At 43.3% G+C, this 288,358-nt stretch overlaps 1 protein-coding gene across 3 annotated transcripts; it reads left to right on the forward strand.

The window, feature by feature from the left end:
* The first annotated feature begins 58,926 nt into the window (after positions 1 to 58,926).
* Positions 58,927 to 201,728, forward strand: ARHGEF7 (Rho guanine nucleotide exchange factor 7). 3 transcript variants are annotated; one of them, XM_083168683.1, is made up of 22 exons: positions 58,927 to 59,369; positions 75,826 to 75,909; positions 98,476 to 98,560; positions 114,323 to 114,453; positions 116,200 to 116,401; positions 128,452 to 128,540; positions 136,571 to 136,665; positions 138,064 to 138,159; positions 141,917 to 142,039; positions 146,094 to 146,232; positions 149,610 to 149,669; positions 151,739 to 151,885; positions 156,806 to 156,892; positions 158,941 to 159,019; positions 160,170 to 160,309; positions 163,854 to 164,078; positions 167,841 to 167,934; positions 171,164 to 171,253; positions 173,896 to 174,072; positions 189,812 to 189,911; positions 193,880 to 193,934; positions 194,280 to 201,728. In XM_083168683.1, the coding sequence occupies exons 1-22, from the start codon at positions 59,205 to 59,207 to the stop codon at positions 194,400 to 194,402; spliced, it is 2,586 nt and encodes an 861-aa protein (XP_083024809.1). In that variant the 5' UTR covers positions 58,927 to 59,204; the 3' UTR covers positions 194,403 to 201,728. The 3 variants fall into 3 exon arrangements, with proteins under 3 accessions (XP_083024809.1, XP_083024810.1, XP_083024811.1); XM_083168684.1 differs by lacking the exon at positions 173,896 to 174,072 and having other exon boundaries at positions 58,928 to 59,369; XM_083168685.1 differs by lacking the exons at positions 58,927 to 59,369; positions 75,826 to 75,909; positions 98,476 to 98,560; ... (1 more) ...; positions 116,200 to 116,401; positions 128,452 to 128,540 and adding an exon at positions 134,464 to 134,570.
* Positions 201,729 to 288,358: the final 86,630 nt, after the last annotated feature.

Here is a 288,358-nt window from a genome sequence, read left to right on the forward strand (position 1 = left end):
TCAACTGTATCTTGGATTCTCCCCGGTTGTAGAGAAAAAATTCTTTCATCATTTCTGCTGTGGTCAAAAAGTGTTTATACCACATCTAGGGGTGCCCCTTGCAAATTATCTCCTAATACGTTTTTAATTTGACCAAACAACAGTCTAAGATGTGGAAACTAATGTGAATCTGATGTCTATATGGTTTATGTACTTTAATTTGTGGGTACATTTCATGATAAAGTCTCGATAAAGTCTTTAATGTAACGTTTTTGTTTCTTTAACTTGATTCATATTTTCTATGTTTTGGAAACAATTTAAGAAAGCTTGATTGTAATTTTCATTTAAGAAACAATATTTTTGATCCGTTGTGGCGGCGCCCCCTAAAAAGAAGGTGAAGGCGCATAGACCTGCGTGGGCACATAGGGGGTTATTCTGGTTCCCTCCTTCTGGCAAATTCCTTCTCAAATGGTCAAAACCATGTGCACTGCAGGTGGGGTAGATGTTACTTGTGCAGAGAGAGTCTGATTTGGGTGGGGTTTTACTTCAAAGTGAGATCTATATTGCAGTATAAAAAGAAAGCAGTCAGTATTTTCCCTGCACAGAAACAAAATAACTCACCCAAATCTAAATCTCTCTGCACATTCTGCATCTGCCCCCCTGCAGTGCACATGGTTTTGTCCATCTAAGAAGGAATTTGCAGAAGGAGTGAACCAGAATAATCCCCATAGACATAGAGTGTAGGCACATAGAGCTGTCTCTACACTTGATCCCTGGCAACCCTTGCACCCTTGACGTTCTTTCAAGAAAAATAATTTTATGTATTAAATATGGATTGGCTGAAATCTTGCATTCATAAATACAGTAATTACAAGTTCAATCCATTTTAGAGGTCTGGGAGAACTTCATAGTTTCCAGGATACCAGTTGGTACAGATCCAGAGTGTCCTTTAATGATCTACTCATCTCATTGATTGGGGCTCTTTGGTCCTATTTGATACATACGGTCCCCACATTATTTAGGACTTTGGGCTAAATGCACTAAGATTCAAAAGTGATAAAATGGAGAGTGATAAACAACCAACCAATCAGCTCCTACCTGTCATGTCACAGGCTGCGTTTGAAAATTTTCAGGCAGGAGCTGATTGGTTGGTTGTTTAGATATCCGGACTCATGGTAGATTGACTCTAGGTCGAGAGTCATAAGGTTGACCGCTATTGGTCGACAGAGAAATTTTCGACAGGGTCAAAAAGGTAGACAGCCAAAAGGTCGACAGTGTCAATAGGTCAACCGGTTCAAAAGGTCGACATGGTCAAAAGGCCGACATGAAAGGGTCAACATGGTCAAAAGGTCAACATGAATTTGTTTACAAAATGTTGAGCCGATATGTGCGGCAAACAGACCAGGCATGTCCAAACTGTGGTCCTCCAGCTGTTGTGAAACTACAAGTCCCGTCATGCCTTGCCACAGGTTTGCTATTAGGGAGTGCTAAAACTATGGCAAGGCATGCTGGGATGTGTAGCTGGAGGGCCACAGTTTGGACATGCCTGACTTAGACAGTGTCCATGTCGACCTATGTCCACATAGACACCAAAAAGAAAATGAAAAAAAACCTCTGGGTGAAATGGGAGACTGTAGCGAGACAAGTCCTCCAAGGCTTGATTTCTTTTCATTTTATTTGAATACTCCTTGGACTTGGTTCGCCACAGGCATTCATGGGAACGATACTTCTCTATGAACCCTTCCAAAAATTCCTGTTCTTTTGCGTTGGACATTGGGACTGTTAAAAGATAAAACCATTAGTTATTATAGTTATAGCCATGTTTTGTTTCATATTAAATTTTTTATAGTTATAGTTACCAATTTACCTTGTTCATATGTTTTAAGCCTTTAAAATGTTAATAAACTTTCATGAAAACCACTATACATTTTATTGTGCTGATTGCTATTCACACAAACAGGTGAATGGGGCCTAGCAGAGAGTAGTGCATGGAACACTTCAATGGTGGGCAATGGTTATATATATATATATACACACACACACACACACACACACACACACACACACACACACACACACACACAGGTGAATGGGGCCTAGCAGAGAGGAGTGCATGGAATACTTCAATGGTGGGCAATGGTTATATATATATATATATATATATATATATATATATATATATACACACACACACACACACACACACACACACACACACACACACACACGTGAATGGGGCCTAGCAGAGAGGAGTGCATGGACTACTTCAATGGTGGGCAATGGTTTATATATATATATATATATATATATATATATATATATATATATATATATATATATATATACACACACACACACAGGTGAATGATGCCTAGCAGAGAGGAGTGCATGGAATACTGCAATGGTGGACAATGGTTATATATATATACAGTGGTCGAAGTGGAAATTTTGAAGTGGGGGTATGGAAAAGTAAAGAGTGAATATAGTGCGCACCTTCGGACACCCCCCTGCCCATCAACGTCCCCTGCCAGACTGCCCCGTTGTACAGGGGTATTACAAAAGCACAATATGTGCTGCTGAGTGATCAGAGAGCATCCTGAGGGGGAAAAAAAACTTTTTTTTTTTATCTTCAGATTAAAGTGGGGGTATGCCATACCCCCGTATACCGCCCCACTTCGACCACTGTATATATATATATATATATATATATATATATATACACACACACATGGGGCCCACGCAAGCAAACAGTGACATGGTCAGGTGCACGGTTGACAAACCAGTGCTCTTTACACACTATATACATTGGTGGCAACAGTGGGCATGCATAGGAGAGCATTGGGAGTGCAAACATACCAGGTTTTTGTTCTGGGAGATGAGACAAGAAGGAGAGTCCAACTGCTGCGCCAGCACTGTTTACTATGTGGAAAAACATGGCGCCGGGGGGAGTGTTTAGGAAATGTCACTCAAATAGGCTGGATCAAACGACGAACGCACTGACGGACGGCGGCAAAAACACTCACGATCTGCATGCGATTGACGGTCGGTCGGCCTGGGATTGACGGATCCTACCTGCAGCACGTAGGACCAAAGATGCGACCAAACGAGTGGCGTGTTCGCGCATCGGATCGGAATCGGATCAAAAAAATGACAAAAAAGCCCAAAAGTACATACAATCTGCATACAACCGGTCGGAATTGGATCTAAATTGACAGAATCGGGCCATAGTCGTCCTGGTGTGTACCAGGCATTAGTGCATCTGGCCCTTATATATTGATTCTTTTTTGATCTAATAAATGTTATTCTATTCATAAGAGTATCTTCATTTGCTGCATATGGGACTGTTTTTGTCCTTGTATGTTTATTTTGCCTTCTTCCTGCTGTATCCCATTCCTTTAGCTGCATAATAAAAACATTTATTAAAAAGAAAAAATTTCAGCATGAGCTTCTATTCTGGTAAAATGATATACATTATAATGAATAGAACAGCACCCACTAGTGGCCAAAGTGAAGAAAGGTTGATCAATGGAGACCTAGGAATACCATTGCTATTAATAGAGTACTGGGATATAACAAGATTGTCTTCAGAAATGATAGATAGATAGATAGATAGATAGATAGATAGATAGATAGATAGATGCCTGGAATAAGTCATGATTTTTGCTGTGCTAACTAATGTAGCATTAAGTTATTATAAATGCATATAAAATATACTGCTTTAAATGTATTTTATTCAACAAGAATTATTTATTAACAGTTTTGAAAAATTAATTTGCAAATGTGTCTTTTCCTCCATGGCCTAATATTATGGACCTTACGATAACTGTAATTTCTCAAACGTACAGCCGGTCATAGCGCTGGAATCATTCCCAGACTGACCTTTTTAGTTTTACTGCTGCTAGCTGGTGCTAAATTTAGAAGATAGGGTATGATGTCATTTCTGCAGAATAACAAGCAGACGCCATTCTGTTACTTTACCAGCAGATGGCTGCTGTGTTACTTGCCTTTGCTTTATACAATGACTGGAATATAAAACTAATGCTGCTTTCCCACTGCAGACCAGTTTAAAGTACTGGTAATCTTAAATGGTATTTAAAACGGTATTAGCATTCCCACTGCAGCAGATTACCGTTTTAAATACCATTTAAGTACCATTCCCATTGCAGTGAACCGTGTAAAATGTAGAGTGCCTAACCCCCCCCAGTGTAAAGAGTGCCTAATCCCTCCCCCCCCAAGTGTAAAGAGTGCCTAACCCCCCCGTACCTCCCCTCTCTTGTACTTACCTGCACGGGGATGCAGGGCAGTGGGGAGGCAGCGGGGGTCCATGCAGGGTCCATGCGCATATGTAATGAGCGGCTCTTTATTATGCACGTGCACTCATTACCAGGGCCGGTGCAAGCCTACCCCCCGCCCCAGGCAAAACCTCCGCCCGGCGATACTGCGGCGGGCGCCCGGGCTCCGGGGGCGGGGGTGTTTGTGTGTGACGGGGACGGGACTGTTTTGCGGGCAATACCACAGCGGGCAGCCGCGCTCCGGGAGGTGGGGGGTTGTGTGTGTGCGGGCGAATACTGCTGCAGTGCTGCCGATACCTTGTCCAGGGGGGAAGGAGGGCAGCGTTGATTGATGGGCGGGATGGGGGGGGGGTGGAAGCTCGTCTTACCTTTCTATGGTACCTCAATGGTACCTCTCCCCGGCGGCTCATTACCGCCCTCTAGTGGCCGGCGCCCTAGGCAAATGCCTAGACCTGCCTAATGGTGGCGCCGGCCCTGCTCATTACACATGCACAAAGTGAGAACTACTAGGTCTCATCAGGCACTGGGACTGCCTGGAGGCTAAATAATGTTTAAGAGGCATTCCCACTGCCTCTTAAACGTTATTTTAACGTGTAGGACTCTGCTTTAAAAACGGGTTGAAATACCATTTAACTTTAAACGGTATTTCAACTCTGGCACTTTCCCACTGAAGCCTTAAAACGGTAAATTGCGCTGAAAATCTGCAATTTACCGTTTTTTAGCTGCAGTGGGGAAGGGGCATAAAGGACTGCCTCTCTTTAAATGCAGGTAGCTTAGTTTTCTAAAAATGCAAGTATTGCAATACAGCTATAAAAGGCTGAGGATGGTGGATAAATACAGCTTATTTTTTATGTTTGTTGTTCCATTGCTTTACATGTACCAAATATAAGATTTTGGGGAAAAACAAAACAGTATAGTGGTGTGCTGAGATGAAGGCACATTCTGATGAATACAAATAGAAACATCAACAATAATGAACATAATAAATAATATAAAGTATTATTTTTAGTTATAAATTACTAATACACATTTAAAATTTAAAAATTTGGCATTTATAGGCAAGTCTCATACAACAACCCCGCCCAAAATGTACTGAATATGTTGCAATAACTGTCATTTTTGAAGGCCATATTCACACTAAGCAGTTAATATGTATGCGCTATATAAGAAACTGTTAATAAATAAATAAATCTATTGCGTATGCCGAGTTCATACTGCGAGTGTGAACTACTTGGCTTTTACCCGGCATTTAAATGCTGGGAGGTGCGGCGAGGGACCCCCACTCTCACTGCTAGGCAAATTCCCAGGTGAAGCAGTTCTACCCGTTAATTTGCCTTTTAACACGGGTTTTTTGGCAGTGAGAACGGGTCAACCCGTGTCTGCATACCCAGATCTCAAACACGAAGGGGTTTACCTGTGTATGAGATCCGGGAATGCAGACACGGTTGACCCGTTAACACTGTTAAAAAACCTGTGTCAAATGAAAAATTACTGGGTCGACATTTTTAGTAAAAGTAAAAAAAAATAAAAAGCAAATATAGGGGAACAAAAGTGTTCGGGTCCCTCCATATTTAAGAACCAGCACTGCATTCTTAGACCTGTCCTGGTTCCAAGAATATGCCCCCCCCCCCCCCCCCCCAAAAAAAAAAAAAAAAACAACAAAAAAAAAACCCATAGAGCACTGGGAACATTTGGTCCATTTCATCAAAAATCATTGGATTACAAAAATCGTTTACAAGAATGACTTTTATTCATTATACCACTAAATTTATGGAGAGACTAAGCCCCACAATTAGTCATCTTTTTAACAAATTGTTATTAAAATTGTATTGTATATTTAACTGTATATTTTTTATCATTTATGGTTTAAATAGTAAAACTGACAAATTACTATACCGTCTCAAGTGTGTCTTTCAGCCAGCGCCGGTACAAACTACATTTTTTTCTTGCCAATATTATTAGGGACTGACAATACCTAGTACCGGCTGCTGTTAATTGCGCACCCCACATATTTTCTATTTCTTTATGTCTATTTCTATTTCTGTGTAAAGTGTATTGTTCTAATGTATGCCATATGTATGGTGCTGCCAACCCTCAAAAATCGAGAGGCTTGCCTGTCCTTCCAGGGGCTGGGAGGGCCATCCAATTTTCAGGAGCCTCTCATGCAATCCAGGGAGCAAACCAGAAAAAGGCAACTAACTGTGCACATGGGACAAACCATGGCCCTTATTCTGATCGGTGCGGATATTCCCGCATTCTTACGGAGCGGTCCGCACGCCACGGTGTTTTGCCGCATGCGGCCATCGTCCGTAGAAACGCCCACGTGTCCTCCGCATTCGGACGGACTCACTCTTTAAGAACAGGGCGTGTTTACGGACGACATACAAACCATGCGTGTGCGGGCGAAACACTCCGATTCTGCACGGTATTACAGAGTATTACAGAGTATGCTCGGAAATACCGCATCCGACCGGGAGCCAAGCGGTGCTACCGCCCGTAAGCGGAGTATTTACGCCAAACAACCCACTATTAAGTATCTTCTGCAATACATCACATGACCCACTTATTCAATTACCTATCCTCATAAAAAACTGCTTATTTGGAATTGGAATCAATTAGATGCCAATATATCCTTACAAGCATGCCTAACACATGCATTGCACACATTAACCCTTACAGCAATTTAAGTGCAATGGTTTGTATTAGACCCTGTGTAAAAGATTATAAACAATCTACACATATACTGTTTAATGTGCAAAGAAAACCAACAACTGTGAACTTGCATAAACAATTTATTTGAAAACACAATTAACATATAAATAAAAAAATATCAAATAATAAATTAAATCAGGAGATCTCTGAGGTCCTGCAGGTCGGCTAGCAGTAGCCTCAAATGGTGCTCCGCCCGCAGGAGGGCCCCACGCACCCCCTCATCTGCCGGTGTGGTGTCATCTGTGGGCATGTCAAAGGGGCAAAAATTAGTCATGTTATTCATGCATACATTTCACATACTGCGACATAAATTGCACAAATGCTAGGTGACATGTGTGTGTATATATATATATATATATATATATATATATATATATCTATGTAGAGAGATAGAGACACACATAGATAAATAGATATGACACATACATATATACATACATGCAAACTTATTTACTACATACTGTCTTTTTTTGCCTCTACCCTTTACTCTGCAGAAGACATAACAGTCATAGTGTTTCTTCTCAGTCACAACCCACCCATGACTAACCAATGACAAGCATGTCATGGCCTCCGTCAATAAGAACTTGTCACAATCTGCTCAGTCTAAGTTCAGTGATGGTTCGTGGCATGGGAGTTATGCAAATGTCAGGAATGCACAGTACACATCCTCAAAATCATAATTCTGTCTAAACCAACCTACAATTCTGTGAGGGCAAAAAAACAATCTGAACTACAGGGGGTGTTTAGGTAGAGGAGGCTCCTGGGACACTGGCAACTTCTGACTCCATTCCAAGGTAGGCCGGGCCATACTCCATTTATAGCATACATCCTAGAGTTTATAAATAACATTCACCAACAATATAGATTCCACTATTTGATGGGTCATAATCTACGATTGCAGCAGGTGAATTTAATCCACAAATGATCCACTCATCCCTTTACTCCAGGATCCTGTTTAACTACAACGGTTATGTGGCAGTCAAAATGGAGCTCCAACCCATCCCACAAACCTGTGTAATTGAGAGGTGTCCTATATGAAAGGGATGCCTTGGACACCCCATCTAACCCGTACCTGTATCTGTAGCTACCCACTTTGGGGTCTATATGAATAGTATTGGAACAAAATTTTTAATCACCAGTGCTACATAACAAATACCAGTACAACTACTTCATGAATGATGCATTATGTAAACATACCGATCTGCTGGGACTCCGGGGCTTGGCACGCCTCCTCCCCCTCGGAATCGGAATCCTCTGGGGCAACCGTGGCCTCCTCAGCCCCCTCCTCCGCCAGCTCCTCTGCCACCATGACCACGTCCACCTCCTCCGCCACAAGCACCTCCTCCTCCACCTCCTCCTCCTCCTCCACCTCCTCCTCCTCCACCTCCTCCTCCTCCACCTCCACCACCACCACCTCCTCCTCCACCTCCTCCTCCGCCACCAACACCTCCTCCTCTGCCACCAACTCCTCTTCCACCTCCTCCACCACCACCTCCTCAGGCACCTCCTCCTCCTCCACCACCTCCTCCACCATCTCCTCCACCATCTCCTCCAACATTTCCTCCTCCTCCACTTCCTCCTCCTCCACCCTTGCCGCCACCTCCTCCTCAGGGTCTTGGGCCTCCTCCTGGGCCAGGGCTGCCTCGGCCTCTTCACGGGCCTGTCGGGCTCGGGCTCGTGCTGTGTGGTAGAAAAAAAAATCATGGTCAATGTCGGGTCATTGGGGCACATGTATTAATCCATAACAAGACATACATGGAAGGGTGATAATGATGGCAAACGATGCAGGCAAGTAGCTCCTTACTGTTAATGGACTCAAAAATGTGACATTTAAATTATTATGTGATTGTTAGTAATTTGTTCAAACATTACAACCCTGGCATTTATCAATGTGTAACACATATTAGATCTGGCACATTGTATGCATCAGAATCCTCAATGCTATGTCATTACATATAAAAGCCACATGACTGCATGTTAACCAGGAAGAAGCACACATAACAGTCTATGGACTTTTAAACCCATGGACACCCACTTATCATGAGACACCTGTTATTGTTTATATATGCTATGTTGTAAGTGCGAAATTTCATAGCTAAAATACTCACAATCAGCAATTTCGCCCCTGATTTGCTGCAACAGCTGGGGCTGGCGCCTGCGGAGGTCCGACCACCGCCTCTCGAGCTGCCCGAGGGACCTCCGCACCCGAGTGCGGGCGTAAATACGGCGCCCTGCCGCAGCATAGGCCCTCCGCTTATGGCGGTTACTGATAAAGGGCCCCGCACGGCCCAGCCTTGTCTCCATGACGGAGACCAGAACCCTCAGCTCCGCATGTGAAAAGGGGTCTGCCCTTCTTGTCTCCGCCATGTTAACAATGGCATCTATCAACCAATCAGGTGGTGTCATTGGTTTATCACAGTTATTTGTGTTAATAACTTTATTGTTCATCTTGACATGAACAGCGTCTCTGCGCCAACACAAATGGTGACAAATTCGCATGCCTTCAAAACAGTAGTGCTGATGTATGGCAATGAACAAATCTGATATATATAAAACACAGTGTGTATGCACTTAGCAAATCCAATGACGCCTCGCTCCGCCAAGCAACGCGTGCTATAGCTTAGCAACGCATAGCTGTACCATGGAAGAGCTTACCTTAGACCCTGACAAGTCCAGATCTGCTGAAAAATGATTCTAGCAGCAACTCACTATTTATAGGCCTCTCACATGTGTGGTCTATAACAGTAGTGATGAGTATTGCATGATTTGTGGGCTGGATTTTCTAAGGGATTGGGCTACTTTTAGCTTGCAATCAAACTCCACAATACCACAGTAGTCATGAACCAAATGTCATGTCATGCTAGCAAATAGCATGTGTATTGTGCAATAGTCACAGGTGTATCAGAAGATTTTATGCAATGTTAGAATTGGTGACCAGTATTTCATGTCGAAGTTTCGCCAGGTTTTACACAATGGAATTTCCGCCACCGTATGCGGCGCGAAAAAACAGCGACGTACGCACACGCACGGAACGCAGCTGCCGCTGATGTCCGCCAAACAGGATACACAAACAGTATATAAAGGTGTATTAGAAGGTGACAATGTTGTTGCTAACATGTCTGGATCACAACCAGAGGTGGACCCAGACCTGCAGCAACTATTTGACCAGATGGACTCCAGCACCACCTATGTGCCACTGCACATGCGGCCAGTGGGTAATGAGGAGGCTGCTGGCCCTTCTACAGCAGGGCAACCTGCACCTGACCATTCTACAGCAGGGCAACCTACACCTGGCCCTTCTGCAGCAGGCCAACCTGCAGCTGGCTCATATGCACCATCAGCAGAATCGTTTGGAACACAACCGGGGACTTCACAAGGTAGTACCATGGCCAGCACTTCAAGTGCAGCGACACGTGCCAGGGGGCGTGGCCATGGACGTGGCAAGGGGACAGCGAGGGCAACAGAGGAACCAACTACAAGAAATAAGGCATATGAAGCACAGGAGCTTGCCATCCTGGTTCCCCGAGCACGTGATTGGATTGAGTGTCCATCGGAGAAGCTGACACACACACGCAGATGGAAGATTTGGGAACAGATAACGGCAGAGATTAATGAAGTTGCGCCACAAGTTCGTGAGACGGACCATGTGAAGAAGAGGCAAGTTGTTTTGTGATACATGTGCCCAGTAATAGGCAAGTAATGATTGAATTCATGCTTAGATGGATTTTGCAAATGGGCCGTGAGGTTGTTACGATACACAGACATTATTGACATGTTATTTCGTTGAGAGTTAGAGTAGGGTGATTGTGAATGTGTATTGTAACGGTTGATATCATAGTTGCATGTAATATTATCTATTGGACATTAATCACATGTCGTAATATGTAGCACAGAGCAATGGCTGCAACAGCTAACATCTGGAGTGACATGTATTAATATGTCAACTTACATTGCAGGTGGCAGGACTTCAAAACCAACCTGAAGAGTAGGATGACCAAGCGGTGGGAACACAGCCAGACATCTGGGGCCGGGCCCATGCCATCAGGGCTAGAGCTCACCCCCCTGGAGTTGATGGCCGAGAGCTGTATATCAGTTGAGGAGATCAGGGGGGTGAGCACGATGGATAGCGAGGCCCCAGCTGAAGTGTTTGCGTCTTTTATTGAAGGTAAATATTGGTCATGCCATAAACTTGTGCAAGTAATTATCTTAGAATGTGTCCTAATTTTGTTTATCTTTTTCCACAGACAACCCACCGCTTGGTGACGACTCTGCTCAGGAGGTGGAGGAGTCCGTGCCACCTGGCCCCAGGGGTAGGCCTGTGCAGCAGCAGCCATCGGCCCAAGCCGATTTGGCCGCCTTGGCCAACATGCTTGGGGACATCAACCAGCAGGGAGAGTTGGCATCAGAACGGATGCATAGGACCGAGGAGATCCTGGCGAGCTTGGTCAGCACCCAGCAGGCCATCGCTGCGAGCATGCAGGCCATGGCTGAGTCACATCAGGCCATGGCTGCAAGTGCTCAGGTGCTGGCCGAGCAAGCCACCCGCCAAAATGATCTCCTCCTCCACCATAATGAGCTTATGGTGGAGCTGGTTACCAGCAACAGGGTCCTAATGTCATCCGTTTCTGGTGCATTACCACCGGCAACACTCCCTGCTGGCAGGAGGGGTAGACCAGCCAACCCCTCAACATCATCTGCTCCACCTGCCCCAGCATCTGCCCGTGCCAGAAGAGCTGCTGCACAGGCCAAGGAGCCTCCCAAGGCCAAACGTGGTCGCAAATGAACTTGTGGCTGCATTAATCTCCACCGTTATGTGGTCCCAAATCTTCCATTGTGCTGTGTGTGTCAGCTTCTTGTGTCCAATCACGTGCTGAGGGTAACCAGATGAGCCCTTGCTTCATATGTCCTTTTTGGTGCCCCTGTTGCCCTCTTTTGCCTGCCATTACTGTCAGCTGTACTTGAAGTGATGGCCATGGTACTATCTTGTGAAGTCCCCGGTTGTGTTCCAAATGATTCTGCTGATGGTGCATATGAGCCAGCTGCAGGTTGGCCTGCTGCAGAAGGGCCAGGTGTAGGTTGCCCTGCTGTAGAATGGTCAGGTGCAGGTTGCCCTGCTGTAGAAGGGCCAGCAGCCTCCTCATTTCCCACTGGCTGCATGTGCAGTGGCACATAGGAGGTGCTGGAGTCCATCTGTGTGCAATTATATTTGTTTTGTATTCTTATTTATTTTTGTACATTCCTGCCATGTTGTTTTTGTTTGGGATTTTTTATTTTTTGGTCATTGCATCACAGTGGCATTGACTGTGACATGTATATAAATAAATTTGTTTACTTTACCAAAAATGTGTGGTTTCATGAGTACATGTCGAATACACATGTGTATTGCTAGTATTAATATTCAGTCATGTCATTGTTAGCAGTTTTAAAGTGTGTGACAAGTACAGCAAATGTGGGGGATTAGTACGGTTTCCTTGAAGCAGCAATGGTTTCAATTAAAGCACTGACAAGCGTCCTATTAGTGAGTAATGAGTAAAGGAGTCGATTCTATTGGGTTCAGGTGTTAATGCTTGTAGTCATTAGGCGTACGTTCGCCTACCGCATGAACGAGTGGTGTCCGCAAAGCAATAGTACACTTGTGGACACCGCACATTTCTTCCCTTTTTGATCGCGTGCATTCGGAGTGGTATCCGAATGTACGCCCCCCAACATAAGTGTACTCCCCCGTGTCCGCCCATGTTTCCGCCCCGTTTTGCCCACTTTGAAACTACGCCCATGTGTCATTCCGCATGACGCCCATAATACGCCCATATTTCCCGACTGATTGCGGGGAACAGTTTTGTACGGGATTTGGCCGAACAGGTACGGAGTCAAGGCGTGGCACATGCGCGTTGCGTTCTCCACGCATGCGCAGACGCCGTAAAGACGCGATCCGAAAGTATGCGGTAAAGTCCGCGTCAATCAGAATAAGGGCCCATGTTGTAATGCAAACTGTGAAAATACATTTATTTTTTTGCATGCAGGGCAAATATTGGCTGTGTTGCCAGCAGTCCACAAATACTGTCCAGACTTATTTTCACAATAAAAATTAAGAACTGCATATCCCTATAGATTGTAAGCTTGCAGCAGGGCCCCCTAACCTCCAAGTCTGTCTGTTGTTACCCAGTTTGTTTTATCGCTGTCTATAATTGCAAAGCGCAATGGAATCTGCTGCGCTATATAAGAAACTGCAAATAAATAAATATTGTGCAGGGGCATTACGGTGTGCGGCATAATATCGGGGGCATTGGACACATTTTAGTAGCTCTCCAGCAGTAGCTCACACTTGGAGACCACTGCCCAAATGTATGTATGTTTCTTTTTTAAATTCTCAATGAACCAGCTAGAATCCCTATGACCAATATATTCCGAAATGTGTTGTTATAGTGCAGCATGAGAATATAGAGTTTCCCTCTGCAATGAATTGTAAGTCATCTGAAACCATTCATGTGTAGCACTAGCTGAATGAAATAGTGGATAAGTGATGATGTCTTAGCTCTGCCAACAAAAAAATCAGATAATGGTTGGCTGTAACTTAAGGTTCTTGAAGTGCTCTTCAATGGGCCGATGAATGATTACTTTCTTGTACAAATAATTAAAAAGCCCCAAATCCAATAAATCTTCTGTGTGTATCTGCCTATTCCATACATGCCTTTCCAGCAGGTACATGGAGCAGGTGAGAAACAGAGGCAGTGTAGAGGTTTGGGTGGCCGTCTCGTGCACACAATACACAGCTTTCCTGTTTCTCATCTTTATAGTTTTTGTGCTAAGCAAATAGAAAGCTTAGAACTTGGCCTACAAATACCCAAAGCTCACATTCTTCTGACCACAAATAATAGAATGTGTTCCTGCTGACTCCGGGCAATCCCCTCCATGAGGGCACAGCCAAGTAAGTGATGCAGGGGTAGTACAGTGGGCAAAGCAGGGATGTGATGGCACATTCGCATCACTGTAGGCCCACTCCCGCTATCCAATGCTTCAAGTGTCAATTTATCATCTGGATCCCCTTCCAAACAATCCCTTAACTTCGAGAATAAAGAGCCTGATTCACATCAGCTTGCTAGGATGTGTATGTTCGCAGCCTAGGGAACAGGTAACTGCCACCCAGCCTAATGACCACCACAACATGAATACCCGCATTTGCATGCAAGGGGATGAGTACGCTTACACATCCCCTCGCACGCATCCACACGGGCAAAAAAGTCGATCTAGACTGACTTTTATTTTGCCCGGAGAATGCCGAATTTGGGAGCGCGCTGACGTCAGCCACCCGCCCCAAGCAGGCAGCGACATGCCTGCATACCCAGCATTTTTATGGGGACGCCCATAAAATGCTGGATGTTCCCCTGCCGCCAGTTCGGCGGCCCAGCGCTGACCTGTTCGCTAGGCTGCAAGTATACACAGACTAGCAAACAGGTCTGAATCAGACACTTCATTATTTTAAAGTTTCTGATGTAAGAATGATACTGGGTTAAGCAAATGTGTTGTTGACAAACCAATCAAGTGGATATGGAAATCTGAAAGGGTAGCATCATAGGGTACATTTACTAAGATGGGAGTTCTATTTAAGATGGGATGCTGTTATGGGCAACCAATCAGAATCTACTTCTTTAGTACATTCTAGAAGATAATAAATATAATCTGATTGGTTGCCCATAGCAACATGACATCTGAAATAGAACTCCCATCTTAGAAAATGTATGGGAATATACTGTTTGGTAAAAGATGGGTAAGGATTTCTGGGGTTCTATGGATGGAGAGATGGCTGGCTCCATCCATTAGTCCCAGTTTGGGTGTTAAGGACTGTAGAGTCTTTGCAAGCTAATTAATGATTTCACTTGCATGAGGGTGAAAAAAAAGCTGCTAGTCTGATCATTAGGTCTCTCACACTGCCTGGGGAGGGGAGGAGACTGCAGAGTATCTATGGGGCCCCTTTATCATGTAATATTTGCAGCTAAATCCCCCCAAATTTTTTCGGGGTTGCCTGCAAATATTAAGTACCATAAAAATGTATTAGGAGGACCAACAGCAGGAACCTCCAATTCCTGCTACGATCCCTCCTGCCCCACTCGCAGCTGCATGTTTCTATGGGGGGATGCAATGCTGCCTGGTGTAAAATCCCTTGGATACCTCCATTCTGAGGTGGCTGTAGTAGCCCAGTTGTCTATGGGCTACAGATAGCACTGCTGACAAAGATGGGGGTGGAGGTCAGGACTGACCTTGCATGCGCAGACCCCTTGGCTGAGCGCATCGCATTGTCCCCGCATGTGCGGGAAGGTAAATGCCGGCGATAGGATTGCATATTACAATGCAATCATGGACGGTAATAATTCACCCATATCGCATTGTATATGTGATCCTACTTAAATGGGAGAAAACTGCCACTGAAAACAAGTTGCCAGCTTTACATGAAACATTGGACTCAGCTTCTATGCACTGCCATCTACACCAGGAGATGGTACCTGTCTCCCTAACCCTTTTACAATATCTTTTTTTTTTGGAAGTTCCTTTTTATTAAACTGTTCATACAAACAAAGATCCATTATGTACTTTGAAAAAGCTGGGAGTTGCCCAGTGAAACGTGTCAGGCTTACAGCACCCCTACTCCCTCCCTCCCACTGCGAACCTAGATTACAATTTCTCAACGGATACCTGAACCAGGACTTGAAGTGGACATCGCCAAAACTTTGGGTCATCTAAAGTCGACTTGAGGACATTAAAGCATCTTCACGGGGACCACTTCAACTGCCGCACGCAGTAGTGGCAGCTATTCCGGATGCGTGAGTGATCAAAACTGTCCCCCCCCAAAACTTTGTCCAACAGAGTCCAATAGGAACAGGATCCATTAAAAAAGGAGGATAAGTGGGATGCTTTCTTAACAAATCCCTACTCTCTCAACCATTCAAAGTGGAGTTATACTCTAAATCAAGGCTTGCGCCAATTAAATCGCTATTTTAGGGTATTTTAAATGTATGTCATGGTTATCATCATTTTTTTATATGTCATTATTAAGTAATAAATTGTTTTATTTTTAATTTGATTGTGTTAATTCCTTCCTCAAAAGCGCAGTTCAAACAATGTTTGAGTGGGAGACAGGATTAGGATAGGGCCACTACTCTGGGCAGGGCTACATCTTTTTATTATTTTTTTTAAGGTCACTGGCTGACAGGTGGCCCCACAGGTGCGCCAGCCTACCGGCAATCTTCCCTGTGAGGTCTATATAAGTTATTATGGGGGTCCTCATTCAACACACAGATGATGTTACAAGAATGGATTATTAGTTGTATCTTTATTAGGTCAGCCCCATATGATTGAAATGCACATGGTCAAAAGGTTGACAGGTCAGTTAGACAACCTTTAAAATGTAGGCACCTGAACAAGTCAACAGGTACAAATGGTTGACATAGAATGGTTAACACAAAAATAGTTCACACACTTATTTAACTTGTATGGAAAATATCACGTGCCGGAGGCGCACCAGAAATTTTGTGGATGTGGCCTAGTGAGAGGGATGTAGCCTATACGCAACAGGTCTCCCGCGAGGCCACATCCCCATTTTTGCCGCTGTGGGGCATGAATAGACGCCGTGCACATGCTTGCAACATCTATTCACGGGCGACAGTGGGGACTCCCAACGGCCACCCCCCCACCGTGGGACACTGCCGGCCTCAGACGGGATGCGGGAACGTCCCCAAAAACCAGGACGTTCCCTCGGTAATCAGGACAATTAAGAGGTATGAGTTATACATGCAGTGGGCCATAGGAGCAGAGTCACAAAGGTAGCGGGTTACATATGCTGTGAGTCACACATATAGTGGACTGTATATTTAGATAACAAGTGACTGTGTTTATGATATATAATAGAAAAAAACATAAAATCATACATAGGTAAAACATTTTTTAACTATGTATGATTTTATATGTTTATTCAGTACTTCTTTTCTAGCACGGCCCTTCTTTTGATCGTAGTACATGTTATACAATCGCATCGCATCGCATGCAATATAGCGCAATTTTTAACCCTGATGGGTGCTTTCAATGTTAAATGCACCCCCATTGGCAATGCAACCCCCACTATCAACGCCAACCCGAAGCGTGGCGAGCGCAGCCAGCCTGCGAGGGGCGGCGGTATGCGTCCTCCGACCTTTTCATACCCCCACTATCCACGTCGGCGTGGAGTTGATTTTAGATAGCCCGAAGCGTGGCGAGTGGACACGGATTACTTTACATGTATTCCGCATCCCCTCGCAGGGCTCGCCACGCTTCGGGCTTGTATTACACGTCCCCTCGCAGGGCTAGATGCGCTCGCCACGCTTCAGGCTCGGTGTCTCGCTGCGCTCGCCACACTATCTACAATTGACTGCACGCCAACGTGGATAGTGGGGGTATGAAATGGTCGTACCGCCGCCCCACGCGGGCTCGCTGCGCTCGCCATGCTTCCAGTTGGTGTTGATAGTGGGGGTGGCGTTGACAGTGGGGGTGCATTTAACATTGTAAGCACCCATCAGGGTGCTTGTACAATTAAAAATCGCATCGCATTGCTTGCCATTTGCTGGCATGCAATGCTATGCGATATTTCATTGTACAAGCACTCCTGTTAATTTAACATGAATATCGCTTCGCACGCATCGCACACAACTAAGTATGGTATGCAATGGGCGCCATGCTAGGAAACAAGTACCTATTAAATATCGTAAACAGTCACTTGTTATTCCAATTATCATATCAGCACTGCAATTCCTTTTATGTATATTTACTTCTTGGGAATCGACTACTCCCTACTCTAGCAGCACCTGTTCAGAAACCTGACAATATTAGTTTATTTGTAGATAACGTTTGAGATATCTAAAGGCAGCTAATTTGTGGGGGCGCCTACCAATAAAAGTATCAATAAGATTTGTTTAATGTGTAAATACTCCAAGCACCACACATAATAAAAAACTCAATGGATCGAATTCAATTAGCCCTGAGGCTATTCAATTCCAACATCTTTTTCACCGAAACCCCTTTTTAACACCAATTAACTTAAAATGTTAACAAGCATTAACACACAGAACTTGTGGCTATGCTGACTGACCGAAGCAGTAGCAATGCTGGCACCATGTTTTTTTTTCTGCATACATGATCACGCTGAATGCAGAAACATGCACCAAAAACGGCCACGGCATGCCTGTATTTTCACCACTCTATGATAACTCCCTGTTAATGGTCACTTCCTGACAATTCCAAGAAATCCTCATTGAGATATGACTGCAGGGCAACCTTGGCATGTGCACATTGCTACAGCAACACATGCAGAGTCTGACAATAATTGCACCGTTGTGTGCATAGGCATGCACAGCACATTTTATTAGTTGGCGCATTGTCAGAGGGGTGTGTCTACCACCACCTAATGGGCATGTCTAGCATGTCTATTGGCACTCACTGAAATATAAAATGTCCCTCTGCACACCATCATCTCCTCAATGCATTGTTGCTCAGCCACATCATCATCTCCTACTCCCTGCTTTGTCTCTTAGCCACACTTTCATCTCCTACCATCCCCCTCACTTTGGGCCAGATGTATAAAGTTTCAAAAAGTGATAAAATGGAGAGTGATAAACAACCAGCCAATCAGCTCCTAACCATCATTTTTCAAACAAAGCATATACCATGACAGTTAGGGGCTGATTGGCTGGTCGTTTATCACTCTCCATTTTGTCACTTTGTAAAGCTTGATACATCTGGCTCTTTGTGTCTCTCAGCCTGCCCCCCCTCATACCCTTCACTGTCTCTCAACCTGCCCCATGTCTCTCAGCAACCCTCCCTCCCTCTGTCTCTCAGTAACCCTTACCCTTGCACTGTCTCTCAGCAACCCTTCCCTCTTACTGTGTGTCTCAGCAAACCTCCCCACTTCTTGCTGTGTCTCTCTCTATAACCCTCCCCCTCACTCTGGGTCTCTCAGCATCAATGGTTGGAAACCATCTGGTTCTCCCCCATCGATTGCAAAACTATTCGACATCGGCAATAAACCATCAATGATTTCTAATCATCGATGGCCGATGGCCATCCCTAGCTCTGTGTCTTTCAACAACCCTTCCTCTCCCCATCCAGCTCACTAGAAGCCATGCTCTCCTGTGTGTCTCTGCGATCTGCGGGTGGTGAGGACTGGCAGGCGCTGTTGATATTTGATATTGTGCTCCCTGACTCCCAACTCCTGGCAGCCTGATAAAGTGGGATGCAGCGCAAAGAAAATGGCAGACCGGTACACAGGTGCGCATTTCCAGGCACACCCCATGCACACACCTACAGTTGCATGATAACAAGCCATTGCATACGAAAATGAATTAGCCAATTAGGCCATATGTACATATCTGCACAGGGCTTATAGTAAATACTGAAAGATGAAATTGTAATATGTTTAGCAATTGCAGGTAAAATTTGCTAAAAGCTTTTCGCAAAACATTCTTTTTGTATTCTGAATAAATAGTCATCGTCAATTTAAGGAATTATAGATCCAAAAATAGAGTGTCAATCCTCAGGGATTGAGGCTGGAAAAATGACAGAAGAACTGTAAAGCAGCAATGAGATATTTCCTGTAGGTTTAATGGCTGTTGCTAGAAATGGTATAATTAGTCAGCAGCTGAAAATACTATTCCAGAATTGGAACTTGTGAGTCACCACTTCCTTTTCTGGGAAAAATATTACAATTTTGGAGGTTTTACAAACACACCTTATATTTTGATTTGTCAACACATAATACTGTATACCGGTTGTGTTATTATATTGGTACAATACACTGATCATTTTAAAACTATTCTCAACTTATGTGAACCGTCATGGACGTCCATTTTGTGGCATTGATACATAAAATGGAATACTTGAGTATGTGCTGCGCATGCCCCTCCACTGACATCACCCTACGGTCTTGACTATTTAAAGTCCTGCTTGCTAGGTCCCCTCACCCCCATTTGGTTAGGCGGTCCTCTGGTCTAAGCAGCAGTGGGCACTAGCCCCCTCCCCCCCCCCCCATTTATTTAGGCAGGCCTTCAACCTGAGCTGCAGTCAGTGGTAACCGGATCGCCAGGTAACAATGGGTGAGTATTTCTGTGTACTGTGTGTGATTTATAAGTTGTCCTGCTTCCCCCTCCCTTTGATCGTTTCCATTCAGGGTCGCATTAGGTGATTCGCACCATAGGGGTAAGGTAAGGTGAGGTGAATGTCCCATTCCACCTGCACCACAGCACGCCCAGGAAATACAATCTGGTTACTAACACAAAAGTGAATAAAAAGGGTTGGAGAAGTTTTCCAAAAGCCCTTAAATATATCATACATTTAAGTGAAACAATAATGTAGAAAGGGTGGAAAACACAACAAAGCACAAAAACAAAGGCATTACCACCATTTTCTTGTTTTTTTTCAACCAGTATTAACATGTCAATAAAAATAATGATAATAATATTATTATTAACCCCTTCCCGACATTTGACGTACATTTACGTCATGGTCGGGATGTACTTCCCGACACATGGCATAAATGTACGTCATGAGTTCAAACTGTCACCGCGTCTATAGACGCGGTGACAGAGGGACGATGTCTGCTGTCCCTGACAGCAGACATCTTCCCTCATTGCCCAGGGGAGGCAGCGATGCCCCCACCCATCGGCGATCGCTGTGATTGGCTGTTCAATGTGAACAGCCAATTACAGCGTTTTCTGTGTACCGGCGAATAACGTTCGCCGGTGACACAGGGATCGGTGGTGATTGGTGCTGTTAAGTACAGCACCAATCACCACCGGGTGTAAGGGTGTCACTGGTGGTCACCCCACCTCACCCCACCTGCCCCCAAAGGCTGTGATTGGTCCGTCGGACCGACGGACCAATCACAGCCATTACACCTCAAATGAAATAACGCAGACAGCCCTGCAGCCGCCATTCCGGTCAGGAACAGCGTGCAGAGCGGTCTCCGTGCCCATCTGTGCCCTATACTGACCTGATCAGCGTTGGTGGCATCCGTGCTGCCAGCTCCTGCTGTGACTTCCTGGTGCTTGTGCTGTTGGTGCTGCTGCTGCTGCTGCAGCAGCGTCATTGTGTCAGAGATTTAATTTGTGTGATATAATTTTGTATCTGCTGCCCCCTGCTGCCCCCCTTTTGTGCTGATCAGTATAAACTAACTGATCAGCACCTTTTTTGGGGTGCAGGTTTTTTTTTTTATATATATACCCTGTCAGGTTGCACCCACAGTTGTGTGCCTGCTGCCCCTCACTGCTAATCAGTGTTGCATCACTGATCAGCAGTTTTTTTTTTTTTTGAGGGTGCTGTGGGTTTTTTTTTTTTTATTATTTTTTTTACACCCACGGTGATTTTGTGGGTGTCCTGTGGCCGCACAGGGTTGATCTTTTTTTTTTTTTTTTGATCAAATTACTGTTGCCTTTGACTCATCAGCATTTTTTTTTTATTTTTTTTTGGGAGGGTGCTGTGGGGTCTTTTTTTAAAAAATTTTTTACACCCACGGTGCTTTTGTGGGTGTCCTGTGCCCGCTGAGCGCTGATCAGTGACGTACATCACTGATCAGCATTTTTGATCAAATTTTTTTTTTTTGGATCAAATTCCTGTTGTCTTTGACTCATCAGAAGTTTTTTAAAATTTTTTTTTTTTGGAGGGTGCTGTGGAGTCTTTTTTTTTTATTTTTTTTACACCCACGGTGCTTTTGTGGGTGTCCTGTGCCCGCTGAGCGCTGATCAGTGACGGTCGTTACTGACCAACATCTGTGCTCAATTTTTGGCGCAGGAGCTTTTTTTTTTTTAACTTACACGTGTTAAAGCACTACATACACACTACATACCCCCCGTTTTGAAATAAAGTTTGTACCCCCCCCTACACTATACACGCCTACACAAAAATAATAAAAATGTCCCAATCATCGCAAAGACTGTTTTCAGCGGAGGAGGCATATGCCCTTATTGCCTCTGACACTGACACAGCCAGTGAAGAAAGTGATGAATTTGCATTCGTCTTAAGCTCCTCTTCCTCCTCTAGTGATGAGGGACCCCCTCAAAGACGCCCCCGTAGAGCAGCTGAGACCCCCCCCCCAATGATTGATCTCGTATGGACCCCACCACCAGACAATTTTGAGCCCCAGGTTCCTGAGTTTTTGGCCAACCCAGGAATCCAATTTGATAGTACAGGCCTCAAAGAAATTGACTTTTTCAAAGTCTTTTTCTCTGATGATTTTATAAATTTAATGGTGGACCAAAGTAATTTATATGCCCAGCAGTTTATTGCCCAAAACCCCACGTCATCATTTGCTAGGTGGACCCCTGTAGATGCAGTAGAGATGATGACGTTTTGGGGTCTGGTGTTACATATGGGCATAGTTAAAAAGCCAGAAATTAGGCAATATTGGAGTACAGATGTTCTGTACAGCACCCCACTTTATCGTATGGCCATGACCCGGACTCGTTTTGAGACGATCCTTAAATTTTTGCATTACAACGATAATGCACAGTGCCCACCCAGAGATGATCCCACCTTTGACCGGCTATTCAAAGTCAGGCCGGTCATTGATCATTTCAGCACCAAATTTGCTGAGATGTACATCCCCGAAAAATTCATTTGTGTAGACGAGTCACTTATACATTTTAAAGGAAGGGTTAAATTCCGCCAGTACCTTCCCAATAAGAGGGCAAGGTATGGCATAAAAATGTATAAGCTGTGCGAAAGTACCTCAGGGTACACCCACAGGTTTAGGGTATATGAAGGGAAGGACACAAGAATTGAACCGCCAGAATGCCCCCCCTCCCTCGTAGGTGTTAGTGGAAAGATTGTCTGGGATTTAGTGCACCCCTTCCTGGATAAGGGTTATCACCTCTATGTGGATAACTTTTACACCAGCATCCCCCTGTTTAAGGCCCTTGGTTCAAGAGGTACAGCAGCTTGCGGTACTGTGCGCAAGAACCAAAGAGGCCTCCCAAAAACGCACGTTGCCCAATTACTGAGAAAGGGTGAAAGCAGTGCACAATCCACCGAAAATATGTTGTTGGTCAAATATAAGGACAAGAGGGATGTCCTTATACTGACAACAATTCACGGAGACAGTACCACCTCCGTCCCTGTACGAGGTACCAGTACCCACACCTCAAAACCTATTTGTATCCTAGATTACAATAAGTACATGGGCGGAGTGGATCTTTCAGATCAGGTACTGAAGCCGTACAGTGCCCTACGGAAAACAAAAATATGGTATAAGAAGCTGGCCGTGTATATCATCCAGATGGCACTGTCAGGGCCGGCGCTACCCACTCAGCAGCTCCTGCAAAGCAGGGAGGCGCCATGCTGAAAAGGCGCTGTCTCCCTCCCTGCTCTGCTAAAGCTGCCTCAGCCCTCACTGTTACTGCCTCCTGCACGCATCCCGCAGCACCTGTCTGACAGGGGGTAGCAGTATGGAGAGGCTGAGCTGGTCCCTGCACCGGGCACACACTGTCCTCCTCCTGCGACCTGCCCCCTCTTCCTCACGGACACTTGCGCTGAGGCATGTAGTGCTGTCTGTGAATGCCTGGATGACATGTCATGTCCGGATCCGCCCCCTAACCATTGCTCCCTGCGCCTGTCAGCTGTCAATCAAATCAGCAGCGCCACCTCCCCTTCCTTCCCTCTTCTCAGTGTGCTGTGCCAGTGCCACTGCCAGTCCTCAACACTCCGCCCCCTCTATCTCCTCCCCTCTATCTCCTCCCCTCTTCTTCCATCTCCTCCTTCTCTCCCCTCCTTTGCCCCTCAGTCACAAGTGCTGCATATACTTTTTGTACTGCTTTCGGATCGCATCGCACACACATTGCATGCATGCCGTGCGATGCGATCTAGCCCATAACATATGCGATTCTTGCAGCGTGTATGGGCACCTTTAGTGCCTGCAACATTTTGCGGACACAGCACTGAGAGGGTGTATGCATACATTTACATGCACCTGAGATCCTTCATAGGATCGCATGTTGCATACACTCCCACAATCGGGCTGCAGCTAGTTGCAATGGCAATGTCAAAGGGCGCAAAATGTATGGTTTGCAGGAGAGCGCCGGACACCCTAGCACCGGCCCTGGGCACTGTATAACGCTTACGTACTATTCCGTTCTACCAGCCAGACGGGGACATTTATGCACTTTCAAGAGGAAGTCATAAAGGGCCTAATATTTGGGAACCAGCAGGCAGAGGGCCCCAGTACTTCTAGTACTGGCCCCAGTACTTCTAGTACTGGCCCCCCGTATTGTATCAGGGCAGCATTTTCCTAACGAAATCCCCTCCACTGGAAAAAAGGGCAGGACACAAAAAAGGTGCAAAGTTTGCTATAAAAAGGGAATAAGAAAGCAAACTATTTTCCACTGTGAAACTTGCCCCGACAAACCCGGCCTATGTATGAAGGAGTGCTTTAAAATATACCACACATCTATGGATTATTAGGTTCATCATTTCACCGTGCTTCGGGGGTCTTGCTAATGCGACATAGCACCCACCATTCATTCCACCAGAATGTGTGCTGCAAAATCCAAATATCACTCCTTCCCTTCTGAGTCCTGCCATGCACCCAAATGGTATTTTTTGGTCACATTTTGGTGTGCTTTGTCTCCTTCATTCCTTGTGAAAATGAAAAATTTTGAGCCAGAACTGCATTTGTGTAAAAAAATGTAATTTTTCATTTTCACAGCCCAGTTGTACCAAAATTGGTGAAACCCCTGGGGGTTTGAAATGTACACTGTACCCCTAGATGAATTCCCTGAGGGGTGTAGTTTGCAAAATGGGGTCACTTGTGGGGGGGTTCCACTGTATTGGTGCTTCGGGGGTCTTGCTAATGCAACATAGCACCCACCATTCATTCCACCAGAATCTGTGCTGCAAAATCCAAATATCACTCCTTCCCTTCTGAGTCCTGCCATTTTTTGGTCACATATGAGGCATTGCCGTACTCGGGAGAAATTGGGGCACAGATTTTGGGGTGCTTTGTCTCCTTCATTCCTTGTGAAAATGAAAAATTTTGAGCCAGAACTGCATTTTTGTGTAAAAAAATGTAATTTTTCATTTTCACAGCCCAGTTGTACCAAAATTGGTGAAACCCCTGGGGGTTTGAAATGTACACTATACCCCAAGATGAATTCCCTGAGGGGTGTAGTTTGCAAAATGGGGTCACTTGTGGGGGGGTTCCACTGTATTGGTGCTTCGGGGGTCTTGCTAATGCGACATAGCACCCACCATTCATTCCACCAGAATCTGTGCTGCAAAATCCAAATATCACTCCTTCCCTTCTGAGTCCTGCCATGCACCCAAATGGTATTTTTTGGTCACATATGAGGCATTGCCGTACTCGGGAAAAATTGGGGCACAGATTTTACGGTGCTTTGTCTCCTTCATTCCTTGTGAAAATGAAAAATTTTGAGCCAGAACTACATTTTTGTGTAAAAAATGTAATTTTTCATTTTCACAGCCCAGTTGTACCACAATTGGTGAAACCCCTGGGGGTTTGACATGTACACTATACCCCTAGATGAATTCCCTGAGGGGTGTAGTTTGCAAAATGGGGTCACTTGTGGGGGGGTTCCACTGTATTGGTGCTTCGGGGGTCTTGCTAATGCGACATAGCACCCACTATTCATTCCACCAGAATGTGTGCTGCAAAATCCAAATATCACTCCTTCCCTTCTGAGTCCTGCCATGCACCCAAATGGTATTTTTTGGTCACATATGAGGCATTGCCGTACTCGGGAGAAATTGCGGCACAGATTTTGGGGTGCTTTGTCTCCTTCATTCCTTGTGAAAATGAAAAATTTTGAGCCAGAACTGCATTTTTGTGTAAAAAAATTTAATTTTTCATTTTCACAGCCCAGTTGTACCAAAATTGGTGAAACCCCTGGGGGTTTGAAATGTACACTATACCCCTAGATGAATTCCCTGAGGGGTGTAGTTTGCAAAATGGGGTCACTTGTGGGGGGTTCCCAACTTTTAGCATCTTATGGTGCCTAGAAACCTACATGGTGCCTAAAAAATAATCTCATAAAAAGGAGGCTCCAAAATCAAGTAGGTGCTCCTTCTATTATGAAGCCTGTGGTTTGGTCAACGTGCACACTAGGGCCAAATATAGGATATTTATGAAAACAAAAGAATTGGGGGAATCAATTTTTAGTCACATTTCTCTAGTAAAATCTACTGTGTTCCTTAGAAAAAATGTATTAAAATTGAAAATCTGCAAAAAAAAAAAAATTTTGAAATTTCACCTACACTTTGTTTTAATTCCTGTGAAACACCTAAAGGGTTAACAAACTTCCAAAATGCTGTTTTGAATACTGTGAGGGGTGCAGTTTTTGAAATGGCATCATTTATGGGGGTGTCTCACATACAAGTCCCTCAAAGTCACATCAGAACTGAACTGGTCCCTAAAAAAATCAGTGTTTGAAATTTTCTTGAAAATTTGAGAATTTGCTATTCATATTTTAAGCCTCCTAGTGTCCAAAAAAATTAAAAGGAGGTTGAAATAATGATGGAAACATAAAGTAGACATATGGTCTTTGTTAGTTATTAACTATTTTGAGTGGTATGATTATTTGTCTCACAAGCAGAAAATTTAACATTTTGGTATTTTTAAAAAAAAAAACACAGACTGTATCGACCAAAATTTACCACTAACTTGAAGTACAATGTGTCACGAGAAAACAATCTCAAAATCACTGGGATAAGTAAAAGCAAAAAAAAGTTATCCCCACTTAAGTGATACATGTCAGATTTGAAAAAAAGGGCTCTGTCAGGAAGGCAAAAACAGGCTGCGTCGGTAAGGGGTTAAAGCAAAATAAATAAGGGTCAAGAAAAGTAGCGGACCACTGTTACTCAAAAAGCAAGTTCTTTCTATATATGGGAGCGGTGTGTTCAAACTGAAATCTAAATTGCAGAGTAAAAATAAAGCAGCCAGTATGTACCCTGCACAGAAACAAAATAACTCACCCAAATCTAGCTCTCTCTGCACATGTTACATCTGCCCCACCTGAAGTGCACATGGATTTGACCATTAAGGTGCGTACACAAGGGGCAATATGATCGCTGGCAATATATTGCTAGCAATATATTGCTCAGCAATCATATTGCCCCGTGTCCCGTTTTCATCTGCGACCAGAGATGGTCGCAGATGAAAATTTAAACACTGCTGGGTGAAAAGGCAGGGGATGTCGCTGGTCGGAGGAGCATGTTCCTCCGACCAGCGACCATTCAGGGGCTGAAAACGGGAGCGCGCACCCGGCGATTTATCGCTGTGCACACTCCAATCACTGGCAATATGTTCGCTAAGCGACCATATTCCCAGCGATTTCAGCCCCTATCGCCCCCGTGTGTACACAGCATTAGAGAAAGATTCTGCTTTTGAGGTTCTTACTCAATAACCCCTAAAATGAAATAAAAATAATTAAAAATATATAATTCTGCCAATAATATATAATTACAATTGAATGTATGGCTATGTAACCCATCATTAGACAAAAAGAAGCATAATTCCACTCAATACTAATGCTGGCTACACCTTAGACCAACTTTCATTCAACCATCCAACTAGTTGGTTGGATGGAATAAAAATCTGGTACTGGATGGGAGCAAATAACTAAGAGCAATTTGCTCACAAACCCAGGAAAATGGACAAAAACATTCAGTGAAATTATTTAAATCAAACAGATACAACTACATTACTTTGTCTGAGCGAAAGGTTTTGTCCATTTCCAGATTTTTGGAGCAAATTACTGAATTACATATTACATTTGCTCCCATCCAGTACCAGATTTTTATTCCATTATAACTAGTTGGATGGTTGGATGAAAGTTTGTTTGATGTATGGCCAGCATAAGGCCCTTATTCTGGTTCACTCGCAAAGGCAAATTCCTTCTCAAATGGACAAAACCATGTGCACTGCAGGGGGGGGGGGGGCAGATGTAACTGGTGCAGAGAGAATTCGATTTGGGTGGGGTTTTACTTCAAAGTAAGATCTATATTGCACTGTAAAAAGTCAGTATTTTCCCTGCACAGAAACAAAATAACTCACCCAAATCTAATTCTCTCTGCGCAAATGACATCTGCCCCATCTGCTTCCCTTCAGTGCCAGGGATGGATAGGCTGAATATACAGTGATTGCAGTGCCAGGGTTGTATAGTCTGGATACAGTGAATGCAATGTCAGGGATGGATAGGCTGGATACAGTGAATGCAATGTCAAGGATGGATAGGCAGGATACAGTAAATGCAATGTCAGAGATGGATAGGCTGGATACAGTGACTGCAGTGGCAGAGATGGATATGCTGCATATACAGTGAATGCAGTGCCGGGGATGCAGGGGCGTAGTGAGGTCTGAGCCAGTGAAGCACGAGCTCCGGGCACCGAAAGTTCCCAGGGCGCCGAAGCCGCTCACTGCAAACTCTGCATGGCGGGTTGTGTGCTATGCAATGAGAAGCATGGGGGGGGGGGATTATAGTTGGGGGAGAAAAGGGGTGGGGGTGCCACTGGGTACAGGTGGTGGTGCAGGGTAATTACAGGGGGGGAGGGGCACACTGGGTGATGAATAGCAGGGGGGGTCGCCAGGTGATGAGAAGGGGGACGAGGTGTGTGCTGCGGGTGAGAAGCGAGAAAGGGGGTGGCCACCAGATGAGGTGGGTGGGGGTCCGCCGGGTGAGAAGCCTGGGGAAGGGGTCACATGGTGATGAGAAGGAGGGTGGGTGTGTGTCGCAGGTGAGGAGCAGGGCAATGGCCGCCAATAGAGATAGCGTAAGTGACGTTGCCGGGTGGTGATCACTAGATATGCCCTATGTATTGTCTTTAGCTGAAACTCCTGTAAAAAAGCTGAGGCGAATAATTTCATGGTACATTCAATATAATTACGGTGGCCAATCCGGGGATCCCGGGATTTGGCACTAAAATTTCAGGGATTTCAATCCCAGGATTTTGGGATTAGACTGAGCATGTCCAGTCCAGCAGGAGACTTAATTGAAAATATAGTGGCGGCAGACAGGGCAGCTCAGCCAGGCTGCAGGCAGAGCAGGGAGTGGAGGGAGCAGACGAGCAGGGCGCGGGAGCCTGCGGTGCATGGCTCCGACGCCCTTTGATCCCTCAGCGCCCGGAGCTCGTGCACCGCCCTCCTTTTGCCCCTGACACGGGCCCTTATTCTGGTTGGTGCGGTCAGAGCCGCACACGGGGCTCCGACCGCACAAACCAAGGGCCGCCCACCGGACGGATCGCCACGGCCGTCCATACACGGACGGCTGGCGATCCGCACAAAAATGGTGGAGGCTACGCCTCCACCATGGTGGGAGCTGCCCCCTGCCTTCGATGGTCGACGACCATCGAAGGCAGGCCCGCACGCCGCGGCAGCTCCCGCAAGCTCAGACCACACGGACAATCGTCCGTGTGGGAGCTTGTAAGGGGGCTGAAAGCTGACATCCGGCGACGTCAGCTTTCCGCCCCCATGTCATGGTAATGAGGGCGTCCTGCCCTCATTACCATGCATACGCCCCGCGTTTTCATGGGAACGCCCATGAAACGCGGGGCGTACACATAGGGAAATGAGGGGCTGAAGCCCCTCACGCCCCTATACGCCCCCTTTGCGGCGGACGAAATCCGTCTGCGGCGAAGGGGGCTGCACATGCGCAGAATGACCTCTGCGCATGTGCAGACAAAAAACATCGGCGGTACGGCCGCACGCGGGCCGTACCGTGCCGATCAAAATAAGGGCCAGAGAGAGGAGAGGAGGTGAGTGGGAATGGGACACAGAAATCAAGCGATTTTTGGCAGAGAGAGGAGGTGAGTGGGAATGGGACACAGAAATCAAGCGATTTTTGGCAGAGAGAGGAGGTGATGGGGAATGAGATTCAGAAAGCAGGGGGTAACAACAGAGAGGGGAGAAGAGGTGATGGCGAATGCAGAAAACAGGTTGGTGGCATCAGGAGGTGATGGGTAATGGGCCGCAAAAAGCAAGTGGTGCTGGCAGAAAGAGGACTTGATGGGGAATTGAACGCAGAAAGCAGGCAGTGGTGGCAGAGAGAGGAGAGGAAGGGATGGGGAATGGGAAGCAGAAAAGCAGGTGGTGGCAACAGATAAATAAAAGTCGGTTATAGGGCAGGGATAGCCAACTCCAGTCCTCGAGAGCTAGCAACAGTTAACGTTTTCCAGGTCTCCTCACATAATCAGAAGTGAAGTAATTATCTCCAAATGTGGATCATTTACAATGTGTCAGTCAGTAATGAGTGCACCTGTGCCCCTAGCTAGGTGATCTAGAAAACGTGAACTGTTGGTAGCTCTCGAGGACTGGAGTTGGCTACCACCGTTATAGGGAATGGGACACAAAAAGCAAGCGTTGTTGGCAGAAAGAGGAGTTGACGTGGAATGGAACACAGAAAGTGAACCACTTTTCCTGTTAAACAGGGTGAAAGATGGTGGTGGCCGACGATTATTCAAGAGCGTGCATCATCGCTCACTGCGCATTGTCTGCCCATACACACTAGGAGATTTTGAGTAAAAAGTAGCTCAAAATGGAAAAAGTGGCTGCTTTGAGCTCAAAAGCACCTAGTGTGTATGGGCCTTAACTTTGCTCCAACCATCCAACTTCTATGTTCTGTGCTGCTCCACATACCTAACCGACTTTATCATAAGAGTAGACCAGCCAACTTCTCTTGCTCTCCGACTTGTGATGTCACCAGTGCCGTCTTTCCCATTGGGCACGATGGGCAGTTGCCCGGGGGCCCTAGGACCTAGGTGCGCCGGCCCAGCCCAATGGGAAAGATGGTGGCCGGGGTCCGGGAATCCGCTCACCCTCGCTGGGGGATCCGGGCAGGGGGATCAGGGCGGTGGCGGTAGCTAGAAGCCTGATTCGGCGAAGCTCTATTTGCCGGCGGGGCGGGAAGCGCTGTTGCATTTGAATAGACTGGCCGGACGCTGATTGGCTGAATTCAGAAAATCAGCATCCGGACAGTCTTTGAAAAGGCAACAGCGCTTCCCACCCCGCCGGCAAATAGCGCTTCACCTCCTAGCTAGCAGTGAATTTAATTTCGGGGGTCCGTGTGCCGGGGTTCTGATCACCCTCACTGGGTGATCCGGCAGGGGGATCAGGGCATCGGTGGCGGTAGCTAGGAGCCCGAAGCGGCGAAGCGCTATTTGCCGGCAGGGGGGGGCGAGAAGCGCTGCTGCATTTAAAATGACTGGCTGAATGCTGATTGGCTGAATTCAGCCAATCAGCATCCGGCCAGTCTTTTCAAATTCAACAGCGCTTCCCGCCCCCGCCGACAAATAGTGCTTTGCCGCTTCGGGCTCCTATCTACCGCCACCGCCGCCCTGATCCCCTTCCCCAGCGAGGATGGTCGGATCCCCGCCACCCGGCCACCATCTTTCCCATTAGCGCTATTTGCCGGTGGGGCGGGAAGCGCTGGTGCATTTGAAAAGACTGGTCGAACGCTGATTGGCTGAATTCAGCCAATCAGCGTCTGGCCAGTCTTTTCAAATGCAACAGCGCTTCCCGCCCCGCCAGTTAATAGCGCTTTGCCACTTCAGGGCAGGCTCCTAGCTACCGCCGCTGCCCTGATCCCGCTGCCCGGATCCCCCAGCGAAGATGATCGGATCCCCGGCCGCCGGAAGCTGACTGGCTGCCGCACGGAGCCAGAGAGGTGAGGGTTGGGTAGGTGACTGTGGGCTCCTGGGCAAACTAATTTGGGGGGGGGGTCCAGTGAACTAGGTTGCCCAGGGGCCCTTCCTAATGTTAAGACGGCCCTGGATGTCACAGAGGCAGGCTGGCAGTGTCTCTATACTTCTGCATGCCTTGAGTAAATAAACATTTTATTAGGAAAGAAACAACAACTTTTGCATGTGTATTTATATCAATAAAACTAGAGAACCACACGTGCCAGTTTACCCTAGTATCTGTAGTTTATTATCTCCTGCAGCCTTGCTAAATAGGCTTCAATGTATACAAAATAATGAGTTATGCAGACCCTAGAAGCCAGTATATTTGCATATGCCCTGCTCCCAAAGATGCTTGTGTGCACCCGACGGTTCTGCCAGATCTAATGTGCAAGGAGCCAGGGTCCTCTGTCCCCGGAATGCCCCATGTCCAGGATGGTAGAAGTCACTGCTACTCACAGATCTTTTTTTTATTGAAATAAAATCTGCTGGAAAGTTCTACTCTCAATATTTGTAAAATTCAGACTTTTTTTTATCTATTGTACCCGTCACCCTTATTTCTCTGGTTTATTTATTGCTCCTATAATACATATATTATAAAGCCTTAAGAGCGTGATCTCTCATCCTGTGATGTGAATACATTTCTAATACATTTCCAGGAATACACAATGCCATAACAATGGAATATGGGGTACTTGCAGACTATTACAGTAGTGTGTTTCTTGATGTGACCCAAACTTGAACCAATACTCTGAATGAATTAGTTGGGTGGTCAGGATTAGTATCAGGTTCCCAGACCTTAGTGTCTGCACAATGAAGCAGATCGGCTTTCTGTACATTGGAGTCTGGCAATCTGTCCACAGGGATTACATGTTGCCTATAAACCCCATATTTAATGTACATGTCACCCTTGTTCTGTCCTAAAATTCAATTACTGTTTTTGGTTTAGATCTACAATAAAACTCAAAAGGTCGATATGGAGTTTTCTTTTGTTTGTCCAGAATGTCGACACAGTGGACATGGACACCGTATCCTTTCCCCCTCGTCCCCTCGCACAGCTCGCTATGCTTCGGGCACGGTGCCTAGCTACACTTGGCACACTATTTTATTCTCCCTCCATGCCCTAGTGCAGTGGTGGCCAACCTGTGGCTCTTGAGCCTCATGCGGCTCTCCCCCTTGTAAAGTGCGGGTCTTGCTCCCACTGCTGCCCGCCGCCCACCTTCTGTCCCAGTCCCTCCTGCTGCCGGTTCCCTGAATCCCTTCTCCTTCTGAGGGGAGGAGAGCATGCATCGCGCATCTCTCCTACCCCTTACTGTGCATCCTTGTGACTGGGCCGTCCGCCAATCAGAGCTCGTGGGCCAGCAGCCAATCAGGAGCCGGCCAGCGAGCTTTGATTGGTGGGCGGCCCAGTCACAGGGAAGTGAGGGTGAAGGAGACGCGCGGTGTGCTGTGCTCTCCTCCCATCGGTGACATGACAGGAGGACTGCAAGGGGACACCAGACTGTCCTCTCCCCGCCTGGCAGCAGCAGCAACAACGGTGAGTGCTGCTGCTGGGAATTTTGCACTGTGGGGGCATAGCAGATTGTGGCACTGTGGGCGCATAGCAGATTGTTGCACTGTGGGGGCATAGCAGATTGTTGCACTGTGGGGGCATAGCAGTTTGTGGCACTGTGGGGGCATAGCAGTTTGTGGCACTGTGGGGGCATAGCAGATTGTGGCACTGTGGGGGCATAGCAGTTTGTGGCACTGTGGGGGCATACCAGCTTTTTGGCACTGTGGGGGCATACCCGGCACCGTGTGGTGCATACCTGGCACCGTGGGGGGCATATGTGTATCTGGCACTATTGGGGGCAAATGTATATATGGCACTGCACTATTGGAGGCATATTTGTATCACACCCACCCAAGGGGTCAAAATAGACTACGCCCCTTTTTTTGGCCCATGCGCCTTTGGCGCGCGCATCAAAGTCGATACAAAGCTCCATCTTTTTTTTTTTTACAAAAAAGAAACCAGCTCCTGCAGGTGAAGATGAAGGGCGTATAAACCCTTTGGCCAAATTTTCTTCAATATATTCTGACATGGCTTGCGTTTCAGGCAATGACAAAGGGTAAGTGCGACCTCGAGGGGGGTTTTTCCCTGGTATTAACTCGATAGAGCAGTCCCATGGACGATGGGGAGGTAATTTGTCAGTAGCTTGTTTTGAAAAAACATCAGAAAAGTTTTGATACTGGACAGGTAACCCTTCTGGAATCTGAAGGGAGACTTGACGAGTAGGTGCTCTAGAGTTGAGACACGATTTGGTACAAGTGGCACCCCAAGTTTCAACTTGGTATGTTACCCAATTGATACTGGGATTATGGGTACGTAGCCAGGGGAGACCCAAGACAATTGGGTAGGAGGATTTGGGAATGACAAAGAACTGTATTTTCTCCAGATGTAGACCAATTTGCAAAGTTAATGGTTGAGTTTTCAATGTGACAGTCTCTCCTAATATACGACTCCCATCTACTGCAGTAAGGTACACTGGGCGCTGAAGAGGGGTGGTAGGTAGATGCCAACGTTTGACAACATCAGTGGTGATGAAACTCTCTGCTGCTCCTGAGTCGAGAAGAGCTGGCAACTGTCTGAACTGATGTTTAACTTGTAAAGAAACTTGAAGAATACAGTCTTTGTTATTTGGAGAGGTAACAACAACCCCTAACCTGACCTCTCTCTTACAGGTTAGGTTCTGGCGTTTCCCAGCTTCTTAGGACAGGAATCGTAGGACAGCATGCTGAGGATCAGCACAATAAAGACAAAGGAGTTCATCTTGACGACGTTTACGCTCAGCTGAAGTTAGTTTGAAGCGGTTGACCTGCATAGGTTCCTCCGCCGGTAATGAGGAAGGTTTAGAGGCAAGAAAAATTGGGTTAGGATTGGCTCGATTTCTCTCTTGATTTCTCTCTCTGAATCTCAGATCAAATTTAGTGCAGAGGGAGATCAGATCTTCTAGCCTGGAAGGCAGATCTCTGGCCGCAAGCTCATCCTTAATTTTGTCTGAGAGTCCATTCATAAAGGCTGCGAGAAATGCCTCCTCATTCCAAGCCAATTCAGCTGCCAGGATTTTAAACTCAATTAGATATTGACCTACAGTCCTGGATCCTTGAAGCAGGTGTAGAATTTCTGTAGCAGCTGAACTAAGACGACCTGGTTCATCGAAGATGATTTTAAAGGTGGAGATAAAACGAGCATAGTCCGTTAATAGAGGGTCTGCTTTTTCCCACAAGGGGGATGCCCAATTGAGAGCAGAGCTGGTAAGGAGGGATATCACGTAAGCTACTTTGGTTTGCTCAGTAGGGAAATATGAAGATTGAAGCTCAAAATAAATTTCGCATTGATTGATGAAACCTCTACAGTTTTTGGGGTTGCCATCAAACTTAGCTGGAGTAGGAAGTTGGAGATGAGCAGTAACTCCTGTCATTGGAGACATGGGTCTAGGCGATGGCGCTGATGTAACTATTGACCCCTGGTCCTTTTGCAACGTAGTTTGAAGGGTGTCCAGTCTTTTTGTCAGGCCCTGCAGGGCATGAATGACTTGCTCCTGAGCGGCCTCCTGTTGATCCAGGCGAGCCGCAAGTTGTTGTACCAGAGCAGTGCCTCGCTCCTGACCTGATGCTGGATCCATGGAGTCGGTACAAACTGTCACGTTTCGTGAAGCACCAGCTGGAGTGTAACGGAGGCTGGGTGCTTTAATATAAGGTTGTTGCATCAACGACAGAAGGGAGTGAAGCAATGAGATAAAATAAATCTTATTTAATAAAGATACTTTGGTACAAGTTGTAAATGATGGCACAAACAGTATACTGTAGATTATGGGATGATAAAATTCAATAATAAAATACTTTTTTGGAGAATATGAAGATGCTTGGTAGATGAAAGAAGTATTGAAAGCCGATTGAAGAATTGGAGAATTGGCTGAAGAGTTGGATGATTGGTTGAAGGATTGGATGATTGAAAAAAGGGATGAAATTATTGAATGAAGATTAGGTGCTCTTGGTTGAAGGATTGGATGATTGTATGAAGGTTGGATGGTTGGAGGAATAATTGGATGATTGGATGAAGATTGGATGCTTGAAAGGAGAATTGGATGGTTGAATAAAGATTGGATGAATGGAGGAATAATTGGATGATTGGATGAAGAATAAATGATGAAGTCCTATTGTCCTTGCTGGATTAGATCGTGGCTGCAAATCAGGAGTGACCGTGGATAATAGCCGTCGGGAATGAGGATAAAAATATTACCCCTTTGGGGGGCTAACCTTGTCCAGTCCATAGTGGCGGCAGCAGGTTCCATGGTACACAGTTGTAGCAGTAAGACGATCAGCAGGAATAATCGAGCACTTCACCGGAGGCACAGGAACTGTAGCGAGTACTACAGAGAGCCAGGAGAGAGCAATGCTGCTTTAGGCATGGACATCATTGTACTGACTGCCGGTCTTGCCCAGCCAGTCAGTAGTTAAGGAGTGAGCTGTGCGGCGATTAGATAGCCGTTTGACAGGAGAAGGCGGTGCCGCACAGTACAGGCTGTAGTATCCGAAAAGATGGCGGCCGCCAGCGGAGTCGACAGAATCCAGCCGGCAGTCTCACGCCACCTATGCCCTGTATGGCACCAGAGCACACAGCACCACTGTCATCACGCGGTGACAGTGCGGGACCATGTACCCCACCAGCACAAGGAACAAGAGCGGAGGTGAGCGCCAGGGTGGGAGACACACCTGATGCAGAACCTAGGGCTGGGCTCAGCACAGGTGAATTGGGTAACAGCCATGGTGGTCGTGACAGAGTGGCTGGTCCAGTACCTGGATCGCTCTGCTGATTACACCCTTTCCCCTCACACCATTTGCACTACTAGCAGTAATGGAGGCTGAAGCTGAAGTTATACATATATACACAGCAGCTACAGTTAGCAATGACACAGCAACTGAGCAGAGACAGAGGTATGTAGTGGGAATAAAGGGGGGGGGGGCGACTTGTGTGCAGGGTGTGCATCATGTAAGGAGTGAATACTGTATGATACTGTAGGTATTACGGCCAAGAGGGGTGGGAATGCCATAAAATTCTGATGACAAATTATTGGCAAGGAGGAAATGTGCTAAAAATTATGATGAAAAATGTGAATGGTGGGAGGTGGGGGCATGTTATAAAAAATATGGACGATGTCATGAGAAGGGGGCATGTAAAGAAAAATTTGAATGGTGAGGGCAAGTGAGGATAATTGTGATGGGCAGGGGGAGGCATATGAAGAAAAATGTGGGAATAGGGAAATTTAATTGAAAATGTAGTAGTGGGACGTGAAGGATTATTTAATAATCAGGGTGTGTGCGTGGAGGAGAAGTTGATGCAAAATTTTCCCTATATTTTGTAAGGTCTTTGGTACTTTCTATATCCATGCCTCTTTCCTTTCTTTACCTCTGCCACAATCTCCATTTGTCCCTCTAGGCACCCTTCTCCCCACTCTTCCTTCCTCATCTGAACATCTGCTACTTCCTCATCCTCATGTGTGCCTGTGCCTCCCCCATCCATGGCTGGTGGCTGCCATTAAAAGTGACCAACAGAAACAAGAATTATCGCAGGTAAGCACAATTTATATGCACACACACACACATAGTGTGTGTGTAGATTTATATATATATATATATATATATATATATATATATATATATATATATATATATATATATATATAGTGTATCCAAAGGGTCCGGCACTCCCAATATGAAGAAATAGCTGTGGCCGGTGCCTGCACATGTAAGGAATGTACAACTTGTAGAAGGTGCGGCACTCGGTGCAGAAGAAATAAATACCAACAACAGTGGCTTTTGACAACGTTTCAGTTGTATTGTCACAACTTTTTTCAAGTCACATAAAGCATAATACAAACAGACATACCTTTATAGTGCTTAGACACCCTTGTGCAGTGTGGGCCGGGCGCGACGTACAACCGGCAGTGGCGCCGTACAATGACGTCATCACGCCGACCACAACATCGTGATAACAACAAACCATCACCATGGTGACCAGCAACACTATGGAAAGAAACAGGCGATCAATTAGTAAAGCACAAAAACCTGCAAAAGACTGCATGTCAATACACGCTACAGTAAACAAGTATATATGCAACATAGAAACGGACAAAACATCTTAGAAATAAGTATCAAAAAAATCGAAAAAATTAACGATAGCACGCCAGTGACGGGCTCTCATTCAATCCGCGGGGTGTAATGACATCCAATTTGTGAATCCATTGTGCTTCACGTTTACGAAGTAGTAAAGCACGATTACCGCCTCTAATCAATGGAGGCACAGTATCAATGATGCGGTAACGGAGAGAATTCAGGGGATGATTGTGCTCAACGAAATGCCTGGCTACAGGCTGTTCGCTACTGCCAGACTGAATGGCTTTGCGAATGGCTGAACGATGTGCAGCCATTCGCTCTTTAAATTTACACTCCGTTTTGCCAACGTACAAAAGTCCGCACGGGCAAATAAGTTGGTATATCACGTGATTGGTGTCACAATTGACATGATGTTTGATGTCAATTTTTGTACCATTATGAGGATGTGAGAACGATGTACCTGCCAGCATGAACTGACAAGTGACGCAACCACATCTAGTGCATCCCCTGGGTTTGGTTTGTAAAAAACTTTTTCCACTGTCAGGGGGATCGTGAAGCTGAGCCACATCTGTTTTCACTAGCCAATCCTTAAGATTGCGGCCCCTTGAAAAACAGGGCATAAGGTTGGTATTCTGGAATGGCAAAGCGGGATCTGATGCTAAGACAGGCCAGTGTTTCTTTACAGTATGGGCAATGGCAGGAGATGCTACAGTGAATTTATTAACCATGGGATTTTGGTCTTTTTATGGACACTCGGAGGGCTTTTGTTAAGCAATTTGGTCTGATTGAGTGTCAGAGCTTTGGTTTTGGCGTTTCCAAGGATCTGATAGGAATAACCCCTAGCTTGAAATTTAGTGATAAGTTCATCAATTTGTTTGATGGCTGTCTCGCGGTTGCTATTAATCCGCAAGATGCGGATCATTTGCGAGTAGGGCAAACCGAGTTTGAGGCTGGTGGGATGGCAACTGCTTATTTTGAGGGGGACATTTCTGTCAGTGGGTTTCTTGAATAAAGACGTGACAATTAAATTGTCTTTTAAAGTAACAGTGACATCAAGGAAATTCATGGTTTTTTGATCCAGTGAATAAGTAAATTTTATGGGACTATCAGATGAATTATGACTGTCAATGATCTGTGAAAAAGACTCATTGGTGGATGACCAAATGATGAAGATGTCATCTATATACCTGCCGAAAAAATTGATGTTAGACATGATACCGGGGTGATTATATAACAGATCATCTTCAATGGCATACATTACCAAATTAGCATAGCTCGGAGCTGCGCTAGAACCCATTGCACAGCCCCGAGCTTGTTGGTAATATTGCCCATCATACATAAAGAAATTGTTAGATAACACCAACTCAAGCAAAGCCAGAATGACAGTAATTTGCACCATTGAAAATTGACTTTTGCATGTAAGAAATCTTTTGACAGCCTGTAAACCAAACGAATGGGGAATGGATGTATACAGACTTACTACATCGAGGCCGACCAACCAACTTGCAGGTGGAATGTTAGTGAGTGCATTCAATTTGGAAATAAAGTCACCAGTGTCCAGAAGAAAACTTCGTTCTTGTTGGACCAGCGGTTGAAGAATAGAGTCCAGGTAGACTGCAGTGGGCTGGAAAAGGGAGTCTCTGGCTGCGACAATTGGGCGTCCGGGGGGGTTGGAAAGGCTCTTATGAATTTTTGGTAGTGTATAGAAAAGCGGTACAACCGGGAAGTCAGGAATAAGTATGTCACTGATGTCTTGAGAAATAAGATGTATGTCAACTGCTTGCTTCAGGGTCGTGGCTAGAGTGCGACGAAAGAATGGGGTAGGATCCTTGGTGAGACGTGTATAGATGTCTTTATTAGCGAGTTGGGATTCGATTTCTTTGCGGTAATCGCAAGTGTCCTGAATGACAATGCCACCCCCCTTGTCAGCACTGCGAAAAATGATGTTTGGATTTTCAGATAATGATTTGAGAGCACAACGTTCAGCAGGTGTCAAGTTGGGATGGGTGGACGATTTGGACTCAATTTGATTGTCCACTTCTTTTTCAACCATACGCATGTATGTTTTAATGCTGGCATTGTATGACACAGGCTCAAAGGAAGAAGCAGGTTTAAATTGTTTCAATTGTGCCGGTACGGGTATAGTGGTGCTTGTGGGCTTGAGCGGCTGATTGAAGAAAAATTCTTTTAATTTTAGATTGCGATGTAACGCCGCCTGTTCTATTTTCCACTGAAAGGGATCGAATTCCACAGTGGGAACAAAGGTGAGCCCTTTGTTAAGCAAGCTGGTTTCACTTGATGAAAGTTCGTATGAAGACAAATTGAATATTAGCAATTCGTCGCTCGGGGTGGTTTGCCCCCTCGTGCATTGTCTCTGATTCTGCCGTCTGCGGCGCGTGTGCCTGCGCGGCCTCGACCTCCACCTTTGTTGGTGGTTGTGGCAACCCCTAAAGGGTGATGCGATGTAGTGGCATGTTCATGATCGGTGTTGGAACTGGCAGAATCATTAGATGAGGCTGTGTCAAACCGGTCGACTGGGCGGCGATTGCGACGAAAAAAAGGACGTTTGCGGTCTTGAGAATATTGATTGTAGACCCATTTATAAACTGCGTGTCGCTCGTAATCGGTGTCGACTTTTTGAAGTTTTTCTTTTTTTGAATTTTATGAGGTCACGTTTATATTGAGAGACCTGGGTATTCAGTCTCTCAATCCAATTGGTTGAAGTGTCCAGGGTTAGGGAAGGCATATGGGCAGACTCGAAGATGGTAATTTTCTCTTGAATGGATGCTAGCTCTTTGGTAGAATGTTCAATGACTAAGAGGATGAGATCGAACGAGCATTTATTCAAAATTGCTACCCACCGTCGACAGAATTGAGGGTCATGTCGACCTATGGTGGGGCAATTTCGAACTCTGAAACCTCTGGGTATTTTGTTGGCTTTAAAATAGTCACTTAATGACAATCGATGGAGGTGATAATCTGTCTCCTTCTTTTTCAAACGTAAAAGATCGCGGAACAGAGATTCAGGGGAGTTAGCCTCATTCTCATCATTGATGCCTGCGTTGCATACTATGGATTCAGCCTCTGATTGGGACGGCAGAATCAGAGACAATGCACGAGGGGGCAAACCACCCCGAGCGACGAATCGCTAATATTCAATTTGTCTTCATACGAACTTTCATCAAGTGAAACCAGCTTGCTTAACAAAGGGCTCACCTTTGTTCCCACTGTGGAATTCGATCCCTTTCAGTGGAAAATAGAACAGGCGGCGTTACATCGCAATCTAAAATTAAAAGAATTTTTCTTCAATCAGCCGCCCAAGCCCACAAGCACCACTATACCCGTACCGGCACAATTGAAACAATTTAAACCTGCTTCTTCCTTTGAGCCTGTGTCATACAACGCCAGCATTAAAACATACATGCGTATGGTTGAAAAAGAAGTGGACAATCAAATTGAGTCCAAATCGTCCACCCATCCCAACTTGACACCTGCTGAACGTTGTGCTCTCAAATCATTATCTGAAAATCCAAACATCATTTTTCGCAGTGCTGACAAGGGGGGTGGCATTGTCATTCAGGACACTTGCGATTACCGCAAAGAAATCGAATCCCAACTCGCTAATAAAGACATCTATACACGTCTCACCAAGGATCCTACCCCATTCTTTCGTCGCACTCTAGCCACGACTCTGAAGCAAGCAGTTGACGTACATCTTATTTCTCAAGACATCAGTGACATACTTATTCCTGACTTCCCGGTTGTACCGCTTTTCTATACACTACCAAAAATTCATAAGAGCCTTTCCAACCCCCCCGGACGCCCAATTGTCGCAGCCAGAGACTCCCTTTTCCAGCCCACTGCAGTCTACCTGGACTCTATTCTTCAACCGCTGGTCCAACAAGAACGAAGTTTTCTTCTGGACACTGGTGACTTTATTTCCAAATTGAATGCACTCACTAACATTCCACCTGCAAGTTGGTTGGTCGGCCTCGATGTAGTAAGTCTGTATACATCCATTCCCCATTCGTTTGGTTTACAGGCTGTCAAAAGATTTCTTACATGCAAAAGTCAATTTTCAATGGTGCAAATTACTGTCATTCTGGCTTTGCTTGAGTTGGTGTTATCTAACAATTTCTTTATGTATGATGGGCAATATTACCAACAAGCTCGGGGCTGTGCAATGGGTTCTAGCGCAGCTCCGAGCTATGCTAATTTGGTAATGTATGCCATTGAAGATGATCTGTTATATAATCACCCCGGTATCATGTCTAACATCAATTTTTTCGGCAGGTATATAGATGACATCTTCATCATTTGGTCATCCACCAATGAGTCTTTTTCACAGATCATTGACAATCATAATTCATCTGATAGTCCCATAAAATTTACTTATTCACTGGATCAAAAAACCATGAATTTCCTTGATGTCATTGTTACTTTAAAAGACAATTTAATTGTCACGTCTTTATTCAAGAAACCCACTGACAGAAATGTCCCCCTCAAAATAAGCAGTTGCCATCCCACCAGCCTCAAACTCGGTTTGCCCTACTCGCAAATGATCCGCATCTTGCGGATTAATAGCAACCGCGAGACAGCCATCAAACAAATTGATGAACTTATCACTAAATTTCAAGCTAGGGGTTATTCCTATCAGATCCTTGGAAACGCCAAAACCAAAGCTCTGACACTCAATCAGACCAAATTGCTTAACAAAAGCCCTCCGAGTGTCCATAAAAAGACCAAAATCCCATGGGTTAATAAATTCACTGTAGCATCTCCTGCCATTGCCCATACTGTAAAGAAACACTGGCCTGTCTTAGCATCAGATCCCGCTTTGCCATTCCAGAATACCAACCTTATGCCCTGTTTTTCAAGGGGCCGCAATCTTAAGGATTGGCTAGTGAAAACAGATGTGGCTCAGCTTCACGATCCCCCTGACAGTGGAAAAAGTTTTTTACAAACCAAACCCAGGGGATGCACTAGATGTGGTTGCGTCACTTGTCAGTTCATGCTGGCAGGTACATCGTTCTCACATCCCCATAATGGTACAAAAATTGACATCAAACATCATGTCAATTGTGACACCAATCACGTGATATACCAACTTATTTGCCCGTGCGGACTTTCGTACGTTGGCAAAACGGAGTGTAAATTTAAAGAGCGAATGGCTGCACATCGTTCAGCCATTCGCAAAGCCATTCAGTCTGGCAGTAGCGAACAGCCTGTAGCCAGGCATTTCGTTGAGCACAATCATCCCCTGAATTCTCTCCGTTACCGCATCATTGATACTGTGCCTCCATTGATTAGAGGCGGTAATCGTGCTTTACTACTTCGTAAACGTGAAGCACAATGGATTCACAAATTGGATGTCATTACACCCCGCGGATTGAATGAGAGCCCGTCACTGGCGTGCTATCGTTAATTTTTTCGATTTTTTTGATACTTATTTCTAAGATGTTTTGTCCGTTTCTATGTTGCATATATACTTGTTTACTGTAGCGTGTATTGACATGCAGTCTTTTGCAGGTTTTTGTGCTTTACTAATTGATCGCCTGTTTCTTTCCATAGTGTTGCTGGTCACCATGGTGATGGTTTGTTGTTATCACGATGTTGTGGTCGGCGTGATGACGTCATTGTACGGCGCCACTGCCGGTTGTACGTCGCGCCCGGCCCACACTGCACAAGGGTGTCTAAGCACTATAAAGGTATGTCTGTTTGTATTATGCTTTATGTGACTTGAAAAAAAGTTGTGACAATACAACTGAAACGTTGTCAAAAGCCACTGTTGTTGGTATTTATTTCTTCTGCACCGAGTGCCGCACCTTCTACAAGTTATATATATATATATATATATATATATATACACATATACATATACATGTGTGAAATGTGTCGTTACACATTGTGTCATATTGTGAAAGGGGTCCTACAGTGAGTGGCATATAGTGTAAGGTGCAATTATGCAAAATTTATAATAGTCAGACCACAGGGTAACAAATTATGAGCAATAACAAATATTCTATTCAGGCAGCAGTCAGATATGGGTACTTGGACCACATATAGAAAGAACACAAAAGGGCAGATGTATTAAGCCTTAACAAGAGATAAATGCAAGGGTGATATGGGGCCAAATGTAGCAAACTTCAAAAAGTGATAAACTGGAGAGTGATAAACAGCCAGCCATTCAGCTCCTACTTGTCATGTTACAGGCTGGGTTTAAAAAATGAGTTGGTTGTTTGTCACTCTCCATTTGAGAGAAAAAGACAGACTGCGTTAAATAGAAATCAAATTTAATCCAAAAATAAACATAAAGGTATGAAAGCAATTAAAATACAAAATAAAATATAACAATTTAAAACCAATTTCATTTGAAGGTCACTATGGCCGGTATTAGTAATATTATTAGTAATTCAATCTATATATAGCATCTACCATTCTTCTGTCTTTTTCTCAGGTCCTTTAACAATGACAATTTATCTTCCGCAGAAGGCATAGTACAATGTACTATCTGGCAAGTTTTCTTTAACCCCTTCACGACATTTGACGTATATATACGTCATGGTCGGGAAGTACTTCCCGACACATGACGTATATATACGTCATGACTTCTAACTGTCACTGCGTCTAGAGACGCAGTGACAGTTAGGTGATGTCTGCTGTCCCTGACAGCAGACATCCCCCCTCGCCGCCCAGGGGGGGCAGGGGTGCCCCCCCCGGTCGGCGATCGCTGTGATTGGCTGTTCAAATCTGAACAGCCATTCACAGCGTTTCCTGTGTTACCGGCGGCTAAGCCGCTCGGTAACACAGGGATCGGTGGTGATCGGTGCTGTCAAGTACAGCACCGATCACCTCCGATGTGCAGCCCCCCCCTCAAACCCGCCGGGCACTCACCCGGCAGCAGTGGCAGCAGTAGCGGCTCCCCCGGAGCGTCTGAAGCGCACGCAGCGCTGACCTCCTCCCCCCTCCCCCCCGCAGCAGCAGCAGCAGCATCAAGCTGCAGAAAAAGTAAAAAAAAAAAATATATGCACTAAAAAACTATATATATATATATATATATATATACATACACACACATATATATATATATATGTGTGTGTGTATGTGTATATATATATATATATATATATATATATATATATATATACACACATATATATATATATATGTGTGTGTGTGTGTGTGTGTGTGTGTGTATATACCGCACCGCCAGCCCCCCCCCCCCCCTCCCACCCGGCAGCCCCCCTCCCTCCCACCCACCCGGCTGCCGCAGCACCAGCACCCCTCCCACCCCCCCGCCAGCCGCAGCGCCAGCCCCCCTCCCAAAGCTGGTGATTAAAATGGGGTCACTTGTGGGGGGGTTCCACTGTATTGGTGCTTCGGGGGTCTTGCTAATGCGACATAGCACCCACCATTCATTCCACCACCAAAAATCACTCCTTCCCTTCTGAGTCCTGCCATGCACCCAACTGGTATTTTTTGGTCACACGTGAGGCATTGCCGTACTCGGGAGAAATTGGGGCACAGATTTTGGGGTGCTTTGTCTCCTTCATTCCTTGTGAAAATAAAAAATTTTGAGCCAGAACTGCATTTTTCTGTAAAAAATTACATTTTTTTACACAAAAATGCAGATCTGGCTCAAAATTTTTCATTTTCACAAGGAATGAAGGAGACAAAGCACCCCAAAATCTGTGCCCCAATTTCTCCCGAGTACGGCAATGCCTCACGTGTGACCAAAAAATACCAGTTGGGTGCATGGCAGGACTCAGAAGGGAAGGAGTGATTTTTGGATTTTGCAGCACAGATTCTGGTTGAATGACCCCCGAAACACCCATACAGTGGAACCCCCCCACAAGTGACCCCATTTTGCAAACTACACCCTTCAGGGAATTCATCAAGGGGTATAGTGTACATTTCAAACCCCCCGGGGTTTCACCAATTTTGATACAACTGAGCTGTGAAAATGAAAAATTATTTTTTTTTTCATTTTCACTGCCCAGTTGTACCACAATTGGTGAAACCCCTGGGGGTTTGAAATGTACACTATACCCCTAGATGAATTCCCTGAAGGGTGTAGTTTGCAAAATGGGGTCACTTGTGGGGGGGTACCTAACTTTTAGCATCTTATGGTGCCTAGAAACCTACATTGTGCCTAAAAAATAATCTCATAAAAAGGAGGCTCCAAAATCAAGTAGGTGCTCCTTCTATTATGAAGCCTGTGGTTTGGTCACCGTGCACACTAGGGCCACATATAGGATATTTATGAAAACCAAAGAATTGGGGGAATCAATTTTTAGTCACATTTCTCTAGTAAAATCTACTGTGTTCCTTAGAAAAATGTATTAAAATTGAAACTCTGCAAAAAAAAAGAAATTTTGAAATTTCACCTACACTTTGTTTTAATTCCTGTGAAACACCTAAAGGGTTAACAAACTTCCAAAATGCTGTTTTGAATACTGTGAGGGGTGCAGTTTTTGAAATGGCATCATTTATGGGGGTGTCTCACATACAAGTCACTCAAAGTCACATCATAACTGACCTGGTCCCTAAAAAAATCAGAGTTTGAAATTTTCTTGAAAATTTGAGAATTTGCTATTCATATTTTAAGCCTCCTAGTGTCCAAAAAAATGAAAATGAGGTTGAAATAATGATGGCAACATAAAGTAGACATATGGTCTATGTTAGTTATTCACTATTTTGAGTGGTAAGATTATTTGTCTCACAAGCAGAAAATTTAACATTTTGCAAATCGCAAAATTTTCCATTTTTTTACGACATTTTGGTATTTTTCACAAAAAAACACAGACTGTATCCACGAAAATTTACCACTAACTTGAAGTACAATGTGTCACGAGAAAACAATCTCAAAATCACTGGGATAAATAAAAGCAAAAAAAAATTATCCCCACTTAAGTGATACATGCCAGATTTGAAAAAAAGGGCTCTGTCAGGAAGGCAAAAACTGGCTCTGTCATGAAGGGGTTAATAAACTTCCCCGTCATTTATTTATGTATTTCAATAAAATAATTGCTTGTATTTTTGTGCAGTGTATATAGTATATTACAAGTTTACTGCATTGGAATGATGTCTACCAGTGGCGGAACTACCGAGGGTGCAGGGGGTGCAGCTGCTATGGGGCCCGGCGGCTGGGGGGGCCCGAGACACAGCAAGCACTCCCCTGCACGGTTTTTATTATTTTTATAATTTTTTCAGAAAGCCGCTACCTGCCGATGGGGGGGGGGGGTTTGCTGTGCGCTGTGTGCTGTGCTCGCATCACAGTAAGGAGCCAGGCAGAGGGGAGGGGGGCTGCGCCGTGCGCTGTGTGCTGTGCTCGCGTCACAGTGAGGAGCCAGGCAGAGGGGAGGGGGCTGCGCTGTGCGCTGTGCTCTCTGTGCTCACGGAAGAGAAAGTAGCCGGGTGGTGAGCTTCGGAGGTTTTGCTCCCTGCTTGCGGTAGTGTAAAGACGGAGCTGGACAGTCACAGGATGGATGGAGTGGGGGTCGCGCCGCGATGTGCCGGGCCCGCCCGTGAAGAGAGACTCTGGAAGTCCAGGCAGCCCCAGCCACCTGAATCCGACCGGACGAATGCTGCCACGAGGGACTGGCTAGTGGCTTTGGCAGTGGGACAGGCAGTGAGGGCGGCTGAGGGAGGACTCATGCAGCTGCTTCTAATTTCTAGTGAGCTCAGCAAAATACATTACTGTATGTCTGTATACCTCCCAACATGTCCCTCTCCAGGAGGGACATAATGCTCTGTTCCTGGACTTGCCTCTTCATTTATGATTGCCATCACCTGTGCTGAGACAGCTTTCTGATCAATTAACCTGTTCTAAACAGGTGATGGCAATTATAAATGAAGAGGAAAGTACAGGAACAGAGCATTTTGTCCCTCCTGGAGAGGGTCATGTTGGGAGGTATGTTCTGTGTTACATTTACATTATTTCTACTATATAGCAATATCAATATAAAAGATCCACTGATTTGTGTGACTGCAGTGTGCCGCATAATATGTAATGGGCAATGCGGTGTGCCGCATAATGTGTAATGGGCAATGCGGTGTGCCGTATAATGTGTAATGGGCATTGCGATGTGTCACATAATGTGTAATGGGCAATGCGGTGTGCCACATAATGTGTAATGTGCTTTGCGGTGTGTCACATAATGTGTAATGGGCATTACGGTGTGTCACATAATGTGTAATGGGCAATGCGGTGTGCCACATAATGTGTAATGGGCAATGCGGTGTGCCGTATAATGTGTAATGGGCATTGCGATGTGTCACATAATGTGTAATTGGCAATGCGGTGTGCCACATAATGTGTAATGTGCTTTGCGGTGTGTCACATAATGTGTAATGGGCTTATCGGTGTGTCACATAATGTGTAATGGGCAATGCGGTGTGCCGTATAATGTGTAATGGGCATTGCGATGTGTCACATAATGTGTAATGGGCAATGCGGTGTGCCACATAATGTGTAATGTGCTTTGCGGTGTGTCACATAATGTGTAATGGACATTACGGTGTGTCACATAATGTGTAATGGGCAATGCGGTGTGCCACATAATGTGTAATGGGCAATGCGGTGTGCCGTATAATGTGTAATGGGCATTGCGATGTGTCACATAATGTGTAATTGGCAAAGCGGTGTGCCACATAATGTGTAATGTGCTTTGCGGTGTGTCACATAATGTGTAATGGGCTTATCAGTGTGTCACATAATGTGTAATGGGCAATGCGCTGTGTCACATAATGTGTAATGGGTAATGCGGTGTGCCGTATAATGTGTAATGGGCATTGTGGTGTGTCGCATAATGTGTAATGGGCATTGCGGTGTGTCGCATAATGTGTAATGGGCAATGCGGTGTGCCGCATAATGTGGAATGGGCAATGCGGTTTGCCGCATAAGTTGTAATGGGCTATGCGGTGTGCCGCATAATGTGTAATGGGCAATGCGGTGTGCCGCATAATGTGTAATGGGCATTGCGGTGTGTCGCATAATGTGTAATGGGCATTGCGGTGTGTCCCATAATGTGTAATGGGCACAATGCGGTGTGTCCCATAATGTGTAATGGGCATAATGCGGTGTGTCACATAATGTGTAATGGGCATTGCGGTGTGTCGGATAATGTGTAATGGGCATTGCAGTGTGTTCCATAATGTGTAATGGGCATTGCAGTGTGTTCCATAATGTGTAATGGGCATTGCGGTGTGTCCCATAATGTTTAATGGGCATTGCGGTGTGTCGGATAATGTGTAATGGGCATTGCGGTGTGTCGGGTAATGAGCTTTGTGGTGTGCTGCATTAATGTGTGAGGGGCTTTGCAGTGTGTCACATCATTTGTAAGGAGTATTACTCCTTGAAGCGAAGCCACATACTTTTTTTGGAATGGGTGCATTCTTTTTTTTTTTTAACACGGCCAAGCCCCGCATCCCATCTCCCTTATAATTAGACACCCCGGCTCCTGGACCTGCTGTTCACCCTTGGGGGAACCTTTGCCTTCCTGGGGGACCTTGGTGCCGACGTGTGGAGCGCTGTGCGGTACTTCCAGGCCAGGCACACGCTGCGGGCACTGCTTCAACTTGGCCTCTTCCTCCTCACCTCCGCCGTGCTGCAGCTTCTCAGCTGGGGCTGGTTCTGGGTAGACAGAGCGCAATGGTGCCGGGTACCAGCAGAATGGAGCAGTGCCCACAGAGAGTGAGTCCGAGGGGTGCTGCGTGGATGATGCACCGGCCGGGGACGTGGCCAGAGGTGTCCCAGAAGACAGACCAGCCTGCCAGAGGTGGACGGATGGAAAGGCAGGTGAGATTCAGAGCACTCGCTCAGAAAGCCCACTCACTGCCTGCTATGCTGGCGATTTTCTGAGCGAGTGCTCTGAATTGACCAGCCTGTCTGTTATTAATTGCGGCCCGATTCGATGTGGCGGGGACGCGCCTTGCATTGCTGTGTGTGCCACACACACAGCAATTCTCTGCCATTTTCTGAGCGATTCATAGAAATTATGTTAAATCGCTCAGAAAATGACTTAATATCGCCCTGTGTGTGGGGCGCTTTAGGTCTGTGGGCACCCTGTACGGGAATCGGGTGGGCAGCTGACATCCGCTGACTTCAGCTGCCCGCCCCGCATCTGCATCATAGATGCATTAGCATTGGAACGCTCAGCGTTTTCATGGGAACGCCCACAATGGTAGGTGCGTACAGGACAGCAAACAAGCAGTTTGCCGCGCCTGCTCGCACTAAGCGGCTGCACATGCGCATAAAGGTATATGCGCATGCGCAGCCGCTCGACATTGCTCCCCCGTGTGAACACACAGGGGAGCCTATGGGCCTTATTCAGGTTAATTCGCTCTGACACACATTCGCACGCAGCTGAATGAACGGCACTCACACACGGCCAGCGAAGGCACGCCTCTAAGCCACAAAAACCCATTTGTTCACATCCATACACAAAGGGGAGTGGCGTTCCACTACATGTACGCTAAAGTGTTCACACGTAACTCAGCTTATTCGCTCGGACATCCAGTGGTCGGTCGAGCGAATACGGTCTGCGGGTGTTTCACACGCCGCAGCACGAATGCGCTTGCAAGTCATTAACAACCCATTAACCAATTACCCTCATTTTATGGTGTTTATTGGTTTCAATTAATTAATAGCCTCCCCAAATTGACCTAGTAAATAACCGTTATTACCTGTCTGTTTATTTCTAGTGTTGTTAATGTTACACTTTCCAAACTAAATGGCAATGTACAGTATGTGTCCCACAAATGTATTGAAAATTAATGTGTCACTCATAATTTTTTATATTTTTTGTTTAATTGTTGTGGCTAAACCCTGATGCTGATCCTGGAATGTTTGCATGTTTCTATGAGAGTTGACACATGTCGACTTGTTGTAATTGTGTCTACTATTGTGTGGAAAATTGGGGTAAGCCACTTGGCTCACTAGGAACACATCACTACCCATATTGGTCTCACTACCGGACCAATTGTATTTTAACCAAAATCCCCAGCGCATATCGTATAATGCCAGACTGGTGTGAGATTTTGAGACACAAGCTACTTCGTCCATAAGTAAGCCCTCTTTGTTAAATAATACAGTGAATAAAAGTTAAGTCTTATCTAATAAATAATCATATCTTAAGAGTGCCCCAAGAAAAGAGTCCTCTCTTCTCCCCCACTGTCCTATTGGGGAAACATTGTATTTTAGCAATTGTGCGTGTTGATTGCCTGTGCGAATGTGGGGCCGAGAAGCGGCTGGCCTGCGAGGCGTGAGACTAAAGGTGGCCATACATCTACAGATCGATTGTCAGATTGGGCTGGTTGGAACAAAAACCTGGTAATGGATGAGAGCAAATGACAGTTGACCATTTGCTTTGAATTGCTGGAAAACTGCCAAAAACTGTCATTCAGATATTATCAGGTGTTTGTTCCAACCAGCCCAATCTGACAATCAATCTGTGGATGTATGACCACCTTTACTTTTTCACGAGCAAATGATTTTGAGCTCAATCAGTCCGAGCACTCGCACAGTGAAGCAAAGACACCGCCCAGGACTTGTAGTCAACACCCCAGTATATGCCCTGGTTTCCGCCCAGTTTTGCGACTGCGCACATCCATATGCCCACATTATGCCTACTCTGCACGAGTTCGTTCGCTAGTGTATTTCTACTCGGAAGGTCGCGAGAGTGCACGGTTGCCAAAAGCTGCACATGCGCCTTGTGAATGGTATGCATGCGCAGTGAGCTAAGATACGCTAAGCAGTCACTAGGGCTGCACCTGGGACACCTAAGGGCGGTGTCTGGATGGCGTGTTAGTTAGGACGTGTCGCAAGGCACTAAGGTGTCCTACTATGCTGCATCAAGTCCCTGTACAGGTTCCCTACTTATTAATGTGCCGAGGTGTGAGAGATGTGTATTGTGCTTTAGCCATTACTTTGTTATTATCTAATACTGTTTTTATAGTTATATCATAGTTTGGGCTCCATGTAAGAGTGATACTAACTACTGGCAGCATATTGTGTTAGTGTCAGGCTGATACACAGGAATATGCCGCTGGTATTTACCATCACATACAGTATCTGCCCAGCAAGGACCAGCGGTGTCCCCTCCTCCGCTGCATCCTCTGCTGTGTTGCCAGCAGCCTAATGCTGGGTTACTGACTAATGCACGTACAAGATGGCCGTCTGTGTATGTGCATAGAGCTCAGACCCAGTGGGGACATAGGAAACAGAGTTAGAGCTGTCCTATATATAAATCATTGCAGCCCTAACCCCTTATAGCACCAGAGATGAGTCATAAAGGGGTTCTGGCTGTTTCTTACATGGAGTCCTAATACCAAGTGCTAGGGTTCTCTCTCCCCCCTCTCTTTTCTCTCTCTCCTACCCACTTCCACATCACTATCTATCTATCCCATTTTCTCTCTCTCTCTCACTGTGGACAGGCGTGTGCCCCCGGTGCCAACAGGTGCGTTCTTCACCGCGTAAAAGGTCAAAATGCAGATTTGGGGTGACAGAAGGTATGACGGGTTATACAAGGTTAGTGAATGGGTGGGTAGGTGGTTTGGGAAAACTGTACAAAGTCTCTTAATGCCTAGAGGGACAGGCAGTCCATCAGCCATGGGTCCCCAGAGGTTTCCCCCACAGGGGGGTTTTCCTCTCCTGAGTGCCGATGGATGACTCTTCATGAGTCATGTGGCTTCCACCATCTTGTTCCTCTTATAGGACAAGTGTGAAGAGTTCTGGAACAATCTTGTTCCAGAATTCCCAATTTTATAATGCAGAGTAAAAATAATATATACATTTTACTTAAAATAAAATTTTTTTTTTTTTATTTTGTGTGAATTTGTCTTTATTTATATTAATAAATGCTCCCAAAGGTCATGAGGGCTTGTGGGTAAATAGGAGCAGAAGTGGTAATGGAAAGTAACACAGGGGTGGGGAGGCTGAGAGGATGAAGGCTCAGTTTAGATAGAGTATAGGGACAGGTGTGATATCTGCAGGTTTACACCCTGATCACTGAGGTGACCATACAAATATGAGGGGCTTATGGAGTAGGCTTAAGGTGCCCATACACGTTGCGATAAGCAAAGTGCAATGCGACATGCGTTCCCGCGGGCATCGCATCGCACATACGTGTGCTGCACATACTTTTTGTACTGCCCGCAGATTGCATCGCATGCAAATCGCATGCAAAATGCATGCGTTGCGATCCGCCCAATAACGCGTTGCATTGATCACTGTTATCGTAATGTGTATGGGCACCTTTACACCCTGATTACTGAGGTGATCATACAAATGGGAAGGGCTTATGGAGTAATGATGAGAATAAATCAATGCCTCTGACTAATATGTGGTCAATTACTCAGAGGCATTGATCCAACATCATATTTGTATGTGTTGTATGTGAATAACGCAAGTCGGTTATATGATATATGGGTTATAAACTCCTGGTAAATAATACTACTAATAATAATAATAATAAATACAAAATAGTAAAAAGAAGATTTAACAAAGGATGAAGAGAAAGAGGAAGAAGAAGAATTATACAGTATTTCTAAAGTATTTTCTCCAATTTGGCACAAGACACTTTACAGATAACATGAACATATTACAGAAGTTTAGGTTTTCAGAGAACAGAGAAACAATGAATAAAATACAAAGGTGTGACAAACATTTTGTGTTATCAATTCCAAGGATTATTCCTCCTACGCACATTGGGATTAGAAGAGATCATTGCTAAATTATCAGAATGGCTCTTTCTTCACAGGAGAGTCCCAGGTGAGGCAGTTATCTTGGGTGCACTACGTAGGTATGGAAGTCGAGTTACACACACGCCATTTTAGGATAGTATGGCCGCCATTTTGGTTCGCAGAGTTGCGCAAATAAAGTTTCCATACCCGAGTATGCGTGACAAAGTGGACCAGAAGAGTAGCCATACTATCACACATAAATTCATAAATACATACTGACACTAAGTAAAATGTAGTTAAAGGTTTAGAACGCCACACATAGCTTAGTTAGCCCTGCATACATCTGTCTGTATCATGTTTAGTACCGTTCCGTTCCGTTTCTTATGCGTAGTATTCCGGTCATTGCGAATATTTCGCAATATACACAGCTCGATAGTTATGGACATAATCCATATTCCAGGGACAGTTTCTGTTGAAAGTATGTAACAAAGGAATCCAGATGAAACCAGTTCTTATCACTGCTGACGCCGAAACCAACAAACAAAGGACTCTTAAAGTTCACTCCCCTGGACCTAGCCAAACCAGGTGTATCAGCTTACCCCCCAATCACAGCTAACCGGACATACGACCTCTGACCAATGAGAACGGCCTTTGACCTCCCCTTTCTGACCCTATAAGATAGGCGACCCAGAGCAGCCAGGGTCTCTTCGGCACATCTACCTTCCCATGACTTTTCTACCGGACTATAGTTCAGCCCTGAACGATAGTGAGCTCTGACCGGACTGCACTTCGCATATTTGATGAGACGGGTAACGGTTGCATTAACGGTATTTATACTTATTGTATAGTTGGCTGGTTGTGTCTTGTATCTGTATTCTTCCCCCTTAGCAGAACCTGTTTAGTATTCATTGTTAGCATCTTGTATTACTTGTTATACCTGCATCTTCTATTCCTGTAACCCCCTGTTGTCCATTAGGGACTTAAATACAACCTTTTTATGGAGTTCTTATCTCCTTACTTCTATACTGTGGTTTGTGTCTGTTATTCGCATTTTGCGATAAAGGTATATTAAGGACACTGTCCGATAAGGTATATTCGCAGATTAGAGACAAAGTACTGCGAAGGAATCTCTGATTAAGGTATTGGTTCTTGGTGTACATAATACAATAAAAGGTACGCTACGCTGCGTTACGCTTTGTTCGCTCGTAGTTAGGTATAAAGGGTACGTTGGTTGCGGACTTATTACGTAACCAGCACTTTTCACTTATTGTCACTCTGGTCATATTTAATCGCCATTAACATAGGTTACAATGTGCAATTAGCAATACATGACAATAGGACATACTAGGGAAAAATAAGAAGCAACCTATACCCCTTTCACATCGCCCCTACTGTTATTACCAGGTTCATGCTGTTTTTTTGCCGGATTGACCCGGTAATTGGTGCGATGTGAAAGGGGTTACCGGGTCCCGCAAAGCGGTAGCAACATGGCGATATGTACGTGTAAAAAGAAGGGTTCTTACAGGTTCATTGCCATTTTGTTTTGCGGTGTGAACGGGTTAATAGGCTCGAGCGACTCGTTTCCCGTTCACACCAATGGAGGAGGCAGTGCTTGGAGCAGCACCAGTTCTAAGCGCTGCCTCCTCCCCCTCCCCGATAATGCTCCGTCGCACCCCTGGATGATGTCAACGAACCGGCAATATTGTGCACATACCAAATTGCAGGGTCACACCGGGACTGAACCGTTTCAAAATCCCGGTGCGACCCTGCATTTTGCAATATTAAAGGGGTAGAACAGGATTCACACTGCAGAAATAGTTCTGCCGCTTACAGAATAAGGAATATGGTCCTAATTTCTGTATCCACATTGCTCCTTTACAGCATTTTAAAGATAGCTGAAGGGGAAATATCAAACGAGGTTCCATTCATGGACAATAATTACATATCTGACCGACAGTAAAAAAATAAAATAAGAAAAAACTATATTAATTCTGTGTCACATTTGGAAGATGTTAACCTCTGAATTGCATACAATCTAGGCCTGATACCATGTGGATTGCTGACAGCTGTGAAAACTGTGGGCTGTGGTAATGGTTCCAGTGATACAGACTATTTGGTAGGCTGCGTATGTTAGCAGTCTTCTGAAGAGGCAAACGCCGCTTGAGTCCCGTTGTTAACATGCCAGGGGATGTGTTCCCTAACACATCCCCTTACATGTGGCCAAACAGGAGAGAAATCATTCGATGTTCCCACACCATCAAATGCTTTCTTTGGGTGATGCTGCTGGAGCACAGCCACCTCCTGCTCAGTTAGTATACCGCCCGAGTACGCGGTTCCGTGCTTGTGTCCTGGTAATCAGCTGATGGCTGACTAATAGGTCCTGTAACAATGACAATTTCTCTTCCACAGAAGGCAAGTTGTCTTTAATAAAACCCCCCCTCATTTATTTATGGTTTTCAATAAAACAATGGCTTGTATTCTTGTGTAGTGTACAGTATATAGTATACAAGTTTACTGTATTGGTGGTGGGGGTAATGTGTGTAAGAGCGGTCACAAAAACAAAACCTGTTGTTGGAAGCATAGGGCCTGTGAGCCTGGTTCAGAGGTGGGTGCTATATGTGTATGTGCAGTTGTTGATTCTTATGTATTCATACCTGCAAAAATATGCAGTCACCATCTCTATTGGCAGTAATGCCGTGTGCAACTGTGACCGCCATCATACAGTTAGGGTTACGTGTCCGCAGTAAGCTTTTCCCAGCACTTTTTTATGCATGCAGAATAGCAAAGAAAAATCAGGCCCATTGACAATGGTAGATCTCTGCTAATTAAGTAGATCCCAGGTCACAAAAGTCCGGCCACCCCTGACTTATGTCATACCACAGATACTGTATCTTTGCCCTTTTTTACATTCCTTCCAAAAACATCAGGTCCAAGTTTGCCTAAATAATGACATCATTGCTGTAACCCTTCCACCAGTGACATTATAATGAATTACATTGCTCCCTTCATCCATTTTTTATAGGTGTTCAAATTGTTGAAAGAGAAAGATATCCCATATACTCCTCACAGACAGGCCGGGTACAGTATATACAGCACATGCAGACCAGCCATATTTCCTATATACCCCTCACAGACAGGCCTGGTATATACAGCACATGCAGACCAGCCATATTTCCTATATACCCCTCACAGACAGGCCTGGTACATACAGCACATGCAGACCAGTCATATTTCCTATATACCCCTCGCAGACAGGCCTGGTACATACAGCACATGCAGACCAGCCATATTTCCTATATACCCCTCACAGACAGGCCTGGTATATACAGCACATGCAGACCAGCCATATTTCCTATATACCCCTCACAGACAGGCCTGGTACATACAGCACATGCAGACCAGTCATATTTCCTATATACCCCTCGCAGACAGGCCTGGTACATACAGCACATGCAGACCAGCCATATTTCCTATATACCCCTCACAGACAGGCCTGGTATATACAGCACATGCAGACCAGCCATATTTCCTATATACCCCTCACAGACATGCCGGGTGTATACAGCACGCACAGACCAGCCATATCTTCCCTATAGCCCTCACTGACTGGTCAGGTACACAGGGGCGTAGAGAGGACAGAACCGGTGGAGCACAAGCTCAGAGCGCCTAAGTGGTGCAGGGAGGCGGCGCGCACCGCAAATGACTGACGCTGCTCCTGCCTGACTGCTGCCCAACCACCCGGCTGAGCCTGCAGCCGCCCACAACCCGATGTCTTCCCCAGCGTCAGTGCCTCAGGCGCGCGCACCTCATAAAAGATCGGTAGACAAGTCACATCCACAGCAGCCTGGAGTCGTCCAGTGTTCAAGCGCCTGTGCTCCAGTTAGCACTGTGTGACCCCCCTTTATCCCCTGTGGCTGCAGCTGAGTCAGACTGGCAGTGGCTGTGTTCCCCAAAGTTGCCACCCTGGCCCCTGCTATCCCTTGGCCCCTTTTCCCCCTGGGACCTGATTCGATGCTGCCAGATATTGATACATTTGGATGCATTGCATCCCTCATAGAAACCTATGGAAGAAGAGGCTGCGGGCGGGACAGGAGGGATCAGAGATTCTTGCTGTGGTCCCTCCATGATACATTCATGAGCTACTTAATATTTGCGGCTAACCCCAGTAAACTAGTATTTTGGGGCGTGAAATCGGGGTGGGTGCAGGTTGATGGTGAGACTCAATGGGGCATCCCTGGGTTTGAACAGGGGTTCATTATGGCGCACCAGGTAATGAGAAGCGGGGGTGGGGGGTAGGGTCACAGGTGAGACGTTGAAGGGGAGGGTGTGTGTTGCTGGATGAGAACCCAGGGGTGGGGGGTGTGCCGTACTGGGTGAGATGGGTGTGATTCAAATGGGTAAGAACCAGGGGGTGTACCCCAGGTTAGAAGCAGAGGTGGGGTTGCCGCAGGTCAGAACCAGGGGGGAGAGCCATGACGGGTGATGAGAAGCGCTGGAGGGTATGGTTGCACAAGAAAATAGGGAGTGCTGCCGAGTGGTGAGAAACGTGCGGGGGTTTATGGTCGTGGATGAGAAGCGGGGGAGGGGGTGGTGCTGCCAGGTGAGAACCGGGGGTGGGGTGTTGCAGGGTGGGAAGCAGAGATGGATAGGCCGGATACAGTGAATGCAGTGCCAGGGATGGATAGGCCGGATACAGTGAATGCAGTGCCAGGGATGGATAGGCCGGATACAGTGAATGCAGTGCCAGGGATGGATAGGCCGGATACAGTGAATGCAGTGCCAGGGATGGATAGGCCGGATACAGTGAATGCTGTGCCAGGGATGGATAGACTGGATATACAGTGTATGCAATGGCAGGGATGGATAGGCTGGATAAAGGGAATGCAGTGACAGGGATGGATAGGCCGGATACAGTGAATGCAATGTCAGGGATGGATAGGCTGTATACAGTGAATGCTGTGCCAGGGATGGATAGACTGGATATACAGTGTATGCAATGTCAGGGATGAATAGGCTGGATAAAGGGAATTCAGTGACAGGGATGGATAGGCCGGATAGGGTGAATGCAACATCAGGGATGGATAGGCTGGATAAAGTGAATGCAGTGCCAGGGATGGATTGGCTGGATACAGTGAATGCAGTGTCTGGGATTTATGGGCTGTATACAGTAAATGCAATGTCAGGGATGGATACAGTGAATGAATGCAGTGTCTGGGATTTATAGGCTGTATACAGCGAATGCAATGTCAGGGATGGCTGAGCTGAGTGCAGTATCCTTGGAAGATACGGCGGCGGCGGTACTGCAGGCTGCGTCTGCAATCAGAAGCCACTTGACAGGCAGCCAGAGCGCCCAGCACTAGTGAGAGAGCAGCAGCAAGGGGGGCTGAGAGGAAGAGACAGGAATAGGAGGGGGAGGAAGAGGAGGAGGGGGACCGAGGGAGCGGACCTGCTGCATTTCCTACAGCATCGAGGCGTCATCCTCTGCATCTACCCAGGAAAGGAGGAACAAGCAGTAGCAGCAGCCCGGGCTTCAATGTGATCCGCCGGGGGAGTAGTAACACAGCCAGCGCATTCATCCGACAAGGGGGGGAAGGGGCTGTATCTGGGGGATCTGGCATCGGCTGCCCCTGGCCCCCCTACTCCTGCAGCGCCCGCTTGGATGTGCACTGTCCGCGGCTGCAGCGAGCCATGAATTCCGCCGAGCAGACCGTTACATGGCTCATCACACTCGGGGTGCTGGAGTCTCCCAAGAAGACTATTTCGGACCCGGAGGGCTTCCTGCAGGCGTCCCTGAAGGACGGGGTGGTGCTGTGCCGGCTGCTGGAGAGGCTGCTGCCCGGCACCATAGACAAGGTAACAGGGATATCACTGTCATGCCCGCCGCACTGCTCACCCACTGCGCGCCGTGCCAGGGTGCCCCCCACCCCCTCCTGCTCCATTCACTTCCCGGCACTGCAGGGGTTACAGTGTGGCTGGATCACCGCCCCCACGTTGTAGGGTTGTCGGGCCGACAGCTGGTGATGGAGGAGGTGCCCTCACCATACACACAGGGGGCCCAACTGGCCGGGGACATTGTCAAAAAAACAACAACCAAACACTGCAACCATAGTATACATATATACATTGCTGCCATAGTGTGTGTGTGTGTGTGTGTTTACTTACAAGTATACATTGCAGCCATAGTGTGTGCACATACATGTGTACATTACAGACATAGTATGTGTCTGTGAGCACTTACATGTGTACATTGCAGCCATAGTGTGTGCACATACATGTGTACATTGCAGCCATAGTATGTGTCTGTGTGCACTTACATGTGTACATTGCAGCCAGATTGTGTGCACTTACATGTGTACTTTGCTGTCTTATGGTGTGTACACACGGGGGCGATATGCCGTGCTATGCGAGTCCCGATGCGATCAGATCGCATCGGGACTCGCATCACACGGCATGCATGGAGGGGCACAATTTAGACCAGTGTTTTTCAACCACTGTGCCGTGGCACACTAGTGTGCCTTGAGCTGTTCTCAAGTGTGCCCCCAGATCTAGAGATGCCCAAACTAGTTTACAGCCACCACCAGTTCAAGCGTTATTTACTGGTCTCTTCTTTTCATTTAAAGGGCCAATGTATTTTATTTGTGTTACCTGTGGGGACCAGTGTGATTGTTTTTTATATGGGGACCAATAGGTTTTTTTTTTTTCCTGTGGGGGGCAATGTGTTTTGTTTGCCCTGTGGGGATCTCATGGTGTGCCTTGGTAGTTTTAAAATCTTATTTAGTGTGCCGCAAGGTAAAAAGGTTTAAAATCACTGATTATGCAGATCTACACTATATAGTCTTGCCTGCCCTCTCTATCTGGCTGCCGATTTTGCTCTTACACAGGAGCACACATAGGGCTCGCAAGCCCTAAAAAAGCATGCGATCCCCTTCTAATAACACGACCAACCAACTGGGTTGGTCGACCCAGGTTATTCAGTTTGGTACTCTCACACTGCACCTCAACCCGGTTTTACCGGGCAATAACCCGTGTTATAGGTGCAGTGTGAAAAGTGTATACTACCCCATTTACATCTCAAAGCGGGGTCGGACCAGGGTTCGTTTCACATTAAACCCGGGTCACCCATTATACAGAGGGCGACTGTAATTTATCCCTTCTTATAACCTGGGTGGAATTGCCCGGTTGGTCGACCCGGGTTATAAACTGTGGTGCTTTCACACAGCACCTCAACCCGGGTCCATACATCACCAATCCAGCAATAACCTGGGTCCGAAGTGCAATGTGAAAGAAAAGCAAGTGACCAATGTCATCCTATGGTTATATTCTTCTTGGGTGTACTACTGGTCATAAATATTATTGTTCTTCAGTGTTCTATAAGCTGAGGTTCTACAATTATATTTGTTTATGATTTACCGGTTTCAATAAATATCATTGTTAAGTGAAAACAAATGTATCTACCTCTCCCTATTCCTTCTGTTATGTATAATTGGTGCCATATAGTGTATGCAACTACATGTATACATTGTCGCCAGAGTAGGTAATTACTTACATACTGTATACACATTGGTGCCATAGTTTGTGTGTATATTTACAAATCTACTGTACATTGCTACTTTAGTGTGTAGACCTAATATGGATTCATACATCTATACATTCCTGCCATAGTGTGTGTATAAATATGTACACATTGTTGATAGCGTGTATATTTGGGTGCACTAACATTTAATCATTAATGTCAAAGGGCCTGATTCAGACCTGATCACACAGTGGCGGATTATCGATACACTACACATGTGTGCGGCCCGTGGTATGCTTGCACGAGGCCATCCTTCCACAAAGTCCTGTAACTTTTTCTATACGCATGCTGGTGACAAGGTGATCGTCAGGAAGTAGGCATCTGGGGGTGGAAACCGGCAGTTTAGTGGGAGTGCTAGGGAAAATGCTTGGGGTGTCTGGGAAAACGCTCTAGGTCGACAGTCAAAAGGTGGACATGGGGGTTTTCACAGTTTTTTTGATCCGAATGTCAACACAGTCGACATGGACACAGTTTAAAGTGCACTGGATTCCCTCACTTTGGGCACGGTGCCTCGCTACGCTTGGCACACTATTTTATTCTCACACCATGCCCTAGTGCAGGGCTGGGCAATTGCGGCCCTCCAGATATTGAGGAACTACACATCCCAGGATGCTCTGCATTAGTTTTGCTATGTGGCCATGCTGAAACTAATGCAAGGCATGCTGGGATGTGTAGTTCCTCAACATCTGGAGGGCCACAATTGCCCAGCCCTGCCCTAGTGGATGGCAGGGCATGGAATACCGCCTGTCAGCACATGTCGGCTCAAAAAACAGTGAAAAACCCCATGTCGACCAAGACACTGTCGAACTAATGACCTTTCGACCTAGACCTAGACCCATGTCGACCTTATGACTGTCGACCATCATGCTGTAGACCAAATGACAGCATCCCTTTTCATTGCACCACTGAATAAGTCCAGGGCTACGCGGCTCCTGCAATGAATTGTGTCCAGTGTAAAAATCATTTGATGGTGAGCTTGTTACAAAGGATTTTGGACATATACGCATGGCTGTTACTGGATGTGTAGCCTTACAGATCCATTGTATATGGTAATGTGGGGTGCCTACCAGTCACTGGTGTGTAGTCAGCGGCTTGCACTGAAATCTGTGGCCATGCATCTGGACATTCTGCATCTGCAAAGTGCCAATAGTTTGGCTGATGGTGCATCGATTGAATTGCCCTGCAGCTGGGGAGCATCACACTAGAACACCAATCGCCCAAGGCATTACAATAAAGATGCAGTAGCGGCTGTATCTGTCCGCCCTCAGTGTGTGTGTGTGTGTGTGTGTGGGCAACCATCGAATGATGCGGGTGTTCATCCATAGGCTGCGAATGGATGTTTATGTTAAACATCCCTGCGTGCTAACACACACAATGCCGGGTCACACCCGGGATTAGGACATGGGTTCCATCCCCAGAACGACACAGCATTTGCAGTCTGAAAGCTCCACGTCCCACCCGACGTATTGCTGGGTCGGTGGCGTCACATGGAGCGGAGCTGAGCGGCGACGAGTCATCGGGGGCTTGGGAGGAGGCAGTGCTTGGAGCTGACAGCGCTGCTTCCTTCATACTGTGAACAGGACCCAGGTCGCTCGCCCCAGGCTACCCATTCACACTGCACTTGACACGGGTCATTACCAGGGTTAAACTCCCCTCTTGCTTGACCCGAGGTGGCCCTCGACCCATGTTGAGGCTGCAAGGACACGGCAGTAACCCGGGTCTAGAGTGCGGTCTGAAAGCGGTATAACTGTACCACTGAATGTTTGCAGCTAACTCCCCCCAAAACACCAGTTTTTGGATGTTACCCATAAATATTAAGTAATTCCAGAATGTATCAAGAAGGGACTGCAGCATAAATCTCTGATGCCTACTGTGATCCATTCTGTCTCACATTCAGCCGCAACCCCCTTTTGGTTTCTATGGGGGATGTGATGCAGCCTGATGTACCAATATTGGGTAACATTGCATTGGGTCCCAGAGCTACCGCCATTCTGAGATGGCGGTAGCCTATTGCAGCCTATGGGTTACTTACCGCACTCCCCGCAGGGAAGTACGGTCAGCGCTTATCATGCATTCACAGGTCGCAGGAATGGGCTCCAATCGAAGCCCCTGTCCCTGCGTCTGCAGGGATATACATCCTGCCTATAGATTGCATATTGCAATGCGATCCTGGACGGTAGATCCCATCCAGATTGCATTGTATATGCAATCGTATGGTAAATGGGCCTCTCAGACTTCTATATGTGCTCATATAATATACACTGATCCTGAGACAAGGGTCATGCTGCTTATGGCCAGCTGAGCTCTGAGCCAGTCTGCATTGTGCATTATAATGTGAATTAATTTACTAATAGAGGGAGTCTGAGGTGAGGCACTGCATGTTCCCAGGCTCCTATCTATCTATCTATCTATCTATCTATCTATCTATCTATCTATCTATCTATCTATCTATCGTGTACGTATGTATGCAGTTGAGTAAGCTGGTAAAGACGGTGTAATGGTTAGCATTACTGCCTCACAGCACTGAGGTCATGGGTTCGATTCCCACCATGGCCCTAACTGTGCGGAGTTTGTATATTCTCCCCGGACTTGCGTGGGTTTCCTCCGGGTACTCCGGTTTCCTCGCACAGTCCAAAAATATACTGGTATGCTAATTGGCTCCCAACAAATGAACCCTAGAATGTCTGTGTATGCATGATGTACATGTGGTAGGGGACATAGATTGTAAGCTCCACTGGGGCAGGTACTGATGTGAATGTTCAAAATTCTCTGTAAAGCGCTGCAGAATATGTGTGTGCTATATAAGAAACTGTTAATAAATAAATAAATAATAATCAAGAGACAGAGGGGCAGATGTTTTAATCTGCCGTTTTCGTTTTTTAAATAACGGGTCCCTCTTCTCCAGCATAACGTGGAGAAGCAGGCACCTGTATTGGGCAGATGATTAACCCCCTCCAAACCGATAAGGAGAGTTGTTATGCCCAGCGTTAATGGCTCTCCTTATTGCCCCCCCCCCCGGTGTCTTGCGCAGTGCGCTTTCCCCCCGCCGGCTCTAATGGGCATGCGCAAGATCTCCAGCACAGCCAGAAGCAGGGCTTGCGTTGTCCCCGCAGTGGGGGATAGGACAACGCTAGCCCTGGGCTGGTGAAGTGGCCAGGGTGATTTAACGCCTGGGCGGCTGTTAATACATTGCCCCGGCCGCTAATCACTGGGGGGATTACAGGGGACAGTCGCGCAGAGCGTAACTCGGCTGGCTGTCACCTAGCGCACGTTGGGTGCACTAGTGATACATTAGCCTAAATGTAATCCCCCCCCCAGGTAACCAACGTTAACTGCATTTCTGCACTTAAAGCTGGTTCATACATCTGCCCCTTAGTCCCAAATAGTAATTAGATTGAGTTCATTAACTGTCATCAGGATCAAACATATAAAAACATGGCTTACTTATATTTCAAACACCCATGTGCACTGGTCGCTTTCTCTGGCGCTGAGTTGGCATTCAATTTCGTCACTGCCACAGAATGGTAACGCTTGCTTCCAGCATTCTCTGACAGTTACGTGTATTTCCTAGACGAAGAAAGGACCATCAGGTGACAGGATGAGGAACAAGGTCTGAACCTGGTAGCCCAAATGGACTCCTGCAGGCTCGCCACACTTCATCCACCTGCTTACAAAAGACAATAGGTGGCTGTGTGGGTAGTGACAGTGTGGGGCCACCGGTCTTGCTCCTCCACCTGGCTGTGAAAGCCACTAGGATTTAGCAACTACCATCACTTGACCGTTCAGCCGGTAACCTAGCAACAGTGAAAACAGCATAAAGAGGATACTTCAGCATAGCATACATTGATGGCTGTTACAGGGTGTACACATGGTGCGCATTCGATATGGACTATATAGTACAGATCTGTATTATGGAAGTTATTCTAATTGACTCGGACCGATGCTTTCTACTGCGCATGTGCATATTCGCATATGCACATGTGCAGGGCTGCTGTGCAGGTGTCTTCGGCGACTTGCATAATCGCTGCAGCGCTCGCATAGGGGGAGGTTGGGAAGTAGGCAGGCAGGGGTCATTCGCATGCAAACGCCCTGCGTTTCTTGGGCATACCCATGAAAATGCTGGTTGCTCCCTGGAAAACGCTGGGCATCCCCATGCAACGCCAGGCAGGCTGCTGATGTCATAGGATGTCAGCCTCCTGCCCAGTTCTCGGACCGGACACTGCAAGTCTAAGTCAACCCAGAATGACTTAGATTTGCGAGCAGGGTAGAAATCATTGGATGGTCGGTGACCATCCAATGATTTGGGGCCCGCACGCTACCCTGTGAATGGGTGTTTATGCAAAGCGGCAGGGATATTGGCACGGCAGCGGGGGGCGGGCATTTGCATGCCTGATGGGCTGTGTTAGAAGGCTCACTAAGTAGTGGATTTTCGGCATCCGGGTGGCTGCCAGACAATGTCTAAGTTGATAACAAAAGTTTGATGTCAACAGACAAATTGGTTATTTTAAGGCCATACACACTAGAAGATATGAAAGCTGAAAGATATTGGTGAACAATTTTCCTTAAGCTGATGAAAGATATTGTGCATCCACCCTGAACGATGGGTGCAAACAGCATGAGCAATAGTGGCAGATTGACCTGCATCGTTAACAAAGAGCGGGGGACCTGATTGGAAACAGTAAATTGCTGATGTAAAATAACCTATAAGGGTGGTGGGGGGATGGCGGGTGGCGTTTACCTGTTCGCTAGGCTGTGAAGATACGCAGCCTGGTGAACAGGTCTGAATCAGGCCCTCAATTCGGCCACCTGCGGCCGATATTGTTAACTACATTGATCATGGCCAGGATTGTCTAGTGCAGTGGTAGTCAACCCTAGCCCTTGAGAGCTACCAACAGTTCACATTTTCCAGACAACCTAGCAGCTGCACTCATTAATCACTGACACATTTTAAAAGATACACAGATGGAGCTAAGTAGCTCACTTGTGATTCTGTGAGGAGACCTGCAAAACATGCACTGTTGGTAGCTCTCGAGGACTAGGGTTGGCTACCCCTGGTCTAGTGTGTATGTGGCTATAGCCTTCATCAGTTCTTGCCAATCATTTCCCATAGCTCTGAATTAAGCAGCTATATATAGTACTTAGGGCATGATTCTGGTTCACTCGCAAAAGTAAACTCCTTCTTTAATGGACAAAATCATGTGCACTGCAGGGGGGGGGGGGGGGCAGAGAGTTAGATTTACCCTGCACAGAAACTAAATAACACCCAAATCTAACTCTCTCTCAGTACATTACATCTGCCCCCCTGCAGTGCACAATGGCTTTATCCATTAAAGAAGGAGTTTGCTTTTGCTAGTAAACCAGAATCAGGCCTTTAATTCAGACTTTTATTTATTATTTATAACCATTCCTTATATAGCGCACACATATTCCGCAGCACTTTACAGAGAATATTTCAACATTCACGTCAGTCCCTGCCCCAGTGGAGCTTACAATCTATATTTCTGGGATGCGGTCATTTGGTCTACAGCATGATGGTCGACACCATTAGATCAACATGTGAAAAGGTTGACATGGGTCTAGGTCTACATAGGAAAAGGTCGACATGGTTCTAGGTCGAAAGGTCATTAGTTTGACATGTCATTAGTTCGACAATGTCTAGGTCGACAGTCAAAAGGACGACATGTTTTTTTTTTTTAGTCGACAGGTGGTATTTTATGCCCTACCATCCACTAGGGCATGGTGGGAGAATAAAATAGTGTGTCAAGCGCAGCGAGGCACCGTGCCCGATGCATTGCGAGGGGATGCGGTGCACTTCAAACTGTCCATGTCGACTGTTGACACTCAGGTCAAAATACAGTGAAATAAAACCCCCATGTCGACATTTTGACTGTCGACATAGACAGGTGGGGAAAATGGGTACTTATGTAGTATCTGGGCTGCCGATTTTGAAATCGGGTCCATCGCATCGCATCGCATACGACCATATCGCATGCGAAGCGATGCGATGGACCCGATTTTTCCATAGGATTCAATGTTAAAATGGAATGAATCCATTTTAACATGGAATTCAATGGGAAAAGGGGTCCTTTTCATACCCCTACTATCCAAGTGGGCATGGAGTTGGATATAAACCTGTGGCGAGCGGACACAGAATACCGTCCACTCGCGGGGCTCGCCACGCTTCGGGCTCGGTGGCTCGCTACGCTCGCCACAGGTTTATATCCAACTCCATGCCCACTTGGATAGTAGGGGTATGAAAAGGACCCCTTTTTCCCATTGAATTCCATGTTAAAATGGACTCAGTCCATTTTAACATTGAATCCTATGGAAAAATCGGGTCATCGCATCGCATGCGATATGGTCGCATGCGATGCGATATCGCATCGCATCGCACTGATTGTATGCCTTAAGTTAAGGCATACAATCAAAAAATCGGCAGCCCAGATACTACATAAGTACCGGAAAATGTAATATGTTGCGAAAGATTCTGAATTGGGTCCATAGCATAGTGTTTTGTATAATGTCAGAAATCCTGTGAAGACATAGAAATTGAGAATACAGATGGGGCCGCTCTCATCGCGACTACCGCCTGTGTGCACTGTCTGCCAGAATGGGGTGCACACATGTCAAGACGTTTGCACTCCCCATTCTCGGCATTGGACACGCCAGCTTGTTTGATGCTCGCAGCTTGACCTGCTCCCTAACCCATAAAGAACCAGCAAAGTCAGGAGGGATCATATGCAAGTGTGGAGACAAAATGATGTTTTCCATCTGGCACTTAAAGAGTTTAATATGATCATGGCTGCTAATATGCAGAGAAGTACCTCATCCTGAATGCTAGTATGCAAAGTAAACCTCATTATTTATGGAGATAGTACCAAACAAATGCCCTTAGTGACCCTACACTTCTCCCTCCTCTCAGACAATGTCTTCTTTCCAGCAAGTGAATGAACGCTATTCCACACCATATCTAGCGATCCTTGTACTGGAACAGCCAGTGTGTAACAATAGATCAGCTTGGTCCTGCAATAACAGCACAAAGCTACTGTTCAGTGAATATTAGCTCTGTGATATTAGATATGGGGACTCATCTGAGGTTACCCTGCAGCTGGGGACAGCCCTTTCTTTGTTCTGTACAAGACATTAACTATGCAATTGATTTTGCATAAAGTCGTATCCATAAAAATCACTTTTTGTGCTTGCTCCAATAATACCGCTTTCACACTGCCTAAACGTTTTAAAAAATGGTATTTTAAAACAGTATTTAAAACGGGTCTGATCCTTGACATTGCACTAGATTACCCTTTTAAATACCATTTAAATACCATTCACATCAGTCAACCCGTTTCAAGGCAGAATATGTATTGCGGGTCTACAGATGTGGTTACGGATCAATATTGTAAAATAACAGTGGTTTTATTGATATGAACAAGTGATAAAAAAGCGCTGTATCATACAATGAAAAGGAGTCAAAGCCTTTAAACTGGTGATGTTAAAGTGGAAGGGAGTTGTAGGGAGCTGGCATCCCTACTCCCTACAGTGCACAGTACTCCCTGATACAGTCCAAAGTCTTAGCGCTGGTCCCTCGCCAAAATTTCCGTCCCTCGGTGCCGCTTCCTGGCTAATATCCCAGTCTTCCTCTGAAAAACCTGCACACAGACCGGAGCTCCACAACCGCATACGCTCCGGGTGCCGTCATCATCTGGCGTCCCGGGAACTAGCGGAGGCTGTTTAGAAGCTCCGGCCAGTAGTCAGGCACCCGCCCCTCTGGGAGATCAGCGAAACATCGCAACTTCGCCGAATCTCTGCTGACTGACTCCACGGCACCCGGCATATTAGCCAGGAAGCGGCACCGAGGGACCAAAATTTCGGCGAGGGACCAGCGCTAAGACTTTGGACTGTACTTAAGGTATCAGGGAGTACTGTGCACTGTAGGGAGTAGGGACGCCAGCTCCCTACAACTCCCTTCCACTTTAACATCACCGGTTTAAAGGCTTTGACTCCTTTTCATTGTATGATACAGCGCTTTTTTATCACTTGTTCATATCAATAAAACCATACAATATTGATCCGTAACCACATCTGTAGACCCGCAATACATAGCTTTGGGTACAGGCACTCATAGATTACACCTCCCAGGGCAGAATGCAGAGGACAGCCTATCACAGGTCTGTAATCTGTTGTTTTTTTTCTAAATACCGTTTCAGTGCCATTCGTATGGCACAAAAAACGTATTTGAACCGTGTAGGACTCTGCTTTTTAACCGTGTTGAAATACCGGTTATCTTTAACCGGTAAATCAACTCTGGCACCTTCACACTGCACCCTTAACCGTTTTAAAATGGAAAAAAACTGCAATATACCGTTTTAAAAGTGCGGTGTGAAAGGGGTATAATTCTTCTATTTAAACATTACTACCTAAATAGAATCTAGAGCCAAAAAAGGTTTCGAGCAGCACCTGAAACAGTTTGCTATGAGTGAAACATGTACCCCTGGCCAGAAACACAAATACTATCGGTTAATTGACACCGGACACATTAATGAGTATTTTTTTAGTAAAAAGGTGTCCTAGCTGTAATTTTGACATCCAAGAACTACTCTAATAACTCATATTACAATGAGAAGCAACAAGTGATATTTGTATACCTAGAACAGTGAGCTCTGGATATGTACTTTTTATATAGATGGATCTGACAGATAGTTGGCCATTACCACACATGGTGATTACTGTAAACCCTGTCTGTACTCTTGTCAAGAACACTAATCCATTTCCTAATCTTACTTCTCACAAATACATTATCCCCTTTAGTACTAGAGCAATAATCTGTAATGAATCCTGATTATGCATGAAAAACTCAACCCCAAATAAAGATTTCCAATTAATCCAATTATTTTAAAAAGTACATTACAGTACAATATAATTATTCATTTGCACCAGTGATTGAGTTAGAAACAACTAAATATATTGGCTATAGTTGAAATGAATATGTTCTTCATGTCTGGCTGCATTTATAATGTCACAGTTTACTCTAAAGGTGTGTACACAGGCATTGATTAACTTTCCATTCAATTTGCTTTCGATTTCCCCAATTCCACTCCCTTTCGATTTGTCCTTTGCTTTCCATTCGATTTCACATTTGTTCTGCACTTTTGCATTCGATATTGATTTCAATAGGTGTTCAAGGCACATTACACATTCGATTTACTGGATCAAATCGAAGTACACATTCGATTTACTGGATCAAATTTGATATTTCCTTGCCTGCACAGTCTATTTTTCTTTCCGATATAGAGAAAACGGGAGCGCGCATCAAATCTTATGTGGATCGAATGCGTCTTAAAAACCGTTCGATTTCATTTAGACTTTGCTTCTATAAGCAAAATCTAAACGAAAACCTGTCAGAATCAAAGTGTGTGTACACCCCTTTAGGTAGGTAGATTGTTTATTGCCCTATGCATGGAAATTAAACCTTATATGATAGATTTATGTGTAGCGTGCAAGTCCAATGAGGGACTGAGGGATTTGCTCTATAGGACAGTTCTTTCTGGTATATTTAAACAACTTGGTTCAGTAAACAGTGTTCACTCTAGGATTTTTTTAGGGCAGGGTGCTGACTACCGAACAGCACTTTTTTCAATCAAATTTTATATTAGAAATTTACATTAGAAACAAAAAATACCCCTCCTATATACAAATTTGCACACTGCACTAGGATTAAGCCCATTAAACATGTTCATACTCTGCTATGCCCATTACATATTCTGTCGTAATGACAATTACACATTATGGCATATATGCCTGTTACACATTATACCACACACCATATGCCTACGGCATTCACCGTAATACCCATTACACAACCGAAAGTTCTCAGCGGCATGTCATTGGATTTGGGGTGGTGAATGGGATCGCATGCGATACATTGTATGAAAAATGGCCGCATAAGATGTATCGCATGTGATCCAGCCGCAGATGAGTTGCCAGGTATCGCATGTGAGGCTAGCATGTGATTCCTCAGCCTAGTGTATGGGGACGTTTATATCCTGTTGGCAGCTTACTGTTTCACTGCATCTCTACATGCATTGGAAATAGACTTAAACTTGAAATATTTCTTCATATTTTAGTAAACAATTCTGATTCTATTTGGTGAATTTAGGAGACTGTGAAAAAAAAATATTAATGCTGCATTGGCAAATGTTTGGGTACCATTGACTAAAACATGCCCTGAGTTAGAACTACTTGAATGCTGAGGTTGGGCACCACTGTAAACCAGTGCATGTGGCTACCAATCAATCTGTGTGGACAAATGGAAACAATTCTTGTCCCGTCCCACATAATTGAACCTAAAGAAAAAATATAAACACATTTTACCAAATGGAATTTTTTATTATAAAATCCACACTAATATGACAAATGTAATAATTTTTTCCTCTTCTTATTGAATATACTCAGATTTCCTCTACATAAAAAAACAGACTGGGTTTATTATTACTATATATGACACTGAAGGTTTTTTGGTCTGACACTGGTTCTTCTAGACAGATTATATTTCCATTCAGCATGATGAACTGAATGTTTGCCTGTGGGCATCATTTCAGAACATCCAAACTCAGTGCTGGTGTCATTGATAAAGTACAAGTAAAAATAGCTTGCGTCATAGTAGAGGTCAAATAATTTAAAACAGGGATTTTTATTAAACTGTAAATGTAATTACTATGGTTTAATAGCGATTCATATCTGTATCATTAGATTAATCAGTCATAGTAATTTGGATTAATATGGAAAAATGTGGATGGAATCCATGGGGTAAATTTACTATGATGGGAGTTCTATTGAAGATGGGATGTTGCCCATAGCAACCAGTCCGATTCCACTTCTTATTTATTTAGCACCTTCTAAAAGAGAATAGATAGAATCTCATTGGTTCCCATCTTCCATAGAACTTCTATCTTAGAAAATGCACGTTCGCAATAATATTGTGAACATTGCTCAGTGCGTGGGAACGATAACGCTGCTCTCTCCCTCCGGTCCTTATTAAACTCGATACGATAAAGATAAATTTATCATGAAATAATAAGAGGGTCAGTGGTGAAGCAAACAATTTATGTTTATCTTTATTGTGTATGCACTATATCGTTTATTCTGTAGCTCCAGTGAGTTCAAGGGAATCTGACTTTATCACATACGGGGTGATTCAGACACAATCGCTGCGGGCTGACTTCGCTCGCCGTCCAATGTTTGGGGTTTGCCCATGCACAAATATGCGCAAACCCCCGTAGCGAGCACCTTAGGCGAGTTTCACACTCGTTGGGGCGTTTGCTACAGGATGGGTGGGTAGGGGGGCGGATGCAGGGGTCGCTGCAGGGAGCTTCATCTGGTCGCTCTTGGCATTTACCTGTGTCCAAATCCCGGCATTTTCGCACTGCACAAATAACCTGAGTCCGACCCGGGTTGTTGCTGGGTCAACCCGAGACTCTGTGCTGTGTGAAAGGGCCATTTGAAAAAACCCTGATCCAGCAACCCGGCATTCTGACCCGGGTTAAAAGGAATGTTAATCCCAGGTCGAAGCCGGGTTGCTTAGGGTTAATCCCGGGTCTGACCTGGGTTGCTTCTCCCTCCACTACAGGGAATAGGCAATGTCCGCTCCAATCGCTGCCTCCTCCACGCCCCCGATGATGCTCCGCCTTGCCCCCTTTCTGACATCAGTCACCCGGCTTTTTGCTGAGTCACTTTGGAGGCTAATCATCGCAAATGCCAGGTTGCTCCAGGGATGGACCCATGTCGATATCCTGGGTGCAACCCGGCATTTGCAATGCGAAAGGGGAATAAGTGTAAGAAACTTGTGCTTTTTATCACTTGTCTCCTAAAACAAATCACCATCTGAGGTTTGCTGAACCTGGGGTGATTACACAAAAGCAGGCATGTCCAAACTATGGCCCTCCAGCAGTTGTGAAACTACACATCCCAGCATGCCTTGCCATAGTTTAAGCATTCCCTAATAGCAAAACTAGCATGATGGGACTTAGTTTCACAACAGCTTAAGGGCCGCAGTTTGGACATGCCTGCACTAAAGGGTCTCTTTATAAATCTCTTGCCCTGAAAAGGGGCATACACATGGGGTGATTTCAGCCCCATTTCTAAGCAATCTCAGTACGATCGCTGAGCACACAGCGTTGCGGTTGATTTGATGTGTGCTGAGCGATCGTGCTTAAGCACGTTGCTCAGGAAGACAGCCGGATTGCCCCGTATATATGGGGTTTAAATCCCATCTGTTTTTGTTGTCATTATTTACAGTAAAAACAGATGCTTTTTATGCAATTCATAAAAAAAAAGTCATGCCAGTATATTGAGTCCTTTAAAAGCTTGTCCCAGCAAAGAGTGAATAATAAAGTGAGGCTTTTGCAATCCCTTTATTGATGAGTTTGTACCCAGTTGCTGTGCCTGGTGAAGAGTATCAGTCCAATCTGTCTGGTGGGAACAAAAATCTGTTAATGTATGGGAGCATATGACAATTAACCATTTGCTCCCAGACACTTGAAAAGAGACAATAGTCATTCAGACAAATTTGTTAAGCCATTTGATTTAACAAATGTATTAGAACAATAATTTTTATCCACTTTCCAGCATTTATGGCAAATGGTTGATTGTCATTTGCACCAGTACATTACCACTGCTTTCACACAGCGGCGCCTAAATACCTGGCTTTTCAAGCGCCGGATTATTCAGCTGTCAGACGCCTTTAGATTTCCCCTATTACATGGGTTTTTCACCTGTGTGAAAGGGTCAATCTGAATCTTAAACTCCGGCCCTGTTTTTTTGCAGGGTCAGAGACCCGAAGTTTAACATCCGGATCGACCCTTTCACACAGAAAAATGACCTGCGTATTTAATGAAATTCCAGGGTGGAACTGCTTCACCTTTTCACCCCTTTCACACAGAATTTAATTTTCTGTGTGAAAGGGGAATACCTGACATATTGGACAGATATATCTTTGTGTGTGTGTGTCTACCCAGCTTTATAGGCCACAATAGCTTTCACCAACAGAGGAGTCCAGCATCAAAAAATGGGAGCTTTGGGAGTTTGGTGGTTGGGACTTCATTGACATTTGAGCTTCACGGTTGTTCCTGCCCTGATGTCTAATTGTCTCCAGGCTTGAATAAAACAGTGGAAAAAGCAAACTAGTCAGAGGTTTTTCTACTATCCATGTTAGTCGGATGATGCTCACAAGCTATTACAGGCTCTATTCAAATTCTATCTACTGCGGTACACTGATAAGTGTTAGCGACATGACACATTATTATAGTCACCACTCTTCTACACCTTTGCAGCCTCATTGTTAGTGCTACAAAATCTGCAGAGATTGAAGCTAGACTTTATAGCATATTGACCCATACCTCCCAACATGACCCTCTCCAGGGGGGACACTTTGTTCTGTTTCTGGACATCCCTCATAATGTATGATTGCTATTACCTGTGTGGAAACACCTTTCTTACCCATTTCCCTGGGTAATCATACATTAAGAGGGAAGTCCAGAAACAGAGCAAAGTGTCACTCCTGGAGAGCGTCATGTTGGAGGTATGGTGACCTAAGGCTTGTGACATGTGGCTTAAATTAAAAAAACATAAATAACACTGTATAATTTGTACATGAATAGTTGCAAATTATGGATTTTATTGCAACATTCTGTTTTATGAAGCTATACTCAGTTGTTTTAATGTATTTATAAATGGATTTGTCAGTAGGACGCCATTTCACCTGAACATACCTCCCATTCTAGGAGGGACACAATGCTGTTTCTGGACTTCTATCTTAATTTATGATTGAAATCACCTGTTTTAAACAGGGTAATTGCTCAGAAAGGTGTTTCACCACAGGTGATGGTAATACTAAATTAAGAGGGGAATCCAGTAACAGATCAATGTGTCCCGCCTGGAGAGGGTGATGTGGGGCGGTATGCCAGAGCATCTATTTAAGAAAGCTAATTTTATAGGTTCTGAAACTGTCTCCAGGACCCCAAACAGTTCATGTTTTCCACGTCTCCTCGCAGAATCAGCAGGTGAAATAACCTGTGGATCTTTTAAAATGTATCCGTAATAAGTACACCTGTGCACCTGCTGGGTGATCTGGAAAACGTGAGCTGTTTGGGGTCCTGAGGGCAGAGATTGAGAACCACGGTGGCATTGTATTCTGCATTGAATTGTTGGGCTGATGTACAGCAACAGAGTTTCTGTATGTTTCTGTGATCTGGAAATCCATTTGTATATTGCCAGCTCAATAATAAGTGATCCAACGCCTGCACACAGTGTACACTGTAACCGCTGTCCTGGAGGGGATTGCAGTGTGGCTAGCTCCTTCAGGTGCACGGTATTAGCAGTCCCGTAGCGGATGCAGTGCCGGCAGTGTGCGCACACTACTATGGGATCGGTAGTGATCTATCCTGGTGGTGCATGATCATTAGGGAATCCCGAGCCAAGGACTATCCCTTCTCTACCCGGGCAGCAGCCTGACTCTTCCTAGCACGTCATTTCCTGAGCTGCTTGGATTTGCTTCCTGGTGGCGTTAAAAAGCAGCTACAGGGGGAATAATAAATAGAGAATAAGGTGAGAGTCCCCGGGGGTTGTAAGTGACAGCAGCCACTGACACTGCGTGCAGCTCTGCAACCGGACGGGGGATGTGTATGACATTGCTGTGCGGGAAATGTGCCTTGTGCGTAACACTGTATCTGTCCCCCGCAGGTGTACCCGGAGCCGCGCACGGAGGGAGAGTGCCTGGGAAACATCAGGGAGTTCCTGAAAGGTTGCAGCGCCCTCAGCCTGGAAGTGAGTCTCTGTTCTTCTCCCCCACTCAGCACTGACTGACTCACCTGTAGAGAACTGGTGCAACATGCATGCATACACACATTACACCCACCCACATTTATTGCATACATACATACATACATACACACAGAGACACTTGTGCACAGCATATTATGTAATGTGATATAGGTGCTTGTGGTGGTGGTTATAGAATACATGATGATTTGCAACTTGATGACTATAGGCTGCTGGGGTGCACAGTGGCTGATGCTAATATCCTTCTCTGATTCATATACTTTAATAATGGATAATTAGGTCACCTGCTGTTTAGACATAACCATTACAGTTAATACAATTCTAATGGAAAATATTATTTATGCTCACCCTATACAGTTAATGATTTTGTGTAGGAATTTTACCAATCATGTAATAATATTTTGTCAAGATGTACTTTTAATATTGTATTGCATTATTTTGTGCTGGCTGAGATTAAGGATGGGCACCCTCTGTTTTTTTATTCCCTACAATTCACTATTTTTATAAGATTTTGTTATCTTTTTTTATTATGGACTTTACATTAAACCAGTGATGGCTAACCTTGACACTCCAGCTGTTGTTGAACTACACATCCCAGCATGCCCTGCTACAGTTTTACTATTTGGCCATGCTAAAACTGATGTTTTGCAATGCAATGAAAGGCAATCTAGTACAAAAAGTATGTGTTGCGCATACTTTTTGAGATGTGCGTGGGAGCGCGCATCTCATCACACCCAGCTAGTTTACCGTGTATGGGCACCTCTAGAACTACATGGCCATATTTAGGGTGAGGGGGCCTGGACTGCACACCATAGCTTGTAATAATGGGATGTGCTTCCTAACTGATACTTATGCTAGCAATACATTGCTGAGCAATATATTGCCCAGTGTCTCCTTTTCATCAGCGACCAGAGATTGTCGCTGATGAAAGGGAACCTCTGCCGGGGGAGCCGCAGAGGTAAATAGCTGGTCGCAGGAGCAAGCTCCTGCGACCAGTGATTACAATGGGGCTGAAAACGGGAGCATGCACCCGGCAATTTATCGCCGGGGCACACTTCCATCACTGGCAATATGGTCGCCTGCGACCATATTCCCAGCGATTATAGCCCCTATCGCCCCCGTGTGTACACAGCATTAGTGTGCACCATACACCATTTTAATTTTTTATAATATGAGGTTCTTGGCATAGTATTTACCAATAGTATAAGCCTGCCCACCACTCGTCAAGGTGACCTTGTCAGACAGGTCCCTAACATTATCGGGGTTCACCTCTAGGCACCCCCCAGACCACCTCATTCAAACCACCCCAGGACACCACACAAATGAAAAAAAAAAAAAGATTAAGCAGAGTATCAGAGAGGTTATGTTTAAAAGAAAAGAGAGATGGCAGGGAGGTATCAGTGAAGTGCAGTATCAAAGTGTTAGGAAAGTGAAAATGACTGTGTGTGAAGTGTTACATATATAAAAAACAAACAAAGAGTGATGTAAATATTAAATGGTGGTGCCCCAAAGTGGTTCAGATGGAGCAATCTTCTCACACCAACTGCATGACCAGCCATATTCCTTCACAATGGCAATGGTTTGTTGATAGGGATGAGATAGACTGATACGCATGGGGATGTTACTTTTCTTTGTATTTTTGGAGGCTCCCGCAATGTCCTTGTTAGCAAAATTGAATCGCCATTTCTGACGATAAAACAGTACTAAAACCTAATTTTATGTCATGATCTATACATACTAATGGGGAGATCAGTTGTTGGTTGGGAATGTAGTGCCTGGGCTAAGTGCACAGGGGCTACTTGTCTAATTCCTATGCCTGATTGCATAGGACTAGCCGCATTATTGCCTCAGCATGGGGAAGAAAAAGGGTATTGGTCATAGGGTTGACAGTATGAAGATCAACATACAATATGTCGACCACTAAAAGTTGACAGGGGGTAGGTTGACAAATAAAACTGGTCGACAGGTCAACACAAGCTTTAGGTTGACAATTAGAATGTCAACCTGATTTATTCACTTGTTTTCCATGTCTGTTGACGTAATTCAACATGGACACCGTATCAGTGTGCACTGGTCCCCTTGCATGGCTCGGCATGCTTCGGGCACATTGCCTCGCTCTGTTCAGCACATTATTCTATTCCCCCTCCGCGCCTAGTGAGTGGTAGGGCATGTAACACCGCCTGTTTTCCCCATTGTTTTTTTTTTTTAAACTCATGTCGACCTTTTGACTGTCGATCTTCCTTCCCATTGTTGACCTGCTTGTGTTGACCTTCCGACCCTGTCGATCTTTAGTGGTTGACATAATGTCGCCCTTCATACTATCGACCTAGCCACCAAAATCCCCAAAAGCAGCCCTGTTTTCCAGTGGAAATGGAGTTGCGGTAGCCAATAAAGCTGTTTCCACTGAACCTGTGTGTTTTCAGGAGAACCTTGCTATTTATCAGACGATCCACATTGGGATTATAGGATTCCAGATATCAAATATAGTGTTACTTTGAGGGAAAAGGAGAAGGGTATTGTGTGATCCAAATTTGGCTTTTATGGGAATCAGAATAAAGTCTTTTTTTTTTTTTTATTATATTCAATCCAGTACAGCATCCAAAGAGTGCATCAGATAAGTCTTTCATTTTGTATATTGTTGATCATATTTAGTTTGACTGAAATGGTATTGTACACTTGTTCAGATTTACAGAATTAAGGCCCATACACACTGGGCGACTTTGAGCTGAAAGTGGCTCAAAACAGCAGGTTTGAGCAGCTTTCAGCTCAAAGCCGCCCAGTGTGAATGGCCTGGCGGTGAGCGCTGCTGCTCGCTCCGCAACATCGCCGGGAAAGCCGTTCATCTGCTGGTTATACCAGCAGACGAGTGGCTTTCAGGACGGCTTTGCATAGCACTCATTGGAAATATCGGCACACATTAAATATCCCCCTAAGTGTGATTTGACGCAAAACAAAAAAAGAATTAAATCACTGATCTGGAAAAACCATATAGCAGTACAGTGAGAGCAATACATTTAATTTTTTTCATGCAGAGTAAATACTAGCTTTATTATTAAACTGCAGTTTAGATCTGAGTTTGGACACACCCCGCTCACATTAATTACTCGCATTTTTGCTGTGCAACATGGTTTTGCTCAGATGCAAAGCTACTTCTTGCTTTAAGGCCCCCATACACTATGCGATATGGGAACGATTTCACCCGATTCGGATGAATCGGGCAGTGAAATCGGCCCAAATCGCACTTGTAGACATCCCCTCCGATCCGATGCACGGTCCCGTGCACATCGGATCGGGAGGTCGGACGGGCTGCACATAAGATTTTCCAAATCTTATGCGCAGCCCAGCCCCGGAGCCGTGCGGGGGACCGCAGCGGGCGGGGGATGCTGGCTATAGAGAGCCAAGCAGGGGGAGGCTGCATATGGCGCCGGGCTGGAGGAAGCTGTTGCGGTGGGGTGACAGCGGGAGGCGAGTAGGGAGAACTTGATGACATGACGCTGGCTGCCGGGCAGCGACGCAGCGGCGGGAGCCGGGACTCGGAGCAACAGAGAACTTGAAAAAAAAAATGCCCATAGAGATGACTAGCAAGCCATTGATTGGCTGAGACCTCTCTCAGCAATCAGCGATTGGCTGAGAGAGGTCTCAGCCAATCAATGGCTTGCTAGTCATCTCTATGGGCATTTTTTCCCTCCAAGTTATCTGTTCCTCCCGGCGCTGCCCGGCAGCCAGCGTCATCAAGTTCTCCCTACTCGCCTCCAGCTGTCACCCCACCGTAACAGCTTCCTCCTGCCTCTCCCTGCTCGGCTCTCAATTAGCCGGCATCCCCCGCCCGCTGCCGTCCCCCCGCACGGCTCCCTCCTCCTGCAGCTCCTCGGGGACTGCACTGCATATGATAAATCCATGCAATTTATCATATGCAAACCTTGGCACATCAAGTGCCTAATCGTGTGTCCCCCCTCCCGGGGAGCTGCAGGGGAAATCAGGTCCGACTTGTCCCTAGGACAAGTCGGACTAATGTATGGGGGCCTTATCTCCCAACTCAGATTGGTCCCGTTGTGGTAATAATGAGGCAGATGTATTAAGCCTTAACACGAGATAAATGCAAGGGTGATTCTGGGGCAGATTTATTAAGCTTGGAGAAGAGATAAACTGGAGATAAAGCAGAGAAAAGGTAAAAGAAGATAAAGCACCAGCCAATCAACTCCCAACTGTCTTTTTCAAACACAGCTGATTGGCTGTGCTTTATCTCCATTTACCTTTTTTCCGCTTTATCTCCAGTTTATCTCTTCTCCAAGCTTAATAAATCTGCCCCCCAAAAAAAGAGAGATAAACGTCCAGCCAATCAGCTCCTTACTGACTTTTTTTTCAAACACAGCCTGTAACATGGCAGTTAGCAGGTGATTGGCTGGATGTTTATCTCTCTGTATTACCCTTGCATTTATCTCTTAAGGCTTATTACATCTGCCCCAATGTGAGGAACATCATGCTAATGTTTTATGAGCAGAAATGAAAATGGTTATCCTGTCCAGATTTGCATTAGCTATACATTACAGTTACTGGTTTGTTCATTGGGATATTGCCACCTGGCAGCAGAAGTTAAGCTTGCAAGCATCCCGATATTCCACTGAAAGGCAGGGGAGTGAGCCTTTACTATCACCAACTTGCTCTTTTTGGAAGGGCAGTCCTTTGCAGTTTTAGCTATTAATAATGCTGGTCCGTACCAGATAAGTAGCAGTATGTAATGTGTTCTAATGTGATGCATAGTACATCCTGACAGGGACACTTTTTAAGCCAAAGCTATTTTATAGTTTCCTGTAATTGCACATATCAGGAAAATATTTCCTGTTTGGAAGCCGAAAGAACAGGTCTTTCTGGAGCTGGCAAAGTACCTTAACTCAGAGATGGCATCAAACTTTCATGAAAGGTTCCTCTTACGAAAAACCCATTACTGGTAGATGGGAAGTCTGAGAAGTTATTGGGACAGTGCTTTATGATGACCCGTTCATTGGGTTGAATGGCATTGGGAGCCGGGTGGATTGTTTGTGCTCGTTTTTAGAGGATTGCCGGAATTTGTGAGAAGCGGAGCAGCAGGAGCTACTATGCGCCAGAAACAGCTAAGCACAGCCTGGGAGAATGCATCGGAGACAGCTTTGGCAGCTTTAGTATTTGAAAAAGCTGGATTCCCTGTCAGTCACCTAGCGGGTTCAGAGCGGATACAGTGCACTGCAGAGGCTTTATAATCTATAGGCGCAGACCTGGCAGTATTGGAACCCCAGGGGACTAGAACCCAAATGCACTTGGTTATATCCATAGCCGTATAAATCCTGCTGTGACTAGATGGAGACCATTTGGACTTCAGCAGGAGATGTAAAGCATCTCCTGCTATTAGTGGCTATTGAAGTTTGGAACATAAAGCACAGCATTATCTGTGAGCCATCTGGATACTCATGGAAAATATTGACTCACCAAAATATCTAAAAACCTCACGTCGACATTTGCACTTGTTGGCCTTTGTTTAATGTCAACTATGTGGCTATAGACTTTTTTGGAATTGACCTAGACGCTGTCAACCTTTTTGCTGTAGACCATGAACTAACCCGAAAAGAAAGAAGAGTCTGAAACACTTGTTGTTACCTTCATGGTACAACCATCTAAACCCTATCCTTTAAGCCAGGCAGATAACTATTTTACTGTATAAAGTCTAGAAGAGCCTGATAGTCCACCAGAGCAGGCTTAGCAGAACTGGTACCTAGTACTGCTAGACCGGGGATTTACCGCATTTTCACTGGGGTGTTGACCCAGGATATTCCCGAGTTGACACCAGTCTCACTGCATGGGTGTGGTGTCTTTAAGACTAGTGCTTGGCATCCGCTTGCCATTCATTTTATTTTTCATCAAAGGTTACATACCACATGTCACACATTGGGTTTCCAGGCCCCATTTCCAGTCATAATGCTGCTGCTTCCTGGGCCTAGGGGCCCCTGAAGACACCATTGAGTCTTGTATCTTCCAATCAATCTAGCATTAGCTACCCCAGGAAACCATCGGAGGATAGGGCTAACTAATTAAGGCTGTTCTTGTAAGTTGACTAGTTTCAGAACAACTTCATTAGTGTGACCTGGTGTGCACTGGTTCCACAATCCATTTAATGCAATGCATTTTAGTACCGGAATGTTGATTGCTATGTACTCGTAGTGTAAGCACAGCGTGATGCATTCTACCCATCAAAATTATATTACTATAGTTAATGAGAAACTCAATCCAGCAGGTGTCTACTTTCTTCTCCAAATGGTGTGGAGGTCCTGCAGAACTTCCTCACTATTCAGTAGATGGCACACTGTATCCGCAGCGTTCTGTTCAGTCAGCACAGTGCTTCCTAGCTTTGCATATTGCCTGCAACTGTTCCATACTAGAATGTACAAGGCAAACCATTCCATCACCTCCCACATGAGCATTCTGATCAGGCCTTCTAGCTTTCTACACCTGCCTAATATTCAAACCGACCTTCCTGGACAAAGTTCATGAACAACCCCAGAGACCTGCCACCACATTTGTGACACAGTCACAATCTGAACTAAATCTTAGAAACACTCTCTACAAGAACATAGTAAATATTATTAATATAAAAATTTGGATGGGACAGTCAGACCAGTATTAAATGTAAAGGTTCTAAACTGCTTTTCAACCCAAAAAGATTCTGTATGGAGGGCTTTTAAGCTATTCCTTTTCTACTAGGTCAGAACTACTGGGACATGACCTTATTTCTGCTAAAGGCCATAATAGCTCAGGCAACAGAGCAACAGCGTCCAGATGAAGGATCCTTTAAATCCTGACAGAGCTCCCTTCTTCCCAGTACATGTTTCAGCTAGAGAAACCTAGCTATGGCTACCCCTTATTTCTCTGGGTGTTCCGCCAGAGAAATGGGAAGTCTAACAGAGTTTAGTTCTGGCATTCTTGCAAGAGCCCACAATTTCTATGATTTAGCACCGTTTTTAACAATAACATTAGACGGGGTCACAGAAATGTATGAGGATAATGGTCCGAGAAGCAAACTCAAGCCATGTATGTACTTTAGAACTGAGGGCTGAACAATTAGCTCCTCTATCTCTCTTGTATTTAAGGAGATATGAAATGTTCTCTATTTAGACAATAAGGGGTTATTTATTTGGAGCTGAATTTTTTTCACAGTTTGCAACTTTTTTTAGGTAAAAATTCAATTCAACCTATTCAGTTAAATTGCTGTTTTTTTGTATCATGACAAAAATCGAACACGGTCGAAAAATACAAAGATCGTCTAAATTAATCATTATTATTTTTACACTGCATTATAGATCTCACATTATAGATCTTACCACCTGCAGTGCACATGGTTTTGTCCATCTAAGAAGGATTTTGTCAGAAAGAGTGAACTAGAATAAGGCCCTTTCCTGATGCAGTTTCAACCCCTGAGAAAAGTGAAATCTGCAAAAAAAATACTTTAAAAATGGGCAAAAATTGGGATGATCTGAATACCCCCCTATAACTTCTATATAACTTCTATATAACTTCTATATAACTTCTATATAACTTCTATATAACTTCTATATAACGAGAATCATTAAATATTCCTATAGATTGTAAGCTTGCAGCAGGGCCCTCCTACCTCCAAGTCTGTCTGTTGTTACCCAGTTTGTCTTATCACTGTCTACTATTGTAAAGCGCAATGGAATCTGCTGCGCTATATAAGAAACTGTAAATAAACAAATAATAAATATTCCTTTGCATTCAAATTTTGGGCATTTGTCATTGGACTATGGAAAGGAACATTGTGCTAAAAACAATACACATGTTGAGAAATTTCTAGCCTCTGGAATGTGTAGAATTCTATTCTATGTCTGGCAATAGGCTATGTACTGGTATGAATTATTGAACTTCGTTCAGCTTTGAAAAGCTGGCCATATTAAAATACTGAGTAGAGGGGGGTGTTTGCAAGGAGCAAACCAAAAGACAAATGTGCCTTTTTGGGCGCACTCTTTATTGTAAAAATTTGATATGATTACTGCATTAAGACATGCCCAAAAAGGCACATTTGTCTTTTGGTTTGCTCCTTGCAAACACCCCCCTCTACTCAGTTACAAATACTGAATGTGTTGGGCGCACCACCAATCCATGACTACTTTAATTTAATAACAGTAGTCCAACATATTGGTCAGACTTATGTTCTTCATACATATATTAAACCTATGCATCAGCCTGTGCGGATCCATACCCCCTTTTATTTGCATATTAAAATACTACAATGTAAAAAAGGTGAAATATTACTTAAATTTCAAAACCAGTGTCAGTAGAGTTTAAATACTGCATATTTTTGTAAGTTTCAATATTGTATTAAGGCCAGCAGAATGCACTGCAAAATACATGGCTAAAGTTCTGTTTAGTGCTTTACTGCCAACTGCCAACATTTCTATCAGTTTCTGACATTTGAAATAAGTTTCATAATGATTATATATTATGACTCCAAGCCTTATGATTGCACTAGCTGCAATTATTAAATTTATTTGTATATGTTGTTGTCGAAGACTTAAGGCCCATACACACTGGGTGACTTTTAGCTGAAAGTCACTCAGAACAGCTTGTTTGAGCGGCTTTCAGCTGAAAGCCGCCCAGTCTGTATGCCCCAGCGATGAACAGTGAGCGCTGCTGCGCGCTCCCGCAAAATTGCTGGGAAATCCGTTCATCTGCTGGTTATACGGCTTTGAGAACGGCTTTGCATAGCACTGTGTTATGCAAAGTTGTCCTCCCCCTCCTTCAGCGCCGGGCAGGGGGAAAGCCGCTCAGTGTGTATGCACTGAGCGGCTTTCCCCCCAGCGATGTAACTGATCATCGCTGTCCATACATGCTGGGCGTAGTCACCCAGTGTGTATGGACCTTTAGCTTATTTTATGCTCCTATTCCCTCCAGGATCTTTTTTAACCTATCTCAAATTCATTTGGGGCATCCTTGAATCCCCCTCTCTCCACATTAATGCAATCTACAAATCCTGTAGCTTCCTACTCCGCAACATCTCCTCCACACCGTTAGTCCTTGCCCCTCTAGACTACTGCAATATTCTACATTCTGGCCCTTCACTGAAATCTATTTGAAATTCATCTTCACTTCCTATATTTTTGCTCTGTACTGACTTCTCTCATTCATTGACTCACCTTCTCCAGTGCACTGTTATTAATAGCCACTGACTTAAGCAATTCAACAGCAAATAATTGCCACTTCTCCATTCTGCAGATGACTGTTCAGCATGTTGGATTTTCACAATTTCCTGAGCCAATCTATTTCCCATTTCTGACCCAAAAATGTCCAGAATGGGAAAGTCAGAGACTATCAGGGAATAAAGAGTCACATATAACCGGTTCCTATATTGCTGCTAGCATGTCTAGTGATCAGGAAGCAGAGCAGATTCCCCACTACTGCGTTCATGCGTAGCAGGACTATCTGGCCAGGAGGATGTGCATGATGGTCTCTGTACTACTTACCATATTTCTACGGGCCCTTCACCTGCCCCTCAGGCGCAACAGCCTCCATGGATGGCCTTTACTCGGTTGTTGGGTACTTCAGTAGACCGTTTGACACCCGTCACTGGTCCAGCACCCCCAATGCCCGCGCCAGTTACTTCACAATAGTTGGATTCATTGTCCAGTACAATGCATTCTTTGACTCAGACCCTGGTGTCCCAAAAGACACCCTTAGCTACTACATGGGGTTCAAAACAGCCAGCGTCTTCTCAGTCATCCTTGATGACCGACACTACTGAGTAGTCTGGGAGAAGGCCAAGGATGATGAGGCAGATACCTCTGAACGGGAACTAGAGACAGAGGAGGATAGATCTACCGCGGTAAATGTTACTGAACATTTAACCGCTATATGGGCAGTGCTCCTGTCTGAGGAAGACGAGCTGGTTCCGGTACCAAAGAAAATAGATGTGTTTAAATGACGTAAAGTGATTAGATCTGAGTTTCCACACTGCTCACCTTATGGAGGTATGGAAATCCTCGGGGAAGAAATTCCCGATACCTAAAAGGGTAATCTGTCAGTGTCCTCTCCCAATGGAGGATTGTAAGCTCTGGGAGAATTGACTGCCTGTGGACTCCCATCTGACTCGCCTAATTAAACCCTCCGTTCTACTGGTCACTTCTGCAGCTTCCCTTAAGGGCATGACTGACCGATGCCTGGAGCAGTGTCTAAAGTCAGTGTTTAGCCTAACCAGTGCGGTTACCAGGTCTTCCATTGCAGCGTCTTGGGCGGCAAGGGCAATGCAGGATTTGGTTAAAATCATTGGAGCTGAACTTCAGGAGGATGTTTCAAAGGAATGTGCCATGTATTTGTCACATGTTAAACAAGTCATTGCATACATCTCTGAGGCAATGATGGATGCTGGTCAGTTAACTACTAAGTTCTCAGCGGTCTCAGTGCTAGCTAGACGCATGCTTTAGTTACACTCGTGGAAAGTGGACACTGAATCCCAAGCATGCTTTAGAGGTGTTACTCTTTTAGAATAGAATAGACTCAACTTTATTGGCCATGTATGCTTGCACACACTAGGAATTTTTTGTGGATTTACAGTGCAGCATCAAGCAGGTATGAAGGGGAGGGGGGGGGGGGAGTAGGCAATACATTAAAACATTATATGTGGGGAACACATGGCCTCCGAGCTGCACAGCGCCTAGGCAGCCATCAGCGGCGCCACTGGTCACTGCAGCAGCCAGGTAGGTAACATTAAGCAGAGACAGTACAGTGATCACATAGGGAGCACTTACCCACTGAGCTGAACATTGCCTAGGCAGCCATCAGCGGCGCCACTGGTCGCTGAAACAGCCAGGTAGGTAACAATAGAGGCAGAGACAGTACAGTTATCACACAGGGAACATATTTGGCTGAGCTGCACAGCTCCTAGGCAGCCATCAGCGGCGCCATCTTAATCATGCTGCTCAAAGGCAGCAGTAGTAATATTTTTATTTATGTAGCACTTTTCTTCCAAAGCTGGCACACCCTGCCAGCTGGTTGCTGGCAGGGTGTGCAACCACAGAATACATGCTTTGCATACAGTGGGGGCAGAGGTATATGATGAAGATCATGGTAAAGAAACAGCAAAACAAAGAGTAATACATAGCTTTCCTCAGCTCAGAGACTGAGACAGATGGTAGTTGCCGTCGACTTGGCGACTTGGTTCAGATGGCAGGCAAGCCTTGAGCAGGCTTCTCAAAATTTCCCATTTTCAGGAGATGACCTCTTCGGGGAGGAGCTAATTAAAATTGTAGCCTCCCTGGCAGCAGTCAAGACAGCTTGTCTAGCATCTGCTACTATCACTCACCGGGCAATGAGTAATACTTTTAGCCCCTTTTGTCCTTCAGGAAAAAGTAAGGGACAAGCGTTTGGCAGACAGGCGGTACAAGCAAAGTCAGCCAAGCCTAAATCAAGGCAACCCAGGGCAGCTAGACGGGCCACCCCCTAAACCTGACAAACCCACCACCTGCCTGGGCGGGCCTCCCTTCCTACACACAGGAATGGCGTAGGACTATGTCCAATGCCTGGGAGAGAGAAGTGGTGACCCATTGGTATGTGGTGTCCTTAAAGGGACGTCCCCCTCAAGAGTTCTTCCTGACAGATCTTCCAAAAGATCCACAAAACAACGACTGCCTACAGCAGGTAATGGAATCTTTACTACAATCCAGGGTAATTATACCAGTGCCTCCACATCAGCGAGGGCAAGGATATTACTGGACCCTATTCTTGGTGCCCAAACCAAATGGGTCTTTCGGGCACATACTAAACCTAAATCCCTGAACAAATTTGTGAAGGTGTCAAAATTCTGCATGGAGACTTTGAGAACCACTGTATTGGCAATGGAGCAGGGGGATTACATGGTATCCTTAGACATCCAGGATGCGTATCTGTATGTCCCCATTGCTCAGTCCCATCAGTGGTTTCTTTGCTGTAACATACTGCCGCAGCTTTACACCCTTCCGTGTGGGTTGGCCACAGCACCACTAATCTTTACACAGATTATGACGGTCATGACGGCCTCATTGAGGCGTCAGGGGGTCAGAGTGATCCCATACTTGGACGATCTTCTACTTCTTGCCAGTTCAAGGGAGACACTACTCAGTCCTCTTCATCTCACCAAGAACTTCCTTCAGAGTCATAGGTGGCTGATTAAATTGGATAAAATCTGCTCTGGTTCCGTCCCAGCAGATGTTACACTTGGGAGCCCTGCTGGACTCCGATTCCCTGAGGTTGATTCTTCCTCTGGACAAGTGCCAGCAGCTACAGGCCAGGATTCGGTACTTCATTCGCCTCCCCAGAGTCACTTTGCATCAGGCTATGGCTATTCTCGGACTGTTGGTGTCGACATTCAACATGGTCGAGTGGGCGCAATTTCATTCTCACAAGCTGCAAAGGCTGATTCTGACCAGATGGGATGGGCGTCCTCATTCTATTTGTTCCCGAACACCATGGAGGTTCGGTCGTTACTGACATGGTGGCTCAACAAGGTTCATCTGAGGATGGGCAGACCCTTTTGAATTCCACAGTGGGTTCTCCTAACCACGGACGCAAGTCTGCGGGGCTGGGGAGCCATAGTAGAATCCCGGTCCTTGCAAGGCAGGTGGTCTTTGGTGGAATCCAAGCTGTCAATAAACATACTGGAACTAAGGGCAATATTCAATGCACTTGAGTTGGCTTTCATAAATCACCAGGGGGTATGAAGAGTGTAAAGACAATGAAGGAAGTATCCAAGATACTCCAGTGCGCCGTGTGCTATGTACCAGCCATCTCAGCGGTGTTCCTCCCAGGAATTTTAAATTGGGAGGCTGACTTTTAAAGTCGCCAGGACGTACACTCGGGAGAATGGTCTCTTCACCACGAGGTGTTTCTTCTAATAACGGATGTGGCACTCCGGATGTGGATCTTCTCGCTACAACCACAAGGTGTCACTGTTCGAATCCAGAGCTAGGGACCCGCAAGCAGCATTCACGGATACTCTGTCCATACCTTGGAATTTTCCTCTTCCATACGTCTTTCCACCAGTGTCACTTCTTCCTTGTGTGCTAAGGAAATTGAAAAAAGAAGGGGAAAGTCTAATCCTAGTGACTCCAGCATGGCCCCTGAGACATTGGTTTGCAGATCTACTTCCTCTGTCCGAGCTCCACCCTTTCGGCTACTGCTACGTCGGGATCAGTCAAGGTCCTTACCTGAATCCGGACCTGAATAGGTTAGCTTGACGGTGTGGCTCTTGAGACGGCTATCTTAAAAAAGAATGGCTTCTTTGAAAAAGTAGCCAAGACTATGATTCAGGTTTAAAAGCTGTTTTCAGTGCGAATCTATTATAGGTGTGGCACACCTATTTTTCTCGGTGTAAAGCTAAAGGTTATGACACCCCACCGTTTACGGTGGCAAGACTACTGGCCTTCTTACAGAGTGGCCTTGATAAGGGCTTGCATTCAGCTTCCCTAATTGCATTTAGCTTCCCTTAGGGTACAGGTCTCTGCGCTTTCGGTATGGTTTCACAGACAAATTGCGTCATTACAGGATGTACTTCCTTTTTTCAGGGTGTACTCGGGACCTGTCGGTGGTTCTTGAGGCCCTGTCTGAACCTCCGTTTGAGCCTTTGTCTTTGGTTGAGCTGAAATGGCTTACAGCTAAGGTGGTATTCTTGATGGCTATAGCCTTGGCTAGGAGGGTATCAGATTTGTAAGGTTTATCTTGTTGCTCCCCATTCTTGGTGTTCCATCAGTACAGGGCTGTCCTACGGACTAAATTGTCAAACTACCTAAGGTAGTCTCAAAATTTCATGTCAATCAGGAAATTGTGGTACCAGCCTTACAGTCCTCGACATTGTCCACCAAAGAGAAGTCTTTGCAAGTTGTACGGGCTCTTAACATTTATATACATCGTACTGAATCTATCAGATTCCTTGTTTGTGCTGTATGGGTTTCACAAAAGGGGATGGCTTGCTCACAAGCAGACTTTGGCTCGCTGGATTAGAATGGTCATTGGTCATGCATATAAGGAGGCTGATTTACCGTCACCTACTTCAATCTCCTCACCTTTGTGGGCTACACGTCGTGGCATTTCTGCTGTGCAGCTGTGCAAGGTGGCAACGTGGTCCTCGGTTCATATGTTTCTGAGGTTCTATCCCTTAGTTACTTCTGGAGAGAAAGAAGGAAAAAAAATGTATATTTCACACAGTGACTTTGTACTAAAAAGTACTAAACATACTGCTTAAAGTTGCACAGCCACCTGATTAGCACCTTCCCTTTCCTGTTACCTCCAGTGCTGCACCTTGCAGCTGTTTTCACTAAGGTTCTCCTCCTCTCAAAGGTTCGCCTCCTCTCAAATGAACAGAAGGGGTTTTGGGGTTCAATCGCACAAGGCCTTAATAGATGGAGTGTTGGTAGAAAAACTAGGCCCCCTGTGAGTATGGGTAGTGTGTTAGATACAGAGAGATACAGGGGTGTGCTACCACGGACAAATAAATCACAACAAGCTTTAGGACAGAGTAGGGTTTGTCACGTGTGTGGTAAAGAAAAATAACTGTTAACCTATTAAAAGGTATAGTTTATTGTGTATCTTAAAAACTGCGAACATGTAGTTTGTGATATTTCGCAGTCTTTAAGATAACCTAATAAAAGGTATATTTTATTGTGTAACAGTTCTTTTTCTTTACTGGTACACCACACACGTGACAAACGTGGAAGCTCTGTCCCAAAGCCTCCTCCTCTCAAATTGAAAACCAAGGTGTTGTGACACTGCAGACGACAGGAGGAGTGTGTGAGAGTCGGCTAACCATAAGATTTGGTAAACAACATTTTGGCTTTTAAAATCACCTCTCATCTCACTTTCACAGACTTTATTAATGTACGTAGTCAAGACTAGTTAAAAGCCTGTCAGAATGACAGATACCAGGGCTGGATTATAAGGGGAAGCAGTTGCTACTCACACAGGAGCTGCTGGTAGCCTGGGCTCTCATTCATAGCAGGTGTGCGTGTACAGTATGTGTTCAAAGGTGAGGAGCAGTGTACCTGTAATCAGGTGTTACTTTATTACCTTGACTCTTTTTGTGAGCATATGTTCACTAAAGAATTAAAATACCTTTATTAAGTTCGGTTGCTACCACAAGAATGTTGTGGCCATTGTTGTGGCAAATTAAAATTAACTTAAAATATGAAATTTTAAATAGCAGTTGTTGTTTTTTCAGTAATTCTGCCTGCATTCGCTAAAATCACAATTTTGAATTTATTTTTGTTGTTGGTTTTGGCTGACCTATACTTCCCCAGCCTTGCAGATATTCATATACCATGTACAAATACCAGTCTGTTTTCATTTGATCACACACCCCTTTTATAGTAATGACTACTAGACCTCTTTTACTCTCTTTTAACTCCAAACAAACCTTTCCATGCACATAATCGGCAGGCGCGCATGGTACCTGCTCCCACTGCTCTGCAGAGCAGAAGTTTTTGTGTCCACAGGAAAAAGGTAACTATGGGCAAGACGCCTCTCTACAATCGGAAAGCTATTTCAAACTAAATGAATGTCTTGCCCCGGGCACTAGAAACCCTAGTTTCGGCCCTGGCTTCTCTACCTCCTCTTAGTCAACCAGCCTCCCTCCCTGCTCTGATGGATTCTGGCCTTAAAGGCCCATACACGCTGGGCAATTTTGAGCTTGAAAGCTTTTACCGTATGAACTGGATTTCGCTCAAAAGCAACCCTGTGTGTATGTTCCGCCGCTGCTCATCTGCTGGTATTACCAGCCAAGTGGACGGCTTTCAGCCATCCACCCCCATGAAAATCAATTGGATGGGCGAATATCGCTCAGTTTGTATGCACCTTAACAGTCTGAAAAACTTTTATGTAAGACAAAATATGCCAAAACTATTAGGAGCGGTTCTATGTAATTTCACAAGTGCAATCTATTGGAGAACAGTCCTATAGCGACTTGGAGGGGGTCACATTATGGTTTTGATTTGGAATCATAAAAATGAATCAAGTTGAAACTGACCAGCTTAGAAGTAACAGAAGATATAAGGTTGACACATTTTCCTGGAAGTCTATAATGGGCCCATTCCATGTCAGTTCAACCAGGTGTGTCCACCACCCATCTCAGATTTTCACAAAAAAAAAATCTAGTTAAGAGTGTGTCAAAACAACTATTTCTGCCATATATCTCGACTGTCTAACAATTTATTAAAAATAAATTTTTCAATTTCTAAAATGATTTACTATATCACTGCTTCTTTATCCAGTTAATTAGAAGTATCATAGGTTTTAGGGAATCGCCCCAAAATTTGGACCCTAAGATTCGTTTTCCTCCTGATCCAAATCAAATTCCTTTTATCTGCCGTACATTTTGCTTTACGGACTACAAGAAAAGGATTTACCGGTAGGTACCCAAAATCCTATTTTTTCAGGTGCGTAACAAAAGGTATACATTACAACCACAAAAAACAATAATGAAGTTGATGTTTAATTACTGTTGTACCGCATACAAGAAACCATGACATTTTAAAACTTTATCATAACTTGAGTTGAGAATTACTTTATTTTTCCCTTTTGGAATCTGCTGTAATTTTCATTAAAGTACCAGCAGAAAGTGTATACTGCCTTCCAGTACTTCCTAGGATATTAGGCACTTCCGTTACACAGAGGATGTGACTAAAGGCCCATACACACTTGATTTTCAGCTGAAATCGCTCAGAACAGCCTAGTGTGTATGACGCAACGATGCCCGACTACCTATGATGCGCGCTCCCGCGTCATCGCTAGGAAAGACCACCGTCGGCTGGTTTTACCAGCATGCCAGCGATGATGAATGGTTTTTCATCCATCATCGCTGTATGTGTATGCAGCGCGGGCTGAAAGATTATACACTTTCAGCCTGCGGACCGCCCCGAAGCCTCCTCTTCTCCCTCCCCCTGCGCCATATTACTCATGCCGCCCGCACTTAAACACCGACCTGTCCGTTCTCCCGCCTGAGCACTATGCCTCTTTCGCCTTTATGCCCGCCCCCTCCTCCATACATACACACACAGGTACAGTATCCCGTATCCGAATCATTCCAAAGAAAGTGGTTTTTTTTTAACTATTTTAATTCTCCCCCCCCCCCCCCCCCATAACTCTTTTTTTAATACTTACAAAGTCCCTCTGCGTCCACAGCAGGCCTTCAGCATCCTCTCCTGCGTCTCCAGCGGTCCCAGGAGTGCATTGTGCGCGTGCACTTCGGTGCCGTCACCGCGCGCCTGGGAACTCGTGCAATGCACTCCTGGGACCGCTGGAGACAGTGCTGAAGGCCTGCCGTGGGAGCCGAAGGGGCCATCGGGGCACCACCAGGGGACAGGTAACTATGCCTAATAAATTGTAGCTACTGTTAATTTGATGTGAAACCTTTCAAAGACAAACTATGTCTGCTCCACTTCAGTAGGGAAAATCAATTCCCAATATCAACCCATAGAGGTGTTGTGGAAAACTGTATGATATATGAACTACTGTAACGGTCTGATTGAGTTCATATGAGTTCCTCTGATTTATGTGTGTGTCCCCGTGTCCGTCCCCACCCAGTAATCACTTTATATTACTCGCTAGAAAACTGCCATATTGACCAATGGCATATCATGCTGAATCAACAGATGTGCTCATTTTCTAAATTATACCCAACTTTATTGTATGCTAATTGCATCCATAGCACTCTGGCACTGGTATCTGATATAGACATACATTTCTTTTTATTGTTTTTCAAATGCTTTTAATAGTTTAAAACAAAATGCAATCATAATTAGGAATAGTTACAGTATATGGCACATTTTTGTGGCCCTGTGTTAGTAGGCTCCATAGCCGGTAAGGCAATTTCTCATGAATGTTTCAAGATGTCTTTTGCTACAGGATTTTCTTTTGCCTCAAAAGACTCATTATTGAAATTCGACCACAGCAATTTGTACAAAGCTGACCTATCTGATTTCAGTAACAATGTGAATACCAAAATAAAACCTGCACTACTTCTAAAGGTCCCCATGCACATGTGCGTCTTCTCCAAGGGGAGAAGTCGCATGCGAACCGCCCAGCAGCTTCCTGAGGGGCAGGATGGCATATGATAGATCTATGTTGTCTTTTTGCATACAATGTATTGTATGAGGTCCCAGTAAGTTCTTCAGGATCTCACAAATCCTATATGCAGCCCTTGCGATTTCTGGCTCCAATCTGATGTGCACAGGACCATGCATCGGATCAGAATCTGAGACAAAACACATACGATTTGCCACTTTTTCATCCAATTTCTTGTCCCAATCTGTCAGAATCGGATGAAAGTGCCCAAATCCCACTAGTGTGTGGCCATCCTAACCCTTTGAGTGCCAAAATAGTTGTGAAAATTTGCCAAGTAAACCTTTTTATTTATCATAATGACCTGTAATGTTTACCTTTTTTTCTATATAGGAAATATAATCTTTTTTACACAATACAGGTTGAGTATCCCGTATCCGAGTATCCGTTATCCGAATTATTCCGAAAACCATACATTCCAGAAAGTGAAAAAAAAAAATTTTTGGGCTAAAAACTCACTGGGGACATTTGTAACAGCATCACTGAGGACATGACATGTAACTGGCACTATATATGTACAAGAAAATGATTGCTTGGCATTCAAATTCAATATCTGAGATAGTACACAAATTTTGTTTCATGTTTTAAATCCTTGTTTTTTGAACAAATAAAATATATTTGTGTGTATTTTATGTGGTAATAAAATATATTTGTGTGTATTTTATGTGTTTATACAGCATACATGCAAGGTACTTCAAAATACATCATTGAAATATTAAAATATTCCGAAATACGGAATAATCCGTTATCCAAAATTCTCCTGGTCCCGAGCATTTTGGATACGGGATACTCAACCTGTATTTTTTGAACATCTCAGATGTTGGCACTCAAAGGGTTAAGATAAATAAAACCTCTCGCATCTGCTCATTTTGTTGTCTAAAATAAGATGACGTTTAGCCGAGTAGCTGTATAAAATTAGAATAAAAAGTGAGTGTGTATATAAACGCATATAACAGATAAGATGTAAATAAGAACCTTTCAGGTCAGAAGAACTTGTTTTGATGACAAGCGTGCTTACCCGCCGATATGTGATCCCATGTATATGTTGTCTTAGCAAAGTTTGATTACAAATAAAAACAGTGGCAGTACCCTCCAGTCAACATCCTTTCCATATGTTTGTGTTATTCCATATCTGTTCCTGTCATTGTGTTATGAATGAATTGTAGTAATATCTCTCATTCCTGAGCAGGTTCTCACACTCCTGCAGTCCTCTTACTACTCTGTTTTTCTGTACTATTACATTGTTTTCTATTCTTTCTGAAAGGAAATGGAAACTAGGTAAAGGAGAGAAGCCATGCACCACAATATCTATGTATTACTAATACCCCTTTTACAACAAAATCCCTGGTGGGACCCTGGTCTTTGAACACGGGAGTTTCCAGGGTTGGACCCAGCTTCATACCCCATTTACACAGCACTTCAACCTGGGTCTGTCCTGGGTCTGCACCATTACACTGAACCTGGATCAGCCCTGCTTTTCCTTATGGATGACATAAAAAATGTCACTTTTAGGACTGATAAACTGCCATCCAACCTTCCCTCAATGATTTTTAATACAAATTAAAAGACACATGAAAAGTTAGCATTGAAAAATGTTGGTTGGTTTATTTTACGAAATATTTTTTCAAAAAGTTATATTCCGTGCTCAAGCACACATATACCACTTTTACACCAGAATGCCGGGTAGGACCCGGGAAATTGCCAGGGCATGCCCTGCCTCAGACCCCATTTACACTGCACTTCAATCTGGGTTATTCCCGTGTAATGCCCTTTTACACTGAAAACGGATCAGCCCTGTCTTTCCTTGCTGGTGTCATTAAAAACTGACCTTTTGGGCTGTTTGAGATGAGGTCTGAGGTCACAAGAAATGGAAAATGGAGGGAGTGGGGTCTGCCAAATAGTCAGGCTGAGGGTGATGGATGCTGTGGGACACACTATGTGACAGCGAGCGTGTGTTGCTGCAGATGAGGCTGTAAACTCACTGGGGAGAGTGCTTCCATCACAGACTGTTGCTGTAGTGTATGGTACAGGCTGCACACAGCGTGGTAACGCTGCTTCTGCTGCGATGCTCCATGCGCTGTCATGTGCCCTGTGCGGATCTCCGGCAGATTAAATCATCTGCCAGAGCCGCAGAAGCACCAATCAGCTCTTTCCGGCCTCCCCGCCAAATAACCCGGATTTAGACCATTTACACCACCCTGAGCCCCGTGTCTGACCCTTAACATTTGCCGGGTCAGATTCCCGATGAACAGTATCCGTGCTATAGCGGCAATATCCCGGGGCCAACCTCTGGTGTAAAAGGGGTATTAGCGGTATAAAAGTGCAGCATCTCCCATGTGCTCCCCCCAGTCCCCTTCCCCTGCAGCAGCAGACCGAATCTCCCATGTGCTCCCCTGGTCAGTTGGTCGACCTAAAGATGGTAGACGTCATTAAGTCGACACCACTATGTCGACATACTGCAAGGTCCACAGGGGTCTAGGTCGACATGGGACAAGGTCAACAGGTCATTAGGTCGACATGGTCTAGGTCGACAGTCAAAAGGTCGACATGGGTTTCTTCACAGTTTATTGAGTCAACATGTGCCGACAGGCAGTATTTCATGCCCTAATATCCACTAGGACAGTGATGGCTAACCTTGACACTCCAGCTGTTGTTGAACTACACATCCCAGCATGCCCTGCTACAGTTTCACTATTTGGCCATGCTAAAACTGATGCAGGGCATGCTGGGATGTGTAGTTCAACAACTTCTGGAGTGTCAAGGTTAGCCATCACTGCACTAGGGCATGGTGGGAGAATAAAATAGTGTGCCGAGTGCATGGACACTTAAAACTGTGTCCATGTTGACATTTGGGTAAAAAAACAAAACAGCCAAAAACCCCATGTTAACCTTTTGACTGTCGACCTAATGCTTGTGTCAACCTTGTCCCAGCTAGACCCCTGTCGACCTAATGACTGTCGACAATCTTTAGGTCGACCATACAATCCATACCCCTCCCCCCCAACCCCCCCCCCCCCCCCAAAATAAATAAATAGAACATAAATGACTTCTGTAGGTAGGGTATATATCCCTAAAAAATTTGATTTACTGGAGTGGGAGGTACATCACACACCCTCCTCCTTTAAACTCTTGGTCCCCCAACTGCCTGACCGTGCTCATTCCTAGTGCCAGATAGGGTTGTGGCAGGTCCACCTGTGGAGTGCCAGGTAGCAGCCTGTGTGCACTGGCCGCTGTCTTTTGCTGCTGCAATGCACTGTGGAACGCATAGCACTGACTTACGGAAAGGCGTCCCGTGCTTCTGATATCCTTTCAGCACTACCTGGATGTCCCAACCTGGCTTGGGACCATTTACACCGCTCACGACCCAGGCCTGACCAGTGTTCCACCCTGGTCAGAACCTGGGTAGGAGTCCAGTGTCAATGGACCTGGGTTGGTCCCTTTTACACCAACACTGACCTGGGTCCGACCTGGGTTTTTCATTGGTGTAAAAGGGGTATAATTTGTCTACCTCTTCCCACAGAGGCCAGTTCCCACATGCTGGATCCCAGTGCTTCCACCAATCACATTGTTCTCGGGCAATACATTTCTGCATGTATGTCACAGTGATGGGTAGTCTAGAAAAATCTGAAACATCCTGTTCATTTTATTGCTGGATGACATTTGGTGAATAGCATCTTATCTAAGAAAATCTCCAAAGGTTTAATAAAATTTGTTTTCTTGTATACATGTTTGTTAAATTCTCATACTCTGTTCTAGCATTTAAGATTTATATCCTGTTTTGGTAACATGTTTAACCTTTGAGTGCGAACATCTCTGTGAGAGATGTGCAAAATATCTGCTAAAAATTCCTGTTGTTCACATTTGTTATATAAATTCAAATAAAAAAATGGTTTGTAAAAAAATAAATAAAAAAAAAAAGATTATATTTCCTATATAAGGTAAACATTACAGGTCATTATGAAAAATAAAAATGTTTGCTTGGCAATTTTCACACCTATTTTGACAAATTCACTTGGCACTCAAAGGGTTAATTATATCCAATATTTTTTTATTTTATTTTTTTATTTGTGTTTGCGGCATCTGAAGCTCTAGTCTAGTACTTTATTTTTTTAACAGAGGAACAAAAAACATTATTGTGACGTTATGTAATTCTAGTGTTTCATGCATTATATATTTTTTTCATTGTTCATAACTAAAGAAGATAAGTGACAACCATTCCTTAAATGTTTCCTACCAGTGATTTTTTTTTTATGCACCTTTTTGGTTTTAATTGAAGTTTTCTCCTTTTTTAGTTTTTTAAAGAAACCTTTAAATTGTCAACTTTATATTAGTAGGAGAGATGTAGAGTCTCTGTGAGTGAAGTGCATAAGCCCCAGAACCCCAGGTACAGGCAGATTGTTATTCTACATGTATTTTTTTGTTTTTCAGACATTTGAGGCCAATGACCTGTATCAAGGCCAGAACTTCAACAAGGTGCTGAATTCCCTAGTCCTTCTGAATAAAGTCACAGCAGGTATGTGTGAGCTGGCAGACAGGGCTTATTGCAGGCACTTGTATATTGGCCTACTATGGAGCAATAAATTGCATTAGTAATTGTTACTTTCCAGATATCTATATATTAATAGCATAAGGGCAATTTTTTTTGAGGGACTTATTTCTATGATGCTGTTTCCTGAGCAGAGCACCTCCTATACCAAATGAAGGCTATTATTGTTTAGATGTGCATAATTAAATTGGCGTTGTAGTTGATTGCTTCTTTCAAAGTAATGTGGCAAAATGTCTGCCAGCCAATCACAATGCATTACCATTTAGCTCTAAAACGTGACAGTTGGCCTGTGCACCTGCTGGGAGGTCTGGAGACCTGCTGGGAGGTCTGGAAACTGTGACAGTTATGTGCAGCTACCCACTTAGCAGGGATACTATGGGGTATAATCTCCTAAAGGGGGGTGAAAAAGGATAAAATGTTCTGCCCCGCAAACCCCTGCAGCCATGCACATCAGCTAGTTGCATTTAATATTGGTGGCAATGGAATTCTTTTTTCATTTTATATATAAGTGAGCACTTGTTTACTGTAGTCCTGATGATTTTATCGGTATCTTTTGTGAAAGCATTGATTGGTCAATCAGACTGATGCACCTGTTTATGTAGCCGATTTCTTAGCAAAATAAATACGTTTACAAATATTGACAGCTTTAACCGCAAAAAAATGTAACTTAACAAAACATTATTTGACTGATTTGAAAGCGCGTATGACTAAAAGGAGAAATGTGAATATTGTACACATGCTACATCTAATGCTGTGTACACACGGTACAATCCAGCATGAGATTTTGACTACATAGTCAAAATCGCATGCAGATCGTATGCAGATCGCACAGGTTTTTTACATTGCGATCCCGATGCGCGCTCCCGTGACAGCACAAATCGAAACCCAGATAGACAGGGCAGCAATGACTATATAGTGCAAATCGAATTTAGATATTATGAATTGTATATAAAAAGTACAGAGTTAGCAAAGATTGTATAGCAGTCGAATCTTAAGTCGCATAGCAAGGGAATCTCTCACCGTGTGTACACACCATAACTTTTATTTCATGTATGAACTTGGACTTTTATTTGCATTTGAACACTTGTTTATGCACTGTTTATGACCTGGTACTCAAAAAGCAACAAACTGAGTGTATTAAGCATCTTGAGTCTACAGTTGATGGAGAATATTCTGTGGTAATCAGAGATAATTTATGTATAGAGAAACTGAGATCACCAATTGAGTTGTGCAAATCAGCAAAGTGAGTTTTAAGTAGAGTTATGATTTGAAAAGATAATTTTTCTGCAATCATCATTTCTAGTTATCTTTTCTATAATAATAAATGTCTGCATGTGTGGTTACATCTAATGTACACAGTAAAACTTTCAGGTTTACCATATAATGCTATATAAGCATTACAGGTAGCATTGGTACACCCTCATTTAGAGTACTGTGTTCAGTTCTGGAGGCCATGGGGGAGATTCTCTAAGAATCTCCGCCGCCCATCGCATATTTAATTATCGCATATGCTGTAACATATGCGATAATTAAGGCAAAGGACAGCGCTTGCGTTAAGAGCTGTCCTTTGCGGTGAGAGTCGCCGTGTCCCAGCAGGTCCCGGCGGCTCTCCCCTCCCTCCCACACCCGGCGCTGCTGCTGCGCCGGGCTCTCCTCCTCCCTGCACCCGGAAGAGGATCAGTGCAGGGAGGAGGTCACAGGTCAGGGCAGCACGGCGCTGTGCTGCCCGGACACAGGTGAGGGGGGAGGGGGTGATGCAGGGCAGCGGGGGGTCGGCGCGGGGCGGCGGAGGGTTGCGATAGAAGCCCATTGGCTTCTATGGGGCATCGCCAGATTTTTCTAGCGATGCCCCCCGCCGCGGTAACCCGGCGGGGGATGCTTACAGCATCCCAAAATGCGGTAAAAACCCCGATAACGGGTTTTTACCGCATTTTTAGCTTAGAGAATCTCCCCCCATATCTCCAGAAGGATATAAATACATTAGAGACTGTACAAAAAAGGGCAACTAAAATGGTGCATGGCCTACATCACAAAACGTACCAGGAAAGACTAAAAGCAGCAGAACCAGAGAATATGCACTGAAACTAGAGGGAGGAAGTTTCCGGTGAAATTTGTGGAAAAATTACTTCACAGAAAGAGTAGTAGATAAGTGGAATAGCCCCCCATCAGAGCTGGTAGAGGCAAATACAGTATATCAATTTAAACATGCTTGGGATAGCTATATTGATATCCTTACAAAGAAATAAGTAGCAAATATAGTTTGAGGTAACATGTTTAATAAAGGGGCAGACTAGATGGGCCAAGTGGTTCTTATCTGCTGTCAAATTCTATGTTTCTTTGTAAACTGTTACTAACCTGTTGCCCAATTTATTTATAACCAGTAGGAAACAAGGATTGTACCTATTTTTGCTCTCCATTGTAAGTGCCTCTGCCTTAGGCATTGTAGTCCTACAGCTGCTTCCTCTTTGAACAGGAGGTTCTTGTCAGTAGCATTAAACATAGGAGTACACAAGCCCGGATCCGACATCCTGTTTATCTCCATCCCAAGAGAAAATGACCTATCTTTTTGAAACACGTACAAGTTTGACTTGATGGTCTTACTCCACTGGCTGATACAGTTGGCTAACTTTGCCACTCCTGGGTAGGACTCCATTTCCGTGACCTATTAATGATTACTCTATCTGCATCTCTGCCACCACCTTACTTTTACACCGGTGCCTAGCTTTGCTACTTCCGCCAGACTCTTACACCTGTACCTGGAATAATTAACTTATGGGTATTGGTGGTCCCGCTGTTGCCACATGTTCTTGTTGGTTTTAGCTAATTTCCCACCGGCCATTCACAATGGGCCTGTGCTGTGCTTAGTAGTGAGCAGAAGCCTTGAGCTTCTGTCCTTATTAGCATCCCAGGTGTATAAAAAAACAAACCGAACACCGTTCCTACGGACTGGACAAACAAACGTATGTTTACATTCGCTGCTCCTCCCCCGAACTGGGTGATTGGCGCATGAGGCCTCTAAGTATAATTTCACAGGTACCGATTGAATAATCGACTGTAGAAGTGGACAGGCCAACGATGGAATCCATAGGTAAGTATAGTATGAATGATTGTAGAATCTATTAAAGTTTTATTTCTCTATGTGTGTGTGTGTTTTATTTAACTATTTTTTTGCTGTTGAACTACTAGAACCAACTGGCCCTTTAATACCTGACATGCTGGGACTTGTGGTTCCCCAAGTCCCTACATGTGGGGCAGGCTTGCTGGGACTTGAAGTTCGACAGAAAAACACAATTATTTTATATATGTTTTTTTTACACACGGCCGGGTAGTACATTTGGAATCACCATTCGAATGAATGGTGATTTGATATTCTTTAATGGCATATGCATTAGTATTCCAGAATACGAATAGGTTGGTCAATATAATACGAATGCCCATATATTGGCCTTTGTAAATTCAGAAAATATGAATTTATGCCCATATACAGGTACGAATGGCTATGAATATGGGCATTCGTAGCCATTCATCCTTTATAATTTATACATGTTGGGGGAAATTTACAATCAATTATAAAATGTAATAATCGTCCATCTAGTAAATAACCACAGGGTAATAATAGATTGAATAAATTCTGGAAACATAAATACCTTATAATGACAACAATGTCCTGAGTGTTTTAGCAATTATTTTTAGCAGTTTGCATTCAGTGTCCTCCAGCTGCCTGTTGGCAATAGAATTCCTGTAGTAATTTGAAATGCAATGCAACTGGCCCAGGACCTGCTTAGAGCACAGGTTCTCAAACTCTGTCCTCAGGATCTCAAACGGATCACATTATCCAGATGACTTAGCAGGTGTACTTATTACTCGCTGACTATCTGCAAAAGAGCTGCAGGGGTAGATTGGACTGCGGACCAAGGGCCTGATTCACAGTTCATCGTGGTTTTGTGAATTTTCAATCTTTTTTGATTACGGAATGAATGCACATGTGTAGGAATCATAGCGCACATGCGTGAGACAAAACAGCAACCGAAATAGTGAAAATATCTTATTCAATTTAACAGGAAGTTTGCGTTTGGCAGAAGTAACGTCCATTTTCAGGGAATGCTCAAAAATACGCAGGTCTGCCCGGGTGTTTTAACAGAGGGTGTCTGACATCAGCTTGTATCTGATGCAGTGTTGTGGAAGGGTCAGACTTAAGGCCCCATACACTATGCGATTTGGGCACGATTTTAACCGATTCGGATGAATCGGGCCGTGAAATCGGCCCAAATCGCACTTGCAGACACCCCGTCCGATCCGATGCGCGGTCCCGTGCGCATCGGATTGGGGTCCGGAGGTCGGACTGGCTGCACATAAGATTTGCTAAATCTTATGTGCAGCCCAGCCCCGGAGCCGTGCGGGGGATGACAGCGGGCGGGGGATGCCGGCTATAGAGAGCCGAGCAGGGGGAGGTTGCATAGGGAGCCGGGCAGGAAGAGGGTGACAGCGGGAGCAGTGCGCTGGGCAGGGAGGAACACACTAACTTGAAAAAAAAAAAAAGCCCATACAGATGACTAGCAAGCCATTGATTGGCTGAGACCTCTGGTCTCAGCCAATCAATGGCTTGCTAGTCATTCTGTATGGGCTTTTTTTTTCCACGTTATCTGTGTTCCTCCCGGCTCCCGCCACTGCCCGGCAGCCAGCGCCATCCTCCCTGCCCAGCGCGCTGCTCCCGCTGTCACCTTCCTCCTGCCCGGCTCCCTATGCAACCTCCCCCTGCTCGGCTCTCTATAGCCGGCATCCCCCGCCCGCTGATGACCCCCCCCCCCCCCCCCGCACGGCTCCCTCCTCCTGCAGCTCCCCGGGGACCGCATATGATAAATCCATGCGATTTATCATATGCAAACCTTGGCACATCAAGTGCCTAATCGTGTGTCCCCCTCCCGGGGAGCTGCAGGGTGAAATCAGGTCCGACTTGTCCTTAGGACAAGTCGGACTAATGTATGGGGGCCTTTACATTTGCGAAGGCTGGGAAAGCTGCTCGCTGGTGAGTGACTTGTATATGTATGTGCGACAGACTACCGGATAGCAATATTTCACTCACATAAGTCACTCACAGATTTACACAGTGAGGGTTTCACTGTGTCTGGATGGCAGCTAACCCCTGGAGTCTTTTGCAAATTTGTAGATGAGCGATCAGGTCTGAATTAGGCCCCAAGTTTGCAAACCCATGTGCTAGAGTGATTTCCATGGGGTAAGTAGCACACCATTTGGAGGTTGGAGTAATCTGAATATGCAGCTCCACCTCACAGAAAAGGGTTTTGATGCAGTTGGTCTCCAAACACCAGAGGCAAGACAATGTTTTGAGTGCTCCAATGAAATATTGTTAAAATACAGTTTAATTCTTGATGAAGAAAGTTTGCAGCATATATATGTTTTTGGAAGTACCATGGTACGGATCAGCTGCATTGGATTAAAGAGCGATAAAATAAAATACATTGTTTTAATTATATGTAACTATTTCAGCCCCACAGTTGCTGGATTCAATTTTTTAAAACATCTTTTTTACATTTTTGTGCACTCCTTGGTGCACTGCGTCAGGAATCAATTTTCTGCAATGGCCCCAAGCATAGCCTGTTGGGTGTCATGGTTACCATATTAACACGACCTGTGCTCACCTTTTTTTTTATTTTTTATAATTCTATGTTGGAAGAGTGAGTTTCACCCTTGGCATAGAGCTGTTAAGTTGGCCAAACATCCGAACAACCTGCATACAACAAGATTGTTAGAGTGGTCGAACGAGTGATCATAAGTGGTTTAAAAGCACACACATGATCTGCTTGCGACCACAAGCAAAGGCGACTGATCATATGTGCAGCACATATGATCAGTGGAGTGACCTCTTGACCCGCAGTACTGCGCAGGTCTGTATTCCTCATAATATGCACACAATTGCTCACACAACCCGTCGGAAATGTTTGATCGGGCCTAAGATTTTCAGGTGTATGGCCAGCTTAATCCTACAGAGCAGATCTTCAAATAGTGTGTTGATATAACAAAGTGGTGGTCCTCGACCTCCTCCCATCTTCTAACAAAACCAAAAGAGTCAACCATTCCAAACAGCATTGCACTGAGATAACAATATTAGCATAGAAATGGAAACTGGTCAGCATAGACAGATACATGTTGGCAGAGTATTTGATGTCATTATTGAGTAGGTAACCTATATTTAGCACAGTCACACAGGATGGAATAATACCTCGGTATTCTAATCATTCAATACATGAGGATATAATAAAATCGTGCTCGACAAACCCCGGTCGCAACAGCGACCAGAATTTCCTGTCTGGCGACCAGATCCTGTGTGGTCTGCCCCTGTGTGTCAGGAGATACAATGTCCCGCAATACAGTGTCCCAGCTCATGACTAAGGGGGTCACATCGCCGCGGATATCAGTGTGACCCTCCTCGCAGCATATCTTGGAGTTCTGGGCCTCCCAGCCCCCCCTGCGCGCGGCATAGCAGAGACTGGAGCCTCCTGAGTGGCATTCTACTCCGTTATGAGCTGCAAAAAGCCGCCGCCCTGCTCCGTTCTTGCCCATTGTCCCGGGCAGTTGGTGAGACAGCACCCTGCTAAATGTAAGTGCAGTGGCTCCCCTGCCCCTAGCTCTGTACACCTGGCAGTAAGCCGCGGCCTCACTTATGGGAAGCCACGGCTCTAGTCTGCCATAAATCCAACCACCCTTCTGCAGTGCTTTGTTCCTCCTCCCCCGTCGACCCCCTCAGAGCAGCAGTTTTCTAGGGAACCCTGCACATTAATATAATTAATACTGGATGTGGTGGCCTATCATTTTATGTATATAACTATAAATGTGGTGTGGCAGTCAAAAAAAGAAATTATTATGCAGTGAAAAGATATATATGGTGCATTTCTACAATAAAGTCAGTAACTGGATAATGTCAACTAAATTTCAGTTGACATTATCCAGTTACTGGCTTCATTCTAAAAATGCAGTATATATTTCTCTTCTTTGCAGCATACACCCCTTGTCCAAGTTTTCAGTAATTTTATATTGGTACTCCCTCATATTTGCGGCCGCCTCCTGTGCCAGTTATGGATTTTCACCGTGCCACTACCCTGGGTCCACGCCACCATCTATTACCTTTAAGTAAAGTTGTGACAAGCGGAGTACAGCTAGCCACCGAGCCTGAAGCGTGGCGAGCGGACGGTGATACTTACGTAAGTCCCATAGCGTAAGCAGTGGCCGCAAAGATGAGGAAGTACCTTTTTTTATTTTTTGAGGGAGATTTTTTTATTTTGTCTGGCTCCTAGATTTTAGAAAAATTTGTCAAGCCCTGTAATAAAATTAGGGGAAGAAATGTCCAATGTGATGCACAGGGTAAACAATAGTATACTGTAGGTTTAAAAATGGACAGTGTGAAAAAGGTTAGAAAAGTGTAATTAAATATGTTGTTTGTTCTGCCTCCAATCAATTTCTTAATATATATCACATGTTGAGTGTATTCTAAATATTACTGTACACAGAATATCCTATATTAATAGGCTTATAGGTGGGAGTTCACCTGCTGGGACATCACGCTATCAAAATATGCGCCAAAATTCAATATCAACGTATTTAGTTGGTATTCTGTAATCAGTATGTTTTCAAAGAACTCCTATTCTTTTAATAGATAACACCATCCTGATATATTGCGGTAACAATTTCAATAATAATAGACACAGTTTTATCACTGTGATATTAGAGGCTTTTTATATCCAGTGTGATGTCATTTTTTAAGTACTTCAAAGGAGGGCGTTGATGTCTATACAAATGAGAGGGCTGGGGAATGCTTGCAGTGCAGAAATCATGGCCGATAGAGCACATCACAGCACAGTCCTGAATTCAACTCCATGATTTCTTCATCACTCCAGTTTGAAGTGGCTGTACAGTACACTATAGTAGGTAGAAAGTGCAGTACAGTTTACTTCTTGCTGCCAAATATTAGCTGTTATGCTTGTCCTCATTGTACAGTACAGAAAAGTATTGTATGCTCTGCAAGCCTCAGCTGACTGGTTTCAGTTTCCAATCAGCACTTTTGTGTAATAGCACGGCACCCATTATGTAGTTAGTGTAGCGTCCCTGTCAGAATTAGTGTAGTGTTCGGGCGGCCTACGTAGTTAGCGTAGTCAGTCAGAAGTAGCGTAGTGTTCCCGCGGCCAGCGTAGTCAGTCAGCGTTACGCAGTTAGCGTAGTCAGTCAGAGGTGAAGTGACTGCGACTGCATATTATTTCTGACGCTCGTATAAGCTCCTTGTCAATTAGGAATGGCTGCAGAACCTCTCACGATGTTTAAACTGCCGCAGACAGTGGAGGAGTCAGTGGCATTTCTCCAACAGCACCATTTGCTGCCACTGACACAAACCTGTCTTAATGGCCACCCAATGCGCTTGAGTATGAAGGAGTTAATGTGGTGCTGCCACATTAATATGTGCCGAAAGAAGGTCAGTTTCCGTGCGGCACATTGGTTTCCGGGATGTCGTATCCCATTTCTTACCCTCATTTGTTTTATATTTTCATGGGCAGAGGAGCTCACCCGTGAGTGTTTTGTAACGCCTGTGGATGACTTAACGCCACCACACTGATGGCCGCCATCAACAAATATATAGAACTGGGGACGACTATATATTCTGATTTCTGGCGTGCATATAACACTCAACAGCTGGAGCAGGCAGGGTACCACCATGCATGGGTAAATCACCGGTATAATTTTGTTGTATAATTTTATTCATACCCAAATATTGAACACCTTTGGGGATCTTGTAAGTGGCGTAACAAAAGGCAAAGGGGCACTGCGCGCAAAAATCTGGACTCTTCAGGAATTTATTTGGCAAAAAACTGTTGGCGCAGAAAACGCTTTCCAGCGGATTCTATATGCCCTAACTCTGCTCCCAAAGGCTGATGAAGCAGACGACACAGATGCAGACAATACTGTGTCAACTTCAGCTGCAGTTTCCGTGAATGCAGAAACTGAGGAATAACTGTTTTATTATTTTCTTTGTCTTATTATTTCATATTATTGTACTTTAAGTGTTTTTTCTTCTTTATTATTCACTAAAATCCAGTTATCAGTTATCACATGTCGTCATTACGGTCTCAGATGTATGATATGGCAGGTGTGAATGTGTTCCTGAAACACCCCCACTATCCATGCCAGCCCGAAGCGTGGCGAGCGCATGCGTTACGCATCCCCCCGACCTGTTCATACCCCCACTATCCACGTCGGCGTGGAGTCGATTTTATAAAGTGTGGCGAGCACAGCGAGGGGACGCGGATTTCTTTACATGTATTCCGCGTCCCCGAGGCTCGCCACGGTTCGGGCTCGGTGGCTCGTTGCGCTCACCACACTTTATAAGATCAACTCCACGCCGAGGTGGATAGTGGGGGTATGAACAGGTTGGGGGGACACGTAACTTGTCCCCGTAAGGGGCTCGCCACGCTTCGGGCTAGCGTGGCTAGTGGGGGGTTTGAAAAGGAGGCATTTGTCAGTATGTAACATGGAGCATTATTGTGTATAAGAAACACTTGCACCTGCATCCCCCTTTTGTGCATGAGACGCACGTGCTACGAACCCCCTAACCCCGTCTCCCTGAATCGGACAAGGGCAGGGTTGCCGTACCCTGCCGCAATATTTACTGAGACGCAGGAGCTTCTGAGATGCACCTGCGTCTCAGACAGATGGAGCGCCTCTCGTCTGGCGCCCGCATGCTCCCCTCTCCGCCGGCATCCGCCAGTGCAGGGGATCTGGCAGTTACCCTCGCTGTGTGAGAGGCGCTCACTAGGCTTGCCATGGATGCCAGGGACAGAGCCGGGCTACTAACTACGCTAGGCAGCCGTTGGGCTGTCACTACGCTAGGCAGCCGTTGGGCTGCCGCGGAATGAGTACGCGAGGCAGCCATTGGGCTATGCTGACACTACGCTAGGCAGCCATTGGGCTATGCTGACACTACGCTAGGCAGCCATTGGGCTACGCTGACAGCAAAGCTTTAAGCCTGCACTGACAGCGTAGCTTAGCCTGCGCTGACAGCGTAGCATAGCTGGGCGCCGTGCTATTACACAATTACCCTTTTTACTCAGAGCTAGGAAATAACCCAGGTCTGCAATTTAAAATGCACAATAACCCATGTCTGACCCCTGTATAACCCTTCTTTTTTCCTGGGTTGAAATACTGGTTATTCAACCCTGGTTATTGACTGTGATGCTTTCGCATTACACATCTACCTGGGTCGACAGCAATAATTTGAGTCCGACCCGGGTTATTTGTGCAACGTGAATGGGGTATCTGGTGTGTTTGATTTGGTCAGTCTGAAGTTTAAATTCAATGGGCGAGATTCACCAAACTAAAAATGCGGTAAAAACCCAGTTTTTTGGGGGGTTTTTCCGCATTTTCATATGCAGCAAAGCCCCACTGCTGGGGCTTCGCTGCGGGGGGTTACGCCAGTTCTATATGGCGTAACCCCATGGAAGCCTATGGGCTACCCTTCGCGTCCCCCGCTGCCCCGCCGATCCGCGACGCACCACCCTCACCTGTGTCCGGGCAGCCTCCTGCTGTGCTGCCCGGACCAGTGACCTCCTCCTCCCTGCACCTCTTCCGAGTGCTGGGAGGAGGAAACGGAGCCCTTAAAGCCGGGTAAGGGTGCAGGCAGGGAGGGGGGAACCCGCTGCATATCGCCGGCCATCGCCTTTGAGTTAATAATCGCATATGTTAGTGCATATGCGATTATTAACAATGCGAATACCGGCGATGTACAGCGGGGGTTATTAGTGAATCCCGCCCAGTAACTTAAATGTTAAATCACATGTTAAGGTGCCCATACACCATTTGGGCTCATTTTACCTGATCCCTGATTTATCAAATTTAAAAAATTGACATGTCAATTGCTTTATTGTATAGGAGCTGCGAGGGAAATCCTTTGGAGAAGTCAGTCTGACAGAGTAGGTTATGCTATACACAGCAAGACAAACGCAGCATTTTGCTTAGCATTTCGCTTAGGGAAGCAACATTCGACATTTCTTTTTCTTCTCCTAGTATTAGTTTTTTGACCAAATGGTCCACAAATCTCTTATTTTTGTGCTCAATATGGTAAACAGTATTAAATGTTATTAGGGAATTATCAGGTGAAAACTTGGACTTGCATTAAAGGCAGACAGATGATTGCAGTCTGACATTGGCAAGACCCATTAATTATGCTGCTATAAGATCTGCTCAGACTGAATTTATTTATAGTATGCTCTGTTTAATGCTGACGTGTTGAAGCTGGAAAATGGGCATGTAAAAATTTGAGTGGGGGCTGTGTCAGGGCATCTCCAAACAGCAGGTCTCATGTAGTGTTCAGTTTGTAGTTAAAATTTACCATAAGTGGTCTAAGGAGGGAAAACCTATAGCGCAAATTATTAAAAAAAAAGTTAATTCTAGATAACCAAGAAAGATGATGGAACCCCTGTCCATCACAGAAAGTGCCTCCAATGAGAAAGTGAGCATCTGACTTGGACCACAGCACATTGGTAGAAGGTGGCATGGTCTGATAAATCATATTTTCTTTTACTTCAAGTGGCTGGCCAGGTTCTTCCGCACTCATTACCTGTGAAGAAGTCAGCTTAGGTAGTGTTGTGATTTGGGCAATATTTTGCTAGGAATCCTTGGGTCTTTACATTTATGTGGATGTTACTTTGACATACAATGCTCCTTCATTTCCCAACCCTACCTATTTCCCGCCACAAGGGCTTTGCTGCACCATCCGTAGCTTTTATGAACATAGAACTGTGCTAACAGTACTAAAATAATGCAAAAGGCTTGCTATATAAAATGCTGTAGAACATGTGATACAACCATATTCTGTCAAAAAGTCATCAAAAGCAGCTCCAGGAGTGAGCCCAAAGTTTCTGTGCCATTGTAGGCAACACTGACCTAACACATTTAGGTAAAATAGGTGAAACAGACAGGTATGATACAGGGAAGAGACCGTGATTAGTATAGAGCTGAGAGTTACAATACAGCTGGAAGGCTTTAATTAAGGAATTAAGTTTGGATCATTTTCTATTTTGTTAGGCGTGTGGTATCAAGCTTGTGTTTGTTCTTGATTAACCCAAATATTTGACAAAGATTGCATTACGTTATTTTTTTGTATATTATATTCAATTTTATTACCTGACAGACTGAATGAAGGTAACTCTACATATTTATTTGTACACACTCTGTAGGTTAACAAAAGAAAAGAAAGTCCCAAGGCGCTACCCAACGCCTTCTGCCAAGCCTTCAAATTAGGACCACCACACAGTCCTTTTTCAACGACAATCTTCACAACAAATCAGGCATGCGGCGATGGCGGTTGTTCTTATACCAGAATCTCCTCTTTAGCTTCCACAATCAATCATATATATGAAAGAGAAAGAAGAGAACAATGCAATGTCTAGTACGTCTATAAATCAGATCATACTCAGGGGGGGTTTATATGGTGACCCCAGAAAGATGCGTACCCTAACTCACGTCAAAAGAAGTGAGAACCTCTGTATAAAGGTATCTTTATTCCGGGTCACTCTGACTAACATCACCAGAGTGACCCGGAATAAAGATACCTTTATACACAGGTTCTCACTTCTTTTGACGTGAGTTAGGATACGCATCTTTCTGGGGTCACCATATAAACCCCCCCCCCCCCTAAGTATGATCTAATTTATAGACGTACTAGACATTGCATTGTTCTCTTCTTTCTCTTTCATATATATGATTGATTGTGGAAGCTAAAGAGGAGATTCTGGTATAAGAACAACCGCCATCGACGAATGCCTGATATGTTGTGAAGACTCTCTGTAGGTTGTTTAAGCAGGCTTTGTGTCTGATACATGCATTGTTGTACTGTTCTCTGTCAAAGGAAAATCTTTTGAAAAAAAAAAAAGAAATTAAGTTTGAAAGACTGCATAGGAAGGGAGTTTCAAAGGTGTGGAGCAGTACAGGCAGTCTTGAGCCAACAATGGCAAGTAATCAGAAGGAGGGGTGGCAGTCATTGGTAGAGCCAATTGATATATATTTTTTTGTTTATATTCAAATATTTGCAGGAAATATAGGCACCGTGTTTGGAAAGTGTTTTGTGTATGATTAGACTTCTGTCGAATGTTCCAAAGAGTGTTCCTAATAAGTATTTTTAACAAGACTCATTAATTGTACTCCACTTGGTGTTACAGAGAGAGCTAATTGTCACATATCCTCTCAAAGCAACATTAGATCAGGATATTGCACTTAAACTGAAGCTCCAGCCTACTTCTGTGAGAGTATGGGTAAGCTATGGGATCCTGGTGCTGAGAATGGTGGAGGTCAGAATACCATTACCATCACCCCCAACGGCCATGATCCTGACTGTTCTACTGTAACTATTTTAACCTCCCCCTAACCCCCCACATCCTAACTGTAACCTACCTCTAAGACTTATGTTCAGAATGTAGGCTGTTGAGATTGCAGTCCTTGTTTTCCACCCGCCTGCATCCTGAGCGGAACTACATCCCTCTATTGGGGTATTCAATTAAGTGCCACTTTTTTGACTAGTTGAAAAACTGCACTTTTCACTGTTTTTAGGTACAATTTAGATATGAACTATTCAGTCAAAGTGCAGATGTCAAAAAATCCGACACTATCGAAAAAAACATGAGAATTACTTGCTAATTCGCGTGTTTTCTGCGAAATTATTGCAGTTCGACCTTTTTTTTTTTTTTAGTAATTTTTCTCCAATGCAGTTTGACCTTTTTTAAAAAAAGTGAAACTGCATCAGCGAATGACTAAAGACCGGCCAAAGAAAACAGACTTATTGAATACCCCTCTATGCCTGTTGCTGGAATCACTGTGGAATTTATTTAAACCACTTTAACATAAAGTAGCTCCAGGTTCACCTCAGCTTTCCAAATACTATCGACAATCTGCTTGCAAGGGACAGTGCATAACTTCTAAAAGATTTTTAGGAATGGATCTTGTGCTTATTACAGAAAGACATATGGAACAAGTAACAGTGCAGAGCAAATATGTTCAAAATCTGATTGTATTTTAATAATGTTCAGTAATGCTGCTTTCAGACCGCATAACTGGCTTTGACCCTGTATTTGAAAACGTTTCCAAAAACGGGTCTGCCAGATAAAACCCCTTTCACACCGCAGCTCTTAAACGGTATATTACCGTTTAAGTGCCGATTTTTTGACACTGGCAGACCCGTTTTTGGAAACTTTCCAAATACAGGGTCAAAGCCAGTGCAGCCTTCAGCCCTCCCCTCCCCTCCGTGCAGCTCCCCCCTCCCCCCCCCGCGCGCGTGTCGACACCCCCCGCGCGCGTGTCGGCACCCCCCGCGCGCGTGTCGGCACCCCCCGCGCGCGTGTCGGCGCCCCCCGCGCGCGTGTCGACGCCCCCCGCGCGCGTGTCGACGCCCCCCGCGCGCGTGTCGACGCCCCCCGCGCGCGTGTCGACGCCCCCCGCGCGCGTGTCGACGCCCCCCGTGTCGACTTACCCCCGTGCAGCCGGTACCTCCGTTGTGGATCCCGGCACTGCAGTTCTGTATGGTCGGAAGCACTTATGAAAAAAAGTGTCTTTCAGAAAATGGCTGCCCCATAGGAAAACCAGTTTAAAAAAACTGTCTTTCGTATGGGGGCAGCCATTTTCCAAAAGTCACTTTTCTTATAAGAAAAGTGACTTTTGGAAAATGGCTGCCCCCATACGAAAGACAGTTTTTTTAAACTGGTTTTCCTATGGGGCAGCCATTTTCTGAAAGACACTTTTTTTCATAAGTGCTTCCGACCATACAGAACTGCAGTGCCGGGATCCACAACGGAGGTACCGGCTGCACAGGGGGGGGGGGGGTGTCGACACGCGTGCGGGGGGGGGGGCGCGGGGCGGCTCCAGTGCTGTGAATATTTAATGAACGCTCATTAAATATTCACTGTGCTGAATTTAGGACCCAGCTCATTGGCTGGGTCCTAAATACCGTTTCAGAACCCAATTTTGAGCCTAAAATACCGGTTCTGAAACGGGTAGGACCCTGCATTTTAACCGGTTAGAAAAAACGGTATTTTCTAACCGGTTAAGTGGTCCTGCACCTTTCAGACCGCACAGATTACCGTTTTAAAACGGTAAAAAAACGGCAATATACCGTTTACAAAGTGCGGTCTGAAAGGGGCATTAGTGGAAGGTAGAAAATGGAGTCAGAAATTATATGTTCAGAGTATATTTAAGAAACCATTGATTAGTTATTTTTTGGGATTGAATTCACACTAATATTATATGCAAAGGACATGTTAACTTTGACATTTGAAATGTGATTGTAAACAAAATCTTTGTATGCATATATTCAAGAGTAAAAACATTACGTTTTGGATGATGGGCAATCATATAAAATGTATAAGAAATGTACTGGTTTGTCTTGAATATCGGCAGATGAATACAGCACAGCATGCTGGGAATGCTTAAACCATTCCCTATAAGTGCCCACCACAGGGATCCATGGCTGACATACTTTCAGTAAGCCACTGTTCCCCATAATATGTTCTCTCTGAATTGTATGTGACATCAGTCTGCACTTGGGTGAGAAAATCGCAGCCTTCGGTTTTGTATGGCCATGCTATGCATTTTTTAGTTTATACTGTGGAACCATCCAGGAGCAACGACACTGCCTACTACCTCTGTTTTTGACCTATCCTTAAACATTTGTGTTCTCTCCAGATATTGGCCTAGGAAGTGACTCTGTATGTGCCCGTCCGTCTTCACATCGGATAAAGTCCTTTGATTCCCTTGGCTCCCAGTCTGCACTTAGTCGTTCATCAAAATTATTGCAGGGTCAATATCGAAGCCTGGTGAGTTATCGTGCCATAACCCAGATATTGTATTTTGTGTGACTGTTGAATTCACAGATCTTTGATAAATTGTTATGACTCAAACTTGCTCTGTCTCTTCTAATAAACGTACTGTATAAGAACTAAATATTTACTGCAACCTCAAACAACCTTCTTGTGCTTTATTGTAGTCTCTTGTGAGCTTACATGTTTAATCTTCTAGTTTTCATTTCTTCCAGTAAGTTCTAAAATGTTTTACCTGGTGTGTACCTCTTGGCAGCACAGTGTTTTCTTTTGGCCACAGGGAATTCATTTTTAATGACTTTCTTTTTCTCTCTGATTCCAGAGGCATTAACTTGTGGAACCATTAGCCAACAGTGTTCTACATATATTTATAAAATGTCTGCTTTTCAGGGTTTGTCAGAGACCTTGCTAAGTTATTATAATAAAAAGAGCCAAGAAAAGGGATTTCTCTCCTAGGGGCATATTCAATCTTGGCTGAGTTTTTCACCAGGTGAATAAAGGCAAGATTTGGCCAGGTTGGAATACAGGCCTTAGAGGGCAATTAAATTCCGGGAAATGGCAACAATGTGGTGTTCTGGATTGGCACATTGTGGCCATCAACCATTACAAGTGTTTCCTCTCACTCCATAGTTAAAGAAACCGTTTTGAGGTACTGGAAATGGTGTAACCATGCACAGTTGAACGTCTCAGTGCTTTTCTGCTGCACATGATGCTGACTTGAATCACCCCCTATTGTTTGAGCATCTGTATATTAATAGCAGACGGGACAACTTTCAGGAGTGACCTATGTCTATGATTCCGTTTCCTGAGCAGGGCACATCTTTTATTAAATTAAAGGTCTTGGTCTGGTGTTGTAATGTGTTTATTATGAATTATGTGTCAAAATGTCCACCTGCCATTTACAATGCATCACCACTGCGCCCTGGAGATTTACAGTTGGTGAACTCTCCTTGTGCATCTGCTGGGTTACCTGGAACATGAGACCTGCTGGGTGTTTGATCCACTAAACAGGGATTTTTCTAAATTTGACTTCAAACTGGGTGAAAAGGGGTAAATGTTCTGACCAGCAAACTTTTGCCCTGTTGAAACTGGGCATGTCCGTTTACCGGTATATTATTTACTATTATATAAAATAGACTGTTTAGCTTCTCCTGCTGCTAAATGTTACATTAATAAAGCATCTCACACCTGTACTCTGAGTATCTGATGGAGTACGGTATATATAGTTGTATGTATTCAGACTTTATTTTATATCTAAAATAGTGTATAAACCCCACCATAATCTGGAGTGAAAAATTGCAAATGTCAACCGCTTTCCTATGGTCATATTCAGTATTGTGGCATTGGACAAGTATGGGGTGATGTCTTCATTAATGGGTTACGTTTGGAATTATATCATTGGGCCAATTCAAAAATACCTTGGTTTGTGGGATGTGTCTCACGCCTTTTTTTCTTGCAGCCTATTTAGGGGAGAGCAGGAATGTGTTACAGTAATTGCTGTTATAAGCACAATGTGAGGTCCTGGCATCGGTTCGCCTGTAATCAAATGTGCTCCTGTGGGTTATGTTCTAGGCAGAACTTGTCTATTATGCAGCGATTTGTGGCTTGATGTCATTTGGCCTATCATACTGCTGGCTTTCTGTCCAGTTCAAGATATGCTTTGCTTCATCCAGCATGAATTGTAAAGTTTATTTTAACCAATATAAATACTTCTTTGATTGCTGTGTCCTTTACCTTTCTTAGGATATGACCGATAACAGCAACCATCATATTATGGTGAGGGCGAAGTTTAGCTTTCAGCAAACCAATGAAGATGAGCTGTCTTTCTCTAAAGGAGATATAATCCATGTTACGCGACTGGAAGAGGGCGGTTGGTGGGAAGGGTCACACAGTGGCAAAACGGGCTGGTTCCCAAGCAACTATGTCCGAGAGATCAAATCCTCCGGTAGGTAGAGTTGGTGTTCTGTAACTTTGTATAGAAACTATAATAATATATGTTATATTTGTATTCTCTTCTTGCCCAGTATTTTCTCTTTTGATCTTTATTGTTTGAATTTACCATTTATGTACAGGTAAATAAATTATCTAATGCTATAATGTATCCATTTTTGTTTATATTGGTAGTGTTGTAATGTGTTAATTAACTAGTGATACTTGTGCCTTTCCTACCCTCAAGCAGAAGTAGATAATTGTGTTTTGTTGTAACGCAGTGGTTCCCAATCTTTTTTTAATCACTCTAGAGCAGTGGTAGCCAACCCTAGCCCACGAGAGCTACCAACAGTTCAAATTTTCCAGACCACCTAGCTGCTGCACAGCTGCACTCATTAATCACTGACACATTTTAAAAGATCAACAGATGGAGCTAATTAGCTCACTTGTGATTCTGTGAGGAGACCTGCAAAACATGCACTGTTGGTAGCTCTCAGGGACTAGGGTTGGCTACCCCAGCTCTAGAGTATCAAAAAATGTTCACAGCACCCCTAGGCCCCCAACAATTAATAGATTGGGTTTATATGTGGATCCTAGGGTCAGTTATGTGGTATAGGCCTGGATTTTCTTCTGTTTGTACACATTTTATTATTGGCAGCCACCGGCACTGGTTTTGCTCATAAATAATTAACCATGAATAATTAGAATTAGTCCTGGACAACCAACCCAAGGCACCCCTGCAAGTGTCCCAAGGCACCCCAGGGAGCCACAGCACACAGTTTGGGAACCACTGAGTTAACGGTTACAGGTACAGGACTGGGAAATATGTTTGGAACAACCTAAAATTCGTGCTACAATTTTCAAAATAAGTTATCATACCGCCTTAAAAAATGGCCAGAGCATGTGTTTATTTGAAAGGGCCAGCAAGCTTCAAAAAGTGATAAAGTGGGGAGTGATAAACAACCAGCCAATCAGCTCCTACCTGTCATTTTTCAAACCCAGCCTTTAACAGGGCAGTTAGGAGCTGGTTGTTTATCACTCTCCCCATTTTATCACTTTTTGATACGTCAAACATCTGGCCCAAAATTCATCTTGAAGCAAACTACATGGGGTTAAAAGTAATCTGAATTTTTTTGAAAGCACCAATCACTTAGAAGGCAATATCAACCTGTTTTGAGTTGGTTGCTTGTTGCCCTGTCACTTCAAGCTATGGATTCACAGAAGCTTTTGAAGACCAAATACTCAAATGTGCCATTGCTACGTTAATATACTCAAAGTTGTAATATTTTAGCCTAGTTGTCACAGCAACAGACGTGTTCCCAAGTATACAAGTATAACCAGTATATTGGTTACACTAGACCGCAAGTCTTGTCTGGTGGATCACTTTGATGCTAGGACATCCTGATGAAGGGATAGGTTTCACTACTTTAGTTTCTACTACAACCCTGTCATGACTATTTTTACAACAAAACACTGACTTCAGTGCTGGACAAAATGGCTGAACAGAAGCTCAATTTGCAGGCAGATCTTGTGATATTTACAAAATAAATAAATGTTTTCCCACTGAGCATGCTTTGTAGTCAGTCATATGCAACTTAGAGAAACTACAGGCGATTCAGTCGTAGACCTCTCCACGTGCAGCTGTGATAGTGTGATGGGATACTGTAGTGTTCTGAGTAGGGTTGCCAATCCCGGGATTGGGATCGGCGGGATCCCGGGATTTGGCCTCCAAAACACCGGGATTTCAATCCCGGGATTGGAGTTTCCAATCCCGGGATTTCGGGATTAGACTGCGCATGCGCGCAGTCTAATGCCGGGCAGCATCTGAGCATCGCTCAGACGCTGCCCGACTTCTCCCGGCAGCACTGCGCAGCGTGACCTCTCAGCGTGAGATCAGAGGTCACGCTGCGCAGGAAGAGGTCGCGTCCGGCATTGTGATGCCGCACCGCCCGGTCAGCCAGCGCGCCCAGCCAGTGTGCCTACCCGCCCGACCAGCCAGTGTGCCTACCCAGCCAGTGTGCCTACCCAGCCAGCCAGCGCATCCACCCGCCCACCCAGCCAGTACGCACCCAGCGTCATTGACGACCCGTCTCCCCACCCAGCAACCCTTTAAAATGTAAGTGATTGTGGGGCAGTCTTTTTATTAGGAAAGCCAATCCCGGAATCCCGGGATTGAGCATTTTTCAATCCCGATTCCCGGGATTGAAAAAACGCCCCGGGATTGGCTTCCCTAGTTCTGAGTGCATGCTGTGTGAAATTTGGGCTATTAAAGATGAGTATTTGCATAGATCTGTTTAATTTCAGCCTAATATCTTGCAGGAAGGATAGCGCAGGTAAAAAGAGGAACTGATATAGACTATTTTCACAAGTGTACAAATAGGATTGAAGCAGTCACACATACAAGCAGCTTGTGTTTAAAGGAAAAATCCACATTTATATGCTTGCATGCAACTTTGAATCCGCCTCAGTCAATGAAGATCCATCCTTCAGACATGGTAAACTGAATAGACCCGCTACCAACACAAGTGCTCCTAAACTGGTTCAGTCCCACTGGAGCCACTTGTGTTAGCTGTCACATTTGTGGAGTCACCATTATATCTTCCAGTTCTGACCTTTCACTTGCCAATAATAATAATAATAATAATAAAAAAAAAAAAATGTAATAAGGACAAAAATTATGCTGAAAGTCTATAATCCTAGATGGTCTTTGAAATATGGAGTGCAGGTATAAGAATTACTGGAAATCACCTCATGAGTAGAAAAGAAATATAGTGGATGTCACATGATGGTAATAGATACGTATCAAGACCTAGCTACCTACTGGAATGGCAATTTACTCACTAGTGATGGAAGACCCAGCTATAGTCACCATGTGTGTCAATACTGCAGCAATGCTACATGGAAGCTTACATCATTTCTGCCTGTGTCCCACATATAAAGTGGTATAATTCCTTATATTTTGATCTTGTATAGGGAACTTCCACATTCAAATAGAGAAATCACATTGAACTATGCCAAATTTTTATTAACTACACTAAATAAAATAGGACTAGATCCATACTGTACCAGATAGATGTAAATTGCGTACAACACAATCACCATATTTGAAGCAACTGTAATTCTCAGAACCTGGCTTTGTGGAGAATATCTGGATAAAAGATGAAGATTCCAAACCACCACAGCGATAATCTCCAGTAAGACACTATAACATGTGCTAGGAGAAAATGTCCAAATAGAAGCCAGAGAATTGAGAAAATGAACAAGTAGACGGGAAAAATAATGTCAGAAATCAGGAAGGATATTAGATTCCTTTAAAGACATTTCCTGCAAACGTAACCAATAATACCATGCATACAGCCCCAAAACTAAGTTATATCATGTGCTTTCAAAATGCATTAGCGCAACAAAGTTCTATGTAGAAGTACAAGAACTATGCACCATGGGGCTTATTTAATAACCTTCTGCTATGTACATAAATGTGCATACAGTATATGGTAAAGAGAAGGGTACTAATTGCAGTCGCTAATTTCCAGTACAAGAAGGTTTAAGAGGGGAGTTATTTGGGGACATGCAGTGAAGGAGTCGAAAAAAAATAGGGTGCAGATTGTATATTCTGTAAAGTATTCACAGAGCTTCCGATTTTCCTAATTTTTTATGTTATATATAGCCTTATTCCAAAATGACAGAAATTAATTTGTCCCCTCAAATGCTACACACAATAAATACCCCATAATGACAATGTGAAAATGTTTTTTTGGAAAGATTTCTGCAAATTTATTTAAAATAAAAAATATCACATGTTCATAAGTATTCAAAGCCTTTGCCATGAAGCTCAAAATTGAGCTCAGGTGCAGCCTTGACATGTTCCTACAGCTTAATTGGAGCCCACCTGTGGTAAATTCAGTTGATTGGACATGATTTGGAAAGGCACACGCCTGTCTATATACTGTAAGCTCCCACACTTGACAGTGCATGTCAGAGCAGATTAAAGCCAGAGCCCAGACTTGAATCTGATCTCTGGACAGATCTGAAAATGGCTGTGTACTGACGCTTCCCATCCAACCTGATGGAGCTTAAGAGGTGCTGCAAAAAGGAATGGGCAAAACTGCTCAAAAGATAGGTGCTCAAAGCTTGCGGTATCATATTAAAAAAGACATATGAGGCTGTCATTGCTGCCAAGGGTACATCAACACAAGTATTGAGCAAAGGCTGTGAATACTTATGTTCATGTGATTTCTTAGTTTTCACTTTCATTCAGTATGGGGTACTGAGGTCTTATAACCTTGGGGATTAGAGGGTATCTGACAGGAGACAGGCACATAACATTTTCTTCAACCAGGGTGTGCTGGCTCCTCCCCTCTACTTCCCCTTACCAGCCAGTTTTAGAAAATGTGCCCTCAGGAGAGGATGCACACTCCTGGAGCTCCAGAGAGTTTTTCTTCAAAGACCACCCCCCCAGAGATATTTCAGGTCGGGACTCCCTGCAGCAGCAGAGGATCGCAGAATCCTCAGACAAGCTGTACAAAAGCTGATCCTAGCACAGGTCATTATACCAGTGCCAGTTGCAGAAATGAACAAGGGTCTCTTTTCAAACCTATTTGTGGTTCCAAAACCAGATGGGTCGGTTCGACCCATCTTAAATCTAAAGTCCCTGAACCCCTACTTGAGGGTGTTCAAATTCCAAATGGAATCCCTGAGGGCAGTGATTGCAGGTCTGGAGGAGGGAGAATATCTAGCGTCCATCGATGTGAAGGACGCGTACCTCCACATACCGGTGTGGGCCCCACACCAGGCCTTCCTGAGATTTGCAATCCTGGAGGAACAATTCCAGTTCCAAGCCCTACCGTTTGGACTTTCAACGGCCCCACGAGTCTTCACCAAAGTGATGGCGGAGATGATGTCCTTATTAAGGGCTCAAGGGATAAACATCATCCCATACTTGGGCGACTTGTTGCTGAAAGCAGAGTCAGTGTCCAAGCTGCTGGGGGCCATAGAGACAACAAGACATCTCCTGTCTCAGCACGGATGGATCCTGAATATACCAAAATCTTCACTTATTCCGTCCCAACGTCTCCAGTTCTTGGGGATGATTTTGGACACAGTGGAGAGAAGGGTGTTTCTCCCAGGGGAGAAGATTGCAGCAATACAACAGATGTTGAGGGAGGTGCTAGCCCCAGAAAGAGTCTCGGTCTACCTCTGCATCAGACTGATGGGAACTATGGTGGCCTCATTCGAGGCGCTGCAGTTCGGGAGATTCCACTCAAGAATTTTCCAGTGGGACCTATTGAGCAAGTGGTCGGGCTCACACATACACATGCACAGGTTGATTCGCTTGTCTGTGAAGGCAAGACAGTCCCTGCAGTGGTGGCTACATACGCCAAATCTCCTGGCAGGGAGACGATTCGGGATCCAGGACTGGATCTTGCTGACCACAGATGCCAGCCTTCACGGCTGGGGGGCAGTTGCACAAGGGATGCGATTCCAGGGCCGGTGGTCATACATGGAAACTCAGCTCCACATAAACATCTTGGAACTGAGAGCTGTACACTATGCTCTTCTGGAGGCTCACTTCCTCCTGGAGCATCAGGCTATACAAGTCCAGTCGGACAACGCAACGACGGTTGCTTACATAAACCGCCAAGGCGGCATGAAGAGCAGACCGTGCATGAGAGAAGTCTTCAAGATTCTGACCTGGGCAGAGACACATGCTGTGGCAATATCTGCCATCTTCATACCCAGGGTGGACAACTGGGAGGCGGACTTCATGAGTCGTCACGACCTCCACCCCGGGGAATGGAGTCTGCATCCTCAGGTGTTCGGAAGCATTGTAGATCTGTGGGGGCTTCCACAGATAGACTTAATGGCCTCAAGGACCAACCACAAGGTGGAAAGGTATTGCTCAAGGACAAGAGATCCTCAAGCAGAGGCAACAGATGCTCTGACTGCGGACTGGTCATACGACCTAGTATACCTATTCCCGCCCCTCCCCCTCTTGGGGAGAGTGTTACAAAGGATCAGACATCAGATGGTGCAGGCAATCCTAATAGCACCGGATTGGCCCAGGAGAGCATGGTACGCAAGTCTGCAAAACATGCTGATAGAAGAACCGTGGCGGCTGCCTCTAAGAAGAGATCTTCTAGTACAAGGCCCCTTCGTCTACCAGGACTTAGGGCGTCTTCGTTCAACGGCCTGGAGGTTGAGCGGAACATCCTAGCTCTGAAGGGATTTCATTCCTCGGTCATAAACACCATGACCCGGGCCAGGAAGGCAGTGACGGCCTCGCACTACCATAAGATCTGGCGTAGATATGTGTCTTGGTGCGAGCACATGAGTTTTCAGCCAGCAGATTTTAAATTAGCCTGTTTCCTGTATTTCTTGCAGGTGGGCCTTGATAAGGGACTCCAGCTGGGGTCTTTAAAAGTTCAAATATCGGCCCTTTCTGTCTTTTTTCAGAAAAAGTTAGCGGTCTATCCTGAAGTCCAGACCTTTCTGCAAGGAGTCTTGAGAATACAGCCTCCATTTGTGGCGCCAACGGCACCTTGGGACCTAGATGTTGTCCTGGAGTTCCTTCAGTCAGCCTGGTTTGAACCAGTGGACTCCATTGACTTAAAATACCTCACCTGGAAGACGGTGACACTACTGGCTCTGGCCTCGGCCAGAAGAGTTTCTGAGCTTGGTGCTCTCTCTTGTAAGAGCCCATACTTGATTTTCCATCAAGACAGGGCGGAACTTCGGACAAGACAGCAGTTCCTGCCTAAGGTGGTCTCGGCGTTCCATATGAACCAGCCGATTGTGGTTCCTTCTTGTTCAGGGCATAAGGATATTCCTGAGTCACTTGATGTGGTTAGAATCCTGCAGATCTACGTTGAGAACATCAAGGATGTCTTTTTGTGTTGTATGACGCACAAAAGAAAGGATGCCCAGCATCGAAACAATCGATTGCTAGATGGATTCGTTCCACTATACAGCAAGCATATGTGGCAGCCCATCTGACTATTCCGGCCTCAGTGAGAGCCCACTCCACTAGAGCCGTAGGAGCATCCTGGGTGGCTGCTCGGGGTGTGTCAGCATTGCAGCTATGTAGAGCTGCCACCTGGTCTGGTCTACACACTTTCGTCAAATTTTATAAATTTGACACTGTGGCCAGTGATGATACCCAGTTTGGGCAGGCGGTGTTGCAACAGGCTCCGCACATTCCCGCCCTTTCTGGAAGCTTTGGGACCTCCCCAAGGTTATAAGACCTCAGTACCCCATACTGAATGAAAGTGAAAATAGGATTTTAATACCTACCGGTAAATCCTTTTCACTGAATTCAGATGGGGTACTGAGCGCCCGCCTCAGTGCGGTGCTCTGTTGCACAGGTTGTAATCCTGTTATTGCCTTCTTGCTGATTGCAATTTCTGGCATTCTGAAAAGTTATAGGTCCGTTGACCTGTTTAGGAGCAGCTGAGTTTTGGTGACTAATTGCTCCACAAAAATCCTAATATCATTTATGTTCTAAGTAACACAATGACGGGGTTAACTACGTTTAGTTGAGAGAGTTGTTGTGTTTGTTGTGGTGTGCTGGTGCAAATCTAACCACGTTATCCTAATGCTAATTCCTACCTCACATACGTTATCCTTCCTTCGGGCACAGTTTCTTAACTGGCTGGTAAGGGGAAGTAGAGGGGAGGAGCCAGCACACCCTGGTTGAAGAAAATGTTATGTGCCTGTCGAATACCCTCTATTCTCCAAGGTTATAAGACCTCATTACCCCATCTGAATTCAGTGAAAAGGATTTACCGGTAGGTATTAAAATCCTATTTTTAATTTGTAATAAAATAGCAAAAAATCTATCAAATGTTTTTTTCACATTGTCATTAAGGGTATTGTGTGTAGAATTTTGAGGGAAAATGAATTTATTCTATTTTGGAATAAGGCTGTAACAACAAAATGTGGGAAAAGTGAATTCCTGTGAATACTTTCCTGAGAGAGAGTAGGGGACACTAGTGAAGATAAAAAAAAAGATGAAAAAATATCCTATCTCAGTCCATAATCCACATATCACTTTGATATTTTGAACCTTTGTCAATTTAAAATATGAAGATTCTAAAAAAAAAATTTTTTTTTCTGTCTGGTCTGACTCTGAGGGGGATAGTCAATCACCATTGAATGGCTGCAGGGCCCTATTCAATGCTGTCTTCTTCGACAGCATTGAGCAGGGGATCTCGCAGAATGAGACAGACTTCACAAGCAGTCGGGCTCGTTTTGCCAGGAATTGCCGAGTATACGGTCGCAGCTCAATTATTCGCAGCCACTTCTCGCGGCCACGCCCCCTTCTCGCCCCGCGGCAGGCTGGACATTGCTTGTTCTCGGTCGAGCTGAACGAGAATGGGACTGGGTCACGGCTGTCGAGCCAGCTTGACAGCCGTGACCCGCAGATTGAATACCCCCCTGAGAGTCATACATTCCTTTACTTCACATTTAATTATATTTTTTGGGTGCAAAAAAGGAAGTGGGTTTACTAAGCATTATAAACCTAATGCTGTCTAGTTATGTCACGTTTCTGTTTAATTTGAATTTTTATAGTATACTTTGAGGCTTGAATGGAAACTACTGGGATTGTGATTGCCTCTATGAGTATTTTAATGTTTAATTAGAATTTGTATAGTGTAATAGGATTTGTATAGTGAAACGTGAAAATTCCTATTCAATTAGCTGCAATAATTTATTGACCAACCTTTCAAAGCGAATTTCACTTCACCTACTCAGAGCAGATGCAAAGTTGGGGAAAATCACTATTTAAAGGTAACAATTTTGGGATTTTGTTCAGATCCCCTCGATGAAGGTGAAGTGAAATTTGTTGTAAAATGATTGCCAATAGATTAATGCAGATAACTTAAAGGGGTTTTCACGATTCGCTGTACAATCGCAGGGCCAAAATTTAAAAGTCATATATGGATTAGAGACTGAGATGGGATTTTTTTTTTTTTTTTTTACACACACACACCTGGGTTAATAATAGCTATGCGATAGTAAAGTTGTTAGGTGTCATGCCTGGGTGAACTGGCATGAAAAGACCTCGGGGGAGATTCTCTAAGAATCTCCGCCGCCCATCGCATACTTAATTATCGCATATGTTGTAACAAGGCAAAGGACAGCTCTTGCGTTAAGAGCTGTCCTTTGCGGTGAGAGTTGCCGGGTCCCAGCAGGTTCCGGCGGCTCCCCCCTTCCTCACACACCCGGCGCTGCTGCTGCTGCGCCGGGCTCTCCTCCTCCCTGCACCCGGAAGAGGATCAGTGCAGGGAGGAGGTCACAGGTCCAGGCAGCACTGCGCTGTGCTGCCCGGACACAGGTGAGGGGGCAATGCGGGGCGGCGGCCGGTCGTTGCGGGGCGGCGGTGGGATGCAGTAGAAGCCCATAGGCTTCTATGGGGCATCGCCAGATTTTTAACGGGATTTTTACCGCATTTCTAGTATAGAGAATCTCCCCCCTCCTCACAAAATGGATTATGATATGCAGACCATGGTCTAGACACTTCTACAATCAGGAGCGAGACACCCTCTATTCTTAAAAAAAATAAAAAAAAATAATAAGAAGTGGTGCAACTCTGGTCCACACTCTGACACACTCAGCTTGGGGCACTTTGTGTAAACGCGAAGAACCTGATCTGCACATGCACCTGATGATTAGGGCAGTATGGATGGTGTAATGGTTAGCATTACCGCCTCACAGTACTGAGGTCATAGGTTCAATCCCCACCATGGCTCTAACTGTGCAGAGTTTGTATATTCTCCCCGTACTTGCGAGGGTTTCCTCCAGGTACTCCGGTTTCCTCCTACAATCCAAAAATATACTGGTAGGCTAATTGGCTCCCAACAAATTAACCCTAGAATGTAAAACCCTAGAATGTCTGTGTGTGCGTGTACATGTGGTAGGGAATATAGATTGTAAGCTCCACTGGGGCAGGGACTGATGTGACTGTTCAAATATTCTCTGTAAAGCGCTGCAGAATATGTGTGCGCTATATAAGAAACTGTTAATAAATAAATAATAATAATAAATAATGATGGTTTTCAAACTGTTCTGATGGTGGGTGTATAAAAACAAGCCTGCTTTTCCAAAGCTGCCATTTATTGTGGACGTCTGATGTCCAGTCTGTAATGGCCTCAGCCTGTAACGTTTAGGTCTGTTGAGCATCAATAACCTGGAGTACATTTGGACTAATATTTCTCTAGGTCATGCCCAGTATATATTTAGAAAAGTGGCACTTGTCAGAAAGTGGAAAGCTCTCTGGTCATTTCATGCTTAATGTTTTCACAACATTAACTGTGCCATTAACTGGGGAGTGGTGTAACTCATAGACTGTGTCTAGATAGACAGTCAATAGGTCGACATTGACAATAGGGCAACATGCGTTTTTCTTGATTTGGGCCAGGTGCCCTGCTTTGCTTCCACTGCACTCAGCACATTTTACCTCTCCCCTTCCACGTGTACGGTAAAGCATGAAAAGATCCCAAAACATTTGAAAAACAAATGGTGACCTTTTCATGTGATGCCCTTTTGTCAATGACAAACTATTGACTGTTGAACTTCCGGTGTTAACTTATTGACTGTTTTATCTAGACCTTTGTCTGTGAGTCATGCAGCCTTCCATTAATTGTGTCGGTATTTAGGTACTATGCATACCTTATACATTGGCCAGCACTATCTTGTCCATTTGGGTTATTTTGTAATGTGTAATGACCTATATTCCCATGGTGTGTTTTGCAATGGTTGATTTTTTTCCCCCTTTGTTTGAAATACTGCCATCTGGCTTGACCTTGTCATTACATGAGACAGCAGATGATACGTGTGCTGTGATTCCATCTGGCATGTGATGTTGGCTGTGTCACCCTGTAAGTGGCTGCAGTATTATTTTCTACTGAAGTTTATTCTTGTATCAAATGTGAGACTAATTAGGAAATGTAACAATTATAGTTCCGAACTGCAAATCTAACCTCTTAATAATACAGGTTGAGCACCCTTATATGAAAAGCTCTGGACCAGAATCATTTTAGATAATGGATAATTCCTTATTTCGGAATATTTTTATATTTCCATGAGGTATGTTTAGGGCAGGACATGTGCGAACCCAAAGTGCATTTATGTTGTATAAACACGTTAAACATATGAAATGCACACACACCTATTTTATTTGTGCATGAAACAAGGTTTCAAAACATGAAACAAAGTTTGTGTACTATCTCAGGCACTGAGTTTGAATGCCAAGCAATCATTCTTTTTGCACAAATAAAAGTGATAATAGGAGTAATAGGGATCGAGATTCCAGGTCCGACTCGGCTTAGCAATGTTCAAGGGTTATTGGATGAGGAGGTTCTTACTGCCTGATTTAGAATTCCCTGTATGCTAAACATCTACATTGCACTTATGTTATCCAATTTTCTATTGTAATATTGTATTGTATATTTGATTACTGTTCTAGCTCTATAGTGCTTTGCCTTGGGCATGAGGAATTAAGGCTCCCATACACTAGAAGGATTTCGGACGACCATTCGGGTTGATATATTGTCTGAAAAGTGCCACATCGTTTGTAGTTACCATCAATCTGATGCACGGTGCGATGAGTGTCACATAGGAGTCCCCAGTTGGTCGTTCTGCACCTTTCATTTATCGTAATCAGATGGAAAAAGGAGTGCTTTTTGTGCATGTCCCCTAACCCAGGCCATCAGATATATTGTATGGTACAATTGTATACCATAAGATATATCGCATGCCCTTTATCCTGGCTTGATCAATCACATGAGCTATATCTTAGGCAAAAATTTCTCCAAAGTACAAATTGGCTGGAATCACTCCCGGGAAGGTCCAGGGGCGGGCAATTGCATCCAACTTCAGCATCAGATATATCTTTGTAGTGTATGGGGGCCTTCACCCTTTGTTTTTCTTTGTGTATCCCAAGTGTGCAAAACTTAATGTTTTAAAAAAAATGTTGCTGTGTTTCTTTTATCCTATATTTAAAAATATAATAATAATCATTTTGAGGACTAGCCAGTTTTATGAATCCACTTTTTTTATATTCTATAGAAAAGCCAGTGTCTCCTAAATCCACCACGCTGAAAAGCCCTCCCAAAGGATTTGAGACCTCTGCAATCAACAAAAGTTACTACAATGTGGTGAGTATGCTCTATTGGGACAGATTTTATATGGTTTTTCTATTTTATTTGACATTACTTGCATGTAAAGGCTGTGTCATAAACATCAGTGGACACTGTTTTTTGGCATTCCAATAGATATTGGTGTAATCTGCTCCATCAGATATCCTAAAATGTCAGTAACCCTTTCTCTGTGGGTATATTTACTATACAGTACATTGATAACTGTTGTTACTGCTCACATCACCTCTTGTGCAAAGTAACATTGCCCTCAACCAGTCAGTAGTAGGTACAGTGATTGAACAGGTTTGGAATGGTCTCCCAAACTCCCATGAGCTGCATGAGAAGCAAAGTAATTTTAAAAAAGTAATAATTTTGTTAATACATCATTGCGGATATCCTATTATTCCTGATGCCGCTTCGGCAGATAGAATTGTCTGGATATCGCGATTAATGACTGATGGTCCATATTGCAGTATCCAATTAGCAGCCATTTTTATCGGCTGAAAATAGACCTGCGATTGGGTGAAAACACATGGCATCAGGGATATGTCCTGCAGCTGTTTATCAGTGAACCCATTAGCCAAATCTACACACCCACTAGCCAAATTAGCTGCAGTGAATCCCAGCTGCAAATTGTGTGACATGACTATATAATATACCATTTCATGAAGTGTCTTGATGGAAATACTCAGTTGTAAAAAAATGTTGTTTTTTTTTAGTTTGAGCATAGTCCTAGAACGCATAGGAAATACATGTTGTTGCTCAAAGCACAATGTCGCCCTCTTGTGGTTTGTAATCCGGTATTGTTTTGTTCATTAATTTTCTGTCATAGTATTTAAACCTTAATTGTATCTCCATTTGCAAATGTAACAAAAACAAAGTACGCAAGAAATATATATATATATATATATATATATATATATATATATATATATATATCTCTGTGTGTGTAATATATATGTATATACACACACACAGTGATTTAAGCAACATCAGGGAAGACAATCCGTGTGTGGTACCACTATAGCCTACAAAAAATGGCTGACCGTATATATTCATGGGCTGACGGAGGGACAGAGGCAAACCAGAAAACTAGGTACCAGGAGGAACGTCGATGGAACAATCAGCAAGAGCATAATTGGTTTCCTGCCACACTGACCAGACTTTGAGAGGAATCTGTTCTTCTGATATATAAACCTCTCATGAGCATCATTATTATAAAGGAAAGTTATCCAGGAGGAAAGGGAGGGGGGAGGACGACACAACTCTGACCAACAACATAAGAAGGTTATACATATATAGACTTAGGATCAGAAAGATTCCTCCAGACCGGGACCAAAAATCCTAATACGTGGGGCTAGTAAAGGCAAGGTAATTCCAGTAGTACTTATAGAAACAACCACCCAAGCCCTGAAGGTAAATCCACAGAAGACAAAAGTCAGCAGAAAGTTCAGAGTCTTTAGGAGATAAGTCTGAAGAAGACCCACCAAGTCTGCAGAGTCGAGTTGGGTCCAATAGACCCTAGCAGAATATAATTGTATCTGCTGAAACCTGGCATACACCCTGGCACCCCATGGTGAACCCAGCATAAATTCAAACTCGTCATCAGTGCATGCACCAATATCTTCAACCTAATGAGACCTAAGCCTGCACAGATCTCCCTTCCAGAAGATGACAGGAGGGGAGTGTAGGCCAGTGACACAAGTCGATGCCCAGACAATTTATACAATAAGTATAACTGGAGACTCCTAAAGGACAGGAGCAGTACCCTTCCATTGTGCACAGAGATCATGACAGAGCTGTAGTTATCTGTAAAACAAATGTGCTAAAAGATCATATATGGGGGACTTCATCTTGATATAACTGACCAACAGAGGCCACACCAACTACCCCCAAGGCCACATCTGAAAAAATTATACTAGAGCGGGGAAAAAAGAGAAGTCTAAAACCGTGTTCCTTTAAAAGCTTGTTGTAACAGGGGAGGCATAAGTAAAGTGCGAGCTAACAAAAAGTGTAAGAGAGTAGTTCGCAAACCCACCTCCCCAAGTTTTTATTTTAGAATAATTACAATTTATTAAATAACCAGGTTGTGTTTTCCTTGTTTAGCTAGATATTCCCGGAATTGTACCTGCAGAGCCCAAATTGTTGATATTTTTAGAAAAGTGTTAAGGGACACTAATATATGTGAATTTGTGTTGAGCTGAATAATAGTTATAATGTGCTTATATTTTGATAAGATTATTTTACGCCCGGCAGCAGGATGTCATCTTGCACCATGCAGTTAATGATGCTTTCTGATTGGCTTTGCAGAAATGCATTCTGTAAATGGGTATATTTAAACAGAGGCTGAGCCAGTGACTTCAGAAGAACTCAAATGACTGGGTGCTGGATGACGCTTCGGCAGTGGGGATCCCGACAGTCAGTATCCTGACATCTGATGGTGTCCCGACTCCCAGGGGCTATTCTATCTTGTGGGGGTCCACAACCCCCATAGAGGTAGAATAGACCCTGTGGTGAGCCACCGAGCCCCTTTCTAAACGTTTAAGGCTGCAGTGGGAAAGCGCCAGAGTTGATTTACCGGTTAAAGTTAACCGGTATTTCAACCCGTTTCCAAAGCAGAGTCCTAAACGTTTCAGAGCCATTTTTTAAGCAGTGAGAATGACTCTGAAACTGTATTTAAGATCCTACACTAGTCCTCCCCCTCCCCTGGTACCTGTCCTGGCACCCCCCCCCCCCCCCCTCTCCCCTGGTACCTTGCAGCGGGGCAGCATGGTAGGCAGCGAGCATTGCTGGGGCTCCTAGTCGGCAGGTCCCAGACTGATGCATGAAAGCATCATGCAGGAGAAGGCTGCAGCTGGTGCACAGACAGCGGGGCACTGGGGATCTGGGCAGTGCGGTCCGTGCTCAGGAGGAGGAAGCGGAGGAAGGTCCATTAGGAGATTGTCATTTCATCGGCGGGGTCCCTGCCGCGAATGGGAAATAGCGGAGCCGTTCAATAAATATGCACATATTTAATTAGCGGCTCATTAGATATGCACATATGTAATTTTCCTTCCTCCGCTTCCTCCTCCTGAGCACGCACCTGCACGGATCCCCAGTGCCCCCACTGTCTGTGCACCAGTTGTAGCCTCCTCCTGAATCATGCTCCTGCATAAGTGGGGGACCTGCCGACTAGGAGCCCTGGCATGCCGCTGCCTACTGCACTGCCCCGCTGCCCGGATGGATTGCTGCCAGGTACCAGGGGAGGCGGGGGGGGGGGGGGGGAGCAAGGTACCTGGGCAGGGGGGGAGGGGGAAGCGAGGGTACCAGCTGGCAGGTACTGGACGGGAGGGGGGGCAGGCCAGGTACCAGGGGACACGAGGGGATTAAACGGTTTCACTGTGATGTGAATGGTACTTAAACAGTATTTAAAACGGTAATCTACTGCAATGTGAAAGCTAATACCGTTTAAAAATACTGGTTCTTTTAACGGCTTGGCAGTGGGAAAGCAGCATTATAAAGAGCTGTACATCAAGATAATTTTCCTTCTTGGTTTGTGCGTAAAATGTTTATATTTGGCTTCTACTGGAATTTAAAATAATCCAGTGAAACTAATTGGCCAAAAAGATAATGGCCTTCATGATGAAACATAGTATAGTAGTTGAAAAAATACTTGTGTCCATCAAATTCAACCTGCTGGTCTAGGTACGGTAACTCCAAATGAGATCATTTACTTTACTTTTTATTAACGAAGTAACACCTTTCCTTATGTTGGTCCGAATTCTCCTCTCTAATCTAAACGGATGCCCTCATGTCCTAGTCACTGCCCTTAGAATAAAGTGGTTGCCCCATAGTTCGTTATATTGTCTCCTGATATATCTGTACATGTTGAGCATGTCTCCTCTTAAACGTAATTTTTCCAGGGTGAACATACCTAGTGTTCCTAATCTGTCCTCATATTTTAAGGCAGTGGTTCCCAAACTGTGTGCCATGTGCCGTTTGTCCACAATTTGCCTATTACATTGGTCATGGACCACCAACCCAGGGCACCCTGGGGTGCCCTGGGTTGGTGGTCCATGACCAATGTAATAGGCAAATTGTGGACAAACACAGGTGAATCCTGTCCCTCACCCCATAACTGACCCTAAGGAAGAGCTATAAATACATTTTACTTAATTTATTTTATTTGTTTATTAACAGTTTCTTATATAGCGCACACATATTCTGCAGCGCTTTACAGAGAATATTTGAACATTCACGTCAGTCCCTGCCCCAGTGGAGCTTACAATCTGTATTCCCTACCACATGTACACGCACACACATTCATTCTAGGGTTAATTTTGTTAGGAGCCAAATAACCTACCAGTATATTTTTGGATTGTGGGAGGAAACCGGAGTACCCGGAGGAAACCCACGCAAGTACGGGGAGAATATACAAACTCTGCACAGTTTGGGCCATGGCGGAAATCGAACCCATGACCTCAGCACTGTGAGGCAGTAATTCTAACCATTACACCATCTGTACCGTAATTTAATATTTTTTCCCGATTTTCTCAATTAGAAAATTTTAGCCATGGGGTGCCATGAAAATAATCCTGATACTCGGTGGTGCCGTGATTGAAAAAAGAACCACTGGCGTAAGGAATCCATCCCTGTTATCAGTTTGGATGCCCTTCGCTGAACTTTTTCCAATTCTATATTGTCCTTTTTGAAGCGAGGCAACCAGAATTGTACCAAATTCCAGGTTAGGTCTAATACATCTTATACATGCTAGTCTCCTATTGTCCTTGTTATCCAATTTGAACATGCCCCATTTACAACCACCCTCTATTCTCTATCCTGCTAACCACCTACCAAATCCCCCCCCCCCTCCCCCTAGTCCTAATTCCTAAATTTTTTGGATCAGCGTCTTGTGTGTCAGTCAAAGGCTTTTGAAAAGTCCAGGTAGACCACATCTATTACACTGTCAATGTCTAGGCTCATACTAACTTCATCATAGACACTAATTAGGTTAGTGTGGCACGTATGGTTCCTTACAAACCCCTGATGGTATCTACTGATTACCTTTTTTATCTCTAAACATTTCTGTATACCATCTCTTAGTATTCCCGTAAATAGTTTCCCTATGACCGATATTAAGCTCACCGGTCTATATTTTGCTGGGTCTTCTGTTTTTTTTTCCTTTTTTTAAGTTTTCGTACTATATCCGCTAGTCTCCAGGCCCTTCGAATTATACCAGAAGAAAATAATTTTTCGAACATGGAATGCAAAGATTATGCTAACTCCCCCTTTAGTTCCATTAGTACAGTGATGGGAAACCTTCGGCCCTCCAGCTGTTGTTGAACTCCATATCCCAGAATGCCCTGCAACTGTTTTAGCATGCCCAAATAGCAAAACGTTAACAGGGCATCCTGGGATGTGTAGTTCAACAACAGCTGGAGGGCCGAAGGTTCCCCATCCCTGCATTAGAAGCTTCAAGTGAATCCCATTTAGTCCCTGTAATTTTTATTTTTTATTTTATAAAGTCGCTTAAGGACCTGCATTAGCACATTGATAATCTCGCTCTCTCAATTTGATTAGTATTCTCCACATAGAATTTCTGTTGCTGCATCAACGTCATGGTCCATAAATGCCCTTTGTGTCAGGATGACTCTCTTATCCTAGTGAGCAGAGTGTTCTGCAACTTTGCACTACTCCTTGTACAGTGCTGTGGCAACTATAATAAATAAGGAGGCTACCACTGTCATGTAGGTATGTTAGACTCTCCTTATGACTGATGTTTTGTTTTCATTTTACAAAGTCCTGTGTGAGGGAACAGTGAACTGTCTGATATTCCTTCTTTCCCTGGTTTGTACACTGGGATGTCTTAGCTGCGATTTCTTTGGCATGGGATGTTTATCCAGTGCTTCAACAGCAAGGCTCTGTTTTACTGCTCGTCATTTTCACAAGCACACCAGTGAGATGGGGAGGCTAATGAAATTTGGTTCCAGTGTCATGGGGTCTTCACTGAGCCTTCGCAGTGCTCGCGTTCCATGCAAAGGCTTACGGCTGAGTAGAGGTGCAAGAGAGGTGACTTGTGTTCATTGTTCACTGATGATTTTCACTGTTTCACAATATATGTGTGTACATTATACATGTCCCTTGCTTTACTACTTGTAATTGGCTGGGCTTATGATTATTGTTTGTATGTGGTTTTATTTTGCTGACAAAATCTTTTGACTTTGTAACCTTCAGCTAATCAGGATCTAACCTTGTTTTTCATCTTTCTTGTGTTCTATATTTGCTATTGTAGTATTTATATGCTCCCAGTTTGTAGTAGCATTTTACTATTACTATATACTACTGTATATTTGTACTTTGAATCTACGAGTCTGTCCATTATGCTGTTGCTTGCTATCGGTTAATATAAAATCCCACAAACCCAGGGAGTTGCAGAACATCCTTCATTTATCTTCTGGTTTCAGGTTGTGGCAGAGAAGAGAAAACAAATGACATTACTAGTCTGTGTATGTGCCAATGTGTCATGTGTATTGATTGCTTTTTATTTTCTGTCTTCAGGGGATATCACTTTTATGTTAATGCAGTTTCCTTCCTTTCTCCATAAAAGAGATTTTTGCAGTATCATGCGTGTTATGTGGCTGAGAGCTCAGTTTCTTCCCTCTATGCCCCGCAACCCCATCTTAGCCAAATAACCCATGACATACTGGTCTTGACCAGATCTCTGCTGTGTGACATTTCTGAGGCACACCGTTTCAGTAGAATAGAGACTATTTAGTGTGGAGGTCAACAATTAGGTCCTCTGCAGTGAACGAGCTCGCAAAGTCCAACAAAAATTGTCTTATTCCCTCTCTGTGTAGTTTGAAATGAATGGGGGCATTCAGGAAAATGAACAGTCTGCAGTCTGAACACATAATAAAACATGGAGGCTTCCTGTCCGTGCTGTCTAGTCACTGAGCTGTGCATAAATCTGTAAATATTTTCAACATATACCTAGCTTTGCCCAGGTTTAAATCTTCAAGTTATCAATGAGATGGATGTAACTGGCAACATTTTTAAAAATAATTAGAAGCTTAGCAGATTTTCCAACACACCCATCAGTGTGATTTTTGGGGTGTTGCCAGTAGCCCTAATTCCCAGCTTTCCTTTCTGTCTGTTCCTTATTTTATCTAAGTCGCTATTCCAAGGCTTTTGTTTACACAATATTTTTGTTGACCCACCTCCATTTCTGTCATTTATATTAGTTAATTTATTTATGGTTATTTTAGTTCGCTATTTCAGGTTATTGACGTATGGTTATTTCTGTCAGTCATTCAGTTCATTAAAGTGGTCCTCAAAATCCATCCAGTCGAAGGCTTAGAACAGGTTTCCTGGGTCAAAGTTCTGCCCAGTGTACACCAAAGGGACGTCTGCCTGGGGTCTTAATATCCCTAAAAATCTCCCTAAAACCTGGCCAGGATCCAACTGGATCACCTAGTGTTAGTTTCATCCCAGCAAGTGTAGGGGTATATGAATGCATAACCAGACAGACAAACTGACCAATGAAGTTTCTCTATAAGATACCAACCTTTCTCAGTGCTCATCCTCAGGGTTAACATATTCTGGGTGTATACATTTTCACTTTGTCATACAATTCATCATATAACCTTTTGTATTGCATTCCTAAATATATAATCAGCACAGTAAGGCTGTAATATAACAAAGTTACGCCTTCACACATGTTACTAAGCATGTTATGACCATTGCTATACGAAATCTAGTCTGCTACCCTGTGACTGCCTCTGTGTGTTTCTGTATGTGCGATCGCCTCAGTTTTTCTGTATGTGTGAAGGAGAGATGTAGTTTCACATGATGCCAGCAGATGTTTTGGCTACACATAATTTTAATAGTATTCATACTCTTAGGTACGTTCATAGGTACGTAATTCTTTGGGGATTAACCTCTTTAGCTCAAATTCATAGCTGTCAACTAAATGTATTGGTGTTGTATTGCTCTCCTTACTTTTGTATGGTATGTGTGCACTTCTGTTTATCCCCTTTTTAGTAAGAATTATGTTCTGCTTGATAATGCAGGTGCTACTAAATATATTAGAAACTGAAAATGAATACTCCAAGGAGATCCATAATTTGTTGTCCAATTACCTACGTCATTTACAAACCAGCGAAAAGTAAGCTTTCTTTAACTGTATGTCACTTTTGCCTTTACTTTTATGTTTCAAAACATTTTAGGGCTTTACTTATATAATAAGCTGCATACATCATATTTTTGTCACTCCTCTTTTGTGCTATAATAAAATGGCATGCCCACCTTTCCAGGTGCTTACTGACATTCATTGTACATGTTTATGTAATTATGGCTATGAATGTAATGTTTTCTGATTCCGCATCACATTAGAAACCGGTATATTATGTATGAATTGTTTTAACCACTTCTACTATACAACAAGCTTCTGTGTTAGTCTAGCACAGGGACAGTAAAGGCTCCCATCCACTAGTGCGATTTGGGACCTTTCATCAAATTCCTAGACATCGGGCAGAGACATTAGATGAAAAAGGCCCAAATCACATGGGTTTAACCTCCGATTCTGATCCAATGCGCAATCCTGTGCTCATCGGAATCTGAGCCGGAGATCATCACTGCTGCACCAAGGTTCCATTGGATCCCACAGTCAAGAAAAGGATTGCATTTGATGTATCATATGCAATCCTGCCGCGTGGGAGCTGTTGGATGAGATGGTGGGGTATCGCATGTAAGTTATGGAATGCGTTGCCTCCAGTAAGTGGATGGGGGTCTTTAAAGCAGAAGGAGAGAGGACAGAGACAGACTGGACCAGGAGGGAGAGCATTAAGCGAGAGAGACCAGTGGGATGGGAGTGATTAGATGTTCCCCTTCTGTCAGCGCCCTGGGCTGTGGGGGCAAGATGTGGGACATGGATTCAAGAGACATGGGAAGAGGACAAAAGGAGTCAGAGACAGACGGGTTTGAGGGGGCACAGTTGAGAAAGATCTACAGGAAGCGGGATACCGATGAATGAAACAAACATGGCGAAAAAGGACAGCTGCGAGAGACAGACTGTTCCCTCCTTCAGCCTTTTTAGTGGCAGTGGGATATGGGCATTGAGAAGGTAGAAGTAAAACTGAAATGAGAGTAGTTCATAGGTTACAGAGTGTTACAATGGGGGTGGGATGCTGAGATGAGGAAGAGAGACGTCATTGGGGTTGTGGCTGAGAAAGATGAAAAAGACAGATGGGCATGGGGGAGAGATGGGAGAGACCCAGACTTGGCATGAGTGACAGAGATAAGGGAGCATGAGACAAGAGGATAGGACAGAGATGAGAAGAAATACTAAATCTGTTCATTCAGGCATAGAGTTTTTTTAAGGTCACTAGTTCATTACTGCTTGTGACCTGCAGAGTTTGGACCAGTACTGGCATGTTTACAATTATAAAGATAAATCCGCACTTCACCAACTCCAGTAGCTTATCCTTACTGTAACTTGCTCATCATACACCAGTTCACATAAAAAGCTTTTACATATTTATTTTGGTGATTTTCTTTTTATTAGGCTGAGTCCTACAAGTACGTCATATTTATTGGGAAACCTGGAGGAGATTTGTGCTTTCCAGCAAATGTTGGTACAGTCATTGGAGGAATGTTCAAAGTAAGTTGGTTTCATCTATCGCATTTATTGAATTACGTTTGCTGTTGTCCTTGGAGTTCTGCTTATTGCTCTACTTCTGTGATTCATTTTTTCACTGTTTTATACTTTTCTTATTGTGATTTAACTGTACTTCGACTTGCTGGCATGATCGAGGTGTCAAGTTTTGTTGTGGGTTTAAAGAAATATTGACATGTTATAACGGTGGCCCAGTAGTCACTTTCACCTGGAGGCTGCTGCAGCATGTTCTGGGTATGACTTTGGGTAAGTATTTCTTTACTATCCCTAATCCTGATTCCTACCATTAACTTTAAGTCTCAGTTTGGTGCCTAACCGCAACCCCCCGCCCCCCACCACCACCACCACCAGCCTAACCTTAATGATGAATTATGACCATATCAAATTTCACCTGTCAACATTCTTAGATGTTGCTTGTCAATATTGTTAAAAATGTTGACATCATAACTGTATAACTATAACTGTCAATTTTGTTGTTAACATTTTAACTACATACCTTTGTTGAGGTCTAATGGGACCCTCACACATGGGGTGATTTCAGAGCATTTTCTATACGATCTCACTAGATCATTTAGAAAATGTCCCTACATCGCTCCGTGTGTAGGAGCCATAGAGATAGTGATGCGCGGCCCCACGCATCGCTGTCGCCCAGCAATTAATATCCAGCATGCTGGATAAATCTAGTTAATCTCCGGTCAGGGCCAGTGTTCTCAGTGGACACACAGCTGTGTACTGTGCATTCTGGCATTGCTCAGAAAGCTCAGCATATTTTCTTGCGTTTAGGCCCCTTAAGGGGGCAATTCAATTAGCTGCCATCATTTTCCACAGGCTAATACAGTTGCGGTGTTCGGATCTGAGAACTGGGCGGCTGGCTGATGTCCTGTGACATCAGCCGTCCGCCCCCCGGCTGGCAGGTGCCTAGCTGCATTCACACAAGGGGACACCTAGTATTTTTGTGGGTACGCCCAGCAGATCATTTTTGGGCTTAAAAAAAAGGTTTTATTTTACCTATCAGGGCTGATTTTAATTCCCCCCCCCCCCCCCCCCCCAAAATTCAGTTATATGTAACTGTGATTTTACCCCACGTCTCGAGGGGGGCTGATCACATAAAAAATCTGCTTTTGCTGCTGAATTGCAGTATATGAGGGAAGGGAACTTCACTGTGCAGCCCTCCAGCTGTTATGGAACTACCGCACACATCAAAGCATGTTTTTTTTCTAGAGATGTGCGGGTTCGGTTTTACTCTGATCTCAAAACAGGATCTTATTGGCTATCCAAAACATGTAACAGTCTATAGCCAATAAGATCCCATTTTAAGATCCGAGTAAATCCGGGTTAAACCAAGTTTTATTATGCCTTTAACAGTTCAGCAGTGATAGGGCATGCTTTGGTGTGTAGTTCCACAGCAGCTTGTGTGCTGTATGTTGAATACCCCTGGAGCTGTCTCCCTTACATGAAGTTTGGGTACCATGTAAGGGAGACAGGCCCAGAGGTATTAAGGGGTAGATTTATGAACGGTCGATCAGGGGAATCTGCGCTATCCCCATGCGCTAAAGCAGGGGATAGCGCTTCCCCTGATCTAAGACACCCGCTGAGCGGGTGTCTATCGTGCGGTGGTGTGGGGCAGGATGCATAGCGCAGCTATGATATTTCGTAGTGCGCATCCTCATTGATATGACCATTAATTCCAGTAGTTGGTAGTACAGGTTGAGTATCTGGATATCCGTTATCCGAATTATTCCAAAAACCGTGGTTCTTCGAATAGTTCAATTTTTTTTTATTGTGGTCCCCCCACCCTTTTTTATACTTACCTAGTCCCCTGGCGTCCATGGCAGGCCTTCAGCTTCATCTCCGGCGTCTCCAGCGGTCCCAGGAGTGCATTCCGCTGGAGACGCCGGAGATGAAGCTGAAGGCCTGCCATGGACGCCGGAGGATTCCATGGCTGCCGAGGGACCATTGGGGACCCACCAGGGGACAGGTTAGTATATATATTAAAAAAAAAACAGAAAAATCCCTTATTCGGAATGCTCATGGTCCCGAGCATTTCGGATAAGGGATATTCAACCTGTAATATGAATATGGGAGAATATAGTTGATCCTTCAAATTAGTCAGTGGAGATTAAACTTTTCTACCTTTTTAAAAAGACAAACACCCCAATATTAACAATTCAATGTTTTTTTTTTTTTTCTACTTCTGGAGAAAACTGGACATCTCAACAGATACTGGTGCAAATATAGGGAGAATTCACACTGTGACTCAGTTACAATATAGCAGTTTTATGGGGGTATTCAATCTCGGATATCTATGCCGGGAGAAATAGTGGCCGTTGCCTTTTTATTGCAGCCATTTTCAACAGCGTTGTATTCAGATTCCAACAAAACAGATCCAACGTTAAAACAAGTCAGATCTGTTTTGTCAGAGCCGCAGATTGTCAAATTCACAGGCTGTTTTCTACAATCTGCGTCAGTTTTGCCGACGCGACCACTTTCCGACATGTGACAGCCAGAACATTGAATTCCGAGCTGAGCGCAAACTTTGGGATTCCAATTATCGAGATGTTTTGACAGTCAGAATCTGGGATTGAATACCGCCCTATGGCTTACTTTTCACATTAATTTTAATACATATATATGGTTGGTTTGTTTATATGAATTTAACAGTTTTCCAAGCATTCCGGAGTTTCTGAAAACGGTAGAGCTGGGTACACAGAGTGACACTGGATGCCATGCTGCCATTTTCAGTATGACCTCACTTGAGTTGTTTTTTTGTCAGCCCTGTAGTAGCACCTACCAGAAGAATTCGCTAATGACACCCCATGTGTGTACCCAGCTTAAAACAGGTGTAGGTTTTATTGATTCCCTCATATCTATGTTTAATCTGTGATTAATTGATATTTATGTATGTATACAGTATGTATGTATGTATGTGTGTATATATATATATATAATTATATTAATTCACGCAAATCAGTCAGTCTAGACTGCTTCCCCTATATTTTATGCATATCAGTGCCATCTACTGGGTAAAGCTCCTCATAGCATCAGTTCCATGGACCCGTACCATATGTGTTGTCCATAGAAAGCCACCATGATTCTTTTGTGATATTTATTTATTAACAGTTTCTTATATAGCGCACACATATTCTGCAGCGCTTTACAGAGAATATATGAACATTCACACCAGTCCCTGCCCCAGTGGAGCTTACAATCTATATTCCCTACCACATGTACACAGACATTCTAGGGTTAATTTGTTATTTCTACTAAACAATCTTAGGTTTCTGTACAGACTGAATTATTTTGATTCTCTGTGTTATCCAATACTGTATGTGTAAACTTCATTTTTGTAAAAAAAAGATTTTTAAGATCTCAAACAATGGCATTGTAAAGCAGTTGCTTTGTAGTGCCATATTTTGTGAATTAAGATTACACTTCTTACGTACTGTAACATAACATACACACCATTAGTTTGTATTTTGTTGCAGTGTTAAGCTCCATACACACAGAGCGATTGGTCGGTTGCTCCCGGGAACCGTCGCCCTGTACGCACACTCAGCGCCCATATCCCTGGCGATTTTGTTGTTGGTTTTGTTTGATCTTTTTATTTATAATTCTATTTTTTAAAGACACCTATGCTTTTGTTTCGTTTGGAAATCTGAAATGTAACGTTTAAATATACTGTGTTCAAACTGCATTTTTCTGTTTTCATTATAACTGTAAATTTCATTGTCTTATTCCTTAGGTTGCCAGAGGGTCAGCAGAGGGTTGGTGGTTGTTTTATGAGTCTGATGCCTCAGATGAAGAGTCTGTACCTGGCGTATTGTGCCAACCACCCATCAGCCGTTAATGTCCTCACACAGCACAGGTGTGTTAAAATCAACCTGTCCAAAATCTATGTTTTCTGTACTGATGGGGTAAAACATGTATCTTCCCCATACATATTAGTACCCCGTTCTCAAACTCTGTCCACAGGACCCCACACTGTTCACGTTCTCCAGGTCACCCGACAGGTGCACTAATTACTGACTGACACATTTTAAAAGACCCACAGGTGATTCTGTGAGGAGACCTGTAAAACATGCACCATGTGGGGTCCTGAGGACCAACTTTGAGAACCAGTGTATTAGTAAATTATAACCGTAATAAAACTGTCATGTTGTGGTCCCCACCCATGTTGTGGGCTTGTGTATGCATGTTTGCCCTTTGTTTGCCTCGCTTTGTACTTAATTTGTCCTGTATAAGAAATTGATATAATAATCTCTATGAGGACGGGACAGACTATACAGTGGACAGAAATAAGAAAAGTTCCATTCAGGGTTCTGCCGTTCAGTACAGACCTGGTGTTCTACATGGTGGGCAATAGATTTTGTGCTCTGTCAAAATTGCTTCCTACCTTTTTAAAGAAAACCTTGCACTGCTATGCCAGCGGATGGATGTGTAAAGGGCATACACATGTTGCAATTTTTCTGCTTAGCACACATGTCTGTGTGTATGAGCAATCTAGACATTGGGAAGTTCAAGGGAAGCCACCACCCTAAATCGCTTATCACACACTGCTAAGCACAAATCTCAATGTGTGTATGGGCCTTAAATGCCCATTTACTACATAGCCCCTTTGCAGCAGATTCCATATTTTACTGCTTTGGTTGAAGAGCCTATAGCTATTAAATGTATTTTCTAGAACTCGCTCTATGCAAACTTTGTCTTTCACATAAATATATACCAGTTGAATTTTTTGGCAATTGAAGCTCATAATTCTGTTACATATATAACTATTGAGAACTCGGTACCTTGGTAACCATTGAGGTCATGGTAAATTTGATCTGGTTATTGGTTCTCCAAAAGTCCTTTCCTTAAGACAAAAGTACACATGGCCTATGTTTGCTAATAAGCAGTGACTAGACAATTGTCTGCCTTTAGTGTCTGCTCAGGTGAAATGTTTAACCCTCCCTATAGTAAGATAAGTGTAGATTACTGCACACGGGTGTAGAATAAATGTTGCCCAGAGTGTGTATAAATGTAACCCTTTTATGCATTGAAGCTTTTTACTCTAAGCTTCCCACTGTCGAATTAGTAACTATTGAGCAGTTCCATTTAGCTTGTAATGTTCATTTATTATTGATGAACATGTGCAGCTGCTCACTGCCGAGCTACACCAGCCACACGTTCCTGTATTGCAGTAGCAGTCGGGACATTTATGTCTCTAACCATGATTGTAAGACATTTGTCTTCTCTTTGCTTTTGTAAATGTTGTAAATAGTTATTACTCTTCTACTCATTAGTTCAGTTGCAAAGAGTTTCCATGTTTGTTTCCTTTTTCATATCCTCTTTTGCATAAACCTCAATGTTTTTGTACGTTGGCTGCCTGATCATCTTCCTTTGGCTTCTAGAAGAAGGTATCTGTGTTAATATTTATTGCATGGTCCTTGGTATTGTTATAGGATATTCCAGGGAATGTAATGGCTTGTTCAGCAAAAAAAATCTTATTGCGCAAATGCCCACAGGGCATCATTTCTGTCATAAGGCCGTTCTCCCTCAATTAGCTGTTGTGAGTGTCATCAACTGATTTTCCGGTGTGGCTGCTTCTGGTGTTAAGTTTAGCCCTTGTTGCATATTAATTATTTGGTCAGAGATACCTTAATATTTGATGCATGAAAGTAATAATTTTTTTTTTTTTTGCTTTTAAAAAGTTTCTCAGGAACTAGTTTTGTTGTGTACAGTATCTTAGATGGTTACATTTTTATTTATGAACATGCTAAGCAATGACATGAGAGGCAAACGCCTTTATGGTCAGGCAGTTGAGAGGCATTTTTGCTATGTGTTGAAGTGGTAGCTGTGGAAACCACTGAAATAAGTTATCTTTATTGAGCAGCTGATAATACTGTGAAGTGCAAGCTGGGTCTGTTCTACATGACATGTGCGTAAGTGTATGGCGTTAAAGCACAATATATCTGTGGAGTAACTGGAGCATAGATAACCAAGGCACTGAAGTCTTTGTGTCTCTTGTACGCTGCCTTCCCCAAGCTTGGTTGTATGAAGGAGAGATGATGTCATCCTATCACAGTCTACAGAGAAAGGAGCCCCAGCCTTCTATCAGGGCATAAAACACACAGCTCATAGTCTATTGCAGCACAGTGCGTTGGTGCTGACAGTACAATGCGCTGCCTGTGTGCCATCCTGAGGCCTGTCAGTGCTGAAAGTTCCTGCTCCATATACTACAAGCAGGCACCCGCTTCAGAAGTGTGAGTTGGATGTAAAATAGATAGCAAGCTCTGTTTACTAATGTTTTGTGAAACTCCCTGCAAAGCAGATGTTATCATTTTGCATTTTGTTTAGCTAAGATTTTGTTTATTAACTGGTAAGTTGAACTCTATCTATTCTGATCTTTTTATGATGTTTGTTTATATTAAGTAAACTTTTTTTTGCCATTTTTTATAAATATATATCATGTTTTTTTTGGAGGGGGGATTTGGAATGTATTCTGCTTATCTGAAACATTTCAGAGTATATACATGAATTTCTGTGCAAATACATAGATTTGAATGCATTTCCTCTAACTTTTCATTCATGCAGCAATAGGGTGTGCTGGTCCCACATTAGAATGTAAAAACGAAACCCCCCCCACTGGTAACATCATTGATGGGCTTGTTCTGCTATTACTAACCCCCACTGCACACTTCTGGAGACTAATAAATTTCATATTTGTGTATGAATAGTGTAATCAGGTCTTTTTTCATGAATAGCGATAGATCATTGTTTGAAAATCTAAGTCTGAAGGGATGGCACACATTGTCACTACCCTTGTTCCAGGGATGGGGTGGTGGAACGGCAAATACTCTCTGTATGACTTTGCATTTGGTGTGGAAGATGAAACGATGACTTGGTGCGGTGTTGTAAGTGGTTTGCTTTGTGCACTGTGTGTTTGTGTTTCTATTGTGTAGCTGAGCACAGTTGCGATGGGCTGTACTGTGTTTACAAGAATTTAGACAGAGTATGAAAGAATGTTTTGTCCTGTTTAGCACAGCTGGGATGGCAGAATGGTTATCATTTGCAGCCCCTTTCACAGATAACAGAGGCACTGTGACAGAACGAAAAACTGGGCAATCTAAAATTTTGTCCTGCTTTCAGCTATTCACGTTATTTACTTCCTACCACCTGCTTCATGGTCCAGCAACATTCACATTCCCTTTTGGGTGTATACATGGATCTAGAACATTTTTCCTATAGTAGATGTCTGTAAACCAGGACCCCAATTATATGTTGTATGATAATGATTTATCCAGGATTTAAGAAATTAACTTCTGCTTTGACTTCAGTGCATCACAGCCTGCCTCATTTACACTACTTTATTTTTATCTGTAACGTTAAAATGTATATTACTCTTCATCACACATATGTGCTGATAGAAAAATATTACTAAGGTCAAATTTGTAAAGTATTTAACTATTTGTACTCAATCCCGGGTCTCGAATGTTGGTACGTCCCGACAGCCGCGACCCTTTCCGTTTTTTGTTTTGCTCGACTGCATATTGGCAGGCTGGATTCAATGTTCCTCCTTCCGATCGGCAAAACGCGCCCAACTTTAAAAGCTGTCCCAATCGGGCCCGATCTGTCTATCTACATCTTCAATGCTGTCGGGAAAGACTGCTTTGAATAGGCACCCGCTGCTATTTCCCCGTCGGAAATAGCGACAGGGATTGAATATCCCTTTGTCTCCAAGGTGGTGTTTAGCTTACATATCTCATTGCAATGATTTATTATATTTATACTTTTGCTGGACTATATATGCACACACAAATATATATTGGAAGGATATAGCTTTCATAACAGTCATATAGTGCCTTTTTTATTTTAAGTTTTGTAATAAAAAATTAAGTATAAGGATATGATAACTGTTTTTTTTTATTTATGTGCTATAGTGAGGAACTTGGAGAATTCATGGAGATGAAAGGCGCCAACAGCCCTGGCATTCTTGTACTAACGACAGGCCTAAGTAAGCCATTCATGCGTTTGGACAAGTACCCAACACTCTTAAAAGAGTTGGAACGACATATGGAGGTATGGAAAGGATTACTTTATTTTTCCTGGCTATGCACATATAATATACTGTAGTTTTTTTTCCTATTATTTTGCCTACATTTTTATTATATTAAATCATTTATATATGCCTTTTTTACATTTGTGTTTACAAATGTGATCAGATGGCATTTAAAAAAAAAAGAAAAGATACCTCTGACAAAGTGGGAAGTTATTTGATCAGAGGCATGTGACTAATACATGTGTAAACACATCTTTGGCTCATCTGGTATTTGCAGTTCACGAGAGAGAGAGAGAGAGAGAGAGAGAGAGATAAGTCTTGCGTGGCGGATACATTAAAATGTTACAAGAAGTGTTGTGTGTTTGAAAGATTTTTTTTTTTTTAGCAACAATTGTTTACATTCTGTACATTAAACTAATGTTAAGGCCCATACACAATGAGCTCTGATGCGTGCTCCAACATCAGTGCCAGGCACCTCCATCCGTCGGGCTGTTTTACCAGCAAGTTTGAACCACTTTCCAGTCTCCTACTGTGGAAAATGGTTCACTGCCTGTGAAAATTGCTGGGATGGGTGAAAATCGCTCAGTGTATATGCAATGAGCGCTTTTCCGGCCAACGATTTTCACATTATTGTCGGTATACATGACGGTTAAAAATTCATACTGTGTATGAGGATTTAGAGCCTCCACTTAGAGCAGGTTTTTTTATTTTTTATTTTGTAAGATTACAAATCGAAAATACGCATCAATATGGGACTTGGGTATCTATTTAAAAATACCATAACCTAGTATACACCACCTTGTTTCTTTCTACTAATAAGCCACAGTGCATGGTTTGTGAATTGGGTAATGCTGAATGTCCAGCAAACACTACAGCTATCACCGCTTTAACTGATAAGAGTGATGCATGGAATGTGTGTTATATAGTTTAAAACAGGTTGTCAGCCTGCTAAATGGTTACATCCTGAACGATGAGTATTCTCTTTTAGTGCGTAATATATTATATCTCCAAATATTAATGCCTGGAAAATGATTTAAAGAGACAAGACACCCTGAAATCTGATTGCACTGCCTTGCAAGATGGCCCTGTCCCCTTCAATATCTACCTGAATACTTAAAAAAAAATCTGATTGGTTGCCAATATCCATAAATATTACTGAACGGTTTCACACTTCAAATAGAAGAGAGGTTTATAATAATTTCTTTTAAATATATCCTTTATTTCAACTTCCTAAATTATATGTGAAAATAAAATTCTGCTAAAAAACCAGATAGAATTGTATCCAGTTAGCCCAAAGGCAGGCAAAGCATAATCCCTGATAAGTGTGGGTATTGGAGCGAATCGGATAGCCCCTGGCAAATCCTTTAGCTGTGGTGAATTACTGAAACTAATTGGATACCTCCCTATTTGCGGAAAGAATCTAGAATATGATTCAGAATCTTCTTGTTACACAACGGATGGGCAGTGATTAATTGTGGATTTCTCTTATGGCTTTTTATTCTGTATTGTGATGATATACCTTTTCAAGGGGTCACTCTTATTTTCCGCCTCGTAAAGTGGTTTAAATTTAAATAGAGAGCACTCCAGGTAAGAAATATAAATTTAAATGTATTAATAAGATAAATAATACATAAAACAAACATAAAATAATGAGAAAAAAAGGAACAAATAATATATATTTTTTTCTAAATAGCAATTAGACTTTTTAAAACAGCATAATGGTTAATGATACAACTCTGATGTGTAGAAATATATAAAGTCCGCACTTTGCCTGCCAGATAGCGCCCAAGAGGGCCCAGGGTCCAGCGCTCCAATTGCTGCACAATTTGGAGAAACAATCAATATATGTTGGGGAAAAGAAAATGTATTCTTCAGGATATCAGGAGCATAGGTCCTGTGAGGTTTACTCCGTGTAATGGAATTAAAGTATCTCCAGAAGAAAGGTAAATTGTACTGGTGCCAGTACTAGAAAGTATTAATATGTCTCAATTACTTTAATTTCACAATTGCAGCATGTTGTTTCCAGCAGTCTTGCTACAATGTCACAGGTTGTATCTTGCAGCACCACCGTAGCTGAATGCATCCTGGCTGATGGGGAATATGGACTCTGTCCAGCCGCTCGGTCTCAGGCTGTGGAATATGAGTGTTAGCGGGCACCAGCTGCTGTACAGACAGCTGATGCCGCAGGTAGCTCCAAAAGCGTGCCCGTTAACTGGGACTGTAGGTGGGGAGCACAGGGCTGGATATATTACTCAGCCACGAGCTGAGAGACGCGAGTGTAATCAGGCATTAGTTGCTGATCTCACACTGATGCTGTGGCCAGGCTGCTCCGGAGACATGTCCGTCAGTCAGGGCTGTGGATGGAGGGGCGCAGGGCTGAATAAGCGGCATGTAGTTTTGTAAGCAATGGTGAACAACAGGTTGTTTTATTAGGACCACATTTAATGTGTTTCTCTGACGTAGTTCATGGTGGTTTCCTCAGGAGAATTTGCAAAAAAGAGTTGTTCAAACCCTTCACCAGTGCGTACCTTATAGATATTCCCTCCCTTTTAGTAGTGTTGGGAGATCTTTAGAATATCTCACTGTAGAGGTATCAGGTATGTAGCCACATTATTGGTCCATATGCAAAAGAGAATAATATCATAATGTATTAGTTTTTAATATAAAGAATCCCTAATACATATAAAATCTAACACCTGAAGCAAATACATATATAAAATGGGCACATAGTCTCCCCTGTATGGGTTACGGCTGTAAGGCTCTTCACCAAAGGTGCTGGAACTGTCTAATGAGAGAACTGCTCTTTCTATTAGACAGTTCCAACACCTCTGGTAAAGAGCCTTACCAGCTAGGCTGTGTGAAAGGGGCCAATCCGGGAGTGCCCCAGCATGATCCCGGGACCGAATTCCCTGGTGCAGATGAAGCGCTTTTAATCTTTGCAGGGGCTGGTGGTGGGATCGCCAGCCACCAGCCGCTGGAAGGGGATGCATGCGCACGATACGCACGCACATCTCCTTCAACCGGAGCTCCCCTTGTCGCCGGTACCCAATGCCGACCCCATTTCCCCCCCCCTGCCCGTATCCCTGAAGCGGAGATGGGCATGGTTGGCATCCCTGCCCGCATGGTAACTGGGACGCGCGTGCTTCCCAGTCAGATGGAGCGCCGGCTCACCAGCGGGGGGCATTCTGGGGAGTTCCAGCACTGAACGAGAGGCGCTCCATCTGTAAATCCCTGCATTTTCTGGTGTGAAAGGGGTATAACTCAAGTTTATCTGGTGAGCTTTTTATTTAATCCTTCAAATGTTTTTAGGACTCAGTTTAAAAATGTTCTGTAATAAAACACACATTTTTCATTGACTTGTAAAATCACTGAATAAACCTGTTTTTTTTTTTTTCAGGATTATCACCCAGATAGACCAGATATCCAAAAATCCATGACTGCTTTCAAAAATCTTTCGGTACACATCTTTTTCATTTCTGTTGTTTGAATTGTAGCATTGATTAATTAATAACACCACTGTGTATGGTGCTATCCACTGTCCAACTGGTAGAAAACCGTAAATCATCTAGTGAATGGGGAACTATTAACCACATAATTGCCATGGTCTGATGGGTTCCAAATGCATTCAATATTTTCTGACACATTTGTATCCCATGCGACTGTTCTGTCCCTTTCTATACCAGGCTTTGGTTAAGGAAAGCTATACTGGATGTGTGCAGAACGGATTTACCCCTCCTGCCCCGGCACCTTGGCAGTGATGTTGCGCTCTTTGGGGCATATTCAGTGCACTTTGGCGAGCTGTGACCACGAGCAGTGCCGATAGCTTGCGAGTCAGTATTCAGTTCAGCCCCAGGCACTCCACCTTGCTGGGTTTTTCCAGACAGGTGGAAATGTCAAGTGCGGCCGTCAAAAAGGCGAGGGTCGCTGCTGTATGCAGCAGGCTCACTACATTAGCAATGAACCTCGCCGGCAAGGCTTACCCTGGATATAGACTATGGTGTGCGGCCGGTGAGGGGGTAAGATGGTGAGGAAGTCTTGTTTTTTGCGATCCTCGATGAAAACAAGTCACCCTCACCGCAGGAACCCCCTTACGGCCGCATTGAATACCACCCTTTAACTGCAGACATTAATGCTGAAATTGTAGCCCAGAATGCCATATGAACAGCACTCTGGAAAGGAGGGGGAGATAAGTTCTTGCCACATTCAGGTTCTCCTGCACGTGTCCTTGATCATTAGTCCACCCCACCCCACACTGGGTAAGTGCCCCAAGTGATGGCAAAGGAGAGTGTGTGATATTTTGGCACGGGGGGATTGTAGGTGTGTGTAGAGGGATTAATGAAGGTCATTCTGCTTGGTACGCTAAGTTGCGAATTTGAAGGCCTTCACTGCGGGTCCCCTCTGAGACTTGCATAGTCTCCGTGGTAGGGTTCATACTCCCTGCATTTCCTGGGCATACCCATGAAAACGCTGGGCGCCCCCCTGTCTTTCGTGGGCGGGCAGCTGACATCACCAGATGAAGCAGGGCGCCGCTAATCTAAGGCACCAGAGAGTGGCAGATTAGGGAGCACTTTAGAAATCATTTGATGATCTGCGACCATCTAATGATTTTGCCCACCGACGCAATGGTGTATATGCAAATCATCCATTCTCAGCCGACGGACATCCGCACACACGGCGGGCCGCGTTACAAGGACTCGCTAAGCTGTGAAACGGTCAACCATAATGACCTCTACTGTCTCTTTTAAGAACTTGTAGCCCTGGGTGTAGGGAGAGGGTAAAACATCTACATTGACACATGGTGGTGGCCAGGCTCCTTATTGCAAGGTGCGGGGATGGTATTGACACTGGAGACATGGCGTTGCTTGGAACTTCTATATTGCCACTTGGGATTGGGATATTCTATTGTATTAGAGGCCTGCGGAAGTGGTATGGGGCACTACAGGCATATTTAAAACAATTGTAAACAATAATATTCTAAAGCTAAATGGGGGGGGGGGGGGAATCAACATTTTTTGGGGGCGAAATAATTAGTTAACTGGTTAAAAGTAACCTCTCTTTCACTGCTATATACTCTAATTATGCAATGAGCTACATCAAGTCCCAGCTCCCAGATGTACATATCATTTTATGGAGAATTGTAGGATTAGCATGCTAGTTACAGTGCATTTTACTCAATAACAATAAATCTGTTCTGATAGACCTAGTCATGCATATGTTATACATTTGTGATTCTGTGGTTAAGAATGACTGTATGCACAATGAAACTTTCCATCTACTTGGGTGTATATCTCTGGTCCCTGGGGACACAGACTGGTTTACATGCAGCAATGATTTATATTAAGCTTGTGTTTAATTTCTTATCACATGATCAATTATAAACCACTTATATACATGTAGCCTGCTGGGAAGTGGAATTGAATGCTGCCAATTTTTCTTTCATCTCCCTTTTTAATAGTTGGTAGGAACAGTTATTGACAATGGTTCTATGGAAGAATGAACTGTATCTGACTCTTTGTATACTTACAGGCGCAGTGCCAAGAAGTGAGGAAAAGAAAGGAATTGGAGTTACAGATTCTCAATGAGGCCATTCGTGGCTGGGAAGGGGAAGACATCAAGACACTGGGTTCAGTCCTTTATATGTCCCAAGTAATGATACAGTGTGCAGGAAGTGAGGTAATCGCCTTTTACACCGTATGAAGGAACATGAAAAAATAAATAAATGAATGAGTGTGTATACTCCAGCATGTGCAATGTCTACACATTGTGGCGTTCTCATAATAAGGAACTCTAATTCTGTGACCCTGTTCCCTGTGTTATGCACTTGTGATGTTTACAGCACACATTGTGCCAATGCTGGACGCAATGGGGTGATTTTTCCCCCCCTGCTGCACATCTTTGTTGCACTGCGAATGAGTTCAGATAGACTGCCCACAGAGTTGCAAAATCGATGCACGGGAGATAAAAGGTCTCAGACATGTTTTGAAAGTGAAGACAAACAAAAAAGGGAAGTGCTGGCGCTCTGGGGTTTGCAGCAGTCAATGTGTTCTAGTCTATGGGTCTTATGGAAATGGGATGAGATTAATGAAATGGTTTTGAAAGTGCATTCGAGGCAGTTGCATACAGAGATGCTCAGCCACTTACATAGGAGGCCATATTTACGCAGAGAAATTTTACCTGCCATAGGGCAGGTGTAAATTTCGATGGTGCATCTAAAGACTTACCAATCGGTATTTCCTTGTCTATGGAAGCATATCAAGTCCTCTATAGTATGTACAGTATTTTGTATTTTCAAAGTTTTGCATTAAGTGAATACAGTGTTGACCTGAATAAATATATATGGTTTCCTTGTGATAAGTCTTCTATCTATCACACTGCAAGCAATGGCGTCGCAACTGGGTGTCACCCACCAGTTGGAGTCAAGTGCTGTAGTGTAACATTGCAAGCAGCTCTTGTCACTGTATGAGCAAGCACTGCACTCACACTGGCCATGGATCCCCCCCCCCCCCATGGGCTCGCTGCACTCGGCACACTAATTTATTCTCTCTCTATGGGTGACTTGGACACCCATAGAGGGAGAGAAAGCGCTGAGATTTTGACCGCCGGGATTCTAATTCCATCCCGTTTTTGCAGTTGCAGCCTTGAAAAAAAATGAAACCATGCAGATTTGGTTTATCCTACCTCTGAATATGTGAAACAAATTCACCGATAGTCCCTGCCAGGGATCAATTAGCCATTTATGACTACTTTATTCTCCCCCTTAACATTTTTCAGAAAAATGTCAATAAAATACAAGAAAATTTCCAAAAAGGTTTAATAACCAGTGCAAATAATTTGTCCAATGTGGACATACAGAAAAGAATAGAAGACTTGCATCTCAACTAGGGATTTCAATATTGTACGGTGTTTAACCTTTAGCAGTCAACATTTTCTTTTTGCAATTCAAACAGTCTGGTTTAAATGTTTAAATTAATTGTAATGGTCTAAATTGAATGTTGATTGATGTTAATGTTCTTATTTTAAAGTGGCTCATCGTTGGATCGGCTACTAGTGCTAGGGCTGTTGAACTTGAAAGGGTTCAAATATATTTTTTAAAGATTACATATTGTGTGTGGTACAGAATAAAAGATCCAATTTTGTAATATTCAGTTGTACAATTTTGCTGGCAGGCATGTGTTGTAAATTGTTGTCTCTGATTTAATGCAGTCTGAAAATGTCAGCCACTTTACAAGTACAGTAGTATATATCAGAGTTGGGTGAGGGATGCTGTCAGTCAGAAGAATGATAACGGTATCCCAATGTTAAGAATCCTAGCAAAGTATCCTAACACTAACCCACCCTGATATGCCGAGAATCTGGTGTCGGCATTGTGAGCAGTGTCCAGATTCAGGTGCCAGTCTCGTCACCCATGTCGCATTCCTGCATCGGTATTTTGCCTGCCAGCATATAGCCATATATAAATTCCATATGTCTGTCTATCATTATGGCAGGATTAGGTAGCACAAGCTCTAGCAGAGGCATTCCAGACCTTTGTCTTCAAGACCCACTAACCTATCTGGTGTAAGGGATATCCGTGCTTTAACATTAGTGACTGAATTCGTACCTCTGTTATTTTTATTTAAACATCTGTGCTGAAACCAGGCTATCCCTAAAGCATGCACTATAAGTGTGCATTGAGGACCACGGTCTTGTAGTTACTGCAGATTAATATGCTGTTGTATGTTGTACGATTTGCAGAGGTCTCACTGTTGTATAGAATATGTGCTGTGTAGTTATTCTCTCCAGGGAGAATATATATATATATATATATATATATGAAGAAATAAGAAGGAGCGCACAATGAGTAAATCTTGAAACAATTTACTTAAAAAGTGTAATATCTCACATACATAGTAGAAAGAAGCAATCAGCATAAAGATCACCGTGCGGGCACAGCACACTGCACTCTGGAAGCAGGAGAGCGACTCGGGCAGATGGTAACCAGACAGACAGCGGCGTCAGCGTATTCCACCGGGAGAGCTTTAGACGGGACAGCGTACTCAATCCTGTACGTCAGCAGACCCCGCCCCAACGCGTTTCGTCATAGGAGACTTCGTCAGGAGGCGTGGAGACAGGTAAGTATGACCACATATATATAGCAGGCCAATTAGCAGCAACGCCAATCAGCTGTCACTCTAATCAAGCACATTAAAGTCTGATTGACATTTAAACAAGAATTTGTACAAAGAAAAAAGATTTTTAACAAATTCAAACGTGTGGAAAAAAAATCTAAACACACGTCGAAGTTACATATGTAAGAGTCACATCAATAAAAAGTATATTTTCAGTAGCATAGTTTCAGCGATTACAATAAAAACAATGATTTTATTTAAACAAGAATAATAAAAAGAATATAAATACGATATACTTATATATAAAAAAGACATTAAAAATTCTATATAAAATATACACAAATACAAAAATACAAAACACCGGAAAGTTCCTAAATATAGGGAATAAAAATTGGGAGAGAAAAAAGATAATATCAATAAGCAGCAATGAAAAATAGGGACAATCCCAAATGTAAAAGACTCATGGATATTAATTCATAACACCCAGGTAGCAAAGTGCTCAATGATATGGAACGCTAATGATAGGAAGTGGATATTGATCAACACCATACGAATTGCATGAGACCTAAACACTATTAGCACGGAGAAGGAGTATTAACTCAACATCAACGCCGTGCCAGTGTAGAAGCCCCCGCCAGACGCATATTTAGTGAAGAAACGGTACAATATCCACTCGTTCATTTAGACCGCCGGGAGAGAGCGTATTTAACGTATATATCCAATACGTCTCCCTTCTACTGAGCTTGGTTAGAATGTCACTGCCCCTTTCATCTAAAGTAATATGTTCTAAGGCTTTAAAAGAAAAATGTTCAAGGTTGGATGCGCAACAGGTAGAGAAGTGTCTGGGAACACTATGTGCCAGAACCTTATTTTTTATACTTCTCATATGTTCTAAAATCCGCAGTTTTAAAACCCTTTTAGTTTTCCCGACATAACTTTTTCCACATTTGCACGTTAACATGTATATAACGTGTGTAGTCAGGCAAGTCATACGACTCTTGATTTTCCACGATTTTGTATGGTTATAATTCCAAAACGTCGATCTTTCCCTGTCGGCATGTTGACATACTTTACATTTATTGCATGGAAAAAAACCATTAATGGCTTTAAACCAACCTTCATTTTTATCTTGCGTGGTTTTTAACATACTGGGGGCCAGAGAATTCTTTAAAGAAGCAGCTTTTCTAAAAATTACTTGTAGTTTCGAATTTTTATTCCCTATATTTAGGAACTTTCCGGTGTTTTGTATTTGTGTATATTTTATATAGAATTTTTAATGTCTTTTTTATATATAAGTATATCGTATTTATATTCTTTTTATTATTCTTGTTTAAATAAAATCATTGTTTTTATTGTAATCGCTGAAACTATGCTACTGAAAATATACTTTTTATTGATGTGACTCTTACATATGTAACTTCGACGTGTGTTTAGATTTTTTTTCCACACGTTTGAATTTGTTAAAAATCTTTTTTCTTTGTACAAATTCTTGTTTAAATGTCAATCAGACTTTAATGTGCTTGATTAGAGTGACAGCTGATTGGCGTTGCTGCTAATTGGCCTGCTATATATATGTGGTCATACTTACCTGTCTCCACGCCTCCTGACGAAGTCTCCTATGACGAAACGCGTTGGGGCGGGGTCTGCTGACGTACAGGATTGAGTACGCTGTCCCGTCTAAAGCTCTCCCGGTGGAATACGCTGACGCCGCTGTCTGTCTGGTTACCATCTGCCCGAGTCGCTCTCCTGCTTCCAGAGTGCAGTGTGCTGTGCCCGCACGGTGATCTTTATGCTGATTGCTTCTTTCTACTATGTATGTGAGATATTACACTTTTTAAGTAAATTGTTTCAAGATTTACTCATTGTGCGCTCCTTCTTATTTCTTCCTACATGCACCTTACCCTGAGGCTGAGACAAGCCTTTATTGGAGTGAGCAGCACCATACATCTGATGACGGATATCTCTCCTCTAAATTCATAGTAGCTGACTTTGCGCAGATTGAACTTGTATGTATGTATGTATGTATGTATGTATATATATATATATATATATATATATATATATATATATATATATATATATATATAGCGGTACGGATGGTGTAATGGTTAGCATTACTGTCTCACAGCACTGAGGTCATGGGTTCAATTCCCACCATGGCTCTAACTGTGTGGAGTTTTGTATATTCTCCCCGTACTTGCGAGGGTTTCCTCCGGGTACTCTGGTTTCCTCCCACAATCCAAAAATATACTGGTAGGTTAATTGGTTCCCGACAAAATTAACCCTAGAATGTCTGTGTGTGCGTGTACATGTGGTAGGGAATATAGATTGTACTCCACTGGGGCAGGGACTGATGTGAATGTTCAAAATATTCTCTGTGAAGCGCTGCGGAATATGTGTGCGCTATATAAGAAACGTAATAATAAATATATATATATATATATATAATATGTAAGTAACATTGTTTTTTATTTACCTCCCTAAGGAAAAGAATGAGAGATATCTCCTGCTTTTTCCTAATGTGCTGTTAATGTTGTCTGCCAGCCCAAGGATGAGCGGTTTTATATACCAGGTAAATCCCATGGATATTTTTTTATTTAAAGATATACTGTAATGTGAGGACCTGCTTAGCTTTTTTGATTTTGGCACAGGGTAAGAAATATGCTAGTCCTAGTATTCTTTATAAAAAAAAAAAATTGGCACCAGTTAGCAAAAAAGACTACGGGGGGTATTCAAGCCGGGATTTTGACTGTCTGAACGTCCCGATAGTCAGAATTCCATGCATTTTTCGCCAGCTTCCAACACAAATTCGACTGTTTGTATTCAATGTACTGAGTGTCGGAAATCATCAAAAAAAAATCATAGTCTTTTCGACAAAGAGATATTTCCCCTGTCGGAAAAATATCAGCACAGATTGAATACCTCCCTATATATGTATAAGTGATGGTATTGATGCTTGAGGACAGGTTACCCAAATGAGCCCTAAAGGTACTTTTTTTTTTTCTGTTGGTGCTCAAAAGGTATCAATAGTAATATACCCACGTGCCTGGTGCTTCCCTCCCTCTTTCTCCACACCTTTTTTCTAGTTGACTTTTTCGCTTTCTGTCCACGACCCCATCTTTGTCTCACTCCACTCACTCTTTCTTTACAGAGTGCAGTCACTGCAGCTATACTTTTAAAGTGAAGTTTTAGTCAGATGACTGACAAGGCTTCAATTCAATTAATTTTATCCTAAGTGGGCCCATACACGGTCCGTTAAACGGATCCGTTTGGGTCTTAATTAGCACGCTTCGCATCGGATCGCATGCCTAGTGCATGCGGTGTGCATGCAATGCGATCCGATGCGAAGTTTAGTTAGTACAAAAAGTATGTGCAGCACATACTTTTTGTACCGTACTATGTGATGCGCGGGAGCGCGCATCGCATAGTACAAAACGGACGGTCCGGGAACGGACCGTCTATGGGCACCTTTATACACATGAATAAGGAATATAGTAAATATTAAACAATGATATCTACATTTAAAAAAAAAAAAAACATAATAAAACCACATATATAACATTGTGTACAGTATATAGCGGTTTATGAGCGGTAATCTGGCTCGTATGGCAGAGAGGAGAAATTTGTTGAGCACCTCTTACTGAAACCAGGCCCAGGTACTTTTTATCCAAAGAAAAGGTACTCCCTCCTAGCAGCCGTCTACTGAACCCGGCATTCTTACACGCTGCTGTTTAACACACCGCTGCCAAATCAAGCTCCCGGGAGATGTGCTGCACACATACCATCAGTGTTCCACTCCACCAGCAGGCCCTTCGCCCGCCCGCTCGCTCTGCGAATCTGTCTCCTCTGGCGCCGCCTGGTCGGTGAGTACAGACAGTGGCGTCGCTGGATACCTTCCATTGAGCACCGCGATCATTGCAGCCTTGAGCAGGTGCTAAACCTGACATTCATATGAAGACATAACCCATTTGCAGCACCAAGCCGGCCCCCTCTCCCCAAACCCAATGCCATTGAAAGCGTTCCCTCTGCCCCCCACCCAAGAATTGCATTAATGCGATTGCATGTGGTTTAAAACCACATGCGATCGATCCTGCAATTCGATAGATAGTATGTGCCGCACATACTATCTATGGACGCAACATTCGCCTGGAGGGCCCGCCCATCGCATTGCATGGCCCCTAAAATGTGCATACAATCATTCAATTTATCGAACAGATGTGGTCGACATTGAATGCAATATCTCATAAGTGTATGGGCTACATAAGATCCTGTAATTGTGTACATGCTGTACACTAAAGGTGGGCATACACACGCAGATTTAACTGGCTGGTTGGAACAAAAACATGGTTATGGATGAGAGCAAATGACATTTGACCATTTGCTTGGAAATGCTGGAAAAGTGACAAACTGTCACTCATCCATAACCATGGTTTTGTTGCAACCAGCAGATCTGAAGATAAATCTCTGGTCTCAGCCCTTTTCTCTCTGATCCAGTATTTGTTATCATTTGAAAGTGTTGTAATTTTATCTTGTCCATTTAGATTTCATAGGTGATATTAATGGAATTGTAGAAGCGGGTTTAAATGTAGCATTAATAGTCATTGTGTTCTTTTCACTCAGGGCAAACTTCCATTGACTGGAACATGCATCACAAAGCTAGAAGACACTGAAAACCACAAGAATGCATATGAAATTGCAGGTAACTTATTTACCTTAATATCTTATGATCATACATAAATGTTAAGCTTACAGCATGTTTTACACATTTCTTATAAACCGTACCAATATATTAGTAGTGTGAGGGCAATTTCTATGAGTGACCTATTTCTATTATGATGTTGCCTGAGCATGGCACATCATTAACCAGGTCTGTGTATGCTGTATGCATAATTATCTTGGTGCTGTAATTGGTTGCTTTTGAAAATGTGACAGTTGGCCAACTCTGCCTGTTCACCTGTGTGTCCTGGAATATGTGATCTGCTGGGTGGTCTGGAAACTGTCAGTTATATCCAACTACTGTTTCAACCAGCAAACCTTTGTCCGATAGAAACCAGACATATTAGCTAGTTTCTTTTAACGTTTGTACTGCATCAGTATTTCACCTTGGGGAGACTTTGGTTAGGATTCGGTTAATTGTACAAAACAGGTGGTATAAACATGGAGTGCCTGTCCTTTTAATGTCAATCTGCAGGAATGCTGAAGACAACATTTACAGAATATGACCGACATTTAGTATTTATTGGACCAGATTAAATTAAGTGTGAGGGAAGCCTTTTTGTTCACTTCTGGTCCCTGCTTTATGTTGGGGTATTGGTGATAAGTTCGACCCAATTAAGGTTAACACTCAACAGGTCGACCAATATTGGTCGACATGCCACAGGTCGACACCTTAAATAGGTTGGCATGGCTTACTTAGGTCGACCTGGACAAATGGTCAACAATATGTTGACGCAAAAAAAGGTCAACATAGAGTTTACGCAGTTTTTTTTTTATGTCGACATGAACACCGTATCAGTGAAGCGCTAGAACTCTCCATAACATGAAAAACTCATGTCAACCTTCTCTATGTGAAACTAGTGTTTGTGTCAACCTATTGTTCCTGTCGACCTAAGCAATGTCGGCCTTTATAAGGTGTCAATCTATGGCCTACCGACCTATTGAGTGTCGACCTAATTAGTGTCAACCCATGGTTCCGACAGAACTCTGCATCTAATTTGCTGCTCTAACAAAACTTTGCAGCTACTTTAAGGTATCGTGCCACCGTAAATGTACAGAAAGACCTGACATGTTCTATATCTGCACTTATTGAAAGCAGTATTAAAGGCTCTAATATTTTCATTCATTTGTAGGAAACATGATCGAAAGGATAATTGTGTCATGCAATAATCACCAAGATCTACAAGAGTGGGTGGACCATCTACATAAGCAAACTAAATTCACAGCTCTGACCACCCCTACAATAAAGCCTCATTCTGTGCCCTGCCACACTGTAAGAGCCATTTCCTTACTCTTTCAGCTAATAGATTTATTGTATGTATAAACATGTGTTGCAGACACTTTCAGAACTGTTTGAGAATGAGAGATTGTAGATTGCTTTATAAAGGAAAGGATGCTGGCAAGACAGTGAAACAATCTTTTTGGAATTGTGTGGTTCTATTGGTTTGAGAGATAATGTTCCTGGTGTAGGCATTTGCTACGTGCTACCAACCACACACAAGCCCCCATATCTGTATGTACCTAGTGGTAGGATCGCATCTATTGTAACTGGGCACTGTTACTGCGGTCTGAAGAGTACATCCTGTCAACACCAGTAGCAGTCCTTTTCTAAGCAGATTTGCCAGTATGTGCAAAAATCTGGACAATGTTGATCTGATTTTTATTGTTCATTAATTTGCTTGCATGAGATAGCTACTATTGTCAGAGTGTGGGGCTTCCACTGTCAGAGTGTGGCTAGCAATACTCCCTGTTGTGTAGAGTGCTCCTGCACTATGCTCAGTGTGGCGTAACAACGGGTCCGCAGACCCGGCAGCGGCTTGGGGGAGCCAGCGCCAGTGAAGTCTGCTGGGTCTGTGATGCTTGCTGCGCCAACAGGCAGGCATGGGAGCAGAAGGGACCCGGACCAGGATCACAGTCATGCGCCTCCTTTACTTCCAAGTGCAGCGTGTAAGATGCTGGAGAAGAGGGGAGCTGCTGGGATGTTCCTAAAGTAGGTCCGTTCAGGCTGGTTTTGAAAAATATATTTGCATTAAATTGGCACTCCCTTTGATGAAGTAAAAGGCTGTGTGCCTTGGCAGAAATGTTTCGGGGTCAGACATGCCCCATCATCTTTATAGAAAAGTGCTATCCTGTTGATGGGGCATGTCTTGACCCCAAAACGTTGTACTTTAATGCTTTTGAAATTTGCTGGAGTGCCGTGCCTGAGTCTCTTCTTCTGTACTGTGGTGATTTTCAAAATGAACTACCTTGGTGTCTAGTGTGTAATGAGCATTACGGCATGGGGCATAATGTGTAAGGGGCATTACGGTGTGGGGCATAATGTGCAAGGGGCATTATGGCCTATCATGCCCTTGCAGTGAGTCCACACACTCTTTAAAAGGGTGTGGATCTTATTGTCGACCTGACTTAGGTCGACAGGTGTCTAGATGGACATGGTCGACATGAGTTTAGGTCGACAAATGCGTTATGTCGACATGGGTTTTTTCCCCCAGTTTTTTTACCCGAATGTCGACACAGTTGGAAGTCAACCGCAGCCCCTCGCATAGCTCGCTTCACTCGGTATGCTTCGGGCACGGTGCCTCACTGCGCTCGGCACACTATTTTATTCTCCCACCACACCCTAGTGGATGGTACAACATGAAATACTGCCTGTCGGCTCAAAAAACAGTGAAAAAAAACCATGTCGACCTTGTCCCATGTCGACCTTGTCCCATGTCGATCTAGAACCCTGTCGACCCAACGGTATCGACCTAAGTCGGGTTGACAATAGGACCGTATCCTCTTTCAAATGGGCAACCTAGAGGTATGTGCAAATGTATTTATTTTACAACTGAAATGGGGCAGAAACATTTTTTTGGCAAGGGGTAGCTAAATGTTTGGCTGTGCTGTAATACTAACTGTTAGCACAAGAGGTTATTCAAACTTACAGTGGACTGTGAGAATACTAAACACAGAATTATTGTCCCTGTTTATTAGCAAGTGCAAGAGCTATTTGAGCTATATGTTGAACTGGAGTCAGTTTTTTAGTATTTAAAAGTATTACTCTAAGCCACCAAAAAAGAACAATAATATAATGTAGATAAAAAAAATAAGCAACACATACCAGTTACTACCATACAAATGGTAGCGTGATGATGCACTAAGCAAGTGCAAGTAACTGCAAACAGAGCGTAGGATTAACTGGTTATAGTCTAGAGTACAGTAATGTGACCGTATTAGATTCCAAAGTATGACCAGGTAAAGGTTTAATAAATAGTATTTGTGTTATTTTGTACTGAAGTATGGATGCAGGATCTTCAGCCCCATGAGGGGTGCGGTGATAATTTATGAAAAAATGGTACTTGTTTCCTAGCACGGCCACAACGATCATGATCGTGGGCATCGTGAGGAAAAATCGGCCATCGCATGCACTAAAAAATCGGGTGCGATGGTACCGACGCGATGCCCGCGATTTCCCCATAGGGAACAATGTTAAATGCCTCAATTTACCCGCGATGCCCCCGATTTTCCATAGGAATCAATGTTAAATGGCTAAATTGACCCAATTCATCATAGGGAACACTGGTAAATGGGCCAGAAAACCCCAAAACACCGCTGAACAGTGAAATGTCCCCCCAAAAGTAGTTTACGCCACCCCACGATCAACGCGAACCCGAAGCGTGGCGAGCGCAGCGGTACGCGTCCTCCGACCTTTTCATACCCCCACTATCCACGTCGGCGTGGAGTTGAGAATAGAATAGTGTGGCGAGCCACCGAGCCCGAAGCGTGGCGAGCGTGGGAAATCGGGGGCATCGCGAGTAAATTGAGGCATTTAACATTGTTCCCTATGGAGAAATCGGGGGCATCGCGTCTAGACCATTTAAGCCTTTTTTAGCCGCATACGACGCGACCGACGCGATATTGACTTTTTCCAATGCATTTCAATGGGAAAATCGGGGGCATCGCGTCGGTCGCGTCGTATACCACTAAAAATGACACCCGATGCCCGCGATTGTGGCCGTGCTAGGAAACAAGTACCGAAATAATTCAAGCAGGCATCTGTAATGCCAGCATCTTCCAGGACCTCTGCTCTGGACAGCATCAGCTAGAGTATTGGGGGTGGGGAGAGCTGCAACAGGGCAAAGTAGGTGCAGATCTATTTTTGTGGAGCAGATTTATGTTCCAGGTATAGAGAGAGTAGTTTCATTCAATCCCATCCGCCCTTCAATTTCCTGCATACTTCTTCACAGGCTGATGCCCAGGCTTCCTATGTATATAATATTTAGTAAAGTTGACAAATCATTAGTGAAGATATATGATATGATAGTGTCACACAGCTATTGGAAATATGGTTTGTGATTTAACATAAAGTATTTTCCATCACAAATGTGTTTTTCTTCACTTCAATAAATACGTTTTAGAGCAAACAGTAACATTTTTACCTGATTGTGTGCTGAATATGAATTTGCAAATAAAGGTTACATTTACATATGCTTAAAAGCCCTTAATTTTCATAATAGTTTAGATTCTAGTGTTCAATAAAGTTCACACTGTGAGACAGCTTGGCACTCCTTTGTACACGCACTGTATGCTATTATAACGCAATGAAAGCAAGATGATTAGAATTCTAGAGGGATCAAAGTACGTTGAGGAATATGGTATACAAAGACAAAGAAGATGCCTTTCAAACCCGCCACGAAAAAATAATTATCTACTTATTTATATTAAGTAATTGTTTCTGAAGAGAGAGAGAGAGCAGGTTACCGGTATTTATTACATTTATTTGCTGTTCCTATTTATTATTATTTTGATGCAGTGCATTTTATTTTGGTCTTCAGCTTCCTTCTCATCCTGTCACACCATCAAGCAAGCATTCAGATTGCAAGCCAGCACCCCTCACACCTGCGTATCACACACTGCCACACCTGTCTCACCATGGGTCAACACACAGCACTATCAGTTGGAGCCCATTAGAGCCTCCCAAAACGTCCAAGCCTTGGAGTTTGAGTTGCTTGCGTCCTGCCCCTCCTCTTCGTCCTTCGGCAGCGCTATGTTACAAAGAGGTAAGAGAAAAGCTACTGCCAAATATCTTGCAAATGCCATCATCCTAGTGTTAATACTGACCTTGCTTACTGGTGTAGCCTTTTGAATGATGGTATGTAACCATTATTACATGTTATTTATAATGTGCCATAAGTGGTTGGCATTGCTGTACATGTGGCAGAGTGTCTGTGAATGGATGCTTATTATTAAACCACATCCACTTTTTAGGTACCTTTCTATTTCTGCACATATTTGTTTGCAGAGAGATTACTAAACAGAAGCAACCACAAATGCAATAAATCAAAAGACTTTCTTTATATTTGTCCAAATGTGGGGAAATATTTCTGTGTTGTTTATTAATAATTCCTCACATGTAACTACAGTACTGTGCACAAGTTTTAGGCAGGAGTGGTAGAAATCCTGCAAAGTAAGAATGCTTTAAAAAATAGAATTGATATTAGTTTATTCTAATCAATGAACAAAATGCAAAGTAAATGACCAGAAGGAAAATCTAAATAAAATCAATATTTGGTGTGATCCCCTTCGCCTAAAAAAACAGCATAAATTCATCTAGGTACACTTGAAGTCACTCATTAGTCGGGGCTCACACCAGCTATTCAGGAACAATAGGATAGCCCATGGTTATAAACTACTGCAGGTTGTTGGATACCCCCCTTTCTAATATATATTATATCATTCTGTGTATTTATTGATCTTTATATGTAGTTGATTTTTAAATGTTCAATATTTTCTTACACTAAAGGTGCATCCTTGGGTGCGATTTAAATATTCTGATTTTGACTGTAGAGGTAAAAATAGACGAAAGGTTGGCTCAAATCGCACAGTGTGTATATAGCTTACAATCCCGATGGCAATTGCAGTGTGTATACAGGGATTGCCATCACAAGATAAAATAGACTGTGCAGCTAAGCCGATTTTGACTATATTGTATACAATCTAGTGTTCTAGTTTAGTTAAAATTGTCCATATACAAATCTGAAGAAAATATAGTCAATATTGGATGGTTCTGCGCTTCAGGTGTTCAAGGGAAATGGCATAGTCAAAATTGTCGATAGCCAAAATCGCATTGTGTGTATGCACCTTAAGACTGTTATTAAAGATCTTAATTTATCTTAAGGTGCATACATATGGTGAGGTTTTGGTGCTGCGATTTCCCTTGAACTACCCGGAACCCAGAACCCAGAACCATACAATATTGACTAAATGTTCTCGAGATTTTGACTATGGATGATTTTGACTATGCTAAAACATAAGATTGTATAAGATATAGTCAATATCGGCTTGCTTGCACAGTCTATGTGTTCTTGCGATGCCGATTCCAAGGGGGGTGGGTGCATGCATCAGGATTGCAAGCTGTGCATGATTTGTGCTAACTTTTTCTTCCCATTTTAACTGTATAGTCCAGGGGTGGCCAACCGGTCAGAGGTAAAGAGCCGAAAAATATCAGTCGTCAAGCCAAAGAGCCAACATCATGCGCGCGCGCCAAAAAGGGGCGTGATCGGGGGAGTGGTCAGGGGCGTGGTCATATGACACAAGGAGAGTGGCCACATGACAAAACTTTATGCCCCCAGTGCCAGATATGCCCACCACAGTGCCAAACATCACATGCCCCCCACAGTGCCAAACATCACATGCCCCCCACAGTGCCACACATCACATGCCCCCCACAGTGCCACACATCACATGCCCCCCACAGTGCCACACATCACATGCCCCCCACAGTGCCAAACATCATATGCCCCCCACAGTGCCAAACATCACATGCCCCTCAAAGTGCCAAACATCACATGCCCCTCAAAGTGCCAAACATCACATGCCCCTCAAAGTGCCAAACATCATATGCCCCTCAAAGTGCCAAACATCATATGCCCCCCAAAGTGCCAAACATATGCCCCCCACAGTGCCAAACGTCATATGACCCCACAGTTAGGAAGCTGGGCCCTCCAGCACAGGTGTTGCCCACAGTGCAACACCTATGCTGGAGGGCCCAGCTTCCTAACTAAAGGGCCCACCTAGAGGGCCAGGAGGGCCCAACAAACAAATGAGCCACGGGCCAAGAGGGCCCGACTAATGCGCACACAGGCCAGAAGGGCCTGAATTTGCCCACGGGCCTAGTGCCCGACACCCGGTGGTCTAGGGTGGATGGAGGGTAGGAGGCCAAAGGCCCCTACCTGGTGTTGGGAGAGGCCGCTGGGGGGAGCTTCGGCAGCTCTTTTGCTTCCCACCCCCGCTGGCCTCTCCGGGAGCCATCTTCTTTTTTCTTGCAGAAGGCGCCGGAGATCTTCTGTCTTGATCCCGGCGTCTTCTCCGGCGTCTTCTCTTCTCCCCGCCGCCGTCTTCTGCGCCATCCTCCGGCAGCTTCTCGCGTCTTCAGGAGCGCTCCTGCGCTCCGCCGGCGTGGAGAAGACTTTTCGCCCTCCCGCTGGCGTCTGATGTCAGACGCCGGGGGCAGGGCGGAAACGGCGCGGCGAGCGCTGATTGGCTCGCCGCGGTCGTTTCCTAATGGCCGCCGATGCGGCGTTTTGAATTTGGCAGCCGAATTGGCGCCAAATTCAAAACCCCGCTTTGCAGACGGGAAGCTGGAGCCGCAATTTACAGCGCGGCGAGCCGCATGCGGCTCGCGAGCCGCGGGTTGGCCACCGCTGGTATAGTCAAAATCAGAAGCTTAAATCGCACCGTGTTTATGTACTTTTAATTGTTTTGACCAACATGCTGTCTTTATACCAGGGGTAGCCAACTCCAGTCCTCGATCTACCAATAATTAATGTTTTCCATGTCTCCTCATAGAATCACAAGAGAAGTATTTAGCTCCACCTGTGGATCTTTTAAAATGTTAGTCAGTAATGAGTGCACCGGTGTACCTGCAAGGTGAGCTGGAAAACATGAACTGTTGGTAGCTCTCGAGGACTGGAGTTGGTTTCCCATGCTTTATACTGTTTTTGTTGTTCTTGAGTGCCGCAGTATAAACTCCCTAGAAGCGATCACAATCAAACCTAGGTTCTGGGTTTTTAGAAATGTATTTTTTTTTTCTCTTGTAAATGTTTGTGCGGAGTTTAAAAAATATATATATATATTTTACATAGGGTTTTATTCCTAGAATTTAAAAACTGTTGTTCCATGCCTTCTGGCAAACTTATTGTCCATTTCTTTGTTTTTGCTTCTTTGTTTCCCTCTTTATTAGAGGATGTCTTGTATTCTTAAGGTAAGGGGTAGATCACCTTATGTCTCCTTGGATTGGCATGTTATGCTGTAGAGCATATCTTCTGCACACTGTGGTCACCTTGTTAGAGGTCTCCTCCCTTTCAAATCAGACCACTTGTTTTCCACTTATGGTAAACAAAAAGGTTTCAAGTCTCCTCCCTTTTCAAGATCCTCACTCCACATATTTCCTACCCTTGTTCCTGAGCAGCTAAACTGTGTCATGGATTTGTTCCTGAATTTCACACTACATCTTGTGCTTGTCTACCACTTTTAGTCTTCACCTAACCCAAGAAAGCATGAGGTTCACTTGGTATAGTGATCCTGTTAAACTTCAACCATATATTTTCATGGTGATGCACATGCTTCTACTTGGCTAAAATATCCGTATGGAAAGGAAAACTGCACTGAAACCCAAAAAATATATATATTTCAGTCTGCCCAGTTGTGTTACTCAGTGTGTCCCAATGAAGTTCAGGAAGGCTATCTGTTCTGAGAGTAGGAAGATGTTCAGGCATCCCTAGCAACAGAAGTTTAGAATAAAACATTTTTTCTATTTACAGGACCTCAGTAAGAGCCCCAAAACTATGAAGAAATTACTTCCCAAGCGAAAGCCTGAAAGGAAACCATCTGATGAAGAGTTTGCACTGAGAAAAAGTAAGTTTAAGGAAAAGTCAAGATGCTTCTGTTAATATTCTAGCTGCTTTTAACCTCTTCATGTCCGTCTTTTGTTCAATTTTTTTTTCTACTAATTAAACTTTTACAAGCATATAATACTAACCATTCACCCAGAAGTCGATTGGGCCAGTTATGTAGGTATATTCAAAAAAATAGAAGTTTTACTGAACATAACTGCATTGGTATTACTGGGCTTACAGTGTGTGTGTGTGTGTGTGTGTGTGTGTGTGTGTGTGTGTGTATACACTACTGTTCAAAAGGTTGGGGTCACAGATAACATTAAAATAATCAGAAATACACTCTATACATTGTTAATGTGGTAATAGACTACACTAGTTACAAACATCTGTTTTTGAATATATACGTAGGTGTATAGAGGCCCATTTCCAGTAACCATCACTACAGTGTTCTAATAAAGGTACATTGTGTTTGCTAATCACTTTACAAGACTAATGGGTTAAAAAACCCATGTGCAATTATGTTGGCACAGCTGCAAATGGGTTTGCTCATTAGAGAAGCTATAAAACTGGCCTTCCTTTGAGCTAGTTGAATATCTGAAGTATCACATTTGTGGGTTTGATTATACTCTCAACATGGCCTGAAAAACAGAACTTTCATATGTAACTCTTGTTCTTTGAAAGGAAAGCTATTCCATGTGAGAAATTTTCAAGAAACTAAACCTTTCCTTCAACATTGTGTAGTACTTCCTTCAGAGAACAGGACAAACAGGTTCTAACCAGAGTAGAAAGAGAAGTAGGAGGCCCCAGTGCACAACTGAGCAAGAAGACAAGTACATTAGACTCTAGTTTGAGAAATAGATGCCTCACGGCTACTCAACTGGCAGCTACATTAAATGGTTCCCACAAAACGTCAGTGTCAACATCTACATTGAAGAGGTGACTCCAGGATGCTGGCCTTCTAGGCAGAGTGGCAAAAAAAGAAGCAATATCTGAGAGAGGCAAATAAAAGGAAAAGATTAATATGGGCAAAAGAACAAAGACATTAAACAGAGGAAGATTAGAAAAAAGTGTTATGGACAGACGAATCAAAGGTTGAGGTGTTTGGATCACACAAACGAACATTTGTGAGATGCAAAACAAATGAAAAGATGCTGGAAGAGTGCCTGACACCATCTATCAAGCATGGTGGAGGTAATGTGATGGTCTGGCACAGTGATTTTGAATAAGAAAGGCTATCACTTCATTTTGCAACACAGTGCTTTACCCTATAGGCAACACTTGATTGGACCCAGCTTCCTTTTTCAGCAGGACAGTGACCCAAAAAAACAATTTAGGGAAGAAGCAGGAAGCTGATATTTTATCTGTAATGGAGTCACCAGATCTCATCCCCATTGAGCTGTTCCGCTTGACCGTATGGTACACAAAAAGTGCCCCTCAAGCCAATCCAACTTGCGGGAGGTGCTTCAGGAAGCGTGGGGGAAAATGTCTTCAGATTACCTCAACCAATTAACAGCTAGAATGCCAAAGGTCTGCAATGCTGTAATTGCTGCAAAAGGAGCATTCTTTGACGAAAGCAAAGTCTGAAAGACAAAATTATAATTTCAAGTGAAAATCGTTATTTCTAACCTTGCCAAAGTCTTGACTATATATTCTATTGATTTTTGCAACTCATTTGATAAATAAAAGTCAGTTTTCATGTAAAACACGAAATTGTCTGGGTGACCCCAAGCTTTTGAACAGTAGTGTATGTGATATGATATTTTTCTAAATTTAAATTCACCTTCATCGTTGATTTACAGGACACATATGTCTTCTTAAAAGTAGGTGACTTTTTTAATCTTCCCATCAGCCTGGTTTATTTGTACTATACTGCTTCCTTGGATGTGTGCAAATTATGATAGAAAGTGATGTTAAGTCCATTATTAATTAGAACAAAACAAATTAGGAGTTATCCAATGCAATGGAATCCTTTTAGTATAAACGATTGCATGAATTCCATGAACACTACCCCTTACTAAAGAGCTCCGAGGATGTTTCCATTGGTAATAAAACAAGTTGGTCAGTTCCCAGTACCATATATTCTTGCAACATTTTCCTTTTTTGCAAAGACTTATAAGCAGTTTATGTGGATTCACATGGAGCGTGCCTATATTCTGTGTGCAACTTCGACTGTATCTGCATACAAAGTGCTACGTTAAGGTGTTTCTGCATCACTTTGCCAGTAAGACGCATTACAGCAGAATAAGTTGCACGAAAAGACACTCAGCTTTTAGAGATAGAGACTCCATGGCATGGAATGACTGGAAGGGATGTTTATTCTAAGGAGGCTATATGTTTGTGTACATATCTATACCTTGAATAGGACCTTATTTCATAGTTTTATTTTTATTATTTTAAGTTCCAAGCTTATGAAGGTTGATAATTTTATACATCACTGTGTTGTAAATTATTGTTCTGTTTTGGTATGAAAATCATCATTTAGAAGTAACATTTTTAATAAAGCACTGACAAGTTGATTTGTTCCTCCTGCCGGGATCGATCAAAGCAGTAAAGGACATATATTAGAACATGAATAAAGAACAAATGCTTGCGGTTGAGAATAAAGAGGGAACAAATATATTAGACTTAAGGTGCCCATACACTTCTACAATTTGGGCCCTTTTTTCACCCGATTCCGCCGAATTTGGCGGAGAAATCTGGTAAAAAGTGTGCAAATCGTATGTGCCTAACCTCAGATTCTGATCCAATGCACAGTGCTGTGTGGATATAATCCGTAGATTGCAAGTGCTGCACGTAACATTTATCAGTTCTGGGCGAATCTGGCAGCACTGGGATCAAATACGATACATCTAATGTTCTGAATGTTGTCCTGGCTCTGGGGATCTCGGCAGCTTCCTGACGTGCAGTTACCAAGGTATCACATGTGAGACTGAATTTGATACCTTGGGTAAGTGCATGGCCAGCTTTTACTGTGTATTAACGTTCATGCATCAGCCACACCGCAAGCATCGCACCATGATAGGAGTGACTGTATTATTGTTTTCATATATTTCTAGAAGTTGTAAACAGGATAGCAGCGGTCCTTCTTACAGTGCTGAAGGAGCTAAAAAAGGAACTATGTGAATGGTGCTACCAACTCTTTCTTTAACAAATACAAATTTATAGTATTGGCTGCTGGACCCATTTGGACAACACTGATCTAAGTATTTAATATTCACTGCCAAACCTTTCTCATTTGCTTTTTACAGGCACAGCAGCACTAGAGGAAGATGCTCAGATTTTAAAGGTTATTGAGGCCTACTGTACTAGTGCCAAAACACGCCAGACCCTAAATTCCAGTGAGTACCTTTGTTTCTTTTATGCCACAAACTTTAATACATTTGCATTTTAATATTGTGGTGCCATGTGTTTGTTGCTGGTATTTTTTCCATCACATAATGGGGTCAATCATGTTAGATGCAAGGGGGGCCCGTTTTGGCCCTGGAGTCATGTTTTTTTTTTAATGCAGCTCTATGGGGCCGAGAACAAAAATCTTCCTGAGTCCGTAGATAATGTATGGTCGGCGTAGAGCAGCTGTGAGTATATCGTATCTAATGTAATCGGCCCCGATATGTCAGCGGAATCTGTTACTTGTAACTGCATTTCAAGAACATATATAAAAGACTCAGTTGTCATTTTACTAAATATAAACAAAAAATAGACAATTACTTAATTTTTAATAGTAACTATAGGCTTTTAAGTTTTTTCTATGTACAGCTTTATTATTAATGAATTTTAGTGTCCTGGGTTCGCAGTATAATTAATTTGACATAATATTTGACCTTCTGTTCATGTTGGTAATGTTAAACAGAGCTGTAAGTGTTCACAGGTCTGTTTGTCAGACCTATAAGTATGATCTTGTTCAATGTGGAAACCTTTGTTTTGTTCAATTTACTTTTATTAAGGTTGGTATAAAAAAAAAAAAAAAAAAAAAGAGGGTGGCTGTACAGAGCAAATACAAACATAATAAACAGTATGGACATGTCAGTGGTGGCATAGAGAATAGATGGATATCTTCCACACAGTGTCACACTGTCCCTATTTTTCAGCTTTGAGACGAGCCCTGTATCAATGGCTGTTGTAGCCCTTCTTGGTGAGATGGGCAAATGGGCATCATGGCTTTTTAAAGGGTTTCATCTTGAAATCCTGCACAGTATAATGAGGTCTAGAAACACGTTCACTTTAAAGGACGTACAATACTTCATTTTCAACTAAAAAAAATGTAGTGTACATTTTGGTATAAATATGAAGACCTGTCCAAAATGCATTGTGCATGCACCATCACATTAGCTGCTAAAAAGAAGCCATCTCTAAGTAGACAATGCTTCACCTGAAGGTTATCAAGATTAAGCAACAGAATAAACAAGTCTATAGAAATGAAGCGGTAGATGCATCATTTGCCAGTGGACCTACAATTGGTACTGGTCAGCCAGAGCATCATGGGAGATAAGGTTGCCCAACCAATTTACCATAAGACACCGCACATGCTGTATAGACATTTCAGTCCTATTATGGATGGTTTCAGAAAAGCGTAGGTGGGGTGTAGAATATTTATATTCTGTTTATCTCAAGCAGAAAATATACTCATCTCAAATATGTAAATTGACTCCTCTTTTGCTCTTGGTATGTTAAAATGTCAAGAGCCGCATTTGGCCGAATTTTAAATGCATGTGTTTATTTTTCTATGGCTGGTAGGATGGATGTGTTACTTTTCTGTACTATTATGCAGCAGGTAAGCAGATCTCTGTGTTTATGTGCTATGGAGGTAGCGCAGATCTCCAGCTACTTTCTTCATCACTTTGTGATAAAGTGTCTATTTCCTGCTGCTCTGCCTAAACATCACTTCCCCAAAACAGCTTTTCCCATGTGCTTTGCAGAGCAGATATATTGATACATAATAGTGAAAAGTCCTGAAAAATATATTTGTTTCAAGCTTTTCCATTTTGCTTTTCCCTTTTTGTTTTAAGCCTTTTTGCTCCGCTCCTTTATGGATGATATAGGTCTCTTCATCCTGTTATACTGTACCTGTACCAGGTGCAAATTTGTCTAGTAGTTGAAAATAAAATATTTTGCCACTTTTTTTATCTTAACCTCAAAAACTGTAACTTAACTTTTATATAATTGTACTTTATAACCAAGTAAGTTACATAATAGTAACTGGAAGTGGTGTTGTGAAAGTTTGGGCCCTCACAAAATATACAGTAAGCAGCTTTGATGGTGGAGCCAATATGTCTTTCCAAATGAAATCTTCAGTTCAGCTGGAGGAGTGACATCACTGATGTGACTATTTCCTGATGCTTTGATAAGCTGCATTATTATGGATAACGGTCAGCCCACAAATTGCATCTTCCCAGGGTTTTATGTGATTGTTAAACCTTGATTTCTTTGAATTAAATATAGTAGTAATATTGAGGCATGGTTCAAAAAACTATTCACATGCCATAAATATATATTATACATTTAATGTAACAGTTACTGAACTTCCATGTATAGTTTTTTAGATCAATTTTGTTAGATCATAAAACTGTTCTATTGCATTGTTACACGCTGAACTAGGCTAGTAGATTGTAAATATGCTTGGTTACTTGGCAGAGCGCTCCAGAATAGCTGTCATTTGCTCTTTTGCAGAATGCATTTCACATCTACTCACTGCAAGTTTACAAAATGCATTCACATGTAACAGTAGTATTATCTATTCCTGCCTGCAGTCGTATCTCATGAACAAATAACTAATGAAATCTGCAAAGCTTTGGTCTTCTTTTTAACAATATTTTCTTTTTCCCTCTCTTCCCATCACCCCTTTTTGCTTTTTATTTTGTTTCATGTTACTATTTTGGTTGTGGCTTTTCCTGTCCTGTTCTCCTCCTCCTCCTTTGTTCTTTCCTTCCATCTTTTGCCTCCCCATCATCGCCATTTCATTTCACCCATACATCATCCTTAGCATGGCAAGGCACTGACCTGATGCATAATCACGTCTTGGCTGATGATGACCAATCAAGTCTAGACTCCTTGGGTCGTCGCAGTAGTCTTTCTCGTATGGAGCCTTCAGACCTCTCCGAAGACTCTGACTATGACAGTATATGGACAGCCCATAGTTACAGAATGGGGTCTACTTCTCGTAAGAGCTGTTGCTCATATATCTCTCACCAGAACTAATGCACTTCTAAACTTTTTTTCTTAACAAAATGCTTGTTATACCACAACCTACTTTTTCTTAGATGTTTACTTGTGTTTCCTGTCTTCTTTAATGTGATTGTTTTAAGAATTGAGGTAGTTTCTGGTACTACTTACTGTATGTGTAGGATTAAGGGTCTTTTTTCAGCTGGGGGTAGGGGGATCCATGAAGGTAAAATGTATATTGAGAATATACCTCACTCACTTTCATGCTTGCTGTGGGTTCCTAGCTTAGTTTTAAGTAAGAAAATGTGAGGATATTTTTTCTCTTTTACTTTTTTTACACTTTGGCAGACTTCATACTCTGACTTTGTTTCTTTAGAAGTGATAACTTTATGTGCGTTTTTTGTAATATGAAAACTGAAACCATTCAGATTTGTGAATATATAATTTTGTACAGAAACTCACACACCATGTTAGTTATGGAAGCAATTGTTCTGCTCACTGCTACACAGCATGTGACTGGCAGTGAGCAGAGTCGGCACAACTATGCGTTGAACCAATGTTGCAATCATACTGTGGTCATAGACCTTATTGCTCTCTTCATGTGGATCGGGGAAACAAAAACTAAAAAAGAGGTAATTTGTCAGCAATTGCTGCTGACATGATCACGGTTTGTTAGTTTTTTTGTCCAAAATTTAGATGTGCGTGTATGTAAATAGCAGTATTTAATGCTCACAAGTATTACGTTCTTATTGGCCATTTTTAAACCAGCATTATGCAGTAGTTTAGGTGTTCTATAACAGACATTGCCAATGGCAGTTTTATGTGGTAAAGTAATAAACAAAGGGACATGCTTCGCACTTTGTTAATCTTGGGTCTGATTCAGAGGGTCATGCAATGCCAATGTTCATGTGGTTAAGGCATTATTTTTAACTGTGCATGAACAATAAAAATCAGAAAAAGGCAAATGCATAATGCAGATGTGTTAAGGCTTAACGAGATAAATGCAAGGGTGATAAAGAGAAATAAACGTCCAGCCAATCAGCTCCTTACTGACTTTTTCAAACACAGCCTGTAACATGGCAGTTAAGAGGTGATTGGCTGGACCTTTATCTCTCTTTATCATCTTTACATTTATCTCTTGTTAAGGCTTAATACATCTGCCCCTATATCAGAAATGGAGATGCAAAGTGATTGGCAGTACCTAGGAGGTGGCCTGAAGTGAAAGCAAAATATTTCAGTCTTGTGGGTGTGTTATAGGAGTGCCGCAGGTGTGTCAGTGCAAGCAGCAGCATTCTCAGCACAAACGCTTCCACAGAGGCCATGATTAGACGGCTCTTGCCCGAAGTCTGGTGCAAGTGCCAGTGGAGCATCAAGAACAAGTGTTGTAGCATGCAAATGGCACTGAAAGTGGGTGTCTGGGTGCTGGCACATTTAGATGCACACTTGAAAACCAGGGGTTGGATGAAACTAGCATTTACATGTTATCATTGCCTTGACTGTGCCAACAAATATACAGTAAGAGTGGATGCAGGAGTATCGACAGCTGAATCAGGCCCATTGAATATATACTACATAGCAATACAAAGCTGCATTGTAACTACATACCTGCAGTAATGGTCCATAAATGTGCAGACACCCCTATAGAAAGAAAATGAGAGAGAAAATATTAATCCGTGTCTTCACATGATATGGAAGTGGGATAAAACATTTTAGGGTATGTCACCAATATGGAAACCATCTTGAAGTTTGTCATTTTGGCTGTAACTTAATTCTTTTTGTAATTTTGAAGGTAGTCATGTGACAAATCCGACCGATTGAGAATTTCATGAGAAAAACAATGGTGTTCTTCATTTTAACGTATCTTTATTCGTTCTCAAGAAAAGTATTCTTTTGCAGGTAATGACAGTGGCACTAACAGAACAGATTGTTGAGATTGTCTTGATATATGAAGAACGAAGCACACCTATTCCAAATGATTTAAATCAACATCAAACAAAAATAAAAATTAGTTGCTTACAAAATGGCTGACTTCAAGATGTTAACGTTAACCATGCTGGTGACATACCCTATAAAGTTTTCCCCAACTCCCATCTCATTGACACTGGCTTAATATTTCCATGTTTCCAACTGACTTCCTTTTGGGAAAACTCATACAGGGAATAACTGGCTTTTGGCAATTGTAGCAAAATATGCCGGAAGTCTATTTTTGGTTGACTGCTTGTAACACTAATTGCATTTTGAATTGTTTACTTTTATTATATACTGACACTGGAACATCAAATTGACAGGTGACATAAGGATCAGATAGGCACCTCTGTTACTGCTGATCAAGTGTTTGTTGTTCTGTACCTTACTAAGTGCATATGGAGCCTATATGATCAATAGTGGATTGTTGTATTGTATGCTTTAATACCTTTATTACTTGATTTGTGAAGTGTATAATTTTTTTTACAATGTGTCCTAATATGGAACCTTTTTTTATTTAGCTGCTGTACCAGTTGTAAAGGCCCCCCATACACTAGTGCGAGGCATTGCATGCCAGGCATACCCCGGCATGCTGGATCGCATGTGATACTTGTATGCGGTCTTTTTCTATATGATGAGTTGCATGCAGTCACATTCCACCACTACAGTATATGGGAAATGCTTGTGACCGCCATGACAATCTCATGTTCAGATGCATACGTGACTGCACATTGGATCAGAAGAAAACAACTACAATTTGACACTTTTTACTCAATTTATCAGCCCAATGCATCAACATTTTGTGAAAAGGGTCCAAATCGCACTAGTGTATGGGCACCTTAAGACTTTTGACCAATCATGGTCTTGGTATTCTTATCACAAATAAGTATTGCAAAATGTATTTTCTGCATTGGTAATGAGAAATGCAGAAATGCCATCTAAGAATAATTCAGATGTATTTTTTTCATTCTCTTGTTTAATGTACTACTAAGAAGTGCTGTCTTTTGCTGTGGTAAAGTTTTTCTATCCCAGCTTCAAGCACAATACCAATTTATTATATGGCCAGGTTATGTACAGTGAGTATAACTAAATCACCCACATTCCTAACTTCTAAACTTAAACTCTCCTTCACAATATATTTCACTTCATTTCTTATCTAGAGATGACCACACCGAAGCCAGTCAGCTACTTTACTTAGCCATCAGCACACTGTATAGTTCATGGAGTCCTGTTTTGGTGTGCTTTGCCTTTCAACCCATTGGCGATTTCCATTTTATGGGAAGATGAGGTTATACACCGCCTACAAAACCAGTAGGGAGTACTTCCCTTGATAACCCTGTATTTATGTGCTATTCATTGTTCTTGCATCCTTACTAGCTAGAGAGCTATAGTAGGGAAACAGGAGAGGAAGTATCTAAAGCATTTGATAGAAATTACACTCTGCTTCTGATTGGCAGTTAACCATGTCCAACTGCCAATCGGAAGGTTTCATTGTAGTCATGGAATCTCATTCCTCATTAGTGCAACATTGCACTAATTGAGTGCACAGGTCTAGGGTAGAAATTTGATTTGCGTATTCTTCCAAGGAACAAAAATGTAATATAGTTTTAACACTTTGAGTGCCAAGTGGATTTGTCAAAATAGGTGTGAAAATTGGCAAGCAAACATTTTTATTATTTATCATAGTGACCTGTAATGTTCAAGAAATAGACAAAAATAGCAGCGCTGTACAATATGGTTAATAACAATAATAAGTGAATCAATTAATGTAAAAATATAACAAATTTATTGGTACATTAGATCCGGATTTAAAATAAGTAAAAAGTTACTAAATGAAATTAAAATCAAATAAGTGGAGATTAGCACATCATATAACCTGCACTGGAACGGGCTAGAGTCCGTGGTGGAGGGAGTCCTTGGGTGAGCCGGTTTTGAATAAACGCCGCTGGAGGTATAATGATCCTTTGAAGAATTAGGGCAAGTTTTGCCCACAATGGAGCAACCTCGACGATGTGTGCGGTGTAGGCTTGTCCCAGTAGATGGTAGGTTTCCCAGGTCTCAATATTAGGTCCAGTGAAATAAGCAGGTCTCAATATTAGGTCCAGTGAAATAAGCAGGTATCAGGGTCCAATTGGATGAAGAAATTAGATGGCAATCCACGTAACACCAACGCGTTTCGCTGACCCCTGTCAGCTTGATAAAGCTGACAGGGGTCAGCGAAACGCGTTGGTGTTACGTGGATTGCCATCTAATTTCTTCATCCAATTGGACCCTGATACCTGCTTATTTCACTGGACCTAATATTGAGACCTGCTTATTTCACTGGACCTAATATTGAGACCTGGGAAACCTACCATCTACTGGGACAAGCCTACAACGCACACATCGTCGAGGTTGCTCCATTGTGGGCAAAACTTGCCCTAATTCTTCAAAGGATCATTATACCTCCAGCGGCGTTTATTCAAAACCGGCTCACCCAAGGACTCCTCCACCACGGACTCTAGCCCGTTCCAGTGCAGGTTATATGATGTGCTCATCTCCACTTATTTGATTTTAATTTCATTTAGTAACTTTTTACTTATTTTAAATCCGGATCTAATGTACCAATAAATTTGTTATATTTTTACATTAATTGATTCACTTATTATTGTTATTAACCATATTGTACAGCGCTGCTATTTTTGTCTATTTCTTGTCCTTTTCTTGAGGGAATTGACTATTCCCTTTTTTAGCAGCTGCTTAAATTTTTGAGAGATCAGCCTATGTAAAGCGCTCCAAATCAACCTAGGTTGATTCTTTTTTCTCTGACCTGTAATGTTACCTGTAAAACTTATTTAGGAAATACTGTATAATTTTTTTAGATTGAGTAATTTTTTATTAATTTTTCGAACATACATAAACAACCTTAACAAAGAGGAAAAAAGAAGAAGAATTTGGCAAAGAAAGCAGTTATATTATAACTTACAATAGCAATATCAGTATAATTAATTTTTTTACATAACAATTTTTATTTGAATTTATGTAACAAATGTGAGCAACGCTGGCTTTTGTTAAGAGATATATTGAGCATCTCTCACAGAGATGTTGGCACTCAAAGGGTTAATGGGCCATTGCTACTTTTGTACCCCCCCAAATATGTCAAATCATATTTAATAATACTACAGATTAAAATATTACTAAAATAGCTGTACAGGTTGAGTGTCCCTTATCCGAATTGCTCGGGACCAGTAGAATTTTGGATAACGGATTATTCCGTATTTCGGAATATTTTAATATTTCAATTATGTATTTTGAAATATATTTTATCTGTGCATGAAACAAGGTTTCAAAACATGAAACAAAATGTGTGTACTATCTCAGGCACTGAATTTGAATGCCAAGCAATCATTTTCTTGCACATATATAGTGCCAAAAGTTTTTTTCACTTTCTGGAATGTATGGTTTTCGGTATAAAAACGGATATTTGTATAAGGGATACTCAACCTATATTACATAACAAACATTTATAGTAAAGTTTCCACAAGTAATGTTATATTAAATACATTTCAGAACAGAAAAGAGGAGCACACATGAAAAATGCCACATTGGGGGATAAAAAAAAGTCTTCAGCTGTGTACACCATACACAACAGTGCAAATCTAACGATGCAATGTAAAAATATCGTATCCACCGTTCACACCAAATGATCTGCTGTATGACCGCTCAGTGTATCGTTATTGTTATAATGCAACCCAGGGAGACCCTTTCCCACCAAACCTGGATCCAGGTTGCCCCAGGAACACAGGTTTTAAATTTGGTGGCAAAGGGGTATAATTGTTAAAAAAAAAAATCAGCAATAGTTACATTATGTGCTTAAGTTTCCATTGTGTTGAAAAGGCATATCAAAAGGATAGCTAAAAAAATATAAAAAACCTCCAAACCATGTTTTTGCTTTCTGTGCAAACCGGCCCCTTTTTTCAGTCCCCCTCCTTCTCCCCGTGCATGTTTAGGTATCACATCCAGCACCCAGGGCTGTTACATGCTGCATACTCCTTACTAGAAGTTCAGTACATCCAATGGGAAGGTACATTACGTAGTGGCAAGGAACTGAAAATCAGGCGCACACTATACATACTATAATTTGTTCTGATCCTCATCGGAACGACATATCGTATGAGAGGGGTTGCATAATGTGTTCTTAGCTTTAGAAAAGGAACAACTTATTGTAAGACACCAATGTTGCTTAGTTCATTCACAGCACTCATTGTTGTGCCAAGTACAATTCACCTGTAATCCCATAAGTAGGAATATTTTCATAGAAATGTTCTACAGGTTGAGCATCCCTTATACAAAATGCTTGGGACCAGAAGAATTTTGGATAATGTAATATTCCGTATTTTGGAATATTTTTATATTTGAATGAGGTATAGTGAGGTATCTTACATTTATATTGTATAAGCACATCAAACACATGAAATACACACAAATGTATTTTATTTATGCATGAAACAAGGTTTTTAAACCATCTCAGACACTGACTTTGAATGCCAAGCAATCATATCTTTGCATATATTTAGTGCCAGTTACATGTTATTTCCCCAGTAGTGCCAGTTACCAGTGGTTTTTAGCAAAAATGTAAAATTTTGGATAACTGATATTTGGATAAGAGATATTCAACCTGTACTATATTTGGCACTCAATAGTAAGAAGGAGGTGACTTTATAGGCTGAGTACACATCCTGGCAGGTTAACCTTTTGCAATAATAACACTTTAGAAATCACTGGAGTCTATTGCATCTATCAAAGCAACCAGGCTGCAACCGCTGAACATCTATATAGTCTTATAACCTTTACTTGGGAGCTTGTTATACATTACTGTATAATGCAGTGGTTCCCAAACATTTTTGAATCACGGCACCCTAGAGCAGCAAAATGTTTTCAAGGCACCCCTAGGCCAAATGTTTCTTATTTAGAAATATAGAAAAAAAATGAAGTGCATTGTGTTTATATGTCACAGTTATGTGGTGAGGGACAGGATTTGCTCCTGTTTGTCCACATATATTATGATTGGCAGCCACCAGCTCTGGTTTTGCCGGTTACATTGACCATTAATAATATGAATTGATCCTGGTCTACCAACCCAAAGCACCCCAGGGAGCCTAGGCACACAGTTTGGGAACCACTAGTATATTGTATAGTTTCCAGTTTTATACTGCAATGATAAAAAAAAACAAGATTATTATTATGTCCTATAAGTATTAATACTGTGAATTAGGCAAGGGAAGTTCAGTAACTGAGATTTTGTGTGTAGTGGACACTGAGATGACAGGGATTGTTACTGCCTGTCTTATTTGCAAGTATGTAAGCAGTACTAGGAAAATATGTCCTATGCTTGTGAAGTTTATTTATTTATGTATTTATTAACAGTTTCTTATATAGCGCATACACTTTAGGCAGCGCCTTACAAAGAATATTTGAACATTCACACCAGTCCCTGCCCCAGTGGAGCTTCCAATCTATATTCCCTACCACATGTACACGCGCACACAGACATTCAAGGGTTAATTTGGTACTTATGTATTATCTGGGCTCCCATGTTAAATGCACCCCATTTTTTCATACCCCTACTATCCAACTACGCATGGAGTTGATTTTATATAGTGTGGCGAGCGCAGCGAGCCACCGTGCCCGAAGCGTGGCGAGCGCAGTGAGCCCCGCGAGGGGACGCGGTCTCATAAGAAAAATGGGAGCCCAGATATTACATAAGTACCGTTAATTTTGTTGGAAGCCAATTAGCCTACCAGTATATTTTTGGATTGTGAGAGAAAACAGGAGAACCCGGAGGAAACCAACGCGAATACGGGGAGAATATACAAACTCTGCACAGTTAGGGCCATAGTGGGAATTGAACCCATGACCTCAGTGCTGTGAGGCAGTAATGCTGACCATTACACCATCCGTTTGCCTAGTCTGTATCGTATTCTGTACAGACAGAATTCTATCACATAGTGCATGCCTATGTGTAACATTACATGTACTGTAAGCATGCCTAGACCAATGCTAATTTAAATATAAACAGTAATGTTGATATACCATACCTGGTGGCCCGGTGTTCACTCACTTGCGCATAACGACTAGAGCAGCTCACGGCTCCCATTGGGCATGTGATTACTGTAATTTCTGGGTCCGGCCTCTGGTCCCCCAGCGTTCTGATAAGTATTTTTTCCCTATACCTAATTCCTACCTCTGACTCCAATACTTATACTAGTGCCCAACCCTCATAATGTAGTCACATTGCCTGTTTACATTTTGACAATGTTGACTGATTTATTATCAGAGTTTCTGCATCGACATTGTCATACCTAATGACTACTTCCCATCTACCTGCCCCAGCTGAAAACGTGCTGTGTTTCCACCATTTTTTAAGAGTCCCTGCTCTGATTCTGTTTGGCACAGCCCCATTATCATACAGAACCTTGTAGAATTGCCTATGGGTCTATGTATGAGCTGGTAGTCATGCACCTACTGGGCACTTATGAAGGGAAGATCATGTTGTTTTGAATGTATGGATTCTCTTAGATGTAAGGGAGGGGGTGATAACAGTGTCCAGATCATAACCTGCCTCTATAGCTGTTTGTTCTATGAGGCATCTGCTGTGTAGTGAGATTCCTGATCAGCAAAGCATGGAAGGAGGACGCAAGCAAAAATATATAAAAGCACATATATTTCTGAAAAGGGAAGAACTAATATGGTTATGCTGGCCATGCACTAGACCAACTTATATCCAACCAACCGTCTAGTTGGTTGGATGGATTCAAAATCTGGCACTAGATGTGAGCAAATGTAATTAGTAATTCAGTAATTTGCTCCCAATATCTGGAAACTGACAAAACTGGCATTCAGACAAGGTACTGTAGTTGAATCTTTTTAATGTACAAATTTGTCTGAATGTTTTTCTCTATTATTGTCTATTTTCCTGGCTTGCGAACAAATTGCTGATTATTTGCTCCCACACCCAAGTACCATATTTTTAGTCCAACCAACCAACTAGTTGTGTGAAAGTTGGCCATTTTCCTAGTTTAGGGCCAGCATAAGCGATAAATATGATCATCATCTTTTATTTGTGTAGCACTAGAAAAGGTTTTTTTTTAACCTGGCTCCAACCCGTGTCAGACTCCTTTCATACTTTACCATTGACCCAGGTTATTACTGAGTCTGCCCTATGCCGGTGTTTGGAGATGACATCATCTCCAATTGCCGGTGATCCAGCTCTCTGTATGTTTTTAGCATGACTATGGTTGGAAGTCCTATTAGCTACCAAAGTTGGTTTCCCAGGCAATGTAACCCAGATAGAACCATTCACACCCAACTTAGATGCAGGTTGACCCGGCAGTAACACAGGTTATAAGTTTGGTTGAAAAGGGGTTGAAGTGTTGGAGCTGATTTTTATTTAATATGCAGGAAACAAGTTGCAATGTTGCTAAGGAAGGAATTATCTTGCCTTGGAGTTAATAGCTCACCTGGAAGAATCAAAGCAAATATGTGCAAAACACATACTGTTCATTGTCTGTCTATATTCTGTATTGTGGATGGCTCTTGGGGAAATTATTACAATGCTAGTTCCTCTGACACCCTATCTGCCACGATGTCTGAAAAGTGTCAATGCTTTAAGATTATTGTCAACTGTTCTAAAGTATTAAAAGTATTTTCTTTCTTTTAGTATCTTAAAAAGAACATGAACTATCTCAAACTCTTAAATGTTTCTATTTTTGTGAAAGTTTAGTCAACAATTTGTTTATGCAATTCTGTAACATATATACATATATAAATATACATATATCCATGTACATAACTATTTATTAAGAAAAGGGCATTGGATCCAAGATGTAGGTTAGGGAATGTCCTAATTCCTTAGCACCTGAATGAAATGGTCTCTGTTGCACTGTATTTCTCCACATTATGAAGTTCTCATCTGTATGTTCAGTGTTTTGGTATCTGCGGCAAAGCACATTACCCAGTGTTACGTGGTGTCAGTAAGTTCCTGTGCATCTCATCTACCGAAGAGTAAAGCCATGTCTGGTGGGACATTGCCTCTTAAGACTTAAAAAAAAAAATACAGATGTATTTCTGAATGTTGTATTGTACAGTTTACATATACCTTGTGGTTCACTATGAAATTGCTTTTTTTTTTTTTTTTTTTTTTTAAATATCCGATGCTCCAAAATGAGAGAATGCTTTTCTGTTATGTACAGTTGAAATAAATTTTGCCTTTGCTAGCCTGTGCCTTCAAAAGTGATTTATTATTTATTCATATAAAAAAGTAATCTAGTGTGTAGGTACCTTTTTTAAAGAGGTTGAAAATCTGGCAAGCTGCTGTTCACATAGGCAGCAATGCACAGCCTTGCACAGATAGGAAGTCAAACTTGAATCTTATTCAATAATTACTCAATTTAAACCTTTTTTGGGTGTTTCACATATATAATTTGATTAATTAGTTAAAAGTTAGAATAGAAAGCCACACAAATGGGGCTGGCTACACTTAATGGAACCTACTCCTCTATGGCCGTAGCATAATGCAGCAATCCCGCAAAGGAAGTCCTGAATCCGTGTGTCAGGAAGTGCAAGCCTATCCCCCATCCACTGTTCTACCATCTGCAGAAGCAGCAGTTATTCATGTTGGCTCTCACACCAGTCCCATACTGGCATCACATACATGTCCATGACACTTACTAGAAACGGCAGTAAAGTTTTAAGCCTACAAACCCTAAAAAAGGCACGATTTTCTGAAATCTAGATGCACGAGATAACATTTCATTTTTGTTAACCTATAAAAAGTTTCTTTAGTTATCAATGCAGCAGACTAGAATTCAGCCCCATAGCTGCCTGATGTAGCACTATATCGCTTAGAAACCTTTTGTACCAACGTTTTATATGCTTGCTTTGAGCACAGCCTAATCTTTTAATAAAGTTGGGAGAAATAAGATACTACTATTATAGTCTGACTCCATTCACTGTTTAATCCATACATGTCCAAACTATGGCTCTCCAGCTGTTGTGAAACTACAAGTCCCATCATGCCTTGCCATAGTTTTGCTATTAGAACATGCTAAAACAATGGCATGCTGGGATGTGGTTTCACAACAGCTGGAGGGCCACAGTTTGGATATGTCTGGTTTAATCCTTCTAGAATTTCTGCAGATTTGTCTGTCCAAAGACTCATGAGCACTAATTACTGAGATACTGCCTTTTTATGTACAGGACAATGTGAATGAAAATTAGATGTATAGTGTACTTTAATGGTCCTACTACTTAATTCTTTAAACTAATTATTGTATACATTTTTCAATACATGGCTACACTAGGTCTGATCCAGAAGGTGTATGTAAATGCAATTGCAGCTTTATGTGCAGCATATAAATATGCCAATGTCACAGCCACTGGAATGTGTACATGAAAGTCCATTGGCTCAATCTTTAAGGGCTGATGTAACATGTGCAGAGAGAGTTACATTTGGGGGAGTTATTTTGTTTCTGTGCAGAGTAAATACTGACTGCTTTATTCTTACATTGCAATTTAGATTTCAGTTTGAATAAACCCCACCCAAATGTAACTCTCTCTGCTCATGTTACATCTACCCCATATGCAGTGCACATAGGGCCTTTATTCAGATGTGATCACAGTACAAATTTGTTCTCAAAATGGGCAAAACCATGTGCACTGCAGGTGGGGCAGATGTAACGTGCAGAGAGAGTTAAATTTGGGAGGGGTGTGTTGACATTGAAATTGCAGTGTAAAAATAATGCAGCCAATATTTACCCTGCACAGAAACAAAATAACTCACACAAATCTAGCTCTCTTCTGCAGTACATATGGTTTTGCCCATTTTGAGAACAATTTTGTACTGTGAACAGATCTGAATAAGGCCCATAGTTTTGTCCACTAAAGAAGGAGCTTGCGTTTACAAATCAACCTGAATCACCCCCTCAGTCTATTGAAGTCCATCTTTAATCTGCCGCTTGCAATCAAAGACCATCAAATGACACAATCCTATGGTTGCTCAGAATGTCATTCTGAACTAAGCTGCCATGAACAGACTAACTTTGTACCCCAGATGTAGTTGCTGGCTGCAGTGCACCCACAAAACTGTTGACTAACCACCTCCCATTTTCCCCAATCTCCCATAAATGCACTATGATTGTCAATCACTCTTCGTCAGAATTCAGTCTCTGCATGTGCACAGTGCAACGCAAACACATGCACAGTACACACAAAAAAATCGCTCCACTCAGCAAACATCAACATTGTATCCATCTGTGAATCCAGTACTTAATCTATAAGAAATGAGCCTATCATGCCAAAATAAATTTGCACTTTTTACCTTTTAGCATCAAATGGGAATTGCCTTGACAAGGTTATGCTAAAACTGTTTTACCGTTTAATCCTCTAGTCCAGATCCTCAAAGCGCCATAAAGGTGCAGGTTTTAAGGATAATCAAGCTTGGCCACAGGTAACTTAATTAGTACCTCAATTGAGTTGATTTAGCCTTCAGTGCTCTGCTATGGATTGCCTTTAAAACCTGAACCATTAGGGTGCCGTTTTACTTTTCTAGAAACTTTGAAATAGTGGTGGGTGGCTTTAGGCAAGGAAAACACTGATGAACCAGACTTAGGGCCATATTCAATGCTCTTTTGCAATCTGTGACAGCGAGCAGGGCTGATTGCTCGCCATCACAGCTCGGGGTCAGTATTCAACTGACCCCCCCCCCCCCCCCCCCCTGCACACTCCATTTCCACCTCGCTGGGTTTTTACAGCAAGGTTGAAACGGCATGTGCAGCCGCCCAAACAGCGAGGCTTGTGGCTAAATGCAGTGGGCTCCCTGCATTAGCCACTAACCTCGCGGTTTGGGGGAATCCTTTCCGTCCTCTGACAGCGAGGATTCCCCCGGAACATTGAATAGGGTGAGCGGCCGTTGCGGGGGTTAAATGACAAGGGTGGCTTGTTTTCAGATATCCTCGTAACACCCTCGACGGCAGGATTGAATACGGCCCTTAAACTCCATACACACACTAGAGCACATGTCTTCAACCTGTGGCCCTCCAGATGTTGTAAAACTACATGTCCCAGCATGCCCTGACAGTTTTGGCATGTTCTCATAGGAAAAAAATGTGGCAATGCATGATGGAACATGTAGTTTCACAACATCTGGAGGGCCACAGGTTGAAGACCCATGCACTAGAGCATGGGTCTTCAACCTGTGGCCCTCCAGATGTTGTGAAACTACATGTTCCAACATGCATTACCACATTTTTTCCTGTAAGAGCATGCCAAAAAACCTCAGGGCGTGCTGGGACATGTAGTTCCACAACATCTGGAGGGCCACAGGTTGAAGACCTGTGCACTAGAGGATACAGTAAAAGATATTGCTCAGAAAGGGCTTTTTGAGCAATGTTGTTCACTATATCATCATCATCTAGTATGTGCACTCAATGTCGTTGACGATGCATGTCCCACATGTCGTTAACAATGATTGAGGTCTACCGAACATGCAGGTCAATTTGGGTATATAGCTAAATGACCTGCATGTTCAGCAGGCACCGGTGACGTCACTCAATGATATGGGTGGCTGACATCGTTCAGTGTGTATGCACAATAATTGACCGCCCGCGGCAGGCCGGCTAGTGTGTATTTTTTTTTCCGCAAATGGACAAAACCCATGCTGCACTGCAGATGGGGCAAATGTACATGTGCAGAGAGAGTTAGATTTGGGTGAGTTTTTTTGTTTCTGTGCAGGTACTAGCTGCTTTATTTTTACACTGAAATTTAGATTTCGGTTTCAACACGCCCCACCCAAATCTAACACTCTGCGCATGTTATATCTGCCCCATCTGCAGTGCACATAGTTTTGCCCATTTGAGAAAAAAGCACACACAAATAAATAGTCTTGTAATTGTGCAATGGAGCTGGCTTAAACCAATTCATAGATGGATCTTGTAACCTATCTGACAATTCATAAGATTTGTTTTATGTTCAACAGTGACCAGTTCTTTTTTATTTATTTTTTTCTGCCTACCTTTCCGTTCCTGCTCCATCGCTTCAGTTTTTCCCCTTCTTTTTTTTGTAAAACGCTTTGCTTCCAGACCCATCTGATTTATTAAGTGCAGCTGCTTCAAAACCAAACACTAGACAGCTGGTTGTCAGGAGATGACCAACTGATGTAGAAACACATTAACAAGCCAGCAGACATGACCTACACTAAGAGCCTGATTCTGTTTGACTCGCAAAAGCAAATTCTCTCTCTAATGGACAAAACCATGTGCACTACAGGTGGTGCAGATGTAACATGTACAGAGAGAGTAACATTTGGGTGGGGTTTGTACTTCAAATTAATATCTATATTGCAATGTAAAAATAAAGCAGACCATATTTACCCTACACAAAAACAAAATAACCAAATTTAATTCTCTCTGCACATGTTACATCAGCCCCACCTGCAGTGCACATGGTTTTGTCCATTAGAGAGAGAATTTGCTTTTACGAGTGAACCAGAATAAGGCCTTAAATGTGCTCATGAATGGTTTCAAGAGATCCATGTCTTTTAGTAGAAAGTTATGCTTTTTTTGTACAGAACCAGAGAATGGTTGTGTATTTATGTTTTAATTGAATGCCACACACTTTAATAAAACCGTATTAATCATTTGATCTTTTTAGTACTGAATAGAATTATGCTGCCTGTTCTTGTTTCATCCTGATTTGTCTTATACAGATAGCTTGTCCATGTTGGTTGATGTTTTAAATATGTATGTAAACAGGCGTAACCTGGCAATTTAGGCACTTGTAACTATGTTTTTGTTTTGTTGGATTGTTCTTTTTGATTGTGTTTTTTATTTACAACTTGTCTTTTCATTTTGAATTGCCTGTTTAGGTAAGTCTTTACTGTAAACTGTTTTGAGTGTTGTAATGACGTGCAATCTGTAGTAATTGTTTCAATCCTGTGGTTCAAAAAAAAAAAAGTATCTGAATTCATTTAGTTCTGTATATGTGTAATGTATATAAATATATGTGTGTGTGTGTGTGTGTATATATATGTGTATATATGCAGTGCTATTTTTCAGCAGGCTCCAGCAGGAACTGAGGGCTTTATTCTAGTTCACTCTTTCTGCCAAAATCCTTCTTAGATGGACAAAACCATGTGCACTGCAGGTGAGGCAGGTGTTACTTGTGCAGAGAGAGTTAGATTTGGGTGGGGTTTTACTTCAATGTGAGTCAGAAACAAAATGACTCACCCAAATCTAATTCTCTCTGCACATTTTAAATCTGCCCCCTGCAGTGCACATGGTTTTGTCCATCTAAGAAGGATTTTGTCAAAAAGAGTGAACTAGAATAAGGCCCTCAGTTCCTGCTGGAGCCTGCTGAAAAATAGCACTGTATGTATGTATGTGTGTGTATATATGTATATATATATATATATATATATATATATATATATATATATATATATATATATATGCAATGTCATTGGTATTCACATCTATTTAAAAAGTTTTTTGTTTTTTTACTCTGCATTTTTGAATTCTGAAACCACATGTTGCTTTTGTCTGCTCATTATAATGTTTATTTGGGTATCTTGCTTTTGTTCTATAGTTGTACCATTCATCTGCAAGCTTCTCTAGTTCTAGTGATGGAGTCAGTTGGAATCCGCAAGCTTTAATGATAGGTTTATGTTGTAATGCATAAGCTGATTGGCTTTCAGTCTCTGGTTAGCGTATTCACATTTCATTCTTTGCTGCCATCAGGTTCACGCAAAGAATCTGCTCCCCAGGTTTTGCTTCCTGAAGAGGAGAAAATTATTGTAGAGGAAACCAGAAGTAACGGTCAAACTGTTATAGAGGAAAAGTGAGTACAACAATGTTTTTTCTTCTTTAATGTGTTACAATGTAGATGACTTTTTCCCCAAAACACATTGAAAATATTTTAATATTCTTCCCTCTGAGACTAAACCGTCACACTAAAGAATTTGTTTTGTTTTTTTCTTGGTCATTATAATTCGGCTTCCTTAAATGTTGGAAAACTGAAAAAAAAGGTATAAATTACTGTGCTGGGTACAGATCTAAAAATACATGTGTATCGTATGCACTTTAAAATAATGATGCTTTCTGTTCATTTTCATTTGTCCTAATTTATATTTACATTTTTACTCTTTATTTAATTATTACTTTTGTTTTAATATTCAAGGATACGAGTGTAAGGCTATTCTGTTAAATGAAAAAAAAAAAATATATATATATATTCACCTTGAAGGGCGGCACTCGCTCAGCATAAACGACTCAAACAGCTGGAGTTTCAATCAACATTTCGGAGCTCTTTTTTGTTGCCCCGTCCTGATGACGGGGCAACAATAAAGAGCTCCGAAATGTTGATTGAAACTCCAGCTGTTTAAGCCGTTTATGCTGAGCGAGTGCCGCCCTTCAAGGTGAATATTTGTTGGAAACCTCACTGTGGGTGACCGGGAAGTGCTGGCCTAACTTGTGATATATATGCAACGAGTAAACCGCATCACTCCAGGGGACTTGGGTAAAGCAAAAATTCTTTGTCATCAGAACAAGCATATGTCCAATAGGTCTATGTTTCAATACACTTTGGTATTTTTATCAAGACACATATGCTCAGCAATACATGACTCGCACGGCGGCGAGATAACAGATAAAAAGTAGAGTGTGTGTGTATACACACACCTTTTCTTGAGGTTGATCACTTAGGGGTAGATGTATGAAGCAGTGATAAGGGAGGAGAACGGATAAAGTGCCTGGTACTTTATCACCAACCAATCAGCTCTTAACTGTCCCTTTTTAAACCCAGCCTGTAACTTAACAGTCAGGAGCTGATTGGCCGCTGATCAAGTACCAAGCACTTTATCCGTTCTCCTCTTATCAATGCTTCATACATCTACCCCTTAAACACTAGCACTAGGAGTGGTAGTGTTGGCACACTTCATTCATCAGTTTTCTTAAAAGGTTCCTCTTGATGGTTATGTATGTAGTGCTTGAAGAAGTGTTTGTAGTAACCCAAAAATGTTGCACTAAACCTTAGCATTTATTTACCTTTCTGGAGCTTAAAATACTGTTAATGTTGCTTCAGCTGAGACACTTTCTGGCACCCAACTAATGTTGAAAATAAACTTTTCTTTAGGAGTTTACACTTTTCAAAGCCTGGAATAGATACATTTTGCATCACTCTGGGCAGTGACAAGCTAATGGTTTTATAGGCGATAAGAAATCTTTGTTGGTTGTGGATTTGCGCAAAAAAAGAATACAAATCCTGTAAATTACTATTATAAATAAAGATAAAGCAAATAGTGGGGAGTGGTGTAAAATGAGCCAGTGGGTAAGTTTACCTACCCTCCTGTACATTATTTATATCTGGATGTTAAGGAGACAAGCAAAATACTGTTTCTTGTGAAATTAATGTACTGTACTTAGACTTTATCATGTGCTTATCAAACTTTCTATGGCAGGTATGACTGTTATGTCAATGCACATTCAGCCAGATGTAAAAGTTCATGTACACGGACAATATATCGGTGCATCATTCTGTGTGTGCAGGCGATCTACTGACCACCTGTACAAAAACTGCAGGAGCCGCCAGTGATTAACAGCTCACTGGGCAGGGGCATGCAGATGTTCCTGCCCAGTTCTTATGTCAATGATAACAGATCGTGCAGGGTGTATGGAGAACACGCCACCCGATCCATCTGTAGTTATATCTGCAGATCATTTTATCTGCAGATAATATCTACTAGTATGTACCCAGCTTAAAAGTATCTAGGTGGCCATACACTATGGCAACTTCTCACAAGTAGCTTGTGTGGAGCCATACAATGCCCCTTGAGCCACCCGGCACCTTCCCGGGCGGCAGGCTCGCAGGTGGTGCTTTGACATGTGATATATCACGTGACCATGTGATATACCTGGCAGCGGAGGGGGTCGAATGTGCAGGAGGTCCACCCTCCGACTCTGATGTGCACTAGAACGTGCATCAGATCAGATGTCAAACACATCCGGTTTGGCCACTTTTCACCCGCTTTGCCGGCCAGATCCATCGGAACCTGAAAGTAAATTGAGCTGGTTTGGAAGAGAGTACAACATTTCTCCAAATAATCTGGTTTGAGCTCTAGCAAAACTAAAAAAAAATTGCATTTAATGAAAAAGTGGCATTTTTCCCACAAAGGGGTAGGTTTATCAAAGTTTGGAGAGAAATAACATGGAGACAGATAAAGTACAAGCTCCTAATTATCATTTTTGAAACACAGCCTGTAGCATGACTGTAGCTGATTAGTTAGTAGTTCTTCTCTCTACACTTTTTCTCTTTAGAAGTTTTGCTAAATCTCCCTCAAAGTAATTTGCTGAAGAAGCTACCTCAACCTCAAAATGCTTCAGAAACAGCAAGGAGGGAGAAACACTTCATATTTCCCAGCAATGTAAAATGGAATGTTGAATTGTCAAACTTATGGTTGTTTCATTGTTGAATGATAAATGTTTTTGTTGGTTTTACAGTATATTGCTGTTACCTTTGAAAAAAATAAATAAGAGGATTTGCATGGGAAAATACATATGTTCATTTTGAATTTCTTAGACAGTAGGAACTAGTGGGCCTTTGATTGGATAAGTGAATTGGGGGGATGTATCAGACTTTGGGAAAGGGAAAGTAAAGGTGCCCATACACTGTGGCGATTTGGTCCAATTTCGCCCGATTGCGACCAATCGGCCCGGTAAATCGGTCCCATGCGCATCGGACCCGACAAGGTGGTCGGACGGGCTGGCCGTCCGACCATCAGTTCTGGGACCTCCCTCGTGGCGGCGAGGTGGGCGAGAAGCAGGGACGCATGTGATCCATCTCAATGGATTGCATGCATCCCTGCTGCCGGGAAGGTCCAGCAGCTCGCAGGCTGTCTGGTGTCTGTACACGGCTGCGAGACATTGCAGCAGTGTATGGGTACCTTTACAACCAGTCAGACTCTAGCTGCCATTTTACAGGCTGTGTTTGAAAAATGACAGCGTGAAACTGACTGGATGGCTGGTAGTTCTTCACTCTCCACTGTATCGCCTTTTGAAGCTTAGTACATGTAGTCAAAGGTCCAAGATGCACAAAGGGGAAGCATGGGTGGGGGCTTGAAAACTCGAAAATAAAAAGGTGGATGAAATGGGATGCCAGTGTAGGGACATGAAGAATTGTGCAGCGAGATCAGTCTCGGGGAAGACCAAAGGTAAAATACTTAATGGAGGTTGCAGTCGTTATGGCTGAGATAATAGGAGTACATACAGACCAGTGTTTTAGGAATATTATGAAATGTTGCCATTTTTTGTGATCTGCTAAATGTCTCTCTTGCTGTGTAGTGGAGAAATGACTAACAAAACCCAGCTTTTTTATGTATGTGTATGTACTTTAAAGACCCACATAGTGAGGAATGTAATAGAATAAAAGATACTAGTACCGCTGAGTCTTTTTTATAAGGTAGCAATAACCAATTTGGTTTTGCTTTTAAATGGTTGCCACTTTAAAACTTCATGCAGACCCACTAGATACATTTCCCCCTATGTGTGTACAATGTACCAAACAGCTGGCTGGGTATGTACTGTCCTATCAGTGTATAGGGGAGATTGCCACGTCTCACATTTTGCAGCTCAGCATTTCAATCCATTGTTTAAAGAAAAAAGGCAGGTAGGGCTTTTGTTAGGTGTACTGTCCCTTACACTTTATACAGTAGCTCCATGCTTTTATTATCTGCAATGATTTCTTTCATTTGTATGGTTTGTAGGAGTTTCCACGTGTTTTCCAGAATTGATCATTTCAACTTCTTTCTTTAGGAGCCTTGTTGACACAGTGTATGCATTAAAAGACGAAGTTCAAGAGCTAAAACAGGTATGTGTGTGTTCATGTTTAATAAATGTCTTGCACCAATTTTATTTTCTCTCTTGCTTTGGTATACAGCAAAAACACCCACGCTACTAATTTCATTCTGTACCACTTGCACCTATATAAATGCAGCACATGACTTCTTCCGGTGCCCATTCACTACTGCATGATTGGTGCCTGTATTCTTTTCAGATATTGATACATCTGGCTTTATCGCACACCCAGAATTTTTGGGGGGCTGTGGTGACTATCATAATTATAAGGACCTCTGCAAATATCTGTTATGGTACCCTTTTAATACACATGGGGAAACGTTTCTAAACGGCAAACTTTTTTTTTCATCATTTACAGCACAGCAAAAAGATGAAGAAATCTTTAGAGGAAGAGCAGAGAGCTCGAAAGGAACTTGAAAAGCTCATCCGAAAAGTCCTCAAAAACATGAATGATCCATCTTGGGATGAAACCAATTTATAATAGTGCAACTAGTGTCTTCCATATTCCACACCAGGGATCAAAATAAACTTGGACCTTTTTGTTACATGTGTGTCCTTGTAAAAAGAAAAGCACTGCATTTTGAGATTTAACTGGATTGTAATATGACTCCGTTGTACTGTACTAAATTCATACATAGCTGACTGCTCAAAGACATTTTTTCCGCAGCTGCAATGGTGAAGTTGAGAAATTTTGAACAATACCAAATATGTCAAGTTTCAACTTTACACGAATATTTACCTCATTTTGCAGAAAGAGCAGTTGCTAAGTCTGATAGGTGTTTTTTTTTTCTTATCAGTATCTTTTTAAATGGACTCAGATATGTATTCTCCTCATGTGTATATAGTGTTTTGAATGCATATGTAAAGGGCACTAAATCCTCTGTATTTAATGTTTTGCTCCTTGGATTTACATACCGGTTATGTGTACATATTTCTTAATCCGTCTACCTAAAACACATTGACCAGAGAAAAACTGGCTACATCTTATATTACATGCTTATAAAAGTGAACCATATGTTGAAGTAATTTAATTGCATTATTTATGTAGACAAACAAAGCAAAGAATGCTAAAACCGTTTCATTGTAAAACACCGTGCTAACAATTTGTGACCTGTGTATAATTAGGGGGTGGGGTGGTTATGCAGATGTATATATCTACTTGATTTTCTCCAGTGTTAACAGTGCACACACACATCCACACACACACATCACATTTTATTGTTAATCTGAGTAGCCTACACTTTTTCTACATCATTGTTCCTGTTTTTTACTACAACCAATTAAATATTGGATATGACCTGGTTTTAATTTGAACTGGATTACAGTTCTTTCTTCTACAGTAGTTGTAGTTTACTTAATTATCTTATTCAAAAGATAATATAACTTTGCGGTTTGTTATATTAGTACATTACATCAATCGGTCACTAAAATCCTTCTGAGTGCCAATAACCAACCTTTTTATGTTAATTGGTAATATTTCCCAATGCTGTTCAACATCCCACTTTAATTGAATTGCCACCACTGGCTGAATTAATCATGTCTGTATGTTTGAGCCCAAATATCTAGAGATAATATTGGGCTGTTCACTCCTGCAGTGACCCAACAATTAGCTGCAAACCTTACCAGCATATGGGTGCGATGTGTCGAAGTTAAGAGATCAAGTTCCAACCACCCAGCCCTGTTAAATGCCACTTTGGAGCTGATTGGCTGTTATTTTATCTCTGTCCAAGGCTTAACACATCTCACCCTTTAACAGATGTCTTGTTGCATAACTTATTGTTTAGTAGAGTGTAACTGTAACAAGATACCCTAATGTGCTCACCTACTGTATAGTAGTTTCTTAATTAAAATTAAGCTGGTTTAATACGGTAGTGGCCACATCATAATGAAACACTGCTCCCCATTGCTTACTGGCAAGGGAAATATACAATCAACCAGCAATTTTATGTTTAACCCTTTGACTGTCAACGTTGCTCTGAAAGATGTGCAAAATATAAGCTAAAAATGCCAGCGTCGCTAACAACGACTGTTCTTTTTTTGGGGGCAATGTTTAACTAAACTTCAATCAACTAGTTATTGCTAGCAAACTATCTGAAATCAAAGTGCTTCATATTCCTCGACTTTGACCCTGGCATTTGTAGCAGATATTTTGTACATCTCTCATAGCTATGTTGGCATTTAAAAGGGTAATCTGATGTTGAACACCAATTAACATGAAGGCTAGAGCCTACCTATATTTATTTAAACTTTCTTTAACTTTTTATTTTATTTTTTAAAAGACAATCCATCTGGTAATGGCAATTTCTCTTTATGACAATGACAGTTTTTGCCTTAACTTCCAGAATATCTTATGTAGAGCAGTTTTCTCTCTTTATAAAATGTCACCGCGCTTAATTTATTCTCAGGACATATTTTCTCCAACAGAACAGTTTCAAGCCTTTTCTACTATCAACAAATCCATATATGACTGTCTTTGTAGGCAAATATGCTATAAACTGTTCATCTATCTTTTGTTCATGAAGTTATCAAGCAAGTATGTTGAAAGCCATACAGGGAATTGTTTTGCTTGTAAAATAGTTTTGTTTAAAAGTATAAAAGTAGTGGCTGTGCCACTGACTGCAAATAACAGTGACAAAGTCATATGGGTTTATGTTTCCTCAAATGACATAGTCTTGTAATTAAATGTTAGTAGTTAATAAGAAGAAATAATAAGAATGTGACTTTTAATATACATTAGTAAACTGTTTCAGCTAATATAATGTCAGTTGTGTCCTTTGCTTTGATTTGGCATCCTGGTGTGCAGCCAAGCCTTGTGTTTATAAAGAATTGTATTTTCTGTCCCCCGTGACGGCATAGAGGTATAATGTTGCTTACTAGCTCATTGTTTAAATATTGGTAGCTTGTTCCCTCACTTCTCAGTTACAGTGACCTGTAAGCTGGGAACACTGTAGATACGTTGTCCGATCCGGTGGATCAGACTAACATATCTAGCACATAGTCTATCATGTACATCTGTCACTGACTATGTGCTCTTCCACGCATTGTCTGAATATAGGGCAGATGGAAGACATCACTAGCAAGGGCCATGCTGCCGACTGCCGCATGGCCGCTACTGTTGCTTCATCGCTGCCGACATCAAAGTGGGTATGCACTTTGCCAATGCCATCTCCCGGGCAGGTCAGTGGCAGTGCTAATGTCTGTGTGTACACATGGCACATGGTCTAATGTGTATCCAGCTTTAGCATTTGTACAGGATCAAGAGATCTGGTATCTGCCTCTCAACTTGTCCTAAAGTAAATCATTATGTACAACATAAGATTACCTATGTTACATTGGTAATTTAGCATGTCATTTCTTTATAATTTTGGTTATTTGAAAATGAGCAAAAACAATATTCTTAGTATTAGCAGCTGTGATTACTGTATTGTCTGAATTTAAAATCTTACCAATATCATCATTTATGTAGCAATTTCTAATAACACCAGGTGTTCTTCATATTGTTAAAATGGATAATTTAGCAATGTCATGTGACCCAATTGACTGCAAATCCCATTGTTATGTTTAACTTTTACCCCTTTCAGACATACGAGAAAATCCCGGTGGTTTTTCTTTTCCACATGAACGCGCATCAACCTGGGACTAGCGTAGGTTTTCCCACAATTTCACTTCTGGATCCTGACCCAGGTCCCTAAAATCCGGGATCGAACCCGAGAGTGAAATCCCGGGTAGTATGTCTGAAAGGGGTATTAGTGAACAATCTCCTTGGTGGACTTTCACCTAAGAATGCAAAATTATAATCCGCTTCAATTTGCTGGTCCTGTCCCAATTGTTAGGGATATAGCTGCTTGATATAAATGAAAAACTAGTTTTATGTAAAATCAATGCTGTTTTATGGGGGAAATTCATTTATCTATGGTAAATTACCCCGGCTAGAAAAAGCATTAGTGGGGATTGTATTTCACCTGCCCTGGGGCAGAAGAATTACAATCCACAATAAGTGCTATTTTCATGGCCAAAAGTGAATTGGCCCCCCCAAAAAATTAGTCAGAAAACCCCAGCAATAAGCTGCTTTTTTGGTGGGGAAATTTATGGCAGCCAATTGAATTCCTTCCTTATAGTGTGTACACACGGTTCGATATGGCTTCCGATGTTGACGATATTGTCAACATCGGAAGCCATATCGCATACTGATTGTATGCATTGTAAGGGCTTCCTAGCCCGATGCGCGCTCCCGTTTAAGGAGAGATCGGAGGGGAGATAGAGTGGGCAGCACACTCTATCTAGCACAAATCGCAAGCATATTGCATGCATCGTATGTGCCTTGCGATATGCTTAAGATGCGATGTGCTATACGATTTCCAGGGCCCTGTCAGTCATCCTGTTGTTAAGTCAAAATCGCTTAGTCAAAATCTTAAGCAAATCTTAAGGCACATAGGAAATCGCATAGTAAATCAAATAGGAAATCGCATAGCAAATTGTATGGTAAAAAGTCAAAATCTTAAGCATATCTTAAGGCATATCTTAAGGAGTAGAGAAAAAAAAGGGAAAAGTAAAAATCGGACAAAACATCGGATCGCACAGAACATCGAACCGTGTGTACACACTCTTAGTCTTAAAACAAATTGATTTAAATCTAGCAGCTATATTACCAAAATTGGAGAATGTAACATCTAGGAATCGTTGACATTAGAATTGTTTGGTGTCTATCATATGGTAATGCCAGCTATGAATTGCTCAGTCTGCAGTCTCTTTGGAAAACCTGTAATCATCAGGGTTCATTTCCATACAGGTAAGTAATAGACTTTAAATTTGAAATCCTATGTTCTATATATTAAGAATGGAATTATAGGTTAAGATGGGTTATAATAACCGGTTGTTGCCTGACCCCTGTTTTGAATTTTACAGGTTGTGGTTTCCCCAGTAAATAAAATAGATATCATTAAAGACCATGGGGTCTGTTTACTAAGCCTTGTAGAGAGATAAATTGCACAAAGAGAGAACTACCAACCAACCAGCTCCTACCACTCATTTTTTTAAACACCCTATAACATAGCATTTAGGAGCTATTTGGCTGGTTCTTTTATCTATCTCCAAGGTTTATTAAATAGACACCCCCCACTCCCCCAACTGACAGGATTGCAATGTGACCATGTGTTATGCTTTTGTTGTATTACATAGATTTACTATACAGTCATGTATGTGCATGGTTTTCTATATTATTGACATTACTTCCTGCACCATGATACACATTTTGCAAAGCAATATTTTTATTTATGGTAAGACCAAATGTATTATTTTTAGCCAATGTTATGAGAAGCAAATTTCCAGTTAGAGTAGTTACCACATGTGCATGTCTCACAGTGATAGGCCAGTATTACAAACTTCAATGTACACAGAACTACTTTGATTTAAAACAAAATCATTAATTACTTTGAACATGATACTGTTCACACCAAAACCTAAATCTATTTCGCAGAATCATTCATTCTTCTGGTTAGAAATACAGAATCATTTATTTAGAAAATCACTAAATTAATACATGCTCTATCCAGGAATGTTTTGATATTTAAACTGTTTTTGTAGGGATGTCCAAAGATTTACAAATAAGCTATACAAGTTATCTCATTCACAATATTGCTCCATGATTCAGTTCTGTAATTGTTTTTGCTGCTTATGATTATGCAGATTATAAATTAGACTTCTAAAACTATGATGATTCTCTTACATGTAAATACTTCTAATGTAATGATTTTCTTACATGTAAATACTTCTAATCGTATTACTAGGCATTTTGTTGTACTTTCATTGGTCATTCAGCTAACAACTTGCCACAACTTGCTGCTTAAGGCTTTCACAGAATTGTAAATGGTTTTAAAGTCAATTCCTTAAGACAGTGTATTTTAAAAGAATAGCATCATTATTTGGATATGTCTTTCAGAGACAAACTTTGCAACCTTAAGTTTGGTTGAGATTTTCTTCAACATTGGGATCTGCTATAAAATGAATTTATGTATTAAAGTGCAATTTCAAGAGATCTCCAATCTCAAATCTTTATTCTAGGGATGGCCATCGGTGGGTTAACCATCGATGGTCATCATCTATGATACTATTGGTGGTTAACCTCAGTTGATTTAAAACCATTCAGAGGAAACAATCTATGGCAGGACTGGCCATCCTGCGGCTCACCAGCTGCTATGAAAATACGCATCCCAACATGCCCTGCCACAGTTTTGCTATTAGGGAATGCTAAAACTGTGGCAGGGCATGCTGGGATGTGTAATTTCACAACAGCTGGAGAGGCTTGGTTGGCACTGGTTGGCTTGGCCTGATCTATGGTTTCATCCACTGCTGGTCATCTCTGCCCTATGGCTCACTATTGGGCTTTGCGGATCGGTTAGGAAGCTGAGCTAGGCGCCATACCTGGTATTCAAAAGTAAAAACTAACCACTATCAGGAAGACTCTATCATCGGTGGTGGAGACCAATTAGTTCTCTGCCATCACTGGCAAAATGATTTTACATTGGTCATTAACCATCTGTGGTAAAAAAAAAAAAGCATTAATGGTGGTCATCCCTAATTTATTCACAGAAAAACATTCTGCTTGCTTTGGTTCCTTTTCCATGACAACTAAGATACTTTCCGTTCCAACCACTATTACTGGTTTAAAAAAAACAGTATTTTAAACTGTTGTGAAAGTGTATCAGATGAGGAAAAGGAAAACCCTTCAATTTAATGGCAGAAAGCAGACATGTTTCTCCTTTTGGCTAACAATGATTTGAAAATAGTGGAAACATGTTTTAATTGGTTGTCATGTGTTGTAAGTACCCTCTGCATTAAACTAGAACAGGTGCCTATGTTTTTTTTTTTTGTTTGTTTTTTAATTATGGGCCTGGTTCAGTTTTTTTTTAGCAAAGCAAAAAAAATCTGAATAATGCATTCTATTTTTATATGGCCACAATAGAGAGTACAGAGAAATCTTGAAAGTGTCACATTCAGCCAGCTGTACACTAGTTTAACTTCTCTGTATGTACAATTCAAAGCAGCATTTGTAGGCAAGTGAAAAATTCCCCGTGTACTAAAACCATGGTTGCTTCTCTAGTCCATAGTTTGTAGTGAAGGCCTCTATGGTTTGTCTCAACCTTAACTGATAGCTAAAGGGATTTTGAATAGGAGGACTGATACAAGATATTCTACATGATATCATGGATGCTTTGGCTATCTGAAGTGTTGCTTTTACCAGTTTGCATTTTCATGCAGAACATATGACTAGATTAGTTTCATTCATTCAGCAAAAGCTCATTGAAGTGCTGAGGATCTGAAGCCATAGTTTGGGTTTTTCTAATTTAACAAGTTTGGGGTTAAACAACCATGTGAATGGTTGGTATATTTGTGTACTTTAAAATGCATGTTTTCTCTTTTCCCTTCACTTGTTTTCGAAACTTCTAACTGAATGCAATATCTTAATATACTAGACCACCCTTGGAGATGGCCATTAAATTGAGTAGTCACACTAGCACAATTTAATTGCTTATAGAAGAGTGTGATTCAGGTCATGTTGGCACAGAATGATTATAGTTACTGTAACTGTACACAGTATAAGTAAACAAGTGGGTCACAAGCCAGTCACTTCATTAAATGCAATGCATAAAGCCAAGGATCTGTAAACGTAATATACTTTCTGTTACTGTAGACGGAATGCACACAGGCTTCGTGATGCCTCAAAATTGACCACTACGATGTTTGTATTTCATTTCTGTATATAAACGATTTCTTTTTACAAAATAAATATCCCACTTTATACAATCTAGTCTGTTTTTAGTTTTCTTTTTATTTCTTTATGCGAAAGCAATTTTGGTTTTAAATTTAGACAGTTAGGGGAAAATTTACTAATGGAAATTTGTAAAAAAAATAGGTGTATTTGTATCCAGAAATACACTTATTTTTGACATTTACTATCCCGAAAATACGGCAATTCGTATTCGTATTGATGTGCTATCAATACGAATACGAATTGCCGTATTTTCGGGATAGTAAATGTCAAAAATAAGTGTATTCCTGGATACAAATACACCTATTTTTTACAAATTTCCTTTAGTAAATTTCCCCCTTATTTACTTTTTCATTCTTTTCAGAAATATAGAATGTGTATTTGAAGAATAATGGGTGAATTCTATTGCTGGTGAATTAATTCGCCCACTCGAATTAACGTGGCAACTGTTGCAATGTACAGCAGCCTGAAAACACTCAAACATGCTTGCTTCCCATAGGGTAGAGGACACTTTAGTGAGAATTTGGCATAAGCCGGGTAAAGGGTGCGAGATGGGGCTCCATTGCTGGTGTTCACATTCTGCGGCAATGGCACCCTTTCCCCTCAAATTAAATTCTCCCTGCTTCAGAAAAGGCTTGTCTAGGGCCACACAGCATTTTCATTGGACCAGTTTTTCGGGAGCCACTTGACAGGAAGGAGCCTTTTCAGATTCACACAATCCATTTTCCCTGGATGCCCTAGAACAGCCGTACTGTGTGAACACATACATTGAAATGTAAGGGTTCTACTTGAAATCCGGTCGTCCTGTTATCCTGCTCAGATTCGGTGGATGCGGCATGCCGCATAATTGTAGACGGCCAAATAGAAGACCATGTGCAGGCTCCTTCCTGTCAAGTGGGTCCAGCCAAAAATCTGTGTGCCCAAGCCTAAGTGTTCTAAAAGTGAGGTATATAGAGCTAAGAAAAATACAGTTCTTTTAAATTAAGTATTTAAAACAAACTTTTATTTGAAAATCACAGTGCACTTTATTAGAAACATTCAGGGCCAGATGTAATGGCATATGAGTTTGGCAACTGTGCAGGATGCCGTATTAACTCACACTTTTCTTTAAAGGGGCAATCAGGGCCAAGGCATGGTTTTGCCTTTTAAATGATTGCCCCTTAAAAAAAAAAAGTGTGTGTCCGGCTGGCATCTCACATGGACTCGGATGCTATTACATTTGGCCCTCAGTGTTGATTACATTGTCCTGCTATATATATTGTTCCTCAAAATGTGGTTTCTACAATCTCTATGATGAATCTCATACTAAAGTCATAGTGATATCTGCACGCTCTGATAGCATGAATATATATAATTATACCCCTTTTCTCAAACATTGCTTATTAAACTTCCTAAAATGATCATGCAATGATAACTGCAGACTGTTTACCCATTTATTTTTAATTTTTTTTATGAACACACACCTCTTTCTCGCCAATGTGTAATGGTGTATAAGAAGCATTATAACAAACTGTTTTTTAGTGAAGAGTGGTTACAAGTTGTGTTTGTGACATCAATGCATTCTCATAGATGACAGAACAGTCTCAGCCTTTTCAGTAGCCTGTGCATCCAGATGAAATGGGGATGCTGGTAATACTTACTGTTCTAGTTTTCCTAAGCAACATTGCATGTAAGTAATTATCCCAATATCATTCTTAAATTTGTTTTCTGGAATCAAAATAATTCCAGTCATTTTTGAAATGTTACAAGATATACTGCTTTTATATTCTTATTAGTTTAATAAACTCTCCAAATAATGCAGTGTATAGAAATCCATGTAGGAATTAGGCCCTGCCCATTTCACCTATTCTCAAATACCTACAATATTCTGGTATTGAAGTTGAATTTTATTAGGTCCTATTTAATTGGGTCAAAGCCTGACTAAAGTTTTAGTTTGATATATTATTCTGTATAAGTTAATTAGAAATCCAACAAGTGCCTTATCGATACAAAATGGGGGTTATTCTGGTTCACTCGCAAAGGCACAATCACTCTCTAATGGACAAATCCATATGCACTGCAGGTGGGGCTGATGTAACACGCAGAGAGTGTTACATTTGGGTGTTTTAATGTTTCTGTGCAGGGTAAATACTGGCTGCTTTATTTTTACACTGCAACATAGATATCAGTTTGAAGTACAAACCCCACCCAAATATAGCTCTCTGCACGTTACATCAGCCCCACCTGCAGTGCATATGGTTTTGTCCATTAGAGAGGGATTGTGCCTTTGCCAGTGAACTAGAATAACCCCCAATGTCCCATCCCTTATAACACCAATCACCGTATCATATCTTTGGTTTGAGAAGTGAGGCAATCTCAGCCTATCTCCATTTATACTGATAGGCTGAGATTGAGGATGCCGATTTAGTAGTAGATGTGCTAGAAGTATTCTCTTTTTGGTTGGTCTGGAAAGCCTCCAATGACATGCATGGTTGTTGATACAGGTACCGGGGGGGGGGGTTCAGTTAGAATAATTGTAAGGATAGTGATGACATTTTGCAAACCTGTACAAGACAACCTGAGGAGGAATACTAATTATGCTAAGATTAAAGACTCCTAGGTCAAGAAACTTATCCGGGTTAAACTGGATCACTATCTCATGCAGACCTGTGGGAGGAATGGTAAGGGAGGGGGACCCATAGGGTAGTTTGAAACAATTGCCATCACAGAAAGGAGCGAAGTGAAAAAGGGTTGCTGTTCTCATTTGATAATAATAGTACATGCATTAACTGTTATTTTGCAGACAAACCATATGTATCCAGCATGCTTTTCTTTCATCCACATCTTTTACAAAGAATAAACTTAGAAGATGATTTTGAAGGTATGTGCATATAGCTTGAATATACAGTATGGTACTTATGTAGTATCTGGGCGTCCGATTTTGTGATTGTATGCCTTACCTTAAGGCAGCCATGTCCAACGTTGGCCCTCCAGATGTTGTGAAACTACACATCCCAGCATGCTTTGCCACAGTTTTGCTATTAGAGAATGCTAAAACTATTGCAAAGCATGCTGGTATGTGTAGTTTCACAACATCTGGAGGGCCAACGTTGGACATGCCTGCCTTAAGGCATACAATCAGATGCGATTTTGCATAGGATTCAATGTTAAGAAGGTCCTGTTCATTTCCCCACTATCCAAGTGGGCATAGAGTTGATTTTATATAGCGTGGCGAGCGCAGCGAGCCACCGAGCCCGAAGCGTGGCGAGCGAAGCGATGCATATTTCTTAAAAAGTATTCTGTGTCCCCTCGCGGGGCTCGTCACGCTTGGGGCTCGGTGGCTCGCTACGCTCGCCACAGGTTTATATCCAACTCCATGCCCACTTGGATAGTGGGGAAAGGAAAAGGACCCCTTTTTCCCATTGAATTCTATGTTAAAATGGACTCAGACCATTTTAACCCCTTCCTGACAGAGCTAGTTTTTGCGTTCCTGACAGAGCCATTTTTTTCAAATCTGACATGTCTCACTTAAGTGGGGATAACTTTTTTTTGCTTTTACTTATCCCAGTGATTTTGAGATTGTTTTTTCGTGACACATTGTACTTCAAATTAGTGGTAAATTTGGGTCGATACAGTCTGTGTTTTTTTGTGAAAAATACCAAAATGTCGTGAAAAAATGGAAAATTTAGCGATTTGCAAAATGTAAAATTTTCTGCTTGTGAGACAAATAATCATACCACTCAAAATAGTTAATAACTAACATAGACCATATGTCTACTTTATATTTCCATCATTATTTCAACTTCCTTTTAATTTTTTTGGACACTAGGAGGCTTACAATATGAATAGCAAATTCTCAAATTTTCAAGAAAATTTCAAACACCGATTTTTTTTAGGGACCAGTTCAGTTCTGATGTGACTTTGAGGGACTTGTATGTGAGACACCCCCATAAATGATGCCATTTCAAAAACTGCACCCCTCACAGTATTCAAAACAGCATTTTGGAAGTTTGTTAACCCTTTAGGTGTTTCACAGGAATTAAAACAAAGTGTAGGTGAAATTTCAAAATTTCATTTTTTTTGCAGATTTGCAATTTTAATACATTTTTCTAAGGAACACAGTACATTTTACTAGAGAAATGTGACTAAAAATTGATTCCCCCAATTCTTTTGTTTTCATAAATATCCTATATGTGGCCCTAGTGTGCACGTTGACCAAACCACAGGCTTCATAATAGAAGGAGCACCTACTTGATTTTGGAGACTCCTTTTTATGAGATTATTTTTTAGGCACCATGTAGGTTTCTAGGCACCATAAGATGCTAAAATTTAGGAACCCCCCCACAAGTGACCCCATTTTGCAAACTACACCCCTCAGGGAATTCATCTAGGGGTATAGTGTACATTTCAAACCCCCAGGGGTTTCACCAATTGTGGTACAACTGGGCAGTGAAAATAAAAAATTAAATTTTTTACACAAAAATGCAGTTCTGGCTCAAAATTTTTCATTTTCAGAAGGAATGAAGGAGACAAAGCACCCCAAAATCTGTGCCCCAATTTCTCCCGAGTACGGGAATGCCTCACATGTGACCAAAAAATACCAGTTGGGTGCATGGCAGGACTCAGAAGGGAAGGAGTGATTTTTGGATTTTGCAGCTCAGATTCTGGTGGAATTTTGGTGGGTGCTATGTCGCATTAGCAAGACCCCCCAAGCACCAATACAGTGGAACCCCCCCACAAGTCACCCCATTTTGCAAACTACACCCCTCAGGGAATTCATCTAGGGGTATAGTGTACATTTCAAACCCCCAGGGGTTTCACCAATTTTGATACAAGTGGGCAGTGAAAATGAAAAATTACATTTTTTTACACAAAAATGCAGTTCTGGCTCAAAATTTTTCATTTTCAGAAGGTATGAAGGAGAAAAAGCACCCCAAAATCTGTGCCCCAATTTCTCCCGAGTACGGCAATGCCTCACATGTGACCAAAAAATACCAGTTGGGTGCATGGCAGGACTCAGAAGGGAAGGAGTGATTTTTGGATTTTGCAGCACAGATTTTGGTGGAATGAATGGTGGGTGCTATGTTGCACCAATACAGTGGAACCCCCCCACAAGTCACCCCATTTTGCAAAGTACACCCCTCAGGGAATTCATCTAGGGGTATAGTGTACATTTCAAACCCCCAGGGGTTTCACCAATTTTGATACAAGTGGGCAGTGAACATGAAAAATTACATTTTTTTACACAAAAATGCAGTTCTGGCTCAAAATTTTTAATTTTCAGAAGGTATGAAGGAGAAAAAGCACCCCAAAATCTGTGCCCCAATTTCTCCCGAGTACGGCAATGCCTCACATGTGACCAAAAAATACCAGTTGGGTGCATGGCAGGACTCAGAAGGGAAGGAGTGATTTTTGGATTTTGCAGCTCAGATTCTGGTGGAATTTTGGTGGGTGCTATGTCGCATTAGCAAGACCCCCCAAGCACCAATACAGTGGAACCCCCCCACAAGTCACCCCATTTTGCAAACTACACCCCTCAGGGAATTTATCTAGGGGTATAGTGTACATTTCAAACCCCCAGGGGTTTCACCAATTTTGATACAAGTGGGCAGTGAACATGAAAAATTACATTTTTTTACACAAAAATGCAGTTCTGGCTCAAAATTTTTAATTTTCAGAAGGTATGAAGGAGAAAAAGCACCCCAAAATCTGTGCCCCAATTTCTCCCGAGTACGGCAATGCCTCACATGTGACCAAAAAATACCAGTTGGGTGCATGGCAGGACTCAGAAGGGAAGGAGTGATTTTTGGATTTTGCAGCTCAGATTCTGGTGGAATTTTGGTGGGTGCTATGTCGCATTAGCAAGACCCCCCAAGCACCAATACAGTGGAACCCCCCCACAAGTCACCCCATTTTGCAAACTACACCCCTCAGGGAATTCATCTAGGGGTATAGTGTACATTTTAAACCCCCAGGGGTTTCACCAATTTTGATACAAGTGGGCAGTGAACATGAAAAATTACATTTTTTTACACAAAAATGCAGTTCTGGCTCAAAATTTTTCATTTTCAGAAGGTATGAAGGAGAAAAAGCACCCCAAAATCTGTGCCCCAATTTCTCCCGAGTACGGCAATGCCTCACATGTGACCAAAAAATACCAGTTGGGTGCATGGCAGGACTCAGAAGGGAAGGAGTGATTTTTTGGATTTTGCAGCTCAGATTCTGGTGGAATTTTGGTGGGTGCTATGTCGCATTAGCAAGACCCCCCAAGCACCAATACAGTGGAACCCCCCCACAAGTCACCCCATTTTGCAAACTACACCCCTCAGGGAATTCATCTAGGGGTATAGTGTACATTTCAAACCCCCAGGGGTTTCACCAATTTTGATACAAGTGGGCAGTGAACATGAAAAATTACATTTTTTTACACAAAAATGCAGTTCTGGCTCAAAATTTTTCATTTTCAGAAGGTATGAAGGAGAAAAAGCACCCCAAAATCTGTGCCCCAATTTCTCACGAGTACGGCAATGCCTCACATGTGACCAAAAAATACCAGTTGGGTGCATGGCAGGACTCAGAAGGGAAGGAGTGATTTTTTGGATTTTGCAGCTCAGATTCTGGTGGAATTTTGGTGGGTGCTATGTCGCATTAGCAAGACCCCCCAAGCACCAATACAGTGGAACCCCCCCACAAGTCACCCCATTTTGCAAACTACACCCCTCAGGGAATTCATCTAGGGGTATAGTGTACATTTCAAACCCCCAGGGGTTTCACCAATTTTGATACAAGTGGGCAGTGAACATGAAAAATTACATTTTTTTACACAAAAATGCAGTTCTGGCTCAAAATTTTTCATTTTCAGAAGGAATGAAGGAGACAAAGCACCCCAAAATCTGTGCCCCAATTTCTCCCGAGTACGCTAATGCCTCATGTGTGACCAAAAAGTGGCAGGACTCAGAAGGGAAGGAGTGATATTTGGATTTTGCAGCACAAATTCTGGTGGAATGATGGTGGGTGCTATGTCGCATTAGCAAGACCCCCAAAGCACCAATACAGTGGAACCCCCCCACAAGTGACCCCATTTTGCAAACTACACCCCTCAGGGAATTCATCTAGGGGTATAGTGTACATTTCAAACCCCCAGGGGTTTCACCAATTTTGATACAAGTGGGCAGTGAACATGAAAAATTACATTTTTTTACACAAAAATGCAGTTCTGGCTCAAAATTTTTCAATTTCACAAGGAATGAAGGAGAAAAAGCACCCCAAAATCTGTGCCCCAATTTCTCCCAAGTACGGCAATGCCTCACATGTGACCAAAAAATACCAGTTGGGTGCATGGCAGGACTCAGAAGGGAAGGAGTGATTTTTGGATTTTGCGGCTCAGATTCTGGTGGAATGAATGGTGGGTGCTATGTGGCATTAGCAAGACCCCCGAAGCACGGTGAAATTATGAACCTAATATTCCATAGATGTGTGGTATAATTTAAAACACTCCTTTATACATAGGCCGGGTTTGTCGGGGCAAGTGTCACACTGGAAAATAGTTTGCTTTCTTATTCCCTTTTTATAGCAAACTTTGCACCTTTTTTGTGTCCTGCCCTTTTTTCCAGTGGAGGGGATTTCATCAGGAAAATGCTGCCCTGGTACAATACGGGGGCCAGTACTAGAAGTACTGGGGCCCTCTGCCTGCTGGTTCCCAAATATTAGGCCCTTTATGACTTCCTCTTGAAAGTGCATAAATGTCCCCCTCTGGCCGGTAGAACGGAATAGCACGTAAGCGTTATACAGTGCCATCTGGATGATATACACGGCCACCTTCTTGTACCAGATTTTTGTTTTCCGCAGGGCACTGTACGGCTTCAGTACCTGATCTGAAAGATCCACTCCGCCCATGTACCTATTTTAATCCAGGATACAATTAGGTTTGGAGGTGTGGGTACTGGTACCTCGTACAGGGACGGAGGTGGTACTGTCTCCGTGAATTGTTGTCAGTATAAGGACATCCCTCTTGTCCTTATATTTGACCAACAACATATTTTCGTTGCATATTCCCCTGCTTTCACCCCTTCTCATTACTTGGGCAATGTGCGTTTTTGGGAGGCCTCTTTGGTTCTTGCGCACAGTACCGCAAGCTGCTGTACCTCTTGAACCAAGGGCCTTAAACAGGGGGATGCTAGTGTAAAAGTTATCCACATAGAGGTGATAACCTTTATCCAGGAAGGGGTGCACTAAATCCCAGACAATTTTCCCACTAACACCTACGAGGGAGGGGGGGCATTCTGGCGGTTGAATTCTTGAATCCTTCCCTTCATAAACCCTAAACCTGTGGGTGTACCCTGAGGTGCTTTCACACAGTTTATACATTTTTATGCCATACCTTGCCCTCTTACTGGGAAGGTACTGGCGGAATTTAACCCTTCCTTTAAAATGTATAAGGGACTCGTCGATACAAATAAATTTTTCAGGGATGTACACCTCTTCAAATTTGGCACTGAAATGATCAATGACCGGCCTGACTTTGAATAGCCGGTCAAAGGTGGGATCATCTCTGGGTGGGCACTGTGCATTATCGGTGTAATGTATAAATTTAAGAATTGTCTCAAATCGAGTCCGGGGCATGGCCATACGGTAAAATGGAGTACTGTACAGAACATCTGTACTCCAATATTGCCTAATTTCTGGCTTTTTAACTATGCCCATATGAAACACCAGACCCCAAAACGCCATCATCTCTACTGCATCTACAGGGGTCCACCTAGCAAATGATGACGTGGGGTTTTGAGCAATAAACTGCTGGGCATATAAATTAGTTTGGTCCACCATTAAATTTATAAAATCATCAGAGAAAAATAATTTGAAAAAGTCAATTTCTCTGAGACCTGTGGAATCAAATTGGATTCCTGGCATGGCCAAAAACTCAGGAACCTGGGGCTCAAAATTGTCTGGTGGTGGGGTCCATACTAGATCAATTATTGGGGGGGGAATCTCAGCTGATCTACGGGGGCGTCTTTGAGGGGGTCCCTCATCACCAGAGGAGGAAGAGGAGCTTAAGACGAATCCTTCAAATTCCCCGCTTGCATCACTGGCTGTGTCAGAGTCAGAGGCTAGCATGGCATATGCCTCCTCCACTGAATACATTCTCCTGGATGACTGGGAGGACATTTGGGAGGACATTTGGGAGGACATTTGGGATGCCATTTTTATTTTTGTGTTACTGGTAGTGAAATGTTTCAACACGTGTATAGTGTAGGGGGGGGTACAAACTTTATTTCAACCCGGGGGGTATGTAGTGTGTAGTGTGTATGTAGTGCAGAAAAAAAAAATACTTTATACCAATAAAAAAAAATAAAAAATGAAGGGGTTAAAAATAAAAAATTGAAGGGGTTAAAAAAAAAAAAAAAGGTCCTGCGCCAAAAATTGAGCACAGATGTTGGTCAGTAACGTCTGTCACTGAACAGCGCTCAAAGGCAACAGGAATCTGATCAAAAAAAAAAAAAAATAGATCAACCCTGTGCCGAAAAAGCTGATCAGTGATGTACGTCACTGATCGGCGCACAGTGGCCACAGGACACCCACAAAATCAGTGTGTGTAAAAAAAAAATTAAAAAAAGACCCCACAGCACTCACAAAAAAAAAAAAGGTGATCAGTGATGCGACACTGATTACCAGTGAGGGACAGCAGGTGCACAACCTTTGGTGCAACTGACAGTGCAACTGGCAGCAACTGACAGGTATATATATAAAAAAAAAACCTCTGCGCCCCCAAAAAGTTGCTGATCAGCACAGATATACTGATCAGCACAAAAGGGGGGGTAGCAGACACAAAATATACACTCTCTATCACTCTCTGTCACTATCTCTCTCTATCTCTCTATCTCTCACTATCTCTCACTATCTATCACTCTAGGACACTGCAGCAGCAGCACTGACAGTTATATGTATAAAAAAAAACTGCACCCCCAAAAAGGGGGGGTAGCAGACACAAAATATACACTCTCTATCACTCTCTGTCACTATCTCTCTCTATCTCTCTATCTCTCACTATCTATCACTATCTATCACTATCTATCACTCTATGACACTGCAGCAGCAGCAAAATAAAACCCCTGCACCCCCAAAAAGGGGGGGTAGCAGACACAAATCTCTCTATCTCTCTACCTCTCACTATCTATCACTATCTATCACTATCTATCACTGTATGACACTGCAGCAGCAGCACTGACAGTTATTTATATATAGAAAACCCCTGCACCCCCAAAAAGGGGGGGTAGCAGACACAAAATATAGCTCTCTCTGTCACTATCTCTCTCTATCTCTCTCTATCTCTCTCTATCTCTCTCTCTATCTCTCTATCTCTCTATCACACTGCAGCAGCAGCAGGAAGTCACAAGAAGTCAGATCCAGGAAGCATCCAGCACGCTACAAGCAGTGAGTAGGTGATCAGGTAAGGTATTTGCAAGGATCAGGTAAGTATTAGCAAGGATCAGGTCGGTATTCACGGCAGGCAGGCACGGTGACCGTTCTGCACGCTATTCCAGACCGGAATGGCGTCTGCAGCGCAGTCACCGTCAGTTTAAATGTCGCGCCTTGGCTGTGATTGGTCCGTGGGTCCCACGGACCAATCACAGCCTTGGGGGCAGGTGGGGTGAGGGTGGGGTGAGGTGTCATCGTCACCGATGACCCCCTCATGCCCCCTGACGCCCGGCGGTGATTGACACCTGTGTTACCGAGCGTCTGATTCGCTGGTAACACAGGAAAACGCTGTGAATGGCTGTTCACACTGAACAGCCAATCACAGCGATCGCCGACGGGGGGGCGGCATCGCAGCCCCCCCTGGGCATGCAGGGACATGTCTGCTGTCAGGGACAGCAGACATCGTCCCACTGTCACTGCGTCTCGAGACGCAGTGACAGTTTAAACTCATGACGTACATTTATGCCATGTGTCGGGAAGTACCTCCCGGCCATGACGTAAATGTACGTCAAATGTCGGGAAGGGGTTAACATTGAATCCTATGGAAAAATCTTGACCATCGCATCGCATACGATTTGGTCGCATGCGATGCGATGCGATCCGATTTCTAAATCGGACGCCCAGATACTACATAAGTACCTACAGTATACATACACACACACACACACACACACACACACAAGTACCTACAGTATACATACACACACACACACACACAATGAAAATCCCTATAGCTCACAAAAATGGACCTGCTGGATTGTACCGGCTGCTTATCTCTATGATTAAATGGGTGTGGTATAAAAGATCTACACTGTCTAGATCGGGCATGTCCAACATTGGCCCTTCAGATGTTGTGAAACGACACATCCCAGCATGCTTTGCCACAGTTTTGCTATTCGAGAATGCTAAAACTATTGCAAAGCATGCTGGGATGTGTAGTTTCACAACATCTGGAGGGCCAGCGTTGGACATGCCTGGTCTAGATCATCCGTAAATGGGTGGACCTCCTATGGTCGATATGCAATAGATCAACAGGTGCAAAAAGTTAACGGTTTAAGGTCGGCAGTGTAGGATGGTTGAAGTGTGATCAGTCGACATGAGTTTTTTGGGTACTTGTTTCCTAGCACGGCCACAATCGTGGGGATCGTGTACCTTTTAAGTTAAGGTACACGATCCCCACGATGGACCCGATTTCCTTTGAAATCAGGTCCATTTTGCCGGCAAAGGTACAAAATCGGGGGGCAACGCGTCGGTCGGGACCATTAACATTGGTAGCGACGCGATGCCCCCCATTTTGCCATAGGCTTCAATGTTAAAATATTTTTTAACATTGAAATCGTGAGCATCACGTCGGTCTTGTGTCATTATAATGGCACAAGATGAGATGGACTTGATTAAGTCCATCTCACATTGAAAAAAATTTGAAAAATGTAAAATGGGCCAATATGACCCATTTCACATTATAGATGGCCCCGTCGTCACCCCACAATAGACGCCAACCCGAAGCGTGGTGAGCGCAGCGAGCCCGCGAGGGGCGGCGGTGCGCGTCCTCCGACCTTTTCATTCCCCTACTATCCACGTCGGCGTGGAGATGAGAATATATAGTGTGGCGAGCCACCGAGCCCGAAGCGTGGCGAGCGGACGCGTATACCTGTGAAGTTATACGCGTCCCCTCGCTGCACTCGCCACGCTTCGGGCTCGCTGCGCTCGCCACACTATATATTCTCAACTCCATGTGCCCCCACAGTGCCAGCTCCCCGAAGCCACTGCTTGGGATGCAGTGCCATTCTTACATCACTGATTGCAGCATTGAATGTTTAGGGAAAATGTTCTAATTTTTTTGCTTTACTCTAAAACCTTGATGTCTAACCATGACACTCCAAGGTGCTGGCGCATAGCTAACGTAGTACCAATATGGAAGAAAGGTAGCAAAAGTAACCCTGAAAATTATAGACCGGTCAGCCTTACATCCACTGTGGGGAAAATTTTAGAAGGAATAATAAGAGATCGTATCCAAAATTTCTTAAAACAGGAGAAAGTGATAAAATAGATCATGTCAGACTAATTTAATTAGCTTCTATGAGGAAGTCAGTAGGGGAGATCTGTTGATGTAATACTGCTTGATTTCGCTAAAGCTTTTGACATGGAGCCTCATAAAAGTTTATTGATGATACTAGGCAATTTAGGGTTAGGAGATAAAATTTGTAATTGGGTTAAAACCTGGTTGCACAATCAGGGACAGATAGTGGTGGTAAATGGCACACACAGTGGCCTGTACAGGTCCGCCGCCCCCCACCACAGCAGATTCTCTATGGAGGGGAGGGGCGAAGAGAGCATCACGCATCTCTTTCCTCTCCCTCCCCTCCCTTAGCAGCAGCAGCGGCAGTGGGAGGCAGCGGCTGGAGGGGGAGAGACCAGGCAGCAGGACTCAGGAGACGACTTGAGCTGCCCCAGCCAGCACTGCACGGTGAGTTGTGCTGTGCTGCTGCTGGCACTATAGGGGGCATATCTGGCACTGTAGGGGGCATACCTAGCACTGTGGGGGCATATCTGGCAATGTGGGGGCATGTGTGGCACTGGGGGGCATATGTCTGCACTGTGGGGGCATATCTGCTACTGTTTGGCACTGTGGGGGCATATGGCTGGCACTGTGTGGGCATATCTGGCACTGGGGGCATATCTGGCACTGTGTGGGCATGTGTGGCACTGTGGGGGCATATCTGGTACTGCCTGGCACTGTGGAGGCATATGGCTGGAACTGGGGGCATATGTGTGGCACTGTGTGGGCATACCTGGCACTGTGGGGGCATACCTGGCACTGGGGGCATATCTGGCACTTTGTGGGCAAGTCATGTGTGGCACTGGGGGGCATATGTCTGGCACTGTGTGGGCATATCTGGCACTGGGGGCATATCTGGCATGTGTGGCACTGGGGGGCATATGTCTGGCACTGTGGGGGCATATCTGGCACTGTGGGGGCATATGTCTGGCACTGTGGGGGGCATGTCTGGCACTGTGGGGGGCATGTCTGGCACTGTGGGGGCATATGTGTGGCACTGTGGGGGCATATCTGGCACTGTGGGGGCATATATGTGTGGCACTGTGGGGGTAAATGATATCTGGCACTGTGGGGGCATATATGTGCACAAGCCCAAACAGAAATGTCATTGTGTTTTAAAGATTTGTCATGTAGTCACTCCCCCTCGTGTCATATGATCATGCCCTAACCATGCCCATTTTTCACGGCACAGTACCACGAACACATTTTTTTCTACTTGCACCACTGGGCACACATTCCAGCTGGGGTAAGGTCCAATGTGGAGTTACACAAGGTTCAATATTAGGACCCATCTTGTTTAATATATTCATTAATGATATAGGAAGTGACATAGTAAAATTGCAATTTTTGCCGACAACACAAAATTGTGTAAGGAAATGAACTCAGGAGAGGATGTGGATACACTACAAAGTGACTTAATGAAACTGGAAAGGTTTAAAATTCAGTTTAATGTTGATAAATGTAATTTATGGGAACAAAAATGAACAAGCTAGTTATAGGCTAAATAGAGTTATTATAGGGAATTCTGCTGTAGAGAAGGACTTGGGGGTCATCATCGATGAAAAATTTGGTAATAGTACACACTGCTCAAGTGCATCAGCAAAAGCAAACCGGACACTGTCGTGCATTAAAAGGGGAATGTATTCAAGGGATGCCAATGTGATAGTGCCTCTTTACAAGGCATTGGTGAGACCACACTTGGAATTCTGTGTTCAGTTCTGGGCACCAGAGAGACATAAATGAATTGTCTCTCTCTAAAAAGAGAGAAATAAATAAATTGGAACAGGTACAGAGAAGGGTGACTAAGCTAGTAAAAGGTCTCGATTCACTAGAATACAAAGATAGGTCAACCAGGCTGAATATGTTTTCAATGGAGAAATGAAGATTGAGAGGTGATATGATTAGTATGTTGAAATACAGGATTTGGAATCATATGGATTTGGGAGATGATTTCTTCACTAACAGGCCTATACTTAGGACACGCGGGCATGTACTGAGGCTCGAGGAAAATAAATTAATTCCATACTGAATAAGGAAGGGAATCCTTCACCATTAGAGCAGTAAAATTCTGGAACTCATTGCCGGTGGGGGTAGTTGCAACAACTACTGTTAATGAATTTAAATCAAAACTGGATACATTTTGGCCACTTAGGGAATCCTATAGATATGACTTACTCAAATCAGTAGTTACAAGTCAGATAGGTTGAATTACTATGTATGTGTTGTTCATTTTAACGTATCTTTGTGCATACTGTTCATCTCTTCTCTTATCTAAAAATATCTTCCAACCCGGCCTCTTCGCTCCTCACAAGATCTCCGTCTCTCATCCACACTCATTTACTCGCTCACATTCCCGATTGCAGGACTTTTGTTGGGCTGCAGCCACTCTGTGGAATGCCCTCCCATGCACAATAAGACTCTCCTCCAGTCTCCAAACCTACAAGCATTCCCTGAAAACTCACCTTTTCAGGCTCGCTTATCAAATTCCAGAACCAGCCACATATCCTTTATATAACATTCCTATGTAATCACATCCCCACTGTATAGTCCACACATATCTACGTTCTTTCTTTTTCACATTTTCCATCCTCCTGGCACCTGGCCAAACTGCTGGGTCACTGTATCATACAGCGCACCAGGACCCTTTGCATTCTGGTGGAACTAATGCCTATTTCCCTATAGACTGTAAAGGTGGCCATACATCAGAAAGATATTGTACCCAATCATACAATCTCAACTGATTGTAAGATAATTTGTATGCAGATTGTGTACACATCTTATGTACATAATCATACAATCAATCAGCAGATGGATTGTATGACTGATTGTAAGATGGATTGTATGCAGATTGTGTGCACATCTTGTGTACACAATCATGCAGCAGATGGATTGTATGATTGATTGTATGATCGATTGTGTGTCCAAAAACCACCAAGGACTGCCGGGGATTTCAAGGGAAATTGTACACAATCATGAGCGCAATCGATCTTAAGATCGATCTTTCTGATGTATGGCCAGCTTAAGCTTGCGAGCAGGGTCCTCATACCTTTGACTGTCTGTAAATACCTAGTTTGTTGTATCACTGTCTCCTATTGTAAAGCACAACGGAATCTGCTGCGCTATATAAGAAACTTTTAATAAATAAATTCTTGAGTGAATTGAGATTTCTTTTGCAGGTAGTGACATTAAGGAAATGGGTACTAACATAAACAGGGCATTGTGAGATCTGATAACTGGACAATGAAGCACACGTGTTATTGCAAATGGTTTTAATCACTGTCACCCAAATAGGCCACCCATTACTCACAGGGCAGTTGCCAAACTTCTTGCCAAATTTAAAGAAACCATACAAAGGCCCTTATTCTGGTTCACTCGCAAAGGCAAATTCCTTCTCAAATGGACAAAACCATGTGCACTGCAGGTGGGGCAGATGTAACATGTGCAGAGAGAGAGAGAGAGAGTTATATTTGGGTGGGGTTTCTGTATTGCAGTGTAAAAATAAAGCAGTCAGCATTTTCCCTGCACAGAAACCAAATCTAAATCTCTCTGCACAGTTACATCTGCCCCACCTGCAGTGCACTTTGTCAATTTGAGAAGGAATGTGCCTTTGTGAGTGAACCAGAATAAGGGTACAAATTGCAGATGAAGCAATGACTGCTGTGCTGGTATTAAGAGCCCATAATGTTGGTGGCAATAATTTGCAATAGCATGTGTGCTTCCAGATGCAGGCATTAGGCCGACGTGGAAAAGGTCGACATGTGTTTTTCAAGTTTTTTTTTTCAATAAAAGGTGTTTTTTTTTATCCTTTACTATCCAAGTGGGCATAATGAGAATATAATAGTTTGCCGAGTGTAGTGAGGCACCGTGCCAGAAGCATGGCGAGCATAGCGGTACACTTATACAGTGTCCATATCAAAGATTCGCTGTAAACTACGGCGAATCTGAGGCATTGAATACTGGCCATTGTATGTGCTTCTATAAGGACTTCCTTTAAAGTAGAGATCTGCAGGTTCGGATTTACCCGGATTTCAAAACGGGATCTTATTGGCTATCGGCTGTCACATGTTTTGACTCCAAATCATGTGACAGCTGGATAGCCAATAAGATCCCTTTTTGAGATCCGGTAAATCCGAACCTGTACATCTCTACTTTAACCCCTTCCTGACGCAGCATGTTTTTGCCTTCCTGACAGAGCCCTTTTTTTCAAATCTGACATGTATCACTTAAGTGGGGATAACTTTTTTTTGCTTTTACTTATCCCAGTGATTTTGAGATTGTTTTCTCGTGACACATTGTACTTCAAGTTAGTGGTAAATTTGGGTCGATACAGTCTGTGTTTTTTTGTGAAAAATACCAAAATGTCGTAAAAAAATGGAAAATTTAGCAATTTTCAAAATGTTAAATTTTCTGCTTGTGAGACAAATAATCATACCACTCAAAATAGTTAATAACTAACATAGACCATATGTCTACTTTATGTTTCCATCATTATTTCAGCCTCCTTTTAATTTTTTTGGACACTAGGAGGCTTAAAATATGAATAGCAAATTCTCAAATTTTCAAGAAAATTTCAAACACTGATTTTTTTAGGGACCAGTTCAGTTCTGATGTGACTTTGAGGGACTTGTATGTGAGACACCCCCATAAATGATGCCATTTCAAAAACTGCACCCCTCACAGTATTCTAAACAGCATTTTGGAAGTTTGTTAACCCTTTAGGTGTTTCACAGGAATTAAAACAAAGTGTAGGTGAAATTTCAAAATTTCATTTTTTTTGCAGATTTGCAATTTTAATACATTTTTCTAAGGAACACAGTAGATTTTACTAGAGAAATGTGACTAAAAATTGATTCCCCCAATTCTTTTGTTTTCATAAATATCCTATATGTGGCCCTAGTGTGCACGTTGACCAAACCACAGGCTTCATAATAGAAGGAGCACCTACTTGATTTTGGAGCCTCCTTTTTATGAGATTATTTTTTAGGCACCATGTAGGTTTCTAGGCACCATAAGATGCTAAAAGTTAGGAACCCCCCACAAGTGACCCCATTTTGCAAACTACACCCCTCAGGGAATTCATCTAGGGGTATAGTGTACATTTTAAACCCCCAGGGGTTTCACCAATTGTGGTACAACTAGGCAGTGAAAATGAAAAATTATTTTTTTTACACAAAAATGCAGTTCTGGCTCCTAATTTTTCATTTTCACAAGGAATGAAGGAGACAAAGCACCCCAAAATCTGTGCCCCAATTTCTCCCGAAAACGGCAATGCCTCACATGTGACCAAAAAATACCATTTGGGTGCATGGCAGGACTCAGAAGGGAAGGAGTGATTTTTGGATTTTGCAGCTCAGATTCTGGTGGAATGTTGGTGGGTGCTATGTCGCATTAGCAAGACCCCCGAAGCACCAATACAGTGGAACCCCCCACAAGTGACCCCATTTTGCAAACTACACCCCTCAGGGAATTCATCTAGGGGTATAGTGTACATTTCAAACCCCCAGGGGTTTCACCAATTTTGATACAACTGGGCTGTGCAAATGAAAAATTACATTTTTTACACAAAAATGCAGTTCTGGCTCCAAATTTTTCATTTTCACAAGGAATGAAGGAGACAAAGCACCCCAAAATCTGTGCCCCAATTTCTCCCGAGTACGGCAATGCCTCACATGTGACCAAAAAATACCATTTGGGTGCATGGCAGGACTCAGAAGGGAAGGAGTGATTTTTGGATTTTGCAGCTCAGATTCTGGTGGAATGTTGGTGGGTGCTATGTCGCATTAGCAAGACCCCCGAAGCACCAATACAGTGGAACCCCCCCACAAGTGACCCCATTTTGCAAACTACACCCCTCAGGGAATTCATCTAGGGGTATAGTGTACATTTCAAACCCCCAGGGGTTTCACCAATTTTGATACAACTGGGCTGTGCAAATGAAAAATTACATTTTTTACACAAAAATGCAGTTCTGGCTCCAAATTTTTCATTTTCACAAGGAATGAAGGAGACAAAGCACCCCAAAATCTGTGCCTCAATTTCTCCCGAGTACGACAATGCCTCACATGTGACCAAAAAATACCATTTGGGTGCATGGCAGGACTCAGAAGGGAAGGAGTGATTTTTGGATTTTGCAGCTCAGATTCTGGTGGAATGTTGGTGGGTGCTATGTCGCATTAGCAAGACCCCCGAAGCACCAATACAGTGGAACCCCCCCACAAGTGACCCCATTTTGCAAACTACACCCCTCAGGGAATTCATCTAGGGGTATAGTGTACATTTCAAACCCCCAGGGGTTTCACCAATTTTGATACAACTGGGCTGTGCAAATGAAAAATTACATTTTTTACACAAAAATGCAGTTCTGGCTCCAAATTTTTCATTTTCACAAGGAATGAAGGAGACAAAGCACCCCAAAATCTGTGCCCCAATTTCTCCCGAGTACGGCAATGCCTCACATGTGACCAAAAAATACCATTTGGGTGCATGGCAGGACTCAGAAGGGAAGGAGTGATTTTTGGATTTTGCAGCTCAGATTCTGGTGGAATGTTGGTGGGTGCTATGTCGCATTAGCAAGACCCCCGAAGCACCAATACAGTGGAACCCCCCCACAAGTGACCCCATTTTGCAAACTACACCCCTCAGGGAATTCATCTAGGGGTATAGTGTACATTTCAAACCCCCAGGGGTTTCACCAATTTTGATACAACTGGGCTGTGCAAATGAAAAATTACATTTTTTACACAAAAATGCAGTTCTGGCTCCAAATTTTTCATTTTCACAAGGAATGAAGGAGACAAAGCACCCCAAAATCTGTGCCCCAATTTCTCCCGAGTACGACAATGCCTCATGTGTGACCAAAAAATGTCAGGACTCAGAAGGGAAGGAGTGATATTTGGATTTTGCAGCACTGATTCTGGTGGAATGTTGGTGGGTGCTATGTTGCATTAGCAAGACCCCCGAAGCACCAATACAGTGGAACCCCCCCACAAGTGACCCCATTTTGCAAACTACACCCCTCAGGGAATTCATCTAGGGGTATAGTGTACATTTCAAACCCCCAGGGGTTTCACCAATTTTGATACAACTGGGCTGTGCAAATGAAAAATTAATTTTTTTACACAAAAATGCAGTTCTGGCTCAAAATTTTTCATTTTCACAAGGAATGAAGGAGACAAAGCACCCCAAAATCTGTGCCCTAATTTCTCCCGAGTATGGCAATGCCTCATATGTGACCAAAAAATACCAGTTGGGTGCATGGCAGGACTCAGAAGGGAAGGAGTGATTTTTGGATTTTGCAGCTCAGATTCTGGTGGAATGAATGGTGGGTGCTATGTGGCATTAGCAAGACCCCCGAAGCACGGTGAAATGATGAACCTAATAATCCATAGATGTGTGGTATATTTTAAAACACTCCTTTATACATAGACCGGGTTTGTCGGGGCAAGTTTCACAGTGGAAAATAGTATCCTTTCTTATTCCCTTTTTATAGCAAACTTTGCACCTTTTTTGTGTCCTGCCCTTTCTTGCAGTGGAGGGGATTTCGTTAGGAAAATGCTGCCCTGGTACAATACGGGGGCCAGTACTAGAAGTACTGGGGCCCTCTGCCTGCTGGTTCCCAAATATTAGGCCCTTTATGACTTCCTCTTGAAAGTGCATAAATGTCCCCCTCTGGCTGGTAGAACGGAATAGCACGTAAGCGTTATACAGTGCCATCTGGATGATATACACGGCCAGCTTCTTGTACCAGATTTTTGTTTTCCGCAGGGGACTGTACGGCTTCAGTACCTGATCTGAAAGATCCACTCCGCCCATGTACTTATTGTAATCTAGGATACAATTAGGTTTTGAGGTGTGGGTACTGGTACCTCGTACAGGGATGGAGGTGGGACTGTCTCCATGAATTGTTGTCAGTATAAGGACATCCCTCTTGTCCTTATATTTGACCAACAACATATTTTCGGTGGATTGTGCCCTGCTTTCACCCCTTCTCAGTACTTGGGCAATGTGCGTTTTTGGGAGGCCTCTTTGGTTCTTGCGCATAGTACCGCAAGCTGCTGTACCTCTTGAACCAAGGGCCTTAAACAGGGGGATGCTAGTGTAAAAGTTATCCACATAGAGGTGATAACCTTTATCCAGGAAGGGGTGCACTAAATCCCAGACAATTTTTCCACTAACACCTACGAGGGAGGGGGGGCATTCTGGCGGTTCAATTCTTGAATCCTTCCCTTCATATACCCTAAACCTGTGGGTGTACCCTGAGGTGCTTTCACACAGTTTATACATTTTTATGCCATACCTTGCCCTCTTACTGGGAAGGTACTGGCGGAATTTAACCCTTCCTTTAAAATGTATAAGGGACTCGTCGATACAAATACATTTTTCAGGGATGTACATCTCTGCAAATTTGGCACTGAAATGATCAATGACCGGCCTGACTTTGAATAGCCGGTCAAAGGTGGGATCATCTCTGGGTGGGCACTGTGCATTATCGGTGTAATGTAAAAATTTAAGGATTGTCTCAAAACGAGTCCGAGTCATGGCCATACGGTAAAATGGGGTGCTGTACAGAACATCTGTACTCCAATATTGCCTAATTTCTGGCTTTTTTACTATGCCCATATGTAACACCAGACCCCAAAACGTCATCATCTCTACTGCATCTACAGGGGTCCACCTAGCAAATGATGACGTGGGGTTTTGAGCAATAAACTGCTGGGCATATAAATTACTTTGGTCCACCATTAAATTTATAAAATCATCAGAGAAAAATAATTTGAAAAAGTCAATTTCTCTGAGACCTGTTGAATCAAATTGGATTCCTGGGATGGCCAAAAACTCAGGAACCTGGGGCTCAAAATTGTCTGGTGGTGGGGTCCATACGGGATCAATCATTTGGGGGGGGTCTCAGCTGCTCTACGGGGGCGTCTTTGAGGGGGTCCCTCATCACTAGAGGAGGAAGAGGAGCTTAAGACGAATCCTTCAAATTCCCCGCTTGCATCACTGGCTGTGTCAGAGTCAGAGGCAAGCATGGCATATGCCTCCTCCGCTGAATACATTCTTCTGGATGACTGGGATGACATTTGGGATGACATTTGGGATGCCATTTTTATTTTTGTGTTTCTGTAAGTGTAATGTTTCAACACGTGTATAGTGTAGGGGGGGTACAAACTTTATTTCAACACGGGGGGTATGTAGTGTGTAGTGTGTAGTGTGTATGTAGTGCAGAAAAAAAAATACTTTATACAGGAATTTGATCCCAATAAAAAAAAAAAAAAAAATTGAAGGGGTTAAAAAAAAAAAAAAAAGGTCCTGCGCCAAAAATTGAGCACAGATGTTGGTCAGTAACGTCCGTCACTGAACAGCGCTCAAAGGCAACAGGACACCCACAAAAGCAACGTGGGTGTAAAAACAATAAAAAAAAAAAATACCACAGCACTCTCCAAAAAAAAAACAATTTAAAAAAACTGCAGAAAAAAAATTATATCAACCCTGTGCCAAAAATGCTGTTCAGTGATGTACGTCACTGATCAGCGGCCACAGGACACCCACAAAAGCAACGTGGGTGTAATAAACCACAGCACTCTCCAAAAAAAAAAACAATTTAAAAAAACTGCAGAAAAAAAATGATATCAACCCTGTGCCAAAAATGCTGTTCAGTGATGTACGTCACTGATCATCGGCCACAGGACACCCACAAAAGCACCCACAAAAGCAACGTGGGTGTAAAAACAAAACCCCACTGCAATCCCCCCCCCCAAAAAAAAACTGCAGATCAGTGATGCAGTGATGCAACACTGATTAGCAGTGAGGGGCAGCAGGCAGACAACTGTGGGTGCAACCTGACAGGGTATATATAAAAAAAAAAACCCTGGACCCCCAAAAAGTTGCTGATCAGTTAATTAATTTAAACTGATCAGCACAAAAGGGGGGGCAGCAGTCAGTTGCACAGGCAGCACAACCTTTGGTGCAACTGACAGGTATATATATAAAAAAAAAAAAAAAAAACCAAAAAGTTGCTGATCAGCACAGATATACTGATCAGCACAAAAGGTGTGCACCAGACACAAAATATAGCACTCTCTATCACTCTCTGTCACTCTGTCACTATCTGTCACTATCTCTCACGATCTGTGACTCTATGACACTGCAGCAGCAGGACACAGGAAGTCACAAGATCCAGGAAGCATCCAGCTGCTGGCAGCACGCTACCAGCGGTGATCAGCGGTGATCAGGTAAGTATCAGGCAAGGTTCAGGTATGTATAGCACGACAGAGTGGCCGGTGACCGCTCTGCACGCAATTCCAGACCGGAATGGAGTCTGCAGCGCAGTCACCGTTAGTTTAAATGACGCGCCTTGGCTGTGATTGGTCCGTCGGTCCGACGGACCAATCACAGCCTTGGGGGCAGGTGGGGTGAGGTGGGGTGAGGTGTGGTCATCACCGGTGACCCCCTCATGCCCCCTCACACCCGGCGGTGATTGACACCTGTGTTACCGAGCGTCTGATTCGCCGGTAACACAGGAAAACGCTGCGACTGGCTGTTCACATTGAACAGCCAATCACAGCGATCGCCGACGGGGGGGAGGCATCGCCACCCCCCCTGGGCATGCAGGGACATGTCTGCTGTCAGGGACAGCAGACATGTTTAAACTGTCACCACGTCTGTCATCTACTCCCTTTCACCCACTTCCTCTTTCCATCACTTACTCCCTGTCAACCTCCATGTCACCTGCAACCGCTTTCCTTAATCCTCAGTCTCTCTATTACCCATTTCCTGTCTCTCTGTTACATCACAGCTTCTCTCTGTTACCCACTTCCTGTCACCCACTTCCACTCTCTGTCACCCTCTCCTCCACTTCCTCTCTGTCACCCTCTCCCTGTCATCCACTGTCACTCTTCATCACTAACTCCCTGTAACTCTCTGGGTCTCCCAAAGTCACTCTCCAGCACCCTCTCCCTGTCTCCCACTGCCTCTCTCCATCACCCATTCCTTGTCACCCTCTTTTTCACCCAGAGCCTCTTTCTGTCTCCGACTCCTTGTCATCCATTGCCTGGAGCCATTCCCTGAATATCATCTTCTCCACATTTTTGGGAAGCAACCTCCTACGTCGCTTGCTGACCAGGTTCCCAGCTGCAATAAAAACTCTTTAGGAGTACACACTGGAGGGGGGGACAACTCAGGTAAAATTGAGCCAGTTTGTACAGGGACCTCCAAATTGCATATTTTTCCTGCCAGTACAGGTACAGACTGTCAATGGTGACAATATCGTATGCAATGATAGTAGACATGTCAGCAATTGTTGGTAGGTCCTTCAGTCTGTACCAAATGTCCAAACTCACTACTGCCTGCCCTGCATTGGATTGGTTAGGAAATTTGAGTTGTTTCCTCACACATTGTCGGAGAAAATGAAGGAGGAGCTGTTGTTGTGACACATTCCGCTTCAGATGACAATCACCAGACCAGCAGGTCTTTGCATCGCTGTAGACTTGTGTCTGCTGGAAACAGAGACACAGCATAAGTTTTAAACTGAGGGTCGAGCATGTTGGCCAAAATGTAGTGCTCTGACTTTAATAGACTGACTTCCATTGTTTCCTGGAAAAGTGAATGAAGGGCTTTATCCACAAGACCTACATACTTTGCGGGACTGCCACACTTTAGCTCCTCCTTCACTTTCTCCAGCTGCTTCTGCAACAGCCTGATCAGGGGAATGACCTGACTCATGCTGGCAGCATCTGAACTGACTTCACGTGTGGCAAGTTAAAACGGTTGGAGAACCTTGCACAAGGGAATCCGTCTCCACTGCGCTTGAATAAGATGCATGTGTAGGCTTGAATGGCCTTTTGCTGCTCCTCCATCCTCTGCAGCATATAGAGCAGGGGTTCTCAAACTATTTTGCTCTGGGACCCCATCAGACAATAAAAATTATTATAGGACCCCAGAAAGTTACTACAGAATGGCCACCACATGTGTGGTCAGTGAAGGGAAGCACCCACTATTGTGACTGGGAAGCAGTGGGTAATGAGGGGATGGAAGAGGGAAGCAGAGGGTGTTTACTTAATGAGTTACAGATGGAGCCGGTATTGACTTTGCAGGGGATGGCGGCAGTATCGCCAGCCACCATCCCCCGCTAGCCGCCATCTGAATCTGCAAAAGGGGACGCGCGCGCACATTCCCTTCCGACGACGCTTCCCCCGGGTCTCCGCCGGCTTGTCGGCGGTCACCCGGGGTCCCCACCGCCTCCCCGCACCCCCCTAACCCTGTCCGTCTCCCTGAAGCGGAGACGGACAGGTTCCCGTCGCCCGGAAACTGAGACACGCGTGCGCGATAGACACACGCGTGTCTCAGTCAGATGGATGCCGGGCTGCTGGTGGATCGCCAGCGGAGACAGTCTGGCGATTCGCCAGCAAGAGGGAGCCCGGCTCCATCTGTATCCCCTGTCACCCTCCATAGACACATTAATCTGATGGTCAGCAACATGGATTCGTGACCCCATTCTGAGGTGGTTGGGACCCACCTTGGGGTCAGGACCCACAGTTTGAGAACCACTGATATAGAGGGTGGAGTTCCAGCGTCACAACCTCTTGTTTAACTTGATTGCAGGGAAGGTTCTTGAGGGTTTGCTGGCTCTCCAGTCTTTGGCAGGCAGTGGCAGAACGGTGAAAGTGTCCCGCAATTTTGAGGGCCACCGCAAGCATCTCCTGCATGCCCCTGTCACTTTTCAGGAAATGTTGCACCACCAAATTTATTATGTGGGCAAAACATGTGACATTTTTCAAAATTTTCTGTGACATGGCAGGTAGGAGCTAATTGGCTGGCTGTTTATCACTCTATATTTTATCACTTTTGAAGCTTAGAGAATCTGGCTCATAGTCCTTAGTTTGCCCTGTACTACTTATCCACATGTCACTGGTTAAGTGGACAGTGGGTACAACCACATTTTTCAGGGCATTGAGGACACTTTTTCAGACATCTCTGTACATCCTGGATATCACCTGCCTAGTGAAGTGAAATCTAGATGGGATTTGGTACTGGAGACACACTACCTCCATCAATTATCTAAATCCCACTCCAATAATGGTGGATACTGTAGGCATGTATAACACCAACATATCTGTCAGGCCTCAGTTATCCGCTTTGCCATAGGATGACTGCTGTCGTACTTTGTCCTAATTGCAAAGGACTGTTGGACGGTCAATTGCTTAGTGAAAGAAGTAGTGGTGTTCTGACTTATCCTTTGGGATGATGAACAACTCCCAGCAGCAGCAGTAGGCATAGCAATGAATTGGAACAGGTACAGGCTGCCTGTTAGCGATCTCTGTGACTTTGATGAGTGCAGGGCCAGATTAACAATGGGCTAAGTGGAGCTGCAGTTCCAGGCCCCCCATGAAAATAGGCCCACAGCACCAGCCACCAACGGCCGTCTGAGGTTCTGCTCATTCAATCCTCGCCTACACGCCACACATGGAGCTAATCTCATAATCCCGGTGACGGACATATGTTCAACTTGCAATGCACTGCGCAGTGGAAGCCTTCACAAGCCATCCCTGTGCTCCATAGTGCACCTCATTGACTCCACCTTCTCAATTGGGCCACATGATGTTATATAGGTGCCACCAGGCAGAGCTCTGCGTGGGTGCTGCCGATAACCATGGGATGCCAATGCACTGAGGACAGGAGGCACCAGGGGTTCCTCTTGACTGACGGAATCCTGCATGTTTCTGTAAAGCTGGCAGCGCCTGACCTTCCTCTTATCTTCTGGAGCCTGGAGGAGCCGAGTCAGAGGACGAAGATTGAATGGGTTTTTTTTTTCGACCCTGAAAATCATTAATCTAGAACACCATAATGGTCACAGTGGTGTGGGAAAACATTATAATGGGCATGGGGTTGTGGGCATATAATGGGCACAGAGGGAGGAAACTTAATAATGGACACAGCCAGGGAAGGGGCATAATAATGGATAGTGGGGGATTGGGGACACAGTAATGGACAACATCATACTCAGAGGGAGGACAAAATAATAATGAACACAAATGGAGTTACATAGTATTGGACAAGGGGGTGACAAGATAATGGCTACAGGGGGATGACAATTATGGACATGGGGATGACATAATAATGGACACTGGAAAAACATAATAGTGGATATGCAAAAATCAAGAGCAAACCATTATCCCTCACTAGTAGCTTTTATTCTTGGTGCTATAGAATATACTCATTTTACAGGTAAATTATACAATTATTATATTATTAAAATTAGATTGCAGCTATTGTATTGTCTGACACTACACAAAACACAGGAAAAAGGGGGGAACTGCAAAATATTCTTGGTATAGATTTGCTTATTGGGAGTTATCTCTTTATACAATTAAATCAATATTTATATCATTAACACATATAAAACCTACATATATTTATATAGACTTATTTAAAAACACAAAAAGCAAAGTCCTTCTAAGCTAAATTGGCTTATTCATATATGATGTAAATTATTTTACCAGTTGTAGGAGAAAAATATATTAGAACAGTTCATAGAAATAATCCACTTAGATATGCTGCAGTTGAATAATAAAGAAAAGTTACCAGACCACGTTTACTTAATTTATAGGAGACTCCTGCATGAAGTAGAGCATTACTACAGCTGAAGATGTGTCCAAGACAACAGTACATTGGGGACATTATAGGGATGACCATCAATGATTCAAAATCATTGATGGTTTATGGCCGATGTCGAATACTTTTGCTATCGATGAGGGAGAACCAGATGGTTTCCCTACATCGATGACACAGCAAAACCAATGTTTTTGTTTTTTTTTCAAAGTGCTGGGACACGGAGCATAGCTCCGCCCCTGACACATGCAAAGCCCCACCCATATGTTTTGATTGGCCCACAGGCCAATCACTCACACATAATAGATGACCATCAAAATGTCAAACTATCGATGGTCACTCATTGCATAGTTTTACACTATCGATGGCCATGTGCACTTTTGCCATCGATGGCAAAGGCACCGATGGCCATCCCTAGGATATTATCATCCTGGACTCTGGCTCATAAACTGATTTGTTCAGCAGGGCAACAATCCTCCAGCATGTCAGGTGTTGATCCGTCTGGCTAGTGCCAAATTAAGGTCTAAATGGGCCTGGAGCTGAAAATTATCAAGGGCCTATTATGCGCAATAATAGGGGTTGTGGCCAGCGCCTAATAATGTGGGGGTGTGACCAGTGTTCTGTTTGGGTGTCTGCTCATGGGTGTGTTTCAATTTGTGTAAATACTTTCAACTAATTATATATGCCTGGAAAAGGCAGGAGGCTGGCATAGGAAAAATGCAGGGATATATAATGGCAGGTGCCCTCCAAAGGTGCACCTGCAGGATGCCGATGTCGTAAGCAGTGGTGCAAGTGAGGTGGTACGGTGTACCGCTATATCATAAACCGCCGGTACCCCGTACCGCCATAAGAAATCCATGGCCAGCGCTCACACTACGCATGCGCCGGAATGCGGCATGACGTTGTGACGTCCTCCACTTGCGTGCCGCGTCAGTGCTTAACCTATGCAGAGGACGTCGTCAGACGAGTTGGCGCCGGCGGGAATCGTAGGGAGTGACGCAGCAAATGGGAAGCGGACAGTCACAGGACTCTAGTCAGCGGCCTGAGGAGTAGTGATTGACTCTGAAGTGCAGCAGTGAAGCCGGGAAGCTGAGGAAGGAGATACGCACAACCGCAGGGAGAACTTCAGTCCGGCTCACTGCCACCAGTCAGGAGCGCCAGGGGAGGGGTGTCTAAACTCTGCTCACATTCACCGCCATCAGTAGTCCGGGGGGGGGCACAGATAAAAAAAACTTCAAGAGGGTGCAGGGGATTGTGTGCTGGGCCATGGTGCCCCCTAACCTCCGACCCCGATAGCAGCTGCATCCCCTGCACCCTCTATAGTTACGCCACTGACCACACCATATACCCCTTATACAAATTATGCAACACAATAGTAACCAAATCGTACTGTACTTGCCTATTACACATTATGCCACATGGATTCACACTATGGCACACAGATTGAGTCAAAATGCACGTTATTCCACACAGATTAAGGCAACATTCACATTTTGCCACATGGATTGAGCCAAAATACACACTATATAAAACAGATTGAGCAATAATGCACAATATGCTCCATAAACAGGGGCATTGCGCAACAAAGGTATGCATTAATAATGTAAACCATAATGCCCATTACATGTTAAGCCACACACCATAATGTCCATTACTTATTATGCCAAACACCATAATGCCTATTAAAAATTAGGCTACATAAGTACTGCTTACCTACATGCTCATTGCCTGGGGTTCAATGCTCATTTCTATGTGGGATTACATGCTCATTGCCAAGGGGGAATACCTGGAAGTAACTGGGGGACAGCCGCCACCAGGCAGAAATTACAGCCATTGTCAGCCGGGCTGCCCGGCTGTATTCAGAGCACTGCAGGTCTAAGCTATTTGAAATAATACCCCTTTCACACCAGAAAATGCAGGGACTTACCTGGGAAAATGGTCCCAGGATCATGCAGGGACATTCCCGGGCTAGCCCCTTAACACCAGCCTAGTCCCTGCATTTTCTGGTGTGAGGGGGAGAGAAACCCCCCCCCCCCCCGCCCCCTTTAAACAACCAGCTATGTCTTCGGAACCAACTAACCCATTTACATGTGGGCTTCAAATGATTTTGTTCCCGTGAAACTGTTTTCAAAAATTAAAAAATTAGTGAACCCATATGGACCAGCCTGTTATCAAATTGAAGGCCCAGCGATTTGGATTCGAACCTCGAGCTTCTGTGATGCCAGAGGGGAACTGGCAGCCGTTGGAACCGGGTGGGGGTCAGAATTAGCGGGTCCTATGGGGAAAACATTACAGTTTTGCCAGGCGGTATCTCCAGTTCCCGTGGGGCTGGGCTCGTTGGAAAGCCCTGGCCCTCAGCTCCAAAATGGGCCTATTTGGAGAGTGGGCCTGGAGCTGTAGCTCCATCAAGCCCATTGTTAATCCGGCCCTGCACCTGGCCAATAAATGAATTTGCTAATTTAAGAGATTATTTCCATCTGAGAGTCTCCTACTAATGAACCAAATGTGGTCTGGTAACTTAATAATATATTGTTCATCTGCAGTATAGTGGATTTTTTAGTATGAACTGTTATAAAACTGGTGAAACCATTTACATTGCATATGAATATGCTAATTTAGCTTAAAGGGGCTTTGTTTATGTGTTTTTAGATATCTACTCTATGTGAATGTTGTGTAGGTTCAGACTAATAAATATTGTTTTATTATTATAAAGAGATGAGTCCTGCCAATTTTATCAATAGGCAGAAATATACAAACAATATTTTGTGCAGTTTTTCCTCTTTTCTGTTGACATGGCAAAGGTCATACAGATAACGGGGTAGCTCAATGCAGGACATATGTAGTTGAGGGGGTAACACAATGCAGGACATACAGGTGAGGGGGCAACACAATACAGGACATACAGGTGAGTGGGGGGGGTAGCACAATGCACATACAGGTTAGGGGGCAGCACAATGCAGGACATACAGGTGAGGGGGTAGCACAATGCAGGACATACAGGTGAGGGGGCAACACAATACAGGACATACTGGTGAGGGGGCAACACAATACAGGACATTCAGGTGAGTGGGGGGGTAACACAATGCACATAAAGGTTAGGGGGCAGCACAATGCAGATTTGGGGGGTATTACAATGCAGGATTTATAGTTGAGGGGGTAGTACAATGCAGGACATATAGTTGAGGGGGTAGCACAATGCAGGACATACAGGTGAGTGGGCAGAACAATACAGGACATACAGGGGAGGTGGGTGGGGGGGGGTAGCACAATGCAGGACTTATAGGTGAGGCGGTAGTACAATGCAGGACATACAGGTGAGTGGGCAGAACAATACAGGACATACAGATGAGGGGTAGCACAATGCAGGATATACAGGTGAGTGGGCAGAACAATACAGGACATACAGGGGAGGTGTGTTGGGGGGGGGGGTAGAACAATGCAGGACATACAGATGAGGGGTAGCACAATGCAGGACATACAGGTGAGGGGTAGCACAATGCAGGACATACAGGTGAAGGAGGAAGTTTAGTGCAATTTATACAGGTATAGGAGGATGGGGGAGAACAATACAGAACATTCAGATGTAACAAATGGAGATTAAGAGGTATTTCAGTTACAGGGTCAAGGAGTGGTGGTGAGAGAAATTACAGATGGTTAAATATGGGGATAGGGATTGGTGTTGAGTAAGGGGTATTTCAGTGGCTGTGGTATGGGGTCATGGATCAATGGCGAATTATATCTGAGTAGTATTAGGTAAGAGGTTCTGTATACAGCATTGCTTGATGGGCAACAGGTATTCAACTGTGTTGTGGGTAAGATAATGCATCACAGGCAGCAATACATGTGCATGTGGGAACAATATGTGTGTGTGTATGAAGAAGGGAGGGACATTGAGGTGGCTGAAGGTAAGTGGTAGCTACAGTATGACCATCATGGTACTAGTCACACCTCCTGTACAGGCCATTCCTCAAAGCACTGGTTATGCCCTCCACATCATTAGGCACACCCCTGTGATTCTGGTCGCACATAATTGGCCCTTCATAAATTTCAGTTCCAGGCCCATGTCGACCTTAATCTGGCACTGGATGAAGGGGACTCTCAGGTTGGTACTGGAGGGATGACAGTATTCCCCCTTTTCCGGGTATTGTATGCCCGTGGTCCGAGATCTGCAGTCTGTGTGGCCAGAGCTGTGTGGCCAGAGCTTGAAGTGCTGCCACTGGAATGGACACTGCTCAAACACGCCGTAATCTCCCGCTGCACGGGTCCCACACAGTGGTACCAGGGGCGTAGCTACAATAAAGGCAGCCCCCGCAGCTGCTTGGGGAAGCCGCCTGCGGTGGGCGCCCGGCATACTAACTAGTGTGTCACAGCGTGTGACAGGCAGCAGCGCCGGCTGGGATGAAAGCAGCAGCTGCTGCTGGACGGGACTCAGGAGCTGGGGCTTACATAGAAGGGCAGCAGCAGCAGAGGAAGTCACTTTACTTTCACTTTCCACGCTGCAATTCTGAGCCCCGCCTCCTCCCTCCAGTCAGTGCTGAGAACAAGCATGTATTCCTGGAGCCGGAGCTGCTGCCTCTTCTCTGCCAGGGGACAATTAAGCTGGCCCTGACAAACACTTGCTGCTGGTCTCCCTAGTGCTGCTGCTGGCAGGCCCTCCACCCAGCGCCAGTGGTATGTACAATATTATTAATATCTTGGGATATATGTATGGATGTCATTTTGGGGACATATGGATGTATGTATGCATGAGGGTGCAGTGTATGTATGTATGTATGTATGTATGTATGTATGAGGGAGGCAGTGTATGTATGTATGTATGTATGTATGTATGAGGGAGGCAGTGTATGTATGTATGTATGTATGTATGTATGCATAAGGAAGTCAGTGTATGTATGTATGTATGCATGCATGAGGTAGGTAGTGTATGAATGGTTGTATGTATGTATGTATGTATGTATGTATGAGGGAGGCAGTGTATGTATTTATGTATGCATAAGGAAGTCAGTGTATGTATGTATGTATGTATGTATGTATGTATGTATGTATGTATGAGGGAGGCAGTGTATGTATGCATAAGGAAGTCAGTGTATGTATGTATGCATGCATGAGGTAGGTAGTGTATGGATGGTTGTATGTATGTATGTATGAGGGATGCAGTGTATGTATGTACTGTATGTATCTGTATGTATCAGGGAGGCAGTGTATCTATGTATGTATGAGGTAGTCCAGCTATGCCCGCCCCCCAGTCCTGCGTTCCATCCCAGTGCCTACCCCACTCCCTGACCAATATCTGTCCCCACTCTACCTGCCCAGTATCTGCCCGCCGACTCACTGGATATCCTCTCTCTCCCCCCTATGCCTGCCCAGCATCTGCCCCCCTCCTCTCCCTGCCAACCATCAATACCCCTTCTCCCTCTCCACCATCCGGCCTCTGTCTGCCCACCATCCATCTCCTCTCTCTGCCCACCATCAGTTCCCCCTCTCCCTGTCAACCATCCCTCTCCCCACTCCCTGCAAACCACCCCCTCTCTCTGCCCACCATTCATCCCCCCTCCCTCTTCCCAGCACCTGTCTTCCTCTCTCTGTCCAATGTCTGTCCCCCTCCATCCCCAGCATCTCTCCTCCCTGTCCATCACCTGTCCCTTCTCTTCCTGCCCGACATCTGTACCACCCTCTCTCTACCCAGCATCTGCCCCATGCGCACTCCTCAGCATCTATCTCCCCTCTCCCCACATCTGTCTCCCTCTCTCTGCCCAGCATATACCCATCTGTCCCCAGCTAGAACTGTATCCCATGCACCCGGAATGATGAAAATGAATTTGTGGCTCCTGGGAACAGTATTTCCTTGGAGTCCACAACCCGTTTTATTAGACCATACACACTTTTCTAGGAACCTGCACGAAACTGCCCCTCCCCCCCCATTTATTTATTGTAGTGCCCCCACTGTCATTTTTTCTGGATCCCTGTGTGTGTGTGTGTGTATATGTATGTGTATATGTGTATAAAATATATATATATTTTTGGCTTGGGGGAGCAAAATTTATAGTTACGCCACTGAGTGGTACTCATGAGTCTGCTAACTCCCTGCCTGCTCATAGACACATGAGCGGCACTGTGGGAGATAGGATTCCAGCAAAGGTGTGTGGGTCTCATCACTCAAACACGAGCCCGCTTTCTGACTGCCTGCATCCAGTAGCAGCACTTCAAGCTCTGGCCACACAGCCTAACACAGACTGCAGATCTCAGACCAAGGGCATACAATACCTGTCTCACTCCCTGCAAACACTATAGACTTATAGCGTCCACTGGATCTGGCACGTTGTATCACCACACCACTTACTCTAGGACTTGATCTGGTTTAAGTTGGGCCCCTCCTATATTTTATTTGGACCTACTTACATGAGGTCACTTTCAGAGGTGTTTTCTTTTTCCAGGGCCACTTTAAGCTCTAATGTATGTGTGACTGTCAATGGCCTTCTGTTTTTCCTTCCATCTATGCCCCTATATGGTGCTCTCTTTGTCCAGCTATGCCCCGTCCTCCTGTCCGCCCCTTCCGTTTGTCTCTCTCCATGACACACTCTCCCCTCTCTATGACACTATCTCTCCCAGACACTACCTCTCTCTCCCCCTCTCTGACAGTGTATGACACTCTCTACTCATCTCTCCTCTCTTTCTCCTCCAGACATTCTCTCTTCCTCTCTCTTATGTCTGACAGTCTCTCTCTCTCTCTTGCCACTCTCACTCTTTTGCTAGGACCTCGTGACCTCTTCTATGACCTCTTCTATGTCTCTCACTCCTCTCATTCTCTCGCCTTCCCCTTAAGGCACATTATAGGGACAAAAGTATGGGGGCCTTTTCAAGATTTTGCTATGGTGTCTAACTGTTTACATAGTTCTAGTTATGTCCCTGGATGCAACCAGCCCATTTTTATTATTCACGTCATCTAGCCTTATTAAGGGCCTGCTTCAAAGGCTGATTCTGTGGTTTCAATGTCTTTAGTCTGCGCATGCATGCTGATTGTTACCACACACAGATTCAGGTCTATATTGTGTGCAGATGCATGCTATTTCAGTGGGAATTTCAGGGTGGTACTGTAATTATGGTGTGGCCTGCCAGGCGCAGTGGTGTCACAGTCAGTGACAAAACACCCAATTCCACTAACACCATCGGCAATGTTCACCTCCATAGGGCTGGATTAATCACCATTGGTGCTACTGATTGTGCTTCTGCATTATTCCAGCCATCCTGATTTCTATGGATGCTCACGTAGGAATGGATGCCGGAGGACTCACCGGCAGTCGGGATTCCGACAGTCATTACTCCGACGTCGGAATCCTGACTGCTAAAAGCCGCACACACAGGCAGCGGCTTTTCTCCCTCATGGGGGTCCACGATGCCCATAGAGGGAGAATAAAATAGGTGGCGAGCATATCGAGCCACTGTGCCCGCAACGGGCTTCATTGCTCTCTCCCTGCTGTCTGAGTCCCCACAGTCGGGATTCCGACGTCTGGCCAATGACTGTCGGAATCCCGACTGTCGGGGGTGTTATACCACACCCGTATGAATAATCACAACAGATTCTGCTACAGGTTGTATGAATTGACGTGTGGGCACGGTGGGGCTGTAAAATTATTGGAAACAATGGGAGGTTGATGGTTTTCATAAACTATAATCTGACTTTTTTATTTTTAACGGAGCCTTTAATACCTTACAGAGTACATACATGGTTTGCTAAGTGATTTAATGCACTGCGATGCATGCATACGGCTTTATCAGAAGTGTTATGTCTGTGACATTCTGACACTGGCACTCTATACAAAGAAGCTGAAGTGAAAGACTTAGGTGACGTTCATTTAATTGGAAAGCAAACTGAGATCTAACGCAGCTGCAGCAGAGGATGCACCCTTTCTCTGCACAAAGACATTGGTTGAAGGTTGTATATAGGGTGGCCTTATTAAAGTGACAAGGCAATTTATTTCTATTGTACAGAATGATTCTACTTCATTGATTTACAATAGGAAGGATATAATTTTGCTAGTGTTGGCAAAAAGCTCAAATGTCAGGCTTTTCAAATTGCCACACTTGCCTTGTTTGGGATGAATAATGAATAAGTCACCCTTTGTCTACTGTTAAATATTCTTGAATAAATACAAAGAACATAGGAGACAGAAGTGATTGTCTGATTTATATTTAAAATTAAGATCAACATGGTGATAAATGCTTTCTGAAAAGTAATATGACTCTGCCTGCAGGCAACTGAATCACTGTTTGGTCAATATCACAGTATACAAAAGTTATTATAGTATTAAATAATGGTATATTAAATACTGCATATATATATATATATATATATATATATATATATATATATATATATATATATATATATATATGGGGAGCAGACTCTCTTATCGCGCCACTAATTTTCGTAATTTCTTTGTGAGGGCTGCCAAACTCACATAGACCCCTGTTGGATGGGGACAAGGAGGATGTGGATAGCAGTTGTGGGTTGGCGCCCCTTAGTGAGATCTTTGGTAATTAGATCTATAAAGCCTTTAGTCAGAATTCCATACACAAGCAAGTAAAGTCCAATGATTCGTATAAATTTATTAAAATGTCTCTGGTTCCACACTACAATGGTGGTTTGATCAGACCATAAAAAGTTCAGTGGTAAATTTCACAATAGCAATGTAAACGATCCCAACGCGTTTCGTCCCCACACGGGACTTCATCAGGGGTTCGCTAGAAGTATAGGGACAATTTCCACTATTATTTTCCTTGGTAAAAAGGTGTCTTCAGGTAGTATCTATATGCTAGGTTCTTATGACTCCCAAGGTACCCTCAATAATTCTTTGGACCAGATGAACAAGCGCTTCTTTGCTATGGAGTTTTATCTCTCAAAAAGTTCGATACAGATAATCAATTAGGTCCGTATATATGTAGAGGTTTGAAATAACTTGAGATTTCAGGGTTCGAGGGTATTCTTCCTGCTAATACGCCCACAATCTGTTCACTTCTTAGGGATATTAAGATATAAGAGCCGTTAGGATAAGCATTCGATATATCGGTTGTTGCTGCTCCAACTAGCCCTGTCTGGTGGACACTCTCAATCAGGGGCCGCTTTTGATCAATGTATACTCGAGAATAGGTGCATTCAGTATGCAGTCACAAATTGATCGGCTATATGGTTATCACTGTCCTTTAGGAGATGTGTGCCAGTGTACAGGTTTAGTGGGAACAGACATTATTAAAATGTCTCTGGTTCCACACTACAATGGTGGTTTGATCAGACCATAAAAAGTTCAGTGGTAAATTTCACAATAGCAATGTAAACGATCCCAACGCGTTTCGTCCCCACACGGGACTTCATCAGGGGTTCGCTAGAAGTATAGGGACAATTTCCACTATTATTTTCCTTGGTAAAAAGGTGTCTTCAGGTAGTATCTATATGCTAGGTTCTTATGACTCCCAAGGTACCCTCAATAATTCTTTGGACCAGATGAACAAGCGCTTCTTTGCTATGGAGTTTTATCTCTCAAAAAGTTCGATACAGATAATCAATTAGGTCCATATATATGTAGAGGTTTGAAATAACTTTAGATTTCAGGGTTCGAGGGTATTCTCCCTGCTAATACGCCCACAATCTGTTCACTTCTTAGGGATATTAAGATATAAGAGCCGTTAGGATAAGCATTCGATATATCGGTTGTTGCTGCTCCAACTAGCCCTGTCTGGTGTACACTCTCAATCAGGGGCCGCTTTTGATCAATGTATACTCGAGAATAGGTGCATTCAGTATGCAGTCACAAATTGATCGGCTATATGGTTATCACTGTCCTTTAGGAGATGTGTGCCAGTGTACAGGTTCAGTGGGAACAGACAGGGCTAGTTGGAGCAGCAACAACCGATATATTGAATGCTTATCCTAACGGCTGTTATATCTTAATATCCCTAAGAAGTGAACAGATTGTGGGCGTATTAGCAGGGAGAATACCCTCGAACCCTGAAATGTCAAGTTATTTCAAACCTCTACATATATACGGACCTAATTGATTATCTGTATCGAACTTTTTGAGAGATAAAACTCCATAGCAAAGAAGCGCTTGTTCATCTGGTCCAAAGAATTATTGAGGGTACCTTGGGAGTCATAAGAACCTAGCATATAGATACTACCTGAAGACACCTTTTTAGTGACACATTTAACAAATTTAATAGGATGAGAGAATCAGAAAGTGAGAGGTGTGGTAAGAAATCTCCATTTTTTTTTTTAAGCGGCAATCATTTACACTGCAAATTCAAACTGGTAAATGATTGCCGCTTTAAAAAAACTGGAGATTTCTTACCACACCTCTCACTTTCTGATTCTCTCATCCTATTACATTTTACCCTCAGTATCCTGATGGCTGATAGACAATGTCTAGGTCGACACCATATGGTTGACATACATATGCTTGACCAGAGGCGTGCGCACGGGGAGTGCTGGATGTGCCCAGGCACCTAGGGTTGCCACCTCTCTCGGATTTCTGGGATTCTCCTGGTTTTGGTGGTAACCCTCCAGGAGGTTTTTTCAGTCACCTGGATTCAGGGATTCTCCCATGTTCTCATTGGCCCATGGGCCATTAATTGATAGAACAGGGATGACCATTGGATGTCTAAACCATCAATGGTCATCCATTATATAGTTGGCAGCCATCAATGGTCACATGCCATATCACCCTCGATGGTGGCCTCAATTATGGCCACGCCTACCATGAACCCCGCATCCACTGACATCAGTGGTGGGCTTTCAGCCCTGTGCTGGTTGTTGCTCAGGAGTGGAAACCCTGTTTTTTAGGTCCTTGCTTTCCAAAGAATTGCAGTCCTAGGCGCAGGATGCAGGTGGAAGTGCACATGTACCCGTAAGCTAACCAGCCATAAATAAGGTTGTGTCTAGATCCACTTCTGGTTTGTGGGTAGAAAGTGATATATGGTGAGGGCAGTAATAGTTAGATGCCATAAAAGCATTTTTTTTATTTAATTTGTTACTTTATTTAATTGCAACTGGATTGTACCCTTGCGGGCGAGTTATGCTCTCCATGCTTCATGCATGCTGGCTTGCTTTGCTCGCCACAGATTTATATTCCCCCTTCAGGTACACGTGGACCCAGTGGATGATAGGAAAACTCACAAAACAGGAGTGATTCTAGCCGCAACCCCACAAACAAAGCTGATGATTGGCTCATTACTTGGACAATTTATTATTGGTATGTTCTCCTAAATAGATGACCTTTGCATTTTGTGTAGTTTTTATGTATTGGCTGGAATTTGGTGTGCCAATCAACCACAATAATATGTAATGGCTTTTGACAGTTATGACCTTTTTAGTGATCGAGACCAATACCTTGGAAGGCCTAAGCAATCTCAGGTGGGATGGTTTCATGAAATTTTGGCTAGGTCTTTGGCATCAGGAAAAGTTACCTTTTGAAATTTGCCTGTTGAGTGATTCACATGGAATGTTTTTTAGATGAAAATTGCAGTAATATATGGATGGTGTTTTTAAGTCACATCATTATTTGTTTGTCTACAGAACTGATGAGGGGCCTCTGAGTTTGGGAGGAATTTGTGTCTACTATTAAGGCAAAATGCATTTGGGTTACCCCTGAGGAGCCTTATTGCATTCTCCAGTTATTTACAAACATGGTGGACTCATCTGGATTTGGGGCTCAATTTGAGGACATATGATATCTGGTCATTTGGGCTGACAAGTGGGCGAACAGGGGTTTGACAAGCAATCTTTTTGGGCTCTTCCCTATAATGGGTGCCTCTGAACCAGAGTGCATTGTTGAGGAATACAAGCATTGTTCTTTTCACCGCTGGAGCCTGGATATGTAAGTATAGTGGTGTAAAATGTGTGTATAATAAACTTTTACTTTTTCTCAGTGTCTGTGGACTACAAGTCCAAGCGTACCCATTAATGCCCCGCATGCTTGGACTTGTGGCAAAAAAATGTATAGAAGTGGCTTTGTTTGAGCAGCACCAAATCAAATGTAGGCGGAGCCAACACTAAAATAGGCTGGATTAATACATCACTACACCTGTGTGGAAGCCGTTGGCTGTCTAGTGGCCCCCAAATCTTTAAGTTGCTGTGACAAACCACAAACCTCCGCAGTACAAATAATACCTCAATTCCCCAGTTAGACTGACCACAGACCCCAAATCCCCAATTATGCTGGCAAACAACTTATTACCCCGATCCCCTGAATATCACAACTATTCCCAGTGGAGCCCAGAAACTCCCCAGAAATTATTACACCCCCAGATAGCACGCACTCCTGTCCCTTTAACAAATGTCACAATGGATATGGATGGGTGCCCTCCTTAGATGAGTGTTTGCAGCATCGGTAACTCTGCTTTGTGAACTGGGAAATGTGTGTGTGGGAGACAGGAGGGGGACTGAGCCACTACTGTAGGCAAGATCAGAGCATAAAAATAAATGACTGGCTGATAAGAGGCCTCACAAGTGTGTCAGCCTACCGGGAATTTTCCCTGTGAGGTATATGGCCAATCAACTTCTGGGCATGGGGAAACTTTCTGGGTGACTGTGGAAGCTTTTCAGCCAGTGCAGTGGATGGCACCCTTTTGGATGCCCCGTCCCACATTCTATTACCTGCTGAAACATCTCACCCCAGTACTCACCAGGGGAAGCACTAACTACCGCCATGAAGGAGACTGACAATTTTGTTTTGGTGGTATGAACCCTGGAGGAATATCACACCATCTCCTGCTTGTTTGGTGTAGGTCTGTTGACGATGTGTATGCTAGTGCATAAAGTGATCCAGGCATTGGTGGAAACCTTTTACCACTGCTGTGGATGATACCATCAAAGGTTTCCTGCAGTGTGGTTATCCCCAGTGCGTTGGAGCCATAAATGGGACCCATATACCCATTATTTCCCCAAAAGACAACCGAGCCGATTACTACAGAAAAGGCTGGCACTCCATCATCCTGCAGGCTGTAGTTGACCATAAGTATTGGTAAGTAGTATGTTGTATTTAATGTGAGTGATCTGTGTTCCTCATGATGTGTACTGTTAAACATAGCTAACACTTATACTGTTCAGTTTCACTGATGTCTATTTTGGGTGGCCTTGTCATGCTCATGACTCCCGTGTACTTGCTAACTCTGGTTTGTTCCACATTGAGGAGAATCAACATGACTGGTTGTTCTCTAGAGAGGTAATTAAATCTATTTTCTCATGTTTTTCAACAAAATATAATAATACGATAGCTTACAATTGTGGTATGGGTTTGGACTAAACTTGCACCCCTATAGCTGTTGTGGAATTACACAACCACTGGAGGCACAATGTTTGACTCCCCTGTTGCGGTTTCACAATGCTATATGGAGAAGGGATGCCCGTGAAGAGCCTCACAGCCCGGATCCCAAAGGTGAGTATGGGTGGAGGCTAGGGTTAGACATGAATGGGACATGTTAGGCCTAGACTACAAGAAGGGAGGTCAGGTGGTAGAGGAGGAGGGATTTGGATACCTACCTCATCCCTGTAAGGATTTGCATAGCTTGGATGTCAGCATAAATATTGTGAAGGCCTGTGTTCCATGTATATTGTATGTGTTCCTTTGAAAGCTCCACTGCTGCGAATGTCCTACATTTTCTCTGTACTTTGCTGAATAAAAATGTGTGCACTATAGAAAGTACCCTTGAGCACACTGCCATTCCTACATACATTTACCACCTATACCATATTGTAATTTTGTTTTTACCTTTACAGATCAAAGTTTGTTGAGGGGGTGGAGATTCTGGTACACAATATTGGAGATACAGCATACCCTGAGGTGATGGTTCATGAATGGATTTGCACAACATTGCCCACTTTCTCCAGTACAAGTCAACTTAACCCACAGCTCAGCCAGAATGGTGGTGGAAAATGCCTTTGGTAGGCTGAAGAAGCATTGACGGTGTTGGGGGGGGGGGGGGGGAGACAAGTAGTGGCAGTGCTGAGGAAATCCGCAACACCCTCACTACTAACATAACTGCTATGACGCAGTAAAATAAAGAACACCAGTGATAAGTTGAAAACGAGTTTGGTTTTATTTTTTAAGGAAAGGTCTTGTACATGTTACCTCACCTCACATGTCTCACTTTAAATATAACATGAATCACGTTTAAAGTGGTTATTTTCTTTTTGTAATTAAGTGGGCCTAAGACTTTCACAACTTGTAACTTAAGTGCACAATACACATTAAGAACTATAAAAAGAGAAGACAAAAAAATTATTTGGCTCTGTAGACCCATAAAGAGAAGCCATAATTAGTGTACCCATAATGACCCATAAATAATATATATATATATATATATATATATATATACAAAACTGTAATGCAATATTTTAAAAATAGAAAAAAAAGTCTACAACTATCTGTACACGGTGCTGCCATACTGGTAAGTGGGCGGATATGATTCATGCCATCTGGATAACTATGCGGTGTACCATGTGGACTATAAATTGTAAGCTTGCAGCAGGGCCCTCTTACCTCCAAGTCTGTCTGTTATTACCCAGTTTGTTTTATCACTGTCTATAATTGTAAAGCGCAATGGAATCTGCTGCGCTACAGTATATAATAAACTGTAAATAAATAAATGCACACAATGCCATGTGGACTATTATTACCTTGTGGAGTAGCATGAGGTGGATTTGAGGGATTTGTTTCCATAAACTGCATGCCTCTGCTATGAGGTTGGTAGTTTGTGTAATGACCCTCAGAGTAGTGAGGAGGATATATTGGATAAGGGCATGGAGTGTGTAATGTAGGCACCAGACCATTAAGGAAGGACATGCATACCCACAAGCTGCGTGAGAAATACATTTTGTATCTCTCACTCTCATTGTCAAAGAAGAGTTGGAGCTGGACATCCTCCTGTGCCTGCATTTCTGAATCGGAATCTCGTAGCTGATTGTCATGATGTGCGTTGTTGCTCCACCTTTGACGTTTTCTTCTTCCGTTCAGGTATCACAAAGACTACAAATAAAGGAAAAGTAAAATACAATTTTAAACAGCAAATAGCAGTGATGTCAGTATATTAGTGCTTAAGGCCTACTTCCTCCTGCACACTGGCTTAACACTGCAGCATACGGTATCCATTTGGAGTATATCAGCCAAAACAAATGTATCATGTGTGACCTGTGGAAGTGCACAATTGTACAAACACTGCATGCTATATATAATTATTCGGTACTTATGTAATATCTGGGCTCCCGTTTTCCTTATAAAACCGAGTCCCCTCGCGGGGCTCGCTTCGGGCACGGTGGCTCGCTGCGCTCGCCACACTATATAAAATCAACTCCATGCGTAGTTGAATAGTAGGGGTATGAAAAAATGGGGTGCATTTAACATGGGAGCCCAGATAATACATAAGTACCGATTATTCCTTTCTATATGCTATTAGCGTGCAGCCATATAACTGGACAATGATGTTGCTAGCAGTTGTTATTAATCATATATGGTGCAACAGCTATTTTGGCCTACTGACATTGGGGCAGATGTACAGTATTAAGCCTTAACAAGAGATAAATGAGAGGGTGATAAGGAGAGATAAACGCCCAGCCAATCACCTCCTAACTGCCATGTTCCAGCCTGTGTTTGAAAAAAGTCAGTAAGGAGCTGATTGGCTGGACATTTATCTCTCCTTATCACCCTTGCATTTATCTCTTGTTAAAGCTTAATACATCTGCCCCATTGTAAGAACACATGACAGCCATAAGTGAATGTTTAGCGCACTATTTAAAATGAGTAACAAATGCAAAAAACATCATCGCTTGCCATGCTTCAGGCACTGTTATATCCTATGTCCACTTTGATAGGTATAGACATGGACACCGGCTAAGTGTACTGCTTTGGGCACTGTTATATTCTATGTCCACTTTAATAGGTATAAACATGGACACCGGATAAGTGTACTGCTTCGCTCGCCATGCTTCGGGCACTGTTATATTATATGTCCACTTTGATAGGTATAGACATGGACACCGGATAAGTGTTCTGCTTCGGGCACTGTTATATTCTATGTCCACTTTGATAGGTATAGATATGGACATCAGATAAGTGTACTGCTTTGCTCACCATGCTTCGGGCACTGTTATATTCTATGTCCTCTTTGATAGGTATAGACATGGACACCGACTAGGTGTACTGCTTCGGGCACTGTTATATTCTATGTCCATTTTAATAGGTATAGACATGGACAACGGATAAGTGTACTGCTTCGCTCGCCATGCTTCGGGCACTGGTATATTCTATGTCCACTTTGATAGGTATAGACATGGACACCGGATAAGTGTACTGCTTCGGGCACTGTTATATTCTATGTCCACTTTGATAGGTATAGACATGGACACCGGATAAGTGTAATGCTTCGCTCACCATGCTTCGGGCACTGTTATATTCTATGTCCTCTTTGATAGGTATAGACATGGACACCGACTATGTGTACTGCTTCGGGCACTGTTATATTCTATGTCCACTTTAATAGGTATAGACATGGACACCGGATAAGTGTACTGCTTCGCTCGCCATGCTTTGGGCACTGGTATATTCTATGTCCACTTTGATAGGTATAGACATGGACACCGGATAAGTGTACTGCTTCGGGCACTGTTATATTCTATGTCCACTTTGATAGGTATAGATATGGACACCGGATAAGTGTACTGCTTCGCTCACCATGCTTCGGGCACTGTTATATTCTATGTCCTCTTTGATAGGTATAGACATGGACACCGGCTAAGTGTATTTCTTCGGGCACTGTTATATTCTATGTCCACTTTGATAGGTATAGACATGGACACCGGATAAGTGTACTGCTTCGCTCGCCATGCTTCGGGCAATGTTATATTCTATATATTCAATAGTCAACGTTTTGATTGTCGTCCTATTAATTGCCGACCTGCCGACTGCATCCCACACAAACGTGTACATATGAAGTACCCGTGTTAGGCAAGAAAAAAATAATTGGGGGGATGGAAATGACTTTTCCCCTTTTAGCTTGACACACCTGGCCCAATGATATTCCAACTTTTTCAAGCCCTCCAAAAAATAGGATTTGGGGAACTCTGCGAAATCGGCTTCAGTTTTGGCGATGACCTCCTCGTTCGACGCAAATCTCTTTCCGCCAAGCGATCTCTTTCCGCCAAGCAATTTTTCATGTTTGGAAACAGGAAGAAGTTGCAGGGGGCCAAATCTGGAGAATACCTGAAGCCAGCAGCAATTCATAGCTCAATTTCACCAATTCTGCTGTGGCAACAAGGTACAAGTATTCCGGCGCGTTTTCGCCAAGTGGAGCCATTTTCTCTTCCATGCCTCATTGAATCTGCCCAACAATTCAGCATAATGCTGTCCTGAGATCGTTCTTCCCTTTTCCAATTAGTCGATAAAGATTATATCTTTCGAATCCCAGAAAATGGTGACCATGACCCTTTTGGCCGATGGAACTATCTTTGCCTTCTTTGGTGCATGTTCGCCAGGAAAGTCCACTGTTTTGACTGTTACTTCATTTCTGGCGTGTAGTGATAAATCCATGTTCTGCACCAGTCACGTAACAGCAGAAACTCCTGCGGATTAAACAGGTCCAAATAGTGCTTTAAATTTGTCATTCGATTCCGCTTGTTGTCCACAGTGAGCAAACATGGCGCCCATCTTGCTGATAGCTTTGTCATGCGCAAAATGTTCATGTAGGATATACCTATGATGCCTATGATCTCAACAATCTCTCTGATCTTCACTCGCCGGTCTGATATTACAGATTTTGTTGTCCATTTAATCCATAGTCACCTCAATTGGGGCGACCTGGACGCTCTTCACTGAGGACGGATGTACGTACGACCACCTTGAATTCACTGAACCATTATCTGATGGTTGTCGTAGAAGGTGAAAGGTTCCCATCCAAAGACAAGAATCGAATAACTGATCGATACTGCACTTTCTCCATAGTTAGAAAAGCTCAAACTTGCTCACTTGCAACAGCTACCAAAACAAAAGTACACAATGAATTTAACTGAAGTTCTGACAGTCGTTGTTTGACAGATGACATTAAATGATGATGATATACAGGTTTGAAGTCAGTGGCACCATCTGTCATCAAACACGGGTACTTATCAATCACTGCTCGTAAAAAACATGAAATCACATAAATATAAGGTAAACAAAACAATATAGATAAGTACTAAAGTTTCTTGCTGGCATCCCTGCTATATTAAGTGCTCTTGAAAAAGGTGGTTACCCACCGAAACAGGCTGTCGAGCAGATTGGTTATGGGACCAGCGTGGAGCTCCACGGGTACTATGGTGATGTCCCGTTACGGATAAGTGACCCACGACTATTTTTCCTAATGCAATATGTTGCCATGTGTTTTAAGTTTTGTTCAAATATGGACTTACAAATATATGCTTAAAATCAGTTGTGAGCCTTTGGTGTGCAGGTGTCGTTTCTCTCAAAAGAGGAAAAATTGCATATTTAATTGAATATGGGATCTGGCACCCAACAAATTGGATACCAAGTGGAGTGCGGTTTTTCTCTGTGCATCTTTATATATATATATATATATATATATATATATATATATATATATATAAATTAATATATACACTAAACATGGGCACTCAACTTTCCTAGTTTTGGGGTGCCCTATGGCTTGTGACCACATTGTTTAAACAGACATTGTAGGAGCTCTGCACAAACTAAATTAACTGAAAATAAATAGTGGAGATTTGGTTCATGAATTGATCAATGCATTTAAGCCTGCAGCCCTCTTCACGGGACCCCACTTTTCTGCAGGTCCTAACACTATCGCTCAAAATGGCTACAATACACATAGCTATCACATCAATGCTGGATTCCAGGCATGCTATCTGGTCTAAAGCTCACAGCAGACTGTGCTTTTATAGGTGAGCAGTTATCAACACACCTGCCACTAATCATCTAGGGAAATGGTTAACATAAGCTATGGAATCTTAGTTAAAACATGGTGCATGAGAGAATGTGACCACAATAAGACTAATTTAAAAAATTTGATCAATTGATCAATTCATGAACCAAATCTCCACTATTTATTTTCAGTTAATTTAGTGTGTGCAGAGCCCCTAAAATGTCTGTTTAAACAATGTGGTCACAAGCCATAGGGCACCCCAAAACTAGGAAAGGTGAGTGCCGATGTTTAGTGTATATATTGTTTATTAGATTAATTTTTTTAATTAGTTTTATTGTTAGGTAAACAGTGTTGTTTATACGACACAGACATAACACAAGTGTCAGATCTGTGGTATAAAATACTCATGGTCATTAGGAGTTTGAAATAAATAAAGTGGATATTCCCTGGGCTCAGCAGATGCCCTTCAGTATGGAGCTCATTTGTGAGCATTGATAGCGCAACCAAAGTTATCATTTCTTTGTTGTCATAACCAGTTAACCCCTATGATCCAAAATGGCTGATCTATTTCTCTCTGGGTTCACAATGATAATTTAGAATTAATGGTTATATCCATGGATACTTGTTGCTAAAAAAAATGTCTAACCTTTCTTAAAGAAATCCATTCTCTGGCTGGGTAATCCATATCTTAACTTTTTTTACTGTAAAGAAACCCTTCCTTGGGTGTGAAGCTTCCTCTCCTCTAACCATAGAGGGTGACCATGTGTTCAGGGTACATATCTAGTGAGAAAGCAGTTCACCTGATAGTTTTTTTGTATTGACCCTATAATGTACAGAAATGTATATATTAATCATATCTCCTCTTAGACCCCTCTTTTCTAAAGTGAACATACTAGCCTTCCCTCATAACCCAATTACTCTAAACCCTTTATCAATTCTGTTGCTCTTCTATGAACTTTTTCTAGTTCTGAGTCTACTGACAATGAGCACCCCCAAACAGTGGCATATCTACAATGCAGCACCCCCCTGCCAGAAAATTTTGGCTGCCCCCCCCCCCCCCCCCCAGGAAAATTAAAACTCCCAACATTGCCTTACTTCGCTGTTTGCCGGTCTGTGGCCAGGACCCGGAGATCTACTTGTTTGCTGTTCCGGAGCTCCTCCTGGCTCCTGCTGCTAATGAAAAATGACCTTCACAAAATTGCTGCCCCTAATAGCAGACCATTTTTAAGGATACTAGAGGAGGCCGCCATAAGTGTCAGGCGGAGGGGTGAGGCAGGTCCCGGCAGCAGCGCAGCGATAGTCCCTGCAGACCCCTGGTGCCCACACTTACTCAGTCCTTCCCAGCCAAAACAAGGTCTGCAGGGCTATTGTTATGCCACTGCCCCCAAATCATTCTCCATTAATGATTCCTTTACATTTACCCCATTTAATTTATAGATTGCACACTTGTTTTTGATCCCAAAATCCATAACCTTACATTTATCTATATTAAACCTTCAATTTTGCTGCCCAATTCTCCAGTTTAATAGAGTTACTATGTGAAGAGACCACATCCTGTTTTTATTACCTTACATAGTTTAGAGTCATCTGCAAAAATAGACACTTTGCTCACTACACCATCATCTAGGTCATTAATAAATATATTTTAAAAAATGTCCCCAGCACAAAATCTTGACTTTACAGTTTTAAACATGATGCTTTATCATCGTGTTTGAGTCTAGAAGGATATATATTGCAGTGCGTAAGGTGCGTACACATGGGGCAGTATATTGATGAGCGATGTATCGCTCAGTGTCCCGTTTTCATCAGCGACCAGAGATGGTCCCTGAAGAAAGGAAACCTCTGCCGGGGGAGCCGCAGAGGTAATCAGCTGGTCCCAGGAGCAAGCTATTCCCTCTGTGCTCGTTAATAAGGTCTACTCAGCCTATGGGGCACATTTATCATACAATATTTGCAGCTAAATTCCCGAAAACACCCATTTTCAGGGGTTAGCCGCAAATATTAAGTATCACTGGATCAGCACTTTGCAGGAATGGGCTCCTTTCAGAACCCTGTCCCTGCGCGTCAGGGATGATACATCCCTGTGATAGGGGGCGGTAACAATCCGCACAGATCGCATTGTAAATGCGATGCGCAATTAATGGGCCCCTATATGAAATGTAGCACTTCGATGAATGAACATGGACCCTGCTGCAGTTAATACTATCTTACAGCATGCTTAATAATTGAATCCCATCTCTCTTGGCACTTAAGTTTCTCTTGTGCATGCACACCATGGGGAATTACCCACTAAATGGCTACACAGAAGAATACAGAAATGGATAGCCCCATCAATAAACTAATAGTGGTTGTAGATATACCTCATTATTAAAATAGAATCCTTATTAAAATGGTGCCCAGCTGCACAATATAAAATGATCCCACTTATTAGAGCTGATGTTAACTAACGGTGAAGACACCTGTGAAGCATTAACCTTGGCTGCAGTTCAGAGTGTTAATTTGGAGGCATGCCACCATGATATTGAGGCTCTGACAGTCATTTTTTATGATAATTTCCAGCAAATTGTGTGCAATAAACTCTTCAGGCCTGTCTTTCTTTTCAAAGCCATGAATCAATCAGCTGCAGGCCCTTTTGGTTCTTTTCAATGTATAGTGATCATTTAGATTTGACATGTATTGTAAAAACTAAGCTTGGCTCCTGCAACTGGTCTATCATTAATTCCAGCCTTTACTGTTCTGAAGTACAGTGCAGGATGACTGAAAAATCATTGGCTCTCCTCGGCTCTGTTATGGTACAAAATAGCAGTGCAATATTTTTTGTCAGTATGTTTTTTTTACTCCAAGTGCTTCCTGCGTCAGGTTTCAAAAGGAAGCAATAAAGCCCATTGAACTGTATGAATAAAAATCCTTTGAGGTTTCTGCAATGACTTCTTTTCTTCAGCTAGTAATCAAATTGGAGCTGAAACGAAATTGAGTTTTCTTATGAAAATAGCCTTTGTTGCGGGGAAGGCTGGTAATTAATAAACAATAACCTGCTCTTTTGTGCGGATAATAATATATTCATGTTCTTTCAATAGGGTAAAAAGCCAGTCCTATAGCATTGTGGTACAGTGGAGAACTACAGGAAGGCGCTCTGCTAGAACAATCCTGCAAGGGCTTTCTCTTCCCTGTTGAAATTGTACTTTTATTTGAAGCTTGTAGTTTAGCTGTTGATATGTTGCTGCCATACAGTATTTGGTTAATTAGGGAAGATCTCAAGCTGTGGCTCATCACTTTATCTGGAATGACTACAGCCTGCTGCTGGGAATGGGCTAACGCTACATGCTTATTATATACAAGAGCAGCCTGAGAAAGAACCGTGCTCCCAAAGCACAACTGGACAGGAGATCACTTGGGGATATAAACCAGATTTCTGCTCATCACCTCAGCAAGTAACCGTTCCTGTATGTCCCATCCTGAGAGGAACGTGGTCCTGCTTACCGGGCTGCGGGATAAAAGGATACGTGAGAGTTACTGGTAAATAACACCATTTAACCTATGTCTTGGATAGATACTGTGCAATATTTTATGATTGCAGTTATTTTATTATTATTAATAATATAAATTTTTGTTCTCGGAAATGTCAGCATGTATGACCAAATTCTTTAGTTTGCATGTATGGGAGAACTTTATTGGTTGTCATTGTATGTAGCTTAGTGTGTTATACAACTGCTCATTAGAGGAAACTCTGTTGAATTCTTTAGGTGGTGTTCTGGCATCTAGACTCTGCTCTGTAGCTGATGTTACCTTGTTCCGAATTAGTTTGGGGGTTGTGGTGTTGTTTTGCCTTATAGTGGTGAATGGTGTAATGTAAAGCACAGCGGGGGGAAATAACAAGAGTGTAAACAATGGTGTCATTTCTGCCAGAACTCTCATTTATTTATAATTTTGAGAATTGATTTTTTGTGTTTACAACTTGTTTCGAAATGGTCCAAACTCACATATCTATGGTAGAAGTTGTCAACCGAGCAATAACAAAAGCAAATATTTGTATATTAATGATGTTTTACATATGGTAAATATCAGACATTATCATGCAAGTAAAGTTTTATAAATGTATATCCAGATGGGACTTGGCTGCTTGGGATGATCGAAAGCGTTTTAGATATATTGACATACAATGGTTTTGGTCTGGAAGCAGATGAAATGATTTTACAGTAACATACATGTAACATGTCATGGAATATCACTATCATCATGATGTGACATAAATAAAGTGCATATAGTATATTAAAGTGGACGGCATTTCCAGCTGAAGAAAATAAATAGTAACTGTACAGTCATTTCAATATATATATATATATGTGTGTGTGTGGTATTTGCTATTACATTTGTGATGTAAAGTCCTTTATAAAGTAATGGCTTTGTTACTTTTATGACTTCAAATGATTGTATATTTAAAATATACCTGAACTCATACGTTATAGGATAAATGCTGTATGGTGATAAAGTATATTGCTGACCTAAAATAAACACCTGCTGATTGTATTATGCAGTGTATCATAATAAAGTAACTATTAGTATATAACCAACATTATGGATTACTACTATATGTGATGCTCTCATATATTGTATCATGAACAATCTGTAACTTAATCATAAGAATATATACAACTGTAAGTAAAGTTTGTTTTGTGTTTCCGTTTCATGCAAATGTATTAGGTTTATTTCAAGACTGTGAATCTCTGTTAGGACAATTAACACAATAACATAGAAGCATAGAAACATAGAATTTGTCGGCAGATAAGAACCACTTGGCCCATCTAGTCTGCCCCTTTTTTAAACATGTTACCTAAAACCATATTTGAGCCTTATTTCTTTGTAAGGATATTAATATGCCTATCCCAAGCATGTTTTAATTGCTATACTGTGTTTGCCTCTACCACCTCTGATGGGAGGCTATTCCACTCATCTACTACTCTCTCTGTGAAGTAATTCTTCCTCAAATTTCCTCTGAATTTTCCTCCCTCTAGTTTCAGTGCTTGTCCTCGTGTTCTGTTGCTCCTCTTCCTGTGAAGAATGTCTCCCACCTGGACCTTGTTAATACTCTTGATATATTTAAAAGTTTCTATCATGTCCCCTCTTTCCCTTCTCTGCACTAAACTATACATATTAAGATCTTTTAGTCTTTCTGGGTAAGTTTTGTGATGTAGGCCAAGCACCATTTTAGTTGCCCTTCTTTGTACAGTCTCTAATGTATTTATATCCTTCTGAAGATAGAACTGAACACACTGTTCTAGATGAGGTTGTACCAATGACCTATACAGTGGCATTATTACTTCTTTCTTTCTTTCTTTCTTTCTTTCTTTCTTTCTTTCTTTCTTTCTTTCTTTCTACTGCTGATAACCATCCTATAAATATCTGAGTGCAATTTAAACCTGTTTACATAATGTATTTTCAATATTATACAATTGTACAAATGTATGTTTCTTTTCTCTGTTACAATGTTTTATATTTTACTTGTCTTTGTGCTAACTTAAATTAGAGTTAACTCTCTTACTTTTAATTAGTTTTGATAAATCTTGTCTTTTATTCATCTGTTTTATATTTTTATTACAAATTACATAACTTAATTTTTTGTTGAGTTGATCAACAAAATATATCCATGGTAATCTGAACAGGGAGCTTTGTAGGCATAGGACAAGTAAGTTATGGTGAGATCAGATTTGTGTAAAACTTTACCCATCTTTTGGCAGTAGAGATGTGCAAGTTTTGCATTGAATTAGTTCTTCCATGTAATATTCGCCCAACTGAAAGCATAAAAGACAGCGGGCATTTTTCAAATACCTGGACTCGCTAGTTCTGAGTAGGGCTGTATACAGCATTATAGCTTCTAGTGAATGACTCACTAATGATGTCTTGAACTCTTTATATAGGAACCATATGGTTAAAATAAAAATGTATATACTGGCAATATTATTAAGCATAATGAGCAAATACTTCCAGAACAACAAATATGTGGAACACACTGTAGTGGCCCAGTTCACATTATGCCATAAAGCTCCGACAATTCACATTATGCCATAAAGCTCCCACAGTTCATGTTATGCCATAGTGCCCTCTGTTAATATTAAGCCACATAGTACCTGTGTTCACATAATACTACACACTGCCCCTAGTTCACATTGGGCCTGATTCAGATGTGGTTAGAGTTGCTATTACTGCTACTTACATAGATGTAACAGCAATAATACTTAAATGATAGTGCAGTAGGAGATTTGATGCCTATATTCACACCTCTTGCTGCATTACTGATCCAAACTGTGTCCAAGGATAAAGTATTGTATCTTTCCCAGCACCATTGGCCGGCTGTGGGACCCATGGGGTTGCACAAGCTGGTCAATGCAAGTCCTACACAGAGGCCAGGAAAACTCTGTCCTCTGATGGAGATCTTGGCCTCTTCCCTCCCCCACCACAGGGTTGTCACCACTTTCTCTCCACCACCAATTTGCATCAGCCCGTCAATCACTGACAGTCCGATGCCAATCAGTGTCCATCCTTGCAGGACCCACATGCGCAGAACAGGTCCTGCACATGCACAAAATACAGATAATCAGTACTTTGCTGTATGTAAAGCAAGTCCAACCACATCTGAATTACCCCCATTGGGCATCCCCACTACTGTTCACTTCCCAGTGATTTTAAATTGAGAAATTTGCAGACTGCAGCAGGATCTTCAATGGAGAATCTGCTAAACTGCAGCAATGTCACAAGATCTGGCAGGCGCCTTTAATTTCTTTCACCTTTTGCCTCACCATTGGCTCTTACCACTGGCACTGACTATGTCACCCATCATGGCGTCATTTGTTTCATCTTGCACCTTGATGCCACATGAGCTTGTCTTATACTGATGTAATAGCTGCATGTGGGGCCCCTGGATTTCCTGATGTTAATCTGGTATCTTTCCATCATAATTTGGTCTTTTTTGGGTCTGTGGTTTTGATTGTAAGGACAAACTCTTTCATAAGAATGAAGAGTATTTAATTGCATTTCTACAGTGTGGTTAATGCTGTAAAGCTGGCCCAACATTTCAACATTCTATCATGTCAACACAGTAGAATGTTGGAATATGGGGTCTGGTCCAGAGTTGATCGCTATTGTATGAATTTGCAATCCATTCCATTACCTAATGTCTGTGCATGTATAGGGGTCATAGTGCGCGTGTGAAAAGGATCCAATCACAATCCCCTTACAATTTGACTGACAGGAAGTCAGCCTTTGGAGGTGGAAACCTGCTGTTTTCTGGGAATGTATGAAAAAATGAAGGAGAGCCAATCATTTTTAAAGAGGTGGATCACTTACACTTTAAAATGATTTTGATTGTTTATTCATTAGTCCTGTTTGTGAACATCAATTTATATTTTGTAAGTTCAACAATCTTTCTTAAATACAGAGTACTGTCCCCGTTTTTGGAGCATTAAATATAGCCAGAGCATATTCCAAAGGGTCGTTATAATACAGCGTAATTCTCTAGACTGCGGGAGACACACAAGCAGGTACTGTAAGCCGAGTATTAGAATGACCTCCCCTATTAAGCGGAGGTGTTATTAACATGCTGCGGCCACTGCTGGAATCCATCTCAATGTTACACATCTGCGCTGTAGAAAAACTCTTTCTCCTTATTAACTCTTCTCACACCTTTAGCTCCACGCTGTTGTTCAGAGGTCACTGTATTTCGCGGAGATCCATAGATTCTGCCTCTGAGGTGTTTCGCTCCTACACAGCATCTTTATCAAAGTTTCTGTTGCTGGCCCTGAGTGTCAATAAGTTCCCTCACTTTTGGGCTTTACAGTGAGTATGTCATTATAAAATATTTTGTGTAGAAACCAAACTGGGCTTTAACCCCTTCCCGACATTTGACGTACATTTACGTCATGGTCGGGATGTACTTCCCGACACATGGCATAAATGTACGTCATGCCATTAAACTGTCACCGCGTCTATAGACGCGGTGACAGAGGGACGATGTCTGCTGTCCCTGACAGCAGACATCTTCCCTCATTGCCCAGGGGGGGCAGCGATGCCCCCACCCATCGGCGATCGCTGTGATTGGCTGTTCAATGTGAACAGCCAATTACAGCGTTTTCTGTGTACCGGCGAATAACGTTCGCCGGTGACACAGGGATCGGTGGTGATTGGTGCTGTTAAGTACAGCACCAATCACCACCGGGTGTAAGGGTGTCACTGGTGGTCACCCCACGTCACCCCACCTGCCCCCAAAGGCTGTGATTGGTCCGTCAGACCGACGGACCAATCACAGCCATTACACCTCAAATGAAATAACGGAGACAGCCCTGCAGCCGCCATTCCGGTCAGGAACAGCGTGCAGAGCGGTCTCCGTGCCCATCTGTGCCTATACTGACCTGATCAGCGTTGGTGACATCCGTGCTGCCAGCTCCTGCTGTGACTTCCTGGTGCTTGTGCTGCTGGTGCTGCTGCTGCAGCAGCGTCATTGTGTCAGAGATTTAAATTGTGTGATATAATTTTGTATCTGCCCCCTGCTGCCCCCCTTTTGTGCTGATCAGTGTAAACTAACTGTTCAGCATTTTTTTTGGGGTGCAGGGTTTTTTTTTTTATATATACCCTGTCAGGTTGCACCCACAGTTGTGTGCCTGCTGCCCCTCACTGCTAATCAGTGTTGCATCACTGATCAGCAGTTTTTTTTTTTTTTGAGGGTGCTGTGGGGTTTTTTATTTTTATTTTTTTTACACCCACGGTGATTTTGTGGGTGTCCTGTGGCCGCAGAGCGCTGATCAGTGACGTACATCACTGATCAGCATTTTTGATCTAATTTTTTTTTTTTGGATCAAATTCCTGTTGTCTTTGACTCATCAGAAGTTTTTTTTAATTTTTTTTTTTTGGAGGGTGCTGTGGAGTCTCTTTTTAAATTTTTTTTTACACCCACGGTGCTTTTGTGGGTGTCCTGTGCCCGCTGAGCGCTGATCAGTGACGGACGTTACTGACCAACATCTGTGCTCAATTTTTGGCGCAGGAGCTTTTTTTTTTCTTTTAACTTACACGTGTTAAAGCACTACATACACACTACATACCCCCCGTGTTGAAATAAAGTTTGTACCCCCCCCCTACATTATACACGCCTACACAAAAATAATAAAAATGTCCCAATCATCGCAAAGACTGTTTTCAGCGGAGGAGGCATATGCCCTTATTGCCTCTGACACTGACACAGCCAGTGAAGAAAGCGATGAATTTGCATTCATCTTAAGCTCCTCTTCCTCCTCTAGTGATGAGGGACCCCCTCAAAGACGCCCCCGTAGAGCAGCTGAGACCCCCCCCAAATGATTGATCTCGTATGGACCCCACCACCAGACAATTTTGAGCCCCAGGTTCCTGAGTTTTTGGCCAACCCAGGAATCCAATTTGATACTACAGGCCTCAAAGAAATTGACTTTTTCAAAGTCTTTTTCTCTGATGATTTTATAAATTTAATGGTGGACCAAAGTAATTTATATGCCCAGCAGTTTATTGCCCAAAACCCCACGTCATCATTTGCTAGGTGGACCCCTGTAGATGCAGTAGAGATGATGACATTTTGGGGTCTGGTGTTACATATGGGCATAGTTAAAAAGCCAGAAATTAGGCAATATTGGAGTACAGATGTTCTGTACAGCACCCCACTTCATCGTATAGCCATGACCCGGACTCGTTTTGAGACGATCCTTAAATTTTTGCATTACAACGATAATGCACAGTGCCCACCCAGAGATGATCCCACCTTTGACCGGCTATTCAAAGTCAGGCCGGTCATTGATCATTTCAGCGCCAAATTTGCTGAGATGTACATCCCCCAAAAATTAATTTGTGTAGACGAGTCACTTATACATTTTAAAGTAAGGGTTAAATTCCGCCAGTACCTTCCCAATAAGAGGGCAAGGTATGGCATAAAAATGTATAAGCTGTGCGAAAGTACCTCAGGGTACACCCACAGGTTTAGGGTATATGAAGGGAAGGACACAAGAATTGAACCGCCAGAATGCCCCCCCTCCCTCGTAGGTGTTAGTGGAAAGATTGTCTGGGATTTAGTGCACCCCTTCCTGGATAAGGGTTATCACCTCTATGTGGATAACTTTTACACCAGCATCCCCCTGTTTAAGGCCCTTGGTTCAAGAGGTACAGCAGCTTGCGGTACTGTGCGCAAGAACCAAAGAGGCCTCCCAAAAACGCACGTTGCCCAATTACTGAGAAAGGGTGAAAGCAGGGGAATATGCACCGAAAATATGTTGTTGGTCAAATATAAGGACAAGAGGGATGTCCTTATACTGACAACAATTCACGGAGACAGTACCACCTCCGTCCCTGTACGAGGTACCAGTACCCACACCTCAAAACCTATTTGTATCCTAGATTACAATAAGTACATGGGCGGAGTGGATCTTTCAGATCAGGTACTGAAGCCGTACAGTGCCCTGCGGAAAACAAAAATATGGTATAAGAAGCTGGCCGTGTATATCATCCAGATGGCACTGTATAACGCTTACGTACTATTCCGTTCTACCAGCCAGACGGGGACATTTATGCACTTTCAAGAGGAAGTCATAAAGGGCCTAATATTTGGGAACCAGCAGGCAGAGGGCCCCAGTACTTCTAGTACTGGCCCCAGTACTTCTAGTACTGGCCCCCGTATTGTATCAGGGCAGCATTTTCCTAACGAAATCCCCTCCACTGGAAAAAAGGGCAGGACACAAAAAAGGTGCAAAGTTTGCTATAAAAAGGGAATACGAAAGCAAACTATTTTCCACTGTGAAACTTGCCCCGACAAACCCGGCCTATGTATGAAGGAGTGCTTTAAAATATACCACACATCTATGGATTATTAGGTTCATCATTTCACCGTGCTTCGGGGGTCTTGCTAATGCGACATAGCACCCACCATTCATTCCACCAGAATGTGTGCTGCAAAATCCAAATATCACTCCTTCCCTTCTGAGTCCTGCCATGCACCCAAATGGTATTTTTTGGTCACATATGAGGCATTGCCGTACTCGGGAGAAATTGGGGCACAGATTTTGGGGTGCTTTGTCTCCTTCATTCCTTGTGAAAATGAAAAATTTTGAGCCAGAACTGCATTTTTGTGTAAAAAATGTAATTTTTCATTTTCACAGCCCAGTTGTACCACAATTGGTGAAACCCCTGGGGGTTTGAAATGTACACTATACCCCTAGATGAATTCCCTGAGGGGTGTAGTTTGCAAAATGGGGTCACTTGTGGGGAGGTTCCACTGTATTGGTGCTTCGGGGGTCTTGCTAATGCGACATAGCACCCACCATTCATTCCACCAGAATCTGTGCTGCAAAATCCAAATATCACTCCTTCCCTTCTGAGTCCTGCCATGCACCCAAATGGTATTTTTTGGTCACATATGAGGCATTGCCGTACTCGGGAGAAATTGGGGCACAGATTTTGGGGTGCTTTGTCTCCTTCATTCCTTGTGAAAATGAAAACTTTTGAGCCAGAACTGCATTTTTGTGTAAAAAAATGTAATTTTTCATTTTCACAGCCCAGTTGTACCAAAATTGTTGAAACCCCTGGGGGTTTGAAATGTACACTATACCCCTAGATGAATTCCCTGAGGGGTGTAGTTTGCAAAATGGGGTCACTTGTGGGGGGGTTCCACTGTATTGGTGCTTCGGGGGTCTTGCTAATGCGACATAGCACCCACCATTCATTCCACAAGAATCTGTGCTGCAAAATCCAAATATCACTCCTTCCCTTCTGAGTCCTGCCATGCACCCAAATGGTATTTTTTGGTCACATATGAGGCATTGCCGTACTCGGGAGAAATTGCGGCACAGATTTTGGGGTGCTTTGTCTCCTTCATTCCTTGTGAAAATGAAAAATGTTGAGCCAGAACTGCATTTTTGTGTAAAAAAATGTAATTTTTCATTTTCACAGCCCAGTTGTACCAAAATTGGTGAAACCCCTGGGGGTTTGAAATGTACACTATACCCCTAGATGAATTCCCTGAGGGGTGTAGTTTGCAAAATGGGGTCACTTGTGGGGGGGTTCCTAACTTTTAGCATCTTATGGTGCCTAGAAACCTACATGGTGCCTAAAAAATAATCTCATAAAAAGGAGGCTCCAAAATCAAGTAGGTGCTCCTTCTATTATGAAGCCTGTGGTTTGGTCAACGTGCACACTAGGGCCACATATAGGATATTTATGAAAACAAAAGAATTGAGGGAATCAATTTTTAGTCACATTTCTCTAGTAAAATCTACTGTGTTCCTTAGAAAAATGTATTAAAATTGAAAATCTGCTAAAAAAATGAAATTTTGAAATTTCACCTACACTTTGTTTTAATTCCTGTGAAACACCTAAAGGGTTAACAAACTTCCAAAATGCTGTTTTGAATACTGTGAGGGGTGCAGTTTTTGAAATGGCATCATTTATGGGGGTGTCTCACATACAAGTCCCTCAAAGTCACATCAGAACTGAACTGGTCCCTTAAAAAAATCAGTGTTTGAAATTTTCTTGAAAATTTGAGAATTTGCTATTCATATTGTAAGCCTCCTAGTGTCCAAAAAAATTAAAAGGAGGTTGAAATAATGATGGAAACATAAAGTATACATATGGTCTATGTTAGTTATTAACTATTTTGAGTGGTATGATTATTTGTCTCACAAGCAGAAAATTTAACATTTTGCAAATTGCAAAATTTTCAATTTTTTTACGACATTTTGGTATTTTTCACAAAAAAACACAGACTGTATCGATCAAAATTTACCACTAACTTGAAGTACAATGTGTCACGAGAAAACAATCTCAAAATCACTGGGATAAGTAAAAGCAAAAAAAAGTTATCCCCACTTAAGTGATACATGTCAGATTTGAAAAAAAGGGCACTGTCAGGAAGGCAAAAACAGGCTGCGTCGGTAAGGGGGTTAAGTATGTGATTTTCAGACAGGAAATAGTTCAGGCAATTGGTATTTAGAGAATAAAACAGAGTGGCGGAGGTTCAGATCAAGTATGTCAACATGCATACCTTTGTTATGTTGGAAGTCAGCGCAGCTGCACCGAAAAAAGGGACAAGGTCTCTGTTGAGAGGAGTGACAACTTCCATTTTCGTCTACGAGCAGCTGGGCAGAACAATCTCCCCTCCCTGCACTGATAGTTGTGGTGCACATGTGCATGGCATCTATTCAGTGATCGCCGGCTGCTTTGCAGAGCAGCGATGATCACTGGCTTGCCCAACTACTCAAACCACTCTGCCCGTGGGTGGGACAGTGTCCAATTAGTGGGACTGTTCCGCTAATCTAAAAATAGATACTATACTGTATAGTCATCCATACAAACAGAATGGATACTAAGGGGGAAATTGACTAAGATTGCCAATTACAGCTGATCCGTGGAACGACCGTATTTTCCATGGTGAAGTCATTCGTATTTGGCTGCCAAATTACCGGCAGCCAAATATGTACACCCCAGCAGCATTGCACGCATCAGTCAGATATGTGCGATGCTGCCCTGTGTAAAATATAGGGTAAATAAAAAATAAATAAAAAAAGTGTGGGGTCCCCCACCCAGCAATAACCAGCGCCAAGTTAAATTAAATCTGATCTGATACTTTTCCCTGTATGAGGATGATTAAACCTGTCTCTGATAATTAAATACTTGCAGGTGACACACTTGCAACAGAACATTTTTTTTAGTAAATAGAATATGTCTAGGCATGATATCCCTATCTCTGAACTATATAGATCCAGTCCAGGTTTCCTAACTGATGTGATCTGGGTTTGGCTGATTAAGCAGCACCTGTGTTCTCATGATATAAGTGTTTGCAGGGCAGAGGGTCAATGCTCTTGATGGTGGAATAGCTGCCCAAGTGATAGGCCGGGATGTAAACTACGGTAGGGACCACTGGAGCTTTCTGAAGAGTTTGTACTATGCTACAATGCTGTAACCACTCTTGCTTATGCTGTGCAACTGGAATGCCGTGACCTGCTCCAAAATACAGACCAAGACTTTATCTTGATCCAGTGCATGTGATTCTTTGTCACAATATATATATATATATAGCAGTTTGGTTCACAGGATGGCACTCTGTATTTAAATGGTGTATCCGGTGCCAGGAACATACGAAGTAGAATAAAGAAAGCACTTACCCCCCTTGTTTGCAGAAGGATAGGAACCGGCACACGAATGGTTGATGAAGAAAAGAAGAGTTTATTGTACAAACATGATTGCACAAACAGACAGCTGTACACCTGCCAGCTGTTTTAACTGCATCTGCGCAGTTTTCATCAGAGGAAAAACTGCGCAGATGCAGTTGAAACAGCTGGCAGGTGTACAGCTGTCTGTTTGTGCAATCATGTTTGTACAATAAACTCTTCTTTTCTTCATCAACCATTCGTGTGCTGGTTCCTATCCTTCTGCAAACAAGGGGGGTAAGTGCATTCTTTATATATATATATATATATATATATATATATATATATATTTCTCTGGACAAAACTGCCCTGTAAATGGTTAAGGAGCCGCCCAGGTTCAAAGAGAGTGTTTTGCAGCCAGGTAAGAGAAACTGGTTTACTGCAAAGCCAGGAATGGGTCTCTGAGGTGTGTTTGGGGGAAAGATGGGTGGGCTTCCAAACATACGGTTCCAGTCCAGATTTCTAGACCTACACAGCCACAGGTGGGAACTGGGCTAATTGCAGGAGAAGGGAAAGAGATTTAAACCTTGTTTAGATTGTTGCTTATGGTGCTGGTGCCCAATAGGGGCCAGTAAGTAGCAATAAGTATTGTGATGCCAGGGACTTGGACTGCCAGTGCCCGGAAGCATTGAGGCACCACACGCATGGAGTGCTTCGTGGACAAATTCCATACTTTGATTGTTTATATTTTTGCAGTAAAGTGGGTTTGTGGCTTATATGTCATTAAATACTGTACATGCACAAATACTGAAAACAGCCTGCTGTGTCCTATCTGAACGGCGAACCTGTTTATATATATATATATATATATATATATATATATATATATATCTCTATATATACACACACACACACACACACAGTTGTGCTCATAAGTTTACATACCCTAGCAGAAGTTGTGATTTTCTGGTGATGATAACTAACAAACTTTTCTTTCACTCATGGTTAGTGGTTGGATAAAGCCATTTATTGTCAAACAACTGTATTTACTCTTTTTATGTTTTGGATCATTGTCATGTTGGAACATCCAAGTACGTCCCATGCGAAGCTTCCAGGCAGATGAGTGCAAATTTTCCTCCAGTATTTTCTGATAGCATGCTCCATTCATCTTGTCATCAATTTTGATCAAGTTTCCAGTGCCTTTGTAGCTTACACATCCCCAAAACATCAGTGATCCACCTCTGAGTTTCAAAGTAGGAATGGTGTACCTTTTATCATAGGCCTTGTTGACTCCTCTCCAAATGTAATGTTTATGGTTGCGGCCAAAAAGTTACATTTTGGTCTCATCACTCCAAATGACTTTGTTCCAGAAGCTTTGAGGCTTGTCTCTTTGCTGTTTGGACTTTGGAGTATTGTAAGTGGGATGCTTTGCGGCATTTGCGTAGTAATGGCTTTCTTCTTGCGACTCGACCATGCAGCCCATTTTTCTTCAAATGCCTCCTTATTATGTATCTTGAAACAAACACACAACTTTTTTTCAGAGTCCTGTATTTCAGCTGAAGTTATTTGTGGATTTTCCTTTGCATTCCGAACAATTTTCCTGGCAGTTGTGGCTGAAATTTTTGTCGGTCTACCTGAACATGATTTGGTTTCCACAGTATCCCTCATTTTCCACTTCTTAATTAGAGTTTGAACACTGCTGATTGGCATTCTGAATTGGTTGGTTATCTTTTTATATCCCTTTCCTGTTTTATACCGTTCAATTACCCTTTTCCGCAGATCCTTTGACAATTCTTTTGCTTTTCCCATAACTCAGAAGCCAGACATGTCAGTGCAGCACTGGATGAAATATGCAAGGGTCTTTCAGGAGACCAGAAACTCACTGGCCTTTTATACACACACACACACACACACACACACACTGATTACAAGCAAACAGATCGCAGTTGAGGATGGTTACCTTTTGTAGCCATTCAAACCCGTTTGTGTTAACTTGTGTGCATGTTATCAGGCCAAAATCTCCAGGGTATGTCATTTTTTGATCAGGGTCATTTGGGTAATTTCTGTTGTCATTATGATTTAAAAAGAGTAAACACAGTTGTTTGACAATAAATGGCTTCACCCAACCACTAACCATGAGCGAAAGAAAAGTTTGTGAGTTATAATTCATATTCTCTAACAAATGGCCAGAAAATCCAAAATTCTGCTAGGTTATGTAAACTTATGAGCACAACTGTGTGGCAAGGTCGAACTTTAGTAGGCGCTTCAGATCAACCCTTGGACAGTGAGTAATGATGTAGCCCTGGCATCATTGGCAGCTAATGCCAGCAGAGTACCTTTTTTTTAAAAGGCATGTGTGTAGTGTATGTACATGGCACATGGTCCCCTGGCATCCCCCCAGCAGTGACAAACCTCATGTGTGTGTGTGGGACACTAACACCCGAAAGGAGGGGAGATGCCCTTGCCCACCTACCCCCTCTCCCACCACCCATACCGCAGAGTTTGGGGAAACATCCGATCCAGAGCAGGCTCCTCCTTGCAGCCAATGATGAGTGTGGTAATAGCTGTAGCCTCCCACACTGACGTGTCTGCTGTTGATCACGGAATCCAGTGAAGGAACAACCACCAGGTACCATTGGCTACTGCACTTATACTCCCCGGAAAGTGCCATTGTTAGCAGAGGAGCAGGCTGGCTGCATGCATGGGTCTCCCACAGTATCATCCGCATCATGGTCCCTGAGATTACTGCACTTTATCTCTATGCTTCTGGGATTTTGCCGTCATATGGCAAGAGAGCTGTCACTGGTGATTATTATCCCCACTGAGTATCGGTGCTGTACTCACACGTGTACAGGGATCACATGCTAAAGGATGATGGTGTCACTTGTAATCATAGTTGCCTGCCCTCCTGAATTCTGAAGGAGACTCCCTGAAATAGCAGCAATCCCTCTCTCCCTCATTAGTGTAGCAATCTCCCTTATTTCACCTAGCCCACATTATACTGTTACGTTTTTTGGGAAAGAGGAAGAAGATGAAAATGTACAAAAATACATAGAAGAAGAGGAAGAAGATGAAAATGTATAAAAATACATTTTTATTGAAGTATCAGCACCATTTCCCAGCACTTTACCAAGTATAGTAGCTCTTACTAACTGCTTTGGGGCTCATCTACATTTAGATATGTCATTTTAGAAGATTTGTCTCAGATGTAGTAGTACACACCCACGCTTCTAGGTACCACGTTCACAATCTCTTTTTCACACTCACTCCATGTATGGATCTAAACACGCCGTTTGAATGGAGCATGACACGCCCACTCAATGGGGCGCTATGCAAAATTGTACTACCAACTACAATCTCCATGAAACTAGTTTTCAAAAGTAGGCAAGTATGCTTGTAATTTTTGGGCTATATAAAGAGAGAGAAAATGGCAAATTTATGACTTGCATATTTTGCAGTGACATTTGTAAAACCCATTGTCAGCAAGCACCTAGGACCTAAGGATACCTGCCAAATTTCAAGATTGTAGGTCTTGTGGATTAAGAGATTTTGTGATGAATCAAACCCTGAGTCAATTTTGTTTTTTTGCCACATATATATATATATATATATATATATATATATATATATACACATTTTAAATAAGGTTTCTCGTGGCCACTTATATTGAACCACTTGAAAGACATAATACATGAACATGCCCTGACACGTTATTAGTGTCTTTTCTTGAACAAGTACAGTCTTACTAGCTACTTTGGGATTCATCTACATTTGTGTATACGGTAATGGTGTGTACACACATTAGATGTGCCTTAAGATCCTATCCACGATCTGATCAGATAGGATCGTGGATAGGATCTTAAGGCACATCCGATTTGCATCCTATCTTGACTATATAGTGCAGATCTGCACTATATAGACAAGGCAGCCAAGACTTTCTGGCTTCCGATACATGAACGCGCATCGGGATCGGATCGGGATCGCAAGGGTTAAAACCCTTGCGATCTGCATCCGATGTTGATCCGATGCCGATCCGATGTTGACTATACCGTCAACATCAGAAAGGAAATCGGACCGTGTGTACACAGCATTAGTCATGTTATGATGCGCCTCTCAGATGTAGCAGTACATGTTTGCACTTATAGGTGTCACCTTTACAATCTCCCTGACACGCTTTGTATGCAGGCAAGTGATATTTGGTGGAAAAAGCTTCTGCAGGATGTGAGCAATTCTTATTTACTGAGATACGTTTTAGTTTTATACCTACTTCAATCACTTGACAGCCTAGCTATGCCCTCTGCTGGCCATTTGTATCTGTGCTACATCTTTCTTTTAATAATGTTAGCTGATCTACCTGTTTAATGTTCATGCCCTGCAGTTTGCTGTCCTTACTGATCCTGCACTCTGTTTTGATATGTTTTATCATACAAGGCACTTCTATCTATCATAGATGTTAATCCTGTAACATCTATGTTAATCCTGTAATGCCCTCCTACATTTTGACTGTCTGTAAATACCCTGTTTTGTTGTATCACTGTCCCCTATGTAAAGCGCAACGGAATATGCTGCGCTATATAAGAAACTGTTAATAAATAAATAAATAATGCCCTGTTCAAGTATATACTTTCAAATGAAACAAGTGAATATTGCTTCTTATCTTCACATTCATTCAGAAATCTTTTGGGTAAATGTAGGTGTAGATATATTAAAGCAGCGTTTATTGCGACACTATAATACTTCCTGCTTTGCCTCATTAACGAGGCGAAGCAGGTAGGGGCACCGACCAGATGTACTAACATCTTGCCCACCAAAGCGGGGGAGCGAAAACCAGGGCCGTAACTAGGGAGGGCTGTGGGGTCAGGCGCCCTGGGTGCTGCATGGGGGGGGGGGGGCGATGTGTGGTGCAGCCAGCTCGGGTCCAGTGACAGGCAGCGGGGATCCGGGGACAGGCAGCGGGGTTCCGGGGACTGGTGTAGACGCTGTAGTGGCAGCTTTCACTCCGTCTCCTAGCGCTATTTGCCTGGCGACGGGAAGCGCTGATGACTTTGAAAAGACTTGCCGGAACGCTGATTGGCTGAATTCAGCCAATCAGCGTCCGGCAAGTCTTTTCAAAGTCATCACCGCCGCCAGGCAAATAGCGATAGGAGACGGAGTGAAAGCTGCCGCTACAGCGGCTACACCAGTCCCCTGGCTGCACACAGGTATTTTGTCAGCGGGGGGTCGCCCAGCCTCCGGCGCCAGGGGCAAGGCAGTCATTTGGTTCCCCCCCCCCCCCCGTCAGGAGAAGGGGGGGGCGACCAAATGACTGCCTTGCCTCTTGAAACCCTAGTTTTGGCGCTGGCGCAAACTCCCCCCACCAGCTCTGTCCTCTCCTGGAGACCGTGCATCAGTTTACACTGACGCTCTGTCTCTGCCTGCCCGGCCGGCTCACTGGGCATGAGCGAGATCTCCTCAAGCGAGATCTCCTGTGCAGCCCGGAGCCTGCAGGAGGTACAGCGCTGTCCCTGCTGTGGGGATAGGGTATCGCCATCTCAGATGCGTAACTAGAAATTTTGCGCCCCCATGCCGAAAAGAATGTTGGTAACCCCCTCCCATACATTAATTATAATTTTTTTCATACATATCCTTCCTTTTTCACCCATCACTATTTCCCCTCCTATCACAATTATCCCTCCTCCTGTCCCTCCCATCAAAGTTATCCCTCCTGTTCCCCGACTAAACATATAATCATAGAAGTTTCATACCTGGGGTGGCAGGCAGGCAAGCTCCAGGAGCAGCTGTCCAGACTCCAGACACAGACAAAGTTCATGTGATTGTTTCAGCTCACTCACTGTGGCAGCCTTTATAATCATCTAAAGCCTCACTGTAATATGCTTTACTGTGAGGATTTAGGTTGATTGTAAAGCCTGCCACAGTCTATAAATCAAGTGAAGTGTGGCAGGCAGGACTGGAGACCGAGATCGGAAGCTGCCTGTAACGGTGTCACACAGACAGGCGCAGGCTGCTATGGGCAGTGACAGCACTGAGCGCACCTCATCTCAGCAAGGGAGCAGAGCAGGGAGAATGTAACGGGAGTTATCCCTGCTAGATTTTGAATAACTGTAATGTGCCTCCACCCAAGACTCAAAGGTTATGTTCCTCAGGAGTAGGCTTGGGACAATCCCCTGAGGTCAATTAATATGCAATGGTAATCAATATACTGTAGTACGTAGCATGTAACAACAATTACATTAGTATATGAATTAGACAGGTAATGATGAATAAATAAGGTTTTATTTTCTCAGGAACTCTTCTTAGTCCTCGACTCCTTCAAATGAAATCTCAAATTAACCAGAAAATGTGAATGAACATTAACATACTTTGTCACAGAACATTTATGCACACAGCATTGCTTGTAGCAATTAGCATTTCTCGATTACTGACACTAAACCCTTCAGTAACCACTTTGACCCTTCCCTGAAGGTATTTCTCTTATGGCCACCTACCCCTTATAGCTTCTCTATGCCCACGTCACCTCCCCCAACTCTCCACACTCACACTCACACACACTCAATATTAGTTTTCTGACACTACAGTTTAACAATGGCAATTACATTTCAAATGATTTGAGATCTCAAATTATCCCTTTTTTAGTTTTGTAAAAGTGCACTTTCCATGTTAACTCAAGCCCCGGCTAAGGATGTCCTGCAGGAGTTCATTCAATGGCTGATGTAGTTACTGTATTAGTCGAATTTGAGGCAAATGGTGGTTATACACCCATAGTCCTGCAAATTAGCTATATTGTACAGCTGCTTAGTAGTTTGTGTCAATTCATGGAACGTTCTAGGTATATAACACTCCTTACTGCTGGTCACTGGTTAGATAACTGAAGCCATTGATGACTGTGGAGAAGTAATAGGCAATCCTGTATATTTAGTGACGATAACCTGTATACTGTAGCTCTTATTAGTCTCTGTCTATGGAACAAGGCAGATTAAGGGGACAGTTTACTTTCCTCCTTTCTCTGTGCTCTCTGATAAAGAACTGTCAGGGGTGTTCAAGAGAGGAAAGGTCTGTCAGTCATATGGAAGCAATATCCAATCAGGGAATATGATGGTTTAGAGCTGCAGAAAGGGGGTATTATCCCTAGTATAACAGCTGTTATTTTGCCTCAGCCCAGGTGAATTGTAGGATCAGCTGTGCAGCACTGTCCAGCGAGCATATAGACTGTGCCTGACTCCTTATACACACTGCTGTATACACCGTCCAGCGAGCATATAGGCTGTACCTGTCTCCCTCTCCCTGAGGTAGTTCAGTTAGTGAGGTGGGTCCTGTGACAGGGTGCTGCTCTATGTGGTAATTGGGGAGTCCTGTGACAGGGTGCTGCTCTATGTTGTAATTGAGAGTCTGTATAGACAGAATGGATGACTTGTTAATGAAGGAAACATGGCTTTGGACTGCTGATAATACCTTACCCAATGTGATTTGTGGTGAGGGTTACCTTAATGTCCTTTTGTTACCTCAGGATATTCCCTCTGCCGGCAGCTACACTGATAGTCTCTTGTCCAAACTCTGTCTCACTACTTCAGTCACCGTATACTGGTCCTGATAAAGAATTCAGGACTGGTCAGCTGCTGCGATCAGGCAGGGAAAGGGTGCAGAGCTGGACCTCCTAATCAGCTGGATACAGGCTGTTGTACTTCCTCACAGGATGGTTCCTCACCTCTATTCTCTCCTTTCTCTAGTGCCAGTCACAAACAGGGCTGCCTTCACTGCACACAGTAGCCTGTCAGTCCCTCACTATGCTGCTCTGAGCAGTTTCTCACAGGTCTCCTTCCAAAGGTCACACGCTGACCCCTCTGACTGACTTTCTGCTGAGGGGAGGGGCTAAGGCTCAGATGTTTGCCACCTAGCACTCACTCCATCAGGGAGCCTTGAAAAGGCACACAGTCCAAGATTCCACCTCTGCCAATAGTGCATGGGCTCCTAACAAGCCTTTAATGTTATTAATTGAAGAACCAACCAGTCCCATAGTGTCCTTTGTTTAACAGGAAAATACCTATAACAATTATTAAACAATTTAAATATTCCTGTATCCACCACTATGTGAATACCTCCTATGCCATATTTACATATAATTTATATATTTTTAGAATGTAAACCTAACAGGTGGATAAATGCAATTAACTGGTTACACTGAGCAGCTAGCGCCGCCAAGGACTGAGCCCCCGGCCAGGGCCGGTGCTAGGGTGTCCGGCGCCCTCCTGCAAACCATACATTTTGCGCCCTTTGACATTGCCATTGCAACTAGCTGCAGCCCGATTGTGGGAGTGTATGCAACATGCGATCCTATGAAGGATCTCAGGTGCATGTAAATGTATGCATACACCCTCTCAGTGCTGTGTCCGCAAAATGTTGCAGGCACTAAAGGTGCCCATACACGCTGCAAGAATCGCATATGTTATGGGCTAGATCGCATCGCACGGCATGCATGCAATGTGTGTGCGATGCGATCCGAAAGCAGTACAAAAAGTATATGCAGCACTTGTGACTGAGGGGCAAAGGAGGGGAGAGAAGGAGGAGATGGAAGAAGAGGGGAGGAGATAGAGGGGAGGAGATAGAGGGGGCGGAGTGTTGAGGACTGGCAGTGGCACTGGCACAGCACACTGAGAAGAGGGAAGGAAGGGGAGGCGGCGCTGCTGATTTGATTGACAGCTGACAGGCGCAGGGAGCAATGGTTAGGGGGCGGATCCGGACATGACATGTCATCCAGGCATTCACAGACAGCACTACATGCCTCAGCGCAAGTGTCCGTGAGGAAGAGGGGGCAGGTCGCAGGAGGAGGACAGTGTGTGCGCGGTGCAGGGACCAGCTCAGCCTCTCCATACTGCTACCCCCTGTCAGACAGGTGCTGCGGGATGCGTGCAGGAGGCAGTAACAGTGAGGGCTGAGGCAGCTTTAGCAGAGCAGGGAGGGAGACAGCGCCTTTTCAGCATGGCGCCTCCCTGCTTTGCAGGAGCTGCTGAGTGGGTAGCGCCGGCCCTGCCCCCGGCATTCTCCTCCTGCCTCCAGCTCCTGCCTTTACAGGTACTGCTGCTGCACTGTGACACTCAGGGGCGGATTTAGGGAGGAGGGCGCCCCTAGGCACAACAATAATGTTTACTAAGTAGGACAGTTTATAGGGGCAGTATCTGCATGTCCTATCCATTTACACTCTATTTAAGATGGAATATAGTACAGTACAGTGGATATTTTGCAGTTTTTGGTACATTTTGGGCTGACAGTACTATCACAGGCATCCAAGTGCCGCCCCCAAACATGTGCCGCCCCTAGGCCGGTGCCTCACGTGCCTAATGGGAAATTCGGCTCTGGTGACACTGCGCCCACGTATTGCTGGCTCCCCCCTACAAATGCTTGGGCTGCGGAGCCTTATTTACGCCACTACGCCATCTACAGCTGTTGAACCAATCATACATTTGCCTTGCATATCGGCCTGCTATCATTTAGATAGCAGCTCTCTGTCATTTACCGAACGGCAGCTGCATTTTACATGGGGGAGAAGCGGTAGCAGTGTGCTGATAGCACTTCTCTCCCATGACGACAGGTCATACATCTACCCCTCACTGAGCTCTGTGTTTGATCAAGAGGGAAACCTCATGTGAGTTTTACCATTTTTCTGGGGCACGGGGGGCCGGACGGACGGGCGCCGCCCCCATTAACGGCGGCGGGGGGGGCGCCCCAATCAAAGCTACGCCGCTGCCACCCACTCAATATTTTTATTCCCCACTGTCAGGGATTTTTCCATATAAGTGGGAGAATTCCCCATGGAACCTCAGAGCAGCCACGCTATATTACTCTGTGCTGCCTTATAAGAACTGACTGTAAGATCAATTCCATGAGCATAGATCTGACAGCTGTGCTGCAGATACGCCCTGCCATGCCAGGGGCTGCCCAGCACTTTACTTATACTGTTATGTAGCACTGCTGCTTATATGGCCAGCAGGCCCGGCGACAGGGGGGTCAAAGGGGACAGCTGACCCGAGCTCTGACGATTTGAGGGGCCCCAGAGCCATCCACTCCCCCCCCCCCACTCAGTCTTCCCACAGCTTTGAGATCCGCAGTGTCTTGACTTGCAGCCTGCCAACTCGAAGGGATGTGAGCGGAGCTACACAGAGCTCAGTGGGGGGCGGAGCTACACAGGGCTCAATGGGGGCGGGGCTACAGGGCACTCACGCAGATGCTGGTGCTGCTGCTCAGGAAGAGAGGCTGCTGCAGTTCCAGGAAGTTCCAGGCAGGGATGCCCAGCCAGTAAGACTGCACCCTGCTGGTGTTTCTGAGGTAAGAGTAAGTGGTGTGTGTGCATACATGTAGGGTGGGTTATGGTTAGGGGGTGGGGAGAGGTAAGGGTTAGGTTACAGCATACCAGGGTTTGCACTAGTGAGGAGTGTCAGGGATAGGTTGCAGGGGGGGGTTTATGGAGCATGTCGTGAAATAGAGCACAGGCTGTGGCATAAGGGACTGCGTAAGTATGAGAGCAAGAGCTGCATGGAGGGAGCGCATCAGTGTGAGAGTGCAGGCTGCAGGGTAAGGGAGCGTGTCAGAGTGATAGAGTGCAGGACGCAGGGTGAGGGAGTGCGCCAGTTTGCTAAAGCGCAGAGCGCTGGGTGAGAGAGAGTGCGTCAGTGTGATAGAGCTCAGGCTGCAGGGTGAGGGTGTATGTCAGAGTGATAGAACGCAGGACGCAGGGTGAGGGAGAGCGTCAGTGTGATAGCGCGCAGGCTGCAGGTTAAGGGGGCGTGTCAGAGTGATAGAACGCAAGGTGAGGGAGTGCGCCAGTTTGCTAAAGCGCAGAGCACTGTGGGTGAGAGAGTGCGTCAGTGTGATAGAACACAGGCCATGGGCGACGGAGTGTGTCAGTATGCTAAAGCGCAGACCGCATTGTGAGGGAGCATATCAATTGATACAGGGCAGGGTGAGGGAGTGTGTCAGTGTGCTAAAGCGCAGACCGTTGGGTAAGGGAGTACATCAATGTGATAAAGCACACTCCAGTAATGGGCATGCGCTTCCAGTTTATGTCCCAGCAAAGGGGGGGATAGTGTTTGAGGGGGCCCTCAGAGATATCAATATATGGGGCCCCAAAATGTCTGTTGCCGGCCCTGGTGGCCAGATAGAGGTGCAGACACAGACATGTAGGCATATACAGTAAAATAAGTGATTTATCATATAAGCAGAGTGATTTGACGCAGCGTGGTTCCTTTAGCAAAGTGCTCCGGCCACACAGACACATCTTATACTCAGCTACCTGCAGCACAGCTACTGCAGTGCCATTCTTGGCCATTGTGTGCAGTGTACAGCACTACCACTATTTTCATACTGAAATTGTCACTTTTACTATAGTCGTCACTATTTAGCTCTCTTTTGTCATAGATTAATGTTTCATACAATAAAAAAAAAGCTCTATAAAATGAAAAAAACTGCATTAAAAAAAAATCCACACAGCGGTTCGCAAGATTAGTGCAACAGACAGACAAACACCTACCAAGGACTATATTTTATCCACATACAGATATGTTCTTGTCTGACCCTGTGTTTATAGCACCACCTATGTTTCTTTTTTAATGCTTACTATAAGATGATTGGCATTCCTCCTTTAACCCTTTGAGTGCCAACGTTGCTGTAAGAGATCCTCAAGATATCCATTAAAAATGTCAGCATCGCCCACAGTGACTGTGCGCTAAATATCAAATGGCGTCAGGGTTAATTTTCTGTTTGGTAGACAGCTCTAGTGCCGGGATTAATAACGTCATGGGCCCAATGCCTTACCTGTGTACTTTCCTCTAATAACGGTAACAATATACATGTGTACATATACAGTATTGATATAGGTATACAGCGACATATATATATATATATATATATATATATATATATATAAAATACTGTAGCCATACTGTTGAAAATGTGAGGTTTACAGAGAAATTAGCTACATAAAGCTACCTATTCAGATTAAAATGTAGCTACTGAATTTATACAGGTATACTGGGGTGTATAATAGTCACCGTTCTTATTTCAAATAAAAATAGACAGTCAACAGCGGCCTCTTGTGGATAAACACTTTAACTACAGGCCAGGAATATATTTTTGATTTTTCTCCATTTACTATTTAGAAACGTATGCAAGCATGCATTTTATCATTGCAGAGATGATATGTTAGAAGAATATTTACTGTGCTAATACAATTAAACATGAATGAATGATTTCTAGGAGTCGTAGCTAAGAAGTGCTTAAAGTTTCAGCTATGACGAAATGGCTTATTTGATTAATTTTGGTGCTAGTTCAAATTGAATGCATACTATTTGAAGGTGCATATTTAATAGGTTGTGGCTGTAATGAAAAAATGCTGCATGACCTGATTTTTCACTTAGCACGCTCCATATTCCCATGCCCTTGAATTGAAAGAGCACTTGTGTGGTCATTAGGCTGCTAAACAAAGTAGAAATATGTAGGGCTGTGAAAATGATTACAGTGGCTGATTTATGCTTTTTTGGGGACATTTTTTAACACTAAAATGCTAGGAAACACGTGTCTACAGTACTGTATATTCAAAGAAATGCTGTAATTAATTAAGGGTGACCATAGATGTCTGTATGTTGATGTTTGTGTAATTTTTAATAACTTTTAAAACCGTGCTAATAAACACATGTTGCTCCCACATCTATTCAAAAACTCCAATTTACATGTCCCACATATTTTAACCCACTTTATAGATTATTACTCAAAAAGGACATGCAATAATTGGCAAAATTCAGCTATTAAAAACTAATAAGTTTTGAAATAATCACTGCTGGGTGTATCCCAAGGGTTCTGACACTTTTCACAAAGTTTGACCCTACTCAAGGGCTTGTAACTTATATTAAGGTTTAAAACTCACTATGTCCCATATTTATCTAGAGGAGGTAGTGTGGAGGGGGCGTGATCACGGAAGTCTCCGTGTAGGGCGGGAGCCTGTGAGCCCTCTGGCATGCTGTGCACGGGATGAACACTGGGAGAGAAGTACCGTGCTTATGGAGAGACTGAAGCAGAGTAACGGAGTAACTACTGTACTACAAAGCACACATTTTTGCCGGGAGAGATGGAGGCAATGTAGGAGGGGGACTGAGCTGGAGACGGCGGCTGCAAATCCTTGGAACCCTCCACGAGCGTTTCGGAAGTCTGCTGTACCGGACGCACGAGTGTGACGGAGTGTGACGTCCTTCCGGCGGACGGGAGACCCAGGCAGTGGACGAGCAGCGCGGCAAGCTGGATACCTGCCACTAGTAGGTGGGGGACGGCAAGAGGCGCCCCGACACACAGAGCCTTGCTGTGGGAAGTAACAATAGACCGGTCCCGGCCGTGTGACACGCCGGGCTCAGGTGGGGGTCGCCAGGGGAGCAAGACGGTGGTGTGCGGCAGGAAGGAGCGTGCCATTGAAGGGGCCTGGCCGGGCCCATAAAGAGTGGAGTAGCTGCTATCCCCCTGGATGGCGAGATACCTGCTGACGGCGAGCGTGGCAAAGGAGCCCCCCAGACAGCCCATGATAGATAAGGACCCTGATAATCGTGGAGAGACAGTCTGCCTCGGGTGGCAATAAGGTACTGGGGTACAGGGGGGCGTGGCTTCGGCGTGCATGGAGTAGCAGCCTAAAGCGTGAGCTCTCCGTCCCTGATCTCCTGTTCACCATCCTGTGGCACCTGTCTGCACCCAAAGTGGTCCCCAGAGCGAGGGGAATAGCTGCTGACCCAGGCCCTGCCATTGCCTGCATGCGAGTCCGCCCGTCTGCCCCGCACTGTGAAGATTTCTTCCCGGCCTGCTGCAGGGTCGCGTGTGGTGCGGGCGCCATCTTGCCGTGTGAGAGCCCTGGGGAGAAGCCGCCGCAAACTGTACACGTCGCCGCCCGCCCTGTCACATCTGGACTGCGGGGAGGACGTGGCCGGTAAGCTGTGAGCGGGACCCGGCGAGCCGAAGACTCTATCCTGCCCGGTATCTGCCGCTCTCTGTCCAGTGACGCAACTCACCGCCAGCGCGGCAGTCCCCCTCCCGCCTGCTTCCTGCTGCTACCCGGAGGACCTGCGGCACACGGTAACGCCGGGACCTGAGTCTGCTGTGGGCTGTGCATCTACCGTTGGGGCCCTCCTGCGTCCTACCACCCCTGGGGCCTTGTCTGAAGCAGCGCGCCCGGGCGCACAAGGTACTGTTGCCGCTGGGTGCCCTCTGGGAGGTACCGTTAACAACAGCTGGCCACGTTTTACACCTCTTAGCTACGCGTGGCCCACGCTGTCTGCGCAGTCCCCTGCGCCCTGCCACACGTCTGGGACATAGGGGAGTGTGTGTAAGCACCCCCTGTAGCTGATCCCCTCTCCCTAGCACCTCTCGATGGCCCTGCTAACCTCCTGGCTCTAAGGAGTTCTGCGTGGGATCCCTCCCTTTGTCAGTTGGACCCATTCTCCCACTACCCCTCCCTATCCTCTGCTGCCAATTCGCAGGTCCGCGTACGGTGCCTTAGTTGAACACAGAGAGCAAGTTATTAGACTCTCCTGAAAGAAAGCTTTCTGAAAGTACTCTGGGCTGCTTTACTGAATATATCACACTTGGCCCCCGTGAGGTTGCACCTCAGGTGCAAAAACAAAAACCCCCACTGGCCTGGTGTACGGTGGGACCGTCCCCCTTCTTCCTGTATCTACTCTATTGAACTACGCCCGCTCACTTTCAGCGTAATCTTGTACCTAGAAGGATCGATATGGGAAAGTCCCAGCAGACTTCAGCCGCTTCAAAGTTAGACAAGTATATTAAGTCCTCCAATGTGAAAGATAAAACCCCGGAGTGTGACCTGTCCCCTCCCCCATCCGCCTCACAGGCCGCGAGTTCGTCTGAGCCGCCGCCAGTGGACCCCTTTCAGAAAGTTCTTGAGGCGGTGGCATCCTGCGAGACAAGGCTGGCAGACAAGATAGGACAGGTACAATCTGACCTGGCCATCATACACCATGACCTGCAAAGAGTCAGAGAAAGGGTGGGCGAGGTGGAAACCAGAACCTCCACGTTGGAAGACACTGTTACTCCTCTAAGCAACAAAGTGGTCGCTTTAACTACCCAGTTATCTTCAGTCCAAGACAAGCTTCTAGACATGGAGGGTCGCCTGCGGAGGTGTAATATACGCTTGGTAGGGCTCCCTGAGCGGGAGGAAGGTCAGAATCCAGAACAATTTCTAGAGAACCTGCTACGCACCACCTACGGTTCAGACTCCCTCTCGCACTTCTTTACAGTGGAAAGAGCCCACAGGGTTCCATTTAGGGCCCCCCCCCCTGGCGCTCCCCCGCGCACTCTCATTGCGAAGCTCCTCAACTACCGGGACCGTGACACCATACTTCGGTTAAACCGCACCAAGGGCTCACCTACATGGAATGGAGTCAAGCTGTCCTTGTTCCCGGACTTTGCTATGGAGGTCCAGAAGGACAGGGCCCAATTTCTCCCAATCAAAAGACGCTTGCGGGAACTTGAAATCCCCTATGCAATGCTCTTCCCGGCCAAGCTGAAAATTATTGTTGATGGACAGTCCAAGTTCTTTACCTCACCTAAGGAAGCCGCCTGTTGGCTCGACACCCACAGGCCTGCAAGAAGATCTATGGCCCAGGAACTGTAATGTATACATATTGCAATACAAGACTCTAATTTGCCGAGTTGATTTCTGTTACCTTGTTTAGGTGTAGACTATATACTGTTTACAGGTTTTAGTATGTGTCTTTGAATTTTTCAGGCTGCTATATTTGACTGGTATCCTTACGATTCCTATTTCTGGAGAGAGGGAAGAGGCCTGAGATTGATACCCGGGGCTTGCCTTTGTTCAATATAATGGAAGGTGACAGGTGTAGGGATAACTTGGCCAGCTAGTACATTCACCCAAGCCTGTGCTATTCCAGTGGTTGTTTTACGGGTGCCTTAAACATGTTATTGACGGAGTGGCACCATGCATAGGAGCCATTATAGTTTGTTTTTGCCCCCTAGCTACCTAGAAGTAGATCTGTTTCCTTCTACTCTTTTTAGAAGGGGTTTGTATGTTCTAATATAGATCTAATGGGTAGAGTGTTTTTAGGGAATGAGGTATACTTAGTTCTGCAGGTATACAGGGTGGGGGGTGGGGTTTACGGTTTTTGTGTATGTATTGTTTTTTCTGCCTGCCTTTTTTTGTTTACCGTTTGTTTCTTTTGTACATCACAAATTACACTGTACTGCCTGGAAGTTAAGTTGCAGCATATGTCCTTGTGCATCTTTTGTCGGACGGGGAGATCGCACCGGGGGTCAATGCGTAATGTATTGGTAGTTAGTCTAGGTCCCGCCCTCTATGGGTACCACATACTATATACCCATTTATCTTCTCTAAGCGATGGCCCCCAATACACTTAAAATAATATCCTGGAATGTCCGGGGACTAAATGATAAAACCAAAAGGGCACTGGTATTGAGGCAGATTAAGCAATCCGGGGCGGATATTGTATGTCTTCAAGAGACGCACTTGGTGGGTGCCAAAGTCCTGTCTCTCAAAAAGCCATGGGTGGGGTGGGCTGGTCACTCCACTTTCACCTCCTCCTCAAGGGGGGTCTCGTTATTGGTGTGTAAGTCTCTGCCATTTCACTTGGACCAGGTCCGGCTGGACCCCAGGGGTAGATCGGTCTTTATAAGCTGTAAAGTGCATTCCTTGCCTCTCTTATTAATAGGTATCTATATCCCCCCCCCATACTCACATGAAGTTTTGAAAGCGGCGGCTGACTTCATGGCCACACATCCCAACACCCCAGCAATACTACTAGGAGACTTTAATAACGTATTAGACAGCAAGCTGGATAGGCATGCAACTAGGGGGGAACTTAGTGGGCGGAGTAACGGGCAATTTAAGGCTCTAGTGGAGGGGATGGGCCTTTGGGATGCGTGGAGATACAGAAACCCCACTAGTAGACAGTACTCATGTTACTCTGCCTCCCACTCGGCGTTTTCTAGAATTGATCTGGCACTAGTGACTCCTGACATCCTCCCGCGTCTGCAAACTGTCGGGTACGAGACAAGAGGGATCTCCGACCACTCCCCACTGACATTGTCCCTAGACGCTGGGGGGTTAAGGGGGCAAACACATTGGAAGTTGAATCCATTTTGGCTTGATAGGCTGGGTACGGGCACTGAATTACAAAAAGCGTGGGAAGAATTCTTTGAGCTTAATAAAGATTCGGCTTCCCCATCGATCACTTGGGACGCCTTCAAAGCATTCCTAAGGGGGACTTTAATTAAATCCGTTAATACGCTTAAAAGCTCGTACAAGAGAAGGGAGCTGCAGCTGGAGGCCACATGCAGGTCGCTTGAATTGACTTACCTGGAGGATGGTTTGAGTAGCTCCAAAAATAGTTGGCTGGCAGCTCAACAAGAATGGACCTCTTGTTTAAACGATAAAGCTAAATTTAAGCTACTGTTTGCAAGCCACTCCCAATATGCTGAAGGAGACAGGCCAGGAAGTTACCTAGCGCGTATAGCAAAAACAGAGGGTCCAAACTCGTCCATTCCCCTGATAGTGGATGATAGTGGGGTTGAACATATGACCACTCCCGATATCACAAGTCAATTCAAATCCTTTTATGGCGGCCTATACTCCTCCCAATTACACTGCTCTTCAGATGAGATTGAGAGATATTTGGAGGATATCCCGCTGCCCAACCTATCACGGGAGGCGAGAGATCATTTGGATTCACCTCTAAGGTTGGATGAAGTAGAGGCCGCTATAAAATCCTTTCCCAACAAAAAGGCTCCAGGACTAGATGGGGTCCCTTTAGAGTTATACAAGAAGCGTCTGGAATTTTTTGCTCCCAAACTTCTGTCCACCTTTAACGACATCTTCAATACCAACGTTCTACCGGCCTCCATGGCAGAGGCACTAATTATAGTTATATTAAAACCCGGTAAAGACCCACGAAAAGTAGAATCGTATAGACCCATATCTCTATTGCCGACAGATGTGAAGATTCTGGCAAAGGTCTTGGCGACGAGATTAAACTCAGTGATACACCAAATTGTACACAAGGATCAGACGGGATTTATGCCTGGCAGGTCCACGTTGATTAATATCCGTAGACTCTTTATGCTGCTCCAGGTGCCCCGTAGGGACGCCCCCGAGTCCATTGTGGTCTCCCTTGACGCGGCTAAGGCGTTTGACTCTGTGGAGTGGGCGTTCCTGTGGGGCACCATGGCGAGGCTTGGCATAGGGCGGGGATTTATTAAATGGGTCCGCCTTCTTTACTCGTCCCCACAGGCTAGAGTCTCGATTAATGGCTTTACATCTGGGGCCTTCCCATTGTTTAGAGGCACTAGGCAGGGCTGTCCCCTGTCCCCGGCCCTCTTCGCCCTGGCGATTGAGCCATAGGCGTGCCGCATTAGAACCTGTGCAGGGATCAGGGGGTTTGCAGTGGGTGGTATGGTAGAGAAAATAGCGTTGTATGCGGACGACATACTCTTATTCATTTCACAATATAAGAACTCTATGCCCCTCTTATTAGAGGTAGTTAACACCTTTGGTAATTACTCCGGACTCCGGATTAACTGGGATAAATCTTGCATCCTCCCGCACAGAGATGCACCACCCGACACCCCTGATATCTCTATGCCTCTGGCATGGGTGGATAAATTTAAGTACCTGGGTATTTGGATTTCTAACATCCCTTCTCAATACTCCTCCCTTAATATACGGCCCCAAATAGAATACCTCCGCTCACGCATATCAGTATGGAGCAAGCTCCCACTAACTGTTACAGGTAGAATTAACCTCATTAAGATGACGGCCCTGCCCAAAATACTATACGTTCTACAGCACTCCCCTACATATGTCCCACAGGTCATTTTCAATCAGATAAATTCTATATTATCCTCTATCATCTGGTCTAGCAAAAGGGTGAGAATTAATCTAAATACTCTGACTCGCACCCGTGAGAAAGGTGGCATGGCTGTGCCTCACTTTAAGCTCTACTATATTGCTTCACAGCTAGCTCATATCCAAGAGTGGGCGACTGACGTTTCTGGGGAAGCGCTTGTGACTCGTTTGCTCACAGTACTATTCCCTGACATGACACCCCTGCAGATTCTACTTTCAGGCAATCGGACTCTGTTTGGCATACCTTTTGTCAGACAGGCCGTACTAGTGTGGGAAAGAGCAGATAAGATACTAGGTGCAACGAGTTGGGACCCGGACACCCCCCTATTTGGGGCCAAGGGTCTTGATGAACTTGCAGAATTAGAATTTGCTAGGGCTTGGGGGAGGTTTGGAGTATCTACCTTCGACCATTTTTTCCGTGAAGGGAAAATTAAAACATTTCAACAAATGCAGGAAGAATATAAGATCCCTAATACACAACTTTTTCACTATATGCAATTAAAGCATGCATGCAATGCACAGTTCACTGCCAACGCAGTACATATACAGCCCTCCCCCACTAAAAAGATGTTGGCTGCAGTGGATAGTCGTCATCTGGTATCTAACATTTATAGCGCATTAAATACGGCTCACCATACGGATGACCTAGAATGCCTCAGAGAGACCTGGGAACGAGAGGTGGGTCAGATATCTCAGGAGGCCTGGGAACTAGCTATGTCTGGTGCCAGGCGATCCACCACCTCTGTACGCTTTCAGCAGATACAATTATTCATCCTTTTCAGAGTGTACATGACACCGGCCCGCTTGTGTAAGATGGGGGGTAGGAACAACTCTAGCTGTCCAAAATGCGCCGAGCATACAGCAGACTTTGGGCACTTACTCTGGTCCTGCCCTGTAATAGCAGGGTTCTGGAAAGAAGTGATGAGAGCGATAGTCTCCACCGGTATCCCTTCGGATGCTCTCACGCCAGTGGCTTGCCTCTTGGCTGCTATTGAGGATGATATTCTTGACCCTTACGCTCGTAAATACATTGTTAATCTTTGCACTTTAGCCAAAGTTTGTATTGCACGGACCTGGCTGGCTCCAGTCGGGCCTACATTTTGGACCTGGGTAGCCTTGGTAAACGATACGGTGGAGCATGAGCGATTTGTGTACATAGCTAGAGGAGCGGAAGGGAAACATGCTAAACTCTGGGACAGATGGACGTCGTCCATTTATGCAACAAAGTCAAGCGCCCATTAGTATTTCACCTCGGGGGCTAAAGGGTTGGATTGCTTATGTTGGTTGAGACCCCCTGCGCATGGCTGTACTCAGCCATACATGGTCATACCAGTGTGTTCGCCGAGGGCGAGTGGGACCCACGATCACGGAGACGCAATGACTAGACTCATACTGTACCTACAGTTGACTCTGGAACGCCCCCGGGCACTGACAGTGGGTGTGATACATTCTATACTAGTGAGAAATAGGAATTTGGAGATTGCGAGGTACGCTACTAGTTTTATATCCTATTTTGACATGTAGCTCCTGATAGTGTATGACTATGCCGGGTGGATATTTACGGACATTCTATTTATGTACCTTCCAGGCTGATCTTCTGGATTGATTATTTCTATGCACTGTTTGTACAATCAGACATAATTTGTACTTTTGGATATTTGATCTTTGCATTTTGTTTTTTCTTTTTCCCCTCCCCCCCCCTTTTTTTTTTTTTTTTTTTTTTTTTTTTTTGTGTATGTGTGTTTTGCGATTTTTTGTATGTTTTAAACTCAATAAAAATTGTTTGAATTAAAAAAAAAAAAAAAAAAAAGGTACTGGGGTACAGCCTATAAAGTTAAACACAGAAAAAGGGAGAAAAAGTGCCGTTCTGTGAGTCACTCACTGTTGTCTGCTGATTGCTGTATGCTGGGCAGAAAAGTGTAATCTACACAAAATAAAACAAACAGAATATTCCCATAATAAATAGGGGTGTAAGGGAGGAGGCAAGCTGTCCACTAAATATAACACAAGGACCATGGGAAAGACTGGGCAGGCAGCAGCTGCTGCAAAACTAGAAAAAAATTGCAAGAAGTACCAATAAACCTCCAAGTATGGAACCTTGTGAATCCCTGTCCCCAAACAAATCAATGATGTCAAAATCAACATTAGCAGACCCGGTGCCAGAAACCACATTCCAAAAGCTACTGGAAGCCATCAATGGCAGCGAGGAAAGGCTAAGTGGTAAAATTGAACAGACCCAAACTGAAATAGTCCTCCTAAGGCAATCAGTGCAAAATATGCAGACTCGAATTAAGGAGGCAGAAACTGGAATCTCCCAGATTGAAGATATACAGGGCCTTATGGCGGAACAGATCAAAAAGCTAACAGGATCAGTGGCATTGGTCCAAAGCCAGATGGCAGAAATGGAAGGGCACCTTCGACGCAACAATATTAGGCTGATAGGCATACCCGAAAAAACAGAGGGAGCCGAGACATGGTTAGAAACCTGGCTGATAACCCAGTTTGGCAGGGAAACATTCACGCCGCAATTTTGTGTAGAGAGAGCCCACCGGGTGCCTATGAAGCATCAACCACCAGGAGCTCCAGCAAAGACACTGATAGCAAAGTTACTTAATTATAGAGATCGGGACATTATAATCCTGAAGTCCAGAAGCCAAAATCTGGTAGCTGACAGGGGTAACATAATGATCTTCCCAGACTTTGCTAAGGAAGTACAAAAAGAAAGGGTAAAATATGTGACCATAAAAAGGAAGCTAAGAGAGCTAAATATCCAGTACTCGATGATGTTCCCGGCTAAGTTAAGAGTTATTGTGGAAGGACAAACCAAGTTTTTCAGCAGCCCAGATTATGTGACAAGTTGGCTAGAAAGCTATAAACCCAAGGAGGGAAAATAAATAACTGTAAATTAATAATGTCTGGAGCATGCTGATGTCTCTTCATCAGACGGTGTATTTTTTTTTCTCTCCCAATGTGTTGCTAAATAAGTATGGTAAATGAATATGTCAGAGGGCTCACTCGAGAGAGTAATCACTAAGAGTTTATATTGCCCCAAGTGATCGATGTTTGTCTGTAAGTGTTTGTTTGAAGGGGTGTGTGGGGGGAGGGGTATGGGTATAAGGTATACTACAGGGGGGGGGTGGTATACAGGGAGGGGGGAGGGAAGGGACCTGGGTGGGATTTGTCCAAAAATGTATATTGTCTACTGTCTAAAAAGAAAAGTGCCCTGAATATAGGTCAAAAAAAGAAAAAAAAAGAAAAAAAAATGGTAAAAATTGTATATTGGAATGTACGTGGCCTAAATGATAGGATTAAGAGAACAACGGGGATGAACCAAATTAAAAAGTATGGAGCACAGATCGTATGTTTAGGGGAAACACACCTAGTAGGGGAAAAAGTCATGGCCCTAATAAGGGCATGGGTTGGCAGTGTGTATCACTCGTGTTTCTCAAATACGGCGAGAGGTGTGTCTGTTTTAATACATAAAAATGCACCCTTTACGTGTGATAGAAAAGAAATAGACCCTATGGGAAGATATGTGTTCCTACAAGGACTACTGCATAATAATCAGATATGTATCATGGCAGTATATATTCCACCAACCTTCCAATATGACGTACTAAAAAAGGCAGTCGAATTTGTTGCAAGATCAGGAGGGGCTGCAGTCGTATGTTTAGGGGATTTATAAACAATGTGCTTGACCCGAGTCTAGACAGATGGAGGAAGGGTAATATAAGTAATCATGGGGGGAACAAAGGGTTACATCGGTTCATAGAAGACGTCGGTTGGAAAGATTGGTGGAGGGAGAAGCATCCAAAAACACTGACATACTCCTGTTATTCCCAGTCGTATGAGTCTTTTTCTCGTATAGATATGGCATTTATGGATGAAAGTATGTTCCCCCAGGTAGAACAGGTGGAATATATGACATGAGGGATCTCAGACCATGCACCCATTATGGTCCATGTCAAAGAATATCATGACAAAGGTAGGCGGATGTGGAAATGCCACCCATCATGGTTGGAGCAGATGGGAGCCGGGTCTGAGATCATTGGGGAATGGGAGGCATACTTTGAGGATAATAAAGGATCAGCACCAGAAGACATAGTATGGGATGCTGGGAAAGCTGCCATTAGGGGAGCACTTATAAAAAGGATCTCACAAATCAAAAAGGGGTCTAGGGAAAAAAAACGTAGAAACAGAGAGAAATAGCAAAGCCATGGAGGAGAAATATTGGCAGAATAGAACTGAAGAGGCCAAAAGGGAATGGTTAAAGGCAAATGCGGCATGGTTGGATGAAGTACAGACACATGCGAGGCAAGAGTCCTTCCTGGCCCATAATAGATACATAATGTATGATAGGCCAGGCAGCTACATGGCACAACTAGCCAGGGGGGGGGAGGGGGAATAGCTCAAAATTTATAATGCAAGTGTCCAGAAAGGATGGGAGTATGGCGGAAACAACCCCCGAAATAGCAAATGCCTTCTTCCAGTACTTTACGGAGTTATATGCGACTACATCCCCAAGCACAGAAGAAGAGATAGTAGGGTTCTTGAGAATAGAAGTACCCACTCTAAATGAAGAGGATAGAGTAACATTGGAAGGCCCCATCACAGAACAGGAGGTTAGAGAGGCTATAAATACCTCTCCGGGAGGAAAAGCGACAGGATGTGATGGACTACCGTCTGAGATATATAAAAAATTCTGTAATCAAATGGCTCCTAAAGTCACAGAGATGTTAAACAAAAGTATGCAGAGGGGACAAATCCCAGAATCAATGGGAAGGCAATGATTGTGCTAATCCTGAAAGAAGATAAAAATCCGAGTTCAATGGCGGCGTACAGACCAATATCACTGATAAATACGGATGCCAAAATCCTAGCCAAAGTGATAGCAAAATGGTTAGAGGGGGTTGCGGACAAGCTTATCTATGAGGACCAAACGGGATTTCGTAAGGAAAAGAGCACTGCAATTAATATACGCAGGTTCAATGTAAACACACAGATTGAACAAAAAACAGGGGGTGAACTAGCCATTCTGTCACTAGATGCTGCCAAGGCATATGACAGTATAGAATGGGGGGTACTTATGGGAGGTACTTAGGAGATTTGGGTTTGGGGAGAAGTTCATTAAGTGGATAAAAACCCTATATGCTGCACCCAAAGCTAGGATACAGGTAAATGGGTATGTGACTGAGACATGTGAGCTGGCAAGGGGAATGAGGCAGGGGTGTCCACTGTCCCCTTCCTTGTTCAACCTTGCGATAGAACCGCTGGCATGCGCCCTAAGGCAAAATCCGGAACTGAGAGGTCTGGGACGGGCGGTGGATGAAAGAAATTATCAAATGATATCAATATATGCAGATGATATGTTGATATATCTGGCAGATCAGGAGGGGGAAATGCCAATCGTATTATCAACATCAGAAGAATTTGGGGAAAAATCAGGGATCAGGATTAATTGGGATAAATCCAGCATAATGCCGTATAATGGAGAATGTCCCCAAAATACAGTATTAGAGGAGGCGCTAAAATGGACGGAAAATATGAAGTATTTGGGGATTCACATATCAAACAGTGCAAACAACTTTGTTAAGATAAATGTGGACCCTATGATAAGATGGTATCAGGGGAAAACAAAGTCATGGGCGAAATTGCCCCTATCTATAACTGGAAGGGTTAATATGGTGAAGATGGTGGTGCTACCTAAGATGCTTTACATCTTCCAACAATCACCTGCTTCTATACCAGCAAGAGTGTTTAAAAAAATAGATAGTATAACATCAACCTTCATTTGGGGAAATAAAAGGGCAAGAATAAAAATAGACACCCTAAATAGAAATAAAAAGCAAGGGGGTTTGGGACTGCCGCATTTTAAATTATACTACATGGCATCGCAACTGTGGCATTTGAAGAGCTGGATAATGGACGATGGGGAGAAGAATTTAAAAGAGCTAGTGAACCAGGCCAGGGAGGGAGATTCCCCAAAGCAGATCCTATTGGATAACAGCAAGGGTAAAACAAAAAAAAACATTAATTAAACAAGCGAAGAAGATCTGGGACCAAACAAATAAGATATTGGGACATATATGGGCTATTAGGACTAAGGGCCTTATTTTGGTTCATTCTTTCTGACAAAATCCTTCTTAGATGGGCAAAACCATGTGCACTGCGGGTGGGGCAGATGTAACATGTGCAGATAGTTAGATTTGGGTGGGGTTTTACTTCAAAGTGAGATCTATATTGCAGTGTAAAATCATGCAGTCAGTATTTTCCCTGCACAGAAACAAAATAACTCACCCAAATCTAATTCTCTCTGCAAATGTTACATCTGCCCCCCTGCAGTGCACATGGTTTTGTCCATCTAAGAAGAATTTTGTCAGAAAGAATGAACCAAAATAAGGCCCTAAGGGAGGAAATAGTGGATTAAGGAATAAGGAAATTAAGATATGCTGGGGATGGTATGGTATAGAACAAATAGATCAAGTATACGAAGGAGGGAGGATTAAGACATTTGATCAGTTGGCAACAGAATATAACTTGGATAAAAGTATGTTTTACCGGTACCTCCAGTTAAGAAATGGGTACAACATATGGGAGGGAAAGTGTACACATACAAGAGTCACTGTCAAAAAAAATGTTAGATCCCCAAAAAAGAATCAAGGTCTCAGGGATATATAAAATATTAGTGGACAATCTAAAAAATAGCCAGATAGATAAGAACAGAAAGGACTGGAATAAGGATATAGGGAATATAAACTATCAGGAATGGGAAAATACACTGGCATCCACAATAAAAGCAACAGCATCAATAAGGTTCCAGCAAATTCAGCTTTTCGTTATCCATAGAGTGTATGTGACCCCCGTAAAACTCAGACAATACGATAAAAGTAATAACGATTTGTGCCCCAAATGTAGCTCTGACCAGGGAACGTTCATACACATGATATGGCAGTGTAGACATATACAGAAATTGTGGCAATTAGTAGGGTAAAGTATTAGACAATTAGGTATTAGAGAAAGTGTGGTGAATGAGGATGGCGGGAGCGGGGGTGTATAAGTGTATTAATGTATTAGTATTGTTGTATGTCTTGTTGTATTTTTATATGTGTAATATTTGTATCCGCTGGGCAACGTACAGTATTGAATTGAAAAACAGTGGCTTATATACTTGTATGGATAGACCAACAATAGAGGATAGAAGATACCACAGATAGTAATGGCCTAGCGGGTAAAAAAAATGATATGCCATATGATAATGTTATGTATGACACTGTATGTTATTTATCTGTTAAAAAAATGGAAAATTGAAACGAAATAAAGACTATATTTAAAAAAAATATATATATATATATATATATAAGTTTTGAAATAATCACTGCTGGGTGTATCCCAAGGGTTCTGACACTTTTCACAAAGTTTGACCCTACTCAAGGGCTTGTAACTTGTATTAAGGTTTAAAACTCACTATGTCCCATATTTATTACTTTATTATACAAAACATATTATTTAAATGCACTGCTTTAGCATTTTTAACTTTTCTGCTACTGTACATTTTAATTATATA

Source organism: Crinia signifera, chromosome 2, assembly GCF_055691185.1.
Source record: "Crinia signifera chromosome 2, ASM5569118v1, whole genome shotgun sequence".
Classification (NCBI taxonomy): Eukaryota; Metazoa; Chordata; class Amphibia; order Anura; family Myobatrachidae; genus Crinia; species Crinia signifera.

Coding starts and splice junctions, on each gene's coding strand:
- ARHGEF7 (XM_083168683.1), top strand. CDS start 59,205: ATGAATTCCGCCGAGCAGACCGTTACATGGCTCATCACACTCGGGGTG. Junction 159,020..160,169: donor GAATGCATATGAAATTGCAG/GTAACTTATTTA, acceptor ATTCATTTGTAG/GAAACATGATCGAAAGGATA. Junction 167,935..171,163: donor AGAGTTTGCACTGAGAAAAA/GTAAGTTTAAGG, acceptor TGCTTTTTACAG/GCACAGCAGCACTAGAGGAA.